At 41.8% G+C, this 288,358-nt stretch overlaps 1 protein-coding gene across 1 annotated transcript; it reads left to right on the top strand.

Annotated features, from left to right (window-relative positions):
- The first annotated feature begins 98,466 nt into the window (after positions 1 to 98,466).
- FAT4 (FAT atypical cadherin 4) lies at positions 98,467 to 238,523 on the top strand. Its single transcript, XM_083631483.1, has 17 exons — positions 98,467 to 104,821; positions 173,137 to 173,268; positions 176,490 to 176,751; positions 178,396 to 178,746; positions 184,214 to 185,136; positions 185,999 to 186,173; positions 196,586 to 196,766; positions 200,822 to 201,072; positions 202,210 to 206,559; positions 211,043 to 211,147; positions 215,967 to 216,274; positions 221,067 to 221,152; positions 223,176 to 223,355; positions 227,576 to 227,700; positions 228,578 to 228,798; positions 231,162 to 231,423; positions 234,848 to 238,523. The coding sequence occupies exons 1-17, from the start codon at positions 99,542 to 99,544 to the stop codon at positions 236,713 to 236,715; spliced, it is 15,060 nt and encodes a 5,019-aa protein (XP_083487609.1). The 5' UTR covers positions 98,467 to 99,541; the 3' UTR covers positions 236,716 to 238,523.
- The last annotated feature ends 49,835 nt before the right edge of the window (positions 238,524 to 288,358 follow it).

The following is a 288,358-nucleotide window of genomic DNA, read 5'->3' as shown; positions in this document are numbered from 1 at the left end:
CATTAACCTCTGAGCTCCAGCCAGGTTCCACAGGGACTGGTACCTCCAGCTCTAACACTGACAATTTCACCCTCTGGGAACAGGATATTATATTGTATAGTGCAAAGTAGCATTTAGTCTACACCATTATCTCCAATACTTTTGAAGCATGTCGTAGGGCTGCAATAAAAATCTACCCTTCCCCCTGTCCAAGTTTTACAGAATTGCAGGGGAGATGGATATAATTATGGTTTTGGAAGTGAAATCATTTGACAATTTTGTTAGGGAAGGTGTTTCCATCGTGGTGCCAGTAGCATCAATCTTCCTCCAGCCCTTGTCTGTATTTAGTTTTTGAGCTGCTATGGTAGAGCTGACATTTCTTTTATTCCCAAAGTGCAGCATTTGGGTAAGAGGGAGGTGGAAGGCAGCACACACAACCAAAGATACAACAACCCTGAAGCTGCCAGGGACAGCTGCCGTGATATCTCAGATTGCCTTGGGGTAATGCTGTATCTGGTGCATTCTACAGGAGAATATGGTGGCTGCCAGCAGCTATGAGGGGCCCCACTGCTGAGAACTTTAAAACTACAGTGGTACCTTGGTTTACATACACTTCAGGTTACATACGCTTCAGGTTACATGCGCTTCAGGTTACACACTCCGCTAACCCAGAAATAGTGTTTCAGGTTAAGAACTTTGCTTCAGGATAAGAACAGAAATCGTGCTCCGGCGGTGCAGCGGCAGCAGGAGGCCCCATTAGCTAAAGTGGTGCTTCAGGTTAAGAACAGTTTCAGGTTAAGAACGGACCTCCGGAACGAATTAAGTACTTAACCTGAGGTACCACTGTAAGTGCAAAACAAAAGGACAGGCACCAGCATTGTTGCCACAATGATGAGCCACCCTCAAGAATATTTCAGTTAACTCTGCCCTGAAATCTTCCTCCAGATTAGCCTTAGCCCAGAGGGGCTGGGGCAACCAAGTCAGATGGGTAAGGTATAAATAATAATAATAATAATAATAATAATAATAATAATAATGTGTCATTAATGAAAACAGGCAGTGACCAGAAAGTTGCTAGAGCCCAACACTGCTGCCCAGTCAACCCTTAGGCCAGGATTGGGCACTCCTCCCCCTTTTGCTTTTTCTTTTTTGCACTGAGAACTACAGTCCTTCTGTAGGGTCAATTCCTACAGACAGTGGGCAGGGCTAAAAACAGCAGTGGGTGGGACATAGCCAAATTTGTGAAGGGCCAATCCTTCTCTTTCATTTTCTGCCACCCACTTCACTTCCACACTTTCTGCCACTTTCTTATTTCTCCCTCCTCCTCCTCCTTCCCACCACCCTGAGGGAAAGAGACAGATCACTCTTGCCTGAGGATGGAACAGATTGCTTGCAGAGGGCTTTTGAAATTAGACCAAGAGTTACAAGTTGCCCACCCCTTCCTTAGAAGTATAAACAGAATCTCTAATATGCAGAGCGCACTTACTAATGTGTGCAGGGGCTTCCCATTAATTTGAAATTGACATCTTCAGCCACACATCTTTACTGGGTTTATGAAACGGGGTTCTCTTTGACATGGAAGCTAAAAGGGAAATTGACTCACAGAGGAGCATTGTGTGAGCACTGAAACACTCGCCAATCTTTGGATCAGAGGCTTAGCCTGTCACTTGATTAAACTGACTCTGTGTTGTTAGCGAACAATAAATATCTTAAACAAGAAATATTGCCTGTTTTTCCATTCTGCATTTGAAAGCACTCCAGACTCCTATAAAAGCCCCAGGACACATCCACTATTCTCTGTTCCATTTTCAGCAAAAGAAAAATGTCTTGAGTTTAATATTTGCTTTGGGAAATTTGTTTTTGTCTCTCGCCACCAATTGCTAGTCATTGCCACGTTTTTATGTCTTTGAAAAGCACACGCCACTCTGACACCAGGAAGAAATGGCTTGATCTTTATATAATGAATTCTGCAAAGCCATTATGTGCCCATCAGTGAAATTCCTAGACTAAGGATAATTATTGTTGAAGGGGAAGGAGAGGAGTTGTGGCTGGATATGTTAATATAGTGACTTGTGAGTATTCAAAAACATATCATCAAAGTGCAACCAGGTCCAAAGTTGTTCCTTCCTTGCCCCCATAGTTGTTCTTTTTTAATAATAAAATTCACAAACAGGTTGTTAAATAAATTGCATGCATTTGGTATATGGTGGTACCTCAGGTTACATATGCTTCAGGTTACATACGCTTCAGGTTACACACTCCGCTAACCCAGTAATAGTGCTTCAGGTTAAGAACTTTGCTTCAGAATAAGAACAGAAATCGGGCTCCGGCGGCACGGCGGCAGGAGGAGGCCCCATTAGCTAAAGTGGTGCTTCAGGTTAAGAACAGTTTCAGGTTAAGAACGGATCTCCGGAATGAATTAAGTACTTAACCTGAGGTACCACTGTATTGATAATGCACAAATCATGTGAAGTAAAATGTTTGCATACACACACACACACACACACATATATACATACATACATACACACACACACACACACACACACACACAGAGAGAGAGGAGGGGGCACACAATGGGGGCATCAGCCCCACTATGGAAAATGGCCCAATCTTTCTCACCTCTATAAGGCAGCATTCCCCAGCCTGGTGCCCTTCAGGTGTTTTGGACTACAGCCATCATTGCCAATGGTCAGGGAAGTTGGCCCATTCTGCGCTATAAATCTAAAGCAGTATATACCATTTTAAATAAATGAGGCTTCCCCCCCCCAAAGAATCCTGGGAAGTATAGTTTGTTAAGAGTGCTGAGAGTCGTTAGGAGACCCCAATTCCACTCACATAGCTACAATTCTCAAAGTGGTCTGTAGTCAATCTCTCTTCCCAGAGAGCTATGGCAATTATAGCTGTGTGAAAGGAGGAGTGGTGTTCTTGCAGATGTACTGGAGCCTGGCTGTTTACCCTGAATCAGTGACTGTGAAGCAATACAAAATACAATTTTGTATTCAAGAAGCGGCTGCACAGGGCAAGGAATGGACATTTTTATTGACAGAATTGACTTCTGTAAACTGTGGCTCCTAAGTCCTGCCTGTACTTATTCAACATTTGTCACCAAGAAATTCATCACAGCCTTGTCAGAGCTGGTTCCTATGACAGTGAGGATGGGTCACAACAAACATGGAAGGGGAGGAAGGCAAAGCTCAATGAGTGATCAGACTAGGCATATATAGTATGCACATTTCAGAAGCCTACAAAACCAGAGTTCAAGCTGCTGGGTTTTATTATGGGCATTTGTTGTCTCTGAATAAAGAAGTTCCTCCGTCTGCCACTGGCCGGGGAAAACATATATTATGGTGTGGAGGGTGTGGTTAAAGAGGTCTGCCTCTCCCTCATAATACTAGAAATTTGGGTGATCCAGTGATGCCATGGACTGGCTGGACGCAGTGGAGTGAGGAGGGGCACTAGCTGGGGAACCCCCAAGGGAAGAAGGCTCAGAGCCAGGGTTTGGTGATGGAGCAACAACGTTGGTCAGAGGGAGAAGACTGGGAGGAGGTGATGGAAACTGAAGAGGCAATAGGGTATAGTGAGCAGAAAGAGGCTGTGGCAGAGGGCAGTCCAGACTCAGAGGAGGAGTTCCAGGAGACAGAGATGAGGCAGGGGCAGAGCTATCTGCCCCAGCACCTGGAGCGGCGCGGGGGGTGGGGCTAGCCGGCTGCATGGCAAGCATCCCTAGCCACCCGCCTCCCACACGTTGAGCATCAGGAGGGGCTCTGCTAGCCGCCCACGCGGCGAATGGGGGGGGTGCCACTAGCCGCCTGTGCATCGAGCGTCAGGAGGGGTACTGCTAGCCGCCTGCATGGCGAGCATGGGGGGCACCGCTAGCTGCCTGCAGCAACATCATCCCTAGTGGCCCGCAGCCCGCGCAGCGAGCATCCAGTGGCGCTGCCCATGCTGCAAGCATCTGGGGTGCTGCCCGCGTGGCGAGCATCCGGGAGTGCCACCTGCGCAGCGAGCATGGGTGGGGGTGGCGCAGCGGTGTCACCTGCCCTCATGGCTGACACCTGGTGTGCACCAGCCTTCCTCTGCCAGTGAGATGAAGTAGTTAGCAGAAGAATCCATGGAGTCTCCCCCTCTTGCTGCAAACAGCTTCACGTCGCCCTGGTCTCCCAGAACATGTAAAAAAGTGAAGAGGGTGGAGCAACGAGGCACAAGATGACAGAGCCTTAGGCTGCTGGGGAAGGAACTGGAGAAGGACCCTTAGAGCACAGTCCTCACAACTGCTTCATTGGGGCAAGACCTACTGGAAAGGGTTGCTGTGTTTCTTTGAATAAAGAGTTAACTTCGCTGACATCTGGCGCTTTATTGTTTTATTGCTGACCTCCACCTGACTCCAGCTCCTGACAAGTGATGCTGGATGTTGGGAAATGCAGTACAGGCCAAAGGAAGTATTTCTTCACAAAATGCATAGTTAAACTCTAGGGCAGACTTTTATTGCTCATGGTCAAAAGACCATGCAGAAATTCAAACACACTCATTTATTAAACAGCAAATAACACTTACACATGCAGCATAAAACCCAGGCAACCCAGTCAATACAAGCCAGTCACAAGGATAAAACAAAAACTCCAAGCAATAAAGCAAAGGATAAAAAGCAATAAAATTAACATTAATAAAATTAACATCAAATGAGGACATTGTCAGGAAAATTAATAGTTGTCTTGGAAAGTTCTTCTGCATGAGCCCTTTCAGGAGTCAGTGCAAATGGAATCACCCTGTAAGTCACTTACACATAAAAATCAATATCTGACAATAGATAACATATCTTTTCTGGGATGGTTGTGGTTTGTTTTTTTTAGTGTAATACCATTAAAACAGTATTTAGAAATTTAAAACAGGGTTCCAAGTACAAAGGAGAAAATCAAATGTAAGGTGCAAGATCCTATCTCTCGGATTCTGCTGAGCCAAAGGAGCCTGAAATTATCAAACATCAATCATGACCAAAGGCATGGTTTGACAACAGAAAGCCATAAAGGTTTGCCTGAGCTTTGGAAAATTAACGGTAACTAAATAGGAAGGTCTACCATGAGAACTATTATACAGCCCAAACCCAAAAGCTCAGCTTTTCAGGATTGGAGACACCATGGTGCCAAATATGAATTGCTGTGACCCAATAGTGGGAACTCGCGGGACGCAGGTGGCGCTGTGGGTAAAACCTCAGTGCCAAGGACTTCCTGATCGCATGGTCGGCGGTTCGAATCCCCGCGGCGGGGTGAGCTCCCGTTGTTCGGTCCCAGCTCCTGCCCACCTAGCAGTTCGAAAGCATGTCAAACTGCAAGTAGATAAATAGGTACCGCTTTATAGTGGGAAGTTAAACGGCGTTTCCGTGTGCTGCGCTGGTGCTGGCTCACCAGTGCAGCTTCATCACGCTGGCCACGTGACCCGGAAGTGTCTGCGGACAGTGCTGGCTCCCGGCCTCTAGAGTGAGATGAGCGCACAACCCTAGAGTCTGTCAAGACTGGCCCGTACGGGCAGGGGTACCTTTACCTTTACCTTAATAGTGGAAACTATTGTTCTCATGTCCTGTTGCACCTGGTTGGCTATTGGGCATCAACGGGATGCTGGACAACTTTGGTCTCATCAAGGACTCACATTTATTTATATGGGGCAATGGGTTGGGCTGCCTCTTGACATGTTAATCTGTGCCTCCAACCATGCCAACTTGTACATTTGTAAATAGATTTAAATACTACACAATGCTGTTAGCCTTCCGTGACCTTCTTCCAAAGGAAGCCCAACCTGGGGAAGCACTGTCCCTTAGGAAAGTTGGGCAGAACAATAATCTGAAAGCAGTTGGCTATTGCTTATGGCAATCCCATAAGTAGACTGCAAGCATCCTAACATGCAAGCAAGGCACACAAATTTCATATCCTGGCAATTCAGCCATCTTCCACAGTGGTGGAGAAAGAATGAATGATACAGCTTCACATTAGCTGATATTTACCACATCCTTTTTTAAAAAAAATGACTGATATTAAAAGTTAACACAGCCCCATCCTAATTTCCACTGGGAGAACACAGTCCTATGTATTTGCTGACCACATATTTGGACTTTCAGACTCCAACAGAGGTAAAAGATGCAAAAAAGCATTCTTCATGTTGGGATAAATTTAGCACGGCTTCTGTCAGCAGAGATAGGAAAAGCTTGTGGCTGACCTGGAAATGAGTTGCAGACTGCGAACCCTGAGTCTCCTTGTTCAGGTTTTGGCTGCAGTGCCGGACAGGATACACACACAAGGTTTTGGCATAGCTGGACTTGCTGCATGAATGTGACTTGTTTATGTTGAAAACCTCAGCAGCTGTAATGTACCTTCTGTGACTCACTCTCCATATAGCTGCAGGATAGTCATGTGCGAAAGCTTTTCTTAAAAAACAAAAGCAAAAACAACCTATCTACAATCAGGGTTTTTAGTTAATACATTTAGGATGCAGTTCTAACCCACTTTCTCAGGAGTAAGCCCCATTGAATTCAATAGGACTTGCTTCTGAGTGGAGATGCCTAGCATTGCCATGGGTAAGCGGCAGTCCTGTACACACAATACATTCATGGAAATAAATTTTACTAAAATGTAGGACCAGGTGCGCAGCCTGGGAGTCATTTTGGACTCACAGCTGTCCATGGAGGCACAGGTCAAATCTGTGTCCAGGGCAGCTGTTTACCAGCTCCATCTGGTACGTAGGCTGAGACCCTATCTGCCTGCGGACTGTCTCACCAGAGTGGTGCATGCTCTGGTTATCTCCCGCTTGGACTACTGCAATGCACTCTACGTGGGGCTACCTTTGAAGGTGACTCGGAAACTACAACTAATCCAGAATGCGGCAGCTAGACTGGTGACTGGGGGGGGGGGGCCGCCGAGACCATATAACACCAGTCTTGAAAGACCTACATTGGCTCCCAGTATGTTTCCAAGCACAATTCAAAGTGCTGGTGCTGACCTTTAAAGCCCTAAACGGCCTCGGTCCAGTATACCTGAAGGAGCGTCTCCATCCCCATCATTCTGCCCGGACGCTGAGGTCCAGCGCCGAGGGCCTTCTGGCGGTTCCCTCATTGCGAGAAGCAAAGCTACAGGGAACCAGGCAGAGGGCCTTCTCGGTAGTGGCGCCCGCCCTGTGGAACGCCCTTCCAGCAGATGTCAAAGCGATAAACAACTACCTGACATTCAGAAGACATCTTAAGGCAGCCCTGTTCAGGGAAGTTTTTAACGTGTGATATTTTACTGTATTTTTGGTTCTATGGAAGCCGCCCAGAGTGGCTGGGGAGGCCCAGCCAGATGGGCGGGGTATAAATAATAAATTATTATTATTATTATTATTATTATTATTATTATTATTATTATTATTGGGCAGCCTCAGATTTTGGCTTTTTCAAACCCTCTAAGCAAACAGGATACTGTATTTGGACTGAAACGAACCAGAAAGGGTGTTTAATGTTTCCTTTCAACTTCACCCTTTGTCAAAAGTTTCCATATTATTTTGAGACCAAAAATATATATATTTTTTAAAATTACTCATTTTGTATGGTTCCCTCAGCAGCTACCAGCTACCCTTGGAGTGACCATTTCATTCATCCTGTCAGGTTCAGAACATTGGCCCTGTCCGGTCAGCTCCAGCATCCTTAGCTGTCTGCCAGCCAGGTGCAGCCAATTGTGAGCACTGGGAAAGTAATGCCATTATTATTAATGAGATCTCAGATCACGGTTTCCTGTGCATCTTTTCTGAAATGCCTTCAAGTGAATTTTTTAAAGGAAGCACTTGTGGAAGCTTACTTGGATTTTTAAAATTGCTATTTTTATACTTTTTGTAGGAAAATTAAAGAAAGAAAAAGAGAGAGAGAGAGAGCATGAAAAGGAAGGGGAGAATAAGAGTGATGTGGATTTTTAAAAACATTGAAACAGGAGTAGCCAAGATGGTGTGTTCAGATGTTGTTGAACTTCAGTTTGTACTAAAATTCTTTCAAGCATGTAAATTTTAAATGGCTGAAGTATTTTAATGCAGTGGTTTCTGAATAAAGCTGAACTTTAGAGCAAATATTTTCATGCAAAATATTGATATAAGAAAATGCTGTGCTCTGGTGAATGGTTCCCCACCTGCGTGGCTATGTTGTGCCCACTAAGGGATGAAATATACTGGTATCACACACTGAAAAAAGTTATTTACCCACCGGTGTGGAAAATCAATTGCAATTCGGCATTCAGCTTACATCAAAGGAGCAATGACTGGGTAGTGGTAACAGTCACCAAACTAGAAGTATCCGAAGCTTGTCAGCATAGTGGCTTCTGTTCCTGTGCTTTTAAAAGTAGATATTAGCAGTTGATAATCCTTATTACCTTACTCCCTCCCTGTATGATGCAGTATGCTTCTGCATACTATTTACAGCAAGCCACAGGAGTGGGGGAAGCTGTGGTGTTCAGCTCCTGATTTCAGGCTTCCTATAAACATCTGGCTGGCCACTGTCAGAACAAGATGCTAGATTAGATGGGCCACTGGCCTGAAACAGCAGGGGCTCTTCTTAAATTTTTATCTCTAGGCTGTAACACCATCACCTGCTGATTTCTGCAAATCAAGTTTCTGTTAAAAAGGAGGCCAGATTTTTTTGGGGGGGGGAGTGTGTGTGTGTGTGTGTGTCTGGCCAGTAGGTGAACTTAATCCCCATAAACACACATTTTATTGCTTTCAAAAACCACGCATAGCCATAATGTTAAATTAGGTCTTGGAAGATGAACATGCTAGCAAGTTCATTTTTAATAAATATTTTTCACTTACTTATATATTTAATTACATGACAAAAAGCAAACAGGAACCAGTGCGGTGCCATTTCTGCAAAAGTCACTTTGCCAAATGGATCATTTCACACCTTTTGTCTTTGTGCAATTAGCAGTGCAGGGCGAATAATATTCTGCACACGTTCAAAGCACACATGACCATGCACACGTTCATCGCCACAAACCCTGAAGTGGAAGGAAATGGGGGCGGACAAGAGGTGGGGGCATAACAGGGTCAGGCAGGCTTACACTGTAAGTGTTCCATCATCACACACAACAACCCAGAATGCAACCCCCGTGCAAACTGGGGGTTGCCTGTATTGGGCAAAATGGTAATACTGAAACTGTACCACAGAACATTGAGATTCTGTTAAACTCTTGGAATCACATTGTACCAATTTCTGAGTGTGCAAGAAGAAGCACAAAGCAGAAGGTTGCTGAAATGCATACTTCAAAAATGAAATAGAATTAGATAAGGCCATATTTCTGCTGTCATGCTCTGGGCCCTAGAAGTAGTGGAAAGCTGTAAGTGGGAAATAACCCGAAGCAGATCCATAGCTTTTAATCTTCGTTTCTATTTATACCATGCATTTTTATGGTTCTCTCCCTTTTCACTCCCTACAGCTGTCTAATCAGAATGATATTTTCAGACAGTATTGGGAAGATTTGAATTATGACCCTACAGAGAAGAATGGTTTGTAATAAACTCCCTGAGCCAGCCAGTGGGTATTCAGTTTTCAGAAGACTATAAAGGCAATGCAGGTGAATATATTGTCATAGATCGGTGCTACCAGAGTCTGTTAGTGTATGGTAGAAATGAATAAATGGTAGTATTTAGGAAATATTTGGGATACGGAGGGGAAAATACATGCTGCAGAACTCTTCCAGACAAAAAATTCCTGAGTTAGCTTGTACAAACCAACCTGGCTGGGCTGGCTAAGTGCAGAGCCATCAAGAAACAATGAACAGTCAAATACTGGGCCATTAAGGACAATTTGCAATGCAAAAGGCTATCTCCCCCCCCCCCACAGGAGTGGACAGAGACAGGAGATTTGGGGGGTTGTCCAGTTGACAGAAGGGCATGGTGTCCTACAGGGAAAATGTGTCCCTTTTAAAACAGAGATGTTTGGAGAAGAGGACCAGCTGCTTAGATTCTTGGGAAGGAGAAAGGAAGAACTGGAGGCAGAGACCATGCAGAGAAGAACCATATTGGCAGTCTGGAAGAGAGGCTCTGGAATGGTGTGCAGGATGTCTCAGACGCCAATGTTGCGCTGCTGTGGGGAACAAGCCCTTCTTGAGATGTAATGCTGTATATAGATGTAATATACAGGTGTATATAGACCCAGGTGTACATAAATGTAAATTAAACCACAAACAGTACAGTTTTGGACGTGCCTGAATTCCCAACGGAAACACAACCCTAGTTGAGCACCTGGAACTCCCTGGAAACTTGTTACTGCTCAAGAGGTGACACACAACCTTCATAACAATATAAGTGCAGCTACAAGTTTTATTCCCACTAAGGTCTCCTTCGGTTAATGCATTTTCAAAAGCAACTTCAAGCTCTCCCAGCTTTTTTATGCTGGGAATTCTACAGTCCCGCAGATGGCAATGGAATCAAAGTGTGTGCAGCTGGGAACACCAAGCAAGCCAGAATGAAGGGCCTGGCATACGATGCCTAATGCTGTGTGCCTAAGATTGTACCTTTTAGTAAATCTGGAATGGTCTTCACCATTGGAGCATATGGTGCAAATAAATGGAAATAAGTACAAATGATAAAATAAACAAATTAGCATATGCCCAGTTATCTTTCCACAAGGGCCAACATTGATGCCGAAATCCAGCATCGCCTGAGCTTTGCAAGTGCGGCTTTCTCCCAGCTGAAGTGCAGAGTGTTTGAGGACCGGGACATTCGCAGGGAAACCAAAATGCTTGTTTACAAAGCGATTGTACTACCAACCTTACTATATGCTTGTGAAACATGGACCACTTATAAACGCCGTCTCCAACTCCTTGAAAGATTCCATCAACAGTGTCTCTGAAAAATTTTACACATCACTTGGGAAGACAGGTGAACTAATATCAGTGTACTGGAAGGAGCAAGGATCACCAGTGTTGAAGCAATGATTCTTCAACATCAACTTTGTTGGACTGGTCATGTTGTGTGGATGCCTGATGATCATCTTCCAAAGCAACTACGCTCTTCCGAACTTATAAATGGAAAGCGTAATGCTGGTGGTCAACAAAAGAGGTTTAAAGACTGTCTCAAGGCAAATCTTTAAAAATGTAGCATAAACACTGACAACTGGGAAACACTGGCCTGTGAGTGCTCCAGTTGGAGAACAGCCTTTATCAAAGGTGTCATGGGCTTTGAAGACACTCGAACTCAGGACGCAAGGGAGGAACATGCTAGGAGGAAGGCATGCTTGGCAAATCCACACCTTGATCAACTCCCTCCCAGAAACCAATGTCCCCACTGTGGAAGGAAGTGTGGATCCAGAATTGGCCCCCACAGTCACTTATGGACTCATTTTTAAAACTGTGTTAATGGAAGAAGAAGAAGAAGAAGAAGAAGAAGAAGAAGAAGAAGAAGAAGAAGAAGAAGAAGAAGAAGAGTAGTAGTAGTAGTAGTAGTAGTTTGGATTTGATATCCCACTTTATCACTACCCGAAGGAGTCTCAAAGCGGCTAACATTCTCCTTTCCCTTCCTCCCCCACAACAAACACTCTGTGAGGCGAGTGAGGCTGAGAGACTTCAAAGAAGTGTGACTAGCCCAAGGTCACCCAGCAGCTGCATGTGGAGGAGCGGAGACGCGAACCTGGTTCACCAGATTACGAGTCTACTGCTCTTAACCACTACACCACACTGGCTCTCAATCTTTCTCGGCTATGAGTGATTGCAGAAGAAGAAGAAGACTTTATTCATATCTGTGTCGTCTTCGGTCATCTTTTTGGGTGGTGTGTATCCTTCTTTCCTGGGATGCATAAGTGGCCACCCAACTAAATACCTGTCCCATCATTTCATTCACCAGCTTAGTTTATTCAATTTATTTTTTCACTTCCCATCCCTGAAATGACTGCCAAAGTGATGTGCATGAGCCCTACCAAATAAATGGAAGCTGAAGGATGAAGGGTTGTGCAGGAGAACTTCCCTGTGAATTGTGTCCCTTGTTTCCAGTCTTTCAGTTGTGATATATGCAGTGCCCCTTCCCCACAAAGCAATAGGCATCAGTGGGGATTTCCCCAGGGTGCAAATAAGCATGTAATTTTGCTCCTGATACTTTGCTTTACAGCAACATCTCATTTGTTTAGACTAGCCCCTGCAGGGTAAGCTTCACTGCTATCTGTATTTGGTGATTCATTACTCTCCCCAGCAGCTCGCACCAGCCTAGCTATATATAGTCAATTTATCATCCCAACATGATCTGATGTAGCTTTGCTGTACTGCGGAGGCATTATCATTGCTTATAGTTTATGCAGAACTTCAGATTCCCATTTCCTTGCAAGACATAAGTCCTCCCTTCATTTTTCTTCATTTGCTTTGGCATCCTCAAATATATTTCCTTCCGCATACTAGTGGCAATCATGGCTTGGGTTGTATGAAAGGAAATCTGCTTCTCTCACATGTCTTTGGATATACACATCCCATAATGAATTGTGCTCAGAGCTGGCTTTACTTAGGCTGCAATCCTCTACCCACTTACCCAAGAGTCAGGTCCACTCAGCTCAATGGAACCTACTTGTATGTAGATGTGTATAAGTTGGTACTGACACGTTTTCAAATAAAGCATTTCATTCGTTTGGATTCCAACACACAAAACAAGTAATTTTAAAACACACACTTCTTATTACCATAAAAATGCTATATGATCTGAAATCAGTTTTCTTTCCTTAGTCAAGGTTGAGATAAAGTAGAAATAATAAATAACATGTTATTTAAAAAAAATGATTTCAAACAAATGCTGCTGCAAAAATAATGAATAACAGAGATCTGAGCCAACACTACTTACTTTATATATATAAATTTTGTGGTGCAATAGAGCATCTCTTCTTCCCAGTGGTGTCTTATTTTTTATTTTATCCATTTTAAGACTTTAGATATATAGATGTCTTTGGGGGTAAAACAGCTCCCCCCAAAACTCTTTAGCGAATGCTGAAAATGATGCGGTATCATCAAAAATTTACAGAGAATATGGAGCTGAAGAGCATTTTGAAGCTAGATAAACCCATGAGTCAACAATTGGAGTGAAGGAGGGTGGGAGTTTTCACCTGGTGCTGAAAAGATAGCAGTCAGCACCAGATGAGCTTCCTGATTTCACATTGCACAAAAACATTCAGATCTTCATTTTAATCGCCCTCACTCTCACTTGCTCTCATTTGCCTTAAGTGACGGGGGCAAAGAAGAAAAAGATAGTTCTTTGCTAAGAATTTCACTCGTTCTTCCAGAGGTTTCAAACTTCTTTCTTTTCACAGATGTGTTTACTTGTATTACAATCAATATAACCTTGGGCTGGATGACCCTGCTATTTATGGGGAAAGCGTTGGGGTTGCTGTTTGACAGCCAGAGAATTGATCCTGCATACATTGTAACCGTCAAGGGAGGGTCTGCATCATCATACATTTCAATGATGTAAAAAAAAAAAGGAAAAGCACTACTCTTTTTATTTGGCTTTGAATGTGGGACTCACTTGTGTTTAAGTACGCAGAGGATTGTACAGTTAATTGTGTGTGCTTGTATTTAATGATTTATTTTTCGAAACACAAAATAACGTCATTCATTTACGTATTTATTTAACACACACAAAAAGATGTGATTGTAAGGATTGTTTCTGAGGATCCTCTTTATGGTGAAAGAAATAGAGTATTGATCATAAAATAATAAATAAATATGTCCATTGAAGGGTTTATAACAATCAGTGACTTGGAGCTTCTGTTATGAAAGCAAAAGGCATTTCTAGTTGTGCAGGGAAGGGGATAAAACCTTTCCCTTCTTTCCTTTTCTGCAGCACTCCTTGAGCCTCTCAAAGCAATTCTGTTTTGACTGTCCAGATCTAGAACCATTTCAGAGTCAGGTGGCCATCTGTCCAAATTGTAGAGGACAGACTTCTGTGCTTCAGGGCTGTTTGTTCCAAGTACAATTCAAAGCCAAAGAACCATAAGAAAGGAGAGCAGGGGCATTGAAGATGCCCATTAACAGTTCGTATATGGCCAGCAAATTGAAGGTGCCCATCAACAGTTCATGTATGGTCAGCAAACTGAGCAGGCCATGGGTCACCTTGGTGGTCTTCCCCATCCACTACCATGAGATATACTTTCTATGTTGGCATTCACATGACTTGAGAGACAATGGAGTGCACCTCTAGGGATGAAGTCGAACGGCTGCGTTAGCAACACCAAAGTGACCTCTTCAGGGTGCAAGCCTGGGCAGTGTGTATGGAGGTACTGGGCTGCCCAGACAACAAGACCCTCCTGTCGGCCTTGCTGATGTGGTCCAAAGGAAAGCAGAGCAATACATTTGGCACAAACTTGACAACAGAAGTTGCTAGAAGGAGGCGTAACTGTCTTAGGGACTTCACTCCAGATTTGTGTAGGGTTTACTCCTTAGTCTTTTCTTCTCCCGAAGATATCCTGCAAGGCAATGAAGGTTTAGGATCAGAGTTTTCCTTCTCCTAGTTGGTCTACCTACCCAGAATGACAAGCTTAACTGCCCCTTACTTTCCTCTACAGCTTGTGCAGAAACCACCTTCTTGACCATAGGACCTGCTATTGGTCTCGTCCGCTTGTTCCACCGGAGCCTGTCTTCGCATGCAGTGGAAGTTCCTAATTCACCAAGGGTTTGAATCCCATCGGCTACCCTCATCTGGTTAAGCTGACCAGTCAAAGCTATTTCCTGAGATGTGGCTGCTGTCACATGTTGACAGCTTCCAGGAGCCACAGATGAACTGAATGCAGGGTAGAGACTAAAAGTGGACAAACTACCCCAGAAGGAGCATGATGTGTCCCTACCCTTTCCCTAACACCCCATACATGGGCATAGCCAGGATTTATGTTAGGGGGGGGCAGGCTCCATGTTGGGGAGGCAGAACCTCAATTATTTTTATTGTTTTACTTGATTCAGGATGGGAAGCTGCCCTCTGCCCCCCCCCTTGGCTATGCCCATGACCCCAAACACCTATTTAATGTAGTAAATATTGGTAGATTTGCATTAATACACACAAACTAGTATTTGTAAATGCTGTTTATAGTTGCGTCATCATTTAGTCCTCCTTTTCTGGTGGCGTATTTCCTCTTTTTTATTATTGATATCCTCTGCTGGCTTCTGCCCAGAAATCAGTTTAAAAGCTACCCTGACCCCCTTGAAAATTTATATTTAGCAGCAACAGCTTGGCTCCATTCTGGTTCAAGTGAAACCTTGTTCTTTTCTACCTGTTCCTATGCTGCACCTTCCTCTTTCATGCTTTGAGCTCTGTGTGAATAACTTCAAATGACAGAAGAGAGAGCTGCTGCCTTTCACTGATCAAAAATCTGCTTCTTGGGGGAACAACAGGATATCAGCATAAGAAATACAGTGATTCAAATTCACTCACCATCCACACACAAAATCACTCTGTAAACACTGGGGCTGTCCCAAGGGGACACATTTTCACCTGAACTCAATCACAATCAGCCAGTGCTGCCGTCCTCAAAATTTCTTTGTTTTCTAATATTTCTATTTTCAGGGATACTGGGAGCTGCTGGGGAGGGGAACCTCTATCCATTTCCAATAATTCTGTATATTACTAGCTCATATCCTATGTTGGACATATTATAGCAGCCAGCCAGCTACATCTTTATTAGAAATCCATTGTAGTTAATAGCAGTACACTTAGAACAAGGATGTACTTTGGTTTTCAAAGGAAATTCATTAAACAAAATAACACGATCCTTTATGAATGTGTTATTGTTAGCAGCATCTAATCAGCGTACTTGGGGATAAGGTAGTCCTTTTTCATTCGTTCCCTACAGAAATACACTAAGCATGTGAAGAGAGAATGGGATCACACTCACTCACCATGCCCCCAGCATCCATGAAGCCAATATTCTCTCTGCAAATGGAAGCCTATGTGCATTCCCCTGTATAGTCATAGGTTGTCAACACAACGAAGATTTATTCAGGATTATACATTTATTTATTCAATTTATATCCTACCCTTTCTGCTGAAGGAGCCCTGGGAGATAAGGATCCCCAATTACCTAGAGTTCTGGTTGCACAGAGAACCTCCATGCTAGCATTGCATTTGGCCAAGTCCCCTTTACAGATCTCCCAACAAATATTGAGGTGTTCAAAATGGGGCTAGCAAGGTGTGCAGTGTGAGGTAGTAGGCACCACCCCTGTCTTATTACCCCCATGCAGTTAGTCTATGCATAAAGGGAAAGGCATAAAATAGCCCACTGCCTAACATCAATTCTAATTGCTTGGACTAGAGAAGGTGACAAGAGTCTCTTATACCGGAATGAGTAAAGCTGTCCACTGATTAAGGTAAAGGTAAAGGGACCCCTGACCATTAGGTCCAGTCGTGACCGACACTGGGGTTGTGGCGCTCTTCTCGCTTTACTGGCCAAGGGAGCCAGCGTACAGCTTCCAGGTCATGTGGCCAGCATGACCAAGCCGCTTCTGGCGAACCAGAGCAGCGCACAAAAACGCTGTTTGCCTTCCCGCCAGAGCGGTACCTATTTATCTACTTGCAGTTTGACGTGCTTTCGAACTGCTAGGTTGGCAGGAGCAGGGACCGAACAACGGGAGCTCACCCTGTCACGGGGATTCGAACTGCCGACCTTCTGATTGGCAAGTCTTAGGCTCTGTGGTTTAACCCACAGCGCCATGGGACGGTGAGTTGTTCTTCCTTTCTTGGTGCATTGAAATCACCCTCCTTGGGGACTGCAATTTAGAAATTATCCAGTGACGTTAAATTGAATTTTTTAAAAAAATTCTCCATTAAATCATATGCCAATAGTGTATGATAGTAGATATGCATCCCTTCCCTTCTTTCAACATTTAACTGTCCAGGAAGGCTGAAAGGTGGGGGAGTCCAAAGGATGTTTAAATTAATCCCAGAAGCCGATAGATGGTGGTTTCGCCGAAAGTATAACCTTACAAATATTTAGTGGCACAAGGAAACACAATGATTAGGACTATCTGGACGGCTAATCCATTCCAAACCAGCATGGCAGTGAAAGCTGAGAGCTAAAGAATGCAAAACAGGAGTGGATTTAATAAACCCTGCTGTTAAGGATTTTGCAGAGAAAACCCCACTTCCATTAGCCTGAATTTATGAGCCAGTTTTATCTGCTGCTCTTACTGCATATCTCTTTGTCCCTCCATCCAAATCCACATATTATGTGATCTAATTTCATACATCTACCAGTTCCTCCACCCCCGCAAGAGTGGTGCCCCCCCCCAAAGCAGCGTCAAGGCTATTCCAGAGAAAAGAAATAAGAGAGAAACAGGAAGGTACGTGGTGGGTTTCATTTGTTTCATGCTCATCTAACATTCTAGGAACCTGGACTCAGAAGATTTCTGTTCTAGCATTATATTGCTCTGTGTTTTCTATTATTTATTTAAAGTATGGCTGACCTGCTCTTCAGCCAAAAGGGCTCCTAGAGCAGCTTACAGATCAATGAAAAACTAGACAGACTCTGTCAGAAAGTTTGTGCAAAATCGTCATTCAGACCAATACAGAAACCAGACATCTGCTGAAACCATAGTAGAAAGGAACTTCCCATCTACTAATCCTTGAGTTAGAATAGGTCATTGACATTTAAAATTTCCACAACTCAAAACACAGCCAGGATTTGTTTTCAGATTCCTGCAAATCTTCCAAACCCCTTGCTTTCAAGGATGGTATGTGTGTGTATGTGTGATGTGATCTAGAAATTTATTATTATTATTTATTAAATTTGTATACCCCGCTTCATCCATAGATTTCAGGGCGGTTCACAATATAAAATTACAATATAAAAACACAAAATATATAATAAAAATAAGTGTAGTTACAGACCATCCAAGTGTCCCTATTTTCCAGGGATGTCCCTGATTTAGCGAAGCCGTCCTGGTTTCTGATTTTATCCCGGCATGTCCCTGTTTTCCTTAGGCTGTCCCTATTTTCATTGGAGAAATGTTGGAGGGTATAGACACTGGAGTTATCTGACCCCTGAGCCGTCTGAAGGCAATCCTATATAGGGAAGGTTTTTTTAAAAAATGTTTAATGTTTTATTATTACTGGGGCAACCCAGTAAGATGTGTGTGGTATAAACAGTAAACTTATCATTGTGGAATGGAGCATCCCTATTTTTATCGGAGAAATGTTGGAGGGTATGTAGTTATCACAAGTTATGTCATGGATAAATGTCATTTCAGATAACAGGTTCATTATTTACATTCTGCTCCCGCCAGCTAGGTGTACCAAAATATACTTGAATTGAGACTACGTTTCTTTAAAGGAATTTCAAAAGGAATACAACAAGGAGGAGTGAGAAATGAAAATAAAGGGAAACCATATATATGTATCTCCGAAGCATCCTGCATTATTCACTGACCCAGTTTTACACTGAAGCAGGAATAGGGAAGCTATGGCCCCTCTGATGTTGTTGGACTCCAATTCCCATCAGCTCCAGCCATCACAGCCAAAGGAGTGATAGGATTTGTAGTCCAAAATCTAGAGGACCACAGATTCCTCAGCCCTTTACTAAAGACTGAAGACTACTCCTTATGTATGCAGCTGTCTAGTAATCTTGGGAAGAAGGGCATATATTTAAAGGCCAGAACGGATCTCACTTCTTAAAGCACTGAATGCAAGCATTGGATGTTTCCGCACTCCTTCTCCTCCACAGTGGATTTGTCTTCTGCCCTAAGAGCATATAAAAACCACTATGAGGACCATTTCCATGTTGCTGTTGTTTTTTCTTCCCCTCCCTTCCCCTCGACCACTTTCCATGAACCACCCTAGTGCAACAGTGCTATCTACAATGTTAATGATGACATCTCATTTCAGGAGTTCACGAGCTGCATCCCAATGAATAAATTCATGAAGTTTAACCTCTCCGTGACCCCATTTCTACCAGCTTTTTGATCCAGTCCCACCCCACCTCATTAAGTTGCTTGGAGTCGGGAGGGGGGACCCCTGCCCTGTAGAATCACATCTGATCCTACCCACCCTTTAAAATGAAAAGTGAAGTGGGGGAAGGGACAACGCTACAACATATGCAACGTGGAAAAGATCAGCTGCGGCTTTGGAAGGCAGCCAATTTCACCGGGGTTGGGTTTTTTTTAATCCCTGCAAGTGAACACACAGCATAATTTCTCAACTGAGCAATGCCTCCTGCATGAGAAACATAAATGACATTATAATCATAGTCAGCCTTCATTAGCTTGTCGTGTAGTTAGCTGACTATAGATTAGTAAGAGGCAGATTCTGTTTCAAGGACACCCTGAAAGTATCTTTTCAGCCTTGTTTCTGTTGCCAATAGCTACTGATTCTTTAGGACCCACTAAAATAAAACATTCAGTTGTTATAATTCACTCATTACTTTGTCAGTTGCTGGTCTCTGACAGAAAACATGCCCCAGTCAGATGGGCAACTTCTTCTTCTTCTTCTTCTTCTTCTTCTTCTTCTTCTTCTTCTTCTTCTTCTTCTTTTCTGCTGAGCACCTTTTTGGAACCCAGCCTGTATCCTTGGCACCTGTCTTCAAGAAAAAAATAGCTTTGCCTCCATTGCCCCAGATCTGGCTTTTACATACAAAAGGCAATTCTCGAATCTGTTCACTCTGTATGGTCCATTGATTTCAGTGGGATTAATTTAAAGTGCATTGATCATCACTTTAACACAGTTGGGTCAATTCACATGTTTCATTTTTCTCGTCTGAGGTTACTCAGGCAAGTGATTATTGTGTTTGGATAGCTGTGAAAATGCAATTTGTGAAGTCCGTATTATTAAACAATTATTCCTTACCGAAGATTGGTACAGCATAAGTGAGTCATAGGTAGACAAGCTCTGCATGCTACAGGACTGACCAGCTGAGCTTCCTGTTCTCTGCTAGAAAGGAAAACCCTCAGTCATGTCACTGCCTGGATAGAATGTGCCTTTGTTAATAAAACATATACAACTTATAAAATATGCACTCAAGCACACTAAAGATCAGACACTGTGTATACTTGAGGTAAATACTGCATCAAACAATATATGTCTTTATTGGTATCCAAGCACATAAACCAGTACACTGAAGTATAAAATAAAAAATTGTGAGGCTTAAATCCTAGCCCAGGGAGTAAGGCCAATTGAATTCAGTAGGACCTACTTCTCAGTAGATGTGGTTAGCGATCACAAAGCGATAGCTTTTGCTGTGCCATTAGCCACTTCATTAACTTCGTCTTTAAGGTGGCACAGGACTCTTTGTTGGTCTTGCTTCAAAAGCCTTCCAGGGCTACCCCTCTGGAAATTTGTTAATTTTGAAAGGAAACTCACCAGGAAAGTAACTTATTTATAAATATCTGTTGATAGCTGAGATGTGAATGCCTACTATGCTAGAATACATGGGGAAATGTATATTTCTGCATCAGCGGACAATGAAATGGAAGAAAAGCATGCACAAAATAAACCAATTGCAGGGGAAAGGGGGAAAAAAATACCAGACGGACATGCAGATGAATGCTGGAACAGATTGTGACATGTTTGTACATCCCTAGCATCATATGCCTTATCCAGACAGTGATTGGGCCTTTCGGGGGTTCGGTATGGTTCTAGAAGATCTGAAAGTGTTCCCTAGAACACTCCTTTCACTGTGCATTACAACAGAAGGAGTCGGTCTTTTTGAAAAGCTTGTCTGCCCAAATTGATTAAATTATAAAGGCAGAGCTGCAGCTGAGGAGGGGGGGGCATGGGGCTAACCAGGCTTTTTGTCCCAGGTAAAGCCTCCAGAGGCTCCCAGCCTGTGTGTGTATGTATGCAAATGTGCATGGGAGGTACCAAACTGGGTCTTTGACCCAGGTGAAATAAAGCGTAGTTTCACCCCTGATAAAGGAACCTACTGGAGATGGCTTGAAAAGACAAGAAGCTGGCTGTCTTCTTTTGGTAGGTGGAATCATTTTATGATTCTGTAGATATGCAGCTCCTCAAAAGGAAGAGAATTGTCACAAAGAAAAATACCTTTTCCATTCCCTGGAGATGTGGGATGTTGAGTCTTGTTTTACCTGGACGCTAGTCATGCCACCTAGTGCTGGTTTGCACTAGATAGCTGGCCTTCAATGATACTCCAATTTATAGGTTGTGTACACATCATATGTCTAAAGCACATGGCTTTCCACAGAGTCCTGGGAACTGCGGTTTATTCCCAACACCCTTCACAAACTATATATATACCAGCATTATTTGGGGTAAATAATGTGCTTTAATTGGTGTGTATGCCGGTGTGGCGCTGTGGGTTAAACCACAGAGCCTAGGACTTGCTGATCAGAAGGTTGGCGGTTCGAATCCCCGCGATGGGGTGAGCTCCCGTTGCTCGGTCCCTGCTCCTGCCAACCTAGCAGTTCGAAAGCATGTCAAAGTGCAAGTAGATAAATAGGTACCACTCCGGCGGGAAGGTAAACGGTGTTTCCATGCGCTGCTCTGGTTCGCCAGAAGCGGCTTAGTCATGCTGGCCATATGACCCGGAAGCTGTACGCCGGCTCTCTCGGCCAATAAAGCGAGATGAGCGCCGCAACCCCAAAGTCGGCCACAACTGGACCTAATGGTCAGGGGTCCCTTTACCTTTACCTTTATGCCGGCGTTGAGAATTTGCTCCAGATGAATGAAACTCAAATAGCTCATGCCACTTTTTAAGGGAGTCTCTTGCAAATTTGACATTTGAGAATCGGAGCAATGATTCCCTCCTTCAAATTCTCAGTGTGAGTAGGGATGATGCACACAAGTCCGACTTTCATGTGTCAGCAGTGGCTGCATGGAGAAGCCAGCCTGTAGCTTAGAGCCCTGTTGCCAACAGACCATGAAACACCACAACAAAGTCAGGAGGGAACTGGTAGAACACTTAGCAACATTATCCCACAAAATCCAAATGGAGGATGGAAAGAGAAATTAAAGCATAACGCCTTGGTTATGTGAGAGGAGGAAATCAAAGCAGAAAGGAAACGGCTATTATGTTTTTCAGTCCTGCTTTTTCAAGTAGCCAATATTTTCCCAGTGACCTTGACTAATTCCTTCACTGCATCTGAATACAAATGAAGTGCTTTCTCCAGTGAAATGAGCAGGATGTGGGTTTGTGGCCTTTTAATAATCATTTGTATCAGGTCATTTTGTAACAATTTAGGGTTCGCAAACCAGTCAATAGCATTCAGTGCACTTCCTTCCATATGGAGGTAAGCAACCTTGTTAAATGAGTCGGGAGAGGAATACATTAAATGAGGGTATCTCTCGGCTGCCTTTGTTGTATGATGACTTGGATTTCAGGGATCAAAACCAAAAACATGTTTTCCTGTTGTTTGAACAGATGGGCCTTGTTAAATTTGCTAAATTAGGCCTACTTTCTAGCCTTTTCAGTGCCCATTGAAGATCTTTTTATTATCCCATGCCTCGAAACAAAAATTTTAATGTTAAAATCTGTGTAAGATATGTTTTTGCTGTTGTTTTAGAGTTTTGTTACACTGATTTTGTTCTTTACAGCTGGAGATATAATGCTGTATTTTGTTTGTTTGTTTGTTTGTTTTTGCTTTGTGTTTTATTAGGTTTTTATTATTACCAGTATAAGCCTCCCAGTGATTTTTGCTTTGGCGCAGAGTATAAATACCGTTAATAAATAAATAGACTTGGTGATATCCAAAATTAGTCACATTCAGAGTTAAGTAACCTATGGCCATCAATTCCAGGGGGTCTCACTCTGGATGCAACTCTTTGCAGGTAAATTTCTGGTTTAAAATTAATTCTAATAGATTTTATTTATATGCTTTTTTTGCAGTGTTTAGGTGCACCACTTAGAAACACTGGTGATTAAACGGTATATAAATAGCTGAAATAAATATTTATTTATTTTACACAGTGGAAATAACCTATGAGTTTATGTGTATTGGCTTGCACACACTTGTTTTAATAATTTCGGGGAATGGTATGTATAATGCCATAAGTGGGGTGGGGGCTAAGTGCCAGATTCACCACCACTTTCAAAGCAATGCCTGTTTGCACCAGTCGCGGCATGAGGTGGGCAAAGTTCCACATCCATGGTCTGGAAATATACTCTGAGTCGCATAGTGATTTCATGCTCTTTATTGCAGCTCCTAAAACAGTGATTGAAATTCCCCCCAAACCTCTGGCTTTATATCCATTATTTACACAATGGGTCCCGTGTGATTGGCTGATTCTGCTTCCCTCCTGGGGCCTGATTGGCTGTTCCTGCAGGCCAAGCAGGCTGTTGCATTCTAGGATCCTACCTGCCTATTGTTCTAGGATCCAAGCTCAGTATATAACAGTCTTCACCTAACCCCACCCACCCACCCACCCAAGACAGCTGTCCAAGGGAGTTCAGATTGACCTGTAAGGCTGCAATCCTATACATACTTACCGATACACACAGAGACAACACAATGGGACTTACTTCTCTGTAGACACTTATAGGCTAGAACTGTTAATAAAATAGGGTGTCTAGAAAGAACTGTTGAGGCAATGAGAGGTTTATAGCAGCCACAGACCCTCCAAGTGTCCCTATTTTCCAGGGACGTCCCTGATTTAGAGAACCCATCCCGGTTTCTGATTTAATCCCAGAATGTCCCACTTTTCCTTAGAATGTCCCTATTTTCATTGGAGAAATGTTAGAGGGTATGGAGTTATCCAACCCCCAAGACATCTGAAGGCAATCCTGTATAAGGAAGCTTTTTTTAATGTTTAATGTTTTATTATGTTTCTATATACAGTGGTACCTTGGGTTAAGAACTTAATTTGTTCTGGAGGTCCGTTCTTAACCTGAAACTGTTCTTAACCTGAGGTACCACTTTAGCTAATGGGGCCTCCCACTGCCGCCGCGCTGCCGCTGCTTGATTTCTGTTCTTATCCTGAAGCAAAGTTCTTAACCCAAGGTACTATTTCTGGGTTAGCGGCATCTGTAACCTGAAGCGTCTGTAACCTGAGGTACAACTGTATGTTGAAAGCTACCCAGAGTGCCAGGGCAACCCAGTAACATGTGTGTGGTATAAATAGTAAAATTATCATTATGGAATGGGATGTCCCTACTTTCATTGGAAACTGTTGGAGGGTATGCATGAAAACCTTCAACTCAACAAAACTCCTTTCTTTAATAACCTTTTTTTCTTTAAAGGAACATGATGATATTATCAGAAGTCTTTTATGGAACAGGTGCTGATGATGCTTCTCTCTTAAAACCCACTGTATTATATCTGTATCTGCAGGCCTTTCTGAGTCACAGGCTTCAGCCAGGATTTACAGGATACATGGGTTTCATTAGGAGATCGTAGTCAGCACAAATGTTGTGGCTTTCTTTTCTCTTGCATTCTGAAGTGGTTTTGTGGGGGGGCTGTTCAAATAAAAAAACCTGATCAGTTAAGACCATTTCTCTGTTACAAAGCAGCAGTATATTATTTGCTGCGAATGGAAGAAATGTGTGTGTGTTAGGGGGGCATTCATTTTCAGTAAAATTATTAGTTTTGTACAGCAAATTCCAAACCTTTTCATCTCTGTAACTGGGACTGAGCCAAAACCACACTCACAGTTTCTGTTTTGTGTTGATGCCTGACAAATGCAACCCTTCTTTTTGCCATGTCTTTGGCAGTGCAAGAGAGGTATGTAGCCTTCACTAAGTAAGTTGTATATCGGGTCCTCCTTTAAAGAGGGCACGTATTGCGGTGAGACCTGGACAACCGACACCCTGTGTTGTGGGTAGGTACGTTTGGATAGCCACAACACCCAACTGGTAGGTCCCTCAAAGCTGGGTGCAATCTGGGCAATGGGACGTAGTCTAAACAGTTTGAGGGACCTATTTATGCCCATGCACATGACCCAGAGCTTCCTCTTTCGGCGCGTGCGTTCAGAACACCCGCCCACCTCTCCCTACTTTTAGGGCTTGTGCTTGGCCTTGCTATGCTGTCGTGTGTCATCTGTCATTGGGACAGGAGCACGGCAGGAATTTGTTCCACTTGGCTGACTGGCTGTTGCCATTTGGGTTTTGCCTGCCATGTAGCAAATCGTCACAACTTGTAAGGTTGCGGATAGGCTCTGGTTCAGGTGATAGGGATGGGAGAACGCTCTCACCATCCCTATGTGAAGGGTATGCCACTAAAGGAATCCAGAGACTCGATAGTTTGGTCAACCCCTGAGAGGGGGTTGTCCCCATTCCTGAGTCCAGGGGGAGATTTGCATGGTGGAGATAGCCCGGCTTTCCGCTTATCCAGGTGTTGACCCTTGGCTGACCTATGCTGAAACCCTGGGTCAGTGCTACCTGCATGGCGGGGAGCTAGTTGAACCAGAGCCTCTGCAACAAGTCACTTTTTGTAATCAATAAAGTTGTGGCCTAAATTCTGTCAAAAACCAAAACCAAAATTTGAGTCATGTGTTTTATTTAGGGGAAAGGTTTCTGGCTCTGAACACGCAAAGTCCCCCACCAAGATACATATACCCCTCAGGTCTTGGAAAGAGAGCCTTGTGCAGTCCCTGAACTTAGGAAAGACTCATGTTTGAAGAATTCACATCCCTTCTCTCTATGGAAACTATGGCTGACTGCAGAGCTGGCTCTTGCACATGAGTGCCCACTGTGGGCCATGAGCTTACTTGGAAGCAGTGGAGGCCAGCTAGCAAACCATCACTTCCTTTAGAATTTGTACAGAATTTGTACAGGTTGATTCACGTGAACTTCATTTATGGTTTTAAGATGGCTTTAAAGCACATGCAATGTTAGATTGAGCAGATGTAAGAAAACCCTAAATTGTACATACATTTCAAGAAATGGTTGTGTTGTGAATCAATGTATATTATTTATTTTACTTAATTGAGCTAGACAAAAGTGGTCAGAAACAGATTGAGTTCTACTAGTAGATCTCTGGGTGATCTGTGGTAGATTGGCAAGGCTTTCTGAATGCCAGTTGTTTAACACTAGCAACAGCAAAGCAGATTACGCACCTCAGTTAGGCTGCAGAAATGAAGCTAACCAGGCCTGCTGGACCAACCAACGGCTCATCTCTTTTGTTCAAACAGTGGCCAACCAGATGCTAATAGGAAGCCCACACCAAGTATTCTATGCATTGTGCATACTCTGATGTGTGTGTATGTATTTGTGTGTGTCCAAATATCCCTTGAATCATGAAACATTGCAACACCTTTGTTTTTGCACTAGGTTGACCCTGAGCTGCTTTTTTCTTTCTTTTTACACATACACCTTTCATGTCTGCTCTTATGTTTTGTGCTCTCCAATTTGCGCCAGGAACTAGATAATGGTTCTTAATGCAATGCACCTCAGCTGCTTCCCTGCACCCTTTTCCTGCCCAGAATTCAATGACTGGATACATTTTCAGAGCCTTTTGTGAGAGATGTGACTCACAATAATCAGGCAAACTTTGCTTCGAGAAATTCATTTCCAGGACAGGATTCTATGTATGTTTTTCATCTCCCATCTTTGCAATGTCATCCGCCAGGCCTTTTTGGTAAACGCAGACTCCACCCCCCCCCCTATGAAAAGCAGAAAAGAAGAGCTGGATACAATTTTTAAAAAATAACTGAATGAATGTTGAGTACAGAGAAATCACTTAAGGAAATCATTGATGATTTCAGTTTGGTGTATATGCAAGACTGCACATTGCTGATCTATCAACGGACTGATTATTTTCTGACTGAATGGATGACTGAACAAAGTCTCCCTACTAAGTGATACCTTCCCTGCACTCTTGATAAAATACCTTACCCAGCTCCACACTAACGGAGACTCCTAACTTGTTTAGGAATATCGTAAACAGAATGTTTCGTGCACTGTTGCTTAAACAGGTCAAGCGGGCCATGTTTTCTAGAAGCACACAATTTGCAGTTTCTGTAGTGGTGGGCAGTGGTGGTGGGGAAATTCTGAGTCATTTTTCTTGCCCTGTTTTTGTCCAATTTCTTTGTAAATAGGCTATTCACTACACACCTGCATTATACATTTAAAGTTGCATTATACCACAGTCATGGCTCCCCTAAAGTATCCTGGAAACCGTAGCTTATTAAGGGTGCTGAGAGTTTTCAGGATAAATTTTAGAAACTCTTAAGATTTCACATAGCATCTGGAGGGCCCAGATCTTCCTCACCATTGGTTTGGGCATGCATCAAGGCCTTCTATAGGCCACAGAGAAGAACATAGGAGTACCTGAGTCTCCTGGAGCCATCAGGATTAAAAGATGAAGAAAAGGCTTGGGCATTGGAAGGAGCACGATATGACACATGTTGCATCAAGATCAAGGTTAATAGCTGCACAATTATATTATAGCAAGTTCTCTTAATCTCTGTCACTTGATATCTAGTATGTGTAATATTTTAAACATGCAATTTTGCCAGAAATAGGAAAATGACTTCATCATTTGGAAGACTTAAATGGCTGTACAATCAAATTCCAGCTTTGACAAATCACCTCTTGTTATGAGAGAATCGTTCATTATCAGCCCAAAGGATTACTCATTTATTTTTTATTTCAATGAGTTTAAATTAAAATTAAAGCCTTCTCAATTTGCCATATGAAGAAATAAGAAAACTGGTAAGGGTCTTTGCAGATGATCATGTTATTTCACAATAAATACACAGTTGTCAGTTGTCGCAAAGAATCCAAATATATTTGCTAAGCTAGCACATCTGTTGTGAGGAAAAATATATTTCCACTAAACTCAAACTTTAATGTTTCACTGATGGGAATTGTTTTGCCACCCAATTCATACTGTTTGGAATGGTACACTGAATATGGTTACAACAGTGCATGGGCACCTATTGGCTAGTGCTTGTGACATGATAATGGCAATGATCACGAGACACCTCCCACCTTTTAACATTTGATTAAATTTTTTTAAAAGGCTTGAAATCATTTATTCCTGGTATCAATATCACAAAAAGGAGAATCAGGTCCTATCACATTGCAAAACTACATCAACTACATGGGAGGTTGTCAGAGCTGCCTGATCAGAGGTTCCTGGGTGACAGGGGTGCTGACTTGGGCCCCAGATTATGGGTGCCCAGCCACACAGCATGATGTCATGACATCACATTATGTCACATGTGCCACAGTGGCACCTGGGACCACCAGAAGTTGTGTTGGAGGCTCCGTGAGGCCTCAGACACCACCACCAAGGCCTTGCAAGGCCACAGATGCCACCTCCAAGGCCCTGTGAGGCCTTGGACGTGACTTCCAATGCTTTGCAAGGACCCAGAAGTCACATCGGAGGCCCCATAGTGCAAGTGCTTAGCACCCACAACAAAATTTTTGTGGGTGCCTGGGCCTCCAGGGCACCGTGTAGTTGACACCAGTGCTGGGCAATGTGTCCTTTGCTTTGGCCTTGCTTCCATGATATTCTCCCATCTTACCAGGGGGTGGACAGAAGTGAAGACAGACATTCCTCAATCTTTCTTTTTTAAAAGAACTCCTTTTTTGGAAGAAGGCAGCGAGGCTAGTGGCCCTGGTAGGCCTTAGCATTTGCCCCATGTCTGGAGATCATCAGCTGTTTACTTTAAACAAGAAACCTAATGCTGAGATATCTTTAAAAAAACCCATAGTCCAAAAAGACTCCAGTGAATGAATTACTCTCACACAACATTTTGCAGATGCTCAACCCATACTGTCCTCTTTATGCACATTCTTAACAGAATGTGGCAAATATTATCTCTGCCTTTGCATGAAAAACAAGCATATGCTCAGTTAATGGAATGGTAATGTTCTTACCCTGCCCTATAATTAAGAAACCAAAAAGAAGCGCCACTTAAAAGAGTTTCCTGCTGTGAAGAATTCTGCAGATAGTTGGTGTTTTCACACAGTAGTAAAACAAAAAGTAAAAAGAATGTTGTCACTGCAGCTGCAAAACCTCTAGCCAGTGTAGTGAAATAATATGAATGGCCCTTCACAGGCATCCACACCCACTATAAACCCCCTTCTCTTTCTGTTTTTTTTTGGCAAAATGAAAGAAGGATACTTGAAACTCTTGCTCAGTCGCATCCAAATCTATCTTGAAACAGCTTTGCTGCTCCTTCAACACCCAACGATGTTTGCCTAATTAAATCACAAGCACTCACATTCCCTGATGTATGAGACTTTTGGCCTTTGCAAATAAATCTCCTGACCATGATTTAATTCTAATCTCTATTCCCCAGTGGCTCACTTTTCATGGCTGTTTAAATATTGCCCTTCAGTGTGATTTCCCCTCCTATCGAGTGTCATATATGTATCCCTTGCCACTCCTGTGTGTCATAAATCGCTTTGGCCAGGACACGACTATAGTCTTGGCATTTTTCTTGCCAAGAGCCACTTATCTAAGCATGCATCCCTTAACCATCTTTATAGATTCATCCTCTGGTTCTCATCTAGGGCAAGATGCTGCCAGGGCTTAACAAGAGAAGGGGCTTACTAGAGTTCAACCTTGGAGACTGCTTTCATTCCCAAGGCCTAGCGTTGCACTGCTTGCATATTAAAACATTGGCTGGACATACAAACCTGCTTTGCCAAAATGTGTATCTTAGGCGAAATTTCACAGAAGGATGTATATATGTAGACGCTGTAACCTTCCAATAGTTTGACTTGACCCCCAAAGGTATAGTACTCCATTGTCTCCCGAGACAGACAGATGCCAGCCAATCAACCAACCAATGTGAAATTTGCACTGAAATGTGAACAAATTTTCACTGGAACTTTTTTAAAAAGCCACAGACTGATGTGGAAATGTGGAGAACTGAAGATCGGAAAAAGGAGAAACTGGGGGACTGAAACCCAGGGGATCATCTTAATACCCAGACAAGTTCATAGTGAAGAAATTTTTTGGAGCACTGCTTGATCCATGTGCAAGGCCCATCTTCTAATTCAGGGATGGGGGACCTGTGACCTCCTAGATGCTGTTAGACTCCAACTCCCATCAGCCCTAGCTGATGGTTAGTTTTCAGTGGTTAGTTTTCCAGCTCTGCTGCACCAGCTGAATCACCACAGCCAGTGGGTGTACAATTGGGTGATTAAATGCAGGCATGATTAAAGCTATGTACTTTGCAGGACATCCTCTTTATAAATAAAGTGTGAGTCTTTGTGAGGTTCTGAACTAATAATTTAATTCCCCACCTATGGAGACTATTTGAAATAGAGTCTTTTAGCACTTCTTGATTTGCATTCCTTGAAAAGTTGCAGGTAATTAAAATGGTTGATAAAGAGCAATATCCGTGCTCTGGGATTGTTTTCAACCGCTGAAAGCCACATTAATCACAGGCATTTGTAATGTACCATGCATGAAACATGAATGTGAATAAACAGCACAAGTACTGAATACTTATAAATGATCTATGTGATATTGCTTTTCTTTTTTAAAAGAAAACTGGAAGGAACAGTTGAAGGTCATCGTTGGCAGATTGTGTCATACACCACATTGGCAAAAGAGGAATTGAACGATCTCCTTATGTTATTAGGTCCTGTACTAATGTTGCCTATGTGAATATTTATAGCAAGATTTGATGTCTGAGTTTCTTGTAGAGCCTATTCTGTTGGTTCATGTCTCTGGTAGGCTGCTGCCGTATTGTTTTTTCCCCCTTAGGAGCAGCTGTTCTTAGATTAGGGGGCACTCCTAGATCTTATGCTACAATAAACCTTCTAGTCATCAAGATGCAACAAAACTCTCTGCTAGACAGACTGATGCAACTGCCCATCAGGTTAATTAGACATAGACAAGCAGAAAGACATGTTCTGCATCGGGGCTCATGATGCAGTTCAGCACTAAAAGCTATTTGCATGGTGTTGGGTTTAACTGGCTGGGAAATAAGAATTTGGACCCATTCTAAGTTTAATAGATGTAGAGTCTTATTTTATAGTTCCGTCTCTGCATACAGGACAGTCCTTGAATTTCCCTTGCTTTGCCAGTCAAGTGCAAGTCCTACAGTTGGCACTGTCTATGCTTAGCCTAAGGTATTCTGAAAAAAATTCCCTGGATCCACATCCACCACAAACATTACAAATGACAGGTCTCAGTTCTGAAACTTAATAACTAATATTCCGCATGAATGAAGTGCCTCAGCACTTTACAAATGCACAAACTATAGAGCTTTCTGGTAAAAGGATATAATTTCAAGGTAGGTTTGAAGCCTGTAGGTAGTCACTGGTAAAATTATTAGGAGTGTACAACAGCTCTGTGCTGAGGCCAAATAGCCAGTGGGTGATTTTACCCCTTCCAAGTCAAACCACAATGTCAACAACTTTTTAAAATTTGATCAGGTCCCCTGCTCCGGAAAGCCTCTGTTGTCGTCTTGTTCTGTACTCTCTACTTTTCTGAAATTATATCTCTATATTTTTCTGTGTCTCTGTTTCTCTACCCTAGATCCATGGGCTTTGCAAGAAGTGAGGCTGTTTAAAGACAGTCTTTAAACTAAGATCTGCTACCCTTTGGAGGCGAGGGTGAGAAAAGCACGGTATGTGATCAGGCTACTCTCAAAGACAAGTCCTTCTTAGAGGAGCAGTGGTTTCCCTCACAGGGAAGCCAGGCACCTGGAAGGAATATGCAAGCAGGTGCCCCTTTAATTAGGCTGCCCAAGGCAGCTGCCTATAGTATTGAGGCAACCCTGGATAATTAGCCGTGGTTAATTATGGGGATGATCACTGGTAAAAATTGGGATGGGCAGTGGTAAAAATGCCTCCCAGTGAGTACCAACGTCCATGCTAAAATGGTGCTTGATTTACAATATCTATGTTTCATCGTCTTTGTGCATGACTGACAGGCACACAAAGCTGTGTTTCTAAAACATGTCAGGGAAATGGCTAAAAAGGGCCATTTTTGCCATTTTTTCCCTTTTGTTCACATTGCACTCGAATGTGTCTATTAGCAGAACATAGAAAGGGTCTTTTTAAGATGAGCAGAGGAGGTTAATGTGTCCTTCTGGGGCTCTGAAGTGTGCTTCCTTTGTCTCTGCGAATGATCACAGTGAAAGCTTCAGAGGCACACTAAGAAAAACAAATCTGCAGAATGCAAATCCACCACTGCATGGCTATAGGCCCAAAGGATTTTTGCTGCTATCCCCAAAAGCAGCAAAATTAGTGTTGCTTAAAAGTGCTGTCCCTTTCTAACTGAGGACACTAGTTTGACATGCAGGACAAAGTGGGGGGAAATGCTATTTCAGCAGTCTTTAACCTCATCTAATGGAGGAAACTTTTTGATGGGGATGGGGAAGCTGTGGTCCTCCAGAAGTTGTTGGACTACAATTCCCATCAGCTGTGACCACTGAGCAGCTCCTCCTCCTCCTGCCACGGAGGGAAAGAAGGGGAGAAGCAGCCCCCAGCTGGTGTTAGTTGCAGGAGGAAGAGGAGGAGGAGGCCAGTCATGGAGCCAAGCACAGAGGAGCTTCAATGGTCAGCAGCTTCCCCTCCTCCTGTCACGTAAGGGAAGGATTGGAGAAGCAGCTCCCAGCCAGTGGAGGCCGGAGGAGAAGGAGGTCAAGCGTGAGAGAGGAGGAGCCACCGGCTATTGAAGCCACATTTGCTGCATTTGGCTCTGCCCTGGCTCCTCCCGATGTCCCACTCACATCATCAGCCCCTCAATGTTCTGTGCAAGTTGGTGCCTCTGCTTAGCACTCTCACCAAACTGCAGTTGCCAGGTTCTTTGGGGAAAGCCATGGCTGTTAAAGTGGTATTAAAAACTTGTCTAGGTTTGTGATGATACCCCCCTCCCCGCTCCAATAAGAAACCAATAAAACCTTGATTGTTTTTAGAACACAGCCTCAGCTGCAACACAGTGGTAATAATCCAATAAACTGTAATATTATATATTAATAAAGAAACCAAGCCTTCAAAGGAAAGATGCATCGCATAGCTGGGAGAACTGGCGGTGTCATGATTGAGACTCCTGGCAGCTGGAGCTATCATTGGTATGGATCAGTTTTCTGTTGCTAGTGTGTTCTCATTTAGAAGTTGTAAATTGTGTCTCTCACTAGTGTCTTTTTAGCACTGGCATTGGCGTTGTGTTACATCACGGTGCTGTCTTGAATTCTCCTTTTAATTTGTTGCTATTTTGATCAATGTAAACATGCTGAATGGAACAATGCTGCATAGTTTCATTTTTAAAAGTGAAATTGACACTTTCCTGACTTTTTCCAACTCTATCTCCGTGGTCCTGCTATTGTTTCAAGGCAGAAACAAGTGAAATTGATAGTTTCACCTCATTTTTTGGACTTAAGCAACTCCAGAAACCCACTACTGGAGAGATAGTATTTCAGAAGAGCAAATGGTGGAAGGAATCAGGAAATGGGAGAGAAGTGGAGTTACTCTCCGGGGATCAGTGCATGAATCTATTTCTGGCCTATGTTACTTTTGCATACATTCGCCTAACACTCATTCCATCCCATTTTGACATGAATGCGCATTAAAAAGAAATACCTCTATGAAAATGTGCATTTATATTTTAGGTAAATCTGTATTTCCAACAGATTGCTCTCAAAATTCATATCGATAAAGAATGCATATTTCCTCCCTTGCGCCACCCATCTTCTGCCCACAATCTACTTTCATTAGTTTCTCTGGATAACCACTGGCACAAATGCAAGATGTAAATGTGATTCATCTGTCCAATCTAGGCACCTGTGGGCAACTAGCCCAGTGAAATCCCAATGTTGATCTGTTCAGGAAGAAGGTCTGGATTTTCAAACACCTCTGGCTCTTTCCTCGCGGCCTTCACTGGCCCTTCCTCCTTCAAAACAAGCTTTCATTAACTATATCTCAGGCCCTGGCTGCTAGCAACACAGTCTGTCAGAGTGGAGCCATTGGCCCATACGAAAGGGCAGTTTAGTTTGACAAGAATGAGTAGCAGTGAGCCTAAGGCTCTGCACGTCTCCACATCCCTTATGCAGGTGCAAGGCGTAGTTTGGAAGCTTTTGCTTCCGATTTCGTTGAACCACAGTTTAGTGTGCCATTTAAATCCTAGATTTGTTCAAACACCAGGCAAAAAGATTATTGAGAGCTGTAAGCATGATTTCATTTTTTTAAAACAAATGTGCATCAGCAGAAAGAATCTTGCTATAACCCTGTTACAATCACATCAAGATTGTTTTTGCAGTGTTTTGTCAATGTAAGTTGCAAATTGACAAAAGGTGTGAAGCACACATATGAACTTAAATTTCGAACGATAACACTCTTCGGGGAGTAAATCCCATGGGAGTAAGTCCATTACAGTGAGGATGACATCGGAACAGATGTGTATAGGATTGTTTTGCAAGGCTTCGAAAACTGCAGCAAAGTGCTCATACGTAATGCAGATTTATCAAAAAGATTAATAGAACAAGAGAGTAATTTTTAAATGAACAGGTTCCACCTAGGAAACTTCAAAATCTAGAGAAATCCAGGTGAAAATTTTGTAAGCATCCCTATATATTCCATATTTTTCCAAGGAAGCTAAAAGGCTGGCAGATTATTCTGAACATATTTAACTTGGAGCAATGGAGACAAGAACTTGGAATAGTATCTTGGACAGCCCTAAGAAGAGGGATTTTGCTTCTATATAGCATCCTTTTTAATAGCATTTTTAGTTCCATATTTTTCTTAAGTTGAGCTCTTTTGAAGCCAATCGGCTTAGCCTAGCCAGAATAACTTTTCGCAAACCTGTTTTCCATTTGCTCTGAACTGATCTGATTTACTTATTCCCTCTTGCATGCCTATGGTCATTCATGTTCTAGTCCCTTGCAGTCTGATTGAAGAGGGCATTTCTTTTTATAATTGCAGTGTCTCTCCCTTCATCCATGAAAGTCCTACTATATCACTTCAGTCCAAGCCATCTGGCCTAGACTACTTGAAAACTAAGCTGCACTGATTAGATAGCAAATGACATGGAGATTGTGTTTGCACCTAAGCTTTTCATTACATTCTGGATGCTTTCCCCTAGCACTTCAGGGACGGGTTGAATTTTATTTAGTGACGAGACACAGACAAGTATAGCTTTTCGGCATATATCACCCACATTTATTGTTACAAGTACTAGAGTCCCTTTCACCACTTAATTTATTACTGATCCAAGTTTGTCTTCTAAATTGTGCCTCTTAAAATTTGGGGTGCAGGACTTTGTATAATACAGTGGTACCTCGGGTTAAGTACTTAATTCGTTCCGGAGGTCCATTCTTAACCTGAAACTGTTCTTAACCTGAGGTGCCACTTTAGCTAATGGGGCCCCTGCTGCCACCGGAGCACGATTTCTATTCTCATTCTGAAGCAAAGTTCTTAACCCGAGGTACTATTTCTGGGTTAGTGGAGTCTGTAACCTGAAGCGTCTGTAACCCGAGGTACCACTGTAATAGTAATGTTGGGGTAGCACCTCTGTTACACATGGCCTACATTTATAGGGGTCTCTGGTGCATAGCTGTCAACTTTTCCCTTTTCTTGCGAGGAATCCTATTCGGAATAAGGGAATTTCCTTTAAAAAGGGGAAACGTTGACAGCTATGCTCTGGTGACAGATTGCTTTTGCCACTGCTTCCTTAGCAGCATGTTAAAAGAACCAGCTGCGTTCTATAGGTGGTTTTCTCAAAGAGCTAGAAATTTAGAATCTCTAAATGGGATGGGAGTAGATGTTTGGATCTTGCAGCAGAAGACCAAAACAGATTTAAATCTTTATTCTACACACCAAAGAAATCAAGTTCCCCGGCCAGTGGCATTAACATACTGGAGCATAAGAACATTTTGGCTAAACTCACCTCATTAGGACTGCATGGATATGAAATTATGAGAGAGAAAACACATGCTGTGAGCTTGCAACAGAAATTTTGTGGCTGTTGTTTTAATTCAAGCTATTAGAATCCATATTCAGTCTGCAGCACAATATAATATAATACAAAGTTTGTAGTAGTGGTCCATAACTTGGTGGAAGAGCACGTACTTTCTGAGCAGAAGATCCCGGGTTCATTCCCTAACATCTCCAGGTATAGCTAAGAAAGTGTGCGAGCTGAAACCCTCAAGGGTCACTGTAGGTCAATGTCAACAATACTGAGTTAGATGGACCAGCAATCTCACTTGCTGTAAGGCAGTTTTCTAAGTTCCTATGTTTGCTTAAAAAAAAAAGTCATAAATATTCATATAATTATATATTTGTTTTCAGAAAATATCATAGCTTGTGAGCATGAAAGGCAGAATCAATTCTGACTTCTTTTTCCAAATTGCAACATCTAAGCCCAACCATCAAGCATGGAAATAACATTTCATGCCTAACACATGAAATTTAATATAGTCAGGGTACTGATTTAAACCAGTTAATATGGAAACATAATTTAGCACACCAATCTGCAATAAATCACTACAACAATTCACTACAATGAAGGGTAAATATGCAACAGCAAAAACTCAAAAACAACACCTGAAAATATGGGGTCATTTTCCTTGACATACAATAATGTTGAATATCAGCAATGATCTGTTTAAAATTGTTTAGTAAATCTTTCACTGAATAGATTCACCAAAAACATTCATATAACTGCTAAATCTATTTGCATGAAGCTCATAAAGAAGAATGCCACCCCCCACCCAATCACAAATTACACACTTCCCTAGCAAGCAGAAAAAAATTAGTTTGGAATACTGCACTGCTAATTTTCCTCATCTTCTTAGAAATTGATTCTGCCAAGCAGCAGTAATGCATGCTCATTGTGTTAACGATCTCTTGCAGCCAAAAAATTATTTTAAATAAACGAGTGGCTATAATGACTTTGACTACAGCTATCATACAATCAAAAAGAGTAATGCAAGAATGTTGCAAATAAAAATTGGAAAATTAATATGATGAACAACAAATTACACACAATTCTCCCTTTTAGAGACAAAGAACCAATGTTACTTTCAAGTCTTGCAAAAACAATACACACGTGCAGGAATTTGATACCCAAATATTTGCTTTGATTTTTTTCCTATTTGGTAGAATTAAAAATGGGATTTGGTGGTTTCTGCTTGGCCTTGAAGTTAACTGGTGATGTAATCCTAAACACGCTTATTAAGTAGTAAGCCTCGTTAAACTTAGTAGGATTTAGGACTAAGTATATTTCTTCAGTTTTACCCTACGCATTATCTTAGCTGGTTGCTGTCTCTCAGCTTGGCCTATCTCACACACTTGTTGTAAGACTAAGGGAGATAAATACCATGTATGCCTTTTTGGTCTTTCTTGGAAGATTGGTGGGATATAGATGCAATTTAAAAAGTAATAGTTTACCTATACATATTATTTCATTAAAGAGAACTTCCCTTTGGAACCAGCTTTTTTTTCTCTTTCTTTTTTAGGAAAAAAAGGTGTTGGCATTCACCACAAAGTTTCTACAGTAAGTGGCACACTTTTGACGTCTTGTTTTAACGTGCCAGTGGCAAAAAAAATCTTTTTGCTGTGGCAGAAAATCTTAAATGTGCATATACACTAATGGGGTTGGAACTGGCAACAACTGGCCAGGAAAGAAATCTTGGAGTCCTGCTGGATAATTCAATGAAAATGTCAACCCAGTGTATAGCAGCTGTGAAAATGCCAAATTCCATGCTAGGGATAATGAGGAAAGGGATTGAGAATAAAACTGCCAGTATCATAATGCTGTTATACAAATTATGGTGTGACCGCACTTGGAATACTGTGCTTGCCTCACCTCAAAAAGGATACTGTCGAATTGGAAAAGATTCAGAAAAGAAAAATCAAAATGATCAAGGGAATTGAACAATTGCCCTATGATTTTTTTTAAAAGATTTGGGGGGAGAAGTTAGTTTAGAAAAAGACTCAAAAGAGGAGACATGATAAAGGTGTATAAAATTATGCATTTTGTAGATAAAGTGGAAAAAGAGAGGGGGAGTGTTCTTCTCTCATAATACAAACTCAGGGTCATCAAATGAAGCTGAATATTGGAGAATTCAGGACAGAGAAAAGGAAATACTTATTCATGCTATGGAATTCACTGCCACAATATGTTGCAAGAGCTGCCACCTTTAAAAGGGGTGAATTCATGGAGAATAAGGTTGCCAATGTCTACTAGCCATGATGCCTGCATATGGGTTTCAGAAGCAGTATGTCTCTGAATACCAGAACAGAATGGTGGACTTGATGGGCCTTCATCAAATTGAAGGCTTTTCTCATGTTCTCATGTTCTAGTAAGAGCAGGAAAAACAAAGTAGATCCCACAATACTAAAGCCTTTCCATCCCTCTTTTGGACCCTTCTCCTCTCTCTCTGTGGGCTCAATTTCAACCAACATTCTGTAAGCTCACAGGTTCCTGTCATGCAGTGAAGGGTTGTTTTAAAATGCCATTTTCTTTCAATTCACAGAATTATGTGTTTCTGCTTATATAGGGTGTCCCCCTGATCATTTAGAATCTGCTTCCTTTTGGGGGTGGGTGTCCTAAAACAGTGCTCATATGGAAATTCACAAATAAAAGACTGGTATTACAATTATAGACCATGGTATGATTGAGAAAAGGCTACAAAATGGGTGTGGATATGTGCAGGCAATTAAGCTCCTTTCTAGCAAACACTGAAATCACTGTGAAACTCAATGTCATATAAATTAGAAGGAAGAACAACACTAAGAGTCTTCCTCAGCATTCACGAATTGTAGTTCTTTATCTAAATATTCTTTTCGCTGTTTGGGTTTATATTTAGAATGCAGTTACGGAATGCAGATCTTGGAATCCCTTTCTCTGGTCTGAAAAATATTTTAAAATGTAATCTATTTATATTTAGGAAACAATTATTTGATTTCCCTTCCTTTGAACATTATCAGAGACTGCTCTTATACTATTATAATGCTTCCTTTTCTCTGAAGAGATTCCAAATGGTTGGATTTGAGTTCCAGCATAATTCCAGACAGCAAATGCATTCATGACTAAAAACAGCCCCTTTACTCTATCCTCATTAACCTTTAGCCCCCTCTTTCCTATTTCCTGCATATTGGTCCCAGGACTGATACACATCCACACAAACACGCACGCACACTGTGGCAGCCGTCATACAACAGATATGTTGTTATCACTCTTTAATACGCGCAGCTAAATTCTTTATTGCAATTGCTCAGCACACAGCTGTTGCATACCTTGTGTAGCAGGCTTCCTGGCTACAGAAGCACCTCATTGATGTTGTATCGAGTGATTCATTTGCAACATGGCAGCCAATTAAAATCTCACCTTGTGGTGGTTGTAACTGCCGAGAGACCTGGTTATGCCTAGCCTCTTGCTTCTGAAATTACTTGGAAATTCAGGGGCGAAGGGGGGTATAGAAGTGTTTACTTCACTATGTGGCTGACATCTGCAAATGAACACTATGCCCACGTGGTTAAAATATTTAAGTGGTCACAAGACTGGAACTAATTGTTTCATGCAAGTTTGAGACTTTGTACTGCACAATTTTGTTCTGAGGTGCAAGGATGTGCTTCATGTAATCTTGGGCTGGAAGGAGGCTGGTTCTCATCCTTAATTTAGCAAGGCTCAACTCCCACATTTTCACACAAAGGTCCCAACTTGTGAACAGTAATGTTTTTTGTATCATGATGATAATGGAGAAGCCAGTTAATTTTTGCTCTTGATAGTTGTGCCAGGAAGCTGATTCCCCCACAGCCAATTTGCGATGCACACACCAAGAGGGAAACATGCCTTAACATAGTCATTCTCATGTCATCATAGTCATCTCCTAATGGGGTTGGTACACTCAAAGTCTTGCCCCCTATATCTATAGAGTGGACCTCTGGGGCATGCACCCTAAAAGAAACACCTCCCCAAGTGTTCACAGGGACCACACCACAGGGACCCTGTTCCTTATAAACAATACATATAATCTAAGACAGGCGTGCCTGGCGTGCTCTGGTCCATGGGGTCACGAAGAGTCGGACACGACTAAACGACTAAACAACATAATCTAATTGGCCAACTAAAATGATAATAGTATTAGAAATGGAAGGTCTTCTTCATATTGAGCTCTGTCTTCTTTTAATCCATCAACATAGAAGACTGTCAACTTCTTACATTTCTTACACTGAGGTTTGCTACAATTTTCATAGGATTCATCGGAATTCGGTAGTTTTCTGATGAAAACAATGTGAACTACAGTGGTACCTCGGGTTAAGAACTTAATTCGTTCTGGAGGTCCGTTCTTCTGTTCTTAACCTGAGGTACCACTTTAGCTAATGGGGCCTCCCGCTGCCGCCACACCACCGCCGCGCGATTTCTGTTCTCATCCTGAAGCAGAGTTCTCAACCCGGGGTACTATTTCTGGGTTAGCGGAGTCTGTAACCTGAAGCGTCTCTAACTTGAAGCATCTGTAACCCGAGGTACCACTGTACACTCCATCACTGCTGAATGCTTAGAGTTGGATTCAACTATTCCAGGCCTCAGTGGCAGCAGCCTCTCCTGCTCACCCTCTTTTCAGCAGCCACTGCTAGTTGCCCAGGGCAGGGGAGTGGGGATGGCAGTGGTGGCCATGGAGAGGCAAGCTGTAACTGTAGCCACAATTGTCACTTGGGATAAACACTGGCTCATCTTCCGCCCCGAGCTCAGCAGCAGCAGCACTGGTGGGGGACATAGGGACATTCCGGGATCCAATCAGAAACTGGGATGGCTTTCATAATTTCTGGACTGTCTCTGGGAAATTGGGACACTTGGAGGGTATGGAAATGGTATCTGCAAGTATTTTGCCCTACATTTCCGGTGCCTGCAAACTGAAATCAGGAATGGCATTCAAGAGAATCGTGAATTTTGTTTTTATTACACTACTTTCCTTCTGTATCACATTAACAAAACCCACAAATGACATTCCAGACTCAAAACTGTGCTTAGCCTCCCTTGAGAAAATGCCCTTAGAATACTGAGCAAAGGAATGGCTTCTGTCATAGCTAAATGCTGAAGCGGAAATAAAGCTAGTTTGTTGTACAAAAGAAATACTTGACCATGCATAAAAGGCAAGTCCTCTTCTGACCCCAAATATTCAGATAATTTAAAAGGCTTTTGATTATGAATGAGTGCCCTTGTATTAAAGCCACATTTGTACTAGAATAATCATGATCACAAACATGCCAAGACCTCACGGAAGTTCTGATATTCTGCATCATGAATGCAGTAATTAAATTTAAAACATGTGAACCATCTGCAGTGTCCTGTAAATGCAGGCTAACGTTGGAAATATTTACCATGAGTTTTGAAAGAGACAGGAAAATGTTTTTCCCCTGGCACTTATATTTGTTTTCACTCTCTTCCTGGCATTCTGTTAGCTGAACACCCATTCTGGCCTTGTGTGATTTCTGAGAACTACAGTTCCTCTGTGGCTGCAACTGCAGAAGAAAATCACAAAGGAGGATTCAGAATACTCTCAATCTAATGCATGCTGTCTGGAAACCTATAATGCAAAACAAAAGCATCAAAAACAACTGGGGTTGGGGGCAAAGTGAAGCGGAAACCTGCCAAAAAATATAGACTATAGAAAAAAGAATCTGCTCTGCTTTGTTCCATCTTTAAAGTGATGTCAGCAGCTCTTATGAAATGGAGGCTAACTAGCAATTTCTCAATAATAGATGGATGATGCTGGCATAGCAACAACACAGACTGCAAATATCATGAGAGGATATAATGTGTAGCAAGCATGAGTCATAGCAGAGTCATCAGAAGCATTGCAGATTTCCCAATGGTTGCCAACATTTTCATATCAGAACTAGGGATGGGCGAATCTGTCTTCAGTCTCTCTGTTTTCTTTTTCCATCTTAAACTCAGTCTGCCCAATTTCTGCACCAGGGTGCAATTTATTATTATTATTATTATTATTATTATTATTATTATTATTATTATGCTTTAGCCGAGATTCCTGCATTGCAGAGAATTAATTGGACTAGATGGACCTTGGGGTCCCTTCTAACTCTGCAATTCTATTATTATTATTATTATTCAGTACAAACATTGTATCGTTTGTGTGTGCATTTCTGCTGTTTTTTCTTATTCACAATGTTGCTTAATATGGATATTTTTGCAATCAGTTTTCTCTGATGCCACCTTTGAAAAGTGCTCAGAAAGTTTGACTAGCCCAAACTGCTGCAGGCAACTGTTGCCCAGCGCTGGTTATAGGGAGCATAGGACTCCCTTTTTACAACAGCTCCTCTGGCTATTCTTCAGTGCCCCAGGCTTAGGCCCAGGCTATTGTATGCTCCCATATGAAGCTGCCTGGGCTCTGAGATCTTCAAGGGAGATTCCTCTGTCAGGAGAGGGCCTTCTCTGTGGATGCTCCAAGACTTTGGAACTCCCATCTTCTGCTGGCAGGTGAAGACTGTTTTATTCTGGCAGGCCTTTGGGAACTGACTGCTTTGAAGGAAAGGACTTTTACATAGTGTTGCGCTGTGTTTAGTGTTTTTACTATATGCATCTTTCTTTCTTTTTTAAATAATTTTTATTAAGTTTCCATTCACCAAATCAAACATATCATACCAATTAATCCAAATTATAACAATACAAATCATAAAATCCAAATATTTTCCAAATTAAATTTTTTTTGTGGGGGGGACCCATGCTTCAAGATCGGTAGGAGTCCAATCATCTATATTTCTGCTGCTTTGGCATTACAATGATGTTCCCAGTCCCATCTTCTCACTCCTTGTTGTTACTCATTTTCCTTTTTGGTCACCTCCGAGTTTTCTCCGCAAGTGGATTGAAAGAAACAGTCTTGCTTATATTTCTGTGTGGACTTTGTAATGCTCTCTCGAAGATCACTCCATAAATCCAATAGTCCAGGAATTCCGTTCGAGCAGTCATCGCCATCTTGTTCCATTCCGATAAAATACAGTCTAGATGTCCGCTCATTAACTTTCCCAGACCCGCTGCATCGTTAATTAGTCTCTCCAGGAGGGTTCTTGCCCTTTCAAATTTACGATCCCATCCTGATAACAGATCGGCAACTCGCCCTCCCTAAGACCATATATCATGCAACGAAGGTCTGCCTGTCCATGTCGGATCTCATTTCTTACTGCGTCACAAAGAGAGCCTCTCTTCTTTGCAAATCTTTCACAGAATAAAACCTTTAATTCATATTATTTTCCCCACACAGTTTATTTTTAGTCCCACTTGCAATTGGTTGTTATGGCGGTTCTTCTAAGGGGGATGGTTGTTAGGTAAATTGTGTTAAAAAAGTAGAAAGCCCCCCCCCTCCCCGTTCCGTTCCACATACCAATATTTCTGCGATTCTTTGATGTTATCTCTGTTCCTTCCATCCAATCTTCATCATCTCAGTGGTGGAATTATTTAGCAGATAAAACACTCCTGACCTCGCTTGAAGCATGTGCGTTTACTTCTCCAAATTTTTTTACTCTTAAGCAACGCAACTAGTTTCGCTCTTGGAAGCAGCATTGGAGAGTTCCAGAGCCTGCCTGAGGGCTTTCCACCCAGTGCCTCTCACCCCCTCCTTCTTCCGAACTCGGGGGTGATTTATGGCAACAGTGGGTGAGGCAGCATCTCCCCAAAACCCAGGCAAGATGAGGGAGACTGATTTACTCCCCATAATCAGCCTCTAATTACCTCGTGCAGGCTGGATAGATGGTATTGTCGGCCATCTTCCAAAGCGCCCCAGCGGCCCCCTTTACTATATGCATCTTAATATATTTTGATTGTTTTAATTTCATTGTAGCTTAATTCCCTTTAACTATTATCTTTTATATGTCTTTAGTTTTCTGTGTTTTAGCCATGTTTGTTTTAATTTTTGTAAGCTGCCTGGAGTCCCAGTTCTGGGGAAAGGGTGGGGTATAAATGAATAAATGCATCATCATCATCATCAGTACATTTTTGTACACGAGTTTTGTAAAATAAATTTTGATAGCTAAGCTGTGTTTTGGTTTGTGTGTTGGTTCAGGAAGTGCACATTAAAATGACAGCCGAACCAATTTTCCCCCTGTCCCTAATTAGGATTCAAAAGTGAGGAAATTGCAGCACTCAGTCTAAAATCCCAGCTTTTAACAATTTGCTGGCAGATCAAATTTTGCTTCATTATTGAGTGATAGAAATGATCTTCTGAAAGGTCAGTCATGACTTAAGATCCTGAGTTACCATGCCCTGGAAAATGCTTGTTGTCTAGCAGATTTCAAGGGAAGGCAATTAGCAATATACAGAAGTCCTTTCACAAGCCCACTTTATCATGGTCATGAATGTGCCCTCATTCAGTTTCCTGAACTTATTGACAATTGTACCCAAGAGAGTCCGATAGCATCTGTTTAATAACAGCAAGGGGAAATACAAGTTGTGGATGAATTTATCTGTTTCATTCCAAAGTTTAAGCAGTGGGGGTAAAGACTCTTGGACTATTTTCATCTGAAGGTATAATAATAATAATGTATGAGTCTTTTTCTATTCAGTTCTAAATAACCCTAGAAGAGTACATGGAGGAAAGGGATGATTCTGGTATATTTTAAGAGATTTCTAGCCCTGAAATGGAGGACCTGCCCATTCATTTATTTGCAGAATTGTCACTTAAAACTGTGCCTCTATCTTTGCTTGGCTGCTTATGTGAGGGAAAAGTATAATCCTAGATAATGGAGGGGAGGGGAGAAATAACCATGTTGCTAAGCAACTTCATGCTGTAGCCTCCTGCTACCACTTGATCCTGTTGTAATTTGCACAGCTGATGGCTTTCAGTCTCAGGGAACTGTGTGATTTAAAACTCTTTCCAAGGAGGCATGGGGGAGGTATATGAACTGTCAGAATCAGTGGTGCTGGGAGAGAAAGCCGAAATGGAAAGGAGGACCATCTCTAAAGAGAACTATTAAGGGAGAAGAATGCATGAAAAAAATGAGGCAGTTTCATTTAAATGGCCCAGAAAAGAAGAAGCCATGCCTGATTTGGTTGCACGTGTCTTAAGATATTTCTGGATCCCAGCCTATTGTTATACAACCAAGTACAATATCTCTCGTAATTACACATAGGAATATAAATAGCTGCTCTGACTTCAGTAGAGAGACTATTACTATTAATAGTAGTACATAGCTTGACTAAAATACACATACCACTGATTTGTCAGACATTGGGCCATTTTAAGTGTAAGAACACCATTGTAAATGTTTTATGAATCACATATTTCAGATATAGCTACATGAATAATTCACCGAGCCTATCCATATTATTGATACTCTATTGTGTCTGTGATATTGAAATTCTATTTTTTTTTATAATATTTTTATTTTTTCCATATAAACACAACATACATAAACATACAAAGACAAAAACAGAACAAAAAACATGTATCATTTCATATCCTAATTTCTTATACCTTTCTTCCCCGACTTCCTCATGCCTCCCTTTTCTGTATTCCAAATTCTTATCGATTGTTCAGCAAATCTTCCCTTATTTTAATTTAAATTTAGACTAGTCTTCCTTATTCTCCTTGTCTTAACCATAGCTAATAGTAACCATTTACTTTCCAGTCCAGCATCATTCTAACTTTCATTAATTTTGTAATATTTCTTTAAATAGTCTTTAAATTTTTTCCATTCTTCTTGCGCTGCTTCTCTTCCCTGGTTTCGGATTCTGCTCGTCATTTCTGCCATGATATTGAAATTCTAAATCCACATATATATTGAAAAATAAAATTGATTCTCCCCTCCCAATGCATAAAATTAGTCAGCATTAATACAGAGCAAATCTCTTTAGTGCCAATCATAAAGAATTTAAAGAGATGGAGGGTGAAGCAATTATCAGTGTGAAATACGCAGAAACTCTTCAGCATGGTGGCTGCTTTCCCCTTAATCTGACAAACAGAAAATTTCCCATTGCTTTATACAAATATCTCTGATATACTTCAGTCAGATTGTCATATATGATTCAGATGGAAATAAATAATGCATAAAGCTAGATAATCCTAGCTTAAGAAATCTATCAACCTCCCTAAAGTGGCTTTGCTGGGCTTTGGAGGAGGAGGAGGAGATAAAACATAGACCATGGCAAGAGCTTCTGAAGTGCCATTGATTAGAATTAGGCCTGGTAGGTAGTTAATTAGGGTTATGGTCACATTAGCGGCTTAAAACACAGCAAGGACATTTCCTCTATTGTGTTTCAAGTCACATGTGCATGTTGCTGTACACACCAGAAAGAGAGCAGGAACGTCTTCAGTAGGTGTTATATTTTTGGTTTCCTCACCCCTGCAAACCTTGGAACTGCGATGTGCAATGGCTGTCTCAAATGTACACACCTCAGCTCAACTGCAAAGTGAATGTAGCTTATGTTTTCAAATCAGATGGAAACCGGTTTGAGGGGAAACGTATCAAACAGCAGTGTTTGCATGTCGAGGTCCCCAGGGCCACTCCAATAACTCACACATCACACAGAAATTTTGTTTAAGGTTTTTGGCATAATTTTGGCCACAGCTTTATTAAAATACAAAAATGTGAGTGATTGCTTAGGCATTGGTTGCGACTATCTGCCCCTCCATGGGGGACAGACTGACAGTCCGCATGCCTGCGAAAGTCAGAAAAGGGGAATACACTTGGGGGTAGCGACAGTGGCGTAGCGTGGGGGGTGCCAGGGGTGCCGGCCGCACCGGGCGCAACATCTGGGGGGGCGCGAGTCCAGAGGGAAGGGACAAGCAATCGAGGCTTGGTTGGGGTGGGGGGTCATCGTCTCCGTTTGGCCGGCCCCCCTCGAGGAAGCGGGAACCTCCCCAAGACGCAGCGCGCCGTCAGTGGAAGGAAAAGAGCTACGCAGCAGCAGCAGCAAAGCCGGGAGGAGGAGGAGGTGGAGGCGCCACCTGCCGCAGGATCCGATCCGAGCCTGCTAATCGCTTGCTGGGAATTAAGCGCCTCAAAGAGGCAAAGGAAGAGGTGGAGCCGCTGACCCGGCCGGGAGGAAGCTGGAGAGAGCAGCGCGCCTGGGCGCAGCGAGGTTGGGTAGGTGCGCCCTGGCTGGCTACCCGCCTCCTGGGCTCAGTGCCTCCATGACCCCTCCAGCAGCGATGGGAGAGATCGGGGGGGGGGTCTGGAGCAGCCCCGGATGGCCTGCTCCTGCTTCTCCCCCGCCTCCTTCCCGTTGCCGGCGCCTTGATCTCATCCGGATCAGGGACGAAACACGCCCATCCTTCGCTACTCCTTGTCGGGTCACTGCTTCATTTCTCCAGGGAGAGAGAGAGGAGAGGAGAGGTGCCGGGGATTGCCAAGCGTGCGTGACGCAAAGGGCCTGCCCACGCGCAGGCTGAGCTCCGCGTGGTGGGGGCGGAGGGAGGCGCTCTGCACATGCTTAGGAGGCGCTCGCTCTTTCCGAAGAAGGACCCGGCTACTGGATCAAGGCCACAAGGGCCCATCTAGAGTGGCCAAGCACTCAATGACGCGTCAATGAGAAGCACTCAAAGCAGGACCCGGGCACAAGAGCGCTCTCCCTTCCTGCTGTTTCCAGGGGGTGGAAGCGTCGCTGCCTCGAGGGCTTCCGAGATACCCTGGGGTGAAGTCCCACTTCACCTTCTTGGGAGTCCCTCTCTTATGCTTTGGGGGGGGGTAGCAAGGGGGAAGAATAATGATTTCCTCCACCACCAGCCCCAAATTCTATAGTAAGAGAAATTGGGGGCCAAGCCAACTGGGGAAATGGTGAGTCTCTAACTATAGAGCTCAGGTATTTAGGAGCAAGCTGGCTCTGCCCATAGGGAGGAAAAGCACTCTGTGCAAGCTCAGAAAACCTACTCTACGCCACTGCATGCTCGCACTTGCAGCTCTCTGCCCCTACCTGGCTCACTCACTCTCTCTCACTGCAGTGCTGGCTATGCGAATCCGATCCGAGCCGCCGGGTCGTCGCCCACTGTGGAGGGGGTGGGTGCCAGGCGTGCGGTGCGGAGAGAGAGCGAGGGACTATCTGGGGGAGGGACAGTGCAGCAGCCGCCCAGCGCAGCTCTGAGCGCGGGAGAGAACCACACCAGACCAGACCAGGCAGCAGCAAGAAGAAGCTGGCGGCGGCAGCAGGTTAGGGGGCGCAAATTACTTGCCTTGCCCCAGGTTAGGGGGCGCAAATTACTTGCCTTGCCCCGGGTTAGGGGGCGCAAATTACTTGCCTTGCCCCGGGTGCTGACAACCCACGCTACGCCGCGGGGTAGCGACAGAGCAGGGAACCTGCCCTCAGCCTTCCCCAAATGCAACCAGGGGCTTTTGCATGGCCCGAGCCCCTTGACAGGGTGGACAAAAGCAATAGTGAGCCCCTGTATTCCTTTAACAGAATCCCTTGCAGCAGCAGCATTAGTGGGGCAGGCACAGCCAATCCATGCCCCTCAACCAACCAAACCATAAACCAATGCCTAACAGCAACCTTACAAGTTGTGACGATTTGCTACGCAGTAGGCAAAAACCAAATGGCCCCAGCCAATCAGCCAGATGGACAAAATTCCTACTGGGCCCCTGCCCCAAGAGCAGACGACCCCATGACAGGCATAGCAAGGTCAAAGCGAACAACCCTAAATATAGGGAGGGTGGGATGGGCAATCCGATGCACGGGGTGAAAAGAGGAAGCTCTACGCCTCGTGCAGGGAGTTTTAGTATTTCAACAAATGGCAACATGAATTTATTCCCAACAACAAGGGAAGCCCAATCACATCAGTGGCCAATGATCAATTAGCCCGCCCCACAACTTTGGAGTGTCCTTTCGGCCCCCACTCCAACACGTGCTCTCCATGAAGGAGAACACGCTTTCTCAAGAAACTACAAAATAGAAATATAGTCTATATAGTGCTATGTAGCCTGTCCTGTGCCCCCTAAGCTAGTCTGCTGCCCTCAGGTATGGTGGAAGTTACATTCCATTGCCATTACTGAGGTAAAATACAACTGCCAATCTGGCTGGCTTTTGTACATGGAATGGTGGTGGCTGTGAGGAGACGTGCCATCTTGTCTTTCTCTCCAGGTAGCAAAACATATTGGGCTGGCCATGCTGCTAAAAGATGGAATCCTTTAAGTTTTCACCTGAATCAAAACTTAGACCATAATTTCAAGCCTTCCAAATAAATTAGAGCACCCCTTTCTTTTGAAAGACACCCTCCTGCACACCAGTGGCATAATTCTCAGTATACAGATTAGTTTGCACCAGCATGGAATTGGTTCAAGGGAGCGAGTAGAGGAAAAGCGGAGGGAAAATTCTATTCGAGCTCCTGATTTATATTCCAGTCAGATGCTTTTCTCCTCCACTACCCCTTGGCCTATGGAACTTAATCTTACACTAAGAAATGGAAAAAGAACCTGACAGGGTTCGATGTATGACCACCTGTGAAAGTCCTAGAACATTTATTACGAGAGGATGGGAGGCCTCGGGGGGCATAAATCCTCATAATCCTGACCTGAATGGAAACACTCTTCCTCCAGAACATTAGATTGCATTATGAGTAATTTTATATCATTTTGCCACTTTGTACATTGCACCTTCTTGCCTTGACCAAGACATCAAAAGAAATACATGAAGAAGACTGAACACTAATTCATGGACTTTAGCTATTAATGGACCTTGCTAAAGACTCCGTCGTTTTATTTGATGTAGGTTTTGAGGTTGTGTCTGAAACTGCAACCCTCGACACTTCAATGACAAGCTAAAGCCCCTGAAATATACAGGACTTAATATAAGGGTATAAACTGATGGATCTGTGTCCTCTTTAGGGACAAGAGCAATGTTGTCCCTTTCTTTATCTCCAATAATATCTCTATTCATCATATGACAATGCTAGCCATAGGGGCAAGGGCCACAGTTCAGTAGGAGAGCACATGCTTTTTTCGTGGGTATCAGGTTGGCCACTGCGACAACAGGTCCTGGGCAACCCCGCTGCTGCCCTCCTTCATTGCTGATCATCTCCTGATCCTGCATGCAGAGACGTAGGAAGGGGGGGCTTTGGGGGCAGTCCACCCCAGGTGCCCTCACTGAGGGGGATGACATTCGACGCACCACCTGCCCGCGACTCCCAAGCCTACACCAAGCCGTTGGGGTAAGGGAAGAGCTGCACCGCTTTGCCAGCAGCATTCCCTCCCCCCTTCATTTTGACAGCTTGGGGGAGGCTTGGGAGTTGTGGGTGAATGGTGCGCCGAATGTCCACCATGGGCGGCTTACTCCGCCCCCCTGGGTGGCTCGCTCTGTCCCGGCTGCAGGGCACCCAAGTGGCTATCCTGTGCCTGGGAGGGCACCCTCTGTACCACCCCCCCTCGGGAGCGTGCCTGCCCTGGGCAGCGTGGGCATATGCTCTGCCACTGCCTGCAAGACTCTGCTGTTAGGTGTTTGGGGTCTACCAATTCCCACTGGGTTGCACCACTGCCCCTGCTGTGCTGTGTTCCTAATCCCAGATCCTCAGGGTTTCAGCCCAGTCCTGCCAGCTTTGCCTGGCTCACTCAAGTTCCAAAATTTTATCTTCCAAGAGTTAGAAGCTGTAAGATTGGAGTCACAAGTTTAGTTATCATCACAGTGCACTTGGGTATGTGCAATTCAATACAAATAACTCAAGACTGTATGTTATTTACCAGGGGTGGGGAACTTACATCCCAAGAGCCTAATTGCAACCGTGAAGGATTCCCCTTCGGCCTGCAAGCCCATTTTGGCCAAGCCAAACCCACATCTCCCAATAGTCCCTTGCAAAGCATTACCTTGAGGACCACTTTGCAAGGATCTCAGAAAGACCCAACAATCAGCGGATTGTCCCATTTTACCCAGCCCCTTGCAAAGTGATATTCAGAATAGTGTTTTGCAAGGCGCTCTATCTGATTCTCATTCCTGAATCTGGTTGACCCTATAGTTTCAGATAAAAAGAGAGAATTCTGGTTAAGGGCTCACAGAACTGATGTCTTAGCTGCTTCCAGCAAGTGGTTGCTATCTCTGTTTAAATGGTTACATTCTGAATGGAAACCAAAATTGCCTGAAATAGATCATATGAGATCTTTTCCATTCAGATATGGAATGTGACATTTTGTATGTCAGTATTAAGTAGATTTAAAACACCTCATTTGCAATGATGAAAATCACTGCATTGTAATTGATTTGATCATGGGCCTGTATTATATAGGGATACTTATTAGAGAGTAATGCTTCATAGATTAAATGTGACTAACCTGCCATTTTATTGCTGGTGATGGAGGTGGAATGATTTAGCTAATATACTGAAAAGCAATAGACAGCTTCAGCATCCCTCTAGCAAGATATCCAGTGCTGCTGCTGGAAAAGAAGCTGTACTCTGTAAAATCTTACCTAGAAAAATAAAAATTTAAATCATCTAAAATGAGTCAAGAAGTGGGGATTAGTTTTAAATCTCTTTCAAATTACTACTCAGAGAAATGTGACATGGCACCTTTTTTTGCAATTGGAGGAGAGAGGTTAAATCCATTATTTCTGATGTGTCCAGACTATTAGATTTTTTTAAAAAAAAATCTATCCATAATTCCTGACATATTGAAATGGAATCTACAGCAGGTGAATTGCACCCATTTATCAACAGTTGGCTGCCAACCAAGGTGAACAGCCAAAAGACGAGCACTGAGAGTCAAATTTTCCTGACGTATGCAGAGGGAAAACTTTCTCCTCAAATTAATTACAATATTAAGTGCATAGGGTAGCAAAAACTGTCATTAATATGAAAGTGATGAAGTCTCTCTTGAACCTTTTGTCCTCAGAGTCCAGGAATTGCTTCAAAAAGAAGCCACGGAAAATGGATGCCAAAGCTTCTGTAAGTGATCTTAACTTCTTCACTACTCTGCATGCTGCATGAGGAGTTAGAATCCACATGGAACATAGTATAAAATTCAGCAGCCCTTAATTCCTTGGTATCCTTTGGATAGCATGCAGGTTAGTAAGAAGACGTATGTAGGACTAAAATATCTGCTTGCATCCATTTAAATATATATCCTGTTGTATGTAATACAGTCGCATAGTGTTGCTGTGAGTGGACTATAGATTCAAGTCAATTCAAGTAATTCAGATAGATAGTAGTACTGAATATGCAGTTAGATGCAGATGCCAATAAGCACCTGTGTGAGGATCATTTATCTGCATTACTTCCGGTGGACTCAGAGCACTTGAATATACGTCTGAGTCCACATTCCATTGAAAGTAATGCAAGATGGATAGACAATCTGCACTGAGATGCATAGTTTCTAATTGTCGTGGAAGATTTGGACTTGGAGAATGTGTGATGTACCCAAGATCCCCTAGTAACATGGTATTTTCAGTTGGGAAGGATTTAGGGTCACCTCTTTTCTCTTGCTCAGAAGTTCTTGTGAAGCAGGTCAGTATGAAGAGCTAGGTAGCAGTTGAGTCCCTAGAGCACATGAATGTGACAATCCCACTGTCCTTTAAACTGTGATTGGTGGGTCCTACTTGCACCCTAAAGCATTATTTGGAAAGCACAGTTGGGTTTAGAGGACACACACAAGGCTGCACACCCTATGATGTTAATGCGCTATACCCATAATGTCCCATGCTTAAGAGAAGCAGCACATAAATTAAGAGAAGTGACTGGCCACTTGCTTCTCTTTGTTGACCAGACCAATGCCTCCTGCCTGCATTCTTTCCCCTGCTGTCAAGATTCACTGGTAGTATGAGGGCAGCACAGCTTTCACAGAAATGTAAAAATGTAAACGAGCATTGAGATGTCATTTACAGAATTAGCAATTGATCAAACAGCTTTTTAAAAAGTGAATACCAGGCACAAGGCATAGTTTGAAGCCTTCAATGCAGAATTTGAATCCTGGTGCAGCGATAGAAAGGTTTTAAACCTTTGATCTGGGTCACCTTTGATATGCATTTTAAAAGTCTGAATAAGAAAGATATCTGGGAGTTAATTTTTATAATGTACACAAGGAGTTCCTGAAACATACTGACCTTCCCTTTGTTCCTTACTCCCCACATGTTTGCATCTCTTCAACTAGCTACTCGCCAAGTTATCCCTCAACAGATAACCAGAGGAATTATTTCAAAGCCATGGTTGAAACAAATTCATGGTTAAGACCAGTGCTTCCCAACTGCAGACCCCATTTTTTTCAAAAGCCAAGCCATGCCCCCCCTACTTTTGAAAATTTAGATATCTCTATGGTATGTGAATGCTGCCACTGACCCCCTGGAGAACCAGTGTGGTGTGGGGGTTAAGAGCGGTAGACTCGTAATCTGGGGAACCAGGTTTGCGTCTCCGCTCCTCCACATGCAGCTGCTGGGTGACCTTGGGCTAGTCACACTTCTTTGAAGTCTCTCAGCCCCACTCACCTCACAGAGTGTTTGTTGTGGGGGAGGAAGGGAAAGGAGAATGTTAGCTGCTTTGAGACTCCTTTGGGTAGTGATGAAGCGGGATATCAAATCCAAACTCTTCTTCTTCTTCTTACATGGACTCCCTGGTGTCTGTGGACTGCCCATTGGGAACCACTGGTTTAGACAAATTTCAGATTAGACCAATTAGTGGTTACCAACCATGACAGCTGTGTACTACGTACAGCTTCAGAAGTGTTGTGCCTCTTAATAACAGCTGCTGGTCTACTTCACTCCTGTTTGCAGACATCCCATAGGCATCAGGTTTGTCACTGTGACAACAGGATACTGAACAAGATGGGCATCTTCTAATGTTCTTATGTCCTTAGTTGTAATGTCATATTCTTTCAAATGAAGTAGTGGTTATGCTGCAGCTTGAAATAATTAAAAGTCCTTTATATTAGCATTACTAAAACCTCTTTAAAAAGTAATGCGTCACTTCATTTTTAATAATCTTCAAGGAAAGACAAATCAGTGGTGAATGTTTGGAAGATGACACTCCCTCATCAGTCTCTATTAGCTTGGATGTACACATGGGAGTTGCAGTTCTTTAAATTACTATGCCTCCCCACCCCCAAGGGGAGAGACAGCACAACTTAATGTATTTTTAAAAGATGTCAGAAATGATTCCACATATGCAGTTGCTGTTTTTCAAATGTTAATCACCAATCCATTTCAATTACAAGAAATGGCCTGCTCCCTTGGTATTCCTGTTAATGATTTTCAATGGGTTTTTGAAACAACCAGTTCCAATTATGAACTATATAAGGACAAAACCCTCCACAAAGCCTCGCTGTGGTATGCCTATGTACTATAAAGCAAACGTCTTTTGTTTTCAAATGGAAATTCAGTTTTTGGTTGTTGCTGTAGACTAGAAGAATGAAAGAAACAGAAATTCCATTTGCTGGAGCAAGGGTTTTGCTACACAGATTTCCATGACTATAAATAAAAAGAAAACCTCACGCTGTCATTACTATTGACATTGGGTAGAATTCAACATCAGTCTATCACAGACGTTCCATCTGCCCGAGCATATCAGCTTGCCAGACAGAACGATTCTCCCTGAACACTGGTTTGGAGATTCTCCTGTTCCCCCACAGAGCCAATTTTAGGGGACATGGAGGAAGGAGTGGGGGGAAAGCTCTGTTGCACAATGGCTGGTGGATTTTTTTTAGTTGAATCTTATTCTTTCATTTTGAAGCTGCATACACTTGTGGAGTGGGGATTGGTCATAGTGGGAGCATAGATAGAATGGTAGACATAGGAGCTAACCCCCAGGGGACCACAATGAAATAGTTGAGGGAACCAGGACCTCACAGAGTTGATCAGCATTCTCATTCAATTGGTGTGTGTGCACTGTATCATGTGATTGATTATGCGGAGCGGGATTTACCTGGGCCCCCACAATATTTTATTCAAGTTGGCACCCCTGATGACAGGGTTGAGCAAATCGTGGTCTGTGGCCTTGTGACATCGTGCTAGTTGAGATGCTTGCTGATTCCAGGGGAATTAAAATCTGAAACGCAGATTCCAAAACAGGGCTCTGTACTGGGGGATGAGGTGGGGAGTGCCAATGAAGCTTTGAACCTTGCCCTGTGTCAGCTGAAGCACATAGTGTATCAATAGATACCAGTGCATCCTGAGTCCCTTCCTTCAAACGATGTCAGTGGGACTCAAAACATTCAACCAATGTATTGAAAGTGTCCCTTCATGCAGAGCCCCTTCACACTCTAATTTAGCATGTGGTGGGGCACTGCGCATGACAGCCATGGAGGCAGGGCTGATCACACGACCCCTGTGACCCCCTCACAAATTATTTCAATTCCCCCCCCACCCCGTTGTTACTACTCGTGTTGACCAACAGAGCAGCTATCCGTGCTGCACAGGACCTGCAAAATCTGATCGACGTATTGCGATGGATGCATTCAACAAGGTGCCTTAAGTTTTTCAAAGCATACTATTGTCTGGTGGCGTGCAATTTGGGAATCTAATTTGGGCTAATCCCAGTTTAGCCGACGCTCAAATTAAGTCCTAATGGCTACAAATGCTTCTGTCTTCTTTTCATGGCCCCGTGCCTATTACTCTATCACTGCTCCCACACAAAATAAGGAACAGCACATGCTTTGCACTACCTTAAAAATACATTGTATATTATGCAGAATAATTGGCTCAATGTGGGTGGATACAAAGCTATTGAGGGTGGCTGTAGGGCTCAGCAAAGCCACTTTGCCTGTGTTCTTTCATCCTTTGGGCTGGCACAGCAGCTGTTACCTCTGCAGCACCACAGCCGCTTTCCCAGGCACTAAATCTGCATGACACTGGATTTCCTCCTCCTCATACCCAGCTGCTAAATCCTGGCAAGGAGCCACCTTTCTTTGTGAAGGAGGTGTAAAGAACCCCCCTCCATAAAATTATTACGGGGTGTCACATTTTTGTATTGGGTAAATTTTGTCAAAATTGTCCTGTTTGTGTACTCCTGAAATATTTTGTGTGTGTGTGTGCTTTCACTTCCTTCCTTTGGAAACTAAGGAATTAAATAATTAAGAGTGCACATCCTCTATACATTTACTTATGAGGAAGTGTCAGAGAGTTGCATGGTGCTTTCTCACATATACCTAGGAGTCAGTTCTATGCAACTCAATGGAACTTACTTCATTGCAGACATATGCACTATTGTGCCGCAAAATAAATACCGCTGAGTTACGACACTGAATATATTTTGATAATATTTAATGAAGGTAATCATTTATCTGGCATTAAAAATAAGCCTGGGACAAGGGAGGAGAGTCATCATAAATACCTTGCTAGATTCAAGAGATATACATGGGGCTATTTGAATAATGTGGTTGACACTGAGCACTGTTCCACCATGAACAATCTCATTTAAATCCCTTTAAAAGCTGCAGTTAATGACTTAATTTATCAACATGCTTATCTCATCACACTCCACTCATATTGGCCCTAGTCTTTTCGCAAGTGTGCACCACCAATAACTCACATAACTTCTACATTAAGATGCCCTTGTTCATGCAGTTAAAGAAAGCATGGTTACTTGGTCAGAGGAAGCAATGCTTCTGAACACCAGCTCTGTCCTGATGCGACGAGGAGGCGAAAAGGAGACCACTACCCCCCCCAGCCGTGCCGCGATTTAAACGGGAGAGGCCACGCCCCCAACTAACCAGATTGGTCAACTGGGGGAGTGATGTGGCTGCAGTGGCGTAGCGTGGGTTGTCAGCACCCGGGGCAAGGCAAGTAATTTGCGCCCCCTAACCCGTGGATTTGCGCCCCCAACCCGTGGATTTGCGCCCCCTAACCCTAACCCCCAGATGTTGCGACCGGTGCGACCGGCCCCCCTGCACCCCCACGCTACGCCACTGTGTGGCTGGGAGTCCCAACAACGCGGACAGCATATCTCTGCCCACTGCCAGGTCACTGGGAGGTTCCGGATGCCCTCCTGCAACTCCATCCCCTGGGGAAGGGGAGTGGTTTTGCTGAAAATCACAGGAGGAGAGAGGGTTCTTGTGCCCAGTGTGGTGTAGTGATTAAGAGTGGTAGACTCGTAATCTGGGGAACCGGGTTCGTGTCTCTGCTTCTCCACATGCAGCTGCTGGGTGACCTTGGGCTAGTCACACTTCTCTGAAGTGTCTCAGCCTCACTCAGCTCACAGAGTGTTTGTTGTGGGGGGGGGAAGGGAAAGGAGATTGTTAGCTGCTTTGAGACTCCTTAGGGTAGTGATAAAGCGGGATATCAAATCCAAACTCCTCCTCCTCTTCTTCTTCTCCTCAGGTCATGCTTAAAGGTTTCCCACAGGGTGGCCATTGTGAGAACAAGATGCTGGACTAGATAGGACATTAGCCTGATACAGCAGGTTCTTCTAATGTTCTCAGATGTACTCCTTATTTTCTTTATTCATGTGCAGAAGTCACCCCCAAAGTCCAAAGACGCTTAATGTTAAAAACCTGAGAAATATACCGCATAATTCATGCAGAAAAATAGATAAGCAAACCGTGATGTTATTTGTGCCTTAAAGGACATAGGCATGAATGCCTTTTGTTTTCAGACAACAGTACTTATGACTTGCTATCATCAAAGCTGTAGAAGTTGTGCTATTAGGAGCTGAACAAGCTTTCTGCATGGCGAGGGGTTGGTAACCCCTGTGGCTTGGCCAGATTCCAAACTGCCAAATCATATTCTGACTTCAAATATCTGTATTTCCTCTGTAATCAAAAAGGAAGAAGCCATGCTATAATTTTATTCCTAAAATAACACTGCAGTATTGCTCACACAGAATGCCTATTGTACTCTATGACTGAGGGACCACAGAGATCACTGTTATTAGTTCTCTATAGATGTAGGTTCAGTCATTTGAGGACCTCTTTGACATTCTTCAATGAAGTCATAAATTGCAACTGGCTATGAAGATATATCAATTAGTAAATGAGCAAGTACATGATCATGATTATTACTCTGCTCTGTAGTTTGGTTAATTTTCACAGTTTATAATGGCACACATTTATACTGAGACATTTCCAGTGGTGTATATTTTTCAGGTATTTATCATAACAGAAGCCAATTCAAAAATTACTCCAAAGACCAACTATCCCAATGAGTCAGGAAAGGTCTAGTTTACATGAGCTCCCTGTAGTCCTTGTGTGGGCACACATATTCTTTGTAGCATTATGAAATAATGTGTTTCAATTTTCCAGTTTTAATGTAGGAAGAATCCTCAGTCTTATGGCTATAGATACAAATGCTTGGAAAATATATGTGGCAAAATGCAATGGCAAAAACTGCAAGGGACCCAGAAGTCAAAAGAAATATCTGATTAGCTAGGCTTGTCATGTGTGTGTAAGCCTCTCATACAACTGGTTGTCTGGTACATAATTGTAGGTTAACTTCTCTGCAGATAGACAAAAATATGTAAACACATTGTAACATGGATGTGTATTAACAGACATTTTCATAGCTGAATACATATATTGAAATCTCAACTTTACCAGTGCTGTGGTTATATAAGCTTCCATTAGAAATAATTTAGCTTTCATCTCAGAAAGTTGACTTACCTCACCAGTTATTATTTATGGGTGTATATTCATTTGCATATTTATAAACAGCTTCACAACCAAAAGCTACCAAAGCAGCACACAATAAGAATAAATAAAAGCAATAAAATCACTTCTACAATTGTAGAATTAATGTTCTATAAAATGACTGGATCGTACAGTAATCCAGAGATTTGAAATGTCCATTGTTTGTCAGCCACATACAAATGAAGGCATGTCGTATTATATAAAGGAGAGAAAGGAATAGTACATTTGAATTAGAGCTGATACCAGATTTCATCTAAAGAGGATTTTGAGGTGAATCTGCAGTCTTGCCTGGAAAAATAACGTTAGACATTTTGAAGGATGTGTATTTTTCATTGTGATCAGCAGCATTTTTCAGAAGGACTTTTGCATATCTAGGATTACCATCTTTTTTATACAAAGGAGCTTTGTATGAGAGGCTGAAAATCAACATCTGTAGCTTTCCATCATCAATGCAACTTTGTACTCGAAAAAAATGTTTCCCTGATTATTATTTTTCCTATAGAGCTCTTGAAATTGTGGTGACTCCGTTCATAAGAAAGGGCCGTCACAACCTACTTAAACAGGGCAATAGCAATGTAAGGCTCTCAGTAGACCATTATTGCACACAGAAAAAAACAGGTAGCCTTTCCCCCAAAACATTTCCATATTTATTGATTCTTTATTAATATGTATATACCACTTAATAAGCAAGATCCCTAAGCTGTGGGAAGGCTGCTCTCTGGATTGCATTGCTCATGAATATATGAAGCTGCCTCATAATGACACAGGTCATGGGTCCATCTAGCAAAGCACAGTCTACTCAGATAGGAAGTGATGGCGTGAAAATGCAGCTAATGTGCACAGTCTTTGTTATGTAAATAGCAGTTGAGGGGAAGACAGAGCAGTCGTCTTAGGGCTCATCCACATTTCTGCCTTCCATGCTGCTTGCCCTCAAGAAAACCCACTGTTTACTGATGAATCTGAGCAAACATCAGTCAGGTTTTCTCCAGACTGATGTTTGCTCCAATTTAGCACTAAAGAGCAGGTTTTCCAGGGGAAAGCAGTAGGGCAAAGACAAAACCACGTGATCCCATGCCTAGAAAGGGCAGGACACATGGAAACTGCTTGGACCCGTGCTTTCTAGACGCAGGACAAGCAGAAATGTGGAGGAGCCATCATCAGCATGCCAGGCTGGAGGATGGAGCTTAACCTATCCACAGTACAGTAATGCTTACCCCATCTTCTGATTTCATAGTATTATTATTTATTTGCCACGTTCTACAACTATTCCCTTTCAAAGCTGCTGTTTACATTTCAAGGGAAGATGGGCCTGATAGCTCAGTTGGTTATAGCATGGTACTGATAACGCCAAGGTCACAGGTTTGATCCCTGTATAGGACAGCTGCATATTTCTGCATTGCAGAGTGTCTTGTCTCATGATCCCTTCCAATTCTATGACACCTATGAGATCCCATGCAACTGGAAGAAGCCCACTTGCCATCCATATAGCTTCTTCAGAGAGTTCTATTATTATTATTATTATTATTATTATTATTATTATTATTGCATCCCAAGGTGGCTCTGGATTCCCTGTGGCTGCTATTTGCATGAATAGCACCTTCATGCAATTTATGTCTGGGTTTGTAGCAGCCAGTGATGTTGGAGTGGGACAAGGAAATGCAGAATGTTATGGATTCAGGATGTAGGATAAGCAATACTGAACTTCTGAGGGGATAGTAGTAACAAGAGTGGAGAATGTTGTACTGGCATCAGTATTCAGTGGGAGTCCCATTTCCCCCTAACGTCTAGTTCCAAACAGAGATTTCCTCAATTGCAAATGTTAGGGATTTAACTGGTGTGCAAAGCATCAACTGCTGTACCGCTGACCTAGCACTCCTCCCAACTAAGCTACAGTCCTTATTATTTACTATGGTCCAGGAAGGACCAGTGGGTTGGAGATACCACAGCTCTGGTGCAGGAAAATTCTGGGGAAGAAACTCGCACTTGTGATTCCCATAGGTAGAACGACCTTTATATTTATATAACTATTTGATTGATGCCATGCCAATGTTGGGAAAGTAGCAGACTAAATCTAACCACCCTTTATGAACACTAGGTTAAAATGGGGGGTACTATTATTGCAGTGGGTTTCTGTTTCTAAAATTATGTGCAATTCATAGCGGAAACATATTATTTTCTAGAAACTCTCAGTGAACAGCTTTGCAGATAGGGCCATCGCTCAGTGGTAGAGCATAAGTTTTGCAATCAGAAGGCTCCAGATTAAACCCCCACCCCTGCCCAGCATCTCCAGGAATGTTTCCTGTCACTGCTGGTCAGTGTAGACAGTGGTAGGTTAGATGGACCAGCGATCTGATTTGGTGTTAGGCAGATTCCTAACATCTTGCAATGAGGATGACAGGCAGGGCACAACCTTCTGAGAATCTCTTACAAGCCCCCTTGTTCATTTCAGGTCCCATGAAGAGGAATGGAAGCGGTTGCACAACGCATCTCCACTTTGGCGGGGCTTACACAGCAATAACTTCCCAGTGGATTGAACCCACATTGTACAAGCTCAGTTTTGGCTCGTATTCGTTACCCCAGCTAATATTTCCTATGGATTCCCCATCTGTGTGTCTCTGCATCCTCCTCCCACTTTCCCGTCCTTAACAACCCCTTTGCTGCATCCTTTGCACATTTCCAGGGTTGTTTGTTTTCTAGGTCAGTCAGCTCTGCTTTGGTCCCTGCTGCTCTTGCTGCCTTTTTCTAATCTCCTTCCCAGACTGAACTCATTTCCTTTCCTGGCCTTAGTCCTCGTGACCCTTTCCAAGCTTCCTTTACACCTGCCCAGAGCTATTTTCCTGCCAAACCCAGAATATGGCAATTATGCTTTGAAAGCATTTAATCAAGCCAAAGCTGGGAGATGCAGCAAATGATAGCATTTCCTTCCCTTCCCCCCTTTCTTCCCTCTTTGTGTTCATGCATGTGCATGTATGTAGGTAGGTATGTGTGTGTGTTTGTAGATAAGAGAGCTGAGCTGAGTTGTCCTGGGGATGAAAATAATAATAAAAACGGGTGACATTCATAAGCCCTGAAATATTTTGCACATGGGCAATAATTAAAGGCTGGGTAATATAATCCATTGCTAATATTGTTTCAATTGAATACACTTCACAAACTCTTCTCATTAGAAATGATGTTCTTGGCACTTCAACTGCAATGCAGTATGAGCCTAGATTTTTCCTGCCTTGGATTGCTCTGTATTTACTTGTTTGTTTACAGGTATGTTCACACACACACACACACACACACACACACACACACATTGTATGCATAGAGGACTGGGATAGTGCGTACAGTTCACATCCCAAATATCTGTTCATTTAATGTTAGTGTGAAAGGGACCTGCTGTACATGGATGAGATTTACACACATTGACCCATGCATTTGTTGCCTGTCTTCACAAATGATGTAAAAGGAATGGGCACCGGGGGCATGATGAGAAGGGAATATGAGCATGATCACAATTTTCAGTAGCCTTAACAAACTACAGTTCCCAGGATTCTTTGGGGGAAGCAGCGGCTGTTTAAAGTGCTATGATGGTGCTTTAAATGTCTGGCACAGATGGGACCTCAAACTGAAAGCAGGAGGAGACCACAATAAATACACATTGAGAAATTCCTCCCTCCGACCCCTACACATTCCTATGGAACTTCATGGCTTGCTACAATTAGTAACAGGAGGTTTGGTGTTCTGGTAATGAAATAAAAATTTCCTCTTTTAAAATTAAGGATGCTATTATGTACTAAGCTAGGAGCCCAGAATATTTCAGATGCACACAGATGGCTTTTTAACCAAGCATTTTACTGTACATCTGCACCTTGTTAATTCTTTTTCACATTTCACAGCATGATATAGATTACCAAGCTACCCTGGTTTGGTCATCTGTGTGGACTCAACCAGTTTATCTAGTAGTTACATGCACACTGGGATGGTTTCCAATTAGTAAATGGTTGTCTCTAGCCCCTTTCAGCATCATTAACTGTATTAGTAATAAATTATAGCAGTATAGACTTGGCCCATTTGCAAGGGGAGATCATCATTCCATATTTGGGAGAATATCAAGTTATGAGTGATAAATCCATGAGCTACTTCCAGGCAGCAGCCCCAGCAGTGCATGTGAGTCTCTCTCTTTCCCTCCCCCCTCCCATGCCCTCCTTATTAAAGTGGAACAATTCTTGTAGTTGATCTCAGTTTGATCAGTTAATACATTGACCTTATGTTACACCACTATCACTGAGGTCCTCTGATGGAGGTTTTCTTGTGGTTCTGCACACCCCTGAAATTGGGTTGGCCTCTACTTAGCATGAATGACCCTGCCCTCTGGAACCAGCAGAGGTTCAGTCGGAATCATCCCTGCCTTCTTGTATTCAGAAGAGCATTTGAGATGTGAATTTCTACTACCAGGCAACATTTAATTTATGCTTCTACTGATCTTATTTTGGTGTTGCGTTCTTAGGCGTACCACTGTGTTGTCTTTTTCATCAAAGTGTGGTGTGTAAACATTTAAATAAATAAACAATTCCCTGAATTTTATTTCTCAGAAAAAGAGGGGGGGCGGAGATGGCTATTTCACCAATAGCAGCACCAGGCTGAGAGGAATGTGGGTATTTTCACTAAAAACAAAAGCCCTGAAAGGCGATCAGCCCCCTGTGCACATGTTTAAGGGGGAGGGGTGTCTCATTATGTTCTTGTCACTTTCAATGAATATATTCCTTTGTGCAAGAAATCTAGCCTGAATCAATCCCAGAGTGATTGTGTTTTCCAGATACTGTGTGTAGATTTAGTAGATTTTTACAGGAAGGTCCACACTTAACAGATTTTAAATCAAACTCTTATCTTATATCAGCAGACAAGCTGTATGACTTCACGGATATTTGCATGTGTAAAAAGCCTCTTGGAATGCAAATAGATGTGTGGGAGAGGACTTGGCTATTTGCATATGCTATACACAAGTGCATATTTTTGTCACGTTTGCATTTTGCCGTTGTGCCTTTTGCTGTTCCTGAGGCATATTGAACTCATCAGACTATATCCCCCTGAATTCCTAGACTGCATATTGTTCTGTGTATTCCTGCTGCAAAGTCAACACCTGCTTGTTGAAACTGAGAAAATCAGCTGCCTGGTTTCCCAGAGCTGAGATTAACCAACATCCTGTTTTTAAACTCCAGTCTCTGTTTTTGTAATGGAGCAACATAAAGATTCTCTAGAATGAATCTGAGATTTGAACCTCTATGCCCCTTGTTCCTTCTCATTTAAATAGATTGTCCTGTCATATATTTATTGAGGATATAACTATGTACAACAGGCACAAACTGTAACAGATAAAAGGGTGCTTCAGTCTGCTTTGCTATTACACTAAAATTTAATACCTCTTATAATACCTTCCATAATGGGCACTAAGGAACAGTTTATTGAATTGGTATCATGAAGTGGCAAAATGTTTTCTAGGCTACAAAACTTCAAGCTGCAAGCATGGGCAGGTGACAAGACTGAATGTCTCCCCATGAAAAATGAAATTCTCAATGCATAGAGACTATGAGCACCTCAAGGACAAGCTAGCCTAGTCTCATAGCCTGCAATTAGTCTACAAGCAACAATGTTTCTTCCTCCAGGGCCCATTCAGACATGAAACATCCTCTTTTCCACAACACGCACACACAGCCCGAATTGGTATAGTATAGGCCATGATAAGTGTCATCCCATGAGTCCTTTGCAAGTCTAAATTGGACCCAATAGAATATGATCTTTGTTATAACTTGAATAAAACTTGAGAGTTCCCTGTGAAGATGGATTTGATCATTAAACCACTCTGAGAATTGTAGCTCTGTGAAGGGAATAGTGGTCTCCTAACAACTCTCAGCACCTTTAACAAACTACAGTTCCCAGGATGCTTTGGGGAAGCCATGCCTGTTTGGAGTCAGGTGATACTGCTTTAAATGTGTAGTGCAGATGCAGTCTAGTTAAAGTCTGCCCTTAAACCATGTATTTTTAAATATTAAAAAAAACCACACACACACAGTAATGTGCTGATGAAGTGTGTTTGTGTAATGGTAGCCCTCTTCAGGAATTCTGCACTAGGTTTAGGTCAATATGTGAGCAACAAGCAAACAATTACCTCTTTCCTCCACCCATCATTGTTCCAATTGCCTCCATGTATTATAGGAAGAATCCATGAAGAGGAGCCTCATAGAATCATAGAGTTGGAAGAGACCACAAGGGCCATCGAGTCCAACCCCCTGCCAAGCAGGAAACACCATCAGAGCACTCCTGACATATGGTTGTCAAGCCTCTGCTTAAAGACCTCCAAAGAAGGAGACTCCACCACACTCCTTGGCAGCAAATTCCACTGTCAAACAGCTCTTACTGTCAGGAAGTTCTTCCTAATGTTTAGGTGGAATCTTCCTTCTTGTAGCTTGGATCCATTGCTCCATGTCTGCTTCTCTGGAGCAGCAGAAAACAACCTTTCTCCCTCCTCTATGTGACATCCTTTTATATATTTGAAGATGGCTATCATATCACCCCTTAACCTCCTCTTCTCCAGGCTAAACATGCCCAGCTCCCTTAGCCGTTCCTCATAAGGCATCGTTTCCAGGCCTTTGACCATTTTGGTTGCCCTCCTCTGGACACGTTCCAGTTTGTCAGTGTCCTTCTTGAACTGTGGTGCCCAGAACTGGACACAGTACTCCAGGTGAGGTCTGACCAGAGCAGAATACAGTGGCACTATTACTTCCCTTGATCTAGATGCTATACTCCTATTGATGCAGCCCAGAATTGCATTGGCTTTTTTAGCTGCCGCGTCACACTGTTGGCTCATGTCAAGTTTGTGGTCAACCAAGACTCCTAGATCCTTTTCACATGTACTGCTCTCAAGCCAGGTGTCACCCATCTTGTATTTGTGCCTCTCATTTTTTTTGCCCAAGTGCAATACTTTACATTTCTCCCTGTTAAAATTCATCTTGTTTGTTTTGGCCCAGTTCTCTAATCTGTCAAGGTCATTTTGAAGTGTGATCCTGTCCTCTGGGGTGTTAGCCACCCCTCCCAGTTTGGTGTCATCTGCAAATTTGATCAGGTTGCCCTTGAGTCCATCATCCAAGTCGTTGATAAAGATGTTGAATAAGACCAGGCCCAAGACAGAACCCTGTGGCACCCCACTGGTCACTCTTCTCCAGGATGAAGAGGAACCATTGATGAGCACCCTTTGGGTTCAGTCAGTCAGCCAGTTACAAATCCACTGAGTGGTAGCATAGTCAAGACCGCATTTTACCAGCTTCTTTACAAGAATATCATGGGGCACCTTGTCAAATGCCTTGCTGAAATCAAGGTAGGCTACATCCACTGCGTTCCCTTCGTCTACCAGGCTTGTAATTCTGTCAAAAAACGAGATCAGGTTAGTCTGACATGACTTATTTTTCAGAAATCCATGCTGACTATTGGTGATCACAGCATTCCTTTCTAGGTGCTCACAGACTGTTTGCTTAATGATCTGCTCCAGAATCTTCCCTGGTATTGATGTCAGACTGACTGGGCGGTAATTATTTGGGTCCTCTCTTTTCCCCTTTTTGAAAATAGGGACAACATTTGCCCTCCTCCAGTCTGCCGGGACTTCGCCTGTTCTCCAGGAATTCTCAAAGATGACCGCCAGTGGTTCTGAGATCACATCTGCCAGTTCTTTTAATACTCTTGGATGCAGTTCATTTGGCCCTGGAGACTTGAATACATCTAAACTACCCAAGTATTCTTGTACTATCTCCTTAGTTATTCTGGGCTGTGTTTCCTCTGCTGAATCATTTGCTCCAAATTCTTCAGGTCGGGCATTGTTTTCTTTATCGGAGAAGACTGAGGCAAAGAAGGCATTGAGGAGTTCAGCCCTTTCTGTGTCCCCTGTTTGCATTTCACCATCTTCTCCTCTGAGTGACCCCACTGTTTCTTTGTTCTTCCTTTTGCTACGAACATACCCATAAAAGCCTTTTTTGTTGCTTTTAACCTCTCTAGCAAGCCTGAGTTCATTCTGTGCTTTAGCTTTTCTGACTTTGTGTTTACACGTGCTGGCTATTTGTTTGAATTCCTCTTTGGTGGTTTCCCCCCTTTTCCATTTTTTGTACACATCCTTTTTTAATCTTAACTCAGTTAAAAGTTCTTTAGATAGCCACCCTGGCTTCTTTAGGCACCTTCCATGTTTCCGTCTCATTGGTATTGCCTGAAGTTGTGCTTTTACTATCTCCCTCTTAACAAACTCCCAGCCATGATGAACTCCCTTTCCTTTTAGTATTACTGTCCATGGGATCTCACCCAGCACTTCCCTAAGTTTTATGAAGTCGGCTTTCTTAAAGTCAAGAAATTGAGTCCTAGTATGCTTGGCTGCTCCTTTCCGCTGTATAGTAAACTTCAGAAGAGCATGATCACTCGCGCCTAATGATCCTTCCACTTCTACCCCACTAACCAGGTCATCAACATTGGTTAGGACCAGAACTAAAATGGCTGTTCCTCTTGTTGCTTCTCCCACTTTCTGGACAATGAGGACAATGCCTCCTTTACATGTATTTCAGAACCATGGAAAATCAGGGTAAAAAAATGGGTATGGGAGGCTTCATATATTGGATGGAAGCTGTGACTTCCTAATGTGATACCTTTGTGCTTTAAATGTATGGTGTGACTATGAGTCTGCACTGAAAATAATCCCATGCCCAACCAGGGCAGGTATCTTAGATGATATATACAACTAGTCACACCACCAGATTCTTAGATGTATTAAGATTGGCATTCTCAGTAGCAATGAGACAGAATTAATAACATTATGCAAGATATGAGTGATGCCTCATTTGGAATTGTGTCTAGTTCTGGGATCGATTTTCAAAAATGCAGTGGTACTCAGTTTACGAACTTAATCCATTCTGGAAGTCCACTCTTAAACCAAAGCCATTCTTAAAATGAGGCATGCTTTCCCTAATGAGGTCCTCCACTGCCAGTGCCCTTCCACTGTTCGGCTTCCGTTCATAGACCGAGATAAAGTTTGCTAACCGGAACACCAACTTCCGGTTTTGAGGAGTTAAAAAAATGCAGCTTTTTCCCATTGATGGAAATCCTGGTAACATTACCAAATTCCTATTACACCTTCTGAAAAAATCCTTAGCCGCTATTTTGGAACAAGATAGGGATTAGATTTTTGCTGTCTCTGTTATCTCCTGTTTTGTCTTGCCATCACTGCTGTAATCTTTTATTGCTCTTTGTCATTTCAATATCTGCTCACTAACTTAAGCTTTTGGCATGCCAAATATAAATATGAGTATTCAAGGCTGCCTTTACAGCTTAGTACAACATGTTCAAGAGAACTTCAAATGACAGATATTAATACTGAATCCCAAACTGTCAGAAGAATCCAAGATCACACTAATTTCCTCCAGCAATGCTTCCATCATTTAAGTAATATGGCAGCTGCTCTCTACCAACTAATCACCCTTCACTGATAGAGGGTGTTGGTTTGGCAGTCCCAATGAAGGCTTTGACACTGTTCAAAAGGGATGAGCCTCCTTCTGCTGTGGCTCTAGATAAGTCCCTGAGACACTAAGTAATGTAACTGATAGCATCCTCCTAGGTATGTTTACTTAGAAGAGAGTTCCAGTTGGGCTTAGCCTTTATGATCTGTGTTTAGGAGTGGAGTCTAAGGAAAGAAAAGCAAGCTTACAAAGAAGAGTCTTGTGGTATCTTAAAGCATTTTTTTCCTATCCTTGTGCCTTCCAGATGTTTTGGATTACAGTTCCCATCAACCCTAGGCAGCACAGCCAATGATCCAAGATGAGGAGAGTTGTAGCCTAAAACATCAGGAGGATAGCAGGTTTGGGAAGGCTGCCCTGAGATTTAACAGATTTATTAAGGTATAAAAATGTGTCGACTATAGTCCTTTTCCATCAGATGCATGATGGGCTATATCAGGCTTCCTCAGCCTCAGCCCTCCAGATGTTTTTGGCCTACAACTCCCATGATCCTTAGCTAGCAGGACCAGTGGTCAGGGATGATGGGAATATCTGGAGGGCCGAAGTTGAGGAAGCCTGGGCTATATATCTAGTTGGCAGATGTATGAATGAAGATATAACATGGGTCTATAGAGAGAAAAATAATGAACACTTGAGTACAAAAGGCATGAAATGCAAGAGTCTAGGGCTCAAGTTGGTGATTCACATCTGTGATATCCTGTGCAAAGCTCGGCTGTACACATGGTGATGTTTATTAATTTTTTCAAATTTTTATAACCTGTCCTGGCTCCCCAACATGACCCAGATTGGTTCACAGTAATAAAAATTACATGAAAACAACATATTGAAGGCAACAGTTAAAACTAGGACTACAAACACGCCATAAAACCACTGGCCAAAACTCTGAATAAAATAAAAAGTCTTTATGTGTTTCTTGAGTAAAGGAAAAGATGAGGACCATCTGGTTTCCCTTGGGAGAGAGTTCTGCAGCTGGGGTGCCTCCACTAAGAATGCCTTATCTTAGGCCCCAGGTCTCTGTTTCCATACAATATTGACACCAGTTGAAATCTTCCTAAGGGTCTCTGATCTGTACATCGCATCATAGTTTGAGGTTAGGCTGGTAGATATGCAGGAGTAGGCTTTCTCTAGAATAGTACCCTGTCTTGGGGACTCTTTGAAATCATGCTAAGGATTTTCTCCTCTTCTGTTGAATAAGGAGTTATTGTTCTCTTTCAACAATATTTTTAATGGAAATTGAATCATTGTTCTGGCCCTGCGATTTTGCATATCTTATGTTATCTGATGCTACTGTTTTGGATTCAGTTCATTTGCAATTTACATTTTCTTGGTTTACTATTTGGTGTTGTATTTTAACTTTGTGAGCCATTTCAAGGGCTGTTTCAGCTGAAAAGAAGAATAAAAATAAACTACAATTTAACTAGGTACATACACGTGTGCACATAATTGGGTTTCTCAGAGCTTAGTTAACGACTGGGAGATGACTACACATATTTCCTTCACTGAAGCACTGGATTCCAGTTGATGATTAAAGCTACATGTCTATAGGATTCATTCTGTGAATCCCATGTCTATGGGATTCTTTTCACAGGCAGTTCATCAATTGGTGTTACAGCAATCAAGGCAGGGCCACTCTTATCACCAGGCAGACTGAGATGGCAGTTGGTATGGGAGACCAGGGTTGAAATCCTTACTGGGCCACTGAGTGACCTTGGACCAATCACTGCCTCTCAGTCTAATTTACCTCACAGGGTTGTTGTGCAGATTGAGGAGGAGGAGAAATATGTACACCATATTACGTTCTTTAGAGAAAAAGGTGGGATATAGATGCAATAAATAATAAAATAATAAAGGTGCGTATATTCCAGTGTCCTGTGGCTGAGCAGCTGCATTTGGAAACCTACAGGCAGGATCTGAGTGCAACAGCATTCTCCCCAATTGCGATCTGCAGTAAATGGTGTCCAGAGGTCTACTGCCTCTGATACTGGAGGTAATATAGCTGTCATGATAGGCAGCCCCCAAATTCTCCATGGATTTATCTAATCACCTTTTGAAAAGTGTGTGTGTGTCTGTGTGTGTGGAACCTAATTAGTCCAGAGGTAGTGGCCCAAGAATTGCAGCTCTCTCTCTTTGAAACCGTAGCCTGCAAAGCATGGAAGACGAATTGATCTCTAGAGACACAGTAATGAACACTCTTTTGACATGTTTCCAGGTATCAGTTTCATTATGTTGTCAAGAGTATTGCTTTAAGACAGCAGAGGGGACACCCCTTATTACTTTGTCTGGTACAAATAGATTTGGAGGTGAAAATATCAACACAGAATCCCACTTTACCTCTTTTAGGAATAATGCTTTTTAGTTTCTTCAAAACACGCACATCTTATGACAGATTTTGCAAAGCAAATTACCTGTTGGAGCAGGCATGCTGTATCAATGATTTCAGTCGTCAGTTGTCACCTCATATTGTGTAAGACAGAACATCTTGCTATTGTCACAATAACTGAGTGGGATTTGAGTTTCTTATTCTTAATCTCCTGATTTGAGTAGTCATTTATTTTATATTTGATTGATCGATTGATTGATTGATTTAATGTCCTGCCCTTCTCGCAATCAGGACCAAAAGCAACCCAATATTGAAAGCCCAACTAAATGTGATGATGGGTACATCTCAATATTATTGAAACTTGTTTTATGATCTGAAGAGAAATATGATTATTCAGATTGGAAAGGATTGGAAAGGGGATGCCAATTTTTTTCCTCCCTGTCTCTATCCTGATGACTCCCTGCCCCACCCCCCGAGCTGCTATTTTCTTCATGCACATCATTTTGCATGCAGATATATTTTTTTGAATGAGACTGCTGTGTTTTGAGCAATGGTCTCAGCAGTACAGAGGTGGGGTTTCAGTGGTACCTTGGACAGCTCCATTCAGCGCTCAGGCTGGAGAATGTATAAGATCAGAATTCAGATGTTGCTTCAGCAGCAATTATCCTCAGAACTGAGTGTTAAATGTGAGTTGCAGCTCTTTCTCAGTTATTAGCTCCGTCTTCAGTGTGAGGAGTCTCATAATTTAAAGGGACCCAGCCTGTTTTAGCTGTCATTGACTCCGATGGAGTGAGGAAACTGGTTCCACTAGGGCTTCTGAACTGGAGTCATCTGAATCAGACGAAGACAATGCAGTTTCCTCAGACCAGGCAATGGCACAGTGAGCTCCTCTACTGCAAGTGCTTCTAATTGAATATATATACATGGGGTTGGCTCTGAGGGAATTCCCTCTCCCATGTTGAATCCCAAGCTTAATCCTCTGAAGGGGAAGACTATAATTAGGGCAAATAGCAGCTTGGGGAGGGAGGAATTTTCCCTGAGAAAATGACACAGTGTGAAAGAGTTAACCTCCTCCTTCTTATGATCCTGTTGTGGATCTTCCCTCCCTGATTGCTATTTGCAAACATTTAAAACAGAGGTCCATTCTTAAGGAAATCAGCCCTGAGTGCTCACTGGAAGGACAAATCGTGAAGCTGAGGCTCCAATACTTTGGCCACCGCATGAGAAGAGAAGACTCCCTGGAAAAGACCCTGATGTTGGGAAAGATGGAGGGCACAAGGATGTTCTCATCCTGAAGCAAAGTTCTTAACCCAAATTACTATTTCTGGGTTAGCGGAGTCTGTAACCTGAAGTGTATGTAACCCGAGGTACCACTGTACATGTGTAGGTGAGGGAATGTGAAAAAGTGTGGGTTGACCACACCCACTGGCAGCATGTGGCCACTGTAGGGTTGGCCAAAGATTAATGCAGCCATCGGGTCCCTGATTTAAAGGGAGCAGAGATGCATTTACTCATCTCCACTTTCATGCTTAGTTTGGCCCCGAAAGAACTGCCAGTATTATTTAAATAAGGAAAACAAAACAAGAGATTTAATTAATGAACTAATCATTGTTGTGGAGGTGGTGGTGGATTAGTCACCAAAGGAAATAAAATAAAGTAAACGTAGATACCAGGGGGGCTCCTGAATATGTCAAATTGTCTTTGCATCTTTAGAAAAGGATTTTAATTCAAGCTCTGCAGTATTGTTCATTAACTGTGAAACTGTGACGCTCTTCAGTCTGTCAGTTTACATTGTTAATAATTAGCTTTTCAGCACAGCCCATTTTTTTCTAATTTATTTTATGTCAAACTTTCTTTCTTCATTATTGTAAGGTAGCATAAAATAACTAGTGGCTGTCTTTAAAGAGCTTTAGAATCTTCTTGGTCTTTGCCTTTAATCCCTGAGCTAACATAAAATCTGTCCTGCCTTCTTCATCGTCTTCTTCTCTTCCTCCACCACCACCTCCTCCTCCTCCTCCCCGGCACAGAGAAGATCAAGGGAACTTATCCATGATAGATATTTGTGTGCCTGCTGGATTTCACTGAACAAAATAGAAAGAAAGAAAGAAAAGAATGAATTTCTCTTTCACAGTATTGAATGTTATTAGTTAAGCTAATTTTAACTTACTGAGTCTTCAGATGTTATCAGTCATCCAAACCTCAGACTCTATTCTTTACTAAAATGGATTTGACAAATTCATGGAGGGCAGCTCTATCAATGGTGATCCTGCTCCCCATCTTCAGAAAATCAGTTGTTGTGGGAAGACAGCAGAGGGAATCTATTTCTTCTGTGCCCTGACATGAGCTTTCTGGATGCATCAAATATCTCCCATTTTTCCTCTTCCAAATTATCTTCTGCCCATCATACTTTGAAGTATATGAAAAGCTGTCCTAATTCATACGTCAAAAAAGGAAAGGAAAAATGCATAGATATAAACCAAAAGAAATCTATTGAACTGCACAGAGTTTTCCTCCTCCAAAAATTAGGTGCGTCTTGTGGTCTGGTGCGTCTTATAGAGCGAAAAATACAGCACTTTTGTGCTAAGCACATTTACTTAGCTGCAATCCTCACCATTTTCAAATGTTCTTAAGTTCAATAAGTATGCTTATTACCTACAGAGAAAAGAGCATATTTTAGTTTAGTACACAACTTTTCACTTCCCTGATCAAATGATTAATTAATTATTTAAACATCATTCCCAGGTAATCAGAATTGTCTCATCTCTTGAAAGGAATAATTTTTAAATGGTTTGTGCATTTTGCTCATACTTCTTCATTGAGGACCAAAATGCACCAAAACCAGGGACATAAAATTGTTCATTTATTTAAGGATATCAGAAAGGGCTGCTCACTTTCAGTCACTATTTAATTTAAAAAAGTGTTCCTAGCACACTAAACCCATTGGGGATGTTGTTAGGCTGGTAATCTGAAAAATGAACTCTTTCACCTCGGTTTTGGCTCCTTTGTCTGAAAGAGAAGATTGTTTGTTCTTTTTATTTTGAGAATCAAGCACTATGCATATTTATATAATCACCACATTTGTTTTATGCTTTAGCCACACACGCACATAACACGAACACCTTATTTATTCATCTTTAGAAGCTTGAGCTGCTTTTGTTAGAATATATATTTGATTTCCAGATTTCCATCTGCTTCTTCTACTGAAAGGAACACTGCACAGTGTTCCAAACAGTGGAAAACACATTTAACAAGGCTGCAAATTACAACACACTGGGATTTATTAAGTAAACTGTATAGAAAAGGAAAAGGAAAAGCATTCAGTTTAGAGTTGTGCATAAGCTCACACACCAAAACTGAAAGAGTGTGTGGGGCTTTTAGTGGGGGGATGTAAGGATTTTTTGATTTATTTGTTAAATTAAATAGGTCAGTTATGAACTAAAATTAGACCATTTCATTTCTGCTTAAATAGGCATGTGAGAGCAGTAGGAGAGTTTAACACTGTATCCATGAGAGGTTCTCATCCCACAGGGTTACAGATTATGCAGCCTCCCCTCCCCTTTTCTCCATGTCTTCCAAAAGATGCTGTCTTCCTATTCTTAGATTGGCAAAATTCCAGTGTATGTGTTTGGCTCTGAAACAGAAACAAATGCACAGAAGGGGAGGAAAAACATATTCTTTGGTATGCATTACAAATGACAAGACTCTCAATGAAAAACAGCATATGTCAGCTCAAGGAATTTAGCCTCTTATTGTTTCTGGAAATAAAGTCCACAAACTTCAAAATGTCTGCCCCCCCCCCGAAATATTGGAGTAGGATTGCTATGGAGAAAGAGATGCTCTTGGAGGTGGCTAAAACTTTACTAAGGTCCAAATACCACCCACCCCAACCCCGCACCCCAAATAAAAACAGCATTTTGGCAATACATGATGCTAAAGAGGATCTGCCTAGGACCAAACAAATGCCTGACTTTTACAAGCTGGGAAATGTGCAAAGGAGAGTGACCAGGATGATAAATGGTGTGGAAACCAAGCCTTATGAGAAATTGTTTAGGGAGCTGGATATATTTAGCCTGGAGAAATGGAGACTGAGGGGAGATATGGTAGCCATTTTCAACTATCCACAGAGCTGTCACATGGAAGATGAAGCAAGATTCTGCTCCACAAAGGGGAGCAGGACTAACAATTTAAACTAAGGAGCTTAACTCATAAAATGATTGTTCATAGGCAGCTGCAACAATCTTGTTACATTTATTGTTGCAAAGTAAATTAATCAAGCCATTAACTTCACCGTCAGCATTGTTTACTGTAACCCCAGATGTCATACACAAAAGCAATAATGCCTCATTGTATCGCATCCCAACATATGGCAGATTATTTCATACCATCATCAATGCACATTCACTGTAATAAAGAACAAAAATTACAAGCCAGCCAAACATTCCACACTGACAAGAATCTTCTGTTCCAGCATAGATTTCAATACAATTTCACTCCTATATATAAGCAACCTTATCTAATCTTTCCCCTAAGATATCATTCACAGAGCAACTGTAAATCGATTTGAAATGGCAAACCCCCATTCAAGCCTCAAATAGATCTGCAGGTGCAAAATATATGTTTGATAGCAGTCTTTGAAGTTTTAGTGGTAAAACTATAAGAGATTGGATTCTCATTTTTTGTCTCTGTCAGAAAGTGAAGCCTAATAGTTCACAACAAAGTGCCTGGAAGAGGTGTGGGGAAAGTTATTTCATGCCAGGAGTGGAAATGAATTTCAGAAGTTCACAGAAACCCACCACAAACTGGAGGTGTGTTTTCCAAGCCCCCTAAATCCAAGCCAGATAATAATTTCTGGTTTCTTCCCTACCCATTCCAAGTATAATAAGTGCAAGGACAGCCATTACAGTTTTGGGCCGGGTGAAAAGGGAATCGGTTGCCCCTAATGTTTTGTGGGCAATATGACTGAAAGTTGTAAAAATCAGAGAGGTGTCCCTAGGAAGAAACATACCAAATTGCAGGCAAATAAATCCATGGGCTTCTGTGCTAGGTACCTTTAAAGTTGATTTGGGTGTGGGAAGAAGCACCTGGATTTGAGAGCACTGAATTTGAGAGTGCTAGTAAAATCATTCCCTCTGATTACAAGCTGCTAATCACAATTGAGCTCCTTCTCTGTGTCCTCATCCCATTCGCTTTCCTGCATTATCCCACCCTGGTTTTAAGGCATTAAAGTATACTTAAGACATTACTTTCACTTCCCACAAATACATGTCTGCAGCATGATGCTGTTGCCTGAATCACTGAGATGTCACAGAATGATTAACAAGTCCCTGCTTTGATTTGTACCACCTCCTAGAGGTCCTGCTCCACTTTTGACAAGCCCTAAATACCCCTGAGACTTCTCACTTCACCTTGTGATTCATCTGACTCTGATAAACACAGGCACCTCTGTACCATCTCTAAAACCCCCTCCTAATGCTTTTACTTACACTATATTGATGTTTTCTGCCGAATAAGACTGAGGGTGGATTGCCTTTTGCTAGAAGACTTCTACTTGGCAAGATTGAAACATGTTTCTTAGTCGGAGTGGTTTAATAGTAACAATAAATTACATTGGTAACCATCCATAAAAATAAGCATAAAGAACCATCAAAACAGTTTATGAATTGCTTGTATACATAGAAAATTTAGCTACTGATTTATGCATACAGTAGAAAAAAACTATAAACCAGCCAAAGCTCAGAGCTTCCAAAACGATTTGTTAATTGTCAGTGCAGGCTTATTGGCACTGTGTGACATAAACACAGATGCAACAGATTAGGCTGAAGAATCCAGAGCAAGCTGTATATTGGCGTTCATGATTTGAGATAATAATCTCTTAGATATTTAAAGAAATAAACTATGCATAAATCCCCAAAGAGATGCATGGGTCATTGTACTGGTGTATAGAACTATCAGTCAGTGCACAAGGAAAAGATTGCACTCAAGTCTTTTTGGCAACAACCACAAAGAACTTCAGGTTACAGCAAATGTGAAATCATTGTGCCTACATAAATATTGTGGCTAAAGGAAGGCTGGAAGTGACTATCACTCCGATACAAGCAGATTGCTTTTACCATCACTCTTTGGCACAGAAGTGTCTGAGGGCCAATGCTTTCCAAACATAGTCCTCCTGCAGATACATAGCCATAGGTTTCCATTCCTCAGCACCTGCAATTCTGGCCAGCTCTCCACTCAGCCAGAACTGTCTGTGCTGTGATACATATCAGTTCAAAGCTTGCCTCTGTGTCATTACACGTACCTGTATGCTGATGTGGACTAGATCCTGAGAATCTTCCTAGGTTGCCCTTATGCATGCTCACCTACATCCTTCAGTCAGGGCCAGCATTAGCCTCAGGCCACTTCTGGAAGGATTTTATTCTAGGCCTGCTCCCTCTTTTCTGGCAGGAGGGACCAGCTGGGGTGCTGGGACCAGCCTCCAGGCAGTGGCATTGCTGCCACTTATTGGGATGAGGCAGGACAATGAGAAGATCAGGGTGGCATGGATACAGTGGCAAAAGCACTGGATTTGCTCTGCCTTTTTCTTTAATCCACAAGACAACATGAAACACATGCAAAGCTGACATGGAAAGGAAATAGGCTGATCTGTTCACCCCTAACTGATACAGTAAAGTTTCTTCTCCATAGAAAGCTAATTTATAGTAAATCAGACCATTGTTCCATCTAGCTTTGTCAGCAGTGCCTGGCAGTAGTTTTCTGGGTCTCATGGAAGAGTTTTCCCCAACCCTACCTAGAAATGCCACAAATTTAACCTGAAACCTTTTGCATGCAAAACATGTGTTCTACCACTAACTGTGACCGTTTTTCTTCCCTACCTGTCCAAAGTCTGACAGGTGTGCCCCTGGCCGAAGCAGCAAAAGACAAAGGTATGCAAGGACCAGGTAGCAAACTTAGATTGCAATCCTATGCCTACTTCTCTCAAAGTGCCCTACTGAACTCAACAAAACTTACTTTTTAGTAGATGTGGATAGGATTATGCTTTTAATTAACAGTTAGGTATCAAGACAAATTTATTTAATTGATGAGACTGTTCTACCATTAATGGGTCTTGTGAAATCGTGTGTGGTCCAATGGGTATGGCAGTTCAGAAGAGCTTCAGTTCCTGTAACAACTTCTTGTAAAATATTTGTTTTGGAAAAAAATCTACTGATGGATTTTTAATTTCCATATTTTAGTTTCCATTTTAGTATCCATTTATAGTATCCATTTAGTAATTGTTTCAGTTGCAGATTATTGAGATTATATTAACACGAGTAGGTGGAAGGGTGAAAGTAAAAATACACCATCTGGAGTTCTTGATTCTTATAGCAAATATGCTAATAATGATAATAATGATAATAATGATAATAATAATAATAATAATAATAATAATAATAATAATATGCATCATGAAGGATCCTAAAAACAGAACTTGATAGAATGCATTCTTCTCCTAATGGTTTTAGAGAGGGTGATGAACAAAGTCCTCACAAGGCTGCTTGCTGGAAGATAGAAGCTGCCTTTTGTTTTATGCTAGGGAGTTAGCACAAACCAAGTGGCCTATTTCCTCTCCAGCCACATTTGCAGAAGACTCCAGGGATGGTGGTTGCCTTTCCTGAAAGGAGTTGCTTGGCTCTGCTGTGACGATGTGGAGAAAGGAGGAAATTCAGATGCATAGCTTGCAAAGCAGCTGCTCTCCTCTGCTGGCTCAGCTCAGAGTGTCATGTGTCAGGACCCTGGATGTATAAGGCATTATTGTTCACAACTGGGGTGGGGTGCGGGAACTGGGACTAGAGTAATATTTAAAAGCCCACAGCACTTGAGCTTCCAACAGGGCATGTGTTTGCATGCACACACACCACATGCAATGCCAGCAAATGCCTGTGTCAACTGGCTGGCAGACATAGCATATCAGCATCTTACAGGAGCATTCTTCAGACCATTTCCTCTATAGGCAACCTGTTTAAGTAGGTGAGGACTACAGTCTTGTACAGAATTCAATTAGGATTGCTTCCCTAAACCTTATAAGGAGTAGAGCCCACTGTTCACATTTTGGGGGTCCTGTCATTGGTGGACTTTGTCACCTAGCACAGGAAATGGCCATCAGTGCAACTTAACTCCTCTGTTTTATGAATAGTTATATGACTCCAAATTGAACTGAGGGGAATGAATACTGCCTGGAATAGCAGAACCTAAAGGGTGGATCTATTCTGTGTATATCTTTTTAAAAATGAATGAAAAAGGAGGTGTTTGGCCTCCCTCATTTACCTTATGTATGTTTTAATTTAAAATAATATATCATGAGGCTAGAAGTTTCCATTGATTGAGAGGACTGGATTTTTTTAGTAATATAACTAATAATAATAATAATAATAATAATAATAATAATAATAATAATAATTTATACCACACGCATCTGGCTGGGTTTCCCCAGCCACTCTTCAGTGATATACCAAACACTTTTCAATATTAAGAGCACAACTGATACAGTAATTCTAGCACTGCTTATTTAGAAAGTATATTTTCTTAGTCAAATGGGACTAATTCATTAGCAGGTACGGTGAGGATAACAGCCTGAAAAATTATAAAATAGCCTCTAATCTTCACTATGATTGACAATTTGAATAAGACTGTTCTGATAAGGACAAGCAGGAAATATTTGAATGAATGCCCATTACTCCTTACTGTTATCTTATAACTGAACACTGAAAAAGAGATGATTGTAATGCGAATATGTGTGTTTATAGAATGGGCCCAAGGCCAGCCTGATTTGTTTTGTGCTGAAATGTTTTTTGGGTGCCAAAAAAAGAGCACGAGATAGAGAGGTGTGCCTCATGAACTTTTATGACATCTTAGTGAATGCTTCCTTAAGCCTCATCTTAATGTGAGATAGTAAGGGATCTTGGAATATATCCTTTAGTTAGTTAGTTAGTTATAAAAATATTTATATACCACTGCATCATTAAAAACAACAACACAGCAGTTTACAACAATATAAAACCAAACAATAAAATTGTAAATAGATAAAACCAGTTAAAAGCAAAAACAAAGCAATAACGAACATCTCTAGGCCATTTTGTCCTCTTAAGTGCCTGCATAGGTCTGGTGGAATAGAAAAGCTCTCAGCAGGAATTTTAACGTTGGCACAGAAGGCACTCACTGAATCTCTACTGGCAGGGTGTTGATGTCAGTCATCAAGCTGGCATATAAGGACTCAGGCATCTGGGAGGTATCCTGGACATTTCCCTGCTCAGCCAAATTGAACACAGCTATTGTCTTTATAATGCCTGACATTCTAAGCCAGGAATGGGCAGACTTCCGGATTACAGAATATGCTTTGTTTTTTGTTAGAATTCCTAGGCCCACCAATCAGAGTTAAGTGTAAAATAGTGGCTTAGTCTCTGTATGTGAAGAACATGAAGGGATGAAGGAACCGGGTGCCACTGGCCATTTTGTTTTTAGTCCCCCAGGTGAGCTTACAGACCTGTCACACAAAAACTCACTCCTGGTTCCAACAAAAATGTTATTCATTTTAGTAGCCTAACTTAGAAGGAAAGAAAATGGGATTCTTGGAGTTAAATGCCTGGGAGTCGGAAATGCTCCAGGATCTACTGCAAATCACACAGAAATCTGCCAATAGATCTTGATCTGCATTCTGCCCACCTCTGTTCTGAGCAATGCTGGCCAGGCTTGCTTGTAAGCCAGGCCCTTTGAAAATGCTTGTACTTGGCTGAATATCCTAAAGTTGACAACTGATAAAGAGCCTAAAAGCTCGACATCAATACACCGTTACACTGCCATCATTGTATAGCTCTTAAAACCCAACAGCCCGATTACAGTGGCTGTGAAATAAAGGTTTTTCATTAACGTGAAAGATGACTGAAAGCAGTTTCCTATAAAGGTAAAATACCCTATGGTGCAGGAATTCACAGTCGACACACACAAGAAGACCTTTGTTTGGTGTGTATGTGAGACAGAGAGCGGGGGGGGGCAGTGCAGGGGGGAGGGAGAGAGCAAGAGAGGAAAAAATGTTAGCATTAAGTTATTTAATAAGTGAACTTCTTAGAAACATGGCATAATGATAAGCACATCTCAAACACCACTTAGTTTGTGTGTTTTTAATCCCTTTGGAGTCTGTTAGCGCTTCTTCCTTAATTGTGAGGGAAGATATAAATCAGGGAAGGCTACCTTCTGTTTAGATGAAATAAGGATGGATTTTACAGTTAATGTTAGTGTGATATGTACTTGCTTGGTGTGTGGGAATAAAAACAGAAGCCCCGTGGCTCTTAAAACAGGTTCCATCTTATATACGTTTTGGATTTAATCTGAAAGCATTTATTTTAGGCAATGCAGCTAAATGTTGACTGACTGTGAATAACTTGACCGTTCTATAATATTTTTTGTCAAAAACATATCCTTCTGAAACAAAGGTTATAGAGACACCCCAAATGCCATCTCTTCACTAACCCTGAAGGTGGCTCAACACTTTAGCCAGGTTATAGGTTTTATTTTTCACAAATGGCCTGTGTATACTAGGGATGGGGAACCTGTGGCTCTCTGAATGGTGTTGGACGCAGATACACATCAGCCCCATTGAGAATGGCTAGTAGTCAGGGGTGGTGAGGGCTGTAGTCCATCTGGAAAGCTTCAGGCTCCGTATCCCTGGTATGTGCTGACCAGTGGCAGAATAGCTTAGGAAATAGTACAGGGGCTGAGGCCCTTTTGTGCAAATTAAAACCTCTAAGCCAGCTCAAGATAGTTGTGACTAACTTCAAAACCCTAATCATGTCACTCAGAAGAAAGGCCTATTGAATTCAGTGGGGCTTACACTGAGGTAACTGGGTTTCAGATTGAAGCCCCCATTGCAATAGATCTGAAGTTATTTGTGGCTAATTTGTCCTGTTGGTTTCAGGGGAACTGGACTCGTAATTAAGTTTATCTAGATCAATGTCCCCTGGGACACAGCTGTGTTATCAAAAGGGCTTTGTGGAGGGCGGGGATATTGTCACCTTACCCTTCACTAATATCTTTCCTTATATACAGAACAAATTTCATTGACCTAAATAACGTGTATGTTCTCTCTCTCTCTCTCTCTCTCTCTCTCTCTCTCTCCCCCCCCCCCTTTTCACTTCCCCATGGCTTAGAAATAGAATGGCTATTATGGACTGAAATTATATTAGCAAGAAAATATGATGAACTGCTGACTTAATCTATAATGACAAATGCCACATTGATGTGATGGTGGGATATAGCCTGCCTGACCTCTGGGTCACAGGTTACAATTCAGTACTGGTCAATATTGATCCCTAATTAGAGACTTTGGTTGCTGTTGTTGTTTCCACACAGAGACCAATTACAAAACAGATGTGGATACAACAGGGTACCCTTCCTTATATGCGTGTAGTACCTGAAGCTCAACGGTAACCTCATATTGCTGCTAACAATGAAATAGTACAAGCAACGCCGTAGGACTCCTAAACGATTAGCTTTAGAGATCATAATAACCACAAGAATGAATTTCCATCCATAAACCTTTCTGCCCTTGATTATATTGTGCCAGATTTGACACTGGTAGACATGAAGAATCATTCCGTTGAAGCCTGGCAGTTGAATGCTAAACTTGTTTTGCTCGAAAGCCTTGCTTCTTGTGTTAGGTGGGGTCATTTCCCATTAGGTGTAGGAGTACATCCATTAGGCCCTATTCACAACATACGTTCCACTGATCTCAGTGAAGGAAACGGGCAAAAGTTGACTTTGTAATCCCCTTAAATATTCTGTAAAATAAGAAACATAACTTGCACACATAAAAGGAGCTCTGTTCTGATTGGCCATCAGCAATGATTTAGCCTGACATTTGTGAACGTAAGCATGGCAGAGCACGCAGAAGAGGCATTTATACAGCCCCAGACTTCATTAGTTTTTATTAAAGACAGGACTGCTTTTGGCAACCATTTTATTTTCTTAGGAAAAGATTAGCTGTACTGTATGTACATAAAAGACGTAGCTGCTGCTTGGCGAAAACCATTGTGTGCTAGGAATGAAGTACACCAAGGAATGGTTGTGTGTTGCTGCTTTCAAAGCTAAACTCACCGTGGTCTTCAGTGTGAGCTTCGTAGTTGGATGCTGATTAAAAATGTCACCACCTGAAACCAAGAATAAACTAACCCGAGAAAATAAACTCAGTCAGCTTCTATATTTGATGTATATAAATCAAATAATCAATTACATGGTAATGGGTTGGTTCATACTCTGCATGCTCTATAATATCTAAACCAGAGGTGGGCAAATGGTTGATGTACTACAATTCCCATCATGGAGTCCAACACCTGGTCCATGGGTTACTCACTTCTGTTTATAAGACTTTTGTTAAGGGTGCACAACGCTTTTCTCTCGAGGGAGACATTCCCTCAGGGGCAAACTGATACACGTGCTAATACAATGCACCTGGATGGCTGAATATGGTACAATTGCGTTTTTAAAATGTGCAGTTTTAGCATTCTCTATATCTTTCTCCTAATTTTGTTTTAAGAAACTTCCTTCAAGTGCACACAATGTGTATTTCATGAGGCTGCTTTTCAACCCGAGAGGTAATGCCCATGCTGCTGGTTTCATACATATTAAAGGACTTTACTTGGCAAAACTGGGTTAGTGTTAGGCTTTTGTGTGTCTGTCTTTGGGGATGGGCAGCAGATGGGCAAAGGCTGCTCAGCATCGAGCAAGAAAAGATAGTTATGCAGCTACTGTCTACACAGAGCAACCTTGATTAGTCCAGTAGTATGAGAGCTCCAGAACCAATCTGCATAATGGAAGATTGGATAATGGAAGCAGTTTCTACCCTAAGAGCCTCTAAGGATGACTCTATTCTGAAAGGGGAGGTATGTGAGACAAAGAATATAAAAATCGTAAACATGACATGGATGAAATACAGCGTACTGGATAATAATAATAATAAATAATATTTTTTAAAAAATAGATTTTATTTCCTTTAGAACCGTCTTCATTAATTTTTCAGTCTTGTTTGAAAAATTTAGCCAGCCTCATTCATGTGTGTGTGTGCGTGTGATATAAATTTATATAATCTTTCAGACAAATGTCTAGGACATACGGCTTATTGAAATTGCTGCTGTAATTAACAGTATATCATTTACTTCCAACAAAGAGAGATGATCTTTTTTTGTGGTGATTCCTTGAAGTTTTTGTAATTGAAGTTATTCATTAGAACCGTACCATTATTTAAATTTAAAAGCAACTGCAGGCATGCCAGGGGTAAGGCTTCAAAAGATTTTCTTTTTTTCAAAGAATATATATTTAAAGCACTACAGAACATAGTGATGAATATGCAAATCATTTCTCCCCTTAAATAAAAAAAAAACACAACCACCCACGTTTTCAGATCAAATGGTTGTTTGCATAAGCTACACTGTGGAAAACCTAAATGACACTAGCGGCCTCTAGTGTTACATGTCTCTTCATAGATGCTCCGGAAATGTGATCCAAAGCCCTAAGGGACAAAAAGAAGCAATTAAAGACTTTGCATTTTCACATCAACATGTAGATGAATCAAATATTGTGCTCAGATCAGCTTTCCATATTTTACCAAAGGCAAATTAAAGGTTAATTAAGAAGAATTAATGTGTGCTCTGCAGAGGCTGCAAGAAAGTAGAGGGAAAGACCAGATTTTGCTGAAGGCCCAGCTGTATAACTAGAGGCTGGGATGCGGGTGGTGCTGTGGTCTAAACCACTGAGCCTAGGACCTGCTGATCAGAAAGTCGGTGGTTTGAATCCCTGCGACAGGGTGAGCTCCCGTTGCTCTGTCCCAGCTCCTGCCAATCTAGCAGTTCGAAAGCACGCCAGTGCAAGTAGATAAATAGGTACCATTGTGGCGGGAAGGTAAATGGTATTTCTGTGTGCTCTAGTTTCCATCACCATGTTCTGTTGCACCAGAAGTGGTTTAGTCATGCTGGCCACATGATCCGGAAAGCTGTCTGCGGGCAAACTCTGGCTCCCTTGGCCTGAAGTGAGATGAACCCCGCAACCCCATAGTATCCTTTGACTGGACTTAACCATCCAGGGATCCTTTATCTTTTACCTTTTTACCTATAACTAGAGGCTACCTGCACACAGGGACTGCTTCAGTTGTCCTTACTAAGACTGGACTGAAATTTCTTCACCATCCTGCAATTTACCAAAAATGTGCCTGTGAAAACAGAAGAAAGCTTTCTACTCTCTCTCTCTGCGTGTGGTAACAACTTAGCGTAGCTTAATTTTGGAGGTGGCCAGAGGATTTCCATTTTTCCTTGCTTTTTTATCCTAAGAAATCCCACATTGTTCAAAGAGGTACAAGGCTCTCTCCACAGCTTCCCACTGGCCACACTTCATGGAATGATTTGATGCTACATGGCATGATCTGTGCCCAAGGCTTCCTGGGAAGTGTGGCCAGTGGAAAGCTTTTCAGTGGCTGCACTTCCCAGAATGCCTTGGGACTGTTGCTATGACATGGCACCAGTCCCAAGGCATTCCAGGCAGTGCAACTGGCAGGAAACCACAGAGAGACCATTTTGCCCCTGTGGGATGCAGGAGATCTTAAAAAAATATATATTAAAAGCAAGAAACAAGGATACACCCCAGGCACCTTATAAGTAGGAATTTGGGAATCTGGCAATTTTGGTTTCTCTCTCTTTCTCATTTCTCCAATTTTGGTTCAGTTCTCCACATCTCCACATGTTTGCTTTTTTGTCTTCCTTTTTAAAGTCCTCGTGAAAATTGCTCAGCGTTTTAGTGCAAAAATCTCCTCGTATAGACGTTTCTATGCAATCTTGTCTAATTGTTGCACATTTTTTACAAAGCAGTTTTCCTGACCTGATCCATGCTGACCTGGGGAATACACAACCAGGCCCAGACAGCCCATACCCATCAACTGTCCTGGAAAATCGTAATTGTCTTGTATGTAGTGCACAGTGCTAATGTTTAGTCAGGAGGAAGGCCTATTATGAGCAATCAGGGCCATCTTTCCCCAGTAGTGCAAGGGGTGCGGCGCACCCAGGCACCAAATTCGGGGGGGGGGGGGTGCCAAATGTATACCTACTGTATAATGGACCCTCTCGATTGGCGGCAGTGAAAAGCAATGGAGCAAAAGTCCCCGCTCCCCTCCTCCGTCGCTCTGGTACTCTGTAGCCTCAAATATTCCTGACGAGTCAGGAAACAAAAGCAGTTATTTCCACTGTGTCATTGTTACAGGTGAGTGATTTACCTGCCACAAAAAAGCTGGTTTGCCCCCCCCTAAAAAATTTGGGGGTGGCTAAACTAAATTGGGGGTGCTGGACAGATCTTTGCTCCCTGGCGGTGCATATGCTATAGGCGGCCCTGTGATCAATGAGTATAACTCCTTGGCAAATATGCATAGAATTTCAGCCTTACAATGCAATCCTGTGTGTGCTCACTTAAGAGGTAAGAACAGAGAAGAGGTAAGAAGCAGAGTCAGTGTGGGATAGTGGTTTTGTGTGTTGAGAGAGGACCTGGGATTGCAGGGTTCAAATCCCTACTAAACCATGAAGCTCACTATGTGACTTTAGGCCAGCCACTGTCTCTCAGCCTAACCTTCCTCACAGGGCTATTGTGAAAGTGGAGAGGGGGAGAGCCAGCTTGGACTCCTTGGGGGAAAAGGGATATAAATGTGAATGATTAACAGCAACAACAATATTCAATGGGGCTTGTTTCTAGGTAAGTGAGATTGTAGCCCTAGCATTATGGTAGTTCAGTGCAAGAACTTGATATACCAACACAACTCCTGTATGCCTTCTATAGCAATGAAAGCTCTAGGAATTAAATCATCCTAGTTCTCCAAAGGGCTGCTTGCAGTTTAAATAGGCAGGTGGTTAACTTTCCTTAGGAAGTAAGTGGAAGCCATTCTGACACTTTCTGTGCAAGTATGTAATTGCAGTAATAAAAATGTTAAATAGTGTTGGCCACAGTGTAATTGGTTGTGCCCTTGGTGTGGGACCACCGAGCTGGCGAATGTTATGAATAGAAGTGTTTCAGGAGGTGGAAGCAGCGCTTGCCATGCTTTTACTCCTAGATTTCTATTAGTTATTTTTGTGCTAGTCATCTGTAAAAATCACATTTACAGAAGCAATTGCTTTGGCTTCCGTTGTACTGTATAGAAAACTCTGGGCCTAGTCTGTACTTTTAGATAACAGTTAAGAAAAAGTGCAGGAAAATGCTTATATGCTTTAAACCAGCAGCAGCCAATGTGGTGCCCTCTGTATATTGTGGACTACAACTCCCATCACTCATGACCAGTAGATCTGCCAGGAACTGATGGGACTTGTAGTCTAGCCAAATCTGGAGGGCATCACATTGGCTATGCCTGCTTTTGGCAAACAACAAACAAGTTGTTGTCACAGTAATTGAACTAAAAATTGTTATTAAATATATTTATTCATATTTATGCTTGAGCGTAAAACTTAAATGACTGGAGACCTATAATCGGAACAAAACTTGTAGAGAGGATATTGAAAGAATTCCTGGAGCTTGCATTTGTGGAGTGGTGTAGAAATGTGTATGATTGTGCTCACTAGAATCATAGAATTGTAGAGTTGGAAGCGACCCTCAGGATCATCAACCCCCTGTTCCTACGTCACTTTTCAGCTTTTTGAGCCTTCCCCCAGCTATACCAGATCACAATGCAGAGTTGAGCTTTCTGTTAAAACAGCTTTGCACAAAACTCTGCAATGCAATGGGAAGCATGGGTGATGGTTATTCTAATTTTCAGGTCTGAATAATAAGCCTGAACGTTAATTACAAAATAGTTCACTTTTGGTTCTTGGTTACAGTCACCAATGAAATTATCCAGTCAATAGTTGATGATTCGCAGATAGTTGATGATTTGCAGATAATACATTAGCAATTCATTTTTGTATCGTCTAATCTAATGCATCAAATTATAAATTTCAAAAACAACCGTTCATAATGTTTTCACAATACACATTCAGTGGAATAACGTGTCAAAGTGTATTCTGCCACCTTGTGGTCTTTTTTGCAAATAGCAATTTCAGGATTTTAGTTTCAAAGTACCGGTACTTGGATTAATATGTATGCATGTACGTATGTTTGTGAGTGTGTGAGTGTTTTACTGTTTAAAAACCTGTAATTGATATCCACCAAGGCCCTGCATTTATTCTGTTATGAAGTGGACAAAAACATGGCTCTTCAGAAATGCTTTTGGGCAGAATGTTTCCTTTTCAAGGTGTATTTTCCTTAATGCTGTTCCTGTTTTGACTGCTGTTCCCATAAACTGAGGGTGCTGTTTAGTGAGTGTTTGTCCTGATTTGTTTGCACAAAATTTGCAAGGTGGCTATACGATATTGGCTGTTGATTTTGAATTGTTTGCGGGGAGGTTATACAGTGCCATGTCAAGCAATTGTTATCCCACACTTTCCAAGGCATTTCCCCATCACTTTCCTTGCTGCAGAAAGCCTCCCCCCTTTTTTTGGCAAGTGATTTTGTTGCACAGTAGTGCCACAGTAGCGCACAACTCGTTTTGATTAATTTTTTGTTGCATTTATTTCAACAATCACAAAGTTTGAGAATGAGTAGCATAGAAGTTGTAAAGGTGGAGTGTCATGGTTAGCTGGCTGTTCTGCTGAAGAGCACTTAAAGTCTGTATACATGTTGCCTCTAGAAAATGACTTTGCAAGGAAGCTCTCATATGATGAAACTGTACATGAAAGTGTTGCTAGAAAAACCAGAAAAAAGAGTAGTTTGTAAAATGTGCTTCATGTAACATGGGACAATCCAGTACAGCAATTTTAATCAAAATCTGAAATGTAGTAGTTAACTCTTTTTCAAAAATTGTGGTTCTCTGTCACAGAACCCCACCTTGTTGCTGCTTACAAAGAGGCCCCCATAACAGTGCAAGCTTCAAGGGCTAAAAAATGCAGGTCCACCACTGGATATGATAAAACGCTTTTAAATACTGTGGGGAATGTCCAGTGTCCCTTCAATCCATTCTCCCTGCTGCCCTCCCTGCAAACTACATCAGGGGGGTCTCCCAACCCTCCATAGCAGATTTGGGAAAGCATAGTGACTGCAGGGTGGAGTTAGAGTAAGTCCTACTTGTCTGTGGGAAGCCACCATTAGATATCACCCTGGATGATGGTGATGATTTGCTTTGTTCGCCACTCTGAGTTCCTGGGGGGGGGGGAGTGGATGTCAGGGCTCTGGCAAGGCTTCAGGGAATTAGGACCCCGTCCCCAGTGGCAATCAAAAGGCAGATAAATGAAATGAGTTCTTACCATGGAATTTATTCAGTATTCACAGAGAGTGACAAAGAACGCTGTCTCTCTAACGATGGCATTGCTCCAAGTAAAGTCCCACCCCTTCAGTCCCCCTTAATCTATGTCACTCCTGCGCAGGTTCGTCAGTGCCTTTGAGATTTCTGTTCTGCTACACGCACAGCTCGCCTAGTTTTGGCAGAAGGAGGGTCAGGAATGCTTTCAAGAGACACTGAGCCTGTTAACTGCCTCTCCTCCGATGCTTCTCCACCCTCCTGCTCCAATATAACCCAGCTTTTTCCCTATCAGCCTCTGAACTACGCCCTTCAGCAAACCATTGTTCTAAATCTACACTGCCCTCCTCTTCCCGGGAAGGTGCAGAGAGCGATAGTGGTGGCTCCCACCATTCCTTCTCAGTCCAGCCCCTGACAGAGGATAAATCTGGGTATAAGTTTTCTTTTAAAAAATAAGCAAAACACACAATTAAAAAAATGAAAACCACAGGAAAATATAGCCCTATTAAAGAAGTAGTAAGTAAAGGTAAAGGGACCCTTGACCATTAGATCCAGTCGTGGCCAACTCTGGGGTTGCAGCACTCATCTCGCTTTATTGGCTGAGGGAGCCGGCGTACAGCTTTCAGGTCATGTGGCCAGAATGACTAAGCCGCTTCTGGCGAACCAGAGCAGCGCATGGAAACACTGTTTACCTTCCCGTTGGAGCGGTACCTATTTATCTACTTGCACTTTGACGTGCTTTCGAACTGCTAGGTTGGCAGGAGCAGGTACTGAGCAACGGGAGCTCACCCCTTCGCAGGAATTCGAACCGCCGACCTTCTGATTGGCAAGTCCTAGGCTCTGTGGTTTAACCCACAATGCCACCCGTGTCCCAAAGAAGTAGTAACCAAATATAATTAATGAACTAACCTACATGTTCTTCTTTAGAAATGAGTTGTTGATGCTGGAATATCAGTTTTAATGTGTGTGGTGTTTTTTTAAAAAAAATCTCTGGAGCTTACACTTACTCTAGATTTGTAACAACAAGTTCTAATCCTGATTGCAATTTTTAAAATCTACATTAGATCTCTTTGAGCACACCTGCTTCAAGGGGCTCAATACTGCCAGGTAAGTGCTCTTTGTCAGTGGATCCTGGCAAGTTTGCTTGGCATCAGACTCAGGTACAAATGGGGTCACTATATTAATTTTTCACAAGGCCCAAAAGCAACACTAAGTGGGGCACTGTGGGAAATTGAAATGGCAGTAAGATCCAGGCACCCAGCATGGAGAACCAGGCCAAATGAGTAAATAAAACAGGGCCAGGGAAGGCTCTCCATTCCTCCTCTGCCAACCCTTTTCCCAGCAGGCTAATTCATTTTTAACAGGCTGGCCAATTTTGTGAGCCTGCTAACAGCACACCTCTAAATATATACAAGAGGGAAGACCTGGTGCCTTCAAGCTATGCTTATGAGTGTCATCCTGGCTGGGCCAGCAAGCTGGAAAAGACTGAATCTCATTCTGACCCAGCTGCCTCTGAAGATGGTTCAGAAACTTCAGCTGCTGTAGAATTGGACAGCCAGGGTGCTCACGGGGGCAAGACTATCTGTGCATATTACACTGATCCTGGCCCAACTGCACTGCCTGCCAATTAGTTTCCAGGCCCAATTCAAAGTGCTGGTTTTGACCTAAAGGTAAAGGTACCCCTGCCCATATGGGCCAGTCTTGACAGACTCTAGGGTTGTGCGCTCATCTCACTCTAGAGGCCGGGAGCCAGCGCTGTCCGCAGACACTTCCGGGTCACGTGGCCAGCATGACGAAGCTGCTCCGGCGAACCGGCACCAGAGCAGCACACGGAAACGCCGTTTACCTTCCCGCTATAAAGCAGTCCCTATTTATCTACTTGCACTTAAGGGTGCTTTCGAACTGCTAGGTGGGCAGGAACTGGGACTGAACGACGGGAGCTCACCCCACCGCGGGGATTCGAACCGCCGACCATGCGATCGGCAAGTCCTAGGCGCTGAGGTTTTACCCACAGCGCCACCCGCATCCCTTTTTGACCTAAAAAGCCTTAAATGGCTCAGGAGCGCAATACCTCAAGGACCATATGAACTGACCCAGAAAGGGAGAGGAAAAGAGGGTGGGGAAAGAGAAAAGAGATGTTCCCTAACTTTTGCAAAAAAAAAAAGAACCATGTGCAACCATGGTTAATGCAAACGCCAACTACTGAAATATTGTTGCACATGACCCCAATCTCCGAGCAGTGTGGGATGCCAGGGGTTCCAGGCGGCTTACCCAGGGACCATGTTTCCTTTTGGAAATGAGGCATAGCAGAGACTGTGGTGTCTTTATGATGTATGGTTTATTTACACATATATACAACCCAAGTCTATGATGGATTCAACCGGAGCTGTAAATTCAAACAGAAATCAGCCTGACTCCCTCTGCAGCTTTAGCTGCTTTTAAAAGCCTGCAACCATTTCTTCTCCTCTAGGTCACACCATAGCCAACCCTCAAATTTGAACTCTACTTAAAACTCTGCCTTTGTCTACTAACTAACTCTGAGTTGAGGGAGGAGCCCTTCCCATTTGCCGTATCGCACAGGGCACCCCACTTTGGCTTTTCTAATGCCTTATCGCCTTCCCTATGTTCTCTAAATGGCTTGTCTCCCAAGCGATTACTTGATCAGGAAACTGACCTGGCTTATATTTTAACATTTGCATTGATTAAATTATAACCCCCATTAGACCCAGGAATTTAGGGGAATCTGGTACCCACAAACTCCAAATGTGCACTATATCCAAATAGGCAAATGAAGCCCAACCTTTCCTTTGGTGTCCAACAACACTGAAGTCTTTTTATTGGGGGTGGTTTTAGCTCACTACGGATGTGGGTGGCGCGGTGGTCTAAACCACAGAGCCTAGGGCTTGCCGATCAGAAGGTCGGTGGTTCGAATCCCTGTGAAGGGATGGGCTCTCATTGTTCGGTCCCTGCTCCTGCCCACCTAGCAGTTCAAAAGCACGTCAAGTGCAAGTAGATAAAAAGGTACCTCTCTGGCAGGAAGGCGTTTCCGTGCACTGCTCTGGTTTGCCAGAAGCGGCTTAGTCATGCTGGTCACATGACCCAGAAGCTGTCTGCGGACAAACGCCAGCTCCCTCGTCCTATAGAGCAAGATGAGCACGCAACCCCAGAGTCACCTGCAACTGGACCTAACATTCAGGTGTACCTTTACCTTTACCTTTAGCTCACTAGATTTTTTTGAAACTAGCTGGTAGTTCTTCCATTATGTGTAGAAAGGGACAATGTTACCCTATTTCACCCACACACACCAAGTGAAATGGAAACTATTTGCATTTATGCCATTCAGCTCAATCTTGTATACATTTACTCAAAAGTAAGTCCCACTGAGTACAAAGGTCTGCAGCCAACATTTACCTGACTTCCTTTATTCTGTGGGAAGGATTCAAGGTTTGCACAACTGACGTGCATTAAATTGCTCTGTTGCCCTAGCACAAGAAATCCACTTTAAATAAAAACAAATAAATAAAGTTTTTTTGGTGTCAGGGAAATGCACTGAAAAGTGTGGAATGAAGGAACAGTTAATAGGAGGAAGTGGAAACTCCCTTCAAGGAAATCAGGATGGATGCAGGACGAATGCTTATTGGTGAATCACTGCTCCATAAACAAAACAAGGCAGAATGGAGACTAGGCATTGTCCAACCACCAGCTAAACTTTGTACAAACAAATCAGGATGACTGATGAATGAACTGGTCATCTGGGGGAGTCCTGCACCAGAGTCTGGAAGAGCCGTCGCTTGCGAGGGACAGAGGCAGTAAAGAGTGCTGCTTATTTGTTCAGGCAGTTACAGGCAAAAGTAGCCAAGGAATCAGTAGTAGCCAGACAACAGGATGCAACTAAATGTGATAATCAGATGCACATCAAAGCCTTTCTGCATCGCCATCTGTATTTATTTCTCTCTTATTCTGAAAGATTTTAATCTGTAAAGACCATAACCAAATTGTTGCTGCTCTCCCATATTTATGCCAGATGCCAAATTACTCATATAAAAGAAAGGAGACTTGCAAGAATTAATGACCTGTGATATCTCTTTGTTTTAGAGAGCAAAGTCATCCAGGAATCAGCCCAAACATCTCTTTAGTAATGAACTCCAGCCAAGGCTCCTAGTAATGTTTAGATTTGATCCTCTTCTTTCATTTCAGCCACAAGAAAGCATCACAACAGGAGAGGGAGGGGGGTAAACCTCTAACATGGTGGCACCTCATTGTCACTGAGGATTCCTTGATCTTTGCTTTGTCTATGTCTGCTGATTTTCAGTTATTCTGCCTCTCCTTGTTACTTTTCCTGAGTCTTGTTGCTTGAAACAAAAGGCAAAATAGGTTCTTGGATATTTCCTTTTTAGTCACAAGCAGATGCTAAAATTAGGTTTTGTACCATCTCCTCGAACTGGTCTGCAGCGATAACATGTAATGCCGTTTTGGGCAATAAATGACTTTGAGGCAGGCAATCTCTCCTAACCAAACCTACCTCACAGGATCGTTGTGAGGATGAAAATGGGGTGGCAGGGAGGGGGAGACATTTATGCTAGCTTGGCAGAAAGGTGGGATATAAATGAAGCAAGTAGATACATACATACATTTTCCTTGAATGCTGAAGGCAGATCAAATTCTTTAACCACCAGACAATTGGGCATATCTGTAATGGATGGAAGGGGAAGTTGTGGCCGGAAGCAAAAGTGGACCAAGCAATGGAAGCTGTGGTCCTCCGTTATGTTGCTTCTGGTCCCATCCAACATTGACATGTGGTCCCTGTAGGTTAAAGCTCCCAGGGACTGAAGAAGCCTGCCATTTCTGTTTTGTAGAGATGTGCAATGCATCTGATGCCTGTTTCCATGCAAGAAGTAAATGGAACTGCGTTCAGTGGGGCTTACTCCTGGTGTGCTTGGGAACATAGCCTCAAAGTTTAATTTTTCGAGCCAGGATGCTTTACGCTCAGAGATGGAAAGAAGATTCTGTACCAACCAAAGAGGAGTGGCAAAACAAACTTATGGACTATGCCGAAAGGGCAAAATTAACGGGAGCAATAAGGAACCAAGAAGAGAAAAAACTTTATTAGGGAGACTGAAGAACATTTGTAGATTCTTTGAAATGCTATTGTACACATATTAGTTCATTAGCAGGACTAACTGAAACCAAACAGTTAAAATATAACTTAAAAGGAAACCATTGAGTAATTAATAATTGGATTAATGAAGAAAATGCAGGGTTATAATTTAAAATAAAATTAGAAATTGCAAAAGGGGTGGGGAAAGTTAAAAAAATTTGTTTATTGTAATATTGGATTTGTATTGCTGTTGAAATATTTTTTAAAAAACTGGAAACTGAAATTATTGTTTTTTTAAGTTTAATTTTTCAGCTTCCCCTGCAAGGCTTGAAAGTGGCAGCAGAGTACGGCTGTAATCCTATGTCGATTTCCTAAGGTGGTTAAATCCTATGGGACTCAGTGGAATTTATGTTGAAGTTTGGCTGGGGCTGGTCCTGGAATTTGTGGGAAATGGGTTGAAGGTCCTTCCCTGAGCTCTCATGGAGCATATACTGGCTCTGGGACACTGTCCCTTTGCAGCGTGTGCGAAAAAGCCATAAAGCACCAAACGTCTTACGAATAGCTCTTTCGCTTGCATCCAGATATGCGTTTATTGAAAGGTTTGGTGCTCTGCCATCCCCTGATTTCCATAATATGCTATTTAGTTTTTGGCAGTTTGAGAATCTGGAATTGCCAGGAAGTTTCTTCGTCCGGAAACAACTGGTGGTTGGCTGCAATTTGAAGTTATTGTTGAGCAGAAATTATACCTTCTCCCCCAAAGGTGCTATTCAGAGATTCCGACAAATCTTTCTGTCCCCCCTGCTACTGTCCCAAGGTGACAAAGAGGAAATAGCGCTGTAATCAGAGACCTCTATTCTACTAATAAAATTAAATGGGACAGTCGAATAAAAACACACACACAACCAGCAACGTTTAATAGCACGAGAGCACCAGGGGGCACTCTTGACCTGCCGTTGAATTGCACTGCATTGGCAAAGCAGACAGTAATCCGCAGATGAGACTGGAAACACATTAGGAGATTGACATTTAAGTATTTACACCAGGCTTACAATGGCAAATTCACAGTGTGCTTTCATAAACAAAGGGTCTGCCCAGACATTTTTTCTAAAAGGTTTTCTTTTTAGCGTCACACTTATGCTCATTCCTATGGGAGCCAGCAACAAAATATCCCTTCTCCCTGTGATGTATGGAAGGAATATAGCCTTTCTCAGCTTTCCTGAGTGGGAACAGGTGTAGTTATGTATATATAGAGTGTGCACACTGGGTTCAGTTTTTGTTTCTTTTAAGTGGATTCTGCCACTAGTCCCAGAAGGGACTCAGCAAACTACCATATGTGCGAGTGAAAAAAAGCTTCCATTCCTATCTATGGCATAGAACAGGATGCTTGTTTCGCTGGAAGAAGTCCTCTGCTCGAGTGGGACTTACTCGCAGGAAAATAGCACCCCTTCCATTGCTTGAAAGTGGCAGCAGAGTTAGGTTGCAATCCTAAATCCATATAGCAAGTCCATTTGGACACAATGGGATTTACTTGTTCTGAGAATAAAACTGAGCTGCATGTCTGAATGAGGTTGATCCTGGCACTTGGAGAAAGTTCAGAAGAGAGCTGGAATTCTTGCCTTAACCTCATATAGAGCATAATACCAGCACTGGGGCACTGTACCTTTGCAATGTGTCTGAAAAAGCCAGAAATCACTGCATGCCTTACAAATAGCTCTCTTGCATGCACCCAGAAGAAGAAAAAAGCACCATCTTGAAAATGGCATTGCACGGCTGCTGTTTATACATATTTATATATTTCACACCCTATATATATATAAAACCCATGAGTGCTGCTTAAAGGAAACCTTCCCAAATTAGTGCAAGTCCTTTATGTCATTCATCATTACAAGTGGCATCACGGCTCCACTGTGAGATATAGCTGTAACACTTGTTCACTTGCAGAATGATTGTGAAAAAAAATATTTTAAAAAATGTGCAACACTAGTTGCATTTCTGGAAAGGCCAAATGTGTGATTCTACAGTGCAAAGCTTATTCTGCTAATGGTATCTTCTCTGCAACATGGTTCTTCTTGTGTTTAAATAAAGGTTTCCTTCAAATCAGGGCTGGGGAAATTGGTGCCCATGAGATATTGTGTGACTACAATCTCCACCATCTCTGATCACTGGCTATGCTAACAGAAGTTTTAGCTCATCGACATCTGAAGGTCTATAAGTTCCCCTTCCTTTTCTGCATATAAAGCAAAATAGACATTTTATTTAGTCTGTATTCATCTCTTCCCCTCCCCCCCCAAAGCAAACTACTTTCTTATAGAACCATGAGTGACAGCTTGTGTGCTTTGCTTTTAAATAAAATTATATTTACTGTCAGGAACACCTTATCAGGATACTTGTTTGAATGATTACAAAACTAACAATCTGGAAAATTGGGAAATAATATATGATGTGTGAGAGATTTTGAAGTCCCACTTAAGAAGCAATCCACTTTATACAAACACCAACTGCTTAACTCTTCCCCCTGCATTTTCTGAACACAACACCTTGAATGCACTAACTGATGCCCTTGCAAGAAATCAATGTGATTAAAGGAGTTTTATTTGAACCAGGAATCCCTGGGGCTCAGCTGGGGCACCTGTTTTTGACTGGGCTCAGGTTTGGATTTATAACTAGATGTAATAGCAAAGAAAGAGCATCGGCTTAAATGTCTCTTGTAGAAATCAGTGGAATTAAATGCAGTATCCTTGACTAGCTGCCTTTAAGAAGCAGCCTTCAGCAGCACCCTTCCCCACTCCCTTTTCCCCAAGCAAGCCAATTCATGCAACTTCTGCCTGCCTGGGGATGCTGACGGAGATCAGGCTGCCGTCCAGAGAGTAAGCAGGTGAAGGGCACAAAAATGCTTTTTAGGTGGGAAAACAAGTAATGATGGCAAACAGCAGTTGCCACCTTGCCCTTTGGGTGGTGCAGTGGATCCAGTTCCGTCCACCACACTGCCCAGAGAGAGAAGGCAGTGCAGTGGCTCTGACCCTGAAGCAATTCCTGCCTATAAATTGCCTACTCCAATAAGGAAATTGGTCACTCTTTCTCCAAGCAGAGTGGTAGGGAAAAGTAGGGTGGTTTCATCCAGTCAGCTCCAAAGAGACAGAGGCAAAGGCGGTGTTGCTTTCTAGTTCAGTGGTACCGGGTTACAGACGCTTCAGGTTACAGACTCCGCTAACCCAGAAATAGTACTTCTGGTTAAGAACTTTGCTTCAGGATGAGAACAGAAATCGGGCTCCGGCGGTGCGGCAGCAGCAGAAGGCCCCATTAGCTAAAGTGGTGCTTCAGGTTAAGAACAGTTTCAGGTTAAGAACGGGCCTCCAGAACGAATTAAGTACTTAACCCGAGGTACCACTCTATTTGCTCATTGGTTGCTTGCTGGAATCAGGGTCAGGCCATCTCTAGTCACTCTGCTAGGTAAGACAAAGGACAAGATGTATTTTATGTATTATTACATAAGTATATCTCCCTTTTCTTCCAAGAAGCTCAAAAAGACATGATTGGTTCTCCACCAATCCATTTTACCTCCACAACAACCCTGTGAGGGAGGTTATGTTGAGAAATGGCAGCAGTGTCTGAGTCACATGGTTGTGATCATTCTGATTTGTGGGGAGGTTATACCGGTACATATATTGCGTCAGGCAAGTGTTACCCCACACTTTCTGGTGCATTTCCCCATGACTTTCTTTATCAAATCACCATTAATTGTGCAACCTGGATTGTGATTCGATTCCGCCTGGAAATAGTGGCAGCCTAGAATCATAGCTGTCAACTGTTCCCTTTTCTTGTGAGGAATCCTATCTGGAATAAGGGAATCCTATTCGGAATAAGGGAATTTCCCTTTTAAAAAAGGGAAACGTTGACAGCTATGCCTAGAATCATTCAAAGGGACTGGCCAGACTGGCGTGCAAGAGACATGCTTATTGTGAGAAGCATGCATGAGAAGCACCCAAGTTTCCTGCAGCAGCCACCGGCTGCCCTCCCATACTTGTCAATTTACCCCTTTGGGTGGGTAAAAAAAAAAAAAAAGATTTATTATCATAAAAAAAGACCTCTGTGACCTGTTTGCAAATTAAGTATGCGCCTGGGAGCGCGCGCGCACAGAGCGAGGGAGAACTGCCCGTTTGCTGCTGGGGATGCGGAAATCCCATAAGAACCGCTACCTTTCGGGGCGGGCGAGGAAAGGCAGTGGGGGTCCCCAATGGGGGTCCCCGAGAATAGAATGTCGAGGTCTTCCCTCCCCCCTTGTCTAAAGCCTCGACCCTTATCTAGAGGCAAAGCGGACCTCCGCCTCTTGCCTGCGCTAAGCCCCGGCAGTCAACCGCGCCGACGCTCCCGAGTCCCGCAGCGGGGGACGAAAAGCGAATCGCCCGCTTCCGACGGCGGCGAAGCGGTTAAAGCCAAATCCGCGTCGCGCCTTCCCAGACATGCTTTGCTTAATCCCCTTTCGGACTTATTGTTGACGGCGGCGAGTCGCCCATCGCCTCCCCCCCCTGCCCCGCCCGCTCTCTGCGGAGTAACCAGCAGCGTCTCTCTCCACGCTCCTTAGCGGCCGCCCGACGGAGCTGCTCTGGCCGACCCCTCCGACGAGCGGCGGCTCCTCTCGCTCCTGTTGACTGACGCGCCGAGGAGCCAGTGGCGCGCGGGCCGAAGCGACCCCGGCTCTCCGCGCGGGGAGGAGGACGAGGGGCTGGGGGCGGAGCCGGCCGCCGAGCTGGGACTCGACGGGGAGGCGCGTGGGCGGGCCGGGAGGCGGCTGGCCAATGGGAGGCGGGGACGGGGCGGGCTCGCCGAGCCCGGGCGGGAGGGGCCGAGCAGGAGGGCGTCGCGCCGGCGAGTGAAGAGCCGAGAGCGCCAGGAGGGGCGTGCAAAGTTTCTGCCGGGCTCGCTGCTGCGCGGTGGGTGCGGGCAGGAGGCTCCCTCGCGCGAGCGCGCTCTCCTCTCTGCCGTCCGGCTGGGCGAGCCGAGCAGCTGATGGAGGCGAAGCGGGGACCCGAACTCGCGCCCAGCTGAGCGGCTGCCGGGCGCTCCGAGCCTTGCAGGGGAGACGCTGCAACCCAAAAAGTTCCTGCTCGTCTCGGCAGAGTAAAAAAAAAAAAAGGAGTCTCTTCGCCCCGCGTCTCCCCTTTTCGTTTTGCACCCCCGATCTCTGGCGAGGTGTCTCTGCGCGCCTTGTGGGTGCTGTGCGCGCCGCCGGCTGCCCAGCCCGCGGCGGAGCTGATGCTCGCAGGGATGTACAAAAGAGAGGCAAGCCGGGGCGGCCGCTCTTAGCAGAAGAGAACTTTTTCGCACAATGCCCAGGAGCGCTCCGAGCTGCGCGCACGTCCAGAAAGGCTCCAAGCAGCGGCGGCGACGGCTAAAGGTGGGACAAGACGGCGGAGAAAAGACGCTCCGAAGAAGCTGAGAAGGAGGAGGAGGAGGAATCGGCTGCAAAGAAAGGACGCTGGGTTATAGCGAGCGAAGAGCGCTGGCGAGAGGGGAGCGCTGGCACTTTTCACGCCAAGTTGCTCCGCCGCGCGTCCCGTCGGCTCTCGGCGCGAGTTTTGCTGAAAGGACTGGACGGACTTTTCTCGCTCTCTGTGAGTAACCATCCAGCCCGGAGCCGCGGGGGGTTCATTTTGGCCAGGCAAACGCTGGTCCCCCAGCCCGCACAAGTCGCTTGAAGGGAGGGGCAGGGGCAGCAGGACAAGAGAAGGCTGCGCCTTGGTGGCAGCGACGGCTCTCGGACCGACGGCTTGTTTCGCCTGGCGCCTGCCCCGCACGCAAAAAGAGATGCCCGCGGCTGCGGAGGCCATGACAACCCGCGCTTCCCCACCTGGGCTCCGCTGGTGATGTGGATTGGCGCTGCCCGCCCGACTCTCCACGGACTTTGGGCATCTCTGGGTTGTCTTGGCTTGCCTGCTCGGTTGGCCTTTGGCTGTGAGGAAGGATCTTTCCCCTGCCCCGCTCCGACATCCTGGCTTGCACCATGGGCTCTTCCACCTGGCCGCTTCTCCCCTACTTCGCCTCCTTCCTGCTGCTGCCTCCGCTCCACGCCTCAGCTGAGCCCCGGCAGCTGTTCCAGGTGCTGGAGGAGCAACCTCCGGGCACCTGGGTGGGCACCATTGCCACCCGACCGGGCTTCACCTATCGCCTGAGTGAGCACCACGCCCTGTTCTCCATCAATGCCACTTCAGGAGACCTCCACACCCGGGCCACCATCGACCGCGAGAGCCTGGCCAGCGATGTGATGGATCTTGTGGTGCTCTCCAGCCAACCGACCTACCCCAGCGAGGTGCGTGTGGTGGTGCTGGACCTGAATGACAATGCTCCCGTCTTCCCGGACCCTTCCATTGTGGTGACCTTCAAGGAGGACACGGGGAGCGGCCGGCAGCTTATCCTGGACACGGCTACCGATGCAGACAGCGGGACCAATGGCGTGGACCACAGCTCTTACCGCATCGTGGGTGGCAACGAAGAGGGCCGCTTCCGGCTCAACATCACTCTCAACCCCAGTGGGGAAGGGGCCTTCCTGCACTTGGTCTCTCGTGGCGGGCTGGATCGAGAGGCCACCCCGGCCTACCAACTGCTGGTGCAGGTGGAGGACAAAGGGGAGCCGCGGAGGCGTGGATACTTACAAGTCAACGTCACGGTGCAGGATATAAATGACAACCCGCCAGTCTTTAGTCAGACCCTCTACCAAGCTCGTGTGCCTGAGGATGCACCTGTTGGGGCCAGTGTCCTGCAGGTGACGGCGGCGGATGCTGATGAGGGCACCAATGCTGACATCCGCTACCGCCTGGAGGGGACAGAAAGTGCTGCTGGAGATGGAACGGGGGCGCTTCCTTTTGAGGTGGACCCGGAAAGCGGGGTCATCCGGATCCGGGAGGCGCTGGACTACGAGTCCCGGCGTCAGTACTCCCTCACCGTCCAGGCTACAGACCGTGGGGTGCCTGCTTTAAGTGGCCGCGCCGAGGCTCTGATCCGCCTGCTCGATGTGAACGATAACGAGCCACGGGTCAAATTCCGCTATTTCCCGGCCACTTCCCGCTTTGCCTCTGTGGATGAGAATGCGGCGCCTGGCACAGTGGTGGCACTGTTGACTGTGAGTGATGCTGACTCACCGGCGGCCAATGGGAATATCTCTGTGTCCATCTTGGGTGGGAATGAGCAGCGCCACTTTGAGGTGCAGAGCAGCAAAGTCCCCAACCTGAGCCTTATCAAAGTGGCCGCTGCTCTGGACCGGGAGCGCATACCCACCTATAACCTCACCGTGGCTGTGATGGACAACTTTGGGGCTCCCCCGCCATCCCCCAGTGCCCTCCCCTCTGCCCTGAGCCCCGAAGGAGCTGCTCCTGCCCCGGTGAGCCGTTCCTCCGTGGCTAGCCTGGTGATCTTTGTGAACGACATCAACGACCACCCGCCTGTCTTTGGGCAGTCGGTGTACCAAGTGAATATCAGTGAAGAGGTGCCACCCGGGAGCTATGTGCAAGGCCTGAGTGCTACGGATCGTGACTCTGGTCTTAACGCCAACCTCAAGTATAGTATTGTTTCTGGCAATGAGCTGGGCTGGTTCTGTATTAGTGAGCACAGCGGCCTAGTCACCACCAAGAGCCTTGACACCAGCATGGCTAGGCCTCTCCTGGGGGTTTCTGGCCCAAGCACAGCAGCTTCTGGTGGGCTAGACCGGGAGATAGCTTCCCAGGTAGTGCTAAACGTCAGTGCTCGTGACCAAGGTGTGCAGCCCAAAGTTTCCTATGCCCAGCTGGTTGTGAATATCCTGGATGTTAATGACGAGAGGCCCCGGTTTGGCCAGCCAGATGGTTATCATGTGTCTGTGGCAGAGAATTCCCCTTCCGGAACTGAGCTGCTAGTTCTCACTGCTGCCGATGGCGACTTGGGAGATAATGGCACAGTGCGCTTCTCCTTGCAAGAATCTGAGCCGGGAGGGGTGGTGGGTGGTCTGTCGGTTGCTCCGTGGGGATTTTTCCGCTTGGATCCTATATCAGGCAGGCTCAGCACAATCTCACAGCTAGATCGGGAAGAACAGGGGCAATACACCCTGCAGGTCCTAGCCACTGACCTGGGCTCTCCTCCCCTCTCCTCAGTGGCTCAGGTTAACGTCAGCTTGCTTGATGTGAATGATAACAGCCCCCTCTTCTACCCTGTCCAGTACTTTGCCCACATCCAAGAAAATGAGCCTGCAGGCAGTTATGTAGCCACTGTGTCTGCCAGTGACCCCGACCTTGGGCTGAATGGGACCATCAGGTACAGCATCTCGGCAGGAGACACCTCCAGGTTTCAGATTCATAGCCTAACGGGGGTTATCACCACCAAAACAGTCCTGGATAGAGAGGAAAAGACTGCTTACCAGCTTCAGGTAGTGGCCAGTGATGGTGGCAACCTCCAGTCCCAGAACCAGGCCATCGTTACTGTCACTGTCTTAGACACCCAGGATAATCCCCCGGTGTTTGGCCAGGATATCTACAGCTTTGTGGTGTTTGAAAATGTTGCCTTGGGTTACCACGTAGGCCGTGTTTCCGCTTCCTCTATGGACCTGAGCACCAACATCACTTACCTGATCACCACAGGCGATCAGAGGGGTATCTTTGAGATTCACAAGATGACAGGCCTGATCACCACCGCCAGCGTCATAGACAGGGAAGAGCAGGCCTTTTACCAGCTCAAAGTGGTGGCGAGTGGTGGGACAATAACGGGGGATGCTTTGGTCAATATAACTGTCAGAGATTTAAATGACAATTCCCCCCACTTCCTGCATGCAGTGGAAAGTGTGAATGTGGTTGAGAACTGGAGTACTGGGCATACCATCTTCCAAGCCAAAGCGGTTGACCCTGATGAAGGGGTGAACGGCAAGGTCCTCTACAGCCTTAAGCAAAATCCCAAGGACCTATTTAATGTCGATGAGCAGAGTGGTGCTGTAAGCTTGACAGGGCCACTGGACATAAATGCTGGGTCTTATCAAGTGGAGATTATGGCCACAGATTTGGGGGTCCCTCAGCATTCCTCTAGTTTCATTTTAACAGTCTCTGTCCATGATGTAAATGACAACCCACCCGTGTTTGATCAGCTCTCCTATGAAGTCACCATCTCTGAGCTGGAGCCTGTGAACTCCAGGTTCTTTAGCGTGCATGCTTCTGACCGAGATTCAGGCGCAAATGGAGAAATAGCTTACGCCATAATAGAAGGAAATACTGGAGATGCCTTTGGCATATTTCCAGATGGGCAGCTGTATATAAAGTGTGAGCTGGATCGTGAACTTCAGGAAAGATACACGCTACTGGTGGAGGCTTCTGATAGAGCTGTGGAACCGCTCAGTGCCACTGTAAACGTCACTGTCATTCTAGAAGATGTCAATGATAACAGGCCATTGTTTAACAGTACTAATTATGTTTTTTATTATGAGGAGGAGCAGAATGGTGGGTCCTTTGTAGGTAAAATCAGTGCTGTTGACAAAGACTCTGGGTCGAACGGTGAAGTCAGATACTCATTTGAACACATGCAGCCTGATTTTGAGTTGAATGCCATGAGTGGGGAAATCACAAGCACTCATCAGTTGGACAGGGAATCCCTTATGAGGCAGAGGGGAGCAGCTGTGTTTACGCTTACAGTAATTGCGATGGATCAGGGGTTGCCAAAGCCTTTAAGGGACCAGGCAACTGTGCAGGTTTACTTGAAGGATATCAATGATAATGCACCCAAGTTTTTAAAAGAACTTTACCAAGCTTCAATATCAGAACTAGCTGCAAACCTGACACACGTTTTAAGGGTGTCTGCCTCCGATGTTGATGAAAGCAATAATGGACTGATCCACTATTCTGTCATTAAGGGCAACGAAGAAAACCAGTTTACAATAGACAGTGGCACTGGTCAGGTGACTTTAATTGGCAAACTGGACCACGAAGCTACTGCAGCTTACTCACTTACCATCCAAGCAGTAGATTCTGGGGTGGTTCCCCTAAGCTCTGTTTGTACATTGAACATTGACATACTGGATGAAAATGACAACAGCCCTTCCTTTCCCAAGTCAACTTTGTTTGTTGATGTCTTGGAAAACATGAGGATTGGGGAACTTGTGTCTTCTGTTACTGCCACTGATTCTGACTCGGGGGACAATGCTGACCTTCATTATAGCATTACAGGAACAAATAACCACGGGACGTTTAGCATCAGTCCCAACACTGGCAGCATTTTCCTGGCCAAAAAGTTGGATTTCGAAACCCAGTCCATGTATAAACTAAACATCACTGCAAAAGACAAAGGAAGGCCTCCTCAATCCTCTACCATGTCTGTTGTAATATATGTCAGGGATTATAATGACAACCCACCCAAATTCCCACCTGGAGATATATTTAAGTCTGTTGTTGAGAACATTGCCATTGGCACCTCAGTCATTGCTGTAACTGCTCATGACCCAGATGCAGATATTAATGGGCAGCTGACCTATACAATCATTCAGCAGATGCCAAGAGGGAACCACTTCCGTATCGACGAAGTCAAAGGAACAATATATACCAGTGCCGAAATAGATCGTGAGTTTGCTAATCTCTTTGAGCTAACAGTGAAAGCAACTGACCAGGCTGTCCCTGTAGAATCTAGAAAGTTTGCTTTGAAGAATGTGACCATTTTGGTAACTGACCAGAATGACAACATTCCTACTTTTGTATCACAAAATGCCCTTGCTGCGGACCCCTCTGTTGTGATTGGCACAGTTCTGACCACGATTGTTGCCGCGGATCCTGATGAAGGAGCAAATGGGGAGGTGGAGTATGAAATAATTAACGGGGACACAGACACCTTTATCGTGGATCGATACAGTGGGGACCTGAGAGTGTCAACAACCTTAGTGCCATCTCAGCTTATGTACAGCTTCATCGTTGCAGCCACAGATCTTGGCCCAGAGAGAAGGAAATCCACCACTGAGATGACTGTAATTCTGCAAGGACTTGATGGGCCTGTTTTCACTCAGCCAAAATACATCACCATTTTAAAAGAAGGTGAGCCTATTGGGACAGATGTGATATCCATTGAGGCAGCTAGTCCTAGGGGTACTGAAGCTCTAGTGGAGTATTTCATAGTCTCGGTGCGTTGTGAAGACAAAATGTTTGGCCGACTCTTTACCATTGGGCGTCACACCGGGGTGATCCAGACTGCGGCCATTTTGGACCGGGAACAAGGAGCTCGCCTGTATCTGGTGGACGTTTATGCCATCGAAAAATCTGCTGCTTTGCCACGAACTCAGAGAGCAGAGGTAACATCTCTTTTATTTATTTCTTTGAAAAGTAAATAGCTGTTTTGTTTTTGGTCCTGTCAGCTCAGTTCATTTATGCTGTTCTCCTGTACATATTTTTGTATCCAGTCCCCTTGCTTCCAGAGGAATTTACTTCAGAGTAGACTTGCATGGACTTCTCAGAAGTAAGTCCCACTGAGTTCAGAGGGACTTACTTCCAGGAAAACATATATAGATTTGCAGACTTTGTCTTACAGAAGTCAGCTGTTTTACAGGTACCAAGGTTTTTCATTGTTGGATTTTTTTTCTTCGCTTTGAAATTGCATGTTGTTTTCTTCAGCATTAATATCCACTCAACAGATTGTGTTGGAGCAAAGCAGAGTTGTTTTTTCTTTGACATCCGTGAGCTGATTAGCATTCTACATAAGTGACTTTTCGTTCTAACTGCACAAGCCAACACTCGGTATTAACTATTTGGCTTTAACTGTGGGCTGTGACATTTTCCCCATGTATGAAAAATGCTGTATGATGTGGGGCTTTCTCTTAGGCCTCTTGCTGATCACTTCGGTTTATCTTAACTTGCTAAGTAGACGTTTGAGTTTTTAGCTGCTTCTACGAGAGAGTGGACTGTTTTCTTACTGATCATTGTTCAATGCTAGAGCATTTGGACAAGGCCCAGGAAAATTTTGACTTCCCTTCCAAATGAGTTTCCCTTCACCTCTGAACACAGCTTCTATTCCTCTGGTCTTGCCAATATTCAGGATTGTGTCTAAAGACTTGCTGATACCCTTAGGTTGTTACAGAAGCCAAATGGTGAATGTTAAAAAGACTCTGTTAGTAACCTGATTGGTGATTTAGAGTGAACGGATTCCAAAACATTAGTTATGATATCTTAATGTTCTGCCAAGTGTCTGTTTCTGCTGAAGGTGTTTTGCTGTTAAGCAAGCATATTTGTATAATCTTTCATGTGGCTAGAATGGGTATTGTCTTCCAGAGAGATAAATTTGGAAACTTCTCAGCCAACAAGGCGGGGCTTTTATTCCCTCCCCCACATTTTGACATTGTTCAGGCTCCTCTGACTTCTGCATGAGTCATTTCATTTTTGTGCACTGGCAGTTCAGAGCAGAACCTCTTCTATACTCAACCAGCAGGGGATGCCGGAAGTGTAGAATGAGTCAAACATTTCCCTCATGGTCTTAAGCCTTTTAGTTCTGAAACTGAACACAATTGCATATTCCAAAGACTGACATCAATATGCTAATCCACACTGCAACCCTCTGCACATTTACTTGGGAGTTGGTAAAGATTGCAAGCTTTAATCCTGCACCCACTTACCTGGAAATAAGCCCTGTTTAATTCACTGGGACATACTTCCGAGTAAACTTGCATAAGATTGCACTGTAAAACTCCAAAATTTCTTGTTCCGTCAGTATACTGTACTTGCATCAGTTTACTCTGGAATTATGCCTCTGAGATGAACCGAGTTTGTGGACAGCAGCGATTGCAAAAACGCCGTTTGCATTTGTTTTTCACAATAAGTTTTAAAGGCAGAAAGTTGCTGAAAACGTGTAAAAGAGCATAATTTGTTTTTACATGATTTATTAGGGCTTCATGAGAAAGATCAATAAGGAATTTGACCATATTAGCGATTCCAGCTGTTGCTATGTTATAATGAATGATTCATATTACTAGAAGGAATCTTAAAGTGCTTTATTACGGAAGAAATAATGTTATCAACAGGTTTTCAGCTCCAACTATGAGTTCAACTCAGTTAAACCAAAGGGGCTAAGCCAAACAAGGTTCACATTTGAATTTAAAGATGTTATGAATTGGGGTGTTAATATATAGTATCCGATTATGGGAAAGTTAAGTCTAAGCTTGCAATCTCTTACCTGAATGCACTTAATTGAAGGTTCAAGACCTATTCATGCAAATAATCGGGTGTCTGTGGAAGGAACAGGTGATTACTTAGAAGGCCTGCACATGCCCTGAGCTACCTCCGCCCTGTCCCAGTAAGTAAGACGCTGCTACTGGGCGGCTGGATCCATGGCGTCACCATGCCAAAACAGCTGATTTTCAAATAAATGTTCCACCAGGAGCTTTCAGGGGGCTTTATATTGGTTATAAATATCAGCTTGACAAAACCATTCAGTAGTGGACACCATAGTGGGGCAGAGATGCTTACCTGACCTAATGGCAGGTGAGTAACAGAAGCTTATCGTGAGGAGGGGACAGGGAAGGTGGTGGCAAGTTCAGCGTGGTGCAAAGGCACTGGCAGAGCCAATACACCATTCCTGGTGGTGTGTTTGCAACTCCTCTCTTCTCCCCCTCTTCCTCTTGATAAAGAGCAGCGACTCACCTGCTGGGTGACTCACCTGATGGCAAGTGCCTCCATTTGCACCACACGGTCTGTTACTGAAACCAATTACATAGGTGGTGGGAAGTCTGCATAGGATTAAAACCCCAATGTTATAATTTTTCCAAAGAAGCAGAATAATAATCCACGTCCCCCTTTAAAATAGCAGCATCCTTTAAAAGTAACATCTTATTGCTGCCCTGGGTGGTGCAATGGGTCATGGCGTCTGACTCTTAGCCAGAAGCTTGGTGGTTTGTGCCTACCCAGGGATGGCTCTGGGCAGAATTCCTGCTTACAGGGGGTTGGACTAGATGACCCTCAGGGTTCCCTCCAACTTCATGATTTTATTATTTTTGGGGAGGAAGGACAAGATAGACATAACTTCATGCTCTGCACGCTGCTCATTTAAGTTCTATGTCAGGGCTTTCCTGCCCTGTGCTATGCAAGTATTTTGAACAGGAGACAAGATTCTGAATAACTGCTTTGATTGGCATGTGCTCCTTTTCATATTGTATAATGACATGCTACAAATATCCTCACAATTTACACACAGTGACAATTCAGGTGGAATCTACATATATATATAAAAGTTCTGAAAATGCTTTTCTTTAAAGCGTTTTTTTAAAAAAATGCATTGAATTTTCCATAAGGCTCGCCATCACCATCTAGTGCCACATTGTATATTGCGCTTAAAACACACTTAAAGGTAAAGGTACCCCTGAACATTAGGTCCAGTCGTGGATGAGTCTGGGGTTGCACGCTCATCTCACTCTATAGGCCAAGGAAGCCGGCGTTTGTCCGCAGACAGTTTTTCCGGGTCATGTGGCCAGCATGACTAAGCTGCTTCTGGTGAACCAGAGCAGCGCACAGAAACGCTGTTTACCGTCCCGCCAGAACAGTACCTATTTATCTACTTGCACTTCAAACTGCTAGGTGGGCAGGAGCTGGGACTGAACAATGGGAGCTCACCCCTTCGTGGGGATTTGAACCACCGACCTTCTGATCGGCAAGCCCTAGGCTCTGTGGTTTTAGACCATAGCACCACCCACGTCAAAACACACTTAGAATGTTTTATTTGCAGCTGCATAGCTGCATCCTCGGACAGAGTAGAATTTCGTTCCTTTAGGATCAAGGACTGTTTTTGATGTGATTTAATAGGAGTTGCGCTGTGTATGGCAAAGGTGTAAGCAATCCCCCATGTGTTCAAACAAATAAAAACATTGGAAGTAAAATAATCCAAGACACTCCAGTCACTGGTACCTCACTGGCGTGGAAGCGGGGGGCGGGGCTGCTGCTTCAAAATAATTTGCATAACCACACCCACCTGTATTGTATTGCTCACATGACAGCCTGTTGAATTATAGATTATTTGAGATGTTACTTTCTTATGGAATCCAGGTGTTGTTGAAGTTGGGGAGGAATATTGTGGGGCGGGGTGTACTTTTACCTGAATATACCAGGTTTCAACTGTTAATTTTGAGTGCTTCTAACCAGAGTGGTATTGTTTGTGCTAAACATGCCATGTTGGGGGAGATATCCTGCCTTTTATCGCAGAGCAGCGAACCTCATACATTTCTAGCCTATAAACATTCAGCCTGCAGTCCTGTTCACTTGTGTGAAATATGAAGTACCATTGATTTCAAAGGGATTTTAGCATAAGTAACTGTGCACAGGATTGCAATCATATGCCACATCTGGAGCACCAAAGGCTGCTCTGATGCAGAGAAGGGAAGGCACCTAAACTTGGGGCAATCATGCTGTGTGATGCAATTTTTTGGGGTGACTTACAAATGTATTTGAATCTTACGTTTATAGAGCTTGTTGCTTTCATTTGGTTCTGTGTGAGAAGTCAGGCGATTTCTAAAGGAATCTGTTGGAAGCATGATTAAGATGCCTAGATTTTTTAAAATATATAATACCTCTGCACAACTAAAGATTGATGTTTTCCTAGGAGTTTTCATATAACTATTTAGGCTCCCTGGTGTTTCTTCCCCCTCCCCAGTCTCCCCTTCCGCCACTGTTGTTTTTGTAATCCATCATGAAGCCTCATGCTGTCCGAATGATAAAGAAATATTGCCACTAAAAGAGGCAGGGATTGTTTCAGCTTTTTAATTGTTTGAGCTTCTTTTGCTTTGTTTGTTGTGAATAGGTTTTTTTATCAGGTCTGAAGTCTTCTGCGTAAGAACACAGCAGGAGCATGGTTGCTATTTTACAGCGTTTCAAGGATCTAGCAATTAAATGTAGATTTCCCCCCTTCCGACTGATCTTTGATTAGTGGCAAGAACACAATATACTCATGATTAGTATACTGACTAAGTACTAATAACAGTGCAGTCCAATATATATCTACATAAATTTAAGTTCAGTCACTTATTCTCCACTAAGTGTGTTTACAGGATTGCAGCCTAAATATAGTACATTGTACAAATTCAGTTCCTGATTTAACCATCAGTTTGGACAAACTTGTTCCATTCATTTCTAGAGAGGGGTGTAATCTCCTGGATTTGTTCTGGGTTTGGGCTCTGCAGCCTCCGCTGTTTCTCCAAATTTTGGAACCTTGAATTATGCCTCCCCTGCCAGCCAATTCTGAGTTGGGAACCTTGCCATGCTCCTGAATGGGGAATGGTAAGCTTTCTTCGCTCTGGTGTGGCACCTGGAGTGCTGAGAAAGCAGTGTCCCAGAAACAAAGTGCTTAGGAAAATGTAGTTCTCTAGAGCGTGTCCTTACAGTTTAGACTTAGGCGACATGGTGAATTACGTTTCCCAGAGCCCCTTGCACCTGGGATGTTGGGGTGTTCTAGGTGCTGTGGCAGATGGAAGGAGGTAAGGGAAGCATTGCTGCTTCTGCTGAAAAGAAAGGGAGGAGAAAAAGGGTGAGCTAGCAACAGGGAAGCTAGACATACCCTAATACAGTGGTACCTCAGGTTAAGTACTTAATTCGTTCCGGAGGTCCGTTCTTAACCTGAAACTGTTCTTGACCTGAAGCACCACTTTAGCTAATGGGGCCTCCCACTGCCGCCGCGCCGCCATCGTGCGATTTCTGTTCTCATCCTGAAGCAAAGTTCTTAACCCAAATTACTATTTCTGGGTTAGCGGAGTCTGTAACCTGAAGCGTATGTAACCCGAGGTACCACTGTACCAACCAATACAAGCCCAGTCCTGCGTTTGGAGGGGAATAGGCTTGCCTTGGGTTCTAAATGGGGGGAGTTTGTGTTCTGAATTGCCCTAACTCCAAATTCACCCGATCAACAGCTTGACTGACTATTTGACTAACTTAGTTTGACTCACTTTATCTCTGGACTATATGTATAGATATAACTATCATGACTTAGGGTCTTGCTGCCATGTTGATCCACATAGCAAGATGTGAAGTTACTAGGAAAAAATGCCTCTTATTCAACAGGTGGCAAAGCAAATGATAGGGACATGTCCCTCTGCAAATGCCATTTTGTTAGTCTTGGGAGACAATGTGCACAACACGAGACAGAAAAGCATGTCTTAATCCAGCATTTATTTGATTGCAGAGAAAAGTCTGGTGGATGACAGGACATTGATATTTTTCATAGTATATTTGCCTAGGGGTCACACCTGCCTTCCCAAATGAAAATGGAGAAGAAGAAAATGAGGAATGTATAAAATCTGACCTGTGATTTATTTATTTTTTTAAAAAGAAAATCAAATTTGTGATGGCCAGAATAAAAGCTTTTAAGAGTAGAAAGGTAGCTGTATAACTTGAAGCTGATATTTATGGCCAGGATAATTACTTCTGTGAACTTACAGGGATACATTAACCTAGCTTCCTTGTGCTGGTCAGGGAGCAGGAAAAATATAACAGCATCTTACTCCCTAACCTACCCACCCCACCTCCTCACATAGGTATAAAAGCAGTTTGGGGAGGGCAGTTTTCATCATTCAAAAAGGAGCTTTCAGTTACAGTCTCCAATATTGCTTTTCTTTTTTTAAAAAAAGTTGGGCATGAAAACACACAACCGGCATGTAACATGTAGTTTGGTGGCATGTTCTCTCTCAGTGGTGGGGAGACTCAGTTTCAGCCATCAAATTGAGCTCGTGCTTAATTAATCACAGGGAACGGTACCATATTATTTTAAATCCAATTCTTGACAGATTTAAAGCACTACATGACCTTTGCACTGATAGAGAAAGACGGAATTGGGAGTAAATACTTTCCTTGCAAGGCGAGATCCTATTGGGTAAGAAACAGAAATACATATGCCTGCCAAAATACTTGGCTCAAGCAAAAGGGACACAGATGGCTGTGACTGATAAATATGTCTATTGTTATTTTTTCTGATCAGCGCTTTGTGTATGAAGTATAGGAGTGCAAGATAGTAAGAGCAGCAATTTAAAAGGCTGAAATAAATGTTGAGAGTTTGTTGTTCTGCTGCAACTTTCTTCAGTGGTGGGGCAATGTAAGTTGAATGTAAGGAACAGCACAGAAGCACTGTTTATTTGATATTTATACTACAGGAAAGATAATAATCGGTACTCTAAGACTGTTTTCCCCTGCATGTGAAGACAGGCTCAGGGGGTTTGAGCGGACAAGACCAATAATGGGTCCAACAGTCAAAAAGGCAGTTTCTGCATGTGATGTCGAAGGAAGTTAGGGACAGATGGGGCTCCTCAACCTGGGACAGTAGCCCATCTAGGAGAAGGAAGACTCAGATCCTAAACCTCCATTGCCTTGTGGGATATCATTGGGAGAAGAAAAGACTAAGGAGTAAACCCAAATCTGAGTGGAGTCCCTAAAATGGTTGGATGGTCCCTTGTACGCCTCCTTCCGGCAACTCCTGCAGCCAACTGGTGCCAAATGTATTGCTCTGCTTTCCTTTGGACCTCATAAACAAGGCTGAGAGGGAGTCTTGTCATCTGGGCCTTGTGCTTTGGGGAGGTCACTTCAGTGCTGCTATCGCAGCAGTTTAACTTCATCCCTGGAGGCACCCTCCATTGTCTCTCGAGACAGATGGATGCCAACAAGTCTGTCTCCTTGTTCTATAAAGCAGTCCATGTGTGCTAAGAAAACCTTGGAGTTGTAACACCTTCAGGATATTTTTGCCCCACAAGTGGGGCTGTGGTCAGTTGGGGCATCAGTGGTTGGTGTGCTGGCATTGTTAGTGATCAGCGAATGGTCTATTTATTCTGTATGGACCATAGAAGGGAAAGCTATCGCTGAATGATAGAGCACATGTCTTTCATGTAGAAGGTTATGGGTTTCACTCCTGGTATCTCCAGGCTGAGCTTCTGAATGACACTTTGTGTCCAGGTCTGTGACTTTCAGGGAAAGCTGGCAATATCGATTCATAAGTCAGAGTTAAAGGCCAGGCGAAGCAGAGGGCATCCAGGACCTTGGACAGATGCAAGGGGCCCAATGAAGGCAGCCTGAGGAAAACGTCTCAGCATGGATGCAGATGGGCTAGAGTTAGGGGCGAGTGTGAGGTGGTCAAGTTTGCTGTTGTTCAGTGTAGTTAAAATAAAAGGGATTGTGAAGAACTCCAAAAGGATCCATACCAAAGGGTGAATGAGCCATTTAATTCTCCTCATTCCAGTTGTGTTCCTGGTCACAGGGAACAATGCTACGATGTCCCCTGCTGCAACTCTCTGTGTGGCATAACAAACCACATGTGAGGAGTTTCAAAAGAAGTTTGATGCATTTGAAGCTGGGGGGCGGGGGAGGCCCAAAATCACAGCGGGAAAGGGTAAGTTGTGTTTTGATCTGGAACATTGAATTGTATCCTGGCCATTTACTTCAGTAGGATTGAGATGATGTCCATTATATTAGGTCATCAGCACTGCAGCAAGAAACAGTCGTTTTCCGAAAGCTCCCGTAGTGGGTGTTACAAATGAGCAATAAATAACTCATGAAAAATCCATTCTTTGTTTTTCTTAATAGCCAAAGGAAGGTGAGCCTGCTGGGGCTCAGGCCTGCCCCCTGAGAAGCCTTTTCTTTTTCTTTTTAGAGGCAGTTAAACAGACTTTCTCCAGCAGGAGTTATTGCTCTCTTAAACCAATTTTCAACATTTGTTTGCAGAGCAGTAATTCATGGTGTCTTTCATTTCTCTGATAACACTGTCTCTGATGAACAGCTGATAATTTCTAATAGCATTGATCTTCCTATAGGTTTTTCTGCTTCTAGTATTTTTTTTTAATTAAACAATTAATTAATTGTTTTTTGTTTTTGTTTTTAGTATGGCTGTGATAGCTCATGTTGGCCTTCATAACAGTTTGTAGCGCTTGAAATGTGTGGTCTAACCTATAAATAGTTAAATAAATGAATAGCAATAACTTACTTGACAGGATAGCTGAAACAAAACATGAGAAAACTTAAACTGTGATTGTAAGGGTTATCCAAAGAATGTATATAAAATACTATGAATACTTGACAGTATTATAGGAATGTTAAGTGTTAATTGCCAGCATGTCCTATCACCTTGGTCTAAATCCATGGTGTGATAAACCTAAAAAAGGGAGTTGGGTTAGGATCCTGAATAGAACTGGGCATTATATGTGCACATCTCAAGCTGTTAAAATCATCTTATTGAGGCAATATATTTAATGTGGGATTCTGCCAACTTCTGTCTGGATTCCAAGAAAAGAATCCTATGTAAACATTCTGTGAATACATCTAACTTCTTTATATTTGAACTTCTGCCTTTAAAGGACCCTACATGTACCACATGTAGCTCCTATTTTGTCAAGAGTGTAAATTATGAGTCTGGAGCCTAGAAATGTTGAGGGTGTATGTATATAAAACCTTCTTCTGACAGAACTTCATAAGCACAGGACCATTAATTGCGACCCCAAGTTCCCCATCTCCACTCCTGAATGTTATCGGTTCACACACAGAATATCTGCAAATGCCTAAGTTCACTGTGGGATGAAAAAAAACCAGCCTCAGTGACAAATCTTTTATGGTGAAATTGTCAAAGGAGAAACACAGTTTGTGTTATCGGCATTAATCGTTTGGCAATCAAGGTATTCTTTACCCTATAATAAAACAGTCTGCATGGGCAGAATTCATTAATGAGAGTTGTAAGGCAATATTGTTAACACAGTACCCACTTGAATGGGGTTAGCGATAAATTCAAGTACTAGGAGGACAACAGTGCAACTTAATAGAGAACCCTTCTATAGAAACCTCTGTCAGGGAGTCAATTAGACTCCATCCAAAGCAGTGTTTATTGTATATGTCTCTTAATAAGCAGGCATTTTTGAAGAATTTTGTTATTTTTTTGGCTTCTTTGGGGATATAATTTTAAGACGACGAAAGTAAGTCTGCCCATTTTCCTTTGAGAGAATACAAAGGAATCGGGTTTTGCTTACGCCGCCAAGAACTGTGGCAAATGAAAAACGGGTCCTCTAATAAGGAGGCATATACTGAGGAGCTAGCAGTGTGTGTGGGTGTGGGTATGAGAGAGAGTTTGTGTGTTTGTATGCCTTTAAAACTCTTCAGCTGGCTGTCAGTTTATGTATAGACTTGAAAGTGTTAAGATGCCATTATTAACTATTGAAATTATTAAGTTTTTTTATTTTCCATTTTCAAATATTTTCTAACCTCTTCCGAACTGGTGAGAAATGGGTGAACAACTGATTAAAACCCCTTTCTTTATGCACATAGGGGAGCCTGGATTGGTGAACCTTGGTTCCTGGCCTACTGAATGGGCCGATTCTGATAGCATAAGGGGTTTGGGAAAGGGGACCTACCGTCATGGAAGCTCAAGGAGTCTTGGAACAGCGGGGTCTCCTCTGCTGGCTTTAGGGAAACAGAGGATCATTTTCTACAACCAGCAGAATCATGTGCTGAAACTTTTCCTATACAGTACCACCTGGTACCACTGCTCCCCTACATCAAAAACTGCATGGGAATAATAGAGTTACAGAGATCAGATTAGCCAAATATTTGCTAGGAGGTGCAGAGTTCCTCTGTGAAGGTCCCCAGCCTGAAGTGGTGCAGACAGGAAACGCTTTTCCACATGTGTGATCCAGCCCAGGGATGGAGAACCTCTGACTCTCCAGATGTGGCTGAACTACAGCTCTCAGCATCCCTCGCCATCAGCCATGCTGGTTGGGGCTAATGGGAGTTGCATTCCAGCAGCATCTGGAGGGCGGCAGGTTCCCCATCCCTGGTCTAGCCTTAAGTATTAACAAATTTAAGAACCTGATCTCTTATCAGATAGATCAGCCATCTACAGACGATTCTCAGTTACATACTGTGAAAGAGTACCGGTAATTTCCTTTCACATCAACTCTAATTAGCGATTCAGACTAGTACCGGGGAATTCTGTCTTCTCCGTACTTTTTTATCTGCTCCATTGAAAAACTTGTAGAAATGCTGACAGATATTTTGTTTTCATAGTGTAGTGTGAAAGTTGCTGCATAGCCTGGAGTGTGGTGACTTGGCTTTAGTTTGCTTTTTCCCCCTTTCAGTTGTTCGTGAGTGGTTACATATGCTGCAAAGTCATTGTTGGGATGCTGTGTGTACATTCCCTAGCAACAATTCATTTATTTACAACATTATAGGCCGCCTTTTTGGGCATCGTGTGCCCAGAACGGCTCAAACAGCAACATCGCGATACATTCTTCACAATAGCAGATGGTGTGTGACATCCTACTGGAAAGCACATTTTATGCAAGTACAGTGGTACCTCGGGTTAAGAACTTAATTCGTTCGGGAGGTCCGTTCTTAACCTGAAACTGTTCTTAACCTGAGACACAACGTTAGTTAATGGGGCCTCCCGCTGCCACCGCAGCATCACACAGGGTCCCTTCCAACTCTACAATTCTATGATTCTACCTGATTTTTATTGCTGCTGACACCTGTTTACCTGCCCTCACTGAGTGATAGGGCAAAGGAAAGGAGGAACAACAGTCTCTGTTTGCTTAATACTCTGTGATTGTGCAGATTGGACCTAGGAGAAAAGCCACTGGGCAACAGTGTTGGTGGTGTGGAGGAAGAGGACACCCCACAGGAAGGGCCATCCACTGAGGGCACATTCCACCGCTACCGCCAAAGCTGGAACTTTCTTTATTTCCTCCGTAGTACAGTAGGGCATATTCCAAATTCTCCATGGCCATCAGAGAGTAATTCAGATGCACATATCTTGCTGCCAGCACTTTGCATTTGCACCACCATTATGTATAGCTGGGCTTTATTAGGCATCAGCTTTGTGGCATTAGAAAAGCACATACTTAAAGCCAATGCAAATTAGTGCTCTCTTTTCATTGTGAGTTTACTACTGAAGTAGTACAACCTTTCAAGAAACAAAGAAGTTTTCTAACAGCAAGAAAAAAGATTATAGCTGGAGTCTCTTCATTGAATGCTCAGAGATACTCTTAGTAGGCAATCAGTGTGAGGCATCCCCGGGGTTCCTAACAGAAATCTCTCCTTTACTCCGCCTGTTTTGTTACTAGTGGATTATGTGCGTTAGCTGTTATCCCATTATATGGTCCATTTATAACTATTTGGTTCATGTTTTGAAGCAACTGGGACAGAACTCTATGTAGTCCAGCTGAGATAAAGAACCCTTAAAACAAAAGGAAAAAGGAATGTGCTCTGCTGCTCAAAAGACCTTCAGACCCACTTTCCCAGTCCTGTGCATTTTGCCTTAAGCAATTTAAAGAAATAAAACATAAAAGGATAAACTATAGCATGATTCTGTTTTGTAAATAGCTGTGCTTCATTGCATTCCCATCTAACTTTAAATTATTGTTCTTAAGGCAGCAAATGATAACATTTGTCAGAACTATTCAAGTCCTATTACCCTGAGTCCAAAAGAAGTACCACTGAACACATTTCAGAAAATAGGCTGAAATAAAAATACAAAATAGATCAGAGCAACAAGTGTCTAACAGTTTGAACAATTGAAGTAAAGGAATTGCCATGCATGATGCTAAATGTTAGGAACATTCAAAGCTACCTTATACCGAGTCAGCCCATTGGCCCATATAGTTCAGTATTATCTGCACTGATTAGTAGCAGGTCTCCTATGTGTCAAACAGGATTCTTTCCCAGCCATACCAGGTGATATCTGGGACTGAACCTTTAGCCTGCAAAGAAGATGCTCTACCATTGAGCTGTGAACCTCTCCCATTTAATGTATTTAACTTTGGCCTCCTGTATTCATCACTTAAGAGTCCCTACATGTTTTTGTTTTTTTTAACAGGTCAGAAACTAACACACAGTGATTTATCCATAACAAATAGTGCCCATATAATACAAATACAGTCTGTCACACCCATGCTGCAGATTGGCCACCTAAACTTTGAAAGCAATTATTTTTTTCTTAAAAAAATAATACTTATCATAGCATGTAACAAACTTGTGTAAACGAGTTTGTATTTTCATATTAGAAATGGTTGATATAAGCGTAAAGAGTCAAAAAGGAGCAGTCCTGTATACTATGGACATCTCAATATTGACTTTCCATGTTTGTATGCTGGGCTTTGTTTTTTGTTTACTGTTGTTATCTGTAAAATATATTTAAAAAGTGATGTTATTTTTCTGGCAAAATCCAGAAAGGAGGATGCATCATTTTCCTCTGATTTTAGGCTCCAGTGTGCACGATGGAGTTTATAAGAGAGCAGAAAGAGATGTGGAATTTCAGTATATGAAGTGAGACTCTTTATATCAGTTTTCGTTTAGAAAAATGGCTGCAGCTTGTAGGTCTAGCACTAGAAAACACTGGTATGGCTTATGGATGTTTATACAGATGGATAATATGAAGATAATAATAGCATTTTGTTAATATTTTATGAAGACTGATCTGCTGAATTGTAGAGAAATAAGTAAGATGCTTTGCAATATTGAAGGAAAGAGAATACCTCTCTGAGGTATTCCATTTAAAAAACTAGAAGGAGGATCAAGCCCTTGCAGGAGCATTCATACTGTGCTAGGTCAACACATGGATCTGATAAGAGTGTTTATTTCCATAAATTACTCCTACCTTTACAAGCTCCCTGACTTGTTTTGATAAATTGGGAGCAGACCATTTAATTTGCTATACGTAAATATTTCTCTTTCCATTTGTGTGATGTTCAGGTATGCCCTTATAATAACTGCTGTGCGAAGACCTGCAAGCGATTCACCACTGATGCTCAACTGAAAGTTTTTAGTTGATAGGCTACCACACAGCTCAGTGATAAGTAGATTTATGTAATTTTGAGAGAGTTAAGCACATGCTTCTCTCTTGTCCATTGAAACCTATGGGATCAAATCAATGGGGCCAAAAACAAAAAAGAAAAGAAGACCTCACTTCGATTGGATCACGCTTGCATTGTTTTCAGATGTTACTGCACCAGAGATTACAAGATGGTTAATTTATTTAATAGACAGAAATGCTGATCGCTCACTCTCCTCTCCCCTCGCTCACCGTTATCTGCTCTGACCCCATCTTGAGCCACAGCATGGTATATGGTAACCATCATGCTTCATTTGGGTGTATGTGATCTTGTGGAGATTAATTCTTGTAAACGTTTCAACAAAAGATTTTTTTAAAAATTGTCGTCGTCAAAATGTTGCTCTTAGACGGTCATTTGACTTTAGAAGGCTATTCAGACTTTTGTCCCCATTGCTGAAACTCTGGATTCTGATTAGTGACGCTTTAATAAAGTCATTTGAAGTTCAGTGGACTGCATCTTCGACCATTTCTAATGTTTCTATGGTCACCAAGAAGCAACTCCCCATTCAAGCCTCTGTACCATCTTTTTTCAAGTGCACGCCTTTGAAAAGTAAAAGGATTCCTGGGTGTATATGGTTCTTCATTGGCTGCAGTTTCAAATGGCTACAGAAGCAGGTTCTCTCCCCCACCCCCACCCCTTATAATTATTCCTTTTTGGTTCACTTTTTCCATTTTGATGTGACAGCAATTGACTAAACGTGTGCCTTTTAAATGACCAAAGTTTGGGGAAATCTTTAGGCTTTTTTTATTGCCGCAATTTTCTACAATAGAACATGGCAGAGAAAGGCTCTTTCCACTTGATTAGGTAGTAAGGCGAACACAGCCTGCGAGTAAAAAAATACCTTAACACCCCCTGATTTCCCCTCCTTTTATTTTCTCTCTATTTCCCCCCACCACCACTGAAAATTGACAAAGAAGAAAACTGTGCCTAATCAGCCACAATATGACCATTCAAGGAGACCTTAACTTTGCAGGAACTGATGCATTTTTGTATTGGCTAATGACTTGAGTGAACATTTACAACATGTGAAAACTGAGGGGGAAGAAAAATTATAGCCATCTCTTGGTTCACAGGAGCAAGGGATGCAGGTCATTGACTCGATTTTCATGGGAAGACTGACTCTCGCCTGCTCGCAGACTCCGGGGCTAAACAACCTGATATTGACAGCTGTGGCTTTGGGGAGGGCAGCCTGCAACAGCTTTGTACATTGGGTTGTTGAGGCAAAACAAGGCAAGATTTAAAAGAAAGCACTGAAAGAGAACAGTAGTTCTAGTGTCCGGGAGCCGCCGACTGGCTGCTTTTTATTAGAGGCTTTCCTATTGAAAATGTCATTTAGCATTGTGACAGGAGAAATATTTATCATTAAAGTGACAAATGCCACTTAATTAAATGGAAGGGGAGAAAATACAAAGTGCTCTCCGTATACTCTATTTGGAAACAAAATCAAGGAGGAGTTACTCTTTTTTCCTGTGCACAGGGCAGAAACCGTAATTAGGTGTTTTTTGGGTTGTTGTTTTTTAACAAAATAAGTGCTGAATGTATGGTGAATGAAAAAGGATTTGAGCCAACATTTTCTATTTTAAAAATACTTACCTGGGGACAAGCCCCACTAAGTTCCATAGGGCTTACTTATGAGTAAGCAAAGTTAGAATCGTACTGTTGAATATTAGTGAACGCGTTTGCTGGTTACAGCCTTGTTATTCTCTCTGTGTGTGACTTTCATCCACCCATAAAAATATCTGGGTTTTCTCACACACACCTCTAACACTCTTATGTTGTTCATTTTCTTCCTCATGCCTGAAAATGTGATATTTATAGGCCGAAGGCGCCTCCCTTGATCTTCATTCTTAACTAAATGTTCATCTTTCAGCACTTATGCGCCACTTTAGATATTTATCATTTGTCTTAGAGAATGCACCTGCCTGCTCATTCAAGCAACATCAATGGATCTTATACCCTTTTGACTTTTCACAGTTCAGATCTGCAAGTGTAGGGGATGCTGGAATTGAGTCTGTATTTCTATCTGACTGGTGAATACTCATTGATATATTTGCCCTACCAGATTATTATATTGGTCATGCCTGTGACGTGTGGGTAAATTCCCATGAGTGTCAATAGTCCTATCAGAATAAAGTCTTTTTTCTTGCTCCTATTTGATGCCACATCTTTCTATCTAGTTTATACAAAGTTCTGAATACAGATATCCTTTGTGTAACAATTGCAAAGTATATAACTCATCAGCCTGTGAAGTGCATAGAAGATCAGCCCGTGTTCTTGTCACTGCTCTGAAATGTCTGAGTCAATTTGTCACAAGAAAGCACTGCAAAACGGAATTGGTTTGATCAGTAATCTTGACACTCTGCCTAAGAGATTATCTGTCTTTATCTGATTTGCAGGGTGACAATTTGTTAATCCTGAGAAGGAAAAATGTCCTTTACAATTCTGATTCCACTTCCAATGAACATTTTTTTTGTACACAAAGGTGCCTTCTCTTCCTTCTAGAAGCCAAATGAACATGACACAACATTCCAAGGCCCAAATAGAACCACAAAACAAAAGGCCAGCACTGTCCAAAGAGGGCCAATCATTCCTTATTGGTATAAAATGTAATCATTTGCTGGTTGCTTTGGGTGCCATGTAATGTTTAACCAGAGCTGAACTTCCAGGTGGTCTAATAACCTGTCATGAAATTCAAAGTTGCATGTAGACTGCAAGAAAGCAAAGATTTACACATACGTCTCATAGCACAAAAATCATGTTCTTTTATAACCATCACCAGGTTTGTTGATAGATATACATTGATACTAGCCTGTTGTTGTTTTTTGCTTTTGCTTTTTCATGACTGAAATATTAAATAAAGGCCACAGTTCCTGCTCTCTGCTAGAAACACAAGGATACGATTGCAACCAGTGTGATTTCCGTATGTTAAGGTGGCTGCAAGATTGCCTCCCCTAATCATATTAACTAATTAAGATCACTTAGTTAAAATCTATGACTGAAAATGTACTTGACACATAAAGCTTTTGGTCGGAAGCCAGTGCAGAAGGTAGCATGTGAGGTGCTGCACTCTTTGAGTATGGCCAGCCACAGCTCAGTTCCATAACATGGATTGGGCCATTGTGTGTCTTTATGTGTTAAATGGTGCTGATGGTTCACAAGAGATACCGTATTTTTCACTCTATAGGACGCACTTTCCCCCTCCAAAAATTAAGGGGAAATGTGTGTGCGTCCTATAGAGCGAATGCAGGCTGCGCTGCTAAGCCCAAAGGCAGAACAGGGAGACGGAGCGCTGTGGAGCACTCTGTCTCGTTGTTCTAGCTTGGGGATGGCTGCGCGCAAAGCCTCTGCAGGGCAGCGGGGTGCCTTCACCCCGCTCTCCTGCAGAGGCTAGCAAGGCTGTTCCCAAGCCAGAACAGCGAGACGGAGGGCTCCGTCTCGCTCTTCTAGCTTGGGGATGGCTGCGCGCAAAGGAAGGCTGTTCCCAAGCCAGAGCAGCGAGACGGAGGGCTCCGTCTCGCTCTTCTAGCTTGGGGACGGCTTTGCGCAAAGCCTCTGCAGGGCAGCGGGGCGCTGCACTCCAAAGGCTTCAGGGATCTTTGAGGCCCCACACGCTCGGGTGAATGCACCTTGAACGCACCTTGTTTTAGAGGGGGAGAACAAGGAAAACATTTTTTTCCCCTGTTCTCCCCCTCCTATGGTCCAGTGCGTCCTATGGTCCGGTGCGTCCTATAGAGCGAAAAATACAGTAATTTCACAAGTGATAACTGCAGGATAGAATGAAGGAGAAACACAAAGGCATGTGCAGTATTTTTATAAATTCTTTACAAACAAGCAGCTGTTATGGTGGGCATTCAACTAAATAGTTACACTGGTGCAAGGATTAGCACTGGCACAAAGGGACTTTTCCCCCTCTGCCCATGCACTCCAAATCTGCTCTGGAGAGTCGGAGGAGAACCCAGAACAGATTTAGGGTCCGTGGGGCTGGAGAGAGCAAGAAAATATTGCTGTGCAGGGATGAATCCTCGTGCTGATGGAAGTTCTCCTTGGTGCTACATTGACTATAACCCTTGGTGGCTGTGTTTGTGCATAACAATAAGTCAAACATTCTGGCTTAGTGTGAATGAGCAGCATCCTAGAGCCCACTGCCCACTCCCACGTGGCTCCCTGGAGTGCGCAAGTTCATGGTTTGCTGCTCCTTAAAGAAGCAAGACGTCAATACACAATGGCTTAAAGTTGACTCGCAGTCATGGCTTGTTCGGATACAACAAACCACAGTCCCTGGTTCCAACGTAATGAGAAGCCAAGGCTTGCCCCTTTGTTTATGCCCCTCACACTAGGAAAGAAGCAGCACAGTCATGCAGTGTGCACCAGCATGCTGCTGATTCACAACAAACCGCAATAAGCAGGGAGGTCTAGCTTATCCTTCCTTGAAAATTTGACCTGTCTGTTCATCTGCAGACTAATGAATCTGAGTGAATTGAAATATTTCTTGGAAGCCAAAAAGGCTTCCTGGCTTCCTGTCACTTCAGCACAGTGGCTAAAAGGTGAACCTGACAAAGACTGGCATACCTTAGACATGCTGCAAAGCTGTCTGTACCACAGCTGCATCCCCTGATTGACACCGTAATTCCCTCAAAGTAGAGGTCCTGCTGTTTTGACCGTGTGTGTGTGTGTGTGTGTGTGTGTGTGCATTTGTCAGCGGTATATCAGCAGTATTTTCTTTGGTGGGCACAAGCACAGAGCTGCCTTGTCATTGTAACTCTCTTTGAATTATTTCAGAGGACAAGGTGGCAGCTGCCTTATTGCTCACATGGACAGCCAGGGTGGCCTCATTTTTGTGCAACCTAATAATTTGTTCTCAGCAAAGTGGTGCATGTCATTATTTAGTTCAACCACCAATTCCTTTTATCTGGCAGCGGCTGCAAATAATGAACTGCTGGATGTTTTAATGGCTCTTTATATAACCCCTTTGAAGGGTTTGGAGAGCATTTACCAGGGTGGCAATGGAGGCATCATATTTAAAGGTATTCTCAACAGTGACATTGCTTTTTTGTGGTATTAATGACAAAGATAATGAAGCTGAGTGAGCACAATTCCACCCTTTTGTGCTCTCTGGACTGTATAATCCACTGACGCTCACTTCTTAAAAACCAGGGCAAAAGGACTGTGGTTTTCCTTGTCCCATCTTCCTGCCGCTTCACAGAAGGGAACACGTGCACCATTTAAAATCATACCAGAGAAGATGAAGAGATCCTTATTCTTTCCAAAAGTGTGCACCACCAGTGTACTTGAGGCTGCGTTCAGATGTGAGGTTTATTGTTGTGGTTACAACGTTAGTATTCCTCTCCTGGTTTCTAATGTTCCTTTTGCACCCATCGCATTGTGGGACTATGGTTTTTTCATCACTATATCACCGCATTATACTAAACTTAAACGTTCACGACATGAATGAATTGCATTGCAAAGCTGCAATTTCCCAAGTTAATAGGGTTGCAGGTGGGTTTATTTATGGAAACAATTAACATGGAAACTTCCCCAAGATTTCCAGAAGTGGATTTCACATTGTGTGAAAGATCATTTAAAATACAAAAATTAACAGGTAAGGAAATGTTGGGAAGATGGAATAAAGTGTTGTCCGAATCAGCCTAAGCTTCCACTGATGGGGTGGGGAACCTTTTTGTCTTGGCAGGCAATATCATTCACTCTTCCTGCCCCACAGGCCAACTCTCAGAGGTGGGCAGGACCACACACCTATCAGTCATCTGATATCCTGGTGATGTCAGGTGACTGGTCCTATCTGTCAAAGTTGACCCACAGGGATGGGGTGGGAGGGGTCAGCTTTGCCAGTGTTTTCCTTTCAGGGAATGCATTGGTGAAACAGCACTCAGAAAGTTTGATGTACATGAAATTTTGTTTCATAGGAATAAAAATGTTTTTTTTCAGCCGTGTGTCTGCAGTTGTGATGGTATTTGAAGAATTAAACTTTAAGCGTGTAGTCAAGTTACATTTCAAATTAAGAGTGATCATTAATAACATCTAGCAAATTTTTTTTTAACCAAAATATCAGTACTGCGACTGGAGAAAACAACCCTGCCTTGTAATGCCAAATAAAGAGAGAGATTTGAAATGAAAGGTCACGGCTCTATAATCGTTACTCTTTGTCTATGTACCAGTTATCTTAAAGACAATACATTACTGTCACTATTGTTGCTGGCTGTAGAGTGTCTGTGCTATCTCTTATTGATTATAGAACCTCATGTTGCATTTTTCTTGTGACCGAAAGCAATCTTAAGGTTCGTTCAAAATACTTCTTTTGCTTTGGTGGCATTCCTATCTTTAATGAAATGCTTCATTTTTTAAGAAGTGGAAGTTGCTTGCTTCAGTCATTGATTTTTTGCTGTGTTGCTTTGTGAGATACTTTTTTCAGCTGAACTGAGCATTTTTACAAACAACGTGGGTGATACTCCCAGTTGTCAGTTCCACATGCCCTCAGTTGTCAGGCTGTAACAGCCTTATGTGAGTGATGACCTGAGCAGGATCTGAAATGTTGACCTCAAGTTGAAAGGGTTTGTATCCCATTGCAAACTTCACAGCTCCTCCACTCTTCATACCAAGCCTTAAAAAAAAGGAAAAGAAGTGATGCGGCTGGATGAATATTAAAACAATTAATAGCAAAGTACAGGAATCCCAATAAGATTCAGATTGAGAAAACTGCAAAACCACTTAAAACTTCAATCAAAATTTATTGAAAATAACAGCAACTTAAAATCCATTGATTTCATTGGGTGTGTTTTGAGACTTAACTGGATATCATCCTTAGGGTAATACAGTGGTACCTCGCGTTACATACGCTTCAGGTTACAGACTCTGCTAACCCAGAAATAGTGCTTCAGGTTAAGAACTTTGCTTCAGGAAGAGAACAGAAATCGTGCTCCGGCGGCGCGGCGGCAGCAGGAGGCCCTATTAGCTAAAGTGGTGCTTCAGGTTAAGAACAGTTTCAGGTTAAGAACGGACCTCCGGAATGATTTAAGTACTTAACCCGAGGTACCACTGTATACGACATTAGTCAGACTCAGAGCAGACTTGCTGCAATCAATGGATTTAGGTAGCCTTATGGACTTCAATGGGTCTTGTGTGAGACTTAGTTAGATATCATCCATCTTGTTTAGTTTGAGTACCTTTCAGTCTTATATGAATCAGTGTTAGAAACTCAAATGGCTCCTTAAACCAGGGTTGCAGTTGCCCAAACAGAATGCCTAGTTGCCATTTTTTGGGTCAGACAGTTTGAGAGTCATATTTTTCAAAACAATTTTTTGGTTCCTGAAATTCATTCTGATAGTGCAGATAAAATATAACATAGAATTCCACAGGATGTGTTGCTAGTGTGTGAAAACAGTCAAGATCCAAAGATCCCCAGGCATGCACCTCCAGATGGTGGAGACATCAGGCCTGCAACTTCACTTGCTTGCGAGTGGCTGATAGGTGCAAAATGTTCCTGTTGCCTGGTGAATTTTGAATGCTGATATGAGCATAACCTGGATTGTGATATCAAGTGGCTATGATTATGCTTGAGTTTGCTGCAGGTTGCATAGGCACAAACATTTTGGAGTGTGATGGAAGATGCTCCTAAGTACACTTTCCTGGGAGTAAGCCCCATTGAGCAGTGGGAGATTTAGCTCTTCACTTAACAATGATTGTGCATAAGGACCTCTGAGCTCAAGTACTAATTTCTAAATAATAAGAGATTTTGCACTAGGCAAGATCTCAAAGCATTGTAGGTCATCAAAGCAGACCCTGGAAGAGATTAGAAAAAGTAGACTACAACAAAGGAAAAATCCACAGTAAGTTGTAAGAATTCTCAGTGAGTTGGTTTCAACTGAATAGGTCTTTATTGCTTACCTTGTAATGTCTCCTGTTATGCTTTCATACATTTGAACTGTTTGTTTAGCTTGTGATTTTTGGCATTCCTCAAACCTTTTTTGAGTCACTGCAGAAAGCTTTTGAAGGGGAACTTTGCTAGGCTTCCCCAATAGTTTTGCATGGGTTTTCTTGGGCTGCAGGTGTGTTATGCTGCATGGAAGAGGGGAAGCAGATGAAAGTGAAAGCACTGGGAAATGGCACGGAGACCAGCTGTGAAATTCCCTTGAGCTGGGCTGGAAAAAAGTAATGTCGGATGTCTGACATCCTTGTTTTTAACATGCTTTATTTTCATTTTGATTCCTTATCTTTGCAGTTCAATCCTTTATATGAGCAGCCAATAAAAACAATAGTCAAACTTGATAAGTTGGAAAAAAGCATATGTTAAGCAAGGTAAGTCAGAGGAAAGTATTCAGTTCCCATCTGTGGTTTTACCAAACTATTGTATGTAAGTGAGTGAAGGAACTGGTTCTGCTTGCAGAGGCTGCTGTGTACATGCTCATCTTCTGTAGTTCTTGCTTCTTAATCATATGTGTGTGTGTGTGCACAATGGAAATCCTGTAGTGTCTGTTGTATCACCTTTATCAGGAGATTTTTACTGGAGTCTCCATCTCATTCTGTTCTGCTTGGCATGTTGCAGAACTCGCCAGAAACTCTAATTCAAAGTCTAAGCATAAAAATGATAATACTACGTATCATAAGATTTTTTTCCTGTTAAGCAGTTTAGTCTTCTGTATTCCCATCTGTCTTCAATCTCCACAGTACAGTTTCATTTATTAAGTTTAGTTTATTAGATTTATTCATCGCTTCCCACAGCCAAAGGAAATCCCAAAGTGATGTACAATATATATATATATCAAAATACAGTCTATAGGATGTACTCATGAAAACAGTCCAAATGGACACCTCCAGACCATCTCCTTTTTCAGCATTCATCCTGATTTGTTTGCACACAAAAAGATGCTCATTTTTTATGGAGCATTCTTCCTGATTTATTTGCGCAAAGGTTACATGCAACCTCTTGTCAATCAGATGTTATCCCACACTTTCTAGTGCGGTTTCCCGTTGCATTCCTTGCTGCAAAAGCAGTTTATTATGCTGGAGCACTTGAATCCACTTTAACTGCAGAAACCCAAATTTGCTGGTATGGCACTGAATCCTTCTTGCAAAAGAGCAGTGATCTGGAGGGCTCTGTGATGTAAAAGGTTTCATTCACAAAATCACTTAAACAGAGATACCCACCCCCAGCTGGATAAATACCAAAATATAGCCACTAAAAATAGAACCATTATTGTTTACTAAATGCTTCAGAGAATAAATATTTGCCTGGCACAGAAAGCTTGCAATAGTGGCACCAGGCAAGCTTCTATGGGGAAAAACTCAACAGTGATGCAAAAATCCACTTTTTTGTCACAGAATCCTTGTAGCAGTCACTATGCTTTACATTACAAAAAATTAAAAATCTTTCTACAGACATTGATCCTAGAGTGACTTAATTAAAACGCCCCTCTCTCTATATATATACCCAAATGATTCAGTATTTGTGGGGTTTCATCCCTGGAGAAAGTAAAATATTATTTACTAAACTACTGAATTTCTGTTGTTAGGGAGAAAACAGGAAAAATTGCCTACATATGAGGAAACGTTATCAAGAAAGAAAGCGTCCCCACACCCACTTTTCTGATGTTCTTGTTACTATACCAAATGATAGACTTCCTTCCTCCCATTGAACTTTAGAAGGTTTTCGAAAGCTATTTTACAGAGAAAGAGAGAGAGAGTATTATATTTCTGTAGAACTTTAGAAGGCCAATGAAAAATTGAAGTCAAAGATTAGCCTTAATCTTCCCTTTCCCCTTAGGAGAAGCCATTTCTTTCAATTGGAAAACAATATTTCCTCCTTTCCTCAAAATCCCCAACTGCAACCAGAGGGGCTAAATTAAATGGCATCAAATATGGCCTGCAGCTCTGGACCTCTCAAGCAAATGAGCCTAGCTCATATTCCCCAATTTGAAACCTGCCGTGATACATTGATCTTTATCTTTCAGATTCTTGTGCAGCAAGGTTATTGCTATCACATATTAAATTTCTCACAAATTGGAGGAAGGCTGCTTTTGCTCATCTTGTTTGGGTTGGGAAGGGGAAGGGAGAGGTGTGTCAAATGAATCCAGCCCAAGAGATGGCCTGAGGTCACAGAGAGGTGCTGTCAATGGAGAACAGCAGGGCCCCATTTTTATTGAGGCTGTCGTCTGTAATGCTCCGTGAACAATGGTTAATCTAGTCCTGCTATTCCTAAGAGTACTTGAATAAAAAAAATGTTTTTAATATTTGATCTTACTGCCGTTTTAAATGAATCGTTTAGATTGCTTTATACTAAACCACTTGAAAGTTGATTAAAATGATATAAAATTAGTTAGGTTTAAAACCCTCCAGTGGCTAGGACCCGAACCAATGGATTCAAATTATAGGAAATCCTGACCAGGCTTTAGGAAGAATTTTGTAATGGTAAGAGCTTTCTGATAGTGGAACTCCCTCGAGAGGTGGTGTACTCTCCTGGATTGGAGGTGTTTAAGCAGAGGATGGATGGCTATCTGTCAGGGGTTGTTTAGCTGTGATTCCTGCATTTCAGGGGGTTGGACTAAATGACCTTTGGGATCCTTTCCTACTGTATAATTCTTTGAAATACCTACAGTGAATTAACAACTGGGCAGTAAATTTCAGGTGTAGAGCGTTCAGAATTTGGCAAGAACTCTGCTCTTAAGTAACAAAAGGCACCCATTACTTTCAGCAAACAGGAATGTACAGTGGTACCTCGTGTTACAGATGCTTCAGGTTACAGACACTTCAGGTTACGGACTCTGCTAACCCAGAAATAGTACCTCGGGTTAAGAACTTTGCTTCAGGATGAGAACAGAAATTGCACGGTGGTGGCAGCAGGAGGTCCCATTAGCTAAAGTGGTACTTCAGGTTAAGAACAGTTTCAGGTTAAGAACAGACCTCCAGAACGAATTAAGTTCTTAACCCGAGGTAGCACTGTATTCTGTTCTTTGATGTAGCCAAAGAAGAGTGTTCATTTGGGGGGTGGCCATGCTTTCTGCTTTGTAGAGGACAGTCTTTGGTGTAAAGAGCTGTCAGAGGGTAAGTAGTTCTGTATTTGAAGGGCTGACTAGTCCAAGTCTGGTTTAAAGATTAGAAAACCCATAAGAATAAAAAGGGGCCTTGAAATTGCTCATCAAAAGCTCACACCTGAACAACAGACTGAGCTGCTCACATTCAGCTCATCACAGTTTTGTCCACTGTAGTGAGATGTGTGTTTCTCTTTAAATTGTATTAATGATGCCCAAATTTAGCATGTGCCAGTCTATATCCCTACTTTGGCAATGTTGATGTCTGTCTGTCTGTCTGTCTGTCTGTCTGTCTGTAACGCAAGCCATATTTATGCATCTGCAACCGTTGTAGCCTATTGGAAAGCTGCTGTGAGAATTAGGCTGCTTTTAAAAATATAGGCAGGAATAGTATATTACCAAGAGATTGTTTGTAAGGTGCTGATAAATATCTCAAGATAATGTTATTGGTAACGTTACCAGTATTTATTTTAGTATGATATGTAACTACCCAAGTCTCTGGGTTCAAAAAGGCACATTTCCTGTTCTGGCATATACCTGACACCATGAATCCTTAGTAGATAGATGAGGTTTCTTCTTCTGTAAGATTAGAGTAGTTCATCATCTTTGCCTTACATAAATAAATTACTTTGAATTTCAGGGCCAGGCTACGTAAAATAATTGTGGGCTGCATCTAACTTGATTCCATTCAGGGTAGACCCCCTGAAATTAATGGATCTAAGTTACGGCTCAATCCTAACTATGACTACTCTGAAGTAACTTCTGTTAAACCTATTGGAGCTTACTCCTAGGTATGTAGAGGCAGGATTTCAGCCTCAGTAATGCCTATTAATTTCAAAGGGTCTTCTGTGAGTATTAATAACATTGGCTACAGTCTATTTAAAATGCATTATTTCAAAGATTAATCTTTAAAGGCTATTCTTTTTCTAAATCACCATTTCTATTCTACAAAGTTTTTCATTTTGATTGAATTTGACCATATTAACAGCAGGGGGAAAATAAACTTATTGTCAGTTCAAAGGGATATAACCACCTGGAGAAGGATTCATTTATGCTTGATATTTTAAGGTTGGATATCGTTATTATGATCTACTCAGCACTCCCTTTAATAGCAAACTCAGATGGAGAGTCCTGACAGAAATGGAGCCAAAACAAGGCCACTGAGGAACAGGAGGGAGATATCTACATGTTTGGGGAATCCTGAGGTCTGCAGAATTATTACTACTAACACTGCTACAGATGTAAGAAAGCATCAATTTCCATTCTGACCTGTGTTCTTCAGGTGTAGTGCCTTTTCCATTCCAATGAAGTTTGGCTTCGAACAAAAGCTATCAATGTGACAGAATTTTACATAGTTAACATAAAATCAGAGAAGATAACAATACAGTACAGTAAAAACCATCTGTCCAACTAAGCATGTTAGTCTAAAAACCTGTATGAAACCATACAAAATTCCATCTATCCAAAAAGAAAACAATATCCAAATGAAGACCAAGCATGTTTAGTAGCCACTGAATGTTGCACATTAGTTAGGAAATGAAACAGGGAATCGGATGATTTATCGTTGTGGAAAAGAGCATAACTGACAAGCCCTGAACAGGAGCTGGGGATACAGTGCAACATTTTGTTGCAGGTTTGACCTGTGAGACCTAACAAATAATCTACTATCCTAAGAGTTTTGGAGGACAGAAGAATCCATCATGGTGTGAACTACATAAGTAGGCTAACTAACTTAGCTAACTTCCGTCTTATTCTCTGTAAAATTGCTCTAATGCACCGATGGTGCAATATTATTAATAATAATATTTTTTATCATAGTACCATATAAGTAAATATGTAGGGATTCAGAGATGGGCAGGTGGATTCTTCAACAAATATTTCCATCCGGATGTAAAAGGTTTAAGAGCAATATGAAACGAAAACTTAGAGTAGGTTCTTTATACTGCTTTTAAAAGTATCTGTAGCTGTGCATAGGGTATGTTTGTAAATCTCCTTGAGACCCATTTAAAAAATGATTAAAAATCAATCAATACTAATATAAATAATTGTTATTTAAATTATAGAATTACATGTATTAGAATCTAGTTAGGGGAGCCATAAGTGTGGTTTTCGGAAATGTCACTCTGATACTTCACAATATAGCTTTCTCTTCTACCATTTTTTTTTTTTTTTTAAATGGCTAAAATCTATTAATGGTAGAACTGTAGTTCAGATTCTCAGGGGAAGTCAGAAATTATCACTGATAATCTTTTTATCAGTTCTAAGTTAAACATATCACTGATAACTATTTAATCACTCATGCTGACAATATTATTTTTACATAATATTTACAAGTGCACACATTTTCATGGAAATTATGCCCCATCATCTGATGTGGAAACTGTGAACATTAAACAATAGGAACCAACCGCTATGGATGATGAAGGAATGCTCACTTAATTAATGAGTTCCAGGAAGCTATAGATTAGTGACTGGGAAATTAGGTTCATTTAGTGCCAATGAGAGCTGTGTCTGCTTTTCACCTGTTCTCATGAGAAAGCCGTAAGGGAAGGTAATCCACCCGCAGCTGTGGCATGTCTGGTTTTAAATCCACTTACTCTGAGACTCTTGAGTGTTTGAGAATTCGTTCACTAACTGCTTCTTGGAGAAGCTGCGCATTTCTCAGTAAGTAAACAAAAGGAATGTATAAAACTGCAGCCCTAAATTGCTATTGTCACACATTTATTCACAGGGCTAATTAAAATTACTTTACTATGTGAGAGACAAACTCATTCTCTGTGAAATTCTTTATATGTTTGAAGCCACCTTTGTGAATACATGCTTGTACGTAGAGGTTTCATTACCTACTGAGATTCAGAGCTCATTCAGATGTAATGATCTCAGTCTTGGACCAGGTTTATAGCTCAGTCAATAGAGCACAAGACTCTTAATCTCAGGGTTGTGGGTTCGAGCCCCATGTTGGGCAAAAGATTCCTGCATTGCAGGGAATTGGTCTAGATCAGGCTTCCTCAACCTTGGCCCTCCAGATGTTTTGAGACTACAATTCCCATCATCCCTGACCACTGGTTCTGCTAGCTAGGGATCATGGGAGTTGTAGTCCTAAAACATCTGGAGGGCCGAGGTTGAGGAAGCCTGGTTTAGATGACCCTCACGGTTCCTTCTAACTCTACAATTCTATGATAAACCATGCTTCCTCCTTCCATGTTATTTAATGCAATACTTCCATGCTTTCTTAAACTATACAGTGGTACCTCGGGTTAAGTACTTAATTCATTCTGGAGGTCTGTTCTTAACCTGAAGCACCACTTTAGCTAATGGGGCCTCTTGCTGCCGCCGCGCCGCCAGAGCACGATTTCTGTTCTCATCCTGAAGCAAAGTTCTTAACCCAAGGTAATATTTCTGGGTTAGCTGAATCTGTAACCTGAAGCGTATGTAACCCGAGGTGCCACTGTAGTTGTTTGATCCTGGGTTGCAAGCCTGGATTGCAAAGGTTTAAACCACAGTTTGTTGGTTCAGATGTAATGGGAAACTGTGCTTTAATATAGCCCAGATGTCTCTTGCATTAAGGTATGCAAGAGAAAGAAAATGGGGATTGGAGAGCAAATAAACTGTGGTTATTGCATTGAGTTCATTACATTCGTCTGTGGGGCAGTGCAGGCAGAGCAGCATTACACACCAGCCTTTTGCACATCGAGTGTAGTTGCCAGTTCCTGGGGGTAGGGAAGGCACAGGGAGCTCAGCACAGTGCAGGAGTCTTGGATTATAATTGATGTGTTTGCCATCCTGGGCTCCTTTAGGAGGAAGGGCAGGGTACAAATTGAATAAATATAAATATGCAACTCAGTAGGGCTTGCTTCTGAGTAGGGCTAGGCCCATACTGCTTACCTCTTATCCTCACAGTTTATTGCTAAATTCTCAGGAGCAAAGTGTAGCCCAGGCAAAGGCAAACTCGGCCCTCCAGATGTCTGGGGACTACAACTCCCATCATCCCTATCTAACAGGACCAGTGATCATGATGGGATGATGGGAATTGTAGTCTCAAAACATCTGGAGGGCCAAGTTTGCCTATGCCTTGTGTAGCCTCTGACACTATATACACACTATACCTTTAAATCACATTTGAAGTATATTCTTTCCCTCAAAGAATTCTGGGCACTGCAGTTTATACATCACAGAGGTTCAATCCCCAGGATCTCTTAACAAACTAAAGTGCCTAGAATTCTTTGAGGAGGGAAATGTGTTTTAAAGGTATCGTGTGTACACTAGTTCTCTGCCTCTCTCCGCCTTCTGCCAGCCTAGCATCGAATGTGTATTTGTGACCAGTGGCTGTAAATGTGCAGTAAGAATGATGGCAAGAAGTACAGTGAAATGAAGATATAACTGTAATCTGGGATGTTTGGGTATTAAGCCCAAGGCAGCAAGTTTGTGTTTCATAGTTTGGGGGGGGGGCATTACTGTTCAAGGGTTAGCTTATGGTTCCTGAAGCGCAGCCCCAAATGGGTCGCAGATGTGTTTGCAGAAGGCTTGCCAGATGCCAAAATGAAAGCTTTAGGAATTTACCTAAATGCCAATAGCATATCTTCTCATTGCTGACTGGTCATTGTATGAACTGAAGGTTATTGAAACACACACGGTTCTGTTGCTACAAGCCCGGGGTTCTGAATCCCTTTTTAAAAACACAGAGAGTCACCCATAGGCACAAACTCTTTTAGTGTTAAAATAATCGCCAGAGGAAGGAAGACTTTTTCATAGGAAACAATAAGCCTACAGTACAGTTTTATTTCTGAGTGCCTCTTTGCCCTTCATTTTCTCAACAACAATCCTGGATTCTGCCTATTTAAGTGATTTTAATTTTGTCTTGGAATACTAGTTTCTTTATTAAAGATATGGCAGCTTGACCAGACGTTATATGTCAGCCTTTGCCAACCTGGTGCTTTTATGAATAAGAATAAGAATAAGAACAAACAACTTCTTATACCCTGTCCCAGTCACTCTGCATTGCCCCAGTCACTCTGGGTGACTTCCAACAACAATACAAAGAAAAAGAAAAAAAATGTTTTGGTTCACAAATAGTCAAACACATCTGGAGGCTGCCAGGTTTGTGAAGCAGGTTGTATCTTCATGGGAAAGGGCCATATCTTAGGTCTAACATGTCAAATCGCTATCTGAAACCCTGGAGAGCTGTAGCTTATCAGTTGGAGAACAGCTGTCCCTAACCTGGTGCCCTCCAAACTACAAGTCCCATCAGCCCCAGCAAGCATAGCTAGTGGTCGAGGGTTTTGTAGTCCAACATATTGTCATAGATGAGGGAACTACACAGAGATCATAGTATGAGTTTAAGTTTCAATTATTTTAATTATTTCTTGATTTATCATAACATATGGCTTCCAAGGGGCTTGCAAGGAAACCCACTACTACCCATTGTTTGTACTGAAGAGCTTGCTAAAGTTTCACTGAAACAGAAGGCACCGCATATGCCTCCTATGCCCACTTGTCCAGAGGGACTTACATTTGGCTTGAAGGTTACAAAAATAAATGTGAATAGGTGTTTCTCCAATAGATTTTGGTGGCAGATATTACTACCCACATTTCTGCAAGTGAAGAAAATATCCAAAACAACTCTTTGTAAACAGCAGAAAGCAAATAGGATGCAACAGAATTTCAAATTTTTATTACTTAGCTAATGGCCATCACCAAATCATACAAAACTACAATAAAAAAAAAATACTGCACCACTCAAAATATAGAATACAGAATTGTAGAGTTGGAAGAAATCCCAAGGGTCATCTAGTCTGACCTCCTCTTGCAATGCAGGAATATGCAGCTGTCCCATCTGGGGATCAAAGATTATAGACAGAGGCTCTGAGATTACATTCACAAGCTCCTTGGATATAGCTTATCATGTGTTGGAAATTTGAATTCATTTAAAGTAGGTTGATGTTCCCTTACCAGGTCTTTTTTATCGTGGTGTTCAGTGTTTGTGTGTGTGTTGCAACTACATACTAAAAAAAAGTCTAAGAAATGGTTTTGTAGTTGTTAAGATCCTCACAGCCTAACCATGATAAGGAGGGACATAGCCCCCACCTCCTGCAAGGCAGCTGACATCACAGCTACCCTTCCTCAAACATGTGGAGCTGACTGAAAATAGAACCAACCTCTTCTTGCAGGACCTGGCCAGCCACATTGATCAGAAACAGTTCATATGTTGTCACTCACACTCATTTCAGCAGTCTGTCAATAACTGAGGTAGTAAAAGATTGAAACTGGTCCAAGTGAAACAAAATGGTGCCCGCGATGGTGCTGGCTTACATTCTTCTTAAATGTAGCACCCAAAACCTCTCACCTCCCATCTTTCACACACAGTGTAAATAATGAGGAAGTTGGCTCTCAAACTTGGCTCACTTTCAGCCATTGTGTCCTACGTGTTGTCTAACCGCATTGAACATCACATCTTGTGGTGCATGTCTGCATAGAGAGAAAGCCACAAAGGTGCTAAAGCCTACAAAATTCTGCCCCCCTGCCCCCCGATTTTGCTTTGTAATGGTTATGTACTATTTATTTATTTATATTGTCCTAGACTTCTGAAAAACACAACATGAATGGATTTTTTGGGGACATTTCCCCACCTCGGACTGAACTCCAATGTATCTTGGCATAGTAAAATATCCCAAAACAAAGCCATGTGTGTTGGGTCAGAAGAAGATACATAAATCTACTTTCCTGGATCAGTTTTTCTGTGAAAAAGCCATGGGATTTTTATAAAATTCCAATGTATTAATGTTGTCTGGGACAAAAAAAAAGCACCATAATGGCAAAAATAAATAGATTTCTGGATATATCTCTTTTCCCTGCTCTCTCTTTTGTTTTCAAAAGGAAAACTATCTATGTACTGGTACTTAAACTTGCACCACCGATTCAGTCATTAATGGGGAGGAGGAACCTCCAACAGGTGTCATCAGCTAGGGCACAAAAAGTACCTCTTAGGGAAAGTTGAGGAATTTGGGGGGTATTTGTTTGTGTACAGAGAGAAACCGCTAAAAGACAAGTGACTGAAATTTGGGGGCATTGTTACTCTTGTGCCAGAGACAATGTCCTAGAAGGATGACCTTGTAGGGCTACTTCTGTGTAAATCTGCAATTAAAAGGACACTGCTTATATATTATTATCCCTTTAGGGTTGGAGTTATGCACACAATTCTATACTGCCGTTGAGCCCAAACAACACCCACTTCCACTCCAGCAGTTTACATGAACAAATACCACAAAACAATAAAATATTTTTGGGTCCAGGAGCAGCCAGCACGTGGGGCCACCTGGTTACCTGGAAGCGGCATTACTGATGGTAAGGGGCAGGGCAAGACTGATGCTGCCAGAAGGCCAGATCCACAGCTGTGCCTTTCCCCACTGGGAGCTATTGGTTGGGCATAGAGGCCCACTGGTTCTATCTGTTCATTGATGCAGACAAGCAAAGTAAATTTTCTGAGTAGTAGTCTTTGTTTTATGATTGCCACAAAGCAAGACTTCCACAACCAAGCATTAATCATTTGATATATAATGCCAAGTCATTATATTTTTAGCAATTTTTGTTAGCGTTTCAGTTTCTTCTGTACGGTTCTTAGCTGTGTATCCCCAAATCCTACTGATTTCAAAGATGTACGTCTCTACAGAACTGCAGTTAAAGTCTTGTCGCAGCTTATATCAGAGCCTCTCAAGACATGTACCTGACACACCAGTGGCCGCTAAAATATTCATGCAGCACAGCATGTAACCCAAGGGAAAGTAGGCGTATCATTTACAAGGGCCACGGGGTGTGTAAATAAATAATGTTGGCAGCTTCCAAGTCAATTTTTAAGATTCATTTTACCAACAACTCTGTACTCTTGAAGAGAGGGGTGTTTTATAAAAAGCACTACATTTAATTAAATAAATAAATTAGGAAACCCATTGCTGATTTTATTCCTTTCTTTGGTTTAGAAATATTCACAAATGTGTGTGTTGGCAGTGCGGGAGAAGAGTGCTAGAGGGAGAGGGAGAAGGGAGAAGGGAGAAGGAGAGAGAGAGAGAGAGAGAGAGAGAGAGAGAGAGAGAGAGAGATTATATCCATCTGTATTTGAAATGGTATGGGTCAGGTTCAATGGAAACAAATTATGACGGAATATGGTAGGTAATGATTGGACATTAATGTGCTCAGCCTAGTAGTTAATCGCTACTGTTCTACTACAGTTTCTTCCCTTCTTGCATTCCTTCAACGATAGTTGGAAGCTAACTCACTGATATTGTAGTTTAGTTTTCACCCTGGTGTGCTGGTTATCAAATTGCAGGGAGTTTTTTGTTTGTTTGTTATAATGCAGAACAGCATTGTGGATTTCCTGCATGTGGTCTGAAATGGTTCAGTGCATTCTGTCATTTTATTATTAGGTTCTACCACCTTATTCCAATCTGTTCATTTGTTCTATGTCTAGAATTGGCGTAATTGGCCCTTTATACTTCACTTAGTAGTCAGAATGTTAGTAAGCATTCCTTCACACCGTAGTTCAGTCAGTGGCTAGAGTAAGCATTTCCTCTCTTTGATGTTCTGTAATGTCACACTATGGGCTGCTGGTGGCGCTGTGGTCCAAACCACTGATCGGCTGGCTGATCGGAAGGTCGGTGGTTCAAATCCCCACGACAGGGTGAGCTCCCATTGCTTGGCCCCAGCTCCTGCCAACCTAGCAGTTCGAAAGCACGTCAAAGTGCAAGTAGATAAATAGGTACCGCTCCGGCGGGAAGGTAAATGGCATTTCCGTGTGCTGCTCTGGTTTCACCAGAAGCAGCTTAGTCATGCTGGCCACATGACCCAGAAAACTGTCTGCTGACAAACGTCGGCTCCCTTGGCCAGTAAAGCGAGATGAGCACCGCAACCCCAGAGTCATTTGTGACTGGACTTAACTGTCAGGGGTCCTTTACCTTTACCTTTTAATGTCACACTATGGATTCTGACGAGGTTCCTTCCGTCCTTAGGAAGTTCCATGTCTAGTATATGTGTCATATTGTTTGAGGCCCATACACCTATATATTATATAGTTTGGAAAGTGGTATGTTGGCTATACATTTGGACTCCTCTGAATATATTGTAACCAAATTGTGCATGATGGTTCCTGAGATCAAAGAGAAGGGGAGGGAAGGTATTGGCAGAGCTCAGACCAGCTCATTCATGTATGAGGACTGAACCAATAAGTTTAACCATGTCTATTTAGAAGCAAGTCTTCTTGAATACAATGGGGCTTACTCCCAGGTAAGTGAGGCTAGAATTGCAGCTTTAGTCTTTAAAATGTCGCAAGACTTTTTCGCTCTGTGTGTAATAGATTAATGTAGTTGCCCTTCTGGAATTTTGCCTCCTCAAATGATGTCTTAAATATGATTAATAATGTGTAGTCAGACTACAAGTCATATATAAAGGCCCTAGATTGCCCAGTCCAGTCCCAATTAGCTTCATCAGCTTGTCAAAATAACCATCTAGCAATGCAGAATATCATCATACTTAAGCATTTATTAATTCTATTTTTAGATCTACGGTTCAGGAAACCTATATTGAAAATCTCAAGGTTTTCTCTGGAATGATCTCATGGAAGTAATAAAGATTGTTGTAAACTACAGAGCTTGACAGTTGCTTTTTAAAATCTAAACCCATTATACAGGGATTTGCATCAGAATAGATAGCTATTTAATACGTTATTCACGATTTTTGACTAATAATCTCTCTCTAGCAGAAGACAATAAAGAAGCAGAATGAGGATCTAGGATGATCTTCACCCTAATAAAAGTGAGAAAAGTTGGCTGCAGTCCAAAAACCATTCGGTGCAGCCACACAAATGACACCAATAGACCTACTCCAAAGTAAATAGCTTGGAGATTACAGCTACTCTTGCTTTGGATGCAATACAAAAACTTTCCCCTCCTAAATGCAGCTATTAGTTTTAAAAGTCTTTGTGGAGCTCTATTAAAGAACTCAGAGTAACAGATTTATGTTGTGTCCAATTACACACACACACACACACACTATATATATATATATATATATATATATATATATATATATATATATAAAAGAGTACAGGAACATATCCAAGTGGTTGGTTTTTTTTACATTTAATGAATAATAAGTTGTTTGTGTGTGCATGCATGTTTTCTTGCTGGAGAGGATCGCTATCAGTTCTCATAATTGTGGCAAATGGCATGGCTACCTAAGGCCTTTTCAGTAACTATACATGGAGGGCAGCAGTTACCTACTGTGACTTACAATTAAACAACTATAGGGGAATGTAAGAAATTGGTCCCGGTTGAGACATAAAGCCATATTCTATATACAGCTGTGCAGAGATGATTGGTTATAGCCCAACTCTAGGGAAGAAAATATTAACACTTCCTTTAGTTATTGCGAGTATCATTCATGGTTGGTGATGTCAAATCATCTTCAGATGGATGCAGATAAAGGTTAATGAGCTTTTCCTCCTTCATAGTTCCCATCTCACATGTCTGCTGTTTCTTTGCTGTTATGGGCATGTACACTTAACACTTACGCACTGGAATAACCGCCTGCAACACTAGGGTCCAGACATTTCCTGCAATGCCAGCATTACACCATTATTAAGTAATTAATTAAATTTATACCTTGTGACTCCTTCCAAAAGAGCCTAGGGTGGCATCAGTGTCCATTGTGATGCTTCACGAGCCCAACTGTTGATATGCCCCCACTCACAGTAATAAAATCTTGGGATTAGGATGCTAAACTCATATAACTAGAAGAAACAAATGTTGTAGGGGGGGGTGCATCTAATTTTTAAAATTTACATCTATTTGAAGGTGCCATTTGATTGTTAAGACCCCAGCGAAGAATGAGGCTTAGCATAAATTGACTCACATTCTTCAGCCTTTCTTTTTCTCCTGCTGTGGAAATTATCCCCGTATGAAACGAACTTAGAGTGATTCTGCTCTTAAGGTTGAAAAAGGGTCTCTGTTGAGTGTTCTCCTCTCCCGGTAAGAAGCTTTGTTTAGGGACCTGCCCTCTTCTGCCGTCCTTATTTAATCTGTCACAATGGAGACCGATGCCCCCCAGAGGCAGGATTAGCACAAGCTGCTACGAAAAGCAGTACGTACAGTAATTTCATGAGAAACCTTTGTGATTTATACATGTAACAGAATTAGTCGAAGAGAGTTGCTTCTCTCCCCCACCCCCTTAATTCTTTGTTAGCTGGTGTGTCTTGGAACCCTTTATAAGTTTAAACTGAAACGATTCCAAGACTGCTTGAGTTATTTTCATAGATTGGTTCTGAGTTCTGGATTTCTCTTAAAAGATATTTGATATTCTGACAGATTGGGCAAAATAGCTGGCATGTAGCTACAGTCTACTCATTATTTGCTTGTATACAAATCAGGGTGAGATACCCTTCGGAAAGCAAGAATAAAATAAAAGGCTAGCTTATAAATTTCATGTAATGCCAAAAGAATGCAATTGCACATAGATTTCTCCATCAAACCAATGCACAAAGATCTGGAGCCAGTGTACATGGTGGCATTGGAGGCAGAACAAGAGTTCTACATGCACATGTTCGTGGAGCCTGTGGAGGGTAACTTTTGAAGAAAGCTCCAGTGAGGCTTTGTATACATTTGCATTTGCACAACAGAAGTTCAGTTTTGCACAAGCTTGGAATTAACCAGACTTGCAAAATGTCACAGGATTCAACATTTCCAAGTTTTGCACGATTAGACTGCCATCTAAATAAAATCACAAAATATACTTGGGAGCCCAAAGAAGGAAATAACTAAGGTTGTTTCTTTATTTATCTATCAGCGTATTCGTTTTAAGCATACTGTTGTTGCAGGACCACATTTCTGGTGATTATATTGAGTATGAAAGGAAATTAGAATAAAAACAATTCCAGGAAACGTCTACAATATCTACAAGCAGATGGGATCTTCCTGAACAGAGCTGTGTGCTATATATTTTTTTAATATGAGTCCATGACTTTGCATATTATGTTGTCATAAGGATTGGCAGTGAAGCGTAATAAAGTAATAAAAGGGCAGTGTGTCCAGCCAAACCCGTCTGGTTGTGATTGTGGTGGTGGTAAGCTCAACAGCAGGAAGAACAAATCAGATGCAGATGTTTTTTGCATGAAGACTTCGACGTTTATTAGGGATATGGTCCTCAAGGTGACGTTGAGAGTGTGAAAAGGGGATAAAGAATGTTGTGCGCTATAAACTGTGTCTGTATGTGCATTGTATATATGGACTGTCCTTGGTCTCCCCGACCTAGGAATTGCTTTGGACATCTGTGCATGGAGCAGCTGTTCTGTGTGTGCAGACTTCTGCTGCATTTGGAAAGTGTGGGATGCAGAGATTCATTTCTTGTTTATGCATATGGGTACATTCTGTAGATCTATCTGATTGCAGACCACTGAAGACACACCTTTCCATTCTACCCCACAGTGAGAATGGAAATGCATCTTGTCTTATGTTGTTGTGTACCACTTTGTGGCTCTCTTTTTTTGGTGCTGTGTTATTTGTTATACTGAAGTCTGTTGGCCTGAGAGGTCAACACCCTTGAGAGTGCCCTTTGTGCTGGGAAATGTTTTTGCTAACTTTTAATTTTTTTTGGAAATCTCTACAGAAGGCTGAGCTAAGCAGCAGGACCAACGTTTCTTTTTCTGCAGGTGATGACTTAGACACTCATCTGCTGCTTCTTAAAGCCATCAAAAGTTTTTGTGTACAGTGGTACCTCGTGTTAAGTACTTAATTCGTTCCGGAGGTCCGTACTTAACCTGAAACTGTTCTTAACCTGAAGCACCACTTTAGCTAATGGGGCCTCCTGCTGCCGCCGCACCACTGAAGCACGATTTCTGTTCTTATCCTGAAGCAAAGTTCTTAACCTGAAGCACTATTTCTGGGTTAGTGGAGTCTGTAACCTGAAGCGTATGTAACCTGAAGCGTATGTAACCTGAGGTACCACTGTAATAGTGAAGACATTCTCTCAGATGGTTTTGCAATGGCTGAGGACCTCTATATTAATTTCTTTTCTAAAAATAAAAAATTGGGAAGTAAAGGCAGCTGTGACAGCTGCAGCATCTGCTAGCCTTTGGGTCACATCATAGAGCCAGGTCCCTCATCACTCTGGATGCATGTAATGGGGCAGCATCAGTTATAAAATATAGGAAGTTGTAATAATGCAGTGACAATACACAGCTCTCTGTGCAGCCCTTATGCATCAGCATCCACCTGTAATGTCACTCTTCTGGTTCAGGAAGGATATGAAGGGTGGGGAGAAATTCTAAGTAGAAGAAATTAAACCCAGATCAGGCCAAAGATGAATAATATTGTGGGGGGGGGGGATAGGAAGGAGTGACTTTTCATAGGCCAGAGGAGAGGAGATTCAGCCAGTTCTTATTCACAGCCTATAAATAATATTTAACCAAACAAAATAAATGAAGGAAAGAGGTTGTTCATGGCTGCAGGTGTGGACTGAAGGGAGCAATGACAGGATGCTGCAGCAGGAAATGTGTATGATGTAAATTGGTAAATGTTTAATGGTCAAGACACGGAGAGGTCAGATGGATGGCTGCATTATTATCACTATCAATAACAGCTTTGACAGGGTAGCTGAAATAATACGTTGTCTCTGATAGCCTAATTCAATTTAAATCTTTCTTCAGTGGCTCCACAGCTGGATCTTAGTGGCTTCCAGAGAACGGCCATTTTACTGGCAGGTGTGTTAGCAAGAAGCATAATATTTTCCTGGCTGAACCAAATATGAAGTTGGTTCTGCAGGACGGGTGTACAAGTCAGAATCTGAATGTTCAGCAAGGTGCAAATGGTGGCTTGACAACGAAAGAATTATTGGGTGATACCCAATGAGATATACTCATAACAGAACCATTATCAATTAAGTTTAAGATTTCCATGGCTCTACTCTAAGTACAACTAACAATGGATATTATCCATTACTACTTTTAATATGTCAGTGTCTGTACATCTGCAAGACCAGGCCCATGCCACTGATAGGCAGGATGAGGTGTCCATCTTGAGTGGCAGAAGCCCAAGAGGCAGCACCCGCCTTGCCTCCTCCTCCTCTTCCTGTCCTGCCAACTCCATCGTCAGCAGAGAAGTGGCACGGGTAGCAGCACCGGTTTCTGGCAAGATTTCATTAGATCTCATGGAGCGCATGAGATTTCTCAGACAGACAGCGCCGCTGCCAGTGCTTTGCAGGTGCACAACGCAGGTAAGAGAGGTGTGGCCCAGCAGCAGGGTAGCAGTAGGTGGGGGAAGCAGAACATTCTGATTTTGCCTCAAGCAGTCCTGAAAGGGACACAATGCATATTAGAAATAAAAACATTAATTGAATATTTCAACGTATTAATTGTGGGAAATGACACTTTAGAATATTGCACCATAGGGTCTGGTTTGTCCCTGCCCCCTCCATCTGAAAAGTTAATTTCAAAGGTACATTTATATAAAGGAACAATAATTGAAAAATGTCTTATCTGCGCCATTTTATTCAATTTGTATATGAAAGCATTGAAGCTCTGGTAACCCCAGCTCAGTCTGCAGGTACAGTGGTACCTCGGTTTAAGAACAGTCCTGTTTACGAATGATTCAGTTTATGAACTCCGCAAAACTGGACATAGTGTTCTGGTTTGCGAACTTTACCTCGGTCTACAAATGGAAACCGAATGGTGGAAGGGCACCAGCAGTGGGAGGCCTCATTAGGAAAGGTGCGCTTCGGTTTAAGAACAGATTCGGTTTAAGAACGGACTTCAGGAATGGATTAAGTTCGTAACCAAGGTACCACTGTATATGGAATTCTTCATAGCAGGATTAGACCTTCCAAGTATTTCCTACTGCATTTACTGAGCCTTGTAAACAAAAAAAAACAAAAAAAAGGAAACAAAGGATTCTTATGATTAATCTGTGATCTATATCTGTCTGTCTGTCTGTCTGTCTGTTTTGAACATTTTGCTAGCTTTTTATTTTTTTAAAAAAAAATTGGTAAAAATTATTTTAAAAAGCCAATATATCATCATTGTCAGTGACTCTTCTGGCACTTTACAGATGAATGCATTCATTATGTCATATGTGTTAGTCTGCTTCATCAGATGCATCAATACGATGCAGTGGATTCTAGACCACAAACATTTATTCCCTAAAATTGCCATTGGTTTAAAGTGCCTCAGGACTTGCTGAGTCCACCCCACCCTCCTGCCCCTGCTACAACAGACTAACATAGCAAACTTCTTTAACTCAAATAGTAACTGCAAAAAACAACAATTTTTTGTTTTGTTTTAACAATCAGTAAAAATGGCTAGAGTATTGGGACAGAGGCCTTTCTACACTTATCATTTACAGTGATACAGCTTCTGTTTGAGCCAATGCTTTTAAGAATAAATTACATTTGTGTCAATAAATTTGTTTCTTTGTCTCTCTGCAAGGTCTGCAATTTTGGCCACTTTGTTTGTAACAAGTTTATCCAACATAAGCTTTTTTAGATAAACGTTTGGCATTTGTCATGCCACTTAACAAATTCATAATATTCCTCTTCTCGCTTTAGTTCCTTCATTGTACAGGATCTAAGCACTAGAGTACATAAAAACTGCCTGAATAATGCATAAGTGTTATTTCTATTTCTCCTCCAATGTATGCCGCCTATAGAACAGGCTTCCTCGGCCCTCCAGATGTTTTGAGACTACAATTACCCTCATCCCTGACCACTGGGCCTGCTAGCTAGGGATCATGAGAGTTGTAGGGCAAAAACATCTGGAGGGCCGAGGTTGAGGAAGCCTGCTATAGAACACCTACTACATTTTTTGGAATTTACTGTAAGAAGTTTCAAGTTGACCTGTCTTGATTTAAACCATACCTTGGCTTCATTGTTTCATTTTTCACCCTGTTGCTTTTCAGCTGGTTTTGTTGGCTGCAGTTGCCTCAGTTTTTATTGTTGCTAAACTTTTGTACAGAATATTCTTATTCTTATTCATTCCAGAATGATGTGAGCTACCCTGAGCGCTGTTTTGACAGTGGATGGGTGGGATATTTAATTACCTATTTTCAAAATAAATTACTCAGGAAGCATGTTGCCTCCAAATATCTTAAGCATCAGAGATTCCAAGCTCCACACTTTAGACTTAGCAATGCTCAGAAGCAACTCGTCTTGATCTTGTGAAAAGTTATTTGGGAAATGATGGCAGTAGCTGAGTGACTGCACAATTGCCAGTTCCCCGCATAGTCGTCATGATACATCTGTCACTACATGAGAAACTACCTTGTAGAATATGGACAGGTTACCAGGGGAATTTAATACCCTCTGCTTCCCAGTTTTCTGGAAATTACCATTGTGGCCTGTGAGCTTCTTACATAGTAGGGCCAACCCTCCCCTGAGGCAAGATGAAGCAGTCACTGCAGGCAGTGGTAGCCTCCAAAACAGCACCCTCATGAACGCTCTACCCATCCTGTCACCTCTGCTGCCACAGAAGTGGTGATTTCCTGCGACATCTTGTGGAGAGCACGAGATCTTGTTGAATTTTTGGTGAGATCTTGCCAGAACCTCACCACCACCACTTTGTGCTGCCAGCTTGCAACCTAGGTAAGGGATGCTTTGGCAGGGGCAGCCCAATAACAACAGAGTGGGGTGGCACTTCTTGTTTCTCCTCATGTTGTGCAATGGGACACACTGCCACACAGTGACTGCAGTGTGCACCAGTGCAGAAAATATTTTGCATAGTTCTGTCACGGGTGACAGCTAGGCTAGGCCTACTGACAGATCTCCTTCCATTCAGGTGAAACTTCCAGCTAGTTTACATCAGGAGTGGGGAATCTTTTTCAACCCAAGGAATGTATTCCCTTGTGGGTAGGCCCAGACCAACCAATGTGACTCTTACCTTTGTACAGTAGGCTACATTCAGTTCTACACTTAGGAAAAGCAGCTGCACAAATATAAGATGGGGGTCCACAGGCTTTCCAGTATAAAAGGATCCAGGGGTCTTAGTAGACCACAAGGTTAACGTGAGTCAACTGTGATGCAGCGGAGAGAGAGAGAGAGAGAGAGAGAGAGAGAGAGAGAGAGAGAGAGCGCTGAGGCTCTTCTAGGCTGCATCAGCAGAAGTATAGTGTCCAGGTCAAGGGAAGTAATAGTACCACTCTATTCTGCCTTGGTCAGACCATACCTGGAATGCTGTGTCCAGTTCTGGGTGCCACAATTTAAGAAGGATATTGACAAGCTGGAATGTGTGCAGGGGACAACCAAGATAATCAAGGGTCTGGAAACCAGCCTTATGAGAAACAGTTGAGGAAACTGTGTATGTTTAACCTGGAAAAGAGGAGACTAAGAGGAGATACAATAGCCATATTCAAATATTCAAAGGGATGTCACATGGAAGATGGAGAAAGCTTGTTTTCTCCTGCTCTGGGAGGGTAGGACCCAAACCAATAGATTCAAGTTACAAGACAGGAGATTCTGACTAAGCATCAGGAAGAACTTTCTGACAGTAAGAGTTGTTCAACAGTGGAATGGACTTCCTAGGGAGGTTATGGGCTCTCCTTCCTTTGAGTTTTTTAAGCAGAGGTGGGATGGCCATCTGTCATGGATGCTTTAGTTGAGATTCCTGCACTGCAGGGAGTTGGACTAGATGACCCTCGGGATCCCTTCCAAGTCTACAATTCTATTATTCTGTTAGGAATTTCTAGGCACAGCCACCCATTCACACCTACTTCTCTCTGTCCAGACAACCAAGAAACATTGTCTCAGTTCAAGGACATATTCCAGTCAAGCAAAAGCATTCCAGGAGGGAGAGGAGCAGGGCCAGTGAAAGGTGTGGTCTAGGGAAGGGACATGGCCAAAGTCCCAAGGGCATGATAGAGAGGCTTGGAGGCTCACAATTGCATCCCTGTACAGTGGTACCTCGGGTTAAGTACTTAATTTGTTCTGGAGGTCCGTACTTAACCTGAAACTGTTCTTAACCTGAAGCACCACTTTAGCTAATGGGGCCTCCTGCTGCTGCTGCACCGCAGGAGCACGATTTCTGTTCTCATCCTGAAGCAAAGTGCTTAACCTGAAGCACTATTTCTGGGTTAGTGGAGTCTGTAACCTGAAGCATATGTAACCTGAAGCGTATGTAACCCGAGGTACCACTGTATATTCTGCACAATGCAATATGCCTAATGAAGGGGGTGAGGATATGTTTCACTCAGTATTATGCAGCCTTTTGCACAGAGCAAAACCAGGAACCAAACTTTTTTGTGTTTATCTTCTGGTGTTGGCCAAGTGTGCCTTTTCTTCTCTATCTGATCACTTGTCAAACACCGATACAGGAGCAGATACTGATTCTTATGCCCGTTGCAGAGAGAAAATCAAATCTCAGATGCAAATCAGATGTGAATTATTAATATGCAAGTGCGCTCCCCACACAAGCAGTTTCTAACTTGCATTGCCCTCCTCGAATACATATAGATTTGCTGGGTCAAAGTACTAACAGTTCTTCAACACTTTCCAGCATAATGCAATTATACAGAACTCACTGTTAAGGAATTTATTGGTAAATGGAGGGTTCCCTGCTAAGAGTTTGCAATTTGGAACGTGTGCATTAAAAACGTCCTTTGGGGATTGGACTGACTACGGTGAATACCGTGAAATCTGTGTTGCGAGAATAAACTAGGAAAGGTCAAAATGGCTTAACCACAAAGTGTAATAGAAATCATATGCTTTTCGATGTTCTCAGCAGTTCCTGACTGCCCCGCCAACAGCATATAGTACCAGGGATTTCAAAAGTGTCTCTATCTAACTTTTAATGATGAAGAGTAGGCAGAGGACATAGAGGCATTGCTATATTTCTCACTGCAGATATCTCACATAATTTACTTCAAACCAATTTGACTAAGATATTAATTCAGACTTCAGCCCCTGTGGTTTTACCCCCAAGTATTCATTAATTTATAAAATCAGCAAGGTAAACATTTGTAGAGAGTAGTCTTCTTAAAGCATGATCTCATGTGTGTGCACTTGGAATTAAGTTGTACTCCTGTGTCCAGTGGCTATTAGCCAGGTGTCGAGGATTGCAATCTTAATCAGGTGACATTGGCTTGGTTCAAGAGTTGCCTTTCCATTGATTAATTTGCCCCCCGCCAATGGTTGGCAAGACATTTTTAAAGATGTGTCTTAATTTTTTTTGTGTGTAAAGAGGGCAGCTCAACAAACAGTGGAGTGTACCATCCTCACACACACAAAAACCCACCTTTAAATTTAGTGGGAGATCTCTGTAATGCAGGGGCTTCTGTTGGAACTGCTATCAGCAGTTCTCAACCTGTGGGTCCCCAGATGTTGTTGGACTACAACTCCCATCATCCTTGAGCTCTGGCCTTGCTAGCTAGGGGTGATGGGAGTTGTAGTTCAACAACATCTGGGGACCCACAGGTTGAGAAAGGCTGTGCTAGATGCTCTGATGCAAGTTAAGGTCATATTACCCATGATCAAGTTATTTATTTTGGTACCTGAGTTAGAAAATCCGTCAAACACCTCTCCTTGGGAGTAAAATATATAAACAACAACAACTTGCTGCCTTTTCATGACCACTCAGATCCGGTATCTGAAGCATCTACCTCTTGATGATAGGAAAGACTGCTTTTGCCTTTCTGCTTTTCAAGTAAGTACTCAGTTAACAATCCAGTTTGAATATAGGAACTACATCACTGAACAGAAGGAACTGGTGAACATTCACATTTTAAGCAGAAGTTAATATAAGTGTGATACTTAATAGAGTTGATACATCATGACACTGGTACTATTTGAATTTGCACAAAATGAGACTTTGAATAATTAACATTTAAATAATTGCTGTTTTAACTGAATTTGGTTACTTGGGTTCATGCTTGAATGGCTGAATTGAACTTTTGTACCCTGGAGAATTGTGACTGTTTTGTTTCAGATGTAATTCTGAATCATGTGCATTAATTACTTGCTTTGTTTCGTGGAAATAATACTGAAACACAGCATAATTTGTATGAACATAATTTGCTCATGGCTGTGTCTGGAAAGTCTTGTAAACTGACAAACTTCACAAAGAAAGCAGTGAATTTTGACAGAGTGCTACTGTCTTAAATGAATTATTATATGCATTCAACTACAGATGGGGGAAAGGTTCATTTTTTAATTAAACAGTGGATGGAAATACAAGCTACTACATTGTAGTGGTCAGCTTTAAATTTTTTCCAGACTAGCAGGCGAATTCTATGCATGGTTTTCCTTCTTTGGTGGGAACGATTCGAGTTCCAGAAAAGATGCATATCCTTTTATTTCCTTTGCTTCAATTATTTCAATATTTTTGAAGCCGTAATGACTCATGATTTAGAATTATGGGTAAATACCAAGAGGAACTCATTTTTATCATTCTATTTTTTTAAAAATGATATTTATTCAGAGTTTCCAAAGTACAGGAGGAAGAAGAAAAGAGAGATACAAAAAACAAAAAAACAGATGAAAAAATACATAAAAAAACCAATACAACAACACCACAACAAAAAAAGAAAATACAAATCCCATATTACTTCTTTCATTTGCTTATTTCCTTGACCTCCTCATACCTCCCTTTTTGTATTCTAGCTTAATTTATTATTTCAGCAAATTCTTTCCATCTTTCTCGATTTTTATTTAAATAATTTATCTTAACAGTCTAGCCTATTAATTAGCTCAGCAAATCCTTTCCATCTTTCACCATATTCTGTTATTCAATTTACCTTAATTTATTTAACCTTATTTTACCATAAAATACCTTAAAGCTTAAAACTTAATACTTATTTATACATAACTCCTTATATCATTTCTACTAAAGCCAGATAGTTTCATTCCAACATTTCCCCTAATATTCATTAATTTTACACTAATTCCCAAAATAAAAATTTTTCTTTGTAGACTTTCTTCTAATTTTCATCCAACGTCCCTTCTTCCTGGTCTCGGGTTGTGTCAGTCCTTACTGTCCATTCCATCCAGTCCATCAACCTGGTGATCTTATGTCCGAGGCCCTTAAGTCTCTTCCATGCCCCTTCTGCAGATTTCCTTCTTGTTTATACTTGCACTTCTTATCTTTTGTTGATCTCTTTCTTAAATTCTTTCCTTTCTCCTTGAGGAGTAGATCTCTGGGGGATTCCAGCCGATAGTTATTTCCATCTCCCCTCATCAGACCAACCCATTCCCCACAGTCCCACTCCCCGCAGTCCTCAATGTGATCCAAAAAATAATTAACAGCATATTTCAAAGTCCCTCCAAAGTTAAAAGCCTCCTCAGCTTCAGACTCCCCCTGGCCCACTCCAAATTCAGTCTTCAAAGGCAGTGGCTTATGCTTCTGCAGGGCCTCGGATCTCTCCGTTTGCATTATTTGAGGTGCATCCGCCACCTCCTCCATTATCATCTGCCCTTGCACTTGCTCAGTCGAACCAGTTTCCTGAGTTGGTCCCTGTATGATTTCTGTGTCAGTATTCCCTGTTTGTCCGCATTTACTGACTACAACAGTCATCAAGTCCAACTTCTCATTCATCAGATCCATCTTCTCATGCAAATGCTCCAGCAAAGCATTTGTTTTACAAAAAGCCAGCACCAAGACTTCCTCCCAACACATTTTTATTCAAGGTCAGAAGACTGGTCCCACGATCTTAATCTCGCAGCTGTAAAGTCCCCTGGTGGACTAGTGGACTGCAGCAACAATTTAACAAGCTCCCTCTAGAGGAGACAGTTTCTATTTGTGTCCTTCTTTTTAAAACATATCCAACAAAGGAAAGTTACTTTCGTTTTTCAAATATTTTGTTTCTTTAGGATGCAAAAGGCAACATTGGAATCAGTTTATTTCTCTTTTTTTAAAAAACTATCTGTCAAAGTGTTCCATTTACAGTCAATGAACGTCTCCTACAATTTCTGTCTCTGACACCCCGTTCCCAGGTTTGAGACGGTGGAAACTTATTTTTCTTTTACTCTTTCTCCTGCAGGCTTGAACAGTCAAAATCCCCCCCCCCCTTTTCTCCTGCTTCCAAGGGGGTTTTAGTGGTTATAAATGAAGGAAATTTCAACCTTTACAAACGACTTTCCAGGCTATTAGCTTACAAGGTTTTTGCTTCAGTCTATTTACAAAAAGCGGAAGGCGGACTTCCTGTTTTAAACCTTCCCGCTTCAATGCCAAATTAAAATGTTTCTTGATCCAATTTTCCGTTTCTACTCACGGGTACTTGTTTAGAGTCCAATTGTCCACAGGAAAAAGTCAGCGCTCTCCGGCAATGGCTATGCGACTTCCCTCCGTGAAAATAGCAATCCGTTCGCAGCACCGCGCCACTCACCCCACTTCGCTCCGGAGCCCCAAAATGGGGTTCCCCGCGAGTAGGGGAGGCGCTCCTGGTGCCCTGCCGAACCCCACGTTCCCAGGCTTCCTCCACCTGGGATTTCTAGCGGGTCCCCACCTTCGCCGCGGTGGGAAGACCCAGTTTCCACGGAGCCCGTTCCTCCAATCGCAGGAACTCCGCCATTCGCCGCTGGCGCTAACCTGGAAGGCCTTCATTTTTTATCATTCTAAAAGCTTTGGCCCTTTCAATAAAAGCAAAATGATTTGGAGTGATGATGATTTTCAGTGTCTCATTTCACTATAAGTGGCTGTGTTATTATCGCTACAGCTAAATTTAATTGTTGTAACCATTGATTCAGAATCGTTGCCAAAACAGTGTGGACCTGATCCAAAGAACATTAATCCAGTTTAAAGTAATGAAGCGAGTTAGCTATCCATATTATGGTAGCATTTAGGAGAGTCTACTACAATGTCTCACAGTTGGACCTGCTTCAAAGACTGTTAAGAAATTGCAGATAGTTAAGTACATCTACTAGGTTGAGGCCTGAGTGCTTACTGGAAGGACAGATCGTGAAGCTGAGGCTCCAATACTTTGGCCCCCTCATGAGAAGAGAAGACTCCCTGGAAAAGACCCTGATGTTGGGAAAGATGGAGGGCACAAGGAGAAGGGGACGACTGAGGATGAGATGGTTGGATGGTGTTCTTGAAGCTACCAGCATGAGTTTGATCAAACTGCGGGAGGCAGTGGAGGACAGAAGTGCCTGGCGTGCTCTGGTCCATGGGGTCACGAAGAGTCGGACACGACTAAACGACTAAGCAAAACTAGGTTGAGGCAGTGAACACAGTATACATTTAAAGCCCATTTCCCCCTAAGAATCCTGGAAACTTTAGTTTGTTTAGGATGCTGGGAATGGTAGGGATAAACTGTAGTTCTCGGGTTTCGGGGGAATGTGTTTTAAATGTGCACCAAATGTATGGTGTGTACACAGCTTGGGCCTGGTGTATTTTAAATACACTGCAAAAACAGCACTGCCTTCTGGTCTATTTCCAAGCACAATTCAAAGTGCTGGTGTTAAATTGCATTAAAAGGTTAGAACCAAGATATAGTGGTACCTTGGGTTAAGAACTTAATTTGTTCTGTAGGTCCGTTCTTAACCTGAAACTGTTCTTAACCTGAGGTACCACTTTAGCTAATGGGGCCTGCCTCTGTACCGCCGCCGCACGATTTCTGTTCTCATTCTGAAGCAAAGTTCTCAACCTGAGGTACTGTTTCTGGGTTGGTGGAGTCTGTAACCTGAAGCGCCTGTAACCTGAAGCGTCTGTAACCCGAGGTACCACTGTACTTGAATGAATGCTTGTTCCCATACCAGCCTGCCTGCATACTGAGGTCGTCTTTAGAGTCTCTTCTCAGGTTGCGACTAGCTGTGTGTGCCAAAGGGACCTTTGGATAGGGTTCCCGTATACCAAATTGCAAAGTAGTTTTGAAACTGAAAGAAGTTTCGAAACATCTTGTGATATGGGGGTCTCTTGTTGAAAGAACAACATTTGAAAATCCCACTGGGTACCCGCTAGGTCTTGTACTCACCTAAAGTAGCTTTTTGGATTCCAGCCAGTTCTTGAAAATAAGTCTCTTATTTCAGTAGAACTCTGCATTCAGGTCTGCATGTGCTTAGGCTGTGGCCTAAATGGGCCTTTGACCTTGCATTTTTCCAACGAAATATGCACTTGGTGACACATCATTTTGATACCACTCCATTTCTCTCTCTCTCTCTCTAAAAAAGCTGATATAATTTATGAGCTACACTCTCATTAAATAAGAATTTAATGTATGATATCTTTATAGTTGGCAGTAGGTTTCAGATCTGGCTGCATAACACAGTGAATATTGAATATCGTCTTTGGAGATACGTAAAGCTGTATATGAGATGCAGACAGGCAGGAACAGTCTTAGGAATGTAAGCTAATAAGTAAGGTCTGAATTCAACAGAGATAATGTAACAATAAATGCAGCACTAGGAATTGATGCTGTAGAAACAAAATCATTTGGCCACAGATTCAGATGAAGATTTTTTATTTTTAACTAGAGCTGTGCTGAAGATTTCAAACCTCCCCCCCCCCCAACATTAATTGATTGGATGGGTAAGAAAAACAAGGAAGATTGATGGAGAGTGGAGCCAAAGAAGAAATTTCACCAAAATCTTTAGGAGGGGATTGTTACTGTTTTCATTTTCCTCCTTGGTTGTTTTTTTTCCAAGCACTCTGTGCCACTTGTGGCTGTATGGTGTGTTGCGAAAGGTTAATCCCACTCTGCTCAAGTTCCATTCTGGATTATGCTACCTTTTAGATTTAAAATACAAGTGCAAACTAGGCATTTAGCATAATGTGTGGTTTGGTTCTGTGTTTGGGATATCCGGATGTAAACCTGTTTTGAATGGTATGCCTTTTTTTTGTACGAATTTCCCCTTATAAGTTGGCCTTCAGCATATATATTTTCTGTGGAATGCTAAGGGAATGTTTAGAATTTTCTGTGCCCCGAAGAGGCCATTCAGATTGCAGGAGATTCCATTGTTTAATAGAGTATTCCCTCTTGCATTTAAAATCATAGACTATAAAATACATAAATACCACAACTAGAGGAACAGCATAGGTTTTTTTCTACAACATTTATTAACATGACGCAGACCATGCAGGTTCTGGCAGTCTAGAAAGGAGAACTGTATTGTTTCCTTCTTGCCACCATCATTAATTTTGACAGATCTGAGTAGTTTGCATTTTTGCACTTGCATGTTTTGATTAACCTTTTCCCCCCCTCTTTGCTTTGGAGGTCTTGCTCAGCAAAAGTGAGTTTATAAGACACTTTGTGTAATGTGAGAAGAAGGCCATTGATGCAATTGGATTCATTTAGAATTTACAATGGTCTAACACAATATATTTCAGTATTAATATAATGTACAGATTTTTCTTTTCTTTGCAGCTTTTGCTGGTTTCTCAAGTTACCAAAGTCACTTCCTATCTGTAAGCACTTCATGCAGAACTAGAATACTAAGCACACTATTTTACGGGTTCGTTTCTAGGAATAGTCAGTGGTTGAACATTTTGGCAAGCTGAATTGTTATTTACATTTGTATCCTATGTTTCCTCAAAGGAAGTCAAAGTAGTGTACATGGTTCTCCCCCTCAGGAGTAGACTTTGGTCATTCAAATTTCAGCAGTGCCCTGTGTGAGCCCAAAATTTGGCGCCCCCCCCTTTCGTTCTGCTCAATTCATTGCATCATAATTGCAACACCCTGTAGCATCTCTTAGGCTTGATGCCCAGTGCGGTGGACCAGTCATGCTGCCTTAAATCTGCCTCTGTCCCCCTAATTCTATTCTCACAAAAGGTCTGTGGGGTAGGTTAGGCTGAGATAGAGTGACTGACCCAAGGTCATCCAGTGAACTTCATGGCTGAGTAGGGATTTGAGCCCTGGTCTCTCGGGTCCGACAACCTGACCACTACATGTAGCCAAAAAGTTATGAGGTTGTTGTGAGGGAGGGGGAAGAACCATGTAGGCCACCTTGAGGTCCTGGAAGGAAGAGTGGGAAATAAAATAAAATAAAATAAAATAAAATAAAATAAAATAAAATAAAATAAAATAAAATAAAATAAAATAAAATAAAATAAAATAAAAAAATAAAATAAAATAAAATAGTTCACTGTTAAGTATGTAGGGTTATGAGCTGTACCACAGTCTGAAATAGCACACTGATTAATGCAACAGTGATACTCATTTTTTATCATAGATGGAAATCAGGGGAATATTTTACCAAACACCACCAATGGATTAAACATTGAAATTGTTGCACTGATTGACATAACTGCAATTTAAAACGACACAAACATCTCAGAAATAATCCAATGAATTATCAATACAGCAGTAATCTTGACAACTTTACTTATTTCTGTTCGCTTTCTCTCTAATCCTCATTTTTCTAATGATGTTTCACTTAGCATTGTTTCTCAGCTTTGCACATAGGATATGCATTGCCATAAACCCTATTCAAAAAACCCAATATTGCACTCCCAGCTCACATTTCTCAGCTGCCACTAACAGCAAACATACTGACCTTCCTTCGAGTGGCGGCACCCTGCTTCTAGTTACAGTTCAACCACATTTCCAGAGTTTGTTTTCTTATTTTAATCTCATCAGACTCCTGCCCTCAGTTCTTTGCATCTCAAGCAGTTCCAGCTCACAACATCTTCATTTTGGCCCCTCTCTGATGCCCCTGTGGGCATGCTTCTCGTTTTCATTCCTGTTTTATCCTAGTTATATTTCATTTCAGGTTTTTTAGCCTCTCACTGTCCTGAAATATTCTTTTGTGTACTTTCCACAAATTGGCAAGTCTCTCATGCCAGAACTACACGCTCATGGTTGTGGTGTTTTGTTTTTAAATAGATGCTGAATTTGTCCAATTGCATAATTGTGCACACTTCCCAGTTAGTATATTGTAGACAACAAAAGAAGATGGAGGCCTTGAGTGGTATTATGAAATAGCTAGTTTTGAGTGTCAGGGAGGTTCTAAGATACAGTGGTACCTCTCAGGATGAGAACAGAAATCGTGCTCCGGTGGCATGGCGGCAGCAGGAGGCCCCATTAGCTAAAGTGGTGCTTCAGGTTAAGAACAGTTTCAGGTTAAGAATGGACCTCCGGAACGAATTAAGTACTTAACCTGAGGTGCCACTATGTGTTTTTAAAACACTGTTTGCTACAGAACCAATTAGAGCCATTACTGCAGTGATTTAGTTTCAGTCCCACTTCCCAAAAGTAGCAATGGAAGGTTTTAGGCAATTGACGGTATGATACACAACTTCAGTCTCAATCTTCATGCAAATGCTCATGCCTCTTCATTGACATGCATGGAAAAAAAATAGGGAAATGAAGTAGAAGTGGTGTCAGTTCATGCAATGTGGTATGGATAACAACCACTGCTTGCACAAATATAGGTATGTATCACATCACACAAAGAACTGCAGAGGTGGACAAAGCTATTCCTTTCAATTCTTTTGGCACTGCCAGCATTCATACCCTGTTCAACATTTCCAATTCATGTACTGCACAAGCCTTACTTCCTTTATAATCTATGTAGTATTTGTGCAAGCTCATTAGATGTCTCATGAAGACTCAGTGGAGCTTCTCTGGCTGAATCAAAAAATAGTCCTGGGATGCTGTGGTCTTGTTTCTGGTATTCTTTCACTTTAATTCTGAACACTTAAAGCTTTCCTTGGTAGCCTAATAAAATGTTTGGTTACTTGCAGTTTCAGATGGCTAGATATTGGCAAACTGTGCCAGTTTAATTAGAGGAAGATTTCCTGGTTATCTCACTTGCTGATACATAGCCTATCCCATATACAACAGGATCAGATAATAATAATAATAATAATAATAATAATAATAATAATAATAATAATAACAACAACAATAATTTCATTATTTATACCCTGCCCATCTGGCTGGGTTTCCCCAGCCACTCCGGGCGGCTCCCAACAGATCACTAAAAACAGAATAAAACTGTCTATTGGGATCAGGTGAGTCCCACACCCCCTTCCTGCTAGATCATCACTCCTTATTCTCCTTGGTTTCCCAGTCAATCCGTTCTGCTTCTTAGAGCACCTAGAATGTGGTTCAAAAGATGTTAACTTAGAAACACTGTTGAATTCAGAGGGATTCTCCCACGAGCACAAGTAGTTTGCAACATTCTTAATTGCCACTGTGAACTTTATAGATCAGAAATTATTATGGGTTTAGGCTTCAGTCAAGCATGCTTGAGGATAGAAAAACCAGCAGGTGCTCTGCTGTTTTTTACCCTGAAGTCTTTTGAAGATACAAATGGCTTCATTCATTTTTCTCTCTCGCTCTATGGCTTTTGTCTGGTTTTGCTAACAAGGCAAAGAACTCCTACTGTGAAGCTATGTAGTAAAGGTGTTAGCATCAGTCACAGCCAACTTTATAAAGAATTTCTAAGCACTAAACGGGAGAGTTTTGTAGGTTGCTTTTCCCGCTTAAAGAATATTATATGTATTTATAATACGTATTTCAGTTTAGAGTAAACAAGATTAGTTTAGCAGCAGTTAAAATAAAATGTTACCAATCCCTAATAATTGGTACGTGCAAACTGAATTTAAATCAAACCAATCTTTGCTTTTCAGTCATCTTATGAAGATGACAAATGCCCTTGTCATTTGCCACTTACCTGCAGTTTTATTCAAACTCTAATTGACTTACTGAGGAAGAGGATTTCCTGATTGAATGGCTATTCGCTTCCTAAGAGCAGGAAATAAATGCAAGTATTTATTTTGATTAAATTAAAAATTCTACTTTTTTCTTGAAACATTTTAACTTTTTTAATGTAGTATTTGAAAACATTTCCATACAGTTCTTGATATAATTATGATTATATATAACATTTTTAAATCCTTTTTCTTTCCCCCAAATTTATCTTTATTCATATTTACTGAGGCAGATTAACGGTACAGGCTCAGCAACAGACATAGAGTCACAGCAGCCTCAAAGCTCAGAACGAATAATAGGAACAGTGGGATTAGCTGGGCCATAAGCAAAAGTCCAAGTTTAAGGAGTCCAAGAAACAAGGCAAAGAGTTCAGAACAGCACAGAAGCAACAGAGTTTTCCCAATGAGTTGACACACCCATCCACCAAGCTTGTAAAGGTGAGGCGAAGTGAGCTTACTTGCAAGGCTGCTGTGCCTTGCGGGAATGTTAAGTATGCAGATTGAGGAGGATGGGTCTGTTTCAGTGGTGGAAACATCATCTGGTCCTGAGCGGCTCAGCTGTTATTCCCCCTTATGACTCTGGTTCCCCCACCTCCAGCAGTTGGTTGAAGCCTACTCTTGACTCCACTGATGTTCTCCTGTTCCTGGGAAGGAAGAGAAAAGGCCAGATTCCTGCCTCCCAATCCAGATCTCCTGGTTTCTGGGAGAGGGGAGTACCTGCCTCTTCTAGTCTCTCTTTCCTGGTCTCAGCTCTTTTCCAATTTCATCTTCCTCTCCCCCCTCTTTGCCTATCACAGCCTGGCATGGATTGTGGAGATATTCCTGGAGTTCATTCTTGAAATGCGGGTGGTGTCCAGAAAACTTGTAGTATCTCAGTCTCCAAGGCAGGCATCTATTGCATTGTCTTTTAAAAAAAAAAAAAAAATGGATATGGAAGTTGAACTAGGTTTATACTTGAAACGCAGGATGATGCTCTCCTTAACATGCTCACTAGTTCTCATTTCATTGTTTCAGCCTTCAAATGCTTCATCCAACCAATTAATTTTTCATCATTCTTCTTTGGTTACAATCCTTGTTTTCCTTCAGAGGTTGACACTGATGAAATTTGTTACTGCTCTACGACGATATCTGCAAAAATCATTAGTGGATATTATATTTCACTGTTAGGATGTCATTTTTACATAATAGGTTTGCTCTGGAAATGAATGGTATGCAAAAAAGGAGAACTAAGCAGTTTCACTGTTTTGCCATGGTCTCCAGAGTGATTAAGTAATGTTGAAGATTTGGAGATTTTGATGGGAATCTAAAATAAAAATCTATAAATTAACTCAGATGCTAGCCATATCTCTTTATAATTTAATTGCTCTATTATGGACAATTTTATAGCCTCTACCTTAGTAAGTGAACTTTCGGCACATTCTTATTGCCATTAATAGGTACCATACAAAGTTACAAAGTTCTTAGCGTGTGTTGTCACAGGGTAGTATGGAAGAAAATCCTTCTAAGCTAGCAAGGGAGTTGGGTATCCCTTCCCTTCCCCTCCTTCCCTCCCTCTCTCTCTCCCTCTCCCTGCCCCCACTGATTGGTGGTTTAGTGCTTAAGATCATTGGTGGCTTGAGATCCACCAATGGGTTGTAGACAGATTCATGCTGGATCACAACAGGAGTTCTAGTACTATACATATATGTGGTAAAACAAAATAAGAAATGGGTGCCCAAATGCATGTGTGCTTCTACCTGGACACTCAATTCCAGCTCTGAGGGCATCCTGGGGGTTCCCTCACTATGAGAAACGAAGTTAGAGGGAACCAGGCAGAGGGCCTTCTTGGTGGAGGCACCTGCCCTGTGGAATGCCCTCCCACCAGATGTCAAGGAAATAAACAACTATCTGACTTTTAGAAGACATCTGAAGGCAGCCCTGTTTAGGGAAGTTTTTAATGTTTGATGTTTTATTCCAGGCATAGGCAAACTCTGGCCCTGCAGATGTTTGGGACTACAATTCCCATCATCCCTAGCTAACAGGACCAGTGGTCAGGGATGATGGGAATTGTAGCCCCAAACATCTGGAGGGCTGGAGTTTGCCTATGCCTGTTTTATTCTGTTTTTAATCTGTTGAGAGCCGCCCATAGTGTCTGGAGAAACCCAGCTGGGTATAAATAATAATAATAAACATTATTATTATAACAGGGGCTCCTTGGTTTGAAGAGGTTGAAGAAACCTGGTTTAGGTATTTACTCCTCACTGTCCTCATGTGGTCTTTGACAGGAGCTTTTCAGTCCTCTGAGGTTAGACTACTTTTGAAACCTCTTTTCCTCTCTCTCTTCCTTCTGTTAGCCCCCAAAATGATTCATCTGCAAAGTCCAAAACGGCTTTGGAAGTCTGGATGCCTTTCCCAGAGATAGCCTTGAATCAAGGAAGCGGCCTTCCTTTTATTCCAAGGTTGAAAATACAGGCCTAAGCCACTCTAGCTACCCTCTGCCTCTACTGTAAGAGGCGTAGAGAAGAGAGGTGTTGGCATTTTGCAGATAGTGTTTCAGTTGTGAAAACAATAACAAAGTAACCAGCAAAGACTTATCCTGCAAACTCAGCTGCCTCATTCTGCATCTTGCAATGATATCTGGCCTTTGCTAGGGATTCTGATTATTACTGGGTTGGGGGGGGGACACTGAATTTTCTTTGTTGGGGCTATTTTTACATCTGTTTAGAAACCCAGTGCTTGCAGAGGAAATGGAATTCCTTACATCTTCCCCCTAAATGTTTACATTAGAGTTCTAATGTAACTCAGTGACTATTTGCAAGCATTTTGCCAAAAGGCTTCCCCTCTGTATTTGATAGTGTCATTCTAAGTAGGAGAGGTGTTGAAATATGATGTTAATTTGTGCTGCACCCCATTGCTACCAGTTGCTATCTGGGATAATTGCTGGCCACTCTGTTCATTTGGTAGGTATGGGGGTTGGGGGTGTTAATGACAAACCAGGCTACTACCAATATCTGGAAAACAGAACAAATATATATATATTTTCCTATTATTTTTCAAAATGCAGTTGAAAATGTGAATAATCTGTAAATGGCTTTTCTTGATTTATGATGTGGCTATTGTTCTATTGGCTTTGGCACTTGTCACACCCTTTTCTTAGTTCTATTTTTAGAACTGGCTTTTCCAGTTCTATTGGATTTGCTTCTTTAGAGAAAACAACAACGATTGACTGCTGGGTGTACAGATTTCACACAAGGAAAGTAGTGGTGAAGAACACAGGTTGAAGACTTTTCAGGATGTATAAAAGGTACATTGAAGTGCCTGGTTCTATCAGCACTGCATCGCTCTCCATGGAATGTCCCTGCAGTTGCTGATGGGGGCTTCTGAATAACAACACATGACCCCATTGTTAAAGCATCTGCATTGGCTGCTACAGCCAGGCCAGGTTCAAGGCCCTTGCATTAATTTGCAAAGCCCTGAATAGCTTAGGTCCAGGGTATCTCAGGAACTGCCAAAATCCTTGTATCTCAGCTCAGTCACTGAGATCATCTGTAGAAATGTCACTCACTGGCTATTGCTTGAGGCTCATTTGACAGCAGCAAGTAATAGAGCTTTAATGTCATCAATCCAGCCCTGTGGTATAATACTCTGCCAATAGAAATTCAGTAGGCTTCTTCTGTTTCAACTGCTGAAAACCTTTCTGTTCTGTCAGGTTTATGTGAGCAGTTCAGAATACCTCTTTCCAGAACGATTACCTGATTTCTTATTTAAACTTTTTAAAATATGGTTTTTATTGTAACCTTTTTATATGGTTTTTATTGTATGGTTCTTTGTATAGTTGTTGTGAACCACTTTGGTATTTTTTTTGTTATGAGTTAGCAGTATTTTCCATAAATAAAATAAATCAGCGCAAGTGATCATGCATCACTGCATACATCTAGAGCTAGATCTAGATGTTTGTGAGCAAAGTCTAATGTTCAACATTAAGGAGGGGGGCGATGACACTGGATTGTATTCAGAGTGTCCCTTCTGCAAAGGAAAGGGCTTCTTCCATTTGTGGATGGGACAGTTGGAAAGGAGAGCTGATTTTGGCCAATTCCCCCTTCTACCTACAGATCCCTGCATCATCTCTCTAATTGTTCCAGAAGGTTCCTCAAATTTCTGGAACAGTTTTTCAGAAGCTACAGTTGTGCAAATGAAAGAAGGAATCAATGAAAATAGTCTGCCTCCTTTCTCCAGTGTGAGTGCTTGTGAGTGGAGATAGAATCTGCTGAAATGAATTCTGTTCACCAAACTGTGTATGTGTGCTTGCAGATCAGATTTTGCAGTACAAACCACCCCAGCCTCTTGCTATAATGCAGTGGCATAGCGTGGGAGGTGCAGGGCGGCCGGCCGCACTGGGCGCAACATCTGGGGGGGCGCTCGCACTCGCAGCTCTCTGCCCCTACCTGGCTCACTCAGGGTTAGGGGGCGCAAATTACTTGCCTTGCCCCGGGTCCTGACAACCCACGCTACGCCTCTGCTATAATGCACATCAGTTTGTGAAATGGGTCTTTCGGGGGGAGGCAGGGGGTGTAACAAGAACCCCACGTGCACAGAAGGTGTTTTGGAAAAGCAGGAATATCCATGTCACTCGGTGGACTTTTTGTTGATATCCCAGACTATGGAAGGCAGAGTCAAAAACTGCATGGAAAGAGAAGGCTTCTTTAAAAGGAAAAGCCTGTAAATATGCAAGAAACCATTTTGAAAAAGTATCTCTGTTAAACACTAGAAAGGTCATCCTGGTCAATCTGTTTCATCTGTTTCTTTTCACATCCATTATTGTAAATCTTTAGGAAGCACTTCAGAAGTGTGTAATGGAAATAACAGAGGAGAAAGGTTCTTTATAGAGGTGTTACAGTAAGAAGATGAGGGGTAGGGACTCAGAGAGAGGTTCTGATGATTCACATCTTGTGTAATGTGGACTCTATAGTCTATCAACCGAGTCCAGTGATATACATACACAAAAGGAACATTTCTAATGGTTTTGACAGCTACCTAGCTTGATAAGATTAATCTAAAATAAATTCCTTTCTGGTCTCAATCTAACAGGCACCACTGAATGCACCAATAGTATGAAGTGACACCTATAAACCTAATTGCTCATTTATAAATTTACTGTTGGTGACATTTCTGCCCTTAAACTGCAACCTGGCTTCTCCCCCACCTTGAATGGTAATATGCATGCCTCTGAAATCCATATATTATTAAACAGTGATACATCTCATTTAGTTAAACATAAAGTTGTAAACTATATGATTCCCAAATGTATAAAATTCCAGTATTTTATTCTTAACGTATCCTATGAAAAGGTGCTTGCCAAGCGTTTGTATCAGCCTGGCAGATGGCTAAAACAGATTTTAATGACTGAAGGTAATGCTAGCTGCAGAAAGTTTAATGCAGGCTTAAAGAAAAATCACCAGACTTTTCCGAAGGGAATGACACACTGTCTGTAAGACTAAAGTTCTGAGGCCCGGGTTATTCAGGTGTAAAGTGTAAAATTCACACGGGGATCCTCCTCCCCATTCTGTCCTGTGTTCAGTTAGTAGGGAAGCAAAAACCATTCATATATAACACCCTGAGGCACATCGAGGCATGCAGATCCCATGCAGCACCAATTTCACGACTTGGTAAAATTACCCTTAGGAAAAAACTGCAAGCTACTGAGACCAAGTTCACAAGGACATCTTGTGAATGGTGACCACTGGAAAGCCACTTGAAATGGATGTGTATGTTGGCTCTCTGCCCTGGGTGAGTTGGTCATACTCATTCATCACCGCACACAAAACCATTTTTTTATTTTATTTTTTGTGTAGCACCGCAAACCACATCAAATGTAGACTTACAAGAGAAATACAGACCACTGTCAGCTGGGACTGGGTCACCACTCAAGATTAGAACAAGTCAAAAAGCTGAGGGCAGCGACCTAGGAGGTCTAGAAGATGAAAATTGCCTTCAGAATCCACATTTGCTAGTATGCTGTAAAATGTGAAGTGTCTACTTCATGGGTAGACAAACTAAGGCCTGGGGGCCAGATCTGGCCCAATCACCTTCTAAATCTGGCCTGCGGATGGTCCGGGAATCAGCATGTTTTTTCATGAGTAGAATGTGTGCTTTTATTTAAAATGCATCTCTGGGTTATTTGTGGGGCATAGGAATTCGTTCATTTTTTCCCAAAAATATACTCTGGCCCCCCACAAGGTCTGAGGGACAGTGGACCGGCCCCCTGCTGAAAAAGTTTGCTGACCCCTGGTACTTGCTTGGAGTGTCTGAGTTGATTTACTTATACAGATCCCTACTCCCACCTTAATCATCACTGAAAGAATGGGAAAATTGACTTGACACAAGATCACTCTGAAATCAGTCCAGAATCACTATCATTTCCTGGTTTTGTACTAGCTTTTACAAACACATATCTCCACTATGGATTGAAGGCTGAAGAAAGTCACCTGAACTGTAACTATGAGATCAGTTTCTCTTTCTCCACACCCCTAAGGTTTCGACAGGCTAGGATTCGTCCTGTATTTCCATTCCTAGGTGTAGCTGCTCTCATCATGCCTTGAGAGTGTGAGTAAGTGTGTTGTGTGTTTGTACAACTGTGAGAATGAGAGAACCAGGCCTCATCTGCACTATTTATTTAAAGCAGCATCATAAAACTGTCATGGCTCCTCCCAGAGAATCCTGGGAACTGTAGTTTGTTAAGGCTGCTGATTCTCTTAAGTGGTTTTACCGTCAATCCCTCTTCCAAAGGAACACTGGAAACTGTAGCTCTTCAGGTAGAATAAGGGTATCACAACAGCTCTCAGCACACTTAAAGTACACTTCCCAGGATGCTTTGCGGGGGGAGCAAGCCATGACTGTTTCAAGTGGTATGATACTGCTTCAAATGTATATTGCAGATAGGAATGGAGAGAGTGAGTGTGTTGTGTGCCTGCATATGTGGTTGCACGTGTGTAAATTTGGGGAGGGGGATTTGTGTAAATAGTCACACCCACATTGGTACAGTGGTACCTCAGGTTACAGACGCTTCAGGTTACAGACTCCGCTAACCCAGAAATAGTACCTCGGATTAAGAACTTTCCTTCAGGGTGAGAACAGAAATCGCGCAGCGGCAGCAGCGGGAAGCCCCATTAGCTAAAGTGGTGCTTCAGGTTAAGAACAGTTTCAGGTTAAGAATGGACCTCCAGAACAAATTAAGTCCTTAACCCGAGGTACCTCTGTATTTGGCTCTTGGAGGTGTGCCTGTCACTGCAGCCCTCAGTTCTCCTTCGTCAAAAAAGTTGCTATCCCTATCTTAAAAGGTCAGCAAATGAGTTTAACAATTACTTAAGCTGTAATAGTTTCAAGGAAAGCTAAACAGGGCAATATGATTTCCTTTGAATTTGGGTGAGTGAAAAGGGGGAATGACTTATTCAGTTCCAGCTTTTCAAGCAGCATGGCAAGCGCACAAAGCGCGACTCTTTATTATGTCACCACACACTCAGTGGGCTTTCGAAGGCATTTCTGTGTCAAGAGGAGAGCTAACCACTTCTTGTCCACACTACTGGGCTGTTCTTGCAATTCTTGGCCGACTGCCCAGTTTGTCTGTCATTCATCCTGCGTTTTTTTTCTTCGCCCTTGACAAGGAGTACTCTCAGGCCCCAGGAACACATGCCTCTGACTGCTAGGTGATACGTAGTGATTAATAGAAATAATCATCTTAATTTGTGAAATAAAATCAATTGCCCTATACATGCAGAAGCCCCAGACAACATGTACGCGAAAAACTTCTCTGCATTGCTGGCTCTTATGAAACTGGGACAGCGCTCAAGATTTATGTTTTGCCTTGCCCTTCCAGGCTTGCCCTGGAGTGGCTTAACTCGACACCCCAATAAATCTTTGCACAAACTGATTTGACAGAATATTTAGACTTATAAATGAGTTTGTTTCAATCAGGGGAGCCAGGCTGGGAAACACAAAGTGCATCTTTGTTTGGGAATTCAAGGCAGGAAGTATACATTGGGACAGAGGGCCTTGGATCAATCCATGGCTCTAGTGTTTATTTCATTAGACAATGTATCAGAATTCTCTTTGGCATGCCTGAAAATGTACAGAGGGTGTGTTAGGATTAAGTGGTACAAATAGTGGTATCTAAGTGACTGACTATGTATACAGTAATGTTTATTCATCTGTTTCCGTGCAGTTTGAAAGGGATAAAATTTATCAGGCACATGCATTTCTTCACCCACTAATAATTTTGTTTCCCATGCCACAGCAGTTAATGAATGCTTTTTTGGTGTGATGGATTTTTACACAAGGAGATAAAACACTACAGTCTTTACTAAAAATAGCACTTGCCTGCCATCCATTCCCATGTACAAATAACAGTGGAACTGTTAGTATGCCCTTCCTAAGCACACTTTGTAAGAATTTGCTTTCAACTCCTTTTTCCTGCTCTTTCACTGTGGTAGGATATGACAAGTCACAGTCTGGCCAAGTGTGCTCTAAGGTTTTACATCAGAACTGGAGAACCAATTACTGTGAGTGTTTTTGACTGGCAGAAATGTGCCACTGAACTCCCATTAGGCCTCTTGCTTTCCTGGATGAAAGACAGACTGTGTGAGCGTGTGCAGAAAATAGCCTACTGTACAATGATAAAAGTTATATTCATTGCTTGGCCCGCCTTTGCCTCTAGCCCTGCCTACTGCTGGCACACGACCCTCAGAAGGTGGCCCAGAAGGGAATATGGCCCTCAAGCTTAAGAAGATTTGTCACCTCTAATGTAAGAGAAGGTGCCCCTCTAGGTCCTTTGACATGAAGCCATTGAGAGCTAAGATAAGCACAAGTACTTTGAATTGAATTTGGAAATGGGCCAGCAGCCAATGCAGTTGTTTCAGAAATGGCAGATATATTCCCTTTGGCTGGTCCCTGCTGTATTTAGACTAACTGAAATTTTTCAAAGGCAGCCCCACTATGAAGATAGACATTCCCAGAGTGTTAATTTGTTGCAGGAAAAACAACAATGAAGAATCTTGTGGCACCTTTTTGTAAATTAATTATGGCATTTGCTTCTGTGGACTAGAGTCCACTTCATCAGAGGCATGTTGTTATTTGTGTGTGTGTGTGTGTGTGTGTGTGTGTGTGTGTGTGTGTTTGTTGATCACAGTTTATAATCCACTTCCAACATATCATGCACATATACTTGTAAACTAAGGATGTCATTTCATTCAGCTATTGAGCTGGACTCAGCTTTCGTTGACTAATTTGTTAGTTCTGAAAGATGTCACGATACTCTTTGTTGAGATGTTTGTGCTGGTGAAAAGAATGATTTGAGATGTGCTTAGTTTCTTTGGGGCAAAAGAGAAGCTTATTTGAATATCTTATGGGATGTGACAGATTAATGTACGTGGTGAGGAAGAGAGCAAAAAGAATTCTCAAAATCAGTTGCCCACCATCACACTAGTTTCCTCTGTGTTTTATTTTTAACGAAATGGTAGTGTGCAAATAAATATAAATATGGAATAAGGCATCTGGTGGCGTCTTTCTTCTTAGATCATATTCCTTCCATAGCTCTCTGATGGGATATATGCACAAGGACACAGTGGTTAGTAGAAAGGATTATCAAATAGATGCTTGCCTTGCCAATGCAAACTATAATTGCCACATATAAGCTGGCTCAGCATTTTTGTGGCCTGCCTGTTTCCTTTCTTTTGCTAGGCAGTTAAAAAGATGTTGGAGGAAAAGAGTAGAAACAATGCTTTTTTTTCCTAAGGAGAGGATCTTTTCACCCTAAAATACTTGCCAATTAGAAAAGAAATAAATCATTTTTAAATTGTTGTTGTTTAGTCGTGTCCGACTCTTCGTGACCCCATGAACCAGAGCACACCAGGCACTCCTGTCTTCCACTGCCTCCTGCAGTTTGGTCAAACTCATGCTGGTAGCTTCGACAACACTGTCCAACCATCTTGTCCTCTGTCGTCCCCTTCTCCTTGTGTCCTCCATCTTTCCCAACATCAGGGACTTTTCCAGGGAGTCTTCTCTTCTCATGAGGTGGCCAAAGTATTGGAGCCTCAGCTTCACGATCTGTCCTTCCAGTGAGCACTCAGGGCTGATTTCCTTCAGAATGGATAGGTTTGAAATTTTTGCAGTCCATGGGACTCTCAAGAGTCTCCTCCAGCACCGTAATTCAAAAGCATCCATTCTTCGGCAATCAGCCTTCTTGTAGCCCTGTTCTTCTATTGCAGCATAAACAACAAAGAGTCTTGTGTCATGTTAAAGAATAACAGCAGAACCTTTTGTAGACTGCAGGCCATCTCATGAGATGCATGAAGTGTTATCCTGAATTGCAGGCTTATATATTGCAGACACATGGTTGAAATTACTAACAGTAAGGCCAGAGGCAAACAAAATGCAGCAAAAGTAGAGGCAGTGGTCATTCACAATAGAGTTGTTGATAACACAGACATCCTGGCATTGATAAGTCAATAAACAAATACAGAGTGAGATAAAACCCTTTGTCTTGATTTGTTTTGTAAGTGATAGCATTGAACTTCTTGATGTAATTCAACATATTTCAGGCTCCTTTTGAGGCTCCTGTGTTCCAGTATAGCCACCTTAAGGTCAGCCACAGAGTGGCCAGGGAGACAGAAATGTTCCCTCACTGCTTTTTGAATATTGCCATTTCTGATGTCTGATTGGTGTCCATTTATTCTTTTGCATGGAGATTGGCCGGTTTGCCCTATGTAGAAAGCCATTGCTGGCAGATAATGTCTTATATCTCATTGGAAGATGGGCAAATGCACGAACCCCATATGTTGTATATGACATTATTAGGTCCTGTAATAGTGTTGCCAGGGTAGGCATGAGGAGAAGTTGACATCTGCCTTTGCTGCAGTGTCTAGTCTTTGTGTCTGTATCTCTGTTATTTGGCCATGTGTTGCTGGCCAATAGCTGTTTTGGGTTGGGAGGTTGTCAATAAGCAAGAACAGTCCTACCACCTAAGGCCTGGGATAGGAAAGTGTCATTTTTCAGACTGAGCTGTTGATAGTTGATGATATAGGTGTCAGTTGTTTCAGCTATATGTGACAAGGGCTCTGTCATTTTTCCTCTTTCACATCTCTCCTGTAGCAGGCTATTACTGAGTACCAGCCTGGCCTTGCTGGTCTTTCCCCCCAGCAAACTAAAATGCTAGAGCAATTGCAATTCAACACACTAAAATACTAGAATAATAGCAATTCATTATTTGAAGTCCCGTTCCAAAGATATCATCTCAATTAACAATACATACTAATAAATGGGGGGGGGGCTTAGCTGCAGGGGGCCCTACTTCTACATGCACTATGCACACCTTTAAATTCCCCACTGTGTGGCTGCTGTGTGTTTTCTAGGGCCACAAACACTGCAACACACTGCAACACAGTTTTGTTGGTTGCCAACAGGCCCCCCAAATTGACAGCTTGACAGTTAAAACAGGCACATGCAGGAGTATAAATCCGAGGAGGAAAAAAGGTTGTGTCATTGTGGAAAAGAAAGCAATAATGTGTGTTTTCTGGAAAAACTGAGGGATGCAATTTATATTCTTGAAAGATGAATTACGTTAGTGTCATCAAAATTTAATGACTATTTTGTATGTTTGTAATGCAGGGGTCTTAGGCTTCTTTGTGTTGTCTGAGAAGGTAACACAACTCTCACATTAATATTATGCAGTGTTTTAATGTTAGATTCCAAATGCTAAAATATCTGCAACAAACAACCAAAAAACGAAGCCATTCACATCTTTCAATTTTGTTTTGTTTTCAAATAAACTTGCCATATTCCTGAGTTTAAGTTGGGACTTCAGTATCTAATATTACTGTTGTATTTTATGGAGTACACAGAGTTTTCAGAATAACTTACACAACCATCTTGCTATTTCTTCCTTCCCTTCCTTTTCATCATTCCTAATGCTAGTTACAGAGCCTCTCTTTCCATTAATCCTCTGTGTGCTTCATGAATTTTCAGCATTTGTTCTCCCTGGTAACATAGCATCTTATGCAGGTTGCACAGCTACCTTAAAACAATAGCTAGATAGATGTTTACAAAGGACAGCTGCCAGTTGCACATTGTGAATTTGGGTTCTGGTGGTAAAATGTCAGCTTGTAGCTGAAACACAAGCTGTGTGTGATATATATGGTATTAATAAATAAACTGCAGAGCTTCGCAGCTGCAGTACCTTGAAACAGGATCTGGTGAAATGTAATAGGTTTGGTAGCACGACTGCTTGCTCTAGCTGTGCTCGTTTAAGGGCCAAGACTTGATTGGCAGCTGTGGCATATAGCAGTCATTCATCTTTGCTTTTCTAATGACCTTAGAATGGTTGTTGTTGATGTGTTAAAATTAATTATTACAACGCTGCAGCGTTTTTCTTCTCTCCCCTCCCCACTCCCCGTCCACCCTCAGCAAACCTCTTGGGCGGTTTAATTCTTTGAAAATTAAACTCTTAAGCTGTTTAATTCTAGAGTTTGTGCTTGGGATGCTGTATCAGCAATGCGTATGCTAATTCTTATGTTCAGAAGCTTTAAAATGCAGCTACAGAAAACTCCAGGTGCAAATTTGGCATCGGAGGGACAGGCTTGAGGAGACCATGATTTACATCTTTGTAATTAGTTCGTGCTCAGTTCATTTACTCTCAAAGAAAGGGGTTTTCCATGTCTTCTTCTAAAACGGATTAGTCCCAGATGATACCACTAAAAGGTCCTTCGTGGAGTTGGCATCTGGAAGGCTTTGTTTTGTGATGGGGTTGGGTAGAGAGGGAGAGGGTTGAGCTGCAGGTGAACTAGGAATGAGAACAGCCAGGAGGAAGTGCTGCTACTGAGCAGTCGGTAGAGGTGCAAGGAAATGTGTATATGCATAACACAAGTAAGGGAGTGTCTATTAATATGTACCTCAAAATTGAGTTGATGCCCAGTGGAGGGCAGTCACTCACCCTACATGTGTATGTAGGCCATACATATTTGGTATCGTAGCTTCTATCATGGGAAGGTACAACCTGAGAGAGATATAACATGGGCCAAGTTAATTCCAGCAGCTCAGCTCCACATATGTACCTCTGAGGCCCTTTGTGGGAGCTGTTGCCAACTGCCAACCAGCGAAGGTCTACCTCCATCACAAGCTGAGTGAGTTGAAGCTGCTTGGCCCTGTTCAGAAGTGATCCAGTGGACTCTGCTGCGTTGTAGGCACAGGCTGAAGGGTGACACCAGGGAAGGCCAAGGATGAAAAAAGGAAATGCCACCTGAATTATCCTGGCACCAGAGGAACACCATGATTTCTGTTATTGATTTTTATTATGTGACTCTTTTGTAAGCCACTTTGAAAGCTTCTCAGGGCTATAAAGCAGGTTATAAGCATTCAAGCTAAACAACCAAAACATAAACAGGTGGGGTATTTATAAAATCATACTTCCTGCCTTCATATATTTTGATATATAGCACATACCATACATTTAAAGCATTGTCATATGACTTTAAACAGTTTTGGCCTCTCCCAAAGAACCGTGGAGACTGTAGTTTGTTAAGGGTGCTGAGATTTATTCAGAGACCCCTCTTCCCACCATAGAGTGACTGGATGGCAGGAGAGATATTAAACTACTCTGTCAAGTGTATGAGGGGAATACACTTAACAACTCTCAACACCCTTAAGAAACTTCCCAAGATTCTTTGGGGAAACCATGAGCCATAAATTTCAAAGTTGTATAATAGTGCTTTAATTGTAGAGTTTGTATAGTTTAATTGTATAGTTTGCATTGTATTAGAGAAGAGTTCGGGCAAGCATCACATAATTTAGTTTTCCACTGAGCTTCTTTCTATTCATTAAATTCTTGCTACCCTCATTCGGTTGAGATTTGATTTAATTCTCCATTTCAAAAAATAAATAAATGCCAAAATGTGTTGGATTTTGGCTTTCCTGATCAAAGAAGCCGGGTATTGCAATGTATTGTTCATATCCCCCAAAGAGTGGGAGATATGCAAATTTGTTGGATGAACAACACAAGTTTCAAAAAGATATTTGTGCTGGTTTTTATCTTGGATTATTTCCATCCATGTTTCTGAAACCAGAACTCTCTTGTCAATAGTGATGAAGTGGGTTGCTGAAGTACAATGACGTTTCTGTCTGTCAATCCGCTTATCTCTTTTAGCCCTGCTAAACAATCAGCTATCTAATGTTTGCTGAAGGCAGCTCTGCCCCCCAACTATGCCATTATCTCCTTGGTGGTCTTCACGTTTTGGTGACCACTTATTGGTCCAGGCCTTCTGGGAATCCTTTGCTTTCACTATAGATAGAAACCATCTGTTGCCTGTCTTTTCTTTATTGGGAGATTATTAGTATGTGTCTACCTAGCAGTGGAACTCTAAGCTCTTGGCTTTTTAAACGCAGCATCGGCAAGCTCATGAGAACTAAACAATCTTGCTTACACAGGAGAAGGAGTAAACAGCTTTGGCAAATAATTTCAGACGCTGCCATTAGTGTTTGTAAAAGATATAAACAGAACTTGTGAAAAATAAAATGTGTTTGGGTTTAAGCATGGAAAGAGAGAGGGGGAGATCCAGAGAGATGTTACAACAACTTGCTTCCAATATTGACTTTTTTTAAAAAAAAAATGCCCCTAACTCTCTCATACAAAGAAGGGCAAATCAGAACTCTTTTTTAATGCTAAAAGTTGCACTCTTTCTTTCTGGCTGTTGGACATGCCAATATGTAAACATTTCAGGGAGAATTTTACACCACCTCATCTTTATGTCAAGCAGCATTTAATGGTTGAATGATCCCGTGCCCCGGGTCTTGGCAGCTATCCTCTGGGGTCCAACTTTTAGGGATTACATTGACAGTCAGTCAGTGGACCATGTCCAATGTAAACTAGACTAGGACCATTTAAAATCAGTTACTATCAACAAGTCAAATTAGCTTTATGTAGGTTACAGGCTTTTTCTCGGAAGATTTCAAAACAATGTGGAATTTTAACCATCACGGGACTTTTTCTCTCGTTTGTGTTTTCAAAAAAGTTCCTGAAACATCAGATTGCGTACTGCTTACCTGATTCAATGTAAAGTTAAGCAACTTGCACTACTTATATTTAATAGATGAATCACGAGCTTTCCCCCTTTCTTTCCTAGGTGGAAATAACTCTTCAAGATGTCAATGACAACCCGCCAGTGTTCCCTACAGATATGCTTGATCTGACTGTAGAAGAAAATATCGGAGATGGTTCTAAAATAATGCAGCTGACAGCTATGGATGCTGACGAGGTAGGATATTATTGCTTCTTTGAAGGGTAGCAGGACACTTCTGTCACAACAATGTTGTTAGGCATATATTTCCAGCCTTGTTTCTACTCCACCCACTGATTTTTGCCTGGAAGCCGGTGGCGTGGAGTGGAAAAATGCAAGTGTTTCATTTTTTTCTGTGAGTTGAGACTGCCCATTCTATCCCTGCGTGCCTGATTCCAGGACTTTTCAGAACCCCATGTGGTCTCTTGTTCTCAGAGACTCCCCTAGTGGGGACCTTACTTAAATTAATTTGATTGCCCTCATCCATCACAGGACATTGCTTGCTTTGCTTTATTTAACATACAATGTTTTCTCTCCTGTGTGTCTGTCCTCTATTTCCTATTTTCTAGTCTCTCATCTTGCCTATTTTTCATCCATCCCCTCTCTTCCTTTTGTAGAGTTTCCTTTCCTGTTTACCTGCTCCTTCTTTCTGCTGGGAGATGGTTCAAACTCTCCCACATGGCAGCCTTTTAACAGTTGCTGGATGCCCCCTCCCTCTTCTCAACATGTGATACACCTGAAGAACTTCTCTTCTGGTCCCAAAGTCTACATACTGGGGGCCGCACAAAGACCAACCCCACCTGCCACAGCCCCCTCAAATTCATGACATTTTGCAGAAATGTGTGAGGTGGCAGATTCCTAAACGTTGGAGAGCCACATGGGGGGTTTAAGGCACCATCCACCGCTGTACACATTTCTTCCTTTTCTCTGTGTCTGCCTTGCATGGCATGTTTTTTTATTATTATTTTTATATCTCTTGCCCTCTTCAGACATTGTCCCCTCATGTTCTTTTTCGACACAAGATCTGAGTGCTGCATCTTGATGTTCATACAAGTAGCCTGACCACCTGTAGTGCACATACATTCATTTGCAATAAGGTTTCCACATGTCCCAGAGTTCCGAATCGTATGGAAATCTTCATGCGTCCAGCTGTATCTGTGAAAGCTATGTCACAGCAGTCATTTATGTTAATTGCATAGTCACCAGTGGCAGGGCTAGCCAACATGTCCAAAGTTGAGTAATTTGACAGTTATTAATGCCTGAAGGAAGTTTCTGTCACTGTGTCTATCTCCAAGAAAGCCTCTAAGCTTCAGCAGAGTGTTAGAAATCCGTGACATACAAAAACCTCTACTTGAAATCTGTAGTGACATGTTTTTAAAAGTGTGCATGCCAAATGACAAGACTAGGTTAAGGCTTCTTTGAAACCCATTCCCTATACGTGTAAAAGAGTGTTTCATATGACAGAATTTGATTGCTGCATTTGGCTAATATTCAACTTAATGGGATCAAGGTGGTCACTATTTTGCAATCTGCACAGAAGGTGTAACATTTTCTCTAGTGCCATGGGATGAATATTAATGATAGCTATGATATCTCACAGCACAGTACTACTGTACTTCAAAAGTGTTGACAGGAAGTTTCTAGATTTTCTTCTTACTTGCCTAATTTATAGGATTTGCTCCTTACCCACAGCAGCAGTTATGGCAGAAGAGTCTATAGCTGAGGCACATTGTTGTAAAAATGAAGTATCACACTTGGATGATAAAGAATGTAACACTTGAGTAATATAAGATTATTATTGAAAGAATCTGTTCAAACATTTTAATTACACTTTTACGAGTAAGTGTTCTACACACTGCACAGACATCGAGTATGAAAGGAATACTGTGGAATGTATCCCCTGAGTAGGCAAGGAAGTAAGACTACGGTGAATTTTTGTTCACAGAAATGTGGAGGCAAAATAAGGGTTTTCAGAGTCAAAGATTTCTCAAACCCCTTGCCTCTCTTTTTATGTGCCATCTCCTGCCTTTTCACAACTACTGCACAGTGCATTTTTTAAAAAATTGCTTCCTGAGAGAATTGCAGCCTATCAAGGATCATGTAGAAAATGTTACTTAGCCACACATCCAGTTACATTGGTCAACATAACACAGTCAATCACAGTAAAAACTAGACGCACTATCTCACTCTGATGAGGCTTGATGATATCATCACATTGACAAATTTGCTTGACTACATGGCTTTGAAGTCCATTCAGAGTGAGAGCAGTGCTCCCTGCCATACCATTGAACAGATAAACATTTTGTTTGTTTTCATAGTCTTGTGAATCACCAGAATGAGGAAGTGTGTTTTACAAGACAATGTTCAGTATGAAACACCACCTTCTGCTTCATATCAGCCATCCAAAAAAGTTCATATGGGTATACAATTTCCTCAAGACTTAGCTCAGCTCTGACCTGTCCTACCCCAGCTAGGCTCCAGGTTACCCCAAAAGCAAGCTGCAGCTATAGCATCATCATCATCATCACTTTTAATTTGTATACCATCTTTCTATTTTACAATACCCAAGGTGGTTTACAAGCTGAAGAAACAAAGAATGTACACCATATAACAATCTAATCCAATACAAAAATGTGATAATAAAACATAACTTTAAAATAGGCAACTTATATCAAATAAAGTAATATTCAACAATCCATTAGAATAGTATAGACTAATATTAAATACCAGCATATAAAAATTAAACAGAAATCAACTCTTAACAATTAAAAAAATTTCTAAACTATAATTAATAAAACAACGGCAAGTCACAGTGCATAAAATAATACAATGCAAATTGAGAAGCAGAGACTGGAGGGTGGGGCAATGCAGGTGGAAGAAAGCCTTGCCTGGTGAAGTCTCTCCCCTCACAGTTCTTCCTTAACCAGCATCTCTTAACCAGGTGCTATAGTGGAGTAGGGGTGAAGAACTGGCTCCCCCACTCCCACAGCATGGGTAAGAAGGGCTGCCCACCGGTCAGTCACCTGACAACACAACATCACATGGCCCATTTTTGCAGAGTGCTGGGTACAGAAGGGGTACAGTAGTATCTTTCTCTTTTATATGATCAATGCCAGTTCAAGTAAATACATCAGGAATGACAGATTGGTGCAAAAAATGTTTATTTGGCAAGGGAATCTTTTCTGTCGGGGAGCCTTGAGGGACATTATAGGGAGATTCCAATCTTAGCTCTTCGTACTCTAACTTTTCTGTTTACTTTTTAATATAAAAGTGATATGATCAACTCATCATTCCAAATCCATGGTTTACTTACTTACTTACTTGAAAATTTCTTTAAAATTCTTAGAATCAGTGCAAAAGCTTGTCATTAATTTGGATGAAAATATAATGCACTTTGACCTTTTCTTGTCACTGTTTAGGGTGCAAATGCTCTGGTAACTTACACCATCATCAGTGGTGCAGATGACAGCTTCCATATCGATCCAGAATCGGGAGAGTTGATAGCCACCAAGCGTTTGGACCGAGAACGCCGTTCTAAATATTCTCTGCTAGTTCGTGCTGATGACGGCCTGCAGTCTTCAGATATGAGAATAAACATTACTATTAGTGATGTTAATGATCATATACCCAAGTTCTCCAAACCTTGCTATTCCTTTGACATACCAGAAGATACCACTCCAGGTGAATAGTAGATGTCATTACTGTCCTTATCATTCCTGCTTCCTTGTGCTTTTAACAGCTGTAATAACTCAGACTTCTTTGGAAATATTATGTTCTTGTGCGGATTCAGCAAATTCAATACCAGTTAAATAACGAACGACATTAAAAGGGCCAGGTATCTAGGCTTAACTGATTTGTGCATCAATTCTCTGCTTATGTTTTTGTTTACTGCACACTATGGACTTGCTGTCCTTGTTCCATAAAACTCTTAAATTGCTACTACAATTACTACAATTTGAGGTTGTCACTCTCAGAAGAGATAGGCAAATATATGCACATTATTATCCAAAAGTTAGCTTGAACTAGCCCAGCTCTCTCTTTTCCAAGCTTGTACAGGTAGAGTAGCGAGAATAAGTTCACTAGATTCCCTCTGCTTCTGTTTCTTTTTCTTTTTTTTAAAAAAAATATCATTCTTTGACTGGCATAAGAACAGAATTTAGAATGAGTGAAAACACATTTGATATCTGAAGCACTATATAATATTCTGTTTCAAGTATGAAGTGAAATTCAAAACCAGCAAGTATAGTGATTAGCTGCTGACCATTTAAAATATCTCGCTACGTATCAGGAGTTCTTGACACACCTATGCATAAGAGGCTGTGAGAGGAGGTTATGTTATCTCTTTGGAAAAGTTATAAATGTGAAATTATACTCTCAGAGGTCTATGAGGAAATAGGGTAGTACACCATATTGAAACATGGAGTTTTACTGGACTTAACTTGAACACCATGTTCCCATTAAGAACATAGCTGTATCATGCTTTTTTCCCAAGGAGGGGAAAAAAGTTCAACTTCAGTTAAAATTTTGCTGGGCAGAAATTTTGGTTTGAATATATATTCAGTGGCTTTGTTGTCGCATAACACTAAACTGGATTATTAAAACATACCCTTCCAACTCTACAGTTCTACGATTCTTTGACATAGTAAGGGTTGCTGGCAGTGAACAAACTATAGTTAAGCTGCTGTGCAGAGTTCACAAATCACACCAAGGCTTAATGTGCTGTGTGAACCTTGCCTAGTGGTTTAACAAGGATTTATTTCCTACCAGCAAACCACAAACTGAAACAATGGTTAGTTGTTGGCTACAAACCATGATTTGTTTTAACTATGGTTTGGCATTATGTGTGATATCAGAACTGTTCCTTAACCATGGTTTGTTTGACCACCCCAGCCCAGAAGCTCACCAAACTAAAAAAAGCTATGAGGCAAGAGCTGCTGGAAAAGAAAGAAATTTATAGAAAAACAAACTGTGGCTTGTTTGATCATTTGTGGAACAACTTGTAGAAAACTTGCCATTTGTTGAAGAAACCATGGCTCAGTGTTATGTATGAACCAGGCCAGGGTATATTTTGAGTGTATATTTTCTCCCCCCTCCCCCACAGGCTTTTTAAAAAAAATAAGGTGATCATGTGTCCAACTTTGTGGATTTGATTCTTTACAATTCCTGTTAAACTGATGAGTAGGATACAAATGCTCTTAAATAAACTATCATTTAAATACTGTTCATGGCTATGATGACACACACTTATAATAATGGATAGCAGGACACATATTTTCTCTTGACATGAACCATTTTGGTTTTTCCACCCTCCTAATTCATCTCTAGGTTCTTTAGTGGCAGCCATCTTAGCCACAGATGAAGATTCAGGTGTGAATGGAGAAATCACGTACACTGTGAGTGAAGATGATGGAGATGGAACATTTTTCCTCAACCCAGTCACTGGAGTTTTTAACTTAACTTGTATGTTGGACTATGAAGTGCAGCAATATTACATTCTTTCAGTTCGTGCGGAAGATGGTGGTGGGCAATCCTCCACTGTGAGGGCTTATTTCAACATACTCGATGTAAATGATAATTCACCAGTATTCAGCATGGCGTCATATAGCACATCTTTGATGGAGAACCAACCTCCAGGATCTACTATCCTTATTTTCAATGTTACTGATGCAGATGAGGGTATGTATTTTCCCATTTTTAAAATGTATGCATTTGGGAGTATATTTGCACATTTATTCTTTTTGATTATTATTTATTATTTATGCATTTTCCATTTTTTTACACATCATAATTCACCATCAAACATAGCTTCTATAGCGACCTCCCAACCTAGCCTTCCATGGCATTCTGGGTTGTCCTAACGATGCTGCATATTAATTTAATAATCCACCCTACTTCCCCCCTTTTTATCCCTCATTGTATTTAACTGTTGTTCATAGGATCGCCCCTACTTGTAGATTAATTTTGGTATCGTTTGTGTTTTTTTTTAAATTGCCCTTTGTCTTTTTTCCCTGATCCCTTAATTTGCACATTTAATTTTGTACCTTACTACCATATGAGTATTATCTCTCATAAGGGGTCAAAGAACAGCAATTATTATAAAGTTATAAATAAATATATTACAAAACTTATAATCAACATCACCCTTAGTAGCATCTGAAATAAATATCAAATAGTTTTGTTTCACTCACTAAGTAAATGGTAAATGAGGATAGATGAAACTTTTTGAGGATTCAGTCTGCAATCCTATACATAGTTACCTAAGATTAAATCCCACTGAACTCATTACATTTGTAGATACACCTAGACCATAATGTCAATCAGAGCATTGATTTAAAAATGCTAGCCTGATCGGTTTCCATTCCAAATAAGAACATAAGAAGAGCCTTCTGGACCATCGGGTCCAACATCCTGTTCTCCCAGTGGCCAACCACCTGTGTAGAGAAATTCTGCAAGCTGGACCTGAGCATAACCGCATTCTCCTCTCCTGCTGTTTGTAGCAACTGGCATTCAGAAGCATGAGAGTGGAAATTACCTTATAACTCTCTCCGACAATTGGATTTGAGACTTTGTCAGCTCAAATGTGTTATTATCGCATGATATTATTAAAGTGGGCCATTAGAACATGTAGGAGATACATGGTATTCCTACAAAGCATAGACCATGCGATATTCAGTGCGACCAGTGCTTTTTTTCTTGAAAAAAGGTGCAGGAATGCTGCCCTGTCCCTCCTGCTTCTGCGCCAGCCAAAGACACAGGGCTGCTCTGTGAATTCTGTGAGCACACGCAAGCCTGAGAGACAGGGCAGATTGCAGAGCTGACACACAGGGAGGCTTCTTCCCACACATCAGCTGTTAGCCCAGGAGGCTGAAGAGCCTCATTAAAACCCTGCTGCACCTCTGGCTCATGAAAAGACCCTCTCCAGTGCCCATAAAGGATGTCCTCTTCATGCTCCAGGGATAGTCTTCTCATGAGCCAAAGGCATGGTGTGGGAAGAGGTGCTGGAAGGCGCATTCCTGCTGAAAAAAAGCCCTGAGTGTGACCAACTTTCTTCAGGTTACAGTCATACCTCATGTTACGTCCGCTTCATGTTACTTTCTTTCAGGTTACATCCCACGGTAACCTGGAAGTACCGGAAAGGGTTACTTCCGGGTTTCGCCACTCGCGCATGCGCAGAAGCGCAAAATTACGTCACGCGCATGCACAGAAGCGGCGAATCGCAACCCGCGCGTGCGCAGACGCGCTTCTGCGGGTTGCGTTCTTTTCATGTTGCGAACGGGCCTCCGGAACCACTGTATTGGGTAAAGACTCTAAACTCCCTCTAATTTCAGTATTCAATATACAGTATTCAATATACAGTGGTATCTCTGTTTACAAACTTAATTCGTTCCGGAGGTCTGTTCTTAACCTGAAACCGTTCTTAACCTGAGGTACCACTTTAGCTAATGGGGCCTCCCGCCGCCGCCGCCACATGATTTCTGTTCTCATCCTAAGGTAACGTTCTTAACCTGAGGTACTACTTCCAGGTTAGTGGAATGTAACCTGAAGTGTTTGTAACCCGAGGTACCACTGTATTTACACTGATAAGAATTCATATAAAGTATCTTATCGATATAATTATTTTGAAGATATATTATGGAAATTGTTTAGACTTAATTTAGGCAAGGATCGCCTTCTTCCACTGATTTCAATGGAACAAGCATGGCTAATTTTGTCAATATAATGCCAATGTTTTCCTGTAAATGGATCAAAAGCTTACCCACGTCTCAACAAATACCCCAGAAAACATAATCCAGCTGTACTTTGAAACTTCATTTTCCTTAAGACATTGTCTGTTTCTGCATGTTCCAAGAATGAATCTAGAAACAACAGATTGGCAGGATTCTGGCAAATTTCCTGTTTTTCCACAGTATAAACAATGATGAAGATGGAAGGAGAGTTCAGATGCTAAATATCCAGTGTCATTTCCTGTTTAACACACCCTCTGAAAACAATAGTTATTAACTTAAGTTTTGGATTTTTTTTGGCATTCTATGAACAAAATTAACATCAAAGAAAATTAACTATAACTTTCAAATCCTGAACAAATAAATGATATTTCTTATTGTTTGATCCACTTTAAAGTTTAATTGCAAAGCAGCTTTAAAACCCAGCATTGCAAACTTTTATTGTATGACCCGGAGCTGATGCCAAAATATGGGGAAATCCTTATTGTGAAAATAATATCAGTTAACCTTCGAGATGTAATTCGACAATAATTGAAAGAAGGCTGCTTATTGTCTTGGATTTTAAAATTCAAACCAATTTCAAATATAATCTGATGTAAATATATGAATGTTTTATACTGAGACCATCAGTCCATTTAGCTCATTCTTTTGTGCTGTGATTGGCATGAGTTCTCCAGGTTCTTGTTTAGAATTCAGGTGCGTGAGAATTTCTGAGGGTAGCTGTATTTCTGATCTTGTATTGGATTGAGAAATGTCAATTAGCTGTTTTCTAATAGAGGGCAAACAAAATTGAACGCCTTCCCCATCCCTACCCCCATCCCTACTTTCAGCCAGGGCTGTGGTGAAATCCATTCCCCAATAATTCATTGGTGGTGATGAAAATGGAGATGTTTTGTTTATTCATGGCGTTTTTGGAACCAATACTGGTGACCTGTATTTACCATTGGTGGCTAGAAACATTAAAAGTAGAAGAAAATTCTGTGTTCTATGGTGGCAGCAGAGCTCCTCATAATGGTAGCCAGAAGCTGACCACAGTATCATATTTTATGTTATTCAAGTCTCATTTTCCATCTACCCACTTTTTCAGGTTCCTCTCTGCATTGCCCTCCTCCTAATATTCTGCCTCTGTAAGATTTTAATCCCAGCTAAATTGACAACTTTCCTTTTCCTCACAGTAACTGGATTGAAAACTGTTATAAGTTCCCTGAGGAACTAAACATTTCAAGATATCACACCAGCTCAGTTGATAAATGTGAAAGACTTCACTGTCATAACTCCAATTCAGTATTTATTCCAAAATTGTTGTCTTGCTTCTGTAGTCTTATTTTTTCCTATTTAAATCAGTTGAAAAATTGCTACCAGCTAATAAATTACAAGTTCTTAAATATGGTATTTTCCCCTTCAATTTCTGGCTTATATACACCCCGCCCCCCGTACCAATGTGTTTTTTTTTCCTGTAGAGAGCTCTGCTAAAGTGTAAGGTAAATATAGGATCAAGTTTTCATTTAGGTCTGGCATAAAATATATGCAGAATGTTATTTAATACATCATCTATATATATATACACACTAAAATGAAATAGCATCTTTTCAGTTTTAGAATAATAAATAGCCATGATTGATTCACTGAATATTACAGGGCTTAATTTATCCCCTAAGAACCTCAGATTGCTACTGAGAAGTGTTAGCATAAAGAATAAAGCAATTGACTGTATCAATAACTAATATCAAGTTTTACAAAAAGTGGGAAAAAAGACTGTTGGGGAAGGGCTTGATGGAAAATGAAAGCCATTAAATGCAAACCTCAATCTTTATGACCAATTAGTCAGATAAAATTTCCACATTATTTATTTAGCGCTGTAAGGTCTCAGCCATTAATGGAGAGACATGAGAAAGTGATAGATGTTGGTTTGACTTTATAATGAATAATACAAACAGAATGGGTTTTGGTTTTTTAAACTGTCACCATATATTTCCCAGTGTATAGCACGCTTAGAGCTGCTTACCAGCTTTTGGTGCAATGTTTTGCTGAGTTAGGCTCCTTAAATTCCAATGAAGTAAGGGTGCATGGTATTTTTGTCAGTACATGAAACCTAAGAAACAAAGGAAACTTCTCTTATACTGAGTTAAGTGGCTGGTTCATAAAACTCCTTATTAGCTGTACCAGTGGTAGGGGACCCCTGGAATCTGGGCTAGCCTTGGCCCACCAGGATTCTAATTTTGTCCATGAACTATTTTAGTGAAACTACACCTGTCTGTCAATCAGGTGACTCCCTTGATGTCAGCTGGTTCACTGGGCATGATCAGTCCCTGCAGATGAGAGTATTTAACCCCTATCCCTGTCAGGAAACTTCAACAGCTGAAGAAGACCACACACCTGACCGTTTGCCTGTGTGGATGAAAAATATCTGGGCAAAATGGTACCCAACCCTTGGTCTCCACTGACTGGCAATGATTCTCCGTGGCTTCTGACAGGAGTCTTTCTTAGCCTGAGAATTTTTATGCTTGTAATGCATTGCTCTGCCACCGAGTTATGGTTTTTCCTGCTCTCAGTTACCATTAACCAAAACTCTGCAAACCATTCTAATCTTGTCTGCCTAATAACTGTTCTTCTAAATGGGAACTTTATAAAAGGAATAGATCACTCACATCACTCACAGATGAGCTATAGACTTAAACTTGCTAGTGCCAGGAAAAGGATTACCAATTCAGCTGCCAGTGTAGCATGTTGTGTCACACCATGGACAGTGAATGTTATCAGAACCTAATATTTTATACAGAAGTTAGAATCTCTCAGCCTTATGACCGAGAATCGCAACACAGCACCTCATCGGATTAATCTGTTGTCATTGTGGAAACTCTTTATTGTCTGCTGGAAAAAAAAATCCTACATCTAAATCAGTATTTGTTAACAAGTGGGAGAGTTTATATATCCCATATAAAGCAATGTTTGCTGATCTTCAGCTGAATTTTAACCATCTCTTCTTTAATAGAAACTGGTAACCTGATCACAGCCTCAGCTGCTCCAGAGCAAAACCAGGTTTGGTGGTGTGATACTGACTTTTGGCATACAAGATCTTGTCCAAAGGCACTGTCACAGGGACAAATCAATGACTTCTTATCTTTTAAAGCAATTGTGTGCATATTCCAAATGGTCCTGGTAATATACCAATGACAAGTGCAGGGATCATCTTCTAGTTGTATGCATATTGTCTCTGCTTTCAAACATTGCACTGAGCGCACTGGTGTTCACATGGTGCAGCAAACACAATCCCATTTCTCCATGTGTTCTCTGTAAGTGGTGGTAACAGTTGAAGTATGCTATTGATTATGCAACATTCAGGATAACTAACATGCTTTATGTCCTTAATGACTAAAAGTGGTTAAATCTCTCTTATTTCTGTTTGTTTCGGTTTTCAGGTTCTAACTCACAATTGTCCTACAGCATTACTTCTGGAGATAGCCAAAGCCAATTTAACATTGACAAAAATGGGATTCTAAGCATCAGGAAGCCTTTGGACCGTGAAAGCCAATCTTTCTACAGTCTTATTGTTCAGGTCCATGATATGGCTCCTCTCCCAGCCGCCAGATACACAAGCACAGCACAAGTATCTATCATTCTGCTAGACGTGAATGACAACCCTCCGAGTTTTATCTCTCCTAAGCTGACCTACATCCCAGAAAATACCCCTATTGACACCATTGTTTTCAAAGCCCAAGCAACGGACCCAGACAGTGGTCCAAACAGCTACATTGAGTACAATCTACTAAATCCTTTGAGAAACAAATTCAGTATTGGTACGATTGATGGAGAAGTAAGGCTCACTGGAGAACTGGACAGAGAGACAGTTTCTAATTACACCTTGACTGTAGTTGCCATGGACAAAGGTCAGCCACCTCTTTCTTCATCTACTGATGTAGTTGTGATAGTCCTTGACATCAATGATAACAATCCCGTCTTTGCTCAACAATTATACAAAGTTGAGATTGCGGAAAATATTCTAACTGGGACAGATGTGGTTCAGGTGGTTGCTGCAGACGGAGACGAGGGTTCCAATGGGCAAGTTCGCTATTCCATCATCAGTGGAAATACTAACAATGTGTTTCGGATTGACTCCGTCACAGGGGTAATAACTGTAGCTAAACCTTTGGACCGAGAGAAGACACCTTCTTATGCATTAACAGTTCAGTCAGCTGATCGTGGAAGTAGCCCGCGGATTGATACCACTACAGTCAGCATTATTCTGAAGGATGTAAATGATTATATTCCTACATTTGAACTCTCTCCCTATTCTGTAAATGTCCCAGAAAACTTGGAAACATTACCAAAGGTCATTCTCCAGGTTAGTATGTGTGAGAAAGTAATAAATAGTGCATACAACTTCATAATCAGAGTAACCTGTTGTTGGATGTCAGCCATCAATTTTGTATTACGCTGAACAGGGGCTTCAGGTTTTAAGTAGCTCCTTTCATGAGAAGAATGACTTCCACTTGCACAATGGGATTCCCCCCTGATTTCTTCCTTGCACCTCCAACTATTCTGTTCCCCCAAACCTTGGGGAGCATATTTGGGGTCAACACAGGTAGGAGGACAAGGTGGGGAAGTCCTATTGCACAAGTGGAAGTTGTCTCATTTGTAAAAGTATTTGGTTTGATACCACCATATACAGTTAACTATATAATGACTTGGTTTTGTTTGCATAATTCTAAGATAGTTTTAGCCCTTGACAGTGCATTAAACAGAAACTAAATAGCTTTTTTTTATCTTGACCTCATTTTTTTTTAAAAAAAGCCTCTCATTTTCACCCACTTTTCTTTATTCTCTCTCAATTTTTTGCTTTGCAGTAATTTTTTGGTGTAGTTACTGAAGTGTTATTAAATCTTTTTTTTAATATAGATGCATGTCTATAGATGCATTTTTTAATATAGATGCATGACAAACATGTCATTTGTTTTCTAAATAGCTATGTTCAACCTTTTGTTGACAGCAGCAGCTGGCTGGGGGTGGGAATATAATTGGTATCTTTAAAGGAATAGTTAAAGGTATGCCGGATCTTTTCGTTGTTTTAATCAGTTTTAATAGACGTATCTGCTCCGTCAAGCACAAGGCCACTTTTCCTTCGATACATGAAAAATAATTGTATGGCCAACAAAGGCACATTGGGTAGGGATTTGCAGTTATATTGTGCTTCATTACTTCTATAGGTTGTAGCAAGGGATGATGATCAGGGCCCAAATAGCAAATTGACCTATCTTCTTATTGGTGGAAATGAAGATGGGGCCTTTACGCTCTCAGCCAATGGGGAGCTCCACCTTGTACAGAGCTTGGACCGAGAAAAAAAGGGGCAATATAACATGCTGATCACAGCGGCAGATTCAGGTAAGCCAAGTCAATTATTTATCCGGTTGCACAGCCCTATTTAAGTACCAAGAGACATAGTCTTATATATAAAGAAATGATGAAACGTAAAACTAAACATTCCTTACTGTTCAGGGAGATGGTGAATTACATAAATTGATAACACCCTTGTGATGGAATCCTGATTCCACTAAAGCCAGCCACAAACATTAAGGCTGCAATGCTATACCCTTACCTGGGACTAAGCCTCAGTGAACTTAATGGTACTTACGTCTGAGTAGACATGCATTAGATTGCACTGTAAACGATCTATGCTCTCAAAATCTGGATTTAATATCTAGTTTTAACTTCCATGGTGCTTTATTTATTGATTTGCTACCTCTGTCACCATCACTTAGTAGCTTCTCTGCCCGTGCAGGAACTGGTCATTTGTTTTTGTTTTTTCCCAAGGCTGGATCTATTTGCCAAACAACAGAAATAATGCAAGCTGAAATAAGATAGAGAAAAACTAAGTATAGAATGCTGCATTCCTGTAAGCACCATGAAAGTTATCCTGTATTTTACTGGCAACTGCTATCAGTTACACGTTTTATGTCCTCTCCGTTAGAAGATTTTTCTTTCTAGCTTTTCACTGGGGAGCCCAGGAGATAAAAGATGTGGTTGTCAGTGGTGTGGTAGCTGTAGTTTTCTGGAGTGTGTACAAGGATAAAAACTGAAGCATTTTGCTTCTGGCACATAAAGAAAGGGAAAGAGGAGTAGCAGCAAATGAGCCGCAGAACTGGAACATAGGAATCTGTGTTATACTAAGTAAGTCCATTGGTCCTTCTTGCTCAGTATCGTCTAGTGACTCTCCAGGATTTAAGGCAGGAGCCCTTCCTAGTCTTACCTGGAAATGCCAGGAATTAAACCTAGAACTTTCTACATGAAAAACATATGCTCTACCACTGAACTGCGCTAGGGTGAATTGTTACAAACACAAAGATCTGGCTGTGTTGATAACTGGTCTCTTCCATCATGTGGCCATTCCACACAGATATAAAAAATATTTACTATTTTACAGTGGCCAAATGAATTTAGCCTCTTTCTGGAATAGAAATATATGTAGCAGCAGCAGCATACTGTGTAAACAGAGCTGCATCTAAGAAGCCAAGTTTCCAAATGGTTCCTCAAGCCTTTTGTGGCATTTAGCTGTGTTAATAGAAACCTCCTCCTGTGTCCCAAATGAAATGTACTGGCATGGTAAAAATCTAAGGTACCCCAGGACAGGGCTCTTAGAACTTTAATAGTTGTGTAGAAGAGGGCACTGAAGTTTACATAACAAGATACATCCACTTAAATGTTCTCTTCTACTGTTAAAAGTGCAAAAGCCCTGTCTTCATTTTCAAAATCGCCACATGGATCTCCATATATGTGGTTGTGTTTGGAGCAGACATCCCAATGGGTAGAGTGAGCTAATATGAGCTGATACTGGAAGGTGTTCATAGACATTTCCCAGTGATTGTTGGTTTGGTTGACATTGTTTCCAGTTCACACACAAAAATACATAATACTCCAGTGAACCGAATCTTACTGAAATAAAAAAGAAGAAGCTATAAACCTTGTATCTGGAATTGTTTGAGGAGCTTTTTGCCAAGTTTTTGACTTTCAGACTCATGGGGACAAAACAGACAAAGGGACTACCGTTGAGTAAGCAACTGTGTAAGCTACAGTGAGGATCCACATTTATTGTACATAGTAGCCCTTAAAAATATTTATTTAATGCCTTCTATGTGTCACTTCTATTTTTAAGCTTGTGTAATTCACACAGTTTTCAGCCTAGATAACACGGCAGAATTCCTTTGCAGCAAGCAAAGCCGAGTGTGCCAAAACCATGAAAAAGGGCAGCTTGTCAAAAACTAACACTCATCCATACAATCTCTGAAAATAAATCATGCAATAGATATTACCTCACGGGCCTTGGTTTGGTTTTTATTACTGGGGGTGGTGTGGGGTGGGGGGAATGCTGGTTGGTTATTTTCAGAAATGTACTTCCTTACATAGAACCCAGATTTATAAGTTGTGTGTGTGCTTTTCAAAAATAGAGCACCATATGAAGGGAAGGGCAAAGTCTTAGTTGCCTCATTATTTTCTTTCTCTGATTGCACCCGTAGTGTAGTAGTATACACATACTCCACACAAGTACTGGAAACTTGGTGTGATGGCAGACATGGAAGCAAATGTATTTTGTGTCTCTAGGTAGACAGATGGGTGATAGAAAAGGACAAGTAGAAATCCTTCAAGTCTCAAACTCTCCACCATCCTGACTCAATAAATAAGCAGCAACAGTAACACCAATGTCCCACCAAACATGTTCCTTAACAAAATCAATATCATCCAAATGTCTGTCTACACAGACACAAGAATCTTATTTGTCTTCATGTTTGTCATCACTGTAGGTTTATGTGGACAGTGGCTCCGTAGCTCTATCTAACCACACATTCTGCTACTGTTATGGTAGACTTGCAGATATGATGCTCCTGGGGTTGGCTTGTTACATCATACTTCTTTGGTCTAGAAAAACTGAGGACCTCTGTGCACCAGGCTCCTGGGTATGGAGGTCACTCGCTCACATTGATGGTGGACTTCAGTTACAAAGAGGTTAGATAGCTGTGTGTGAAGTGGGGAGAGCTTACATGGAACTTTGTAGGAACTGACTTTTAGCAAACTTCTTCAAACCCATGAATCACAAACCATATCAATGCATAGAGAGTTTTTCCTGCATTCTTATCCTTCAATGATTTTTAGGAGCAGCTGCCATTCCAGTGTGGCTTGTGTAAAAGGGCCCTTGCAGATCAGCTGCACACATAGCCACAACTGCTGGCTGATGGCAGAATTCTTTTTGGTGTTAACTATGAGATATGCTTTATTGAGTTCCTTTCTCTTCCTCCATTCTCTTTATCTCACTCATTTGTAAGTGAGACAAGGCACTGCCTTCAGATGTCCCTCAAGCATTCCAGCTGTTCTGCTTTGCAAAGGTATCCCTAGGTAATGGCTGCATGCCTTCTTGCTTTCAGAGATAGCATCCTCCCCACAATTCAATTAATAGGAAAACTGAAGAAGTCAATCACATAGTGACCCCTATAGTATGTTCATTTTGGAGCCTGGGTGATATATCTTACCATTTGCAAGCTATGCAAAACAGCAATCAAAATGAGGTAATGGATGTTTTTTCTTGTGCTCCTCCCCTTCTCTCACCAACCTTCAGTTTTTATTTCTAGCTATCTATATTACTAAAGGCATATCCACAGCATAATTTAAGGCATAGGACTTCCCACAAATAATCTTTGGAACTGTAGTTTTCCCTCTCAGTGCTACAAATCCCTAGCATCTTTAATAAACTACAGTACCCAGAATTTTTGGGGGGAAGCCATATGTTTTAAATGTGTGCTGGATGTGCTTTAACGGCCTGGTGTAAATCTGCCCTTTGTGTAACATTATTTGTTCCCATGGCATGGTCAGCTCAGGGTAGCTGCACAAAAAAGTCAGCCCACACCATGCTAATATGTTTGGGAATGATAATGAGCCACCACCAGAACAGGCAGGCTGCTGAGATGGTGGTTCATATGGGCCTGTCATCTGAGGTTCTTAGCAGCACAAATATACTGTGAAATCCTATGAAGTTGGAAACTCAGCCACAACTCTTAAAACATGATGAAGAAGCAGTTTCCCATTGCTAGAGTGTCCTCTATCATAGTCTACAAAGGGAAGATGCAGTTATTAGATGTGAGTGTCTAGTAACATAGCATGCAACTATTTGAAGTCAAGGAAAGAGAGAGATTTAATGAACAGATAATTAGTGGATTTGCCTTACCATTGAAAAAGAGCACATTTTCCTTCTAAAGGTATTACTGTCTTTGCACAAAGTGAAATACCGGTAAGTCAGTTTTGTTGTATTCAGATTTGAGTACCTCTACCTTTGTGTGTGAGAGAGAGAAAATGATGGGGTGGGGGGGGGAGAAGCTTTTCTTGAAATGAAACAAATAAATAACACCATATGTTGAAAGTCAGAGATGAGCGAAATGGCAGTGTGCCACCCCAGAAAGCGGCAGCTTTTATCCTCACTTTTTCATCTTTGAACATTTTTCTGGAGAAATGTTGGCTTCCATCCTTGCTGTTATTAATTGCCTGACTATAGAGTAGCACATCTGGATCCTTACTAGCAGCCTTGGCTTGCCATCTGAGTGAACTATGGTTTTTCCTCCTTCTCCCCCCCCCCTCCCTTCTGCCACCCTGCACATTTATGAGGCAGAACGGCCTGTTACCTGAAGAACTCCTTCAACCAACTTGCTCTGATTCGAACCTTAAAAGCCTGCACTTGCCAGATTAGTTGTTCCTTACTTTCTTTGTTTCAAGCCTGCTACCTTTGCAGACATATTGTTTGGTATTTCTCTTTGCCTCTGCAAAACCTAGCAAGATTTTTCTTTCTTTCTTTCATGTTTCCTTCTATGCCTAGAGAAGGGTTACATTTGTAGCTGCCTCACTGGCATGCTTTTTTCAGGCTTAAAATAAATCCAAACCATGCAGCTTCACAATCTTGATTTGTTACGCTTCTTTCCTCATAGTTAGCTCTGTTCCCTTAAGTGGTTTGGCAAATTACATATTTCAAGAAAGCTATTCTATTTTTCTTTGCCCCACTCCACCCCCATTGCATTCCGTGCTGTGGTCTTCAAGCCACTTATTGCCTTTTAAAGCGTTCTGTGTAAATTCTAATGTTTACATATTCCTACAGAATTATTTTGCTCTACATCATAGTCCTGTTTCTACTTTGTATCTCCTTCTAGCATCGCTAACAGAGTCACTATAGGAACATCCATGACCTTTGTTTCCAGCAGATAAAAGCAACGTAGGAACTTGCCTTAGATTAAGTCAGGCCTTTGGTCCATTGAGCTCAGTATTGACTAAACTGACTGGCAGCAGCTCTCCAGGATTCCAGGCAGGGTACTTTCCCAGCTATACCTGGAAATACCAGGGACTGAACCCAGGGCCTTCTGCATGTCACTCAACTATGGCCTTCTCTGTGTAAGATATATCCCTTGCAGATATCTAACATGTATTATTATTCTTATTCCTCTAAGGAGCTCAGGGTGGCATATATGGTTCCCCCCTGTCCATGTTATCCTCACAACAACCCCATGAGGTTGGTTAGGCTAAGAGGCATCAACTAGCCAAAGGTCACCCAATGAGCTTCATGGCTGAATGGAGATTTGAACCCTAGTCTGCCAAGTCCTAGGGATGCGGGTGGCACTGTGGTCTAAACCACAGAGCCTAGGGCTTGCTGATCAGAAGGTCAGCGGTTCGAATCCCCGCGACGGGGTGAGCTCGTTGCTCGGTCCCTGCTCCTGCCAGCCTAGCAGTTCAAAAGCACATCAAAGTGCAAGTAGATAAATAGGTACCACTCTGGTGGGAAGGTATACGGCGTTTCCGTGCGCTGCTCTGGTTCGCCAGAAGCGGCTTAGTCATGCTGGCCACATGACCCGGAAGCTGTCTGTGGACAAACGCCGGCTCCCTCGGCCTATAGAGCGAGATGAGCACCGCAACCCCAGAGTCGTTTGCGACTGGACCTAACGGTCAGGGGTACCTTTACCTTTACTGCCAAGTCCTAGTCTGACACTCTAACCATTGTTCTTTCTATTATGTCAACCTACCCCCTGCCTCCTGCCACTTGGTTGGGGGACATCTGTAGATGGGGGTCTGTTCTATACATGCATGTTCTCAATAATGTGGAACCTCGATTGTGCATTCTCAGTGCTGTTTTATTTAACTCTAATAGCAGATGTTGGTTGAGTAGCGTGGTGATGTGCAAAGCAAATTTCCCAACTTATACATTTTCTCAAAAATTTCCTAGCAACAGTGGTCTCGGACTGCTGATGAAACAGAACGCTACAACTTATAAATTGAAAGTCTGTGAGTTAATTCTTCAGCTCCAAGGCTACAGAAAACTTAATTGCTAGGATAAGACCAGTAAAACCTGAACATATGGCAAGGAATACTTATCCTGTTGGTTAATCTTCAAGAGTCAAACAGGGTGTTTTTAAAGCATAATTCAATAACAAAGAAAAGGCAGGCTTACTGTGGGTTATGCAGAAGTCATTAAGGGGCAAGACTGACTTAGTCAGTGGTTTCTTAAATAACCTGATTTCCTAGTCTTCCAGCAGCAATAACTTTTCCAAAGAGTTAAGTGATTTTTATATATATTTAAAGTTTGGGTTTTCTTTTCTTTTTTGTTTTTTAAATTGCAATGCAAAACCCACATTCCTGAAGCCCTATACTTAACAAGAGGATGTCATGCTTCACAGAATTTATGTGTATTCTTTTTGTGCCCACGGATCATAGGAAAGAATATAGAAAAGCATGGTGAATCAAAAATCTGCACCAAGCTGAAACAATCCATGTAGGTTTCACATTCCACTTTGACTACAAATATGAATTATAGTCTATACTTGACCTTCTAAATGCACTACACATATTTTTAGTATCACTTCAAAGTGCACATTGTCTTGACTTGATATTTTGAAAGGAGATATAACATCCAAAGTAAAATCATCTGGCTACGATCAGATACTGTGCAATATGGGTCATATCAACAATAATTTTCACATAGTTATCACTTCATAGATTTGGATGGCAGCTTTGCTGCATAGACAGATGATCTGCTAGCCTGTCCATTCCAAGCAAGAATTTCAAGCTCCCAACTTTCCAGGGATTTGTATTGCCCAATATTGTTTTGCTTTCCAGATTAAGGACATAGATAATTAGGAGCCTGATCAAAGCCCTCACTGTTTACTTTTTGGATAATAGTCTGTTTTGAATTCTGATCTGCAGAATTGTAAAACAGCTACTGTTTTCATTATGCTAAAGTGTGATTTACACATAACTCTGCAGTTACATGTGGGCCACTTGAAAGTCAAGTATATGATGTGCAACATGTCAGGCAATTTATGTACAGAATAGCCACATGGATCTGGCAGTCAGTATCATAGTTACAGACTGTTCAAGGCACTTTGTTTCAGAACATTCAGATCATTACAGTCCTTAGCATATAGTGGCTCAGGCTGTATTCAGACAGCACTTTATTCTGTTTTGCTGACTTTTCCTTACTTGATCATTTCTGCATTTTATGTGATCTTTCACACAGTGTAAAAGTCACCTCTGGGAATTTAGCAGAATATTGTGGAAGTTCAGTGTTCATTTCCATGTCAATTGCTTCCAGGAAAAAAAAAAGTCTGTAACCCCATTATAACATGGAACATCACAGGAGTTTTGCACTGTAATTTTCCCGCTCTTTTCATGGATCACACCAGGTGCTAAAATTGGGGATGGCATTCGTGCATATAGGCCTTTCCCACAATTTTCAGAACTGAACACGAAACAGAAGCATGCATGCACACAGGGGGTGGTAAAATGTCCAAAGATGTCTGCTGCTGTGTCACATCATGTTCACTGGTGTGAGGAAAACTTAGCACAACAAGGCAGTATATTCATCAAAAAGCCACAGTTCCATAACAAAACAGGTGATGCAGTGTGAAAAGAATGTTTGAAATCAGGACAGGATGATTAACATTGTAGCCAGGAAAACAATGCAATGATACCCACCCATAGTTTGCACATGTCACTAAGGAAAACCATTGCTTAGCATGAACAAGCCAATGTGCAACTTTCTGAAGAGGAGGGCATGGCTGCTGACTTTTTCCCTAGTTCTCCTTCTGTCATGATATCCACTGCTAAGCCATGGTTTGACTTAGCACGTTGTTGAAACCTGGGTTTGTGGTTTGTCTCCTCCAGATAAATCACAAAGGGTAAGAACAAACCTTTGTTTACCTTGGTTACATCTCATGGTTTGTCTCGAGCAAGACAGATCATAACCCACAGTAAGACAAATCATAGCAGCACAAGAGCAGGAAGACTGGGGGAGGAAAATCCATCCCCTTCCCCTTCTGCCAGGAAAAGTATCCTGTTAGTGAAATTCCTTTCATAGGAACTTAGGAAATTACGGTCTATGCCGTTCTGGTGTTGTTCATCACACTTCTGTTTATTTAATTGTTTTAGGATGTTAATCCAATTAAGTTGCATTTAATTCTCCATGTTCTGTCCCCATCACTCTCCTGTTTTAGTATTTGTTTTAGAAGAGCATAGATTGATTTGCTGATTTGCCATTTCAATGTGTTGCGGTTAAAATAGGATGAATTCTAAACAACGAAGAAATCATTTGCTATTTTATTACCAATTTAAAATCATAACAATGTACAGTATACAGGACTTTGCCTGGAATGTAATACATTTTGAAAGATTGGCTTCCCTGCTGAGAGAGAACCTGGTTTATTCCATGGAAAAGTTCAAACTTTCTAATAGCACATGACATCTGCTCAGAGGCCCCATTCAGTGAGCATTTGATTCCAGCTTTGCTGCAGAGCAACAGGTTTCAGTGGAAAAGGAATTCCAAGCCTGTCAACTTGCTTCTGTATATCAGGATAATGATATAATTAATTTACATGGGGCTTCATACAGTTGTATTCATCTGCAGCTTAAATGATATCCAACAAAAAATTGCAATCATTATTCTCTATCTATTTTATTTGTGCATTTTTGGAGTAGCAGATGCCTGCACAGTTTGTCATTAGTTTTCTGTGGTTTCATTTTAATCTTTAGAACTGTCACTTTGATTCTGAAGGGAGTAATATCTTCATTATTTCAAAAAAAACAACACAAACCACCCATAAATCTAAATACATTTACATGGATGTAAGCTTCACTGAAACAAAAAAAGATGCAAGTCCAAGTAAAAGTTTTTATGGTTGAGGAAGAAATCTGTATGTAGGCTTCACCATTAATATTGCTGGCCTGAAAACAACGACTGCAATCATAGGCACACTTACTCGACAGCGAACCCCATTAAATTCTGTGTAACTTATTTTTGCATGAGCATTAAGGATCATCAGGGCATGTCAGCAAGATCTGTGTGAATTAGGGATCCTGGTACCTTCCAGATAAGAAGATTAAGAGGAGCCCAACTAATTTGCCATACTGTTCTCATAATGGCCATCCAGATGCCTGAGGGAAGCCCAAGCACTAGTGCCCTCTCCCTTCCATTGGTTTCCAGCAACTGGCATTCAGAAGCATTCCATTGTGCAGGCAGAGCATAGCCATCATAGCTACTAATATAGCCTTTGTCCCTCGTTATTGGACTACAGTTCCCATCATCCCCAGCCAGACTCATCAGTGGTCAGGAAATGTAGTTCCAGGACACCAGGTTGCCTACCACTTTTGATCAGACTAAGAGTGAGTGAGCTTTGAGCACTAGAAAGCTACTTTTTTATTATTATGCTGGGCTGGAGGACCTGCTGTACAGTGTTGCCAGTTTTCACAGATTCCAAACTTCCATGTTTGTAATTTAAAGATGGGTTTTTTAATGGACAATTTTCTGCTTAGGGGCAGAAAACACTTTTGACATCATGGCACCACAGGAGCAGTATTTTTTTTAATTGACAAATTTCAGGGTGACAAAAAAACACCTCTTTGGGGGTCAAATGTGGCCCGTGGGCAATGGGCTAGCCACCCTTGGCTTATATATTGACTGTTTTTTTTTTGTAAGTGCTGGTTTTCTAAAATATTTCCAGAAAACAAAGGAGGCAAGAGACATGCTTACCTGAACCTTGAAACTTCGTTTTTCTGTCCACTGAAATTTCAAGCAGGGGTTTTCAGCAATTTTCAGAATATGCTAAAACTCAGTGGCATTGAGGTATATGTGCAGGGTGAGCTATCATCATTCAGGGAAGCATTCTACATATACTTAAATGCACTCGCTATATTGTTATGTATGTTCCAGGGTGATGAACTAGTCTGCGCAGAGGTTGTCTGCGAGCAGGAGTCCTCTGTCAGCTGGCAGACATGCATCTGGACAGCAGATCCTTTGTGCAGCAGGCATGGAAGGAGTTAAGCCTTCCCTCTTGCCCCCTGTTGCTTCTCTTCCCCGAATAGTCATAGCCGTATTTAGCTTTTCTCTAACAAAAAATGGCAGTCCAGATTTTGTTACACCTATTGGCATGCTCTTGTGCACTTTAGTGGCACTCACTGGATGACCAATTTCAGTCATCAAATTCATCCGGTTCACTGCAGGTCAGTGTTTGTGTATTGTTCTCATTTCTCTTTTCAAGCAGCAAACCCTTTACTTGATAATACAAGATTCAAAGCTTTTCCTGTGTGACTTCATACTCTGAGAGTTCCAGAGGACCTTCTTTAAAAACAAAAGTGACCTTGCTCGTTGCATGGATTTGACTTTCTAGCTCTGTGAACTGTGACATGTTCATGTGTGAGATAATAAATGAAGAGTGGCATATCCAGTATTAGTATTGTAACTTGGGTAACCTCTCGCATTTCAAATATCTTTTCCCCCCTAGGAAGTCCTGCCCTTACTGGTACTGGAACTATTGCTGTCAAAGTAGATGATGTCAATGATAACGTCCCCAAATTTGCCTTCAATATGTATTCCAAAACCATTCCGGAGGACGCACCCACAGGGACAGACGTTTTGCTTGTAAACGCCTCTGATTCCGATGCATCAGTGAATGCTATCATCAGGTATGTTGCTCTTGTGGTGCTTCCGATGCTGTTTAATTTAGGTCCTGTTTCCTTTTCATGCTTTGGGAACAAAGGAGAAATGAGCATGTTGGGTTTTGTCTTGCATTGTTCACAAATACAACATGGTTCAGGGTTGGCCCAAGACTTTTTGCTGCTTGAGATGAAACAAAAAATATTGCCCTTCCTTTAAGGGTGCAAAGTACCCAAAGCCAGTTAACCTACTTTAGTATCTGAGGCAAAAATGTCAATAAAATTATAATAAATTAAATCAGCTGCTTCATGACACCAAAAATATGTTGCCTGAGGCCGTTATTTTATGGCCACCCTGGATTGGTTTGTGACAGTAATAATAATAATAATAATAAATTATTTATACCCCGCCCTCCCCGGCCAGAGCCAGGCTCAGGGCGGCTAACACCAGTAAAATTACAATAAAAACATAATGGGGGGGGGGGACAAAACAATTTAAAATACAGGTTAAAAATACAATTTAAAATGCATCCTCATTTTAATAATAGCCCATGGATCAAAACCATAAGGGGGAATGAACAAGATGAAATAGCTCTGTATTTAAACCATTTGACTTAGGTGGGCTGAAAAAACACTGGGTTGTATCCAATAATGACTTTGCCACAAGAGTGTTTAGAAGCTGATCCCTAACTTTTCATGTAGTAAAAAGCTTTAGAATTGCTGGCCAATCTATTTCTCTTGCTCTTACTGAGCAAGTTCCGACAAAGTTCAGCATAAAAAGGAAGAATCTGTGTATGGCAATTGAACTGATTTCTTTGCGCCACTCAGCTTCTGAAAAGTCATCATTCGCTTTATGGCAAAATGGCTTGCACATTTCTACTGACACCTCCAAGTTTTACCAGTAAATCCGATTGCTGACTATATGAAAGAAAAAATTGAGAGGTTAAGTGGCATTGACAGCCTGAGCAATTTGCTCAGAGGAGTGATGCGTTCCTAATGGAATGCAGAGAGATTCATGTTTGTTGCCAATCATCACTACCTGCCACTCAATAAACCAGAAGAGACCCTTTCTCAAGTGGTTTCAATGAGTGTAAATATTGGTTTATTGTTGCATAAAAGGCACAAACTGAGCTAAACGACTCACTACACTTTTTCTTTTCTTTGGAAATTCAAATTAGCTTTTTTTCAATAAGCAAAATATAAATCATAATTGTTTGTAGATATTAAAGTACAAGAGAAATAAGAACTTTAAAATATCAAAACACTGTAATTTTCTTCCATTTTTTGAGCTCTGCTACCCTTGCCATCTGCCAGGTGTGCCTGATAAGCATCCAATAAAATTAATAAAATATGACATAATAATGCTTTTCATTACATGTCATTTTTTCCCATGAAAATTTACATTTTTTGAGAAGTCTTATAACCATGTGGAAATGGCATCGCAAAATAGAGGTGGCTGTTACTTTCACTTCCTAGGATTATATATATATATATCTAAAGGGATTCACTGTACAATCCTATTTTATTATTCTTACCCCGTTGCCCTAAAACACAGAGGGCGGATATCAACTTTTATGCTGATTTGTAGTAATGCAGTTTTACAATTCTGTGCAACAAAACTTTTTTAAAAGGCCCAGATGCACAGTACATATACACCAGAGACTGTGCATTCAGTATTTTTGGTCCAATTTTATGGAACTTCCAGCTGAGGTCAGACACGCCCCCTCCCTGTTGAAATTCTGCTGCCTTCTGAAGGCCTTTTAAAAAATTTCAGCAGGCATTTCAATTGAATTCAGATTTGATAGTTTTAATTGATTTTTGTACACCACTTAGTCCAGTTGTAATTGAGTGGTATATCACTTGTCAAAATAAAATTAAAATACAATAAAAATATATGGAAACTTGAGAAGAGTTGATATATTACTATGGGGGAAAAGGAATCAGGATTTCAGCCTTGGTGTGTAAGCTTTTTTAAAAAAACAAAAACCTCCCATTAGCTTTTGAAAATATGCTCCAATTCAGAATGAAACCATACATGTATTAAATGAATTATAAACCATGAGATGTACAACCCAGAAAAGTTTCCACAGGTCATTAAAAAAGCCAAACCCATCAATAGGGGATTTAAGCAGGAAGCTTATGAAGATAGTGAACAGCATGGGTGTAGCCAGGATTTATGTTGGGGAGGAGCAGACTTCATGTTGAGGGAGGAAGAACCTCAGTTAGTTAAGTATTTCTATTGATTTATCTGATTTAGGGGGCACCCATTGTGCACTGACTGGGGTGGTGACTTTATATTATTTTCAGTAGTATTCAGCCAGATATATCTTTAAAGCCCCCAATGCAGCAGGAGAAGAGGTAGTTGTTCTATAGTCCATCTTCTTCTTTGTGTATTGCATTATAAACCTCAAGCCCTGGTCGGTTGAATGAGGTTGAAAAAACAGCGGACAAGAGGACCAACGAGGGAACAGGCATCAGAAGCCACAGCTGCCATATCTCCTATCACCATGGGGTAGTTAATGATAGATGACTGTTCTTCAGCTTCAAAGCAGGCAAACCTAAGGGAAAGTCATTCAATGAATGTGCAATGACCACATTTTTGAGGCTGAAGGGATTTTGATGCTTTAGCACTGCAGACTACCTTTTACCAAGTAGTCACAGAAAGACGATGAGTAGTTCATAGTAGTACTTTACAGAAGTGTCCTATTTTACAGAAGATAGTACCTCTTAAAGAGAAAGGGCCATAAGGAATGAGAGAATAAGAGCCTTGATAGTTTTCAACGGGAGTGAAGCAGTTATTACTGTTGCATTCCAGCTGCAATTGATTCAGTTCTGTGTGACAGATTATCTACTTCGAAGGACTCTGTCAAGTGGGCATGAAATTGACCCAATGTACAACTGTCTTTCCATGAGTCAAAACACATGGGATGTTATTCACCCTGGAAGTTATCACAATCAAGATCACCTTAGGAGCTGCAGCAAGGCTTAAAATGTAATGCAGCAGCAATTAGCCCTATCCTCATTCTAAATCAGAATCCCCACATTTTGAAAGCCAGGGAATAGTTTGATAGCAGAATACTTCTGTCAGTCCCAGATGTGACACTCATCTGAAAATTGCCTCTTGGGACTCAGTGATGTGGAAAGTTTCTGTCTGTCTCTCTCCCTCCTCTCTCCATATAAACAAATAGCACTTCATTATGCGGTCATGACTTTTCTATAAAATAATAACTGAGCAATTATTTTGCTACCTAGGGCATTTTCCTAGGATAAATAGCTGGTTATGACCAATTGCTATATTCACTCCATCTGTCTATGGGCAGTATCTCAGGCATTTGATTGAAAACCACAAATAAAATATTTCTAAGGGTTGATCATAACGTCAGGCTTCTGAATAATTCAAAAATTGTGTTGTTGCTGCTTCAGTTGGGGATATCTCTGTGGAAGAACTCATTTTGTATATGTGCAACATGGGTGTCCTTTTTGTGTTACCTGTGCAAAGGGGTAAAACACGCTATGGGGTGGCCCAAGGCACTATTTGATCCCCAGTACTATTTAACTTCTGTGTGAAGCTTTTAAAACCTTGTGGGTGGGTGGTTTCCATGTCCAGGAGACAGGACAATTTATCTGTTCTGGATGGGGCTGCTTACCTTCAGAAGGAAAAGATGAATAGTCTAGAGGTGCTTTGTCACTTGAAGCAGGGCTTTGTCAGTGGTGGCACCCTAGATTACGGAGCTTTTTCTTACGGAGGCTTATCTGATCATAGCACTAACAGGGTTTCATATGGTAAATCAAGACCATTCAGCAGCAACTATTTGTTGTTTTTATGTCCATATTCAGTGTCATTTTGTCACTGCTGGAGCTGTGATTATATTGTTTTGACTTTGCTTTTGTACGTTTGTTTTATATTGATGTTAATCTGCCTTGTAAATCCTTTTGGATGAAAGAGAATAATATAAATATTTTAAATAAACATAAATACTTTGATTCCCTGCCTGTAGAATTTACAGTTTGTCAACATATAAAGCAGCATATTTCATACTAAAATGGGTATGAAAAGCGTCTCTCCCTGCTTGTACTTTTTGCAGCTATAGTCTCAGTGGTGGAAACTCACAGTTCACAATCAACCCTTCAACCGGGCAGATTATCACAAGTGCTCTGTTGGATAGAGAGGCTAAGGAGAACTACACTTTGATCGTCGTGGCCAAGGACGGTGGTTTCCCAAAGGCTCTTTCCAGTTCTACAAGTGTCCTTGTCACTGTTGCAGATGTCAATGACAATCCTCCCAAATTTCAGCACCACCCTTATGTCACTCATATTCCCTCACCAACAAGTTCAGGTAAGCTGATAACAGCAACATGATACTAACCTTACAGTTTTTATAGCACAGAAAGAATCCAAGATAACAAGAGGGAAAGAGACTTTTAAATCTTACTGACCCCTGAGGTTTTGTTATTGTTATCTATAGCTTATTAGGGTTTTCACTAGCGCTGCACTAATTTTGGGGAGGAATACACTTTTCATACAAAATATGTTAACTAAATCCTGTCCTAAATACAGTGGTACCTCGGTTTAAGAACAGCCCTGTTTACGAACTATTCGGTATACGAACTTCGCAAAACCAGAAGTAGTGTCTTGGTTTGCAAACTTTACCTTGGTTTATGAACAGAAGCCAAACGGTGGAAGGGCACCGGTGGCGAGAGGCCTCGTTAGGGAAAGCATGCCTCAGTTTAAGAATGGCTTTGGTTTAAGAATGGACTTCCGGAACGGATTAAGTTTGTAAACCGAGGTATCACTGTATCTGTACACCTGCTTCACCTGCTGCCTGGCTCAACAATTGCTTCAATTTTTTTTTGTCAATTATTATCTTTCCTACTGTTTGCTTCTGGCCAGCTGAGGATCCTGAACTCCATGTGATCCTAGAGACATGGCGTCAAGCATCCTATGGTCATGGTGTCATAGGATCCATCACAGTTGGGTATGTGGAAATCTGACCAAAGGAAAATGCATCCCTTGCATTGTCCTCAGTCTGAATTAACAGAGAAAGAACGAACACAACAGCCCACTGTGAAGGCAACTGGTCTAGCACCCTATTGCTAGACATGACCAGTGCATTATGACAAGACAAGCACCCATTACCACTCATGAGATCCCAGCACAGTAGCAAGTTTTGGTATCATAACCTGTTGTGTGAAGTACGTAAATTTCAAAATGTTGCCTTCCATGCTGCATTGCTTTCAGTGAGATTTAAATATGCATAAATATGCTATCGGTCAAGGATGCCTATAACATCCTAAATACCTCCTAAGTATGAACAATACATCTGCTAGTGGTTGTAATTTATTTATTTTTAAGTTTTATTTACAGTCTTTGTATATTGTCCAATAACTTAGCATTCTCTGGGTTTGAACAGTTGCATGAGTATTAATGTTCAGTTTCACAGGATTTATTACCTTATTTTTGTCTTCCTTTGCAGGTACATTTGTATTTGCGGTGACAGTTACAGACGCTGATGCAGGACCTAATGCTGAGCTTCACTATTCCCTGTTGGGGAAGAATTCTGAAAAATTCCACATTGATCCATCACGAGGAGCGATTATGGCTGCCGAACGACTGTCTGGCACTTCTGAAATGACATTTTCTGTTAATGTGAAAGATGGTGGCTCGTTGCCAAAGACAGATTCTACAACTGTGACCGTAAGATTTGTAAACAGAGCAGATTTTCCTCGAGTTCAGGCTGAACAGCACACTTTCACATTTCCTGAAAATCAAGCAGTTGGCACTTTTGTCACTTCAGTTTCTGGATTGTCATCTAGAGGCGACTCTTTGTCTTATTATATTGCTAGCGGTAATCTTGGCAACACCTTTCAGATCGACCAACTAACAGGACAGGTCACCATCAGCCAACCCTTAGACTATGAAGCAATACAGAAATACGTCATCTGGATTGAGGCGAGAGATATGGGCTTTCCGCCATTTTCTTCTTACGTAAAATTGGAAATGACAGTGATAGACATAAACGATAATGCACCACTATTTGAACGGGATCCTTTAATATCTGAAGTACTAGAAAACCTCTCACCTTCTAAAATAATTACTGTAACTGCTGTGGACAAGGACAGTGGCGCTAATGGACAGTTAAATTATGAAATTGTCAGCGGCAATAAGGAGAACAGTTTCAGTATCCATCGTACCAATGGGGAAGTCAGAAGTGTCCGACCTTTAGATAGGGAGAATGTGGCCCATTATACACTTACTATCAAAGCTTCAGACAGAGGTGTACCTGTTCAGAGTACCACCGTCCGGGTGCTTATTAATGTGTTGGATGAAAATGATAATGCACCCAAATTTTCTCAGATATTCAGTGCTCTTGTACCTGAAAATGCACCTTTGGGTTACACTGTAACACGAGTCACAACATCAGATGAAGATATTGGAGCAAATGCTGTCAGTAAATATTCAATAAGGGATACAAGTATACCTTTTGTCATAAACCCCAATACAGGAGATATAACAATCAGCAGACTTCTGAACAGGGAAGATACAGATCGCTACAGAATCCGAGTTTCAGCACATGACTCTGGGTGGACGGTAAGCACAGATGTGACCATATTTGTAACAGACATCAATGACAATTCCCCACGATTTACAAAACCGTCCTATTACTTGGATTGCCCTGAGCATAATGAAGTTGGATCACGAGTGATCCAGATATCTGCAACAGATCCAGATGAAGGATCCAACGGGCAAGTCTTCTACTTCATCAAATCCCAGTCGGAGTTTTTCCGAATTAATGCTTCTACGGGAGAGATTTTCAATAAGCAGCCTTTAAAGTTCCAAAACTCCAGCGGCCCCAGTAATGTAAATCTAAACAGGCACAGTTTCATCGTTACCTCATCAGATCGAGGCAGCCCTCCCTTGCTGAGCGAGACAACAGTCACAATCAACATCGTGGATAGCAATGACAACGCCCCCCAGTTTCTCTTTAGTCAATATTTTACACCTGTTACTAAAAATGTAGCTGTTGGTACCAAACTAATTAAGGTAACTGCCATTGATGCGAAAGACTTTGGTCTAAATTCAGAAGTGCAATACATTCTCTCAAATGACAACCTAACAGGTAAATTTGAACTGGACAGTAACACAGGCTGGATTTCAGTAGCATCGCCACTGAGGAATGATATGAATAAAAACTTTCTAATCAAAGTAAAAGCAAAGGACAAAGGTAACCCTCCTCTCTCATCAGAAGTGCCTGTGCAAATAGTTGTAACAGAGGAAAACTATCACACGCCAGAGTTCTCTCAAAGTCATATAAGTATAACTGTCGCCGAGAGTAATGCTGTTGGAACTATTCTCAGGACTGTGTCGGCAAGGGACAAAGATACAGCTATGAATGGACTTATCAAATACAACATTTCTTCTGGAAATGAGGCTGGGAACTTTGCAATTAACGCATCTACTGGTGCATTAAGGCTTGCCAAACCCCTTGATTATGAGCTTTGCCAAAAACATGAGATTACTGTGAGTGCTGCAGATGGCGGATGGGTTGCTAGAACAGGCTACTGTAGCATTACCATAGATGTTATTGATGTGAATGATAATTCTCCAGCTTTTAGCCCAGAAGACTATTTTCCGAGTGTTTTAGAAAATGCCCCTAGTGGAACAACTGTCATTCGTCTCTCTGCAACTGATGCTGATTCCGGATCTAATGCTGTAATTGCATATGCGGTTCAGTCTTCAGACAGTGATCTGTTTGTTATTGATCCTAATACTGGAATCATCACCACCCAAGGCTTTTTAGATTATGAAACAAAGCAGAGCTATCATCTCACCATAAAGGCCTTTAACGTTCCCGATGAAGAAAGGTGCAGCTTTGCGAATGTCAACATCCATTTAAAAGGAGCAAACGAGTATGTGCCACGATTCGTGTCCAAGCTTTACTATTTTGAGGTTTCCGAAGCAGCTTCTAAAGGCACCATTGTGGGAGAAGTCTTTGCAAGCGACCGCGATATGGGAACTGACGGAGAAGTCCACTATCTGATCTTCGGCAATAGCAGAAAAAAGGGTTTCCAGATTGATGACAGCAGCGGGCAGATTTATGTCACAGGACCTCTCGACAGGGAAAAGGAAGAACGGATCTCTCTGAAAGTGCTTGCAAAAAATGCCGGGAGCATTCGTGGTGCAGATATTGATGAAGTGGTTGTGAATATCACGATATTAGATGCCAATGACCCCCCTGTTTTCAGCTTCATGGTATACAACGTACAAATCAGTGAAGGCGTTCCTGTTGGGACCCACGTGACATTTGTAAGTGCCTTCGACTCTGACTCTCTCCCAAGTTGGAACAGGTTTTCCTATTTTATTGGCAATGGAAACAACAACGGTGCCTTTTCTATTAACCCGCAGACAGGACAGGTTACAGTGACTGCAGAACTGGATAGAGAAACTTTACCAGTGTACAACCTATCTGTGTTAGCCATTGACTCAGGATCACCGTCAGCAACAGGTAGTGCCTCTTTATTGGTGGCTTTGGAAGATATCAACGACAATGGACCCACCCTCTCCACCACAGAAGGAGAAATAATGGAAAATAGCCGGGCAGGGACACTTGTGCTGAATCTTCAGTCATCCGATCCTGATCTTCCTCCAAATCAGGGCCCCTTTTCTTATTACTTGCTTAGCACTGGCACAGGAACCAGTTATTTCAGTCTCAGCACTGCTGGAGTTCTGACCACAACTAGAGAGATTGACAGAGAACAAATTTGTGATTTCTACTTGTCAGTGATTACAAGAGACTCGGGCATTCCTCAGATGTCTTCCACAGGAACTGTGCATGTAAAGGTAATAGATCAAAATGATAACCCGTCACAACCCAGAACAGTAGAGATCTTTGTCCATTATTTTGGCAACCTGTTCCCTGGTGGAACATTAGGCAATGTAAAACCTCAGGATCCAGATATTTTAGACAGTTTCCAGTGCTCTCTTACATCGGGAGTTACAAGCCTCTTCCATATTCCAGCAGGCACTTGTGATTTAAATTCCCTGGCAAGGTCTACCGATGGGACATTCGATCTCACAGTCCTGAGCAATGATGGGCTACACAACTCAGTCACTAGCAGTATCCGAGTTTTCTTTTCAGGATTCAGTAATGCCACACTTGATAACAGCATTCTCCTTCGTCTCAGTGTGCAATCCTTGAGAGAATTTTTGACCAACCACTACCTTCATTTTCTGCGAATTGCCAATTCACAGTTAACCGGATTAGGGACTGCTGTGCAACTCTATGGGGCTTATCAGGAGAGCAACCAGACTTTCTTGATGGCAGCTGTGAAACGGAACAGCTATCAGTATGTGAATCCAGGTGGTGTGACTACCTTCTTTGAAAGCATCAAAGAAATCCTTTTCCGTCAAAGCGGAGTTCGAATAGAGTCTGTGGATCATGACTCGTGTTTACAAAATCCTTGTCAAAATGGCGGCAGCTGCTTGAAAAAACTGGGTGTGAGCCCTAAGTTACAGAGCCACGAGAGTATCCCAGTCATTGTTGTGGCAAATGAACCTCTCCGGCCTTTTACATGTAGGTGTATGCCAGGATATGATGGCACACTGTGTGAAACAGACATAGATGAATGTCTCCCATTACCTTGCCACAATGGAGGGACTTGCCACAACCTGGTAGGCGGATTCTCTTGCAGTTGTCCCAGTGGTTTTACTGGAATGGCCTGTGAGAGAGATCTCAACGAGTGCCTCTCGGGCCCTTGTAAAAATGGTGCTCTCTGCCAGAACTTCCCAGGAAGCTTCAACTGTGTCTGCAAAACTGGATATACAGGTAATTTTTTCTTCTACATGTGTGATTGTTCTGAATGCAACACAGAGATGAACTAGTGGTATTACCTATGAAGGAGCATCTAATCATAGGCACTCCTACTGGCAATTCAAACCTAGATGTATTATTTATTTAGCACATGTGTATTCTGCATTTTTCCATCATGGAACTCAAGGTGGCTTATGTGGGGCTTCCAGTCACCCCCCTTTCCCCACAGGAACTGATCAGATCTGGACCTGCTTTGCTTCCATGAGGTGATCATACTGTGTGTCTTCAGTTAGCTCACACCCCAAGTTTATCATCCCTTCATCTGCTGTTTGTGAAAACAAGGATCCCACTTGCACCATGCATTCAAAGCATTATTATACCACTTTAAACAGTCATGACATCCTCCACCAAAGAATCATGGAGACTGTATTCCCAGAATTCTTTGGGGGAAGTCATTAAATAATATAATAATAGTGCTTTAAATGTATATGTGGAAGTAGCCTAGGTCTAAAATTAAACAGTGGATTTTTTAAAAATGCTTTTTTTGCCAGAAATTAGCTAAGCGTCAAAGCGTGCATGGTTCCATCCTACTTATCTGCCAGACAGCCTTGTGTAAAAATCATAATCAGGATTTTCAGCCTTTCTATTAAACATATCAGTTCGATATATATAGAGTGATGCCTCTTAGCTTTCTGCCAGGAAAGTATCGAGAGCCATCAAATGCATCTCCATTTAAATAGCATATGTGGCAACTGACACATGTTCACTGTTAGAGCCGCCTTGACATAAAAGACACTGATGGGATCTTTCTATGTATGCGCCCATCAGTGTAGCCTGCTGAGCCTCAGGTCACAAGTAATTATTCGTAATTGAATGGCTGTTCTAATTAACCTAATGATCTGAGATTGTGTTTCGCAGTGAATCATCACATCAAATTATTTGGCCAGCAGCGTAGCAGAACAATTCCATGCCACAATTGCGGGTAACCTTTTAAGTCATTAGCATTAGAGGTTAAATAGGCATGTACTTGCCAGCTCACTGGGACACCTCAGCAGAACACTCATTTTAACAATAGCACACAATTCAGTCACATCAGTCCTGTAGCTTGTAATTGGGGTTAATGAAACTACAGTGATTTGCTGAGGTGACTGTCATGCCTGACGCTTGTCACATACAGTATTTCCCCACATTGTAACACATTAATTTTTTCCCCATCTGCTGAAAGCAGAAATATGTCATGGAAGAAATTTGAAAAGTAATGTGTGTGAGAGAGAGGGAGGGAGGGAGAATTAAGTGTTCCCATAGTGTGGGTTATGCTCTTGCATTCCCTCTCCAAAAATAAAAAGGCAATATGGTAGCAGACACAATACACCCATGTTAGAAATGTAAAGCGGCAGTGTTTTCTCCTAGGAGAGAATAATTGTAAAAGAGGAAAATCAGTGTAACTCATTGATTGAATTGGCAATTTACAAATATATCACAAAACAGCCCAAAGTAGGTTTGAAAACAATACAAAAGGAACACTGAAGGCAGAGACCTTTTCATCCTGTTCATAACAAAAACCTAAAATATATGTTACTAGCAGCCTCATTCCCAGTATTGCTTGGGAATCCTTAGGAACCAAAAGAGTAGACCTTTTGAAATTAATGAAATACACTTAGTCCTGTTCATTAATTTCAGTGGGTCTATTCTGAGTGACTTAGAATACCATCCTATATGTATGTATGCATGACCCCTGTCTGGATCAAGGCAGCTGCTCTTCTCTGTAGCTTCTGTTGTTTTCTAAAGCAAGCTTTCCTTCTTTTCACTGTAAGTCTGAGTTCATCAATTATAGACCACTAGAATGGCTTCCCTTACCTTGCTGAGGGGGTACACAGGTTTTTTCACTGATTTATTATGTTTGGCCAGCTGCATTTCACTTCATCACTCTATAGAAGCAATTAGGCTCATTGCAGTGAGCGCAACCATAATGAAAGATTACATCAGTGTAACACTGAGGTTTAAGCAATCTGTTATAATTATGTCTATTAATGATGATCATATTTTGTTTTGGAACGAATCAGTTGCAAGATGGGATATATCAGATGACATACAGTAGTGTGTTGTCTGGCCTTTCCATGAACCCCTCAGTTCCTCTTTTCTGGACCTTTTTAGGATGAGTTTTGTGGAATCAATTCAGTTTTTTAAGCAAGAAGTTGATCTGAAAGAGACTGCCATCTTAGAAAAAGTCTAACGTTATCTTAAATCAGTTCTTCCCAACAACTATATGCAAATACTCCATATAAAGCAATGATAACTGAAAGGCTTTTCATACGGTTGTCAGTGAATCAACAAAGCTGAAACTTAACTGCTCATTTCTCCCCATCCATGCTGGCTGACTGGAGATTCAGTTGCATATTATCCAACTGTCATTATTTACCAGGAATGCAGAGAACTGGTTCTCTCTTCATGCTAAACCAAACCATGGCTTAGAGTATGTAGGCTTCCAAAGAGAGGATCATATCCCATTTGCCCCTCCCTGTCATTCTGTTGCTGCTATCCTGAGCTGTGCCATGGCTTGGCTTAGTGTGTTGTCCAAACCCAGGGTCGTGGCTTAGCTTTTTCCAGACTAACCATGAGCTGTAAACAAGTCCCCCCCCCCATGTTTACAGCCTGGGTAGGGTTGCCATATGTCCTCTTTTCCCAGGACACGCCCTCTTTTTCATGGTTAGAGTTGTCATAGCGATCCATAGTTAAAAGTAGAAGTCGGCAAATGTGTCCTCTTTTTTGCTCTTCAAAATATGGCACTCCTACCCATAGAACAATCATATTATCATGATGTTGAATTCCCCCCAGCCTTCAATCTATATATAGTAATACCTGTGGGTAAGTTGGATATAACTCAGTGGGGCTTATATCTGAGGAGACTTGTACAGCTTTGGGCTATTCTTTCTGAGTTTTTCTGTTAAAAATGATAAACATTATGTGGCTCCTATTCCAGATCCGCACAGTTTATCTTTGGGCATGCATGTACAGAATAGCTAGTAACCTATCAAAATTAGTCATTGCCCAGTTTGGTTGAAAATGGGCAAAGTGCTCAAAATCCGTGAAATTGAAACTTGTAGATGAGCCTCTTGTAGACCTTCAGAGTTCATGAATCCAGTCATTTGGTGATTTGTTTAACTTCAGGGCATAATTTACCCAAGCAAATCACTAGTTTCTCTCATCAAAACATTATTATTTGAACCATATGCAATTAATTATAGAGCTGTGAAATGTTTTGGAGGGGAAAAAATAGCCCGAGGAATGTATTTTAAAAAACCAACCCATCTTCAGGCTTGCAAATTTAATTAAATTCAGTGGAGAAATCTTTACAAAAGGCAATAAAACTGTGCAGCTTGCACCATGCAGCGAACCCTTGCAGTGATGAACGGCGTCCAAGTAAGTTCTATCATGAAGTGACAAAAAATGAGAATGCAACGATTGAAGGTTAGGGCAAAGCTACACATTACGTTAGTCACATTTTTAAAACAGTTTGAAGCAGCTGTGCGAGGCCCTGCTCTGGAATACAGTCCCAAGCAGGTTTCTCTACAAAATAACAGTCTACCAGCTCCTCCTCCTCCTCCTCCTTCTTCTTCTTCTTCTTCTTCTTCTATTGAAAACATCACCTTCAGGGGAGAATAGCAGCCATAGGAAATTTTCAGAGGCAAATCTGTGCAGGATTCAGATCAAGATCTCGGTTGGCTTTTCTTTCAAAATAGAAGTGGCAGCATTTTAGAATGCAGTTTGAGGCTTAACTCTGTTCATGTTAGCATGTAGAGAACTTCCATGCTCTGAGCAGTGGCCAGTTCTTATTGGAATAACTTATTGTTGCACGTCAATTTTAGGAAGTTATGACTAGGGCTGGACAAGTTTGTCAGTTTCAGTTTGTCCCAGTTTCCCATTTTTCCCAATCTTAAATTCAGTTCTCCATATTTCTACATCAGTATGAGTTTATATATATATATTTATATATTATTCTCATGAAAATTGTCAGCATTTTAATTCACATTTCTCCTATTAGACACATTTGCAAAGCATCTCCCCATAATACAATACACATCAGAAAGATATGCATATAACCCAGCACAAGCATTTTTATACACATTACTTGGCTGGAGAACTGCATTGTGATTTTTGAGGAATGGCTGTTTCTCAGTTCAGGTCCTGTTTCAGAAAACGCAGGTTTACTTCAAATGCAAACTGAATCGAATTTCTGCACCATCCCTAGTCATGGCAATTACTCTCCATGAAAGTATTACAAGTTAATTCCACATCAGTATGATGTTCAGTGTTTCTACATTAAAAATATAATAATAAAAACTCACTCCAGAATATAGAGAATGAAACTCACTTTTAAATTAAACAAATTATTTCTGGGCTCCAGTTACAACTAATGCAAATTATCCCACTTTGTTCATAATGCAAATTGCCTAAGTGCAACTCAGTTTCCATATGGTACTGTCTTCTACTATTGCAGGAAAAATGTGTGACTCCACTGTCAATTACTGTGAATGCAACCCCTGTTTCCATGGAGGATCCTGTCAAAATGGAGTGGAGGGATATTACTGTCATTGTCCATTTGGTGAGTAGAAATTTGGTACTTTATTCAGATTTTCTTGCAGAACCCTAATACTTTTAACCCTAGCCCCCAAATACAACCACCTATGGATTTTATAGCTTACTTATTAATTTTTATATGATAATATTGTTTTAATCAGAATAAAGCAAAGCAATGTGACTTGGTTGGTCAGTTAGCATCTGGCAGGAAACCAAACAAAGAACTGGAGTAGTCAAAAAAAGGTGAGGCAGGATCTCCAAATGCTACAAAATTTCATCTGTTGTGAGCCCAACATGTTTTGTAAGAAAATTTTTATTAATGGCATCTTAACAACAATCCTGACACACCAGGGATGTTGCAGTATTCACAGGAAATAATTACAGTATCTGTAGATTAGTGTGTCAGAACTGTTGCTTAAAAAAAAATAACAAAATAAAAATCTAAAACCCTTTGGACTCACAATAAATGATATTTTGCAGGACCTAGAGTTTCTTTTCCTCCTTTTTCTGTCAATTGCCATTACAAAGATAAGAAGAATCATACTGAAAACCTATCTTGTTCCATGTTGTGTTGCTCATGGTAACCAACCAGATACCTATGGGAAGTCTACAATAGGACATGAGGACCATTGGTTCTGTCCCTTCTGCTGGGCTTGGTGGCCTTCCATAGAGCCTCCTGCATTGTAAACCCTACACACCGCTAGTGAGTGAAGAAGTACATCATTGGTCTGTGCTGAATTTCCCACCATTTAATTTATTTGGATGTTACCTCAGGTTCTGCATAATGTGAAAGATAATCTACACTCTCCTTACTTCCTCCACACCATGCATAATTTTATAAAACTCTATCATCTCTCCCATTTCTTGCCCTCCTCCACCAGTCCCTAGTTTGAAGATAATATTCTAGAAGGAGAAAGATGGCACTTTTCTTTACCTTTCTCCATTCTACAATATTGTCTTCAAAGAAGACCATTAAAAGCTTGGGCAAAAAGTATAGTATTTACCTGAAGACAGAACATCAGTAGAGTAGATACCTGTTGAAGAGATGTGGTGAGGGAGATACACAGCTAAAGAAGTTCCACAAATAAGATTAGCTACCCTGCCTCTGTAGGTGGAGACATCAAAGCAGGGCATCTGCTGAAGACATCTTGATGAGGTTTGAAGAAACTCTTAATTTCCATACGCCTTGGGAGCCTCGGTTAAACTGGAGTTCTCAAAGTTAGTAGCATACACAGTTCCATTTCAGCTTTATTCAGCAATGGTCACATATGTAACACAGAAATTGATTAAAGGTAGGCAAAGGAAATCCACACACTGGATGGAAGGGGTGTGTGAAGGTTAAGGAAATCTTGCATCCCACTCCAAATCTCCACACTGTGTTTTTGTTTGACATCTGCACCTGGTCCATGGCAGATCACATGTAATTCCTGAATGGGGCTTTGGTACTTTGAAAACCCTGTGACAAGGAACAGCTGTAAAAGCACAGGATAAGTGAGGGCATTTGAACCACAAAACATTAAAGAGCTGGGAAAGATCATGCCCCAGTGCCTCAGAGGTACCAGACATCCCAGTATAACACAATTACTTATAATGTTATAATTATTAAAGCTTCTCTTAAACGTATGTAAAGGTATGTCAAAATCAAACTACATTATATTTGCAGCAATTGTGCCTTATTCCTGCCATCATTGCCAAGCAGTATTCTCAAGAAATTTATGGATGAAGCCAGAAAGACTTCTCTTTTTTTTGAAGGACCAATATATGGTAGCAATTATAGAAGAACTTGGAAATCACTAGCTTAGACCGTGAGCCTGCTGTGTATAGAAAATGTAAGAGGAGATACAGCATCTGGCTACAATCACATACAAGTCTTGCATGAACTTAAAATCCATGTTAAATTACCACTGATCATATAAAATAGAGCTGTTGCATCTATATCTGTTTGTAAGTTTTGGCTGGCGCAGCTTCCCATCACATTTCTCCCAAATAATCATTATGGGGAGAAGGGGAAATTAGGTTCAACTCACCTATTCTGTTATCACAGATGATGTCTTCCAAAGGATTCCCTTCTTCTTTGCTAAAGGAAGCATTCTAGCAAGGAAAGAAAGAGGTGATACTACTTTACAGGAAGGAGCTGGGGCAATGAAGGAGCTCATTCTTCTTCCCTGATGCTCCTCAGTCCTATTCCATTCTAATGTCCAATTCCAATTCTCCCAACTCTAAGCTAGGAATGGAGAAATGTGGTTCAGTTCATCCTTCAAGATAGATCTAATTTGCACTTCCTGAAACAATATGTAGACTGAAATGTAGTAATCCTTCAAAATTCACACTTTTGCGAATTTTGCAATGCTGTCCTAACAATCACTAACATTTAACAATGTGCCATGGATGAAGCATTTTTCCTCATCTGGCTTCCCAATGCCAAGTGCCACTGCCAGTTACCAAGAGGGCCAAGGCAGTGGGAACTGAAGGACAGAAGCAGCAGTGGGAGCATCAACACCACTATTGCAAGTAATATGAGCAAAAATGCATATGTTAGGTGAAAAACGTCCATAAATGCATACATTGGTGAAAACAACATTCAGAAATGCATTCATTTTATTAGGGAAAATGCCTTGCAAAATGTGGATACGAAAATGTGCATATTAGAGGGGGGTCACTATAGTCATGTTGAATTTTGCAAACTAATGTGGCGAACTGAATTTAAGACTGGAAAAATAAGAAATCAAAATTGACATATTTGACCATCCATAAACCAACCCATTCCTATATTCCAATTCTACTTCTCCCAACACTTGCTTCAGATCTGATTTCTTCCTGATCCTAATTCTGCTCCTTCTCCCTCCCTCTCCATCTTAGATCCCACCCAATCCCATCCTGTCCTAGTTCTAGTTCTTTCCCTTTCTCTTTGTTTCCTACTTGCCTACATTCTTTTCTAACCTCAGAAATTAATGAGCCAGTCAGAAGCAGGATGCAAAAAAGGTCTTTGCCATTTTACAAAAATATAGTTAACATCATAACATTTTAAAACTCTTGAAAGACCTCAGGCAAGTATTTTATAAAAATATTATTATGAAAGCATTTGTATTTCGAAGATATACAATATGGATGGAATGTAGTGCCTGTGTGTTTGAAAGCAGTGAACAACAAAGAAACATACTGTATGTACTCTTCAAAATGCATTGTATGTTGACTTGATCTAAAGAATACTAGATGGTGTTTTGCCAAAATCAAGGAGGAATGCATCTATCATTGGTTCCATATTGGATTTTATTTTTATTCCATATTATTTGGCATAGCTAGAAAATGCTGATAGCAAAGGGGGTGGTTTTATTGGCTAGTTTTGAAATGAAATATGATTTAAAACAAGGGAAACAGAAGCAGCACAAATTAAAAAAGGAAGCAAAAGGAGGCAGAAGGAGGGAAATGCATTCAGATGTATTGACTGATTGATTAAATTTGGTTTTGAAAGTAAATAATATATAACAGGGAACATGTAGTATGCAAAATTCATAGGCGTATGGAATGCCAAAGGGCAAGATAATATGATATTGTTTATCTAAATGATATTATGTATGTGTTAGTACAGGTCACAAAGACCATTTCCACTTTTGTAACACATGAAGAGATATTTTAACACATTTGGAAGGGAAGTGTTATGTCCATCAAAGTCACCCCGTGATCACAAGGATTCCTATCTGCCTCTCATCCACCTGCTTTCCCCCAAAATCTGTTCTGGGGGTTACCCCAACATTCTTCAGCAGATCTGGCATGGGAAGTTCAATTGCTCAAATAGAAATCCTTGAACTCACTAGACAACTTCATTGGCTACAATCCAAAATATTTTATTGGTGCTTAAAACAATTGAAGCTACTGCAAATATTTTGCTTTAGAATTTTATTTTTTACATTATATTTGAATAATTATATCCTGTGCTAAAGATATAGCACCCAAGGCTACTAACAATAGAAACCTGTTTTTTTTAAAAAAATGCCATAAAATAACAATATTTTTTTAAAAAAAGAAAGCAGAAAAGGTGACACATACATTAAAACATTGTGTTAACGTGAACCAGAGTGCTAATAAAGAGTCTGTGTAAACAAGTCTTAATCAAATTGTTGGAGGTTAAAAAAATATGTAGACCACATGTCTTTAACATATAAATGATCACTCCCAGTGTATATTTATGCCACACAAATAGTGGTTCTCTTAAAAATGATAGTGATGATGCAAAAATTTGCCACTTTTAGTCCTATTAGAATATATATAAATGCATGATTTATCCATTGAAATAGATGGCATCTAAATGTGCTAACTTGGCTGGCTCGCACCCAGTATCTTCATTTTTGACAGCTCCTTCAACAAGAGAGCAGTCATACAAGAAGTTGGCAAAAAGCAAGCTGGTGTCAATTAAGATGGCATAAAGTTATACCATATCCAAACACTACTCAGCAGTGGGGTTGCTTCTGCTGCTTGGCCTAAGCCGGGCAGAGGGAAAGCAAGCCTTTCAAATAATGTTTTATGCCAGGTTGCCTGGTCACAGTAGCCAGTCTAAGTTCCCCTTCTCTGGCCACACCCTGTCCCACGCCTTTGGGTGAATTTACACTGGCCTTAGTTCAGCTGGCTGAGCCCTGGCTAAGCCAGTCTGAACATATCTCTGGCTAAACCAGTGTTGGGTACTTAGCACTGGCCGAGACACAAATCAGCTGGTTGAACCGAAGATCTGCTGCACCCTGAGCTTCTCATCCTAACAGATCTTGCAACAGGATTGCCACCCCCTAAAAGAATTATATTTTAGAGTGCTTCTGCGGTTCTTGATCATTGTTACATTTTTATTTCCGCAGGAGTTTTCGGAAAGCATTGTGAAGTGAATAGCTATGGATTTGAAGAATTGTCTTACATGGAATTCCCCAGTATGGATCCGAACAACAATTATATCTACATCAAGTTTGCCACCATCCAAAGCAATGCCCTTCTGTTATATAATTATGACAACCAGACTGGAGATCGGGCAGAATTCCTGGCCCTGGAAATAACAGAAGAGAGGCTGAGATTCTCGTACAATCTTGGCAGTGGCACTTACAAACTCACCACAGCAAAGAAGGTGTCTGATGGACAGTTTCACACTGTTATTGCCCGGAGGGCTGGAATGGTAAGCATTGCTTTACAGAAATAATAATAATAATAATAATAATAATAATAATAATAATAATAATAAGGCTTCACTGAGTTCCAAGTCACATCAGCTTTTAAGAAAGTACAAATGGATGATTGTTGGGGTTGGGGTTTTTTTTTTGCAAAAACTTCTTTTTAAAAAAACACAAAAGCTTTTTTGTTCCATAAAAATTACCCTGAAGCATTTTAAATGGCTTCTTCAAAGGACGTTCTCTAAATGTGAGGTTGATTAATGAAGGGAATTATTTTTTTTTTTAAATAATATTTATTGAAGTTTCCAAAATACAGAAAGAGAAGAAAAGAAATTATGAAGATACATTCAGAACCTTATTTTCAAACATCCACTTTCTGGGACTCCCCCCTTCCCCCACCCCTACCGTATTCCCCTTTCATATTGTTGTTTCCACAAGTTCTGTTTCTGATTTAAAGCACAATTTATATACCCCATTGTTCAAATTTAAATTTATACAAACCTTATGCAACACCCTTGATAAAAAAAAGCAAAAGATCTCTCCCCATAGCCCGCCCCCTTTTCTTTCCACAATGTCCCCCTTTTTTCCCATTAAAGTAAAAGCACACAGAATAAAAGTATAAAAAAAATAAGAAATATATTAGAAAAAAGAAAACCAATTCAGAAAATAGTTGCAAGCCTTTGGATTCTAATTCTCCCTCCCCTTCCCCGGTTTAATTTCCCTTATCCTCCAATCTATGTTTCCAGCCTGGAAGTCTTAAGTCCATCAATCCCATTTTTCCCCCAACTCCTTGCAGAATTATTTCCCATTTTTAGGATTACTTTTTAAAAATTAATTCCTAAATCTTTAAAAATGTCAAATTATAAAATTCCCCCCATTGTTCTTTCAAGGTTATAGTCCAGCTTCCTCTTGTTCCGCTGCTAAAACTTTCTTATTCAGAAGTTTAGTAACTCTACATGGGTTGTTGTTATTCAGGAACAAAAACTTGCGTTCAGTCCCTTCCTTCTTCAGTAAAGTATTCTGTTGTCTCCTTTTAGTCTAAACACCCTGTAGACGAGGTTCAGTTTCAGTTTTGCAGCTTTCCCAGGAGATAACCAGTTCTGTGAAATTCCGAAGTGTTGTATTTTTCCCGGCTTACGCCCATCTTTGTAATGTCCCGAAGCTCCTCTAGGGGGGTTGTTGTAACTTTGTTTCCAAAAATCCGATTGTTCTCCGTATTTTCGCCATTTTGTATTCAAGTCTTAACAAATTATATCAAGTTGTAACAAATTTGACCAGCAAGGTCCTTGTAATAAAATCCTCTTTAAAATTCCGACTTTGACAGCTACTTTGACAGCTGTCAAAATCACCGGCTCTTTTCACCAGGCTCACTCCTCAATCGCCCCGGTTCCCAGGGAGGGGGGTGCATTTTCCTTCTCCTTCAATTCTTCCTCCAGCACAATTCTTGTACTTTCCCATCATGGAATTCTTGATTTTAGCAAAGATACCGTTCTTTTTGGGCCTTGGCTTCCCAATCCTTGTTTTAAAATGTCTACAATAGGGAGGGGGACTGACTTCCTTTTTAGATCCCCCCCCGCTCGTCTCAAATCCAAAAAATTTTTCTTCTTTTAAACCCGATTTCCAATTTACTCACGGGTTGTTGTTAAAAGTCCAAATTCTCAATGGAAGAAGTCAGCGCTCTCCGCCGGATGGCATGCGGCTTCGCTCGGCAGGGGTGGCAGAGGACTCAAAGCACCACGCTTCTCCCCGGCACCCGATCCGTAGCCTTTAAAAAGGCTCCTTCACGAGTCGGGAGGGCGCTAGCGGTGCTAGCCGAGTCTCCAAGTCCACGGCCCCCGTGGCCGTGGTTTCTAAGGGTCCCCGCATCGCCGGTGCGGTAGAACCCAGCCCCTGCCGAGCCGGCTCCCTCCGGAGCTCGGAGGGAGTCCGCCATTCGGCGATGGCGCCAACCCGGAAGTCTTAATGAAGGGAATTAATGACTATCCAGATCTAATTAATTGGTGCAGACTATAGGAAGAATAAGCACTGAAGACTAATTAAGAGGCAGATTTAATGTTTGGAATGATGCAAGAACAAAACCCTTTGTAACTGAAGGCTATGTAATTGCCATGCATGTTATTTTTGAACAGAGATGATAAAATTTTGTTCATTCTGCAAATGTTCTGAAATCATTGAAAAATGTGAAACAGAGTTTTCTTTGTGGATGATAACTACCCAGTTCTGCTATATAGAAATTTGCCTTATATTAGACAGTGTACCTCCTTCTAAATCTTTTGCTGCCACCACCTTACCCTCTCCATTGCTAAGCACCAGTGGACAGGTTTGTGTTTTAACGGGCTACTATGTATTATTAAGGGAAAGATTGTGAGCAGATGCATTTACTTTAAAAAGAAAGAAAGAAAGATCTCTGATTTTAAATTAATGGGAAGCAACAGTCACTGTGATTTTGAAACTAAGCATTCCAGAGTTTTCCATTAACTGGAAGGAATGGGAGCAAATGAAAACTTAGATTTGCTAAATGCAAACAGCCAAGTCAGGATCTCTCCATCAAATATGTTAGTGCAATTTCTCACTCCGTAACACATGAAGGGTGGAACAAATTAAAAAGATTGCCTGTTTGTCAACGTGCACCATCATTCATACACATGGCAAGAGCAAACTATACAAGTATTATTTCCTAAATTAAGTAGCAACATTTTCAATATAAAATACAGGAGACAGATGGAGAGGAAAGTAAGTATGAACAACACTAAAGGAACTGTGAAATGGAATGACTCCATGCTACCTTATATATGCTGATACAGTATAATTCCCACAAAACACCTTTGGTAATTTAGTTATCCAGAAAGAAACGACCATCATTTCTGTTTTCAAATGACTGAGTACTTTTTATCTTCAACAAAAATGCCCTGTTCAGTGACTGAGACACATTTTTTGTTTTATTTTTAACCCATTGAAATATATTTCCCATGTTGCATAGTGATTCATACCGCCAAAGATTTGTAGCATCTCCCAGATGGTCTGATTGAGGAGTAGAGAGATTAAATGTCAAGCAGCATAAGAAAAACAGTTCTCTAAGGAGGAAATATTTTTCTCCAGCGACAGATTCTTTGAGGACTCCATGATTTCCAATACAGGATGCTGTGTCAGCTGCAATGTTGCAGTGTTAGTACCTGCCAATAACCATTGAGATTAACTGGAAAATTCAAAGCAGACCTCAACAAGCCTACAATTTTTGTTTTTGTTTTTTTTAGTATTTTAGTAGAAACTATCTATCCTATTTTACTGGTGGAGAAATCAAGGCAAATATTAATGAAATTGCTTTTCCCACAGTCGCACAGTTGGAATTAATTAAATGTGAATTCATTGGCCAGCACAGCAATGTCTAGCTGTGCAATGAAATTTCCCTGCCCTTTCCTTTCTACTTACCACATATACATGCACATGTACCCGCTGAATCTGCTGCAGAGGCTTCTGGAACCTCTGGAGGAGATTTAGGCGGTGGGGGAAGGCGAAGGTATGGGGGGGTAACATACTGCAGCAAAACGTCATTGCACTAATGTAACTATTCAGCTGGGCGCCGCCCATTGAATCCATTTTTCAATTAAGCAAAGTTGCAATAATATTCAAGTTGAAAAGTCTTTAAATCAGCAAAGGAGACTTCATAAAAGACGTGATGAACTATTCGATAGGCCTCTACAATAATTCAATCTCTAGACTTTTCCTTCTCCCTGTGTTTACAAACCTAAAATGTGAAGGAGGAACTACCTTTATTGAAGTATTTTTGCTGGAGGGGGGGTGGGGGAGCATTCTGCATGTCAAAAGGGTATAAAATAACTCTACTGGATTTAAAATCTGTCATTTCCTACAGGACCAGAATTTTTATGGAAAGCTGGTAAAAGCATTAACTTGTCAGGTTTGAGATATAGCAAAGTGACACAGTAGAAACTCTCATAACTAAAGAGGTAACAGTAGCAAATTAACTGCTAAAGTCACCAAGCAGGAACATTTGACTATCATTAGAAAGTTGAATTGTATGAAATCAGATCCAAGTAAAATACTGTTTGAAATAACTCTTCCTTCAGATGGCTCTGCCATCTCAGAATATATAGCAGTCTATAAATTGATAGAAATTCCTGTACGGACCTCCCTTGCTTCTGTGGCTTTTCCATTTTGAAAAAAGGTGAGTACAGGATAGAGGTGTGTAAAATTATCCATACTGTGGAGAGAGTGGTGAGAGAAATGTTTCTTTTCATTCTCTCAAAATACTAGAGCCTGGAACCATCCATTTTGCATTTCAGTCATGGAGTGGGGGAAGAGCATGCAACCACTGGCCCTAATCCAAGTCCCTGACATAAATCCCACCCTCCCCACAGCAAGCTACTATTAGGCACAGATGGGGCAAGATATGGGCATCATTTTCACCTCTTCTGAGTCAAAACTTACAAACCTCCAAAACTCAGTTCAGTGCTCCAGGAGCACAACTTTATCTGACAGCACCCTGGTATCTATGCTGCCAACATACACAGATTTAAGTGTCATGGTTTTCCCCTTCTTCCAAATTCTGCCTTAGTTTTCTAGGAGCAAAGCTGTGCTTATGTCTGTAATATGAAAGCTGCAACTGACAATTAGAGTTCATTTACCTATAAGTATCCGTCCCCTCCAGTGCATAAAGATATACATGGAAACCTAAGCCACAATATAAGTGTTTCACCCCTAAATATATTTAGTACTCCATGTAATCTAAACTTGATGGGTTGGTATGCGTAAATGATCATCTTAGTGCGATTTTTTCAGGCAGCGTCCTTGACCGTGGACTCCTGCTCAGAGGAACAAGAACCTGGCTACTGCACTGTTAGCAATGTGGCTTCATCTAGCGACTGGTAAGAACCTTTCATTTTATCCTTTGGTGATTATGCTCAATAGACACCGCTTGGCCCGCAAAGAATAAAAGAAGCCTTTCTGCAGAAGGAGGCCTATTGATTCTATGGGATTTAATGTATCTTTAGTTCACAGACTGGGCCTCAGCTGAGTCAATTAAGCTACTGAAGAGATATCACTGTGATCTTTTCTACCTCCCTAGTTTCTGAATATAAAAGAGAATAATTAGAAGAAGCATTCAGTGAGAAATTGGCTGTGATGACATCAGCAACCATGTTATGCAGCTACCGACAATGTAAAACAAGCTATCAAATTTCAGTAAGCCGTAACGAGGTTTACTAGCAAAACACCCCCCCCCCCATATATTAAAGAGATGAAATGGATGCATGACTCACTAACTTTCAGGTGAACACTTTGATCTAAGAACAAAGAGAGATTCATGCTTTTGGTGACGAAGGTTTTGTCAGTTTTCCAAAATGGCCTATATGAGAAATAATCAAGTCGAATTAGTCTGTCCCTCCAGTGCCCTACTAGACTCTGATCCAAAAATGTTAAAAGTAAAAGTAAAAAAGTTCATGGTTTCATTCAAAAGCAAAACATATTTGTTTGCAAAGCCTAATGAAACTACACTTGTGTTGACAAGAGCTTTCAGGCAATGTATTTAGCCCCAATCCTAAATTGCATGGCACCTCCCCCCCATCATTTCCCCCATGACTTATGCAGCGGGGAGCCTGTTCTGTCCATGAAGGCTTCCCACATGATTTCCGAACAGGGTTCTCGATCACTCCGGGAGCCTCCATGCATGGAATTGGCCCACCGCTACATATATTATGGTGAGCATGGCAGGTTAAGACTAACTAGGGGAGCAGAGCAAAACACACAGCTCCATACCCCTTAACCATCCATACCCTTTTCATTGTGAGCAACATGTAAAGAGGTCCAATGACTTACCGTATTTTTTGCCCTATAGGACGCACTTTTTCCCCTCCAAAAATGAAGGGGAAATGTGTGTGCGTCCTATGGGGCGAATGCAGGCTTTCACTGAAGCCTGGAGAGCGAGAGGGGTCGGTGGGCACCTGATCTCAAGGCGGGTGGCGGGGAGAAGAGCGCTTCTCCCTGCTGCCTGCCCCGCAAGCTCCGGGGACAGCTGGGAGGCGCAGCGCGTCTCCCCGCTGTCCCTGGACCTGATCTCAAGGCGGGTGGCAGGGAGAAGAGCGCTTCTCCCCGCTGCCTGCCCCGCAAGCTCCGGGGACAGCGGGGAGGCGCAGCGCGTCTTCCCGCTGTCCCCGGACCTGGTCTGAAGGTGGACTGCGGGGAGAAGAGCGCTTCTCCCCACTGCCGGCCCCACAAGCGCCTGGGGGGAAATAAATTTTTTTTCTTTATTTCCCCCCCAAAAAACTTGATGCGTCCTATGGGCCGGTGCGTCTTATCGGGCGAAAAATACGGTAGCTATAAGCCACACTAGGCTTTTACATCACGTGCAGTATGGTCAGGCCAATAGCCACTTATGGTGGAGCTACATCTTATAAAAAAACCAGAGGACTGCAATGGCATCCTCATGTTTAGTTACACTCTGCATATTGCTTAGCTGAGGCATAGGCAAACTCGGCACTCCAGATGTTTCGGAACTACAACTCCCATCATCCATAGCTAACAGGACCAGTGGTCAGGGATGATGGGAGTTGTAGTCCTGAAACATCTGGAGGGCCGAGTTTGCCTATGCCTGGCTTAGCTCATATTGTCCAGACACAGCTGTCATTACAAGGTCTTTTCCTGCCCCTACCACACCCTCAGGAACAATAATCTGTTCTATGTGCATCATATATGGTGCTTTCTGTATAAAGCATGCTAAGGGCTTTGCAGCAGTACAACATGCGGAGTTGTCAAAATGAGACTTCTGATTGTAACAAAGCAATTGTGCTATCTAAAACTCTTCGTTAGAGGATTGCAGCCTTATACTAGGATCCTATTGTTAAGTAAGTCCCTCTGAGTTCATTGTTTGTTCTTTGTCTCCCCCACCCTCAGGACTTTAGACGTGCAGCCAAACAGAGTCACCATTGGAGGTATCAGAGCCCTGGAGCCAATACTTCAAAGGAAGGGACAGCTGGAAAGTCACGATTTTGTGGGTTGCATAATGGAATTTGCAGTCAATGGACGTCCCTTAGAACCCAGCCAGGCTTTGGCAGCTGAAGGAATCTTGGATCAGTATGTGTTTTACGTAATATCAGAATAACAATTGACTAACTCTGTTTTGTGATCCTCATGTGTCTGAAAATTCACGTCTGTTACCCATGAATGCTCTGATACAGCAAGGGAAACGTGTGTGAGGAGACAAGGCCTACATGCTGATTCTCTTGTTGGGTTGCAAATTAAGTTGTAGACCAAATGTTCCTTCTCTGTTGAAATGTGCATTTGACTAGAGGAGCCTGAGGGTTCTCCACCCATATTACAAAGTATATGAGAATGCCACTCTCTAAGATTGTATATGTATTGTTATGCATGATGTAAGGGGCCCATCATGTTGTTGCCTGTTCCTAAGCACCACTAGGAAGAGAAGTCAGCGAAGTCTGACATACGCAAAGATGGTGAAAGAGTTGAAGGGTGTGTGCACAGCAGCAGAGCACATTTTTGCATGCAGAAGGTCCCAGGTTCCATTCTTGATACCTCTAGGTAGAGCTGAGAATGGACCCCACATGAAAACTTGAAGAGCCACTGCCAATCAGTGCAGATAATCCTGAGCTAGGTGGACCAGTGGGCTGAATAGAAGGCCATCAATGGCTACACTTCCTACCGCATTGGGGGCGGTGTGCTTCTGTATACTGCTTGCTGGGGAGAGGACTATCATGTTCCTGTTATGCTTGTGCGCTTCCCATAGACCTCCAGTTGGTCACTGTGAAAATGCTGGACTGGGTAGGCCTTTGGTCTGATCCAGCAGGACTCTTCTTATGTTCTCACCTTTCCTATGAACCTTTCCTATGAACAGACATACAGATCAGCAACAGTATGCTATAAAGTCCACCAGCAGATTTTCTAGATCCAGAAAAGCACCATTCTTTAACATTTGTCTGCATTGTTATATCCAGTGCATTAAACGCCCTCCGTATGGTCCAAGTGTCTGTTATCTCACTTTTCCTCTCAGATGTCAAGGCAGTTCCCTGTACCATCTCCCCCTGTGAACACTGCTTCAAAATGATTGATTAACTGAACCTGTTGTTTCTTCCATCCCACTGTTTGAACTTAGGGGTGGAATAAGAGGATGTCCTGAGTGGTTAGCTCATCCCTCTGCTTTTCATGGTCTTAGCTTGTGGCATAAGATTTCCTGAAGCTCTGTAGCACAGAGATCAACATCAATTACAATTTCCCAGACAGCCAAACATTGGACCTTCACCAGTGAAGGATAGATGTGTATATTGCTGTTGTTTTTTATCTCTTGTCCACCAGGATTCTTTATTTAATGTCTTGGACAGTTGCACAGAGAAAAGTGGTTTCAGGCTTCCTTTCAGATTGACTTGGCAGACAGTAAAGTAAAAATCATACTGCTCTAAATTCAATGGACAGTTCAAGTTTATTCCACTCTGGTTACTTTGCGCATTATATTTTCAGGCTGTGTGAAATGCGGTTATTGCAACTAAATGGCTCTGGAATCTCTTTTGTGTCTCAGTGTTAACATGTGCTGCTGGGACCCAGAGGTTCACAAGTGGCCAGTGTCTAGTATGAAGCTATAAAACTGAAGATATTGTGTGTGTGTGTGTGTGTGTGTGTGTGTGTGTGTGTGTGTGTGAGAGAGAGAGAGAGAGAGAGAGAGAGAGAGAGAGAGAGAGAGAGAGATTTGGTCTATCTGGATAATCAAGCATAATATTCTCATGAAGCAATTTTACTTGATTTTAAGCAGCATAAGAGGAACAGTCACATCCTGCCAGGTGGATGTTGGTAAATGTGATATTTAATGAATAACTAAAAGCTGGTTTAAAAACAACAGAGTTTCATAGCACCTTAAAGACTGGCAGATTCATCATGACATAAGGTGCCATCAGAGTCTTTGGCTGAAACACACTAAGGGCTTCTTCACACTTTCGCTTGCTATCTATTTAGATTGGATTGTGTACTGATTCATTCCCCCATGAGTCTCTAGAGCTTTTCTTGTTTTTCCCTGGCTGTGCCTTGGGATCATCTGATCTTCTTACCCACTGAATTGGAAGCTCGGTAAGCAAAACCTCTGTTGAGATTTTCTGAGCATCTGATAAGATCCAATTCAGCTGGTAAGATCAGGGTTTCACAAGGCATAGCTGTGGAACAATGAGAAGACGCAATATAATCAAAATACAGAACAAGGGGATGAGCCCTAGTGTAGCTACGCTGCTACACACTAAAACATAGGTAGAATATAGTAATCTCTATGATGAAATGCGTATTTCATCATTAAAAGTTAAACTGAAGGAGTACTATTTTAAAATCAAGTTATGTCGGGAGTGGAGTTTATCTTTTTTTAAGAAAAAGGAAAAAATAGGGCTACATTTTTCATTTTTAAAAGTTTTAGCCTGGTTTCCTTTATGCATTACGGTAGCTACCTGGAAACTGTTTTACTGTGAGTGCCTCTTGTTCAGGGATAACATTTAAGGTTACCATTCTGTGCACTTTTCACTTGGGCGCACACTTCATTGAATATACAGCGGGACTTACTTCCGCTTAGGCTGTAAATGACCAGTCTCATGGGTGTAAGTCAACAATCCCTCAACGGAAAGCACCTTCCCCATACTTGGAATATTAAAGGCAGGAAGCAGCGAACATTTTGCAGCATTTTAACTTCACACTTCAGAGAAAGGTGTTGGGATGATGTATGGTTGAGACGGTGTGAGTTGAGTTAAAGGGTTTATGTTTCTTCAAGTAGCTGTGCCCATTCCTGTTTGAGGGTGTGAGGAATGTGTGGGGGGGGCTGGTTTTTGAAGCAGGGTTGCATTTTATAAATGCATAAATTTATCCTGAAATAAAATTTCAAATTAAAATATAGGCATCAATCCAAATATGTCCCCTCCTGGCTTATATTCCTAACCACCTTGTTTGGAAGAGAGAGAGAAAATGAAGTAGTAAAGACTTGACAAAAACACAGCCAAGAATGGCCAATAGGAAGTCATTCTTCCTTGCCCTACATTAAGGTGACAAGCCACTGTCCACCATAATCTCCATGAAGGATACAGAGCATGCACTCTTGTCATAAGACAGAAATAGACTGCATGACAGCTCAGAGGGCACAGCCTCTCTCAACATCCTGGCATTGTCGCTCAGCCCCAGTGCTTGGCCCCTGGTGTTTTGTTACCCTTCCTTCCTCCCTCCCTCTGTGTGAAAATGTAAGAAGAGCCTGCCTGATCAAGCCAATGACCCCTCTAATCCAGCATCCAAGTTCTCACAGCAGCCAACCAGCTGCCTGTGGGAAGCTTGCAAGCAGGATCCGAACACAAGAGATCCCTCCCCTAATGTGGTTTCTAGGATATCATCACTGAGCTATCCTCTCCCCTTGGCACAGCTTGCTCTCAGGGACAGCAGGTTAACCCAAAAGATATGTGGCATATCAATGAAGCATCCTGGGTGTCAATGGAAAAAAAACTGCTGGTAAAGGTGGGACGCGAGTGGCTCTGTGGTCTAAACCACTGAGCCTCTTGGGCTTGCCGATCAGGAGGTTGGCGGTTCAAATCCCTGCGGCGGAATGAGCTCCCGTTGCTCTGTCCCAACTTCTGCCAACCTAGCAGTTTGAAAGCATACCAGTGCAAGTAGATAAAAAGGTACCGTTGTGGCAGGAAGGTAAATGGTGTTTCTGTGCATTCTGCTTTCCATCACGGTGTTCCGTTGAGCCAGATGCTGGTCACTTGACCCAGAAAACTGTCTGTGGACAAACACCGGCTCCCTTGGCCTGGAAGCTCCTTTGCCTCTGACAGGACTTAACTGTCCAGGGGTCCTTTACCTTACCTTTACCTGTTGGATAGAGCAGTGGAGCTGCTCTTCTGACAGCAGTGTTTCTGCTGCTCGCCTGAATGGGGTGGTGTGACAGAGGAGTTGGACTTCACCAACAGGAGAACCATTGCCAATCTGGCATCCCTGACAGTGCAACTGTGTAGCTCCAACCTTGCCATTGCCCCACCCAAGCTCAGTCCAGGTAAGGAGCAGAGATATTAGTATTGAGAGGATGGCTCTACCTCATCACGTTTGATGCTGCTAGACACATGAAATGAAAAAATAAGTGTTTATCATTTCTGGTTCTAACTGCTTCTCAGCAAGGAAGCTCAACTTGAGTGACCCACTGTCTCACAGGGCTATTATGGAGAAAGGGGACATCATGTGTGGTGTCTTGGTCTCTGGGTTGGGAAGAATTTAAGAAATAAGCAAGCAATGAAACTATTGTTATTCATTTTATTTTATTTTTGTTTGTTCAGGTGTCCTAGGCTGGAAGGAACTTGTGCTATTAACCCTTGCCAACATGGTGGCACTTGTGTGGATCAGTGGTCTTGGCAGCAGTGTCACTGCAAAGAAGGACTGACTGGAAAACACTGTGAAAAATGTAAACAGAGTGTTTCTTTGCCCCCACCCCTTCTGCTTTTAACCTACATTTACATCTCCCATAAACTTCTTTGTGTTTTTCTGCTTTGCACATGGAAGAAATATGTAATGATTGAATTCATTACAACAGTAATTATGAAGCAAAATATCATGCTGGCCAACTCCACAAGGGACCAGCAAATTGCAACAGAAACACATTTAAAAAGTAGGAATCCATCTATTAAACCCAGCCAGCCACTTTCTATTGCCTTAATATATTTTTTAAATTCTTAATTACAACTAGGGTTGTTTTTGTTTTCAAATAGAATGGAATTGGGGAAATTGTTGGAAAGGAAGCTAGTTTTTATAACCAATTAAAAAGCAGACACGTTTTCTCAACATGGTCTGTTGGTCAATTCAGTTCACATTCCCAATTCATATTTTCTGATAATACAATACAATACAATACAATGCAACTCACATTACTCTACATTTTGCAGTGCAATTCTCCAACCAAATAAGGTGTGCAAAAATGCATATAAACGTGTGCATACAAATGCATATATTCATGAAAATAGCATTAAAATGCATTATATCGGGGGGGGGGGGACTTTGAAAAAACATGGACAGTAGTGTAACTTGCATACAAAAATGTGCAGAATTAGAAGAAAATTGCTAATTGGTTTTCATGAGGGCTTTAAAAATGTTGGATAACTGAACTTAAGATTGGAAAAGTTAGAAACTGAGAAACCAAAATTGGCAGATTTTTTCTTCATTACGTGCTAGTCTTTTATTTATGATCTCTTCATTCTTTACCTGTGGTGGGTGGGTGGTACAAAGAGACAGAATTGTGAATGATGAATTATTATATTTTTTCACACTTTACTTCTTTATTCTAGATGTTACGGCTGATACTGCCTTGTCATTAGAAGGCAAAGGTCGCCTTGACTACCACATAAGTCAGAAAAGGAAATGGGAATACATGATGAGACGTAGCATTGACAACACCATTTTGGAGCCTCAGAGTAGCATGGAGAGTATAGAAGTCAAATTCAGGACAAGGAGTAAAAGCGGAGTTTTAATTCACATCCAGGAAAGCAGCAATTATACTACTGTGAAGGTAAGGCCGAGTGGATTTGATTGGGCAGCTTGCTATGAAGTGGTCTTCATTTCTCTTGAATTTGCCCCAGTCTTTTACTTTAGAAATACCAGAGCGTTGACTAGTGCTGGGCACTACTCCAGCTATCAAAAGGGCTGAATGATTTTGCTTCTAATCAGCTTTGTCTAGACTCCAAGTACTGACTATTTGAATGGCAGCCGGAAGAATGTTTGTTGCATATGTTCTTAATGAAACATTGCACGCTAGAGTGAAATCTTTTCTCCGATTAACTTTTCCCTCCTCATTCAGACCTCCTATAAAATGTGACCACCAAGCTCAGATTTAGAACCCTTGGATTTTTTAAAGGCATAGTAGCACACACAACCCAGTCCTCAGATCAATTAAGGCAATGTCCTTGTTTTAACCAGCTGCAATCCTATTGATCACAGGTGAGGAACCTGCGGCCTCCCAGATGTTATAGACTCCAGTGTCCATCAACCATAACCAACATGACCAATGGTCAGAGGTATTGGAAGATTGAGTCTAATACCATTTGAAGGGCCAGTGGTTCCCCACTCCTGACAGATACGCTTAGATGAAAGGAAGTCATTGAACTGAGTGGCGTTTACTTGTACCAGACATGTATACGATTGCACTGTACATTTCTTTGGCTTCATTAAAGCCACAGTTACAGCTGGCTCACACAAGGATGCTGAAGGATCATTGGGCTTGTTCCCACATTGCACTGAACAGGTATAAGATATTTCTACACATTTGCAAGTGTTAGTGTGAAATGGTGTATGCTTGTGCAACTGTTGTGTACATGGGCCTAGAGGCTGTGAACACATTGAGTGGTGCATGTGAATTAATTGTTCAGCTCAAGTATTTGTGTACATAGGTACACAGATTGCATATTCTCTTAATGTAGCATGTGAACGTCACTATTACGATATAGGGAAATGGATTTCAGAGTATTCTGCTGTATCTTTTGCACGAGAGAAAGCAGTGGAGTCAATTCTTAGGGCTGACTCTGTCAATTTAGCCCTAACGCTAAATGAGTGAAACCGTAGTGCTGGCAAACCTCTTGGATGGTTACAAGATCCAAGTTTTCATGACTCCTTTAATTATTTCCATTTTCTCCCTAGCCTATAAGTCTCTCCAGTGTAAGACCACAATTCTGTGCTTCAGCCAGCATTAATTTATCAGTTGTATCTGGCTTCTCAGTCTCTGTGAGGTACCCATATTTTCCAATGCAAAAGCTTGCACTAGCAAGTTATCAGGATATTATCACATAATTTGCAATTACTTCTGCTTTTTTCTTTAAGCAGACAATAGCAACATGGGCTTTTATTTGCATTTTCTTGGTCAGTGGATACCATCACTATAGAAAGCATGCAAGGGCAGAGGTCAAACCTTTTCCCACAGTGTGGCATGGGAGGCAAAAAATGGAGACATCACAAGTTTATGGGGAGCCAACTGAATAAGCTCAGGCACCAGTGGCCTTTATCTGGCGACCTGGAACAGTGCACATATGAAGTCCTCCTCTGCTATTCCACAGCTGTGCAGAATGCATTTCCACTCAGTCAGGTGGCAAGGCAAGGACCCCAGCACCTCTCAGCCAAACATCAAGAAGCCACAGCCTTTGACCAACACAGGCTTTTGTGCAGGCTGTTTGTAACCAGAGAGCCCCAAAGTCTATGTGGCTACAGCCCTGCATCCTCAGCAATTTTTGTTTGTGTTGCCTTGTGTACAGAAGGCAATTTTAAAATGTGTGGTTCAGTTTTCTGAGAGTCATGTGCTGTCTGTAAGGAGTGACTCTGTGTAAACTGCTAGCATGGATGTGAAAGCTGTGAGATCACGCTTTCAGCCCAAGAGATGGGTGCTTCTTATTTGTCACCTATATATGTATAAACTTTATGAAGGTAGGAGTAGGTGCATCCCATCAAATCTTCCATGTTCTCGCCAGTGCTTCTTAGCTGATTAACGTGTAACATAAAAGGAAATACACAGGGGCCTTTTAAGCCTGTATCACTGCAGTTTCTGTTGTACTTCTATCAGGCTGCACAAAACATGCAATTTCTTTATGACCTTGTTTGCACATCACGGGAAGCCCAACTATGGCTTGGTGCAAAAGCACAAGCATGTGGCCTCCAAAGGAGGAGATCATGGTCCCCTCATGCCTTCTTGGTCATTTTGCTGAGGCACCATGTAAAGCTAAGCCATTGCTTGCTTAGTATGTTGACCAAATCTGGCCTTGTGGTTTAGCTCTTTCCATACAAACTATGAGCCACACAAGCCTTTGACTTAGTGTGACGTGCGACTTGGGCATTTTCTTTGGCTGAATTCTGTGATTTTTAAATACATATATATATATTTCCTTGTAGATCAAAGGTGGCAAAGTACAGTATATCTCTGATGCTGGAGTTGGTGGAAAGGTGGAACGCAGCATTCCTGAAGCTTATGTTTCTGATGGCCACTGGCATACCTTCTTTGTTGAGAAAAATGGGAGCTCCACAATATTAACAGTCGACAAGACCTACAGTAGAGACGTCCTGCATGTTACACAAGATTTTGGAGGACTAAATGTCCTTATGATTTCACTTGGCGGAATCCCACCTAACCATGCCCCTAGAAGCAGCAATCCAGGTAAGAAGGAAAGCCATACGTATGAGCAGTATCACAAATAGTTGGGTATCATTAGGTAGGCAACATTTTGTAATAAACAGCCAACAGGGCCAGCTTCAGAGTTTAGCAACACAGAAGGATTGCAGGATTGATTAGGCTGTTTAAGGGTTAGATCAGGAGCTGTGTTCTAAACCATATATCATTGATCCAGTTTTTCATTGTTCTCTACAATGCATATGGCACAACTGTAGTTCCAGAGCACATAGGGTCAGTTGCATCAGTCCCAGTGCCCACATCGTCTCTGAGCAATGGTAGTATCTTGCTATAGCACTAGTCTTGGCACTCCTCTTGTAATGACATTGCTGCCTACTTAAAATCCTAGTAGCACAATGCTCCACTCAACTTGCTGTTTGCTTGTCATGGCCTCTGCTGCAGGGATTGCAACCTCTTGTTGTTCAGATCAACTAAATCAGAGCCACACATGAACAGAAACAGTCACATTTACAGATTAAATCAGCAGTTTGGGTGTTAGTGTTCATGCTTGGAATTCCTTTTTTATTCTTTTTTTAATGGAAGTGATTTTTAAATACAGACACCCAGACTAGTTCAGCAGTAAGGAGTGATGTTTCAGAGAGAACTCTTTATAAAAAAAGAATCTAACTTAAAGGATTATCACCAGATAGAATAACCTTGCCTGTTGTAAATTCACACTTCACATTTTTCACCGTATCCAACGAAAACAACGAGATCCAAATTGCCTCGTTTGGTATGAGATGCGGTGTGAATGAAATCACACTTAGGGCATTCACTGCTCCTGACCTATTGCTGCATATTGATTATGAAGTCAAAACCATAGTATGTGTATTGACAGGAAGACTGCTAGGACCAAAGGTGATGGGAAGAGAGGAGGAAATGGAGCATTTAACTAAAATGACTGATGTGGACGTTGACAAGTTACAGGAGTCTGGCCTGAACTAGGGATGCATGCTCCAAAACCATTTTTTCATTCAGTGTTTTCTTAATATTGGATTACACTGCATGTGACATGCCAAAGATTTATGAAGGGAGGTATAAAACTCTGTGTGAACTCCTATGTTCAGGATATCTGAAGAATCAGGAAAGCAAAAATAAATATGTAACAAATTTTAGAGATGTACAACTAATGGAGCAAAACACACAATCCAATGAAAATATATCCTGGGCATTTTTCCTGCTCCGTAATACTATAGTAACCACCTTTTTATATCAAGCTGCTGCTCCCTGGAGCTATTTGAAATACCTTCTGAAATGCAGAGATGCAATATTTCATTTTATTCATAGAAAGGAAAGAAAGAATGGTTTGTAATTCAACTGACATTTGATTTTTCAACTTCAAAGAAAGTACTCCAAATGAAAGATTTCTCCCCCTTTTATATGTCTGCAGAAGATGTCATTTCTAACATAAATTCATTCAGCAAAGTCTGTGTCAGAATCTTCAGCTAGTATCCACAATATACAAAACACTGCTCCAAAGCTGCACAAACCCCCTTGACAATCAAAAAACAATGGAGGATGACATCGGCTACAAAATTAACCCCACCACAGTCTCATTAAAGTGCATTGCACTGTTTCTCCTTGTTTTTGTTTAGTCGTTTAGTCATGTCCAACTCTTCGTGACCCCATGGACCACAGCACGCCAGGCACTCCTGTCTTCCACTGCCTCCCGCAGTTTGGTCAAACTCAAGCTGGTAGCTTCGAGAACACCGTGCAACCATCTTGTCCTCCATTGTCCCCCTCTCCTTGTGCCCTCAATCTTTCCCAACATCAGGGTCTTTTCCAGGGAGTCTTCTCTTCTCACGAGGTGGCCAAAGTATTGGAGCCTCAGCTTCACGATCTGTCCTTCCAGTGAGCACCCATGGCTGATTTCCTTAAGAATGGAGAGGTTTGATCTTCTTGCAGTCCATGGGACTCTCAAGAGTCTCCTCCAGCACCAGAATTATTTGTGGTTTAAGAACTGTAGTCCTGATGCCTTTGTTTTCCAGTTATGCACAGAAACAGTGATATGGGGGGTGGGGGAAAGAGGAGTTGTGGAAGCAATACATTTCATCGGATGGTCGGTAGGTCACAATACATTTTCATGTTCTCCGGCTACTGTCACGAAAATCTCCAGTTGAATTTCAAAGTTCAGATGTAATCTGGTCACTGGCTGACAGAAATGTGCCCATTTGCAAGTGCCCTTTTTTACCCCGTGGGGGTTTCTTTTCATCAGTTTTATTTCCTGGCTTCTGAAGGCAGTCAACCATCAAACAGAAAATGTGCATGAAGAGACTCGGTGATCTGTTGCAAAATGTAGCAAAAGTTTTAGAAACTCTGGGCAATAATGCAATCCTAAATAAACTTATCTGGAATTTTAGAGGGCAAAAGGGGGAATTGTGGTGTAACTGTACAACAAAGCAAAAGTAAAGGTGTGAGCCATTCAAATGTATTAGTTTTAAATCAAATGGGAGAGATGGAGTCCAACAGGAGATTCTTCAGTGGGAGAGATGGAGGCTGCAGTCCTATACCCAATATGCTACATTGAACTCAACAGAACCTATATTCAAGTAGCCGTGTGTGTGCTTACCTCTGCCTTTGAAATCAATGTGACTTTCCAAAGTGCTTAGAGTTACTTAGACTAATTAAATTGTTATTTATTTAAAACTGTTCTCACTCCGTGATATTTTGTCCAATAATTGTTTCATAAGTGAACTTATCAGCAATTGTGGATTTTATCAGCAATTTCTAAGCAAGTGGGCTATGAGTCAGATACTCAGTAGGCAACATGTAAACACTTGAGTCTCCCCTCCTCTTTCCATTCCAGCATATCCAAGTGAAAAGACATTTTTTAAACCTCAAAGGGAAGCAAAGACTGCCCTTATATTTTAGTAGTGAATACTGCTTCTTTGAACATGATGGTGACACCCCAAGTGCGTGCAGATGCGAAGCACTGAAAATAATAATAATAATAATAATAATAATAATAATAATAATAATAATAGTACAACCCCTGAAAATATGAACCCATTTCTTACAAAAGCCATGTTGCTGGTTTACTGCACTGGGTTCTATTCCCAACTACCACTGACATGAATAAAGCTATAAAGTGGGCATGTTTGGTGGACTGTCCATGTACTTTTGTTGGTGCTATGTTGTAGAGAACTCCAAGTGGTATTCACTCATTCATTCATACCTGGTTTATATTGCTCCCTTGCTCCCTCTGATTAAAGTATTTATTTGGTTACAGTATTTATACCCTGCCCTTTAGCAGCTTTCGAAAATCAGTACTAAGATGGTCACAATCTAAAAGGACATGTCATGCAAAGAAAAGAAAAGAAAATGGGAAGGAGAAGGGGGAAGTTAAACAATTAAACAAGCTAAGCTCCTTCAGTTTCCAAATCCTTATTATTATTTCTTTCTGTTTTCCTAGATTTTGATGGCTGCATTGCCTACTTTAAGTATGGGGACGAAAGTCTTCCCTTCACCGGAAAGCACAGTCTCGCCACCATCTCTAAAACGGACCCCTCTGTGAAGATTGGCTGCCGAGGGCCCAACATCTGTGCCAGCAGTCCCTGCGGGGGTGAATTGATGTGCATTAACCAGTGGTATACATACAAGTGTGTGCTGCCCGGAGCCTGCGCCTCCAACCCCTGCCAGAATGGTGGCAGCTGTGAACCTGGAGAAAGGTCTGGATTTACCTGCATCTGCCCAGAATCTTACACTGGGAGAACGTGTGACACAGTGGTGGCTTGCCTTGGCATCATGTGTGCCCATGGGAAAGTATGCAAGGGAGAGGCGAATGGAGCCTATGTCTGTGTCCCACAGACTTACCCAGCTGAGCTCTCCTTGCCTCTCTGGGCTGTTCCTGCCATTGTTGGTAGCTGTGCTACTGTGCTGGCCTTGCTGGTGCTGAGCTTGATCCTGTGCAATCAGTGCAAGGGAAAGAAGGCCAAGGCACCCAAAGAGGAGAAGAAAGCAAAGGAGAAGAAAAAGAAGGGGAGTGAGAACGATGCTTTTGATGACCCCGATAACATCCCACCCTACGGCGATGATATGACAATCAGGAAGCAGCCTGAAGGAAACCCAAAGCCTGATATAATTGAGAGAGAAAACCCTTACCTCATCTTTGATGAGACGGATATCCCGCACAACACAGAGACTATCCCCAGTGCTCCTCTAGCTTCTCCTGAGCCTGAGATAGAGCACTATGACATTGACAACGCAAGCAGCATAGCTCCTTCGGACGCAGACATCATTCAGCACTATAAGCAGTTCCGGAGTCACACGCCGAAATTCTCCATCCAAAGGCACAGTCCTTTGGGCTTTGCAAGGCAGTCGCCTATGCCCCTGGGGGCAAGCAGCTTAACATACCAGCCTTCGTACGGTCAAGGCCTAAGGACCAGTTCCTTAAGTCACTCTGCATGCGCGACACCCAACCACCTTTCTCGTCACAGCCCTGCTCCGTTTTCCAAATCGTCGACTTTCTACAGAAACAGCCCTGCAAGGGACATGCATCTTTCCATAAGAGAAGGGAGCTCTTTGGAAATGCACAATGATGTCTGCCAGACAGGCATTTTTAACTACCCCACTCGACTAGGGAGAAGAAGCAAGAGCCCTCAGATGATGGTAACTCATAGTTCCAGGCCCGGAAGCCGCTTAAAGCAACCCATAGGACAGATTCCGCTGGAGAGTGGTCCTCCGGTGGGCCTTTCCATTGAAGAGGTGGAGAGGCTTAACACCCCGCGTCCTAGAAATCCAAGCATCTGCAGCGCTGACCATGGAAGGTCTTCTTCTGAGGAGGACTGCAGAAGGCCACTGTCCAGAACAAGGAATCCAGCTGATGGCATTCCAGCACCGGAATCATCATCTGACAGTGATTCCCACGACTCTTTTACATGTTCTGAGATGGAGTATGACAGGGAAAAGCCCATGGTGTACACCTCCAGAATGCCCAAATTATCTCAAGTTAATGAGTCAGATGCAGATGATGAAGACAATTATGGGGCTAGGTTGAAGCCCAGGAGATACCCAGGCCGAAGAGGAGAGGGTGGTGGGCCTGTGGGTGCACAAGCAACTGCACCCAGTGTTCATGAGAGTACGTCGCCTTTAAGACTTGGGCAGCAAGGAGGGAATTTCAATTGGGACAACCTTTTGAACTGGGGGCCAGGATTTGGGCATTATGTGGATGTTTTTAAAGATCTGGCATCTCTTCCAGAAAAGGCAACCACAAATGTAAGTGAAGAGAGCAAAAATGGTACAACACAACCCAAAGATGGGGAAGCCGAACAGTATGTATAGAACTCCATACTGACATTGTCAAAATGCAAAAGCACGAAACTTTCAAGCCATTCTATCGTTGTAGATAAGAGAAGGGCAGATTTTTTTATAAAAACAACATTTTTTTTTACCCAGGGCCAGTAGTTAGGACACATTTTTTAAAAAATAATAATCATTATTATGCTGCTGAAAAGGACAAATACATCTTTTTTGTTTAATTTAATTGAGATCAGTTGAATTTGTTTTTCTCTGCATGCATTCTATTTCCAAACAAGGTATTTGGCATGCAGCATTTGGAAAGAATTTTCTGTATTCCATGTTTGGTTTGTGATTTTTTAAATTAATAGTGATTGGTTCTAAATATGGACCCAAGACTGTTTATTGTGGAAAGCGTGTTTGTATCCAATTTTAATAAGTTGTTCTGAAATGCAAGAATATCAAGTATGTTGTTTTTGTTGGGAGATATTTGAAGCAATTCTGCAAAGGCTGGGTGAAGGAACAATGCTATCAGGTTCTCTCAGAAAACCTATTTCCTGTATACTGCAGTTGCTCAGATCTGGATACTTTAAGGAACGATAAGCTTGAGCGATGGCTATATTATCTTTCTCAATACAAAGGGTGCTAGAACCAGCTCAAGCTCATCAGCACTTTAGGGTTTTTTATTATTATATTTGACAAAGTTGTGTGAGAACTTCTGAATCTTCTGTCCTTATTTCCTCCAAGCAACAGTATTTCTAGCTAGTATGGAAACCAAGTTGACATTATCAAATTGAACAAATAATAGAATCTGAATAGAATAGAATAATAGAACAGGGAGTGGGTACAGTGCAAGATGAGGTTAGTAGACGGAACTCCACTGGTTTCAAATGAATCTCAGCTCTGTATGGTCTTGGCAACTATTCAATATCAGTGTTTCAGTTTTGCCATCTATGAAAATGGGAGGGGGCTCTTTCGAAAATTACAAACCTACCTCACAGGGGGCCATTGTGAGGACTACTTGCCTATAAAAAGTTGTTTAAAAGCCATAAAGCACTAACTATTATTGTAAGCACTGCCTTCCCTACCAGATCCTGGAGTGACCTTTTCCTACATCACAACGTTTACTACGACTGAAGTGTTTGACATAAAAATATTTATTGGGGGGAAATCATTGCAGTCTTGGATCAGAGGAACATGCATTTAACAGGTCCTTAAGTATGAAAGATGCACACATTGTATCAGTTATACATGGTACCAGTCTGCTTTTCTTTTTAAAAATGCACGCAAAGAGGGGGTTCTGCTGGTGCAAGCGCATATACTTTAAAGGGGAAAGTAGGAAACATATATACAGGCTCTATGCATTGCTGATACAATGTGTGTGTGTTCTGTGCTCAACTATCCATACCCAAGTACAAACTGTATCATAAGAAGGGACCCTGAGAAATGCCTAAAAACTCCAAGTCATGGTAGGTGACTGTTCTAAATCCCCCTCATTTTGAATTTGCTTTGTGTAAACAAACCCTGTGTTTCCATGCAGCTCCTATAGTACTGTTTAAAAATTAAAAAATAAATGTTTTCTGTGTGTGTGGGGAGGTGTTGCTGTTTCTCTCCCTTTCTCACCCGTTTTTGTTTTAGCTAAACTATGTTTTTGGTATCAATATTTTCCTATACTGAATACTTTTCTTACTTTCAGGGAAAGTAAGAAAAATGCTTTTCTTCTTTTCTCCCCCCTTTTTTTACATTTGTTACTTATGTAACACCCATATTTTTCACATTTTGATAAAAATTGTAACATACCGTATGCTTTCTACGTGTAAATGCCAATAATAGAATTAAAATATTTATTTAAACTGTCTTGTTTGCAGTGATGGGAACACAGAGTTATGCCTCAACTACTACTTGATCTTCCACGCTTCATCTTGCCAGGTTGTTGCTGTTTTCCCCCACCAGGGAAAATATATTCTTAGTTGGGTCTGCAGCTTGGAGCACGGATAGAGTGAGAGAACATGAATGACCCTGTAACTGGAAACGGGTTAAAAATGGCCACAGGTTTATTGGCTACAGCTTACACAGAGAATGGTGGAGCAAAGGGCAAGGATCCAGACTTTGGGCTAATACAGTCACCCAGCTGTTACGTTGGGGAAACAGTGGTGGATTTAACACAAGCTCAGACCCACCATGCCATGGGCTAATGCAACTGGCCATCATTGTCACTCTGGATATGTAACAGGCATGCCAGCCCCAGAGATGTGCTGGACCTTGAAGAAACAAAAAAGGCCCTGATTTTTTGGTGGTGGAAGGATATACAGCAGGGGCTCCAGAGTTAACCTTTGTGTTCAGGCAGGTTCACACAAGTATATTCAAATTGGATGGGAGACCATGTGTTGAGAGTCCTGTATTAAAGTGGATTGGACTAGATGGCTCTTGGGTCCTTCCAACTTTGTGATTCTACAGACATATGCAAACCAGCCGGACAGGTTCATCTAGATTTGGAGTGAATAGCCTCCGTCCTGTGGGCCCCATGTGGCCTTCCAGAACTCTCTACATGGTCCTCAAGACGCCTCTCAGGCACACCTCTCTCTCCATCTCATTCCTTCAACTGTGAATGATTTAAGTGAGTATTGTGGTTTCTATTATACTACAATGACTTTAGCTTATGGTAATAAACTACATAATAAACTATGCTAAGTCAAATTTTCAAAATGAATGGGAGTTACGAGTGCAGCGATGCTTAGCAAGACTCCCTAGCTATTCTTCACAGGGAGCAAAATTTGGAAATTTCTGCTTCTGCATTTGCACAAGGAAGTTGAACCAATCTTTTCTGGCAAAGTTTCTGTTGTTGTCAAGTTGTTGCCCATTGTCAGTGTGCTGAGCAGAAGACAGTGGGCCAGAACAGTATTCATTTACAACTAAGTAGTTGCATCTGAAATAACAGGCTATCTACAGCTGATCTGTGGGTTCAGGGCTTGCTCTAATTAAGCATCTGTTAAAAAGCTGTCTGTTTGGGTCAGATATTATCCTCTTAATACTGATTGTACCCAAGCCAAACTCTGATTTGAACTCCAGTTAGAGGCTTGAATGATGAAAATCTTTTGAAATTAACACCAGGCTTCTTACGGCTTGCAGTATGCCTGTTTAAAAAAAAGAAGTTGTTTTAAGATTATCGGTTTATATTGTTACAGGAAAATTATACCTTGTGTTGGCTTAAACTGAATTGATAACATTCCTTTAAGCCTTCACATTTATATAGCACACTCATTTTTCTCTTTCTCTTTGCTCAGTCAAAACATATATTGCATCCTTTACCAATGGCTTTCTGAATACATGTTTGTATTCCTCTTTTGGGGCCTAATATGACCTATGCATTTCAGACTTCCTATTTGACCATTCAAGTCCTCTTTTTCCTGATTTGCCATTAGCAGAAGCTGGGTCCATGGGCAAAAGGCAGCTTATTCCCAGGAATAGTTCTTGGCCTATTTCAGAACACTACAACAAGGTTGAAGAACCTCAGGCCCAGGAGCAGATGCTGCCCTCCAGCCCGTGTCTGGCCTTCACAAACTCTCCCCTGGTTCCACTGCAGGACATGCAGCTTCTACTCAGACCATGCCCCTCACTGGCCTTGCTCCATCTACTCTTGAGTGCTTTGTCCTGGCTAGAGTGTGTCCTTCAACTGTGGTCATGCCTCCTGCTTGCCTGTATGGCTAATGGAAAGATGCGCATGTTTAGAGCCCCCCCAGACTTTTGGTTGGCTGGAATGTAGCCAACTGTACGTAGGTAAGAATCATATCTGTTGCTCCACACATATCAGCCTCTGGCCCCACTGCCATGTGGCTCCCTTGAAAGGTTGTTGCTGTTACTGTTTTATTTAATTTATAGCCTGCTCTTCCAATGGAGCCCAGGTGGCAAACGCACAAGCATGAAAGCGTCTGAAACAACTGAAAACAATGTCAGACTGGAAATGAGCTCTACTTAAAAGGCTTGACAGAAGAGGCAGGTCTTCAGTAGGTGCCGAGAAGACAACATTGACACCTGTCTGATATTTAATAGGAAGTTGCTCATGAGGGAATATGGCCATTGGGCTGAAAAACGTTGCAAGCACTAATATTTTCAAGAACTGATAAAAGACCCTCCTTCCGCAGCAGAAGCATATATTAGTCCCTCTCACTATCCTCCTGCTTTTTGCTGTCTTGCCTCATTTTGAGGACAGGCCATAGCTAAGTGATAGAGCATCTGCATTGCATTCAGAAGGCCCTAGGTTCAATCCCTGATGTCTCCATGTAGACTTCTGCCTGAAACATTGGAAAGCTGCTGCCAGTCAGCGTAGGGAATACTAAACAAGATGAACCAATGGATCTGACTCAGTATATAAGGACTTCCTATGCCCCTAACTCTTTTCTAACTCTGATGCAGTCTTGAGGAAAACAGCTGCTCTGAAGCTGCTGTCTACACTGGGAGAAAAGATAGGTTTATTTTTTTTTTATTTTTTAATACAACACATGCAAAGTTACATTGAATTTCACCTCTACTTTGACCCAGTGTGAATTGTAATCCTCCACCCTTTGTAGTCAGGGTTATATATGAAAAACCTTTGAGTGTCTCTTTGTGCTCTGTGTTATATGCAAGACCCATTTGAATGTCTTTGCATTGTACAGCAAAAAGCCTTGTTCCTCTCAGCCTCCTCCCCTCGTGTGCAGTGCCAAGACTGTCGTGAAATGAGCCCTTCCCAACAGTGGCCGAGGCCCTGAAAAATTGAGTCTGACAGGGTTTCTTTTTTCCCCTGCAGTGCCATCGACGTTTCCTTTGCCTCATGATTTTAGCGGCTTCTGTTTTGACTTTGTGATTTCCCAGGATAGCTGTAACAGGATACAAACCAGGCAATTTGTTGTGTTTCAAGTGACATCCAATACGCAAAAGAAAAACAGCAAGAGAAGGGCAGGCGCATCAGAGAGCGGGGTATTTTCTATTTCCAAGCATGACATAATGGGACGTGCATTTATCTCCGGGTTTCAAAGGTTTAGTACAGCATGTTCCCTTTTGCTTCCAATGAAACTCACCCATCATTAGCTTAAGCAGCTTAAGGTGGCCTTCTTCACGTTTTCTCATCTAATTAACTTTGCTCTCAGGAAAGGTTGGTGGCTTCACCTCCTCGACTACATTGCAGAGAGAAACCATGCTCCAATCATATACAGCTGCACAGAATTGTACCAGGGCCAGCCTTAGATCAACTTGATCAGGGGCAAGGGTCTGAGGGCCAAATGCAAGCATCAAGGCCTTGCTGTGTGGCGCCGGGCCATTCATCAGCCCTTCAGTGCTTTTGCCGGTTCCTAACCATGGTAATTGTCCCAACTTGTTTGCCTGAGGATGGAAGGGTGTGAGGGGGTGTAAATCTCTAACTTATACACAGCTAGAATGTAAGCTACTATACAAAGAATCCTATCTTTTGCTCCTTCTACTTTTGCTTCTAGGTCTGCTCACCCGTGGCATGTGGCCCTCATAAAGTTTTACTGGAGGGAATGTGGCTCTCGGGGTGAAAAATGTTCACCCTACGCTGGGCGTATAACGTTTTCGGCATCCATTCCACTATTTAACTATTGAATACCTTGTGTATGTTTTTAATTGTATTTCCATCCCATTTCACAATTTTGAGGCTGTGTATGCGCTATACTTTTAGAGCAACTTTGAAATGCATTCTTTCCCTCAAAGAATTCTGTGCACTGTAGTTTGTTAAACATTGCTGCAAACTCTAGCTCTGTGAGGGGTAAACTACAGTGCTCATAATTCTTTGCAGAAAAGAATGTACTTCAAATGGGCTTTTAAGGTATAGTGTATATACGGCCTGACGTTGCTGGTTTGAAATGTGTTGTAAAAAGTGCTTTGGGGCTGCCTGAAGAGGCACTCTAGAATACACACACACACTCTTTATCCCTGTGGTAAAAGACAGTATGTTTACACACAAGGATCTGATGACAGCCGTGCCCAATAATTCACACACACCCCATTTGTTGAAGGCCACTGTGGTTGTTACTATTCTTTATATTTCTTACCCTCCCTTCACAGTGAGGCCCTATTACAACCATTTTAAAATACAATATTCAAAACAGTGAACACTAATTGTTGAAATGTGCTGTTGCAAGTAAACAACAACAACAACCTCAAATGCTAACACCGTGCTGGCCTCACAGGTTAGCGTCGCCTGTTTCCTCAGTGGTGATGAACTATTTGTACTATTTGTTTCAGCTGTTGAGTGAAGAGTTGAGTCAAAACACCCCACAAGCCCAGCACTCCAGGTGACTGCTTGGATCACCTGCCTGGAAAGCCAGTCCTCAGTACTACAGATGCTCTCCCAAAGGAGAAATGTTACAGGGTTATTATATTCAGGGAGATGTGTATATTTCTTTCGATGACCTGCCGGCTGAACGCTACATGCAGAAAGCAGCAGCAGCAGCAGGGAGATTGACGCTTCCAAAGGCTTTAGAAATAAATGTTGTAATAGATTCAAAGACTCTTATGAATGAGAAATTGTTTAGAGATCCCCTCACAGAGTTCTAATTCTCATGTTGTCTCCTCTTTCTGTTTTGCTTGTTCCTGCTTACTCGAGTTTAAAAAGTTGTTTGATGAGCTTCACACTGCTCCAGCACAGTCCTGAATGCCATGCAACACACACACAGAAGAGGGAATCCATTGTCCCCCTTTTGAAAACACACCATTTTAAGCACAGATCCTCCCCCACCGAAAAACTCCTTGCCTTCTCTCTCTTTCTAAAGGCTGTTTCTCATGCACATGAGATGGAGCTTGAACATTATCCTTCCTCAAATTCTTTGAAGCAGAATCTTGTGATACAAGACCAGGCAGCTTTGTAATGATGTTAATAAAGCATAAGATTTAGAACACACACATTCCCCACACTTCATATCAAAAGGGTAACACACATACTGCATTTATATTGATATATTCCAGAGCCAATACAGTTTATCAGTGCAAGCCTACATATGTTTACTCACAATTTTGGTCATTTTAAATTCAGTTCTCCATATTTCCACATCACTTTGAGATATATATTTTAATTAAAATTCATCAGCATTTTAGTGTAGCTATATCCTAATATATATATTTGTTCTCAAGTCAGCCTAATATACACATTTTTGCAAAGCAGTTTCTCCTAATATAATGCATTTTTCTATATATATATTTACTAATATATGCATTATGATGCACACTTCAGTATATCCATGCTTGTAAACTTTCCTTGGCTGGAAGACAGTACTGCAAAATTTGGAGAAGTGTGATTTTGTTGTTGTTGTTGTTGTTTTAAAAAAACAACCGCTAGTTTGGGGGTTGTGTGCTACTTTTGAAAGTATGAATTAGGTAGGTTCACCTTTAAATGTGAACTGAGTTGAATTTCTCCTACATCTCTACTCATAAAGATGTATGAGTACTTATTCCCTGGTAAATAGATACAGGATTGCAGCATGTGTTTGGGCCAAACAACATCTTTTGCTGAATGTGATGGTTATGCTAAACAAGCTTTTGAAAAACCAAGAGTGAACAGGGCATTTTTACTCTGGAACAAAAAGCAGCTTCAGAGCCACACTCTGTAATGCGCTCTCAATTCAGATCAGGGCCCAAGTTTCCTTCCAGCTGCTATTTGGCCCTGACATTTATTACATATAGCACCTTCAATGGGCAATTACAGCTTCAGGTGTGTGTGGTCAGCATGAAATTGAATCAAGGCCCTAATCTGAATCTGGAGCACATTCTGGATCAGGACCCCACAGCTGCGTTTCCTTTAAAATCAAAGTGGTATGTTTTGCCACAATTTAGTTTTGTCCTTTGCCATGACAAAAACAGAAAATATAGTATTTAAATTTTACTTAGAGAAGACCCATTTCAATTAATGGCCCATGAGCTGTTCATTTCAGTGGGTCTAATCTGAGTAAAACTTAGTGAGGAGGGGGTTGTTTTTTTGTTTTTAACACAGTTGAATAAAAGCCATGCATTACAATCGATGGTATCTGAGTTTGTGCAGATTAACTAACTGCTTCCTTTGGTTTAAATGGAGCATCAAACAGGCCACTTTAGCTGGCCTGTGACTGACATCGGTACACAATTTCTTTTTCAGAAAAGACCCTGATTCCCTCATCAAGTTTACGGCTAAGTTTGTTCACATCCAAGGCAATTAATCTGAGTAATGCTGTGATCATAAGATCACTCTGAGGCACAGTGGATGGGGCTTTCGCAGCGGCATCAGGCTATGGAGGGTGTGAAAGAATAGCTAGCTAGCTCCACGTTTCCACAGCTGCAGCCTCCAATAAAAGATGCTGTGCCATTCTTCTCTTCTTCTTTTTTGCTAGGGGAAGAAAGAAAAACCCTGCCTCTGAGTGACCTAGATTTCTAGGGACTCTGTTTTTTGATTATAATGATCTCATGACTAGACAGAGGCAAGATGCAAATTGCCTACTGAGCAAATTTACTTTTATATTAGAGGAGAAATGTCCTCAGTCTTTGCCAGGCTTGCAAACTGATATGGCAAACTCAGTCAGCGAGAGGGAGGGGGGAGGGGGGAAACCACACACACAGATTCCAGAGTGAAGTCTCAGTAAATCAAACCATTAAACTACATGTGGCCGAATGCTTGTTTCATGACTATTTTGTCTCCTCTTACAAACTCCCTTCTCACTGACACTCCCACACCACCCCCGCTATAGAAGCATCATGGAAGGTAGCATTTCAAAATCTGATGGGATATACTTCACCATGGGCATCCATAAAGGGGGCAGTTGCTTCTCCCGCAGATGAACCATAATCCCTAGATACCTCTTTCTTTCTTTCTTTCTTTCTTTCTTTCTTTCTTTCTTTCTTTCTTTTAAAAAAGAGCAAGTTTTTTAGCATTTGTAGAACCAAAGGCATAAGGCAAAATGTACAGGCACTGTTTTTATAAGGCCCCCCCCCCCCGATAAACAAGCCTATTTATCGTTGCCCTCCACTTTCAGTGTTTTACTCCCCACCCCACAAAAAAAGATGTGGGGGTTATTGCATTAGTTTTCTTGATAATAATGCTCATGCTTCTGTCCAAGATTTTATACTGCATTACCTGTCGTGTTATGGCATTGTGGCTTTTTGCTTGATGTACTGCCACGTAATGCTAACTTTTAAATGGTGGGAAAGGATTGTATGCCAAAACACCACCCCAAATTTCAAAGCAAAATTCCAGCAATGTTCTGCCTTAACGGAGCTGCAAACATTTTTTCCTCCCCTAGAAGCAAATAACATGGAAATGAATGCCAAACTTCTGTTAGATTCCACTAGAAGTGGCTTTTACATCCTGTGAAATATCACATACAAAGTGGAAATTATTGGGTAAAGAAACATCAGAATAGGGAATAAAGTGCTGTCTGAATGCAGCCATGGACACCCATGAGTCTATTTCTAGTTAGCTTTCTGTTAAAAAGTAGAAGAGTGAAAGATGTAATCATCACCAACACCACCAGTTTATTTGTACACCATTTGCGTGTCGAGGTCCCCAAGCCACCCCCCAAATAACTCACAACGCACACTTAATTTTTGTTTAAGGTTTTTGGCATAATTTTGGCCACAACTTTATTTAAATACAAAACCGTGAGTGGTTGTTTAGGCATTGGTTAAGACTATCTGTCCCCCCGCCTGGGGACAGAACTGACTTCCGGGCACCACCGAAAGACAGTGCGGGGGAAAGCAAGTCGGGGAGAAATGGAAGGCTTGCCGGCCCTAGTCCCATTCCAGGGATTGGACGAAAAGATGGCAAGCCCCAGGATTCCTTTAACGGAATTCCCTTTCCGCAGCAACCATGGAGGGGCAGGCCCAGCCTATCCTAACCCCTCCTCCACCAATTTATAACCAATGCCTAACCGCAACCTTACAAGTTGTGACGATTTGCTACACAGTAGGCAAAAACCAAATGGCCCAGCCAATCAGCCAGATGGACAAAATTCCTACCAAGCCCCTGCCCCAACGGCAGACGACCCCATGACAGGCATAGCAAGGTCAATGCAACAACCCCTTATTCAAGGGCGGGTGGGCGGGTGATCCGTTGCACGCAGCAAAGAGAAAGCTCCAGGCTGCCTGCAGAGTATTTAAACATTTTACCCCTCCCACCAAAATTGCAACATAACTTTTACCCCAGCAACCCAGTGAACCAATCACTGCCCCAGGCCATCTTTAGAGACCCTGCCTGGTAACAGAGGGGTGGCTCAGCAGACCCCACCGCAACACATGCTCTCCATGAAGGAGAACCCGCTTTCCCCATAGTAAAGAGCTGTACTATCTGCCGATTGGAAACAGGGGTATTAAACTGTCATGAGAATGGGCCCACATGTGACGTGGCGTGTGTGTTCTTTCTTCAATCAGTGCAGACTTTGCTGATTACTTTCTGAAGGGAGGGGCTCATGTGATGCAATACAACACAAAAGCCACATCCACACCATGCCTTGAAAGCACTGCTATACCGCTTTAACAGTCATAGATTGTCCTAAAGAATCATGGGTACTGAGGCTGGTTAGGAAACCTCTCCTTTCATAAAGGTACACTTTCCAGTGTGGTTTAACAATCCTTATTCCCAGGAACCTTTGGGAGTTGTAGCTCTTGTGGCAGGAATAGCAAGTCTCCTGGCAACTTTTAGCAACCTTAACAACTAGACTTCCCAGGTTTTTTTTGGAAGAAATAGCATAACAGTGCTTTAAAGGCCTGGTGCAGGTGTGGCCCAGTGTGGTCAGGACCTAAGATGAGTTTCATGAATTATTGCATCCACCACATCAGGTCCATGGTGACTCCGTGGCTTATTCACATCACTAGTTTGCCACCATGTGCATATTTAATAATGAAGATTTTGATTTTTAAGGAGAGAGAGAAAGAGAATGGTGAAAGAAGCCAAATGTGAGGCTGTGCAAATTGGCTCTCATTTCTTATCCGAAAAAATCTTTACGGGACTCAAAAGCCCTTAGCTAATAGTTAAGAAGGCTGGCATAATCTTATCCAGCAAAATAAAATTACCACTATCTGGTGGCCAATATCATATGAAACTCGAGAGCCAGAGTGCATCTCAGCCAGAAGCAGATATATAAAATGTCTTTTTCAGAAACAGAAGGAAAATTCATTAGCTGACCTAATCTGTGTTTAGGAGGAGCAGCTCTGCTGGCACCAAGATGTGGTCTCTCTTAAGTACAGCTTGCTGATCAATTGTTTATGACGGTGATGAAATCCCGCATTGCCACTATTATTTATACAGCAATACAATATACCTTCTATGGACAAAATGCCTCTCAGGCATTTACAGGCTTATTTCCAAGCTCATTTTGCTAATGAGATATTAACATGGAACATGAGGAAGCTTTGATATTTCCTCTGCCACGTGTCAGAACTACCTATTGGTTCAGCAACGCTTCTCTTTAGTGGTGCATTTTCTTTCATGGGATGCCAATCAACATCCTTTTCCAACTGTTCAGATTGCACCTATTCCCCCCCCCCCCCACTGATACTTTAGAATCCATTTCCTTTCAGAGGATCCCAGCCATCGATCACAATCCAGAGACAGGCTCTACACAGCCAAGAGGCAGTATGCACAAAACCAGGTTTCAAGTTTCCTTTCCATCCAGAGTTGCTTCCACCAAATCATAAACCAAATCATTATCTAACAAAGAGAAGCTGAGGGCCCTCAACATACTGACTCTGCCGCAGTGCCCCCCATTGGCCTTACTTGGCAGCAGGGCCTGCCCCTTTCATCTCTAGTAGCTGATACTGAGAGGGGGTGGAGGTCATGTAGCGGCAGCAAAATGTCAGAGGAAAGAGGTAGGTGTTCAGACAACCTGCCCTGCACCCCCGTAGGTAGGTTGCTGTCATCAGGAGTACACTGGATGCATTCCAATGGCAGTTCATTCTGTTCTCTTGCCATTTCCTTACCTGATCATTTTTGCATTTTATTTGATCTTTCACGTGACATGAAAGCCACTTCTAGAAATAGTGGATGTTTAGCTCTCATTTCTGTGTTAATTGCTTCCAGGAACAATCTGTTGGCAACCCTCTCGACACATCAAAGAAGTGTTTCAATTAAACGTGTTGCAAACTTTGCATGAGAAATCAGGTTGGCAAAAATGAAACTCCACAGTGCCACCTGGTGTCAAAGTGTTAGAATGCATAAACAACGCAAATGAAGCACTTTTTCTTTGCCAATGTAGCTGAGTCCCCTCTTAACCCAGAATATCGGGGGGATTAAGTGACAAAATTTAGGTAGTAGACCAACATGTCGTTCTTTCCTTCTGCTTTCATGGGGCAGCAGAAGTGTGCATGTGTGAAAATGGTGGGGGGAGTAGCAGCATGTCCAGTGACATAAACATAGAAACAAATTGCATTTGAACAGTAATGGCTGATCTAGGAGATTAATGCTACCATCTTCATTTCAATAAAGTGGCCTCAGTCATTTTCCCAAGCCTGTTAGCCTTCGCTTGAACACACATATATCTCTGTGAAAAGAATGCGAGGAAGGTACATATGCATGAGGAAGAGACTCATTAACCCTCCCACAGCAGCTCAGGCTTTCAGTGTCCTTCTTCTATTACAGAAGATGAAAGCTTGCATGGCTCACAGTTTAGCTGCTGCTTCACACATGGTAAATTGGCCTTGTTTAGTTAGGAAGGCATAATTCCTGCTAATAGTGTCAGATACACTTTCTATTAGGCTCTTTGTAAATAGATGGGGGGGGCAATCGATGTGCAAATTTCAGGGGCCCGGAGCTTTCGCAAATGAGCACATGGACCATTAACATCCATTCAGCAAGGGTGGCTTTGATCTTTTTTTTTTAAGGAGCAAAAAAAGAAAGCGAAGAAAGAAAGAGAAAACTCAAAAGGTTCCTGATTATTATTCTTATTCTAGATTTAGTGATCAAATTGATGGTGCTTCCAAGATATTTTTTTGTTTCATTTTACATTTTCCTTTTATTCTAATAGCTCATAATTGGATACACTTATGATCTACAAGTAGTATGTTGGAGTAGGATACACATTCACACACATGCAATCTGCTGCTTTAATATCAGCACTCTCATCTCCCTTTACAAAAACATGTCACAGGCATCCACCCAAGAACAGCCAATCAAGAAATGTTTGGTGGGGTAAGCATGAACAGGGAGAGTGTTTTATTAACACCTATTACATTTCAGTCCAGTGGTGTAGCGTGGGTTGTCAGCACCCGGGGCAAGGCAAGTAATTTGCGCCCCCTAACCCATGGATTTGCGCCCCCTAACCCGTGGATTTGCGCCCCCTAACCCATGGATTTGCCCTAACCCCAGATGTTGCGCCCGGTGCGGCCCGCCCCCCCTCCTGCCCCACGCTACGCCACTGTTTCAGTCATTTGTGAATTAGGAGCTTGGCTCTGTACTCACGGAAGTCTACGGATTCTTGCACATGGTCTGAGTGGCTTCAGAAATTTTAAATGGTGGCAGGGGACAGGAAGTATGCATGGCTTGGACTTCCTGTATTCTGTATATATTTGTAACTTCCAAAATGGACCCATGTGTTCCCAGTTTAGGACCACTGATATATTGTGTGAGCCTCCACTTCAGGCATTACACAGAAACAATAACAAGAAGTGGAGACCACTGGACTCACATTTTCTTTTCCATGTCTGAATATCAGCATCTGCCCCCAGATGAGGGGTCATAAATCGTTCCATCTCTCAAGCTAAAGACTGCATTTCCTCACAGATATTATTATTATTATTATTATTATTATTATTATTATTATTAGTCCATCTGACTGGGCTGCCTCAGCCACTCTGGACAGCTCCCAACAAAATATTAAAAACACAATAAAACCTCAAACATTGAAACCGTCTTCTAAAAGTCGTATCATTGTTCATCTGTCTGACAATGGGTAGGCATTCCAGAGAGCAGGTGCCACTACTGAGAAGGCCCTCTGCCTGGTTCCCAGTGGGCTCTTAATTTTGTGTAGTAGGCTACATTACAACCACACAAAATCCAGAGGTTTATACATGGAGGGGGGGGGATACACATTCTTCATCCAGGCAAGGAAGAGGCATTATTATAGCTCAAAGAGACACTCCTGCCAGGCAAAAGTATCCAAAACAAGCAGTGAACAGTGATGGCTAGAGGTATGGTCTGGGCAGAGTCTGGAGGGTCTGGACGGTCGCATTTGGCCTCTGGGCCTGAGGTTTCCCACTCCTTTCCTACATAGTCAAAGAGTCATTGCAATTTATCACTTTTCTGCTGTAGTCGAGTCTTGGCTAACACCAAACAAACAACCCACATACAAATGCTAGAACTTTCATTATATTTTCTCATGTTCTTTTCAAACTGCAGTATTTGTTGCTTTATGGAATTGTTGCTTTTTGACCAATATATCGGCATGTCATGCTAAATTTAACTCAGACCAATGTGACACAACAACCAATGCCCCTGGACAATGTAACTACTCACCCACCTTTCCCACACATGCATGCTTTTCTCCTTCCCCCCATGATTCTTCGTGAAAACAGCAGGAAATATGAAAGTATACCACCTTAAATTTTGTCATTTTACTCCCATGATTTTCCAGGTTAAGGAAGCTACATATGGATTTCTATTCCATTAGTTTTCTGGAAGTGGCTTTTGCACCATGTGAAGGCCTTGTTGAGCCCACCTCCCACCCTGGTTTCTGCAGGCATTTTACCACACTATGCTTTCAGATAGAGGGAGAGAGAGAGACAGAGAGAGACAGAGACACACACAGAGAGAATATTACATACCTTTAACTCTGCCTTCATTTAATTCTGTCTTCATTTATCTTTATTGCTTTTCCTTTCTCTTCCATCCTCAGCCTATTGTACAACCTGAGAACAAGGCAGCCAACCTATGGCTACATTCACACCACGTATGTATTTATTATTTTACAGTCATAGGTTCCCCCAAAGAATTCTGGGAGCTGCAGGTTGTGAAGGGTGCTGAGGATAGTTAGGAGGTCCCTAATCACATGTTTGGGAAGGGTGGTGCTGTGAGTTAAACCACAGAGCCTAGGAACTGCTGATCAGAAGGTCGGCGGTTCGAATCCCCGCGACGGGGTGAGCTCCCATTGCTCGGTCCCTGCTCCTGCCAACCTAGCAGTTCGAAAGCACATCAAAGAGCAAGTAGATAAATAGGTACCGCTCCGGCAGGAAGGTAAACGGCATTTCCGTGCGCTGCTCTGGTTCGCCAGAAGCGGCTTAGTCATGCTGGCCACATGACCTGGAAGCTGTACACCGGCTCCCTTGGCCAATAAAACGAGATGAGCGCCGTAACCCAACCCCAGAGTCGGCCATGACTGGACCTAATGGTCAGGGGTCCCTTTACCTTTACCTAACCGTGTGTTTGCTCCGCAGCAACTTCACCACCACTGCATTCGTCCCTGTCTCCTTCTGGGATGCTGCAGCAACCCAGACAGATGGAGGTCAGCAGGTGAGCAGCACAGCTTCACCACCCCATCTGCCGCTAGTTAAGCGAAGGCAATCCTTTGCTCACCCATCTAATGCTATACTTGACTTCCCCTAAGTGCTCAGCATTAGGAGACAGCAAGGGGAATGTCACATCTGTCCTCTCCTAGCAAGGCCACCAGTTGGCAGAAGTCATTCTTAGGCGATAATTGGGGCATGTTTCTGTGTGTGCTGAATCCTAAAACTTCACAAAGCAGTTTCATTGCCCCTCTCCACCCCCCCCCAAACCCCCCCCAACCCCAGCAACATTTCACTGCTACTTTAAATGTCTCTCTCCTTCTTTCTCTTTTTGGTAGACTGAGCTAATCCTGGTTTCCCAGCGATGTTTGAGAAATGCTTCTCTAATTAAAATCAGGCAAATATTTTCTGCCCTATGTAATAGGTAATGTAAAGTACATGTGCAATGGTTTAGCCGAACATCTAAACTTCACATAAAGAAAGGTTTTCATCTGGGTTCAGAGGCTCAGTGAAACACACAGCCCTTCTAATATTGCCTGTCCTGTCAGTACTCTCTGGTATGCTCAGTGCTGCTAAAGGAGAGGGTTTGGAGCGTGCAGTAATTCTTCACATATGCCAGACACTATTCTTTTTTAAAAAGAAAGAAAGAAAAAGCTGAGAGAGAGAGAGAGGGGGGGGGAAAGTAAAGAAAGCAACGTAATGGCTGGGAGGATATATGAGAAGGATATACTGGAGGCTAATTTCTGTGATGTTTCTTTGAAAGCATGTACCTTAATCTAATCTCATTTTGGGAACATTTGGCGGTAGCAAGTTGCATACAAAACAAACAAGAAATGTTTCAACTGGCAATCAGATGCCTGGCTAATGTACCTAGGGCAGGCTTTTAAATATTTTTAACAGCTAAAAGACCAGATGCATGACATTTTAGGCTACTGTTCAACAAAAGCAGCAGGCACTCTAGAGCTCCCAGATCTCTTCAAACTAAAAATTAAAGGTTGTGATTCAAAAACACATTATGGATTCAATCTGCACGGGTTACAAACCAGCTTGTACGAATTGTGGATTGTAGATAAATGGGTCTGTCCAGGGGGTCGAGCAATGGGCCTATCTAGGGGTAGGGATGGCTGAATCTGTCCATTTCTGGTGCTCTCTGGCCCACTCCAGGTGTACTGTTTTACAGACATTAGTTCCAATGTTTTCTTGTAGTGAACTGTAGTGGACCATCCACACCACCAGTCATGTATCATTTTGGGAAGAGTGTTTTCCCCATCTATAATAATAATAATAATAATAATAATAATAATAATAATAATAATTTATTATTTATACCCCGCCCATCTGGCTGGGCCTCCCCAGCCACTCTGGGCGGCTTCCATAAAAACCAAAAATACAATAAAATATCACACGTTAAAAACTTCCCTGAACAGGGCTGCCTTAAGATGTCTTCTGAATGTCAGGTAGTTGTTTATCGCTTTGACATCTGCTGGAAGGGCGTTCCACAGGGCGGGCGCCACTACCGAGAAGGCCCTCTGCCTGGTTCCCTGTAGCTTTGCTTCTCACAATGAGGGAACCGCCAGAAGGCCCTCGGCGCTGGACCTCAGCGTCCGGGCAGAATGATGGGGGTGGAGACGCTCCTTCAGGTATACTGGACCGAGGCCATTATCTGCACTAATAATGGATGAGTTTAGATTGTGACAAATTGTGAAAAGCTGTAGGCACTCCCCTTCTGTTCCCTTGCTCCTCCAGCCAGTAAATGTTGGAGTTATGAGCATGCACACAGGGTTCTAAAGCTCTTTCACTTGGGGGGGGGGGGTGTGGCAGCGGCGGTATTTAACACTTGTTCCAGTTTTTAAAAGCATGAAAAAGAAGTTGGCCAAATCACACACCCCCAAATGCCGTGCAAAGTGCAGGAAATAGTACAAAACGCCTTCGACACAATGAAAATATTGCAGAACTGTTCCAAATATTTCACAAATGTCAATTTTTTTGCATTAGGAGCAAGTGGTTTGATTTCAGCAATATTCCGGAATATAGATGAAACGGTAACAACATTATGCAGAAGCAAAACAGCAGCTATACTGTTACAAATTGTACATCTGAAAGGGTCCTCCATTCCTCATTTTTCGACTGAAAGAGAGAATTTGGTCTATCACCTCACTGCTTGGCCCAAAAGCAGCATGATGCATGTCTGATGCACTTGTCCTACTGTAAAGCCCAGACAATGATGATAAGACTAGCTTATCTAAGGCCACTGACAAATTTTGTGGGAGGCAGGATTGTAAGCCCAAGCCCCAAACTTTGTCTGTTTGCTGCTGCTTTGTTACTAGTCTTCTATAAGATGCAACCTAAGAGTTCAGAGATCTTGGTTGAGGCCTATGGGTCTGCTTCCACAATCATTACTCAGTAAACTGCTCATTTTACACTATATAGGAGAGCTGGTAAGCAATATCTAACGTAATATGGGACAGGGCCACTTTCAAGGTTAAACATGAATATAGTAGTAGGTTGGATGGAAGGTGTGCGTTCACTCTCCTCATTACAAAGTTTCTTACACTGTCGGCTCCTGAAGCAACATCTAATTTCTGATAAGTATGGTAGAAACATTATCCTTCTTTCCATTTCCCATATTCTGTATGAATGCAGGAAAACGGTTGGGTCATTGTAGCACAGTTGCTATTATCTACTCTCAGTGAGTGAGCATAGGTTGACCTTTGGTAGGCCTTCTCCCTTATCCATCCCAGTCTACCAGAAAAAAGTTTTTTGCACAGCAGTAATAAGCAATATACAGCAATTTGTGCATTATTACTATATGTACAGTAATATATGTACTAGTGGCAAGATGTATAAAGAATCACTTCACTGCAGGAGCACATAGAACTAGGTCAGGAGGTCTATTAAATCAAACAGACTGACTTTGATTAAACTGCATGGTTTTGAGAAAGTGAACTAGATAATCTCCACTGATTTCTTTTGCCAGAAAATGTGAAACAATGAAAAAAAAAGGTGTCAGAGATTTTGAGAGATACTGTTTTTATGTAACAGAGGGAACTAATAAGTAGCTGGTAAAGAATGAAAACTGTACTTTACACTGATCACCAATTCCCTGGGATTTAAGGGATGGATAAGGCCTTAAAAGGATTTTTCTTTCAATTTAGAATTTGGCTTTTGAGACTTTTTTCTTTTTTTAAAAAAGAACCATATATAACATTACTGTAAAGTAAAACCTTTAGCATTTATAGATTGGAACAGTTTCTAGAGAGAACTATTTGGCAACGTCAAAAAAGTTGTAAAGTTTTTTGTTTGTTTTTTAAACTTACTCAAAATACATTTTTAAAAATCCTCCTAAAGCAATGGGTCAAATATTAAAACTTTGCTCATTCTTTTCACATTCCCAATGCATTCATTTAAAGGTGATGTGAGATAAGCTATGCCATCCTTTGCTGCATGAAAAAAGAAGACTTTCTCCTCCAATAACAGCATCCTGAGGGCTGAATAGGCACCATCTACGTAAATTCCACAGAAACAGTTTTAGGCCAAAAAGATGGTACAGAAGGTTGCCAGGGTGACTGGGTGTGAGGTGACAGGAAAAGGGTGTTTTTAGCAAGGTGTGCTGGGAAGAAGGAAGAACAAAAAGACAGAGATCCATCTTGGGCAAGCTGGCTGAAGGTTGAAAGAGATGCCTTGGACTCCAGTATTACACTGCTGTGTGAAACAAGACCCTCTTGTGATGACCATGCTGTAAGATCTGGACTCCCTCCATCCAAACTCAGGTGTAAATATGAGAATAAATCATATTTCTTAAAGCTACAGCAGTCTCCACTGCAACTTGATTCTCAAAGGAACACAGATCCCAGGTGAGTGCCTTGAACCTGCCTGGAATTTTGCTACTGCTTGGCAGAGAGCGTGTCCAACATTTGTAACAATATAATAAACTATTCCACTTCAGGGCTGGCACAAGGACCCCTCCAGGCTGGTGTGTTTTTGTGGCCAATGTCCTTATTGGAGGTTGGGTGGAATCGTATTTTCTGACTTGGATTGATTGGATTTCTTTGTTGTCACAAGTTGGCAGGTGGACTGTGATCAAGTAGGAGCCATGTGGAGGAGAGAAGGAGAAACTGAAAATTAACATTTTGATCAAGGGGAGGTAGAGCGGTTAGGATAATGACAGAGGCTGTCATTGCCCTAGTGCAGGAACAGCTTCTCTATCTGGTCCTCAGAATTCTCCGGTTGCCATTTCTCTTCTCTAGGTCACCTTGTCTCCCGGCTTCACCTCTCACCAGCCCTGCTCTGTGCTGTCCTTGGGTGCTGCCATCCAGCTGGAATGCTAGAGCCTCTTGGTAGCTCCCAATCTTCTTCCAAATGGAAGTGTTTGCTGGGGTCTGTTAAGGGAATTTATAAAGAGGTTCTTCGGTGATGTTAAATTAGAAATTCTAGATATTAAGCAATGTATAAATACATGGAATAAACAAATGTCCATAGTAGGATGGGTTTTAGCAGTTTATTCCTTATTAAATATTCCACTCAGAACCACACATTGTCAAATCTATGGAGACGGCATCCTTGATCTCACAATCAGCTAGAGAGGCACAGTTGAGTTGTTGAGGGCTCAAGGAGAACTGGTTGTTCCTTCTCACCCCTATAACCAATCGAGTCTGAACTTTCTTTGAGAAGGTTGTTTTCTAGGTGTTTTTCCATCATGTAAGTTCCCGCTTGCACTCTTAAGCGCTGCACTATAGACACAAGTGTATGATGTCATTTATGCTTTGTGAGAACTCTAAGATCCATAGCTGTCTGTAATTCCACAAGTAACCCAAGCCAGACATTCCCCCACCTGCACAGATGCTCCTTTGTCTCCAGCAAAGGAATCCCCAGAGCTGACCAAATGATTCAGCACATTTTCCTGTGATGACGGAGGATGAATTTTTGACTCATTCTTCACTTGATTCACAGTGGGTCCCTGCCATGGTTTCTTTCTCCTTTTGTGTGTAATCAACAGATGCTTCAGCTACTGCTGACCTTGTACAATATTGCCACGTACAATATTCCTTTTCTACATACTATCTGGCTGTCTAGTATCTTACCCTAACAGTAGTCTCTTTTTCATCTATCATCAAGAATAAACGCAACCTGGGATACAGAAAGCAGAGGCCTCTGCTTTAAGTATTCTCAACAGGGGACTCAAATTTTAAACTGGCCAGAAAGCAGCCCTTACTCTCATTGGATATGTAGATTCACACTCCATTGCTATAACTCACATTCCTCTTCTCACATGCACAGGGACTGCACACAACGCACATGCAACATACATACACCGCAGTAACAAGTTACACCTCAGCAAACAACAGTATTCTCTGTTCCTATTCCAAGCAAGCAAAAGCAATCATAGGAACAACATCTTCTTTCATCCCTTGCCCACCTTCACAGCAGCTTCTCAAAAGTGAGATCTGAAGACCTAACAATTCCTGATCCTGACCAGCAACATCTAGGTTTGCTTCTCCCATTAGGTTCTTCCCACTGACAGATTACTCCCTTAAATGTCCCTCAGGTTTGACATGCCTGGAAACAGCCAGATAGAGGCTAGAGGACAGTATTCATCTCCACCACCAAGCCTGAGCTTCCCTACCCCTGATCTAGATGAAAGCCCCTGTGCATTTCATATCTATGGTAAGAGCATTTAAAAAAAAATCATTTGATATGGATTGTAAAAGCTTGCTGGCTCCCTGTTTACCAGTTGTTCAAACCCTTAGAAATCAGGAAAGGAAGAGAAGAACAAAGCAACATTCTTTATATACCAGGCCAGACAATTTATCCATTTACTGTCTACTCAGGCTGGTTGCTGCTCTCCATGGAATCTGGCAGAAATCTTTCCTATCAACTGCTACCTGATGATTTAGCTGGGACTGAACCCAGGATCTTTTGTATCTAAACAATATATTCTACCACCAAGCTATGGTTCTTCCAACCGAAGAAATGGAAGAAGATGCTAGGGCAAAGGCTTTTAAGTGAAACTGAGATGTAGTTACGGGGTAGGCTTCGTTGTTTTTGCATACCAATTCAAGAGAATCCTTCATCTATTATAGCCCATTGTCTATAACAGTTTTGTTTTTGTTTTTTTTAAAAAGCAGAGCTTTCTTCATAACACCAGCAGGAATGAACTTTCACTGCACATTAATACCACACATTTCCATAAGAGTGCTGAGAAAGTCACAAAGTTTTTGCTCTGAAATTGCTCAGACTTCAGCCTCCAGTTTGCTCGGCAGAGCAATTAAACCAAACCCAACTGTGCCTGATGGCTGACACCGTGTCATCTCCCCTTTCTCTTTTCTAATCAGCCAGATTCTGCAGACCTGGCAAATAAAGCACTTTCCCCCCTTTCTTTCCCAGGCTGTCATGGCTGAACTGAGTGGCACGCCTATTCTCAACTGATGCAGAAGCGGGGAAGGAGTTTTGGCATCTCAGGATTGTACGTGCTCTATCCAAAGGTGCTGCGTTTACAAGAGCAGCCAGTGGGAATAAGAGGAGTGGGAAAGTGCTGAAGTCACTGTTTCAGAAAGAGATGCTAATATTGCACTATGCTTTCTCAACTGTGCTGTAATCCCTGGTTCAAGCCCAGCTGAAATTCATGTGACTTCCAATAAAGACACAATTAGTAGAATTGCACACACCTTCACATGCGTATTCAGGCACACAAATAATATAGTGATGCATGGTTTTAAGATACCGTGGTTAGGGGGGGAAGTGTACACAAGAAGTAAACAGCACCTAGTTTCCTGGCTGCTAGTTGTGTAACAGAAATTTGTGTTACAGTTGTGTAAGGATGCTTGTTGTCAGAAGGACCACACACACACACACACAGACACAGACACACACACACACACACACACACACACACACACACACACACACTGTCCTGTTTCTGGCCCCACCAGCAGCACAGCACCAGTGGCAGCCCAACAATAGAGAAGCTTTCCATCACTGCACTGGGGAGGCCTGCAATGGAGAGTGATACTCATAGCATGCTATGGTCTCATGGCATAAGACAGATCCCTAAATGTTTTCCTGATTTTCATGTCCCTAATTTAAAAAAACAAAACAAAACAAAAAATTTCCTGGCAGCTGATTCCTTGACAATGATTTCCACAGGTCAATTGTTCAGCATGTAAAAAATAAAATAAAAGAATCCCTTTGTTGACTTTAAACCTGCCAATGGCTAGGCTTTTACTTCCCTCAAACGTATGTCTGTGATGCTGTTCTTCAATGTAAAACAGTTTACCAGGCAAATCTTTTGAAAGAAGTGATTCTTTCTTCTTTCTCTGTTACAGCTGTGAATTGGGACAAGAGTGTTTTATAACCTTGGTGCACAATTTCCAAAACCATATATTCATAGGACAAATGCCAATAGCTAGAATGTTACACAAATAAGAAGACCATAAATTAAGATCACAGTATTTACATAAAAACTTCAGCTTGGGGCTCTGCACAATAATTCATTTATAAGTATTTTACAGTATAACCAACACTGGGTCATCTAGTTTAAGCCTGTCCTTCAGTGATGTTTTCAAAACATCATTGATTTACATGTCAGCTAGTAACATTTTGCTGGAACATGGACAATAAGTTGTGAGACTACAGGGGCAGTCCTTTAGCTGCAAATAGAATTTTGACTATCACAAACATGTAATGCTTATTGCCCTGTGTTGTGTCACCCTGAGACTTCTTAGATTCTGCCATTTCAGGCACTTCAGACTTGATATTGGTGTGATGGAGATAGGCACAACTCTGTCCCAAGGGCCCTTTTACTCCTTGCAGAAGCTCAGTTGGGCCACATCCACACCAAACATTTAAAACACGAATATACCAGTATCCTATATTACACACAATGAATGTTATCCAACACTTCCCAGTGCATTTCCCCATCATTTCCCTTATTTCAAAAAGCGCCCCAAAAGGTTTCTCGCACAAGGGTTACAAAATCACTTTAATTGGGCAACCCGAATTTGCCAGTTTGAGATTGAATCCCCCATGCAAAATGGCAACACTCTAAAAGTGCCTTGAGACTGGAAAAAAATAAATCAGTCATATAAGTGAATAATATTAAAGATGAAAAATGCTCAATGCATAATTTGAAGAGGGAAAAAACTAATTTAAGGAAAGTTTGAAAAACTTGTGAAAGTAACCCACCAAACCAAACACCATCCGCTTAGCATATATGGCAATAAACCACTTATTTTTGCTGCCTGCATAGAATGACTGGAAGGGGATAGTTGGGCAAAGAACCTGGTAGGTCGCAGGTTGGACTAGGAGACCCTTGGCATCCCTTCCAACTCTACAATTCTATGATTCTATATACACGGCAGGTAGGCTGTCAGCTCGATGAGTCACAAGTTGTATTGGCCTTATTTTGAGTTCTAGTGCAGCATATACACTTAAGAGAATATTCTGAGTATTCTGAATATTGAGAGCCAGTGTGCTGTAGTGGTTAAGAGTGGTGGACTCGTAATCTAGTGAACTGGGTTCACGTCTCCGCTCCTCCACATGCAGCTGCTGGGTGACCTTGGGCTAGTCACAGTTCTCTGAAGTCTCTCAGCCCCACTCACCTCACAGAGTGTTTGTTGTGGGGGAGGAAGGGAAAGGAGAATGTTAGCCGCTTTGAGACTCCTTCGGGTAGTGTTAAAGCGGGATATCATATCCAAACAACAACTACTTCTTCCTCTTCCTCTTCTTCTTCTTCTTCTTCTTCTTCTTCTTCTTCTTCTTCTTCTTCTTCTTCTTCTTCTTCTTCTGTGCTGTGCATATTTGGAATCCCCAGTATGGAGGAGGGATTCCTTAGCATCACCGCCCTCCAGCTGGATATGCCATTCTTCTCCCGCCACTCAGTTTTCAATATTTTCCCCAGCGGATTGTCAAAACTTTTCCACAAGATTTTTGTGCCACCCACAAGCCCCTCACTTCCTTGGGGTCTTCTGCCCTCTTTTATGTCCTTCCTTTTCTCCTTCTTTCCCATCCATTAGCCAGACATACTTTATCTCTACAGTTTGAATCCATTTGGGGGGCTTGGCTGAACAGCCTGGAATTTTGCTCTTTTCCTCAAACTCATCCTTCCTCCATGCAATCACACACATTTTTGCAGGAGAGGGAACCTCTAGGTGCCTCCCCATTTTTGCAAACTTGCCCAAACTAGCTGATCCCTCCCTCTTCTTCCAAGAGCTGGTTTTCTGGCTACAAATGACTAGCACACACAGCCAAACTTTACTATTAATTAGAATTATAGCACTCCTACCTATATAAGCCACTGATCATCTAACACAGGAGTGGCTAACCTGTGTGTCTCCAGATGTTCCAGGACTACAATCTCATCATCATGACTGGGGGATGTTAGCCTTGATTTAATGCTTTGAATGATTTATTGTCTTGGGGTGGGGATTGAAACCCTTAAAAAAAAACATTTTAAAAATTTTGTTGCACTTATATTTGTTCTAGCATTCAGTGCATGCAGGAAGAGAACTGGCTAGAGGGAGAAAGAATTAAAATAAAACAAAATTATTTAAAAAAACTCTTTCAAGTTATGTCTTTCCTAATTTCCTGGATTTTATTTATCACCATGTGGCAGTTGGGGGGCATAGATAAGATATATCTATTTTAATATATTCTATATTTTTAATCTGCTACTTTAATGTATCCTAAGAGCAATATGTTTTAAAGTGGGATTTCATGTGTGCACATACCGGTATGTCAACAGCACTCACAGAAAACACAATTCAAGAACATCATGTCTTTAAGAGCCTCTCTCTATATATGTAGTGCCATGCTGCAGCATCAAGGACAGTGACCAAAAATATTTATCTGTGGCCATAATGGCCAATAATCATTAACAGATCTTTCCCCTTTTAAAAGCCATCTGAGCTAGAACTCAGATTTAAGTCAATAAAGGTTGCAATCCTATAATGATTTGCCTGGGAGTAAGCCCTATTCCATTCAATGGGAGTAGCATGTTCTGTTGTGGATATCTTGCAATCTATTCCCTGAGACTGAATGAGCATTGTCATCATGCAGCATACAGAAAAGTGAGAATATCAGCAAACTAACTTGGGAGTACATAGCCACGTCTGTTTGATAGAGCTGTGCCGCAGGAAATAACGTGGCAAAGCATCTTTTACACTCATTACATCATTGGCTATAATGTTTGAATGAGTACAGTATATGACATGAGACCCGTGCCCAAGGGTATTAGCAACTACTACTTGACATCATCGTTTGGCATCCATCATCTCAAGCACATTATTCATTCAATGTGGAGTAGACTTTCTCTTGGAAAAGTGTGCAAACTTCATGGGCTTCTGAACAATTGTATCGTTTCTTTTTCTCATTCCACACTACTGTCTCCAGAGAGCAATGCATCTGAAACTGGGAATTCATTTATCCATATACTATGTCAGCAGCCCCCAAATTGCTTCAAGTCATCCCCCTCCCCAACTCAGTGATGTCCTTTTTCTTTATTCTTTGCTTTTGCTAATTCCCTTCTTACAGCCAAGTCTATGCTCATTCAATGTATTTAGTAGCCGTTAGCTACAATGTACTGTTCAAGTGCTATCATAACCACTGCATGATGGAAGTGTTCAAATGGTCATGATTTCAAGCTTCCCTCATTGCCTTCTGGCTCCCTTCCCCTAATCCCAGATGTTTGGGAGCTGGCCGTGGTTATTCAGTGGTAAAAGTGCACAACATACGTCATAGGCATTACCTTTTTATTATTACTTTGTGCGTCCCAAGGGGTGAACCCTGGCATTCAAAAGAGCTCTGCTGTGTCGCCGCTCAAATTAAACTCATGTCCCATGGCAAGGCAAAGATTCCCAATGTTCTCCAGAATGTCTGCATTGAGAGTTTGGGTGTTATTGGGCTAAGGCGAGCAAGGCAAGGTGTAAATGTAAAGCAACCCAGAGTGTAAGAGGGTTCAAGCAGAATGCAAGGGCTTGGGCCCTTCAGCCATATTGAAACAGCCAAGGTCTTCTTAACTTTATCACTATCATTCTTTAGAAGAACAGTTGTTCTTAGAACCTTGGCTTCTTTAACATAGGGTTTTGGGTTGTTGTTGTTTTGCTAACTTATTTTCTTTCTCTCTCTTTTGAAAAGTTTTAAGTTTTTCGTGATGTAATAAGAAATGAACTAATCTAAAAGAATCATAAAAAGAGATAGAAAACTGCAGAATCCTCTCTCAACACTATATCTTAACTTTTATCCCATACAGAAAAGAGAGACGGGGGTGGAGATTCACTCAGGACAACGCCATTATCCAAGAGGGTTCTATGGCCTCTCTCTGTAAAGTTTGAAATAAAAAAGGACTGTAAGAAACTTTTATTTGTCTTTATACTTTCCTGGGCAACCAGCTGGGAGCTGCTGACAGCATCCTGACACATGAAGAAGATTGTCTTACAGGTGTTCCAATACTGAAACACTACCCTAAATTATTTTTTTAACCCTCCACTTATTTGCATACCTCAAAGTAGCAAAGGTTCTATGGGCAGCTTACAAGTAGAAATTAAAAGCCATAAAACAGAACCTTAAGCTCCCGACTGGTAGATTTAGAGATGACATGCTCCTGTTAGAATGCCCCACTCCTGTCATCTTCTCTCAGTGAAAAGCTCTTTTAGACTGAAACGATTCTGGTTTTGGATGAAACACTGAAAGCTGATTACAACAACTGTCTCTTCTTGTCACTGTCTTGAGGGAAAAGAGCACACTTTTCTGTGTCAGGTGGCTGTGTGTTAATATGTCAGGCCTAGTGTGATTGACTATTAAATGCTATTTTAGGGTTTGTTTGTTTTTCCAGCTTAAGCACCACTTCTTCAGCAAGGAGCAAATTTTGACAACTTGGAAAAGGTGCAGCAGCACTGATTCTGAAAAATGGTTTTGTACAGCACCCTCAGGATTTCAAGGCAGCATGACTCCTCAGTTCAAGGAGTGTCCTTTTCATTGGCAGCTATCACAGGCAGGTTGCTGTTGGCTGTGCAGTGCTGCATTGGACAGGCAAAAGCCACATTTTAACCTGTCCTTTGTGGGTGCAGGGATAGTGGATGCCAGAGAAAAGCCAATAGATTCCCCCTTCAAATTCATTTGCATCCTAATGGAGTGTTGTAAGCATTTTAGGGGAAAGAAAATATTCTGGAGGGGCTCTTTTTAGCTGTGAAACTGCTGACTTAGTAACTGTAATCCACAACCCAATTAGTCAGGGCATGCAATATGCATGAGGAAGAGATAAGGGAAAATATTTAATAGTTTCAATGTTTGTCAGTATATACTATTTTGCTTACCATGGCAAATGAAAAAAAAAAAAGTTTGGGTAAGCTTGCACACATTTCAGAACAGGAAAGGAGGAGTTTTCTGCTCACCCAAACAGAGAAGAACAAAACAAGGGCAGTCCTGGGAGGATAAACTATATGAGATGTATGGTTGCATAATTCTCTATCCTGATGCATCTCTCGCCTCCAGGAAAAAAAATATCTCAGAGGAGGCTGAAGTCCCCTGGCATGGGACAGGGCAAGGGACAGGTCTGGCGAACACTTCCAGTACAGTGGTACCTCAGGTTACATACGCTTCGGGTTACATACGCTTCAGATTACAGACTCTGCTAACCCAGAAATAGTGCTTCAGGTTAAGAACTTTGCTTCAGGATGAGAACAGAAATCATGCTCTAGCGGTGCAGTGGCAGCAGGAGGCCCCATTAGCTAAAGTGGTGCTTCAGGTTAAGAACAGTTTCAGGTTAAGAACAGACCTCCAGAACGAATTAAGTACTTAACCCGAGGTACCACTGTACTAGCTACTTGCCTACTCAAACGAGGGCAGTAAAACATGCGTGGAGCACTTTGCTTTAACTGAGGTAGTTTACAGTGATTCAAGCCAATGGAGCTAATGACTATTCCATAAGTCTTACTCGCTGGTTAGGCACAGTAACTATCTGGAAGCACTTTGTGGACTCACAACACCTTCAAAGGATGATGTAAATGATGCAAAATTAATGATATAAATAATACACCCAGAGCTTAGTCTTGGGATCTGTTTTCACTCCCAAGGCCTGGCATTATAATGTTGGCATATTAAAGCACCGACAGTCCAAGAAGAAAGTACCACACAAGCAATTCAGAACAGAAATTCAGTGGAGGGTGGTCCATTGGAACAAACGGGCAGTCGCATCCCTTTCCTTAGCCTCAGTGTTGTTCCTTGTAGAACTCACCAGGGAGTTAGAAAACTGGAATTTCTTGGTTTTGTCTGTCATTGGCTCTGGCTCCACCTGCTGTTTGGCCTCCGTGCTTTCTGCCCTACAAGTCCCAATGGGCACCAGCAATCACTGGTAAACAAGACTGAGTTAGGAGTTATGTTGCTAGTTGACTTTATTTTCTTCGTTATTTCGTTATTCGAAAACAATTTGCTGAGCAAAAAGAAGCGTGTGCCTTAAAAACAAACACACAGTAAAAACATGCTGAGAACTGCTGTATTTGATGTGCTCCTTGTTAAAGTCCACTAATGGACATTGTCTTCTTTGTAACTTTCCAAAGAACAGATTGGTCCAGCAATTCAGTGCTAGCCAAAGTTCAACAGAAAGGTTCCCAGTAAACAAATTATAATTTGTGGCTTTATTTTCTCTTCAGCTGTAGCCAATCAAATCATTTTTAAAAGGGATTTTTGTGGACTTACCGCATTTCTGCATAATGCTTTGAGTAAGTTCATTGGAAACAGAGCACTGATACATATATATTTCAGAATGAATTGCTGGTCTTCCATAAAGAAAGAATTAGCTCGTGAGAAGAGAGAAAACCAATATTGCAACCTAATGACATTATGATCCATATAAAAAGGGAAATGAATTATTAGCTACACACGCACAAAAGTAACACTGTAGCTATGAAATCTGGTATATGGAAATTGACAGTTTTTATTGTCTGTTCTCAGTTGTAGAGGCTGATGTAATGACTGTTTATGTTGCACGCAGACAAGGTCTGGTGGTGGTGGTTGAGCCAGCAGTCATTATTCTAGAATTCTTCCATTACTTTTGGGTATGAATTCCCGAGAGTTTTTCTTCCTATTGTTGAAAGCTGTGTGTGTGAGGTCCGAGAATGGTCTTTCTCTATTCTTTTTCTCTTTCTTCAGACATATATAATTTGTAGTTTTCAGTTTTAATGGACCTTCTCCTTTCTTGTACTCCCCAAAGCTCATGTAATCCACAAACAGACTTTCTCTGACATCATGAAAAAAGAATAAAGGGAAGCAAATAGTCGGGAAAAGATGCTTAGATATAGCATTTTAATTTACAGTATGTAATGGACTGCTCAGTCAGAAACATGGAACTCATATCAGCATCAGCTTTTTATATCTGGGGGTTCTCTTAGGCCAGAGAAATAAGCACAAATGTAAAGATATTTTGGCTTTTATAAATTGGTTCAGTGATGAACTTAGTTGCACATCAAAATGTTGGAAGTGGACAGACCAAAGTAGGTATAATGCCACATGGTGGTATTTTTCCTTCTTTTAAAGTGGCCAGGCTATTTGAAAAAAAACCTCACACCCATCAGACTCTCCTGCCCAAAGTCACAGGAACTGAAATGTGAGGGGAGCAAGACTATACCACAGAAAGCTTTTTATTGACTACTTGTTGGGATAACAAAATGGTGTTATCCCAACAAGCAGTCAATAAAAAGCTTTCTGTGTACATCTGATAATGTTTATTCCTATATCTGGCACTGGAGGGTGAAACTGAATATTCTTATTTAGTGTTTTTGGTCTTTTTAGTAATCCTGACTCTAGCAAATGCTTTAAAACAATCCAAAAATAAATGCATACATTGCACATCTATACGTAATATGAAGATAATTTACAAAATCCTTCCTGGTCTCCCTAAAATGGGTAGCACCTGTTCTTAGTCTGGCAGCCAAGTGCCAATTCCTCATATGACTCTATAGGATAAAATCAAAAGAAACTGTGAGGAAAAATGCAAACGCAATAAAAACACACTGGTGCCAAAATGTAAACTTAGAGCACTATATTCTAGAGTCAGATGTGAAACATAAAAGTAAACAGTGGAGACTGATCATCCACAGCCTGTCAGTGAATGAATTAGAATACTTTTCAAATAATGTTAGCCATAGTTTGTTATCCTTATCTAACATCCACCCTCAGTCCTCCACACTGGGCCTACATCACATTAGTAGGTTAAAAGAAGAAGGTAAAGGACCCCTGGATGGTTAAGCCCCATCAAAGGTGACTACGGGGCTCATCTCACTTCAGGCTAAGGGTCATAGAATCATAGAATCATAGAGTTGGAAGAGACCACAAGGGCCATCGAGTCCAACCCCCTGCCAAGCAGGAAACACCATCAGAGCACTCCTGACATATGGTTGTCAAGCCTCTGCTTAAAGACCTCCAAAGAAGGAGACTCCACCACACTCCTTGGCAGCAAATTCCACTGTCGAACAGCTCTTACTGTCAGAAAGTTCTTCCTAATGTTTAGGTGGAATCTTCTTTCTTGTAGTTTGGATCCATTGCTCCGTGTCCGCTTTTCTGGAGCAGCAGAAAACAACCTTTCTCCCTCCTCTATGTGACATCCTTTTATATATTTGAACATGGCTATCATATCACCCCTTAACCTCCTCTTCTCCAGGCTAAACATGCCCAGCTCCCTTAGCCGTTCCTCATAAGGCATCGTTTCCAGGCCTTTGACCATTTTGGTTGCCCTCCTCTGGACACGTTCCAGTTTGTAACTGCCGGATTTACGTATAAAGCTAAACAAGCTTATACGTAATATGTATGGACCAGATTATGAAAAGAGAAATATGTATGGAGAAATATGTATGGACCAGAATATGAAAGAATAAATGTTACACTGCTGTGCAAAGTTCATCTTGAAAACAGATGGATTGTTGACTGATTATGTTCTGAATCTTCCCTGTAAAATCTATGTTGATTTTGCCTTCCAATGGAGCATTGTTCTTGGATATCTTTGTTGCACTAGTTCCTAGCTACACCCGTGAACTAGCTTGCGATATTGTTTGCCTAAAAAAACAATTGAAGGAAAGAATCTGTGTAGTGCCCTGATCCAACTTTCATTTAAAAACCATCTCCTTAAGTAAAACCTTACTTCCCTAGCACCCTTCAGCAGTGAGAATTGCTATGCATAGGGGACAGACATGAATTCGACTAGAACTTTTTTGGTTATGGACAAGCAGATTCCATGGCAGAAAAGACTTTGGATGTGGGAACAGCTTTAGATGAAACAGTAAGCAAAGCAAAGCTGGCTTTACCCTAGCTTAAGGGCAAGTCCTCATTTGAGAGCTACATAGATGAGGGGAATCAAGAAGCAGTGTGATACAATGGCAGGTGTATTTGCAAAATAAGGAAATTGCTCTTCTGGTGTGGAAAGTGCCTCTTAAGGAGGTCTGAGTTTTATTCGTTCCAAGTATTTCAAAGTACAACTTTAATGCATGGCCATATCACTATGTGGGACAAGTCCATTTAGATTTTCTATTCTGCAAAATCAACGTATGCCATGACATCTGTTAAATTATATGAACGTTATGAATCATGTTCTGCATACAGATGTCTTGAAGCATTTTTCTTTAATTTTCAAAGAGCAAATTACTTCTTTGTTTAGCTTAGAATAATCACTACATTCAGCACAGCCTGTTCGAAATAGTAAAAACCAAATGTACCTGACTTTTTTTAAAAAAATAAATAAATAAATAAGAGGGTTTAAACATCAGGCAAATTTAATAAAGGAGACTCTTATGACAGGCATAATGAAAGGTGAAGGTTTGTTTTCTTTTTGTTCATTTTTTTATTCTGAATGTCTGCTTTTCAATCCCACGTTTGGTTTAGGTTTTAAAATAAATAACCCTCTTGCATAAAGCAATAAAAAAGGCAAGAGAGGCCCCTTGCTGAAGAGAGAGATATATATATTGAGAAGTTGTAACTAGCCGAGTGAAAGGGAAAGAAATACACACGTTAATTACAACACAGTAAGTGTTAAGACTTTAATAGCATTATTGCAAATAAAACTTTTTTCACCAAGTCAAAACTGATTAGTTGTATAAAATATATGACAGTCATTCTCAGGACCAAACGGTGAAACATCCCGTTAATCTAAACAGAATTATATTATGTATAGCAGACCTTATCCCTTTAAATTTTCTCTGCTTCTTTTAACCATTATATGCATTCTGTTTCTTTGAAATACACTTTGATTATAGTTCACTGTTTAATTTCTCATTTTGAAAATGTAAGATTAAGTGGGTCAGTGCCTTCCAAATAGTTTTCATTACTGCGTACATCATCCTCAGAATTTCCATTTGGAAAAACCCTTAGACTCACCCTTTCAACTAATGCTGGCTCTAGGAGTTTTTGGTGTGTGCATATGTGGGGGGAGGCAAGAGCTCCTTTTGGGGACCCTCTTCTTCACCCTGCAATCACCCACTTGCTCTTCCACTACTTCTAGGCCCAGTCTCCACCTCTTCCAAAATAGAAAGAAAAGATGACTGAACAGGCAATGGCAACTGCTTCTCCTTCTGCTCCTTCTCATTGCTTGTTGGTGGCCTCCCTCTGGACCAGATGAGTGGGTGGCGATGGCAAGAGAAGTAGCAACAGTAATGGTTCTGAATATCAGTTGCTTGTTTTTATCAGCCAAGAGGGGCAAGGGTCCAGTGTGCAAGCAGTCACCCTGACCAATCCAAGCCCTTTGGTGGGGTGGTAAAAGCATTCTGGGAAATGATATACAATGAGTTAAAAAAATGTTTAAGATAACCTTTGTCAAAAAACCAGAGGCTTTTTTGTTAGGAATTATAGATGCGGAACTACCAAAAGAAAAGAAAACTGTTTATGTTTGCAACAACAGCAGCAAGGATGCTCTTAGCCCAGAGATGGTAAGAAGAAAAAGTACCGACCACAGAAGAGTGGCAGACCAAGTGGAAATGGCAAGATTGACGGGAAAGATCAAAAACCAGGAAAACCAATTATGTCTGAAAGCCTGGAACAATTACTTAACATATCTAAGAGACCACGGTAAACAGTTGAAATTGTTAGCAGGAATACAATGTCACTTGTAAAGTGACATGAATTTTGGATACTTTGGTAATATAATAGATAAAAAGGTAACAGTAAAGGACCCCTGACAGTTAACGACTCTGGGGTTGCGGCGCTCATCTCGTTTTACTGGCTGAGGGAGCTGATGTTTGTCTGAAACCAGAGCAGCGCACAGAAACGCCGTTTACCTTCCCACCGGAGTGGTATCTATTTATTTACTTGCACTTTGACGTGCTTTTGAACTGCTAGGTTATAATAGATTACAGTAAAAGATGCAAGAATAAAATGTAGAAATGGAATCCATGGACTTCATTTTTCTTTTCTTTTTTGAAATGTTATGGTTGTTGTGTATAACCTCTATGTAAAACTAATTTAAAAAATCCAAGCCCCTTGTCCACATCCTCAAGACTTACCACCTGAAACTCATCCAACACTGCAGGACTAGACAGTGCTCTGGACACTCCTTGAGATTCATCTGTTGTAATAGTGGAGTCAAGATCCTGGTGGTTGCAAGTGATTTTGTCCTCAAAATGTTTCGCAAACAAATCACAGTGAGCTCCTGTCGGTTCTGCCACTTCCTTCAGAGTTGTAAAAGGCCTTGAGCCACTCCAGAGCTAACTGCTTCAGCATGGATGCTGAAGTCCCCCAAAACCAGCAGTCTGGAAGACCTCAACACCCCCCCAAAAAAACCAGTTATGTCAACTTAGGCAGGGAAACTGCTGGGCAGTGAGGTGAGCAGTAAACCAGGTGGATCCCTCCTCTCTCCCAATTGCCCAATTCCAGGAACAAACACTCTGAGTGCCCACTCAACTGGACAGAGAGCCTGGAGAGAGAGATGAAATCTTCATAGACTACATCAATGTCTCCCCTCCTGAACCCTCAAGTCTGCCCTGATGCTGCCCTGAGTACTCAGGTGGACACAGCTTGGTGAGACCAACTCCACTCTGCTAACCCACCCAGGTTTCAGTAATACAGACCAGATCGGCCTCCTTATCCACAATCAGATCATGGATGAGGGAGGTCTTATTCAAAGCTGACCTGGCAGTCAGCAGCAGCAGCGGCCACAGACCCAAGGGCTGGGTGACAGGACAACCACAATCCCCCAGGTTGGAAGGAAGACTTCGACAAAGCACATTCACTATCAACCTGTGCAGTGTGCCCCTTACTAGGCCTGCCCCCACCCTGCACTCCCCATCTTGTGCTTGAATCCTGCTTACAGGTCTCCCCCCTATGTTCTTAAGTGTAATTCACAAAATCCACATTCTCAGCATGCTAACTGGGTTGTGTTGACCCCTGGGCAAAATAACAGCTTTATGTTAATAAGCATTTTCAGAAGATCTGTCCACATGTCGCCTGAATGTGTATAGAGAGTGGAACCAAACCAGCGAACCACACTCCTGTAACTCCATGACAGCACATTGACCACACCCCTGATGCCCATTTTTTCAGTTCAACAAATGACAGCACATAAGGGCCACTTTTATGCATTCAGCTGAATGTGAAAGCATTGGGGAAGAGGTGGACTGGTGGACTGAGCCAACATTGAGGACATGGATAGTTGACACTGTCACTGTTCTGTTGAAAAGAGCCACCAATAGACCATTAGATTAAATTAGTTTCACAGTAGGAAAAAAATCATTTGAAAAGAGCTCATAAATGATGTGTTTCCTAGATTTTGCTGTTTAACCCTAAATTGAAGACAAGAAGAACTCACAAGTGATGTCCTAGTTTACGTTAGTAATTTTTGCAGCTGCTCTGAATTTCTGCCAGCACCACCGGGCCTGTGTAATTGAAGAGTGTTTCCCCTACAGCTACAGGCCATATTGAAAACAGGCTCATACTCTGTAGGTTTAATGCAGGATTGTTTCTGGCAAAATTGCAGTGTCAACATAAAATGATGTCGAAGGAATGACTTTTGAGTTTTACATTTCTCCTAGAAATCAGAAAGGAAGATACAAGGTGCATATGAAACTGATGAGCTGGCAGTATGCAATAGAAATGTTTTAACAGATGATTAGTTCTTCAAAATAATCAGATCATGATTATTTGTTTGAATAACTGTGGATAAAGTTCTTTTTCCAGACCATGTTTTTGCTCCCATGGAAAAGCAAAGACAAAACCTCTTCATTTTCCTCTTATAATTTGTGTGATTCATATGTCTGTAAGATTATAGTTTGCACTGCTGCTTAAATCTGCTCTATGTTATTAGCAAGAAAGGTTAATTGTGATGATTATTTATTGCTTGTTTTAATTCACCTAGAACATGTACCACTGCTCAACAGTTTTCTATGCAGTGGATGTTGCATATCATAAAGGCCTAAAAGGTACTTTACCTATGTACTTCTACTCAAAAGTAAGCAACAGTAAGTTCAATAGCGCTTACTCACAGGTAAGGAAGTAAAGTCTAAAAGGTTTTATTACCACTCACCTGAGATGGTGCTTATTATCTGAGGATGAAAATCTCACGCCAATGTAGTCCTTACTTCAGTCCACACTTCCCTTGCTTCAGTATTCCATATATAAATTCATCGCTCATTTGTTTTGCATGACAAGAAATCCAAGAATATTTTTCTGATGATATAATTCACACTGGGCTTGAGCCAAAGCCCACTGAACTCAACCAACTGATTCCAATTAATTTAATGGACTTTCACCCATCACATACCAAAGCTGATGAGGGGGAAACTGTTTAACAAGTTCATTTCTTTGTTACAGTGGGATGAAATTTTAGGAGCCGTGAAGAATCCTGGGAGTTTTGCTACACCAATTATGCAACTGTTCATAAAACAGAAAAACACACATCAAAAGTCAAGAGATTTTAATGTGCTCAGAATCCAATGGAAAGAAATGGAATCTAGTTCTCACACCAATTCCTTGGTCCCCTCTTAGCTGGGTCTCCTCTTAGCGCTTAAAAAAATAAATAAATCACCTGACTTCCTGCAAAAGCAAGGTGTATTTTTCTGCTGCTTTCATAGGAAGTGTGAAATCTTTAGCATTCTTTTCCCTCGAGGGATGCAGGGGTCCATGTAACTTAGCAACTGTTGAAAGGTAGCTGACTTGTGTGTTCTTACTTCCCTTTCCCCTTTGTATATAGCTTTGTACTGATCTCCAGCCCTTTTAAGCATCCATAGGGCCACTGGGAAGATACAGTGCAATGAGGCGTTCCAACAGCCTAGTTCTCAACCACTCCAGAAGAGCTGCTGCACAGGGATCTGAATTCAAGCCCTGTGCATGTTGCTCCATCACTATTGTGTCTTTCCTTTAGTTCAATTCACCACATTTCCACATCAGCTTGAGATTTAAAATAACATCCTTATGGAAATTCACCAACATTTTAGTGTGCTAATATGCACATTTTTGTTTGCAGTTTTGTCTAATATTTTTCCAATACATTTTTCCAATACAATTTACCCTTATACAGTGGTACTTTGGAAGTCAAATGGAAGTCGGTCCAACTTCCAAAACATTTGGAAACCAAAGCGTGGCTTCTGATTGGCTGCAGGAAGCTCATGCAGCCAATCAGAAGCTGCAGAATCGGATGTTTGGCTTCCAAAAGAACGTTTGAAAACCAAAACAGTCACTTCCGGGTTTCGAGCGTTCGGAAGCCAAAACGTTCGAGAACTAGGCTGTTCGACTTCCAAGATATGACTGTATAGTGCATTTTTGTTTCCTGCTTCCAATAATATAAGCATTTATATGCACACTTTACCCTTGTCTTTCATTTCACGTTGCCAAAGAACTACACTGCAAAATTTGGAGGTGTGAAATTAGAAGGATGGCTATATTACAGTTTGTATATTATTAGGGAATATGTGGATTTGGTCGGTTCAGCTTTGAATGTAAACAGAGTTGGATTTCTGCATGTTCCCTACCTACGTGCAATTCTGGTATGATGAGACTTGTTCTCCTATGTCATGTATTTGTCTGATCACCAGGTGTAGACTGGCTAAAAGAAAGGCTTTTTTTCAATGGCGCAAATTAGATCCTTTCTACCCCTTTATTTATAGGTTGTATAGGTTAGCCAAAGTCTGGTAATAGTCATTTCACACATAAACAGATTTTCTTCTGAAGGTTAAACACAGAATATATGTATGGATTTGGTAGAATATTTCGAATGAGGTAGCAGGAATCATTCCTAGGATGTGGGGAGCCATTTGTTGGGGCTCATTATATCCCAGTGTTCAGCTCAGGAACTTGTTAATCTTGCAACATGTGCCATATTAAAAAGAGCACCTAAGCCTGTTCAAAGTGTGTTTCTCTTACCACTAAATATTCACAGCTTGGGATTGGCAGTGTTATTGTGGAATCCAGTCAGGCTTCAAGCATGGCATCTTCCCTTTTAGAAATTGTGGTGTTTGCCACTGGAGGAATAATATGAAACAGCCATTCATTAAAAAAAAAAAGTTTCCAAGTGCTGAAGAAGAACCTGCATAATTTCAACACATACATTCATTCATGTTCTTGACAGGTAACTCTGGGAAACTGTGATTGCATGCTTACACAATGCCCCCCCCTTTTTTCTTTCATGATCATTTCCTCCAAGAAACTGCATTCATGATTAGGTCCTAAGAGAGCCAAGTTCAAACTTGAAATATTTTAAACACACTCTATAATTTCAATAGATTAGTTGAGAAGCAGGATTCTGGCAAGACTGATGGTGATAACATGCAGAGATGGGGGACAAGCTATGAGGAAGTTCTGATGTTCAAGCCTCATTCAAATGAATGAGAGATCTACAAGAGTATAGCCCTGACCTTTTCCACAGATCCTGGAGAATCCCTTCCCATTCATTCACTAAGGTTTTTGTCCTATACTATTCCATGAGTTAAGGATATATAGGATTTTTTTTAAACAAAAATCAAATATAAAACCTAGAACAGATGGCTTGGCGTAACAAAACTGAAAGACTGTGAGAATGCATAATCCTTGTTCTTGCAAGTATGACTCATAAGCCATTTGAAATCATGGTGGATGGGCCTCAAAATGTTCAGATCAGGTTTAAGAAGCAATAGACCTATAACATTTGAACCAATTTCTTGGGTTTGGGGGGAAGGGGGAATTGAATTCCAGAGGCAAATGATTTCAACAGCAGTGTCTCTGACATTACTGGAATGTTGAGTTGCCTAACTTTAAGAAGAGACAGAAGCATTCCTGGCTTGCTTTCCAGCACATACTGAACCATTTCTGACGTACTTAAGTCAAGCTGAGATTTGTAAATCAACTTCAACTGGAATCGTGTCAGGTTCTTTAGAGTTTGATCTCCCAAGTTAATTTTCTTTGCCAAACATCAGGGCATGGCCTGAGGGCACTTTGCACAACCAACTTGCTGCAGTAAAGGAGGTCTGGGTCTGGTCAGTGCCTCTACATACACCACATTGAGTTCCATGATGGAAGAATGGTTGGATGTAATTGTATGAAATAAAACAGATCCATAGTCTCTGGTGAAAATGCTTTTCAATAGTAGTTTCTAAACATACTTCACATAATCCTAATGGCTGAGAAGTAATAAATTAAATGCCACTAAATGCCAGTTGCTATGGAACAACCATGAGACATGGCTATTGTGTTATTTGTGGGCTTTCCAAAGGCACCTGGTTAGCCACTCTTTGAAACAGGATGGTGGACTAGATGAACTCTTGGTGTGATCCAGAAGAACTCTTCTTATGTTAGTTCGCAATACTTTCTCATTCCGCAAAACTGTGAGTGCAGCAAAAGGCTTTGAGTCTGTGGTAGAACTCATCCAGGAAGTCCGTTCTCAGGTGGATGGCTTTGTGGGCAGGCCCCAGGCCTCCTCTGTGAACTGGCCTATTGCAGGCTGGAACATCCTCCTGCCGCCAGATTTGACAGCAAGAATCAGAGGGCATTCCCCTGGGCTTGGGGCCAACTGACCAATAGTGGTGCTTGGCCCCCTGCCCAGGGCAAAGATAAATTACCGGCCTGCGGGGTCTATCTTCCCTCCACACAACAAATGATCAGTTGTGTCAGTGCATAACACTGGTAATCGTTATGTCAGGACAAAGAGGGTCACTTTTTCATTTCATACTTATAAACCTTGGAAATGAATTAGATTATATAATGGAAAGTCTTTAGACATATTTATGTACGTAGTAGTGGGGATGGGGGGACGAGAGAAGCAAAAATATGAGGGGTACACTCACTCTCATTATGTTTTAAAAGGTAGAATTAATAAATGTAAGTCAGAGGTAACAACCAATAGAGAAGGCATTTCCTGGTATGGGATGGTTGACAGGGTGAAAGTTGAAAGCAAACCTGCTCATACTTAATTTAACAAGGCATTAACTTTAAGGAAATGTCAAAGGCAAAGATCATTATGAATACTGTAAACTATTTTAAAAAGCATAAAAATGCAAATAAAAATTAAATAGATTTTTATTTCTATATACTTGAAAGTTATAGGGTAAGCTTTTAATTACATTACATATGGTTTTCTAATGGAGTGTGAGTATTTTCCTAGAAGTTATGTATCACTAAAGGAAAACATTATTTCATTCTCAGCATTCCAACTGATTTGTAACATGAAGTGTACACTTTACAGAAATTTTCTCCCATGAAGGTCACCCCCCCCCCCAAGGTTACTTCCACAAACCTTGGAGATTCCCCACGCCTCCTGTTCCTTCCTGCTATGCATTGATGGTGCCATTTTGGCAACATAAGGATAGGCACAGAGAATGAGTTCATTATAGTTCATTGTTAGTATAGAGGATAAAAGGGAGAGCATAGTTTTCCTCAGTTTGCACTGAATGTCAACAGAATTTTACAGAATTTTACAATTTTTTAATTTTGTGAAACTTTTTAAAAGAAGTGTACAGGAAAGCATTTGCAAGGGAAACATGCACACACACAAAATGTATATTAGTGAAGTGTATAAAATGCATTATATTAGAAATTGCTTGCAAAAAATGAGTATATTAGGAGAGATGCACAATGTATGTGAACTTTCATGCACACTTTTCTTCCCCCTCCAAATTTTCAAACTGACGCAGGAATGGAGTAACTGGAAAAGTTAAGACAGGAAAAGTGAGAAACTGAAAGATTTGTCCAACCCCAACTGCAATTATAAAGAACACTGAAATAAACTTGTATTGAGGTTAACCTGGTTGATTAAGAGAGGATTGGATATGAAGACTGACAACTTCAGGTTAGAGAACACAAATGCCAATCCTGTATATTAACTGGTATCTGAACATGACTAGCACTTCAGGGCATTCTAGTGATTTATCTGAACCGAAAGGATTAACCTACTTTCATTAATTTGTGGATATGTATCTAAATTCTCGCTAAAATGCACCATTAATGGAAGCACACGGTGCTTTTAATCTGCCAGTGAAGCATTCAAATACAATCATGTTACACAACTGCTGTCAGAGGAGATATGAGCTCTGATCTTCTGCCTGTTTAATGGTTTGCCCCCTGCGGAAGGAGTTCCTATACCTAGGGAAAAACTAGGAGTTTCAAAGGTTTCCTAAGAAAACACCAGTAGCAAAAGGATGTGGAAACAGATTATTGATGTACTGTGACTAATTGGGTGCCTGCTTGAATGTATTATAGATTTTATTGGACTTTATTGTAGATATTCTTATGATTTTATTGTAATAGATTATTAGCTGGTTTCTAAGCTATCCTGAGCTGAGGTTTGAACAGAAATAAATAAGATGTTCTACAACTAAATATATTCGTTCTGCTCCTTTTGCTATGTATATGCCCATAAAACAGGCTTTCTCAACCTCGGCCCTCCAGACGTTTTTGGCCTACAACTCCCATGATCCCTAGCTAGCAGGACCGGTGGTCAGGGATGATGGGAATTGTAGTCTCAAAACATCTGGAGGGCCGAGGTTGAGGAAGCCTGCCATAAAAGGACCTAAATCACTACCACACTACCCCAAATAGGGTATCAATAGAAATAAACAAGGTGTTATACAATTAAACATACCATTTCTGCTCCATTTGTGATGTATAAAGTACTATAAAGTGTTGGAATTGCTACCACACACTCAGCCCTTTATGATCTTTTATTGTCTGAGAGTAGGCAGAGAAAATATCCAATGCCAGGCATCTTCTTCTGTGAACACTTACACTCAAGGGCGTCACTTCTCATAGAGATGGAGTGGATTTTTTTAAAAAAAAACATCTAAGGGACAGCAAACTCTGGCCTATCAAACCTTACTTTCTTCAAATATAAAAAGTAAAAGCTACTGAAGAACACATTACATTGCTTAATACTGTGTCCTGTGGTCACACTGTTGACTGTCACCCTGGTGGTCTGCAGTGTGTTTACTTAAAAGAGTCAGGTCGATTTTTTTTTCTTTTTTGCATACATTCTGTTCCTTGTTTACATTTGGTTAGATTTATCAGAGCTATTTTCTCCAGGAGCAGTATTACTGGAGAACCTGTACAGTTTGTAGCCTTCCAAGCAGATTGCTCATTAATGGCATTGTAAATGCAAACATCCTAGGAAAGGGCATGATGATCAACAGAGTCCCTTCATTCCCTTCTCAGCATCACTGCTTCATCCTGCACTGCCACGGTAATGATGTGGAACTTCAAATATCATCAAATACATGCTTTCCTGCCACACATGCTATCAGGAAGCCATACTGCAATGTCTTGCTGCCAATGTAATATGCAAAGGGGTCCTTTGTGTCTAGTTGTCAGGGACTGGACTGAGGGGGAAGAGACTGAGGAATGGTGGAGACCGCCCCACATCCTCCTGAACTTCCCAGAGAAGAGGAAGGCAGTATTGAATTACAGCAGTGGTTTGAGGAAGGTCACAGCTCAGAGACAGGAGAACAGACGAGTTGGGAGGTGTTGGGAGAAGAGAAGGGGGAGACATAGACAGAGCAGCCATCTGACACATTATCACTGGAGAGCATTTCTGACCCCCCTTCTCCCAGAACCCGGCATGCATTGAAAGTGGAAGAGCAAAGGACTCAGAGACAATTAGCCCCTGGCGGCCACCTTAAGAGTAAGTGCTGTTGCTAGGAAGGGAGGGGGGAAGAGCTCAATTGGGGACAACTGCATTCCTTCATCGTTCTCTGTGAATAATTGAATAAATAACTTGGTAAGAACTGTTATTGATTCTCTGATTCTAGGCTGCCCCCATGGGAGGGAGCTGATTTTCCCCAAAGCCTGACACTAGTTTCTCATCTGTAAAACTATCTATGTATTGTTATTAGTGGTGGAAAAATGTTTTATTGATAACAATATACATCTCTATGTAGTCTAGTAAAATAAATTAAAAAGCAGTCCAATAATAAAAAAGCAAAGTGGGGGTGGGGGTAGAGACTAAAGTTCAAAGGAAATGGTTCTCAAAAGATAAAAATGGTTGGGTAATGGTGGTTTGGCTTTGAATATTGCATAACACTGTTATTATTTCATATATCTTACAGGAGGCAAATATCTGTGCTGCTGAAGGACCAGCAACAGCAAAACCTTGAACAGAGGAGCCAAGCAATTTGTTCATAGTATCGTCAACAATAAGGTGTAAATATTTTCACAGTTGCATTTTCTTGCACACATATAATTTCCAGAATCCAGTAATGGATACTCAAGTGGGTTCATTTCATATGGCACAATCACCCAGTGAACTAGTTTTACATGCTCAAATATGCACTGTATAATATAAAGTTAATACCATAAACATGGCAGAAGTATCTAACAACTCAGCTCACTTCAACAATCCTCGTAGACAGAGATTTGGCCAGCCTAGAGCCAAAATATCAAAGCCAGCCATTTCAGACTGCCTTAAACAGGTGGTCATTACCATCATAAATAAACTATGAAATACGTGAGTTCATGGTTATGCATCCTGAAGTAGCAAAACTACTAAAGGACAGAACGTAGGTAGGTGGTCAATGAAAGCATTTTCTGTTCTCTGAGATCTGAAGGTCCTTAAAATACAATGGGTTTAATATTTACAATATTTGTTCTGCATATTAAATGTGTATTTAAATCATTTTCTTTGACAATTTGAGAAATAAAACACTTTAAATCATGTCCTTAGAGTGGTGTCCGCTAAATATTATTATTTATAAAATAGAACAATGCTCTTTGGTTATTCTTCAATTTCCTACAAGTCACTTTTTTTAATGCAACAGCAACTTTGGCAGTTATATGATGTTAGTAGATGGCAAAAGCCAATTGCAGTAACCGTACCAGTGGCACCATAATACTACCTGTCTATGCCATTTATAATATATGCCATTTAAAATATATGAGTAATACGAATGGACATAAGTGTTAAATGATTGACTGACACACCAACGTAGCTTCTATTCCTTCCAGGTCCCTTCACTATTTCTACATTTTCCATAGTGCCAAGCTGCCAAATCTTACACCTTAAAAAAAGAAATGGTGCTTTTAAGTTTGATTGTTTTTGCTTTAAATAAAATTCCATCTGCATTACCAAAATTATACAGAACCACAGTACACTCCCTCCTGCTGAATAACTGAAAACGAAAGAGGAAAGATGGCATATGGAATTACACTATTACCTCACATTATCAAAGGAAAGATAACTCCCTGGTATGTTTCTCCTGTACTCAACCTTATGCTCTGTTCACAAGAGCTATGGGGTTCCATACCCCTGACTATGATCTGAAGACACATGAGGCCACCACCTGGCAAATTAAGGAGGTTCAAGTCAGTGTCTGGATGGCTGACTGCCTAGGAACCACATGCATGACACTTTGGGCTCCATGATGGAAGAAAGGCAAGATAAAAATGCAAGCAAATAAGAGCTTGCCACTGAACATTATCCAATAGGCATGCCATATGTAGAAGATGAACACCTTCATAGCATCCCTGCCATAAGGCATGTGATAAACTAAATGTTAGGTCCTAGTTGCTAGGATAACCTCTGTTAGTGGGTGCTTCATTCAGGTTGCCCACCTCCACCTTTTCCTCATACTACTGACATGCCATATCAGTGGTTCATGACTGAAGACTGAAGACTGGAGAGCAAAAGAAAAAAGGGGGGAAAGTATTATAGCTAGTTGAGCAGGTTAATGGAAGGGATGGAAGAAATGTTCAGTCACCCAGCCAGCCTTGAAGATTTGTCTTTTTAGAGCACTTTTGTTCTCTCAAACTTCACGACTGCTTATTGAGAGTCCAAAGGATAATTATTGTATGATATAATCTGCACTGTGATTTAGAGAACAAAAATATCCATGTATTTTCTCTGTAAATATATGGTAGTTCCCATGCAATTAAATCACCAGCAATTATTGTAAAAGCAAAGAATACATGCATTGTATGCCTTTTAGGAATATAAAGAATAGTCTGTTCTGTTTTCTGAGAACAAGCTTCCCCGTCCTTCTAAAACTGAATACCTAGTGCTGTCTGAATTCAAGCCGAAGGGCTGTGAACTTCATTAGAGGTGGTTTCCCCTACTTTTCACATTATTTGCAGTCTCAGAAACAACAAAAGTGTGGTCATAACATCTCAAAGCAGGTTGGTGGGCTAACCTCAGAATTTGATGTTTATCCAAGGCCCTACCAAACAGTTATATCTTCCGAGGATCTCCCTTAGATCCCGTTTCTCAGGACTTAAATCACTCCCAAACCCTCCATTTTGAATACTTTATATCCATATATTATAACCAACCAGCCAATGCACAAAATGCTTTAAAATAAATAAATTACAGACACGCCCCCCCTTAAGCACCTTCCACTTATGCATGACTGTGTTTGTGTCAAATAAATAAATAAATTGTTTGAAGCAGGAAATGGCGCAAAAGCGGTGTGAAAAGAGCAGGGGAGAGCTGGAGAGTGGGGGGGGGCAGCTTGCACAGCCGCTCCGAGTGTCTCGCTGCTCTACTCACTCAGCCTCCTGGATTTTCTTCTTCTTGGCCAGTGGGGATGTCACACCAGAGGTGCTCAGTGTCTCCGCCCACCTGTCCATTCCATCCTATGACAGGATATAAGTTTATAAAATGATGTGTGTCGTGGAGAATGTGAATAGAGATTTTTCTCCCTCTCTCATAGCACTAGAGCGCATGGAAATCCAATGAAGCTGAATATTGGAAGACCAGGACATGAACTCACTCCCACCGGAGGCCGTGATGGACACCAACCTGGATGGCTCTCAAAGAGAATTAAGCAAATTAATGGAAAACAAAGTCACCAACAGCTACTAGCCATGATGGCTACGCTCTGCCTTCATGGTTGGAGGCAGTAATGTTGTTGAATACTAGTAACTGGAAACCACAGGAGGGGAGAGTCCTCTTGTGCTCAGCTCCTTTTTGTGGCTTTCCCACAGCAATTTGGTTAGCCACCATGAGAACAGTCTGCTGGAGACAATGGGCCATTGACTGATCTAGCAGGGTTCTTCTTAGGCTCTTATGCTATGATGATGCCTCTTGCTTGCCTTAATGGAATACATGTGCAAGTGGAGCTGTATACAAACATAGTATATATATTTACATGGCTGGAATGAAGCCTACTGTACAAAGGCAAGAGTCATATCTGTTACTCTGGCCACTTTTGCTTCAGGGTCCACCCACCACTGGCATGCAGTCCCTGGAAGGTTGCCCATGTGGGAATGAGGCCTGAGGCCTTAAAAAAAGAGAGAGGTTCCCTCCCTCTGCACTAGAGAGAAAGAAACAGAGAAAACAGCTGCTATGGTTACAAGTAGCGGTCACCAAAAAATACTATAGCCAAATATGACCTCATCTGGCAACACTGGGCTGCACTAATTTGTACAGAACAAATGTAGAAACTCAACGTTAGTGAGGAAAAGGACATAAATCATACTTTCACAATGGGAATGCATGGGATGAATACAGATGAGAACTTACTCAGTGGTAACTTGCCACAATGTGCATGTTGACACTTGCCAAGGGACACTTGCCCACTGCCCCACTGCTGTTCTGTCAACCGGTGAAAATAGCAGTACCATTCCCACCTTCCCAGGTTTGGTGATCAGGTGCATAAGTATAGTAAAAGATTTTCTTCGCCACTGTTTCAGATGACAGACACAAGTTAACCTCGGTTAATTCACAGAAAGAGACAAGGGGGCATTTGACTTCCTTGGAGCTCCATCTGTGGGTTGCTGAGGTTCAGGGATGGGAAACTTGTGGCCCTCCAGACTTTCATCAGCCCTAATCAGCAAGGCCAACGGCCAGGGAGAAATAGTAGCCCTTGGTAGCCTTCTCTTATAAAAAATAAAATAAAATAAAATAGTCAAATCCCATTTTGAAACTGCCTTAGTTGGTTGTCATCACTACCTCTTGTGGAAGTAAATTACATACAGTAGCTTAACTATGTGCTGGGGGGGGGGGGGGTTGGTACTTAATTTTGCCTGTCCTGAATCTTCCAACATTTAGTTTCATTGGATGACCTCAGGTTTTTAGTATTACAAGATGGGCAGACAAACATCTCTGTATTGACTTCTCCACATCATTGATCATTTTATATCCCTCTATCATGTTCACTCTTATTTGCCTTGTTTCTAAACCAAATAGCCTCAAATGTTGTACCTTTTTGCTGCAGGGGAGTTATTTCAGTTCTCTGATCGTTTTGGTTTTCTCTTTTCTGCAGGTAAAACTGCATAGGATTGCGACTCATTTACTTTCCGAGGTTATTCCTAAATCCCTATGACTGTTCAGGAAGTTCAACATCCCAACTAACTGTAAATTTCCAAGGTAACTGCTCTATTCTTGTTTTACACCATCACTTATCTCAATGTGAAGAAGAGCCCCTGTTTTAACTGGAATTGCTTTCCTCCACTTTAGTTAACTTCAAATTGTTAGCAGCTGTGTGGATGTATGAAGAAATCATGGGCTGAAGTGTTAAGGAGGGAGAAAAGTGTCATATTCACATTTTAATAAGTACCTACCTAATTTGAACTTCCCTAACAAATATGTAAACTAGAACACAGCTATCTTCCAAAATTTGCACTTCTCCGAATTTTGTGGTGCTGTTCTCCAACCCCAATAGCATGCACACTTTTGGGGTTGGAGAACCCCATGATAGAATAACATGCAAAGCTAAATTTGGGGGAACTGTTTGCAAAAATGCACACATTAGCAGAAATTTGAATGAATTTTCAATGAGAAAAAAATCAAGCTGAACTTAAGGTTGCAAAAGTGAGAAACTTAAAATTGGACAGATCGATCCATCTCCTCATTATCCCAGAATAACTGATTCTGAAAACAAGCCCATAGGTTTGAAGTCATGAGAAAATGGAGGCCATGGAGGTTCCAAAACTGCTTTGTGATCCTTATATATCACAGAAGCTGTGGCTGACAAAGATTTGAGTTGATGTGCTAATGACCTTCCTCCAAACTTGTTGAAAGTAATTGTCTGTTTTGTTTTGTTTCAACAGAGTTCTGCAAAGCGAATTTCTTTTTGTTTTTAAAGCCATCAACAAATGTTAGTCCTTTAAAAAAAATATCACTTAGGCATATTCTTTATTACAGTAGATAGGAAGACATAACTTCTGACAGAGAAGATGAAATGGTTTTAATTAATTTTTTAAAACCCCTCTCTATATATTATTGTACTTTTCAGTTTCCTTGCCAGAATATCCCTCCATTTGTTAAGCTCTATCCTTTTATTTCCTCTCATGGGAGAAAATAAGATTATAGGTAACTAATCTTTATTACTAGGCTTTCCCCTGGCTGTTATCCCACTTATGCACTACTCCACAGTAGAGTCTGCAGAAGGCAGCTGTCTCAAGCCACTATTACAGCTGGGAATAAGTGTATAATTATTAGAATTAATATTGTCATAAGTGGATGTTATTTATATGCCGTAAAACAGCCAGGATAACAAAATAATAAGCCAGCACTGTGGAGTGTAGGAACATAGGAAGCTGTTTCATACTGAGTCAGACCCCTGCTCCCTCTAGCACAATGTTGTCTGCACTGACTGGCAGCAGCTCTCTAGGGTTTCAAGCAGGGAGTATTTTCTAGCCCTTCCAGGAGATGCTGAGGACTGGGACCTTCTGTATGGAAAGCAAAATGCTGTGTATGTAAAGCAGATAACATTATGGTGTGGAGAAGGTGGATGAAAAGCTCTCTCTCTCTCTCTCTCTCTCTCTCTCTCTCTCTCTCTCACACACACACACACACACACACACACCCTCTACAACTCATAGACATTCAAGGAAGCTGAAGGTTGGAAGATTCAGGACAGATAGAAGAAAGTACTTCTTTGTGCAGTGCATATTTAACTATGGAACCCACTTCTACAGGAAGTAGTGATAGCCATCAACTCTGATGGAGAGCCAGTGTGGTGTAGTGGTTAAGAGCAGTAGTCTCATAATCTGGGGAACCGGGTTCGCGTCTCCGCTCCTCCACATGCAGCTGCTGGGTGACCTTGGGCTAGTCACACTTCTTTGAAGTCTCTCAGCCCCACTCACCTCACAGAGTGTTTGTTGTGGGGGAGGAAGGGAAAGGAGAATGTTAGCTGCTTTGAGACTCCTTCGGGTAGTGATAAAGCGGGATATCAAATCCAAACTCCTCCTCCTCTTCTTCTTCTTTTTCTTCGGATGGCTTTAAAGGAGGATTGGGCAGATGAACTGAGTTTAAGGTTATCAATGGCTACTAGCCATGAAGGCTATGCTGTGGCTCCAGAGTTGGGGGCAGTAATCCTTCTACGCTAGCGGCCAAAACTGTGGAAACCTTTATTAAAAAGTGTACAGTGGTACCTCGGGTTAAGAACTTAATTCGTTCTGTAGGTCCATTCTTAACCTGAAACAGTTCTTAACCTGAGGTACTACTTTAGCTAATAGGGCCTCCCCCTGCTGCCGCTGCACCGCCACCGCACAATTTCTGTTCTCATCCTGAAGCAAAGTATTTAACCTGAGGTACTATTTCTGGGTTAGGGGAGTCTGTAACCTGAAGCATCTGTAACCCGAGGTACCACTGTATTTCCAAAGTTTGATGGCTCATAACACCTGATTGGCTCTCTAAACACTCATGCTCATTGGCTACATTCAAAGCTACTGCATATCAACCTAAGCAAGTTGTGCTTGCTTTTTCTGGTTATTTGACTATAACTTTTGACAGAATACAGATAACTGAACAAACTTTGTTGCATTACATTCTTCGTTAAATTATCTTTCCATCGTTATATAATTTTATGGTATTACTCCAAAAAAGTGGTGTTATGAGCCATCAAACCTCAAAAATACACTTTCCCCAAAAGGTTTCCACAATTTTGGCTACTAGTGTAAGTACCAGTTGCCAGAAGTCACAGGAGGGGAGAGTGATTTTGTGCTTGGATCCTGCTTGCAGGTTTCCCACAGGCATGTGGTTATCTACTGCGGGAATAGGATGCTGGACTACATGGGAAATTGGCCTGATCCAGCAGGCTCTTCTTGTGTTCTTACACTCTACTCAGTGGCGTAGGAAGGGGGGTGCGGTGGGTGTGGTCCGCACCAGGTGTCATCATTGAGGGGGTTGACAAAATGACAAAAATATGAGGGTTTTTTTAAAAAAAACATGGGGGGGGGCTCACAAAACTTTTCAGTTCAGTCAACAAACACAACAAAAGGCGGCTGGCAATGGGTGCTACACTGCGGGGGCTGGCACTTACCGTGGGGCCTGCAGCATGCCCGAACCACACGTCTCTCCTGGGCGTGACATGGTGGCTTGGGTGCCTGAAATGGCAGTGTGGGGCTTGTGTCTGCCTACCGCCTCTCCCTCAGCTGCCCTACAGCTGAGGGGGAGGTGGCGGAGAGGCTTTGCGCTCACGCTGCTCCCAGGTGCAGGATGCGTGCACTGCCCTGGGCACCTAAGCAGCTAGCTACATTGTTGGCTCTACCCCCTGAGCTATGCCCCTTCCTCGAGGAAGGAAGAAAACACAATGTGGGCTAGCATGCAAGCTAGAAAGCCTAGAAGACACTAACAGTAGACATGGGTGGTTTTTAAAAATAAAAATAGAAAAGAGTACATAATATGGTGGGTAATTAAAATGGAGCCCACTAGGAAGCCAGGGGAAGGCAAGGAGACTTCTGCTTCCGTTACACAAACACAGTAGCTGCACACAGACCACAAATGTGAGCAATGAAAATTAATGTGACTGCAACAAATGAAGAACAAAATGAATGTGATTTGCATTACTGAACGAATAATGAAACAAATGTGCTCTATAAAAACAAAGTTGAACGGAGTAACAAAATGGGGGGGTGGATCTTGCACACACTGGTGGCTCACTTTAAGAAATGTTTTGCTTTTGTTTCTCTTAACTCTGCTTTTTCCTTTAAAAGAAATCATTTTAAAACCTTTAAAAAAGAAACAAGTATTTGTGCCACTCTCCAGGGCTCTTCAGATTCATCAGTGAAGACACAAGCTACATTATGAACATGAAAAATAAAAGAGCCTTGCTGGATCTGGCCAATGGCCCATCTGGTCCAGCCTCTTGTTTTCATCGTGGCCAACCAGATGCCTGTGGGAAGACCAAAGCCAGGACCAGCACTACTCTCCTGTCAGGTTTCATGGAATCAGATCCCTCCCCTGGTGGCAGTAAATAAGCAGATCAAAAGAAAGGAGCGTTCTTACCAGATAAGTTCTTTAATAATCACAGCGAGTGACAAAGGAATGCATATCTCTCTTAAAAATGGCATTGCTCCCAGTAAAGGTTCACCCCCTCCGTCCCCATTAATCTACGTCACTCCTATGTCGGGTAATCTGAGTTTGTTGCCACTGCGCTTTCTATTCTATCACTCTCATAGCCCGTCTAGTCTTAGGTGAAGGGGGTCAGGAATGCTTTCTAAAGACAGTGAATCTGCCAGCTGTCTCTCTCCTGGTGTTTCCTCTTCTAGCTGTTTCTCACCCAGTATTTCCCTTCTTTCCCCCTCTGGACTATGTCCCTCTGCAAACCACTGTTCTAAATCAATACTGTCCTCCTGCTCTTGGGAAGGTTCAGAAAAGAGGGGAGGGCTCCCACCATTCTTCTTAAGTCCAGTCCAGTCCAGTCCCTGACATCTCCCGACTTGTGATTCCCAGCAACTGAGATTCAGAGGCATAGAACTTTTGATAGTGGAGGTAGAACATAGCCATCATGACTAGCAGCCATGTCCTCTGTGTGTACATGAGAAGGTGCACATGCAATGAAGTGGGGTGGCCACAAACACTTTTGGCCACACACACCACTGGCATATGGACCCCCCAGAGGTGCCTAAGTGTTCAATTCTTCAAGAACAGTTTTCC

Source organism: Podarcis filfolensis (assembly GCF_964270895.1).
Source record: "Podarcis filfolensis genome assembly, chromosome: 9".
Taxonomy (NCBI): Eukaryota; Metazoa; Chordata; class Lepidosauria; order Squamata; family Lacertidae; genus Podarcis; species Podarcis filfolensis.
Note: the sequence above shows the minus strand (reverse complement) of the source record. Positions and strands in the feature narration are given on the sequence as shown.

Coding starts and splice junctions, on each gene's coding strand:
- FAT4 (XM_083631483.1), top strand. CDS start 99,542: ATGGGCTCTTCCACCTGGCCGCTTCTCCCCTACTTCGCCTCCTTCCTG. Junction 185,137..185,998: donor TACCAAAGGTCATTCTCCAG/GTTAGTATGTGT, acceptor TTACTTCTATAG/GTTGTAGCAAGGGATGATGA. Junction 211,148..215,966: donor TTACTGTCATTGTCCATTTG/GTGAGTAGAAAT, acceptor TTATTTCCGCAG/GAGTTTTCGGAAAGCATTGT.